Raw genomic sequence first — 288358 nt, forward strand, 5'->3', positions numbered from 1 at the left:
TTGGGGTGAGGGCAAAAATTCCCCGAAATCTTCCATCTGCACTTCTACTAAGCAACCCAGGTTCATTGATGGAACGTTACCAAGGCATCTTCACGTCCAGCTGACTTCTGAAACTCACAGAAACGTTTACCTTCTTCTCACTTTAAAAAATGTCATCACAGAGCAGCCTTAGAACTTATGCAATTAACAGGGGCCCTTGAGAAGTTCCTCTTGAAACTGTATCACAGCATCTTAAACCTCACTTCCCTACAGCTTGCTGCCAATAGAAGGAAAAGCCCCTCCTCAGCTCTCTTTATATTTCCTGTTATGCAACTTCTGCAGATTTGTGCACAGTACGCACTGAGCTGTTAGATCACACACACACACACACACACACTGTAATGGGTAATGTGAATTGTCCACTGGATTGGATTAAGATAAGCAGATGATTAAGAGGCTCTGGGTGTGTCCATGAGGGTGTGTCTAGGAATGATTGGCATGTGGGAGAGCCAACTGAAGTGCAGAACCTCCCTCAGCCTGGGCAGCTCCGCCCAATAGGATGGAATAGAAGCTGGAAGAACAGGAAGCAGATGCAGGTGCAGCTCAGCTCTCCCTGAACGGGTTCTTGATGGCTGCTTCCATCCTCTGAGGACATCGGACTCTCGCTTCTTCACTATTCCAAAGTGGACTCTGCCAGGGATTCTCCAGGGAGTTTCCAGAAGCCTTGGTCTGGGACTAGGTAGCACTGCTGATCCCTCTTGTTCTGGGGCTTCTGCCTCTTGGACTGAGCAGCTGCTGGTTCCTCCAGCTCTCCAGCTGCAGACGGCCATGTGGACTCTCCAGCTTCTGGTCCTGTGAGCCCATCCAATAAATCCCCTTTTATAATCACACTCCCTGTGGATTCTGTTTCTCTGGAGAGCCCTGACTCATGCACACATATCTCCTGAAGTACAGAATCCCAGCAACAACTAACTCAGAAACTTTGATTGATTTCGTCTTATCAGACACAACATGGCTTTGGAGCAGGGAATTTAATAATTCAACCGTGATTGCTTAATTAAGCAGCCCTGAAAAAATGTTTATCTTCAGAAGCCTGGGATTGCACTAATTGTTTACCTTTTTCTCATCTTGATCTGTACATTTGGCTTATGTGAATTGAAGGTCTAGAAACCAACAAAGTTTTATATATTCCTTAGAAAATCAAACTAAAATCAAGTTTTGCCCACTTACAGTAACAGTTGACATTTCAAATGCCAATTGTAGAAGTTTGAGTTTAAGGAAGAAACCGTTCCTGGCAACTCATGCTAAAATGAGTAGATGGGTTATATATTAGGTTCTGTGCTAGAAATATAACCAATGATTTTGTACAAAGAAAAAATACAGTGCCAGTCTTAGATTGTTGCAAGCTGTAAATCCGAGAATTGCTTCAAATCCCAAGAGGATCATTCCTTTCGATACTCCTCAAATTCTCTAGACTGTGTTCGCTGTTTTAAGTCACAAATATTCTTTCTGTGTACAAGGAATTTATTTTGAAATGGGTTGAGCAGTAATAAAACTTATCAAGCTCTGAACACTCAACAACAAGGAAATTTAACTGCAGAAAAAGAAGTCGATATCAGTAGACTGTTTTAGTTATGTGTGCATTTCAGAAATGGGGACATTTCTGGGGACAGAATGCCAATAGATGGCGACCCAGACAGATCTCCCTCAGGAGAGCTGGAGAACTGCTGTTTTGAGATAAACTTGGATGCTCCCTACTTTTGGCAACTGATAAATGTTCGTATTTCTTGAACTGCAAGATAGTCTTTTTATTCTCATTTAATATTCTTATTCAATTTTAAGATTTCACAAACTAGATCTATATAGTTCTGTAGATCCAGCTAGCATTGCAAGACCGATAACAGTGTTTTCTCCAGTCATAAACAGATATTTAACTGCAAAGGAAAGAGAACTGAATTCACCACTTAAATGTATTTTTTTTTTTTTTTGAAATCTGTTTCATTCAACAACAAGATAGTCTTTAAAAAATATTTTTCCCATCCACATTTTATTGTTTGGGATATCAGGATGCGTCTTACCTTCAACTTATTATAGCGCCCTTTCTCATCTCTCAAAACCTTCCTGCTACAGTATTTTTGCAACAGATGGTGAGGGAATCCACGGGCTGCTATGAAGCATGCCCAGGATTCTGTATCAGGGGCTTATGGGTGCAGGAAACAGGCTCCACAGAGGGAGTAGATGAAGTCAACACACTTTAATTATTGGACACGTATTATTTCACAGTTGTATAAGAAGTTTCATGTGGATTTTGGTAAAATCAAGGTATTGGCTGGGTGGGACTCTTAACTGGAGGCTCTGGAATTTGAGCCTGAGGTGCTGACTTCCATGTTGGCTGTCAGATGGGGTCACCCTTAGCCTCTAGAGCGGGATCTTTTCCCCTTGGCTCATGATCCCAGGCGTCTTCTAAGCCAGCCAGGACAGGCGGTGTCCTCTCCTCTGTTCAGGACCCATGTGATTACGTTGGGCTCTTCTGCGTAACCCAGATCATCTCTCCATCTCAGTGTCCCTTAACTAGGTCATGCCTCCGAACTCCCTTCCACCAGGTAGCCTGACACCACCCTTGGGTGTGTACTGGACCCACCCTGCATGTCCTTTCTTCTTGTGATTTCCCCCTAAAACATACAGACAACTATTTACATAGCTTTTGCATTTTTTCCAGGTAGTATAGGTCATCTGAAGATGACTGGTGTTTGCATAAGGGGTTTGAGCACCCTTAATCTGGGTACCAAGAGTCAACTCTACTTGGAAGTTACTAAGTTTAGATGTCGCAGAGGTACAAAATACAGGGTTGCAAATTCTGAACTTTGTGAACATTTCTAAGGTTCCATCACAGAACAGTAACTCCATGCATTTGAAAGAGGTGGGAGGAGAACCCCAGTTTCCGGGGAATCTTGTTGCCCTCAGCCTGCTTACCATTAGCCACGAGGGGTCTCAGATGAAATCAAGTCTTCTTACAGCCCCAGCGCTGGGCCAGAATAGGGAAGAGGGAAGCTCACCTGCAGGACAGCTCAGCAGCCAGCATTTGTGCAAGGGGCCCCTGGAAAGATGTTTCAGTCCTGCAACTGGGAGGGATGCTGTTTTTTGAGTGCACAGGTGGACACAGCTGTGTGTCTGTCCAGGTAGAGTATTTCTGAATTGAAAGATGCATGCTAATACTATAAAGAAATGGACACCAGCTAATAATTGACAGGATTGGCTGTAACGTGTAGTGAAAATGCTTGTAGACAATCTTAGTTAATGACTGCCCAAAACCCACTTGGTTTAACAACAGCAAAAAAATTGTCATTTTCTTGGGGGGAGATTTGGCCATATTTCCAAACAATTGAGCTTTCTCTCATGGTTCTTTTTTAAAGAACTGACCTCAAAACATAGCTCCTTTTGGGGTGAGTAAAGTTTAAAAAAAGCTCCAAAATCTGATAATCTCTGCTACCTTTGGAAAGACACTTTTACTTTCATTTTGCAGGAAGTGATATTCTTTTAATAACATATATACTTTTTATCTTCAATATTGGCGGGGCCGATAGTCCCCATACGACAACATCATTAATTTAAACACATCCTATGATTCAGAAGGAACCACAGAAAATAGAAGATGAAGTACCCGTTCGATAAGGCAAGGGACTGACCTTGATGAGGGAAATTGGTTGTAAATTTCCACACGCCTGGCTATACACAGCCTGTGTCCTGCGAGCATGCAAACATTTTTGTAACTCAAACTTGCAAACATCCTACATCACGGCTTACGAGGCATATCGGTTAACACGAGAGACTCTGCTACTACCTCAGTAAAAGTCTGCGTATAAATGACAATGATGCTTACCCTGAACCGCCATCTACTTAAACTTGTTTAAAACCACTTTTTCACTATTTAAGCTCAGTAAAATTGGACGTCTTTTCAACTGGTGGTTTTAAGTTGAACTGGCTGTTTTGGAGAGCAAGCTGTGATTTCCAGCCAAAGCTGGAAAGATCTGGAAAGCCAGATCGAAGCCAAGGAAGGGAACCTGCCTTCCAAACAGTGGCCCTGGTCTTCAGAGAGCTACTTTCATTTTCATGGAAAGCCTTTCAAGGGGAATTTATGAGACCCAAAAGGATATTATTCATATTATGCAGTTTGAAAACTACAACGATTGACTCCTCTTTCGCCCAGTTCCAGATAATTTGAAGCAGAGACGATTGCGTTTTGGTAAGGTGACCTGACTTTGGTCCAGTGACAAAATCGTGCATCCCACAGAAGAGAAATGCTGAAAGAACTGAGCATCTGCCTTTGAAAAATAGGCCTCCCCAGTTCTTCAGATGAAATACACTCAGTCCTGCCCCTGTCCCCAACTGTCACCATGCATCACCGTGATTAAGTCTCTGCAGGTTTTCTCTTTGCCAGTGTTGGAAATGCACGTTCCTTCCAGCTTCTGACTTCTGATTCCTCTTACCTTCCCGCCAGGCTACAGCAGGCCTTGTTTATATATGCATGCACAGATTTGCATATGCAAATATGTGTTTTTAATATAGATCCTGTCTAAGCACAAAGAGTCCTTCTGGGGAGAAATGCAAATTTGAACAGAGTCTTCATGAACTTCTTGCCTCTGGATTTTTCATTTGGAGTAATGCACGGATCCCTCTGGAAGTTAAAGGAAGGTTTCCCACAGAACCTCAGTTCAGTATTAAATTATCTTATGGTTCAAAAAAACTGGATTTTGGTGAACACCTCTGTGTTATCTATAGTTTCCCCTTCAAGCTTGTGGGATTCAGCCCTGGTGTTTGCAGCTCTGTAAAATGCTAGTAACATTTGCAAATGTGCAAATCCACTCTTTTTAAAATTTTAATTAATTAATTGATATTTTTGCAATTTGACTCTTGACTGGAGAGGTTCCACTGATTCCTTCCCCACTGGAAAAGCCCATTTAATGCCGCTCTGTGATTCAGTTCTTTTTTCCAGATGAATTTGTGATTTTGGGGGGTGGGTATCAGGGTTTGAACTCAGGGGCACTCAACTACTATGGCACTTCCCCAACCCTATTTTGTATTTTATTTAGAGACAGGGTCTCACTGAGTTGCTTAACGCCTCCCTTTTGCTGAGGCTGGCTTTGAACTCACGATCCTCCCGCCTCAGCCTCCCCAGCTGCTGGGTTTACAGGTGTGCGCCACCACACCTGGCTAAATTTGTGATTTTTCACAATTTTTCTTTTGAACAGGGTATAACGTCTGCCTGGTTCCCTGAATGATTAACAAGTGAGAGTCTTTAATACATGTCCCTTTTTATATCTGTATGAGAGTCTTGAGTTTACCTTTTTCTCAAAATTATCTTTTTACAATATGTGTCCTTAACTGTGCATCAATATATAACTACGTATGTGTTTTATGTGGGTGCCCTATGTGTCTGGTCTAAGAACAAACTCCCAAGGAAACAAATTTCCTTATAGAGCCTATAAAATTAGATGAGGATGCCAACCTTCATTTCAAGTGACAGGTTGCTGTCTTTCCAGAGCCATTTGGTTGAGTTGAGAAGGAAGACATTTTCTTCTGGTTTCAGGTTTTACTGGCTTTTACTACGAGCTTCTAACTTGGCCTTGAATTTGAGTGTTGTGAACCACCCTTTGAACCACGGTCTTTGTCTGGTTTGATTTGTTTCCTTTGTTCTTTTCCGTTTTGCTGGAGCCGGGTCTTGAGCCCAGGACGCAGCACATGCTAAGCACACACTCTTCTGCTGAGCTAGGGCTCTAGCCGCCCCGCCATCTCTGCTTGGAACAAGGAATGCACTTAATAATCCATGTATTATTTGATGGAGTAATCAACTTAATAAGTTATTGCCAAATACAATGACAGAAGCTTTAATCTAAGAGTAATTTTGTGTCTGTGTGTGTGGCAGGGGGTGCGCTACCGATCGAACCCAGGGCTTCGTACATGCTAGGCAAGGTTTCTACCACTGAGCTACACCCCTGAGCTTTCTGTGTTGGCCAGCTTTGCGTTTCTGTGCCCAAAATACCCGACAAGAGCAACTTAGAGGGGGAAAGATTTATTTTGGCTCAAGGCTTCAAAGGATTTATCCCATGGTCCCTTGACTCTGCCGCTGTGGGCTTGCAGTTAGGAAGAACATCATGGCGGCTGGATGTGGTAGGGCAAAGCTGCCCAGGCCATGACAGCCAGGCCGCAGAGAAAGAAAGAGAAGAATGGCTAGAAGGGGAGAAGAAGATGAACCTTCCAGGACACGCCCCTGCAGTGACCCACCTCTTCCAACTAACGTCCACCTCCCATCCCTTCTGTTATCAATGGATTAACTCACCAATTGGATTAATCCACCAAGGAGGTCAGCACCCTCGTGATCCAATCATGGTCTAGAAGCCCCACCACTGAGAACCATGCTTTCAACCCAAGAGCTTTTGGGGGACATTCCAGACCCAAACCAACACACCTTCCACGCTTTTTAGAAAATGACTGCACTCTGTGCCAACGGATCAGGATCAGATCGGTGCCAGCCTCCCACTGGCCCTTGTGGGAGAGTGTAAAGGGCTGTCGCTGAGAGAAAACTGCAGAGTGAACCCAGGAGAACCTTTTAGGCTGGGGTACGGTGGCACACACTTGTGATCTCACAACTCTGGAGGCCGAGGCAGGAGGACTGCAAATCTGAGGCCAGCCTGGGCAACTTAAGGAGACCGTGCCTTGAGATCAAACATTTTCAAGGACTGGGGGTGTAACTTAGTGGTAGAGGACCTCTGGGTTCAATCCCCAGTACTGGGGAAGGACATTCTAAGTCACAACCAAGAGCTAGGGCTTCATCTTTTGGGTGAAGGGAAGTCTGTAGAGGGCTTACAATGTCGGGGCAAGGAGCAAGTCAGGAAAAAGCTGGTTAACGGAGTTGGCTCTGCTGGGTTTGTGGGGTGGTGTATTCACACGCAGCCTTCTGACCAGCGTGGGTTCTGCTTGAAGCATGGCGGAGAGATGCGGGTGAAGAAGCCTGCTCACGTCAGGAAGGCTGCTAGGGAGAGGTACACCAGGGCCTGAGATGGCTCATAAATGGTAAGACAGCTTTGCACAGAGAGGCGTGCACACGCCCTGCATGATCCTGCTGTCTCCCCTGTCCACGTGCTAAGGGGCGTGTCCACCTCAGGAAGCCTAACCCGAGCTCCCAGCTCTGTCTTCTCTGACATGGCACCTGGGGGTTGCACTTCAGTGAAGCATCCCGTGCAGCTCTTCATCCTTGGGAAGCTGAAGTAAGGAACTCCAGGGGGATCCGAGCCCTAGGCAAGCACAAATCAATGAAGAAAATCAGCCGAGCAAGCTGCTCACACACCGCCATCCGTGCGTGACATTTTCTTATTGGACATGAATGATCCCGAAGTCATTATGATGAGAAAACAGGAACAGGCATCCAAGAAACCAGAGGGTAGATCCTTCCTGCATATCATCACTGGATTCTCACCTCTTCCCATGAAATCAGTCAGAATAAGGATGGAAAATCCATTAAATGAATTGATCGTCCCCTTCCAGGCCGATGGGTTTCATGAATAATGGAGGTGTATTTTCAATCCAAAGATCATTTTGTATTCTGTAGGCTCCCAAGGTGAACCCATTAGATGGAATGGATCAAACTAATTGCATTATTACCTGTAAAGTTACCAGCAATGGCTCACACGAACGTAGCTATAATAATTGCCAGTCAGATTAATTAAACACACCGATTCCATGTGCATTTTCTGAAGAGTGCTATAAAACATTGGTTCTGGGGATGTTCAGCAAGTGAAGAAGGACCCAGAACTTCCCACTGGGCAGATTGCTCCAAACTCTGTGCTGAACAATTAGTTGAAAATTCATTTACAAGAGCTGCGGTGTACACTCTGCCCAGGTTTCAGAGAAACGTGCGGAGTTGTGGTCTAAACAGCTCACACCTGAATTTCCCTCTGGAAGCTACATTTCTTGTTATTTCACTCAGTTTCAGTCCAACTAGGGGTCGCTAAAATACGTGAATTCCTGTCTGCTTGCACACCAAACCCTTCCACAAAGCAGAGAGAAGAATCACAATAAAAGGTGAGGAAAGATCAAGAGAAGGTTTAGTTCAGAAACGGACTTGTCTTTCTGAAGTTTCAGTAGACAGAGCAAGAGAAGTAAAGGAAGCTTCAGTCTATGGACCTGGCTTTCTTCATAGTTGCTTCTCTGATTGGGCTATTGTTCAATTGTTTAATGTCTGTGTTCAATTGTTCAGTGGCCCTCAAGGGTCCATTGTGTAAAACCTTGCTCTCCATTTTGGTGCTATGGACTTTTCAGAGGTGGGGCTTGTGAGAGGTCTTCAGGTCATTGGACGTGTGTCCTTAAAAGGGATTGTCCATTCTCTCTTCCTTCCCCTCTGCTTCCTGGCATGAGAATCAACTGCTCAGTCCAACACACACTCCAACCATAATGCACCACCCCTGGATTGCCTTCACCAAAACTGAGCCCATGCAGGCCCTGCACCTTTGAATGCTGCTGAAAACTCTGAGCCAAATGAGCCTTTTAGCTTGATAAAGTTGGTTGCTTGGGGTATTTCATTGTAGTATCACAAAGCTGACTGATATTGTTGCTTTGACAAATATTACGGGACTTAATTTCCTTGTTTATTTATCATGCAATAAGAATTACTGGAGCACCAGTTGTGTGCTAGATTCTGTTCTGTATGGGGGACAGAACAGTGAGGCAGACAGAGAATTACTGCCTTGTTTTCTAGCTTATGCTTGTGGGGATTGGGAGCATGCATGTGTTGGAAGCAGGTAGATACACGGGACTCTCTGCTTTCTGCTGTATTCCCGGCTCCACTAATTCCTTCCCTGGCTTAGGGTGGGTGAACTATGAGTTCCACCCAGCCCCATCCAACTCATCCTAATCCATCGCCCTCTGTATTCCTGTGGTTTTGCTACAGATATTGAACTGTGTATCCTGATTTCTTTCTCTGCCATTTCTTGACTTGGTTTCCCCTACTAATTGCCAGTATGACTGCTGGTGTTAACTTCATCTGCAAAGTCCTCTTTATTTTAGTGATACAGTCTCTCCTTCCTTCTGTTCTTCCTCCCCCGCCTCTTCACAGAAAGGGTTCGAACACACAGTCTCCATCATTTCACTGTTGGACCCGTCATGCTGGCCAGCCAATAGTTAAGAAAGGTGGTACAACCTCGTCCAAGCCCACGATCATGCCTGCTCCCCATCACAGAATAAGACAAACATCGCGTGTCTTCCTGTTCACGGTGCTGGGAATATTTGACACCCTTTCTCCCAGCCAGGAGGGAGGATTCTGCCTAAGCTCTGAGGCATGAAGAAGCCACAGACTCAGATCGTTATCTGGAAAGTCGTAAATATTTAAATATCACGCGCCAACTGAACTAACGAAGACGCTCTGGTTCTCAGAGTGTCCCTGAGTGTGGACGATGAGCTTCATTTTCTCCACGCGGATGTTCTGCATGAAGAGGTATCGACACCACCCTGCTAAAGGGGGGAAGCAGCCGTCCCGTTCCACGAGCCTGTATTCCCAAGACCAGAGAGCACCCATTTTCAGTGGTGGAGTGCATACATGAGGCGCTGCTGATTTGCAGACAGACGTCGGTGCTGCAGGTAGCTGACGATGGTGCAGAGCAGAAATGACTGACCAAAGTGTTCCTCTGGACTTCTCTTTGTCCAGCTCCTTGCAGTGATGTGGAATCTTCTGGCAATGAATTCAGCGATAGCCTAACCATCAAAGTTCTCCTGTGGCTAGGAGGCCATGATCATTGTGACTGGTTGAAGTCACAGTTAGCCTATGTTTTCCAGGGAATATGCCATTTAGCCTTGGTTTCTTGGTTTTGTTTTGTTGGTACCAGAGATTGAACCCAAGGGTGCTTAACCACTGAGCCACTCCCCCAGCCCTTTATAGTTTTTATTTTGAGATAGGGTCTCACTCAGTTGCTTAGGGCCTCTCTAAGTTGCTGAGGCTGGCTTTGAACTTGCAATCCTCCTGCCTCAGCCTCCTGAGCTGCTGGGATTACAGCTATGCACCCCCATACCTGGCCCATTCAACCTTTTTAGAAGTATAAGTCCATAGCCTTAATGCCAATCATCCTGTTGGATTGGTCTCACCAAGTTCTCCAAAGGCATCCACTGTCCCAGTTGGAACCCCAGCCATCGAGAAATGACCCCCCTCCTTCTCCGTGCCCCAGCCCAGATAACACGAGACCACTTTCTGATTCTCTGCGTAACAGCGAGTCCTTCCTGATGTGGTCTGAGGGAGACACCAGTTCCTTAGAAGTCAAGGTTTGCTTTAAAGCCTTCATCTCAAGATGCTAAAACTAAGGTCTTCCTGTTACCCTCTCAGCCAGAGTTTGACAGATAAATTACCATGTCATAAAGCACGAACATTTCCAGGAGAGAAAAATCAAAATCACTTCTCATTTTACAGGGTGGTCTTTATTCCCTCGGTAGAGAATCGCTGTCCTGCCAATTAACACATGGGTGCAAGTGAGTGTGTATACCCAGGTGTGCCGGATGCAGAGACCTTCTGTCAGATTCCTTGGTGCAAGGATACATTAATGCAAACGCACCTGTTCACCCAGTTCTAAAATGAAAGGTGATTATGGACAGGGAGAGCCAGCCCACCTGCTCATCAGTCCCAGCTGTGGGTAAGCCGTGTGGTCTGTTCCAGAGCAGGGCAGCTATGGGACCCGCTTACGCCTGTCTGGTGCAGCAGGAGAGGCAGCTTCTTCTGTCTTCACAAACCGCGGCATCTCGGAGAGAAGCAGAGTTGGACCTTTGATGCTGACTTGTCCAGGGGGCCGCAGGATGAATCTCTAACAGTAGACAGTCAGAAAAGGTCTTCCGGTCCTTCCAGAATCCTTTCCCATCTGGTACCTGTACTCATTTAAAACGCTTTGTCGTTGCCATTGGATGTGATGGATTCTTGCCTCAAATCCCAGGAACAACTTCCAGCTTGTGGACCAACCCCCTTCGCCGGGTCCTTCTTCCTAGATGGGGAGTTGAATTTGAGTCCAGTGTCTCATCAAAGTGATTGAATGGGAAGCGATTGAGTTGGGGCCTCTAGGGAGTAGGGTTTATTCGCCCTCTTGCCAAGCAACGGCCTTAGGTTCTGAGGACAAAAGATGCTAACCATGTCTTGGCTGTTCTGGGGGCGAGTGTAAGGCTGCCGTGCTACCATGTGAGAATCAGGATGTAAAACCTGCAATAAGCAACTTAAATTGTAAGCGTGACGACGGACAGTGGGTGGAAGGTTTGGCGGCCTTGGAAATGATCGCCTTATGTCACCTGTACCCCTTAAGCATTCCATGACTCTTAATGATCGGAGGCACCTCAGAATCGTCCTGAGGGGAGACGCTCTCGTGAGACAAGAGAACTTGTCTCTGTGGCTTCCACGTCTGGACTCATGTCTGCTGAGGAAGCACAGCTTCCAGGACGAGCTCAGGGCGATGATGTCTCTGGTCAGCGCTCACAACTGGACTCAAGCTGGTTTGGGAAGAAGGGCATCCCCTGTAATGAAAATTCTACTTGTCAACAAGGAAGGTTAAAAAGGAATCTCTAAAGTTGTTGCCAGGTAGGATGTGCCACACCGTGAAAATATCACCATTTCCTGGAGGAAGGAGCTTCCCAAAGGGGCTTTCTCTGACAACTTTAAAACCCAGAGCTCGTGACACCAGGGAAGCCCGCGTGGAAAATCATGCAACACAGGATCTCCTCCCAGCTTAGTCGTCGGCTCTCGGACTGAATCTAGGATCTGGTGAGAGCTGATTCACGAGGGAAAGGCGTAGACCTTTCATGAGGTGTTCGTGTAGCTGGGAGGTCACGAGGCAGGGGACTCCTAGGAAATGACTGATGTGTCACGCCCCTGTGCTTCCCCTGAGGCGGTGCTGGGGGAACCCAGCATCTTGCACACGCTAGGCAAGAGGTCCAGCACCGAGCTCCACCAAGCCTGATGATTTTGCATGTTTCTGAAGGGACAATATGACAAATGGATATCTGGACGAGGCTGGGGTTAGGGGTCAGATATGAGGTGCCCCAAGAGCTCATGTGTGAGGTGAATGATTGGATTATGAGAAGTGCGACCTCATCAGTGGATTAATCCACTTGAATGGACTAACTTGGTGGTGACTATAGGCAGGTAGGGTGGCTGGAGGAGCTGGGTCACTGGGCTGAGCCTTTGGGGTTTATATCTGGTCCCTGGTGTGCACAGCTCTCTCTGCTTCCTGGTGCCACATCCTGAGCTGCTCTCCTCCTCCAGGCCCTTCCGCCATTTTGTTCTGCCTCACCTTGGGCCAGAACAGTGGAGTTGGCCCACCATGGACTGAACCTCTGAAATTATGAGCCAAAATGAACTTTTCCTCCTCTATGCTTTTCTTGTTGGGTCCTTTAATCACAGTGACTGAAATAGCTCATACATTCAGGGCTTGTTACTAGGACATCCGTGGAGGCCGAGGAGACATAGACAGTAGGAAGAGTTACTTCAAAGAATTTGTTTCTTTGAGTTTATTCCAGCCCCAGTTACCAATATCTGGTGATCAAGACTTTTTTCTGACCTTGGTAAGGGAAGGATGTCCATCCCTACAGGATGTCCCTCTTGGTGGCCTGTGCCATGTTTGAAAAGACAGGTCAAATGGCACTTCCTGAAGTTCCAGTTTCTCCATGTGACGTCAGTGGGAAATAATCAACATGCCAGTTCAGCACACAGTACATCAAGGAGTCCTTCGAGATTCTCCTGTGTGCTCTTCCCGTGTACCACTTCCTGTTGGAAGGTGGTCGGGAAAGAGGATGGACCATGTGGCCTTCTGGAGACCCCAGAAGGCAGATCACTCGCACCTCTGGCAACCAATGGAGAGGAGCTTGACCAGGTCTATCAGAGGCCCAGTTGGTCTGTAACCCGTAGAACACAGTGAGAAGCCACTTCAAATCCAGAAACCACCTGCAGTCACAGAAGAAGACCAAGTGTAGACAGCCTGTCGGTCATCGCCCAAGCTGGTCCACACGCTGTCACACAAATGAGACATAAAGACACGCTAAACGATTCAATAAATGCTGTTGACCACTCAGCCGCTGGACTGCAAGTCCTGTGAACATGGGAATGTGCCTCACTCATCTTTGCATCCCTAGTAGCTTGCACCAAAATGAGCTCATTATGGGATGGTTGGTTGAATGAGTAACATGTTCTTGTTTGGGGTCTGACCCAAAGATGAATGAATGAGTTTGATGAGCAAGAAACTCACAAGGGCTGGGTGATGAGCCCCACACCTAACCCAGCTCCTGGTGTAATTTGAACAAGCGTCACTCACAGCGATGGAGTCTTGAGGAGGCGGGGCTTGGTGGTGGGGGACTCCTGTTGATGAGGGGCACCCTCTTGATGGGAGAGTGGGACTCCCTGCCCCATTTTCTTCCTCTCTTTCACTTCCTTCCGTGAGGTGAGCAGTCCTGCAACTATCATATGCTCCCTAGCATGATTGCCCAAAGCCGCAGGGCCAGCTGATCATGCACTGAAACCTCCAAAACTATGAGCCAAAATCAACCTTTTTTCTTTATAAGGTGATTCTGACAGGTGTTCGTTATAGTAACAGAAAGCTGACAAACACAGTATCATATCTATATTATTAAAGGATTATGGTTTGTGAATGACACAGAAATAAAGAGGAGAAAGTCTTTAATTCTGCCTTGGAGTTTGAGGCAGTCCATGAGGCCTTGTTAGGAAAGACTGAAGATTGAATAGAAGTGCATCAGTGAGAGGAGGGAGAGGAGATAGTTTTCCGGACAGAGCCAATACTAGGTCCCCAGAGTGTGAATTGCTCACTCAAGGAACAAGGATGTATCCATCATTGCTTGGGCCCATGATCTGTAAAGGGTACTGTCTGTATGTGAAATAAATAGACGTGGTCCACACATCCAAGAAAACATTTGGTATTCTTGACACTGTGCCCTACATGTCTAGATTTAGCTAGCCAGTTAGAAATCACAGGCCTAACTCAGACAAGAAACAAGGGTTAGCCCAAGTAGAACATAGCAGTAATTTGGTGGGCCAAGAAATTGAGTGGCTAAACATTTCTGCAACAGACGTGCCGGACCGTGGAACGTTTGACGCAGGCTGTGAAGTAGAGGGAGGGGTCCAAACCGTCTCACGTTTCTCTCTTACTCCAGGATATCTTTGTCCTTGGCTTGCCTCTACGTCTTCTTAGCCACCTGAAACCCCAGCTACTTATGGTGAAAGGGCCAGGGGTTTGGCATCCCCAGTAGACTATTTTTGCTTAGAATTGACTGAAAAGTCATGCTTATAAAGTCACGCCCAAATCTCACTCCAATGCAATAATGTCCCATAAATCAACAGAGCACTTTGGGGCTAATAGAACTGGCATCTTGCAATAAAGGATTCCTGTCTGAAATCACAGAAGCCCTGAGTAATTATTTCCAGGCAGAGCATCTGCACACATAGAGGCAGATACACCATTGCTGCAGCTCAAGACATCTAATCGATTTAGAATAGATAAAGAAAATGTGGTATATATAGATAATGGAATATTACTCAGCTTGAAAGAAGAATGAAATGATGGCATTTGCTGGTAAATGGATGGAGCTGGAGAATATCATGCTAAGTGAAGTAAGCCAAACCCAAAACACGAAAGGCTGAATGTTTTCTCTGATATGCAGATGCTGATTCACAATAGGTGGGGTGTTAGGGAAGAATAGAGGTACTTTAGATGAGGTAGAGGGAGTGAAGGGAGGGAAGGGTGTGGGGCAGGAAGGACAGTAGAGTGACCAGACATGCTGACTCATGTGCATGTGTGACTGCATGACCATGTGATCCTGCAACACGTGCAATCAGAAAAATGAGAGATGACCCTCCATTTATGTCTGATCTGTCAAAATGTGTAAATGCATTCTACTGTTATGTGAAATTAATCAGAACACATAAAATTTTAAAAATTTAAAAGAAGAAAGTAAAGAATGGAGATTTTGCCTTTCCTGAAGAGCGTGGGATCGGATGATCCTGGCTCGCTGAGAAAGCTGAGGAACAGATGCAATTTGAGGAACGCACGGCCACCAAGGGAGACAGCAGATCAGGAGTTCTGAGGCTTTCCGTCCCACAGAGGCCATGTTCCCGGGCCCGGGAAAACGATAAGAAACGTAAACTAGAGCCCTGGCCAAAATCCAGAGGAGGACTGGCTCACGATGGGACCCGAAGGTGCTTCTCAGCGTGGGGGGTGGAGGCTGGGCGGTCCTGTCTGTTTCACTCTGGAGTTTCAGATCCCCCTCAAGGGGAGCTGCTGCCCTCTTGATTGACATCCGACAGCGTTCTTTACAGCTTGCCTTCAAATGCACTGGACGTCGGCATCGATCTTCATGGCTTAATGAGCACTCTAAATGGACACGCGGTTTTGTCCTCTTGTAAAACATGAATCATCAGCTTGGTGTTTCTAGTCTTCCTGGGCCGCCAGGACCCCAGAGCCAGGCATTGCTTGTCTGGGAGTGAAGCAGAGGAAGAACTGAGAATTCAGGAACTGATATTTGAATTCCGGTGACCTGTGTCACTGAGCTATGGGAAAGCATCATTATTAGGTGACTTATTGTAATGAAAAACTTAAGGTGTCAAAATATTTTGGAAAAATTAATTTAAGGTTATCGATTTTATCTGGGAGTTATAGCATTTCTGTGTTTTATATGCAGTGTAAGGTAAGGCTTTTAAAGTATCTTCCTAACTGATACGCTTAAAGAGAGTGAGGATACTTTCTGGAACAGGTTTTCGGAGGAATTCTTAAATTTCAACAAGTTTGAAGATGTCCTATAAATTGACGGAAAATAATTAGCACCACCACCAAATAAACTGATTTTAAAATTCCAGTTTATAAGGGGCAAATTCCATTTTTGGAAAGGTAAGTGCAAAGTTATTACGTAGTAAACACAGGGAGACACTTGATTCTGGAAGCTTTGTGTAAAGCAGAGATCTTCACCAGGGCTGGGGAAGAGTCTTTGGGCGATGTTGACCCCATTAATTTATAAGCAGCTTTGTGTGCAGGTTCTAGAGAAAGTTCCACACATTTTCAAATATTGGAGATTTCATCCAATGTGTTGTCTTGCTGGATCCCCAATATGGTGACCATTTCTCTTTCCCTCGCACCTGGTAGTATACATAGAACATACTAGAATTTAGCCAGGTGCAGTGGCACATGCCTGTAATCTCAGTGGCTCAGGAGGCTGAGGCGGGAGGATTGCAAGTTTGAGGCCAGCCTCAGCAACTTAGCAAGGCCCTAAGACACTTAGCAAGACCCTGAAAATAAAAAGTTGAAAAAAATATAAAGACTGGGGATATAGCTCAGTGATTAAGTGTTCCCTGGGTTCAATCCCCAGTACCAAAACAAAACAAATCAAAAGAACATTCTAGAATTCATTACAGTGCCTGCTGTAAGTTACTGCATGGGATGTTGAAAATTCCACCTTGTAAAAACAGAGTCCAAGTTTATAACTGAAAGGAGAGAATTATTTCATTAAGTGAAGCAGGGATTTAGCAATAGGAAAATCAACAGGGGCTTGAGAATTTGCAGGCAAGCAGAGAAAAACAAGTCACCTGATTATTTTCTGAATAACATGCACATTCTAGGGAACAGCTGGGTGGATTTTCGCTACTCTGAATTTGTGCAGTTTGACTATCCCCGACCTTCAGATGACCCCGCAGAGCATCCCCAACCACAGGGACCTTGTGCTTGGTCCTGGTCACCAACAGCTTCCCCAGGGGTGACCCCAAAGCTGAGCCAGCAGGTCAAGTGGCTTCCATCTGTGTCCAGCTTCCTGTATGTGGACCCACGCAGACGACTCTTGGTAGCTGTCTTCTCTCACTTGGGACCGAACGCAGCAGACTCTCCTGCGTGAGGACCCCAGCCATGGTTCCTTGGTCTCTACTCCAGCGGAGGCGTCAGTCACTGTCCGGACGAGACCAGATGTGCGGACTCCTCTGCCGCGTTCTTAGACAGTGGATTACTGACCCTTTCCCCTCTATTATGAGTAACGATGCCATGAATATTCTTTCCTTAATCTAATTTTTATAGTGGAGAAACTCAGAGCTCGTAAAATTTTCCATTGCTAATTGTACCATTCCACACCTTCAAGACGCTTTCCAACCTCCAGGTCTGTGTAGCTCTGGAGCATTTCTGTCGCCCCGCGAATGCTCTGAAGGTCTCTGGGTGCGTCTGGGGCATGTGTGCATGCCAGTCCTCTGTGTGTGTCCTGAGACTTGCGTGTGCTGGCTCTGAGCCATCTAGGTACTTAGAGATGATGGTCATAAAACTGCCATGTAGCCTAGATGTTTCATGGGATAACATTTTTCAAGTTAAAAATAATATTTATCCACTGTAGGCCATTTGGAAAGCTCATGAAATCACAAAGTATAAAATCATAAACAATGAAAATCACTGATAATACTCACATCCAGGCAGAGTCCCTAGAAGGGCTTCAGGGTATTGCAGCTGGTTTTTATGTGCAGGTTTTACTTCCTGGTTTTCATTCATTGCATTTTTGCTTAACATATCAGTTTTCTTTTATAGCTATCACTTTACAAAATTTTTTATTTTTTTATTTGTTCTAATGAGTTGTCCATGAGAGCAGAAAGCATTTCTGCATTTGGATAGCTCACACATAAATGGAGGGCCATCTCTCATTCTTCTGACTATCCATGTTGCAGGATCACATGGCCATGCAGTCACACATGCACATGAGTCACCATGTCTGTTCACTCTACTGTCCTTCCTGCCCCACACCCTTCCCTCCCTTCACTCCCTCTACCTAATCTGAAGTAGCTCTATTCTCCCCTATCCCCCCCCTTATTGTGAATTAGCATCCGCATATCAGACAGAACATTTGGCCTTTGGTTTTTGGGTTTGGCTTATTTCACTTAACGTGATATTCTCTAGCTCCATCCATTTGGATGGAGCAAATATGCTGGTAACCAGGTCACCAGCAAACAAGCTGGTAAATATAGAATATCTTTAGTGGCTGAGCTTGCACACATCTACCCTGGTTTAGTTTCCTGTGTTTGGCTCTTTGGGTCATTTCCAGGTTCTCCCTGTTGGGGATCTCTGTGTTGTCTACTGAGGATGATTTCACAGAGGTGGACTTGCTGGATCCAAGGGTGTCATTGTCCTAAGGTCCTGGTGTCTCTTTGCACACCGCCCCTAGAGTCTAGATGAGCTCTCATGAGCCTCCTGGGAAGCTGCGGGCCTCCACATCTCTGCGCCTGGACCTTCATTATGAAAATCCTTCTCCTGTGTAGGTAGCAGAAATCATCCTGGGCATTGCGTGGATTTTAAAGCCCACAGGTCGGGTCCCCCCGAAATGTACCATTTGCTAAGAGCAGAGACGGAAACATGGGACGTTTAAAGAATCTGAGAGAAGTGCAAAGGAAAGAAGCTGAGCTGGGGGCATTGCGGATGCTCATCAGCCTGAGAGCAAGAGAAGCACCCAAGAAGGGCGTCCTCGCCCCTCCTCAGCTGAAACCCTGGCGGGCGTCTGACCACCCACAAGGACAGCGGGTTATGCTTGCAGCCTGCCACATTTGAAGCACGCCACACCATCTCCGCCCTCTTGGAATGTTCTGTTTAGCAGGGAAAACTGACTTCCATCTTGTCAAAGAGTTCACAACATTATAGGAAACAACCAGGCGAGCAGCATCACATGGCAGTGGCTTCATGACACATTCCATGTCGGTGGCCGCCTGAGTCCCAAGAGGCGTGACGCTAAGGAAGGGGCATCTGAACAGAGAGGAGGAAAGAGATGGGGTGGTTTCAACAGTTGGGCAGGCAGCCTAAGAGTTTTGAAAAGCGTGAACGAAAATCTCAAAGGAGAGAAAAAAAAAAAAAAAACCTCAAGACATTTTTTTGGTGAAGAGCAATTAAGCCCATGTTCCGAGGAGCCCCCAGATTGACTTCGCTTCAGATTTAAATTCCGGGCCTGGAGCGTGCGTTGGGAAGAGTGGGTGAGGAAGACAGGAAAGTGGTTCTCTGGGTTGATCTGCGTGCACAGTAGTTCACGAGCTTGCTCTTCTCCTGGTGGAGATGTCTGTTCATGTAAGAAGGAGAGTTTAAAGGACAAGAGAACCGGGGTGCTGCTGGGAGCAGATGGCTTGGTGGTGGCTGTGGACTTACGATCAGCCCCGTGGAAGAAGTGCGTGCGAGTCCGGCAACTCAGCACCATCGGAAAGGAATCAAAGGAAAATACCAGAGTCCGATTGAACCATGTCGTTGTGGATTTTTCTGGGAATGAAAGAAACTGTAAGAATCAATGTAGAAAATTAAAAAAAAAAAAATCTCCAGGAATTTGCAGGAATAAAGCAGACCATAAAAGGGACGGTGTCTGACAAAGATACAGAGCACCAAGGCCACCTTCCGCCCAGCTGGACTGTGGGTCTGAGGCCACTGGACACGACCTGCCGAGGACACATCCATCAGCGGACTCAGCGAAGAACTGAGCCACAGTGAACGCCGTTTGCATTGGGGATCGGAGTGAGCACGCTGGGGAGGCCCAGGGTCCACACTCCTGCTACGGAGTCCCCTCCAGGAAAGCCACCCAGAGCCCGTTAAGGACGGCGGTAACCCTGAGGCAGGTAGTGACCGGGCATTTCCTGAGAAACCGAGTGGAGTCCACGTGCCAGTCTAATGGCGCCATGGCAGAATCAGAAAGGAAACAGCCCCCGCAACGTCCTCTGAACTGCAGAGGGACGTCCGGACGACTCCCGCCCGGGCCAGCGCTGGAACCGCGTTGAGGTGACTGGTGCTAAAGGAGACGCGAAGGCCAGTCACCTGTGGAACGTTGACAAGGCCGAGGATAGCCGTGCTGGGGACCCCACCCGCCCCAGCAGCTTCCACTTTCCCTTTGGATGTAAAGTGGATGCTGTTGGATTTCAATAAAGCCTCGGGCTTCCCGAAATAAAAAGCATGTGAAATAAACTAAGAGGAAATAGCAGCATTTCCTGGAGACGATCAGACCATGCTGTGGGGGACACGTGCTCAGTGGGAAGGGCAGAAGGGTCTGTGGGGGCTCTGCTCGCTGCAGACCACGCGGCGTGGCACGGGCCACCGTAGGCTGTATGTGTGCCCGCACAGGTGGCCGCGATGCCCCCGCCGAGGCCAGACCCCAAATCCATCTGGGACTCGGGAAGCCGCAGAACAGCACCTCAGGGAACCAGGCCACAGGGAGCGAGTGACGGGAGAGAGATTTCCGGAAGCTGGAAGCAGCACCCGGGGGAGGAGGCTCTGGGATTCCAGGTGGTTTATGGGAAACCACCAGCTCGGCTTCATTTTGCTGACTGCAGTCTCCCTGCAAGTCCAATGCGCGGGATAAAATATGGCGCTTTGTCCATGATGGCGTTCACACGGGAGCAGCTGGGTTTGGGCTTCTGGGAGCTCTGCGTCGAGGCGCTGCATTTTCTAGAACGTCTCGTGCATTTCCAAGGCTGCACCTTCCAGAGGCTGGTTTTGGCGTCTGAATACCCATGGCGTCGTCACCAGGGAAGTCTGGGGCATGCGTGATCCCCAGAGCCAGGTACTGGGAAGAAGCTAACCGGGAGGAAACAACCAGAAGTGAAGATGGAGGAGCAAGAGGAGGAGGGGGAGGGGGAGGGGGCAGAAAGGTGGGAAAATGAGGTGGTGATGAGGAAGAAGATGGTGGTGGTGGTGATGATGAAGAGTTGTTGGAGATGATGGTGGAGATGGTGATATAATGATGATGAAGATGATATTGATGATGGTGATGATGGTGATGGTGATGATGGAGATGAGAGTGATCATGGTGGAGATGATAGTTACGGTGGTGATAGAGATGATGGAGATAATGATGGAGATAATGATGGAGGTGATGGTGATGGAGACGATGATAGTGATGATGGTGGAGATGATAGTTATGGTGGTGATGGAAATGATGATGGTGGAGATGGTGATGATGGTGGAGATGATAGTTATGGTGGTGGTGATGATGGAGATGATGGTGATGAGGGTGGAGATGATGGTGGTGGAGACGATGATGGTGATGAGGGTGGAGATGATGGAGATAATGATGGAGATGATGATAGTGATGATGGTGGAGATGATAGTTATGTTGGTGATGGAAATGATGATGGTGGAGATGGTGATGATGGCGGAGATAATAGTTATGGTGGTGGTGATGATGGAGATGATGGAGATAATGATGGAGATGATGGTGGTGGAGACGATGATGGTGATGAGGGTGGAGATGATAGTTATGGTGGTGATGGAAATGATGGAGATAATGATGGAGATGATGGAGATGATGGTGATGGAGACGATGATAGTGATGATGGTGGAGATGATAGTTATGGTGGTGATGGAAATGATGATGGTGGAGATGGTGATGATGGCGGAGATAATAGTTATGGTGGTGGTGATGATGGAGATGATGGAGATAATAATGGAGATGATGGTGGTGGAGACGATGATGGTGATGAGGGTGGAGATAATAGTTATGGTGGTGATGGAGATGATGATGGTGGAGATGGTGATGATGGCGGAGATAATAGTTATGGTGGTGGTGATGATGGAGATGATGGAGATAATGATGGAGATGATGGTGGTGGAGACGATGATGGTGATGAGGGTGGAGATGATAGTTATGGTGGTGATGGAGATGATGGAGATAATGATGGTGATGATGGAGATGCTGGTGATGAGGGTAAAGATTATAGTTATGGTGGTGATGATTATGGAGATGATGGAGATAATGATGGAGATGATGGAAATGATGGTGATGGAGATGATGGAGATGATGGTGATGGAGACAATGATAATGATGGGGGTGGAGATGATAGTTATGGCAGTGATGGAAATGATGATGATGGTGAGGTGATGATGGAGATGATGGTGATGAGGGTGGAGATGATAGTGATGGTGATGGTGATGATGGAGATGATGATGGAGATAATGATGGAGATGATGGTGATGAGGGTGGAGATGATAGTGATGGTGGTGGTGATGATGGAGATGATGATGGAGATAATGATGGAGATGATGGTGATGGAGACGATGATGGTGATGAGGGTGGAGATGATAGTTATGGTGAACTTTCCTTGAGAACGGCGAGCCCAGACTTTTGGCAGCCTGATCCCAAACTTCTCTGCACAGTTGGTGTTGTGTTTCCTCCGAGGGGGAGAAAAATGGTCCAGAGCAGCATGGCGTGTTGGCACGTGTGTGGGCCTGGAACACAAAGTCCTGTGGATCCTGAGGAAATGCGCTCTGTGTCCCATGTCCCAAAACTTCCTAGTCAGGCCCCCAGGTGAGTTTTGTCAAATTAGCAAAATAGAATACAATTTACAAGTTTACTTCGTCGACTAAGAGAAATTCTGAAAGCATGGACATTTATGCCCTAGAATCATAGCTACTTTCTTTTTCATTTGGTAGTTAGTAATGATGCATAAGATCTAATTCAGATGGGAAAGGTAATGAGTCTGAACTGGAGCAAAAGAAAGAAGTGGTTGGCTCGCTATTCCATAAGATGAGGGCCAGCAAGACCAGGGAGGAGACTCAGGCTAGGAACTTGTCAATTTCCTTAGTGTTCTCCTTTTTGTCGAAGAATTCATACACAGCCTCCCCACTGTAGAGAGATCCCTAAATGACAAGCAGTTAGTAATTAAATTACTTGGGAACTGTGGTACACGCTGGTAAAACCAGGGACTAGGAGGCTGAGGTAGGAGGATCACAAGTTCAAGGTCAGCCTCAACAACTTAGTGAGGCCCAAAATTAAAAAAAAAAAAAAAAAAAATAGAAAGACTGGGTTGTAGTGTGGTGGCAAGGCACCCCTGAGTTCAATCTTGAGAACCACGTAAATAAAAAATAAAAATTACCTGACTCAATGACCATTGTTTTAGTGAGCACTGTTATGTTTAAAAATGTGCTCAGTTAGGGGATTTCACAATGCTCCCCTCCTTTATTCTTGAGAACCAGGTGGGTGAAATCACAGCTGTTTCTACACAGGAAGCAATTGAATGAGGTGCTCAGATTTTTTTGAAAGTCTGCAAAGCTCACACAACACGGAAGGCAGATCTCCCCGGCATAACAGACAAAAACTTTTTCAGACGAATTCTTTGGTGGGGGGTCAGGCACTGGGGATTGAACTCAGGGGCACTTGACCACTGAGCCCCCTCCCCAGCCCTACTTTGTATTTTATTTAGAGACAGGGTCTCACTGAGTTGCTCAGGGCCTCGCTTTTGCTGAGGCTGACTTTGAACCGGTGATCCTCTTGCCTCAGCCTCCCAAGCTGCTGGGGTCACAGGTGTACACCACCGCACCTGGCCCCGTTGATTCTAGCACAAACACTAGTTTGGCATTTCATTCTTCATTTTATTCTTCATTTTATTCTTTAGTTTTCCTTTTTACTCTTTAGTTGTCAGAATTAACCTAGGTTATATGGCCAAGTGATGCTGCCTCAATGAATAAGAAAAAAATTGATAATTGTGAACTATTTTTCAGTGAACTCTGTGGGGAAATGGGTGCATATTTGAAGTATAGAGAATTTTCTGATTTATCCATCTGTGCCTACGGTCAGAGGGGTTTTAAAGTCCCCCAGCTGTCTTTGGTCCCTGTAGGAAGGTCTGTGTGTGTGTGTGTGTGTGTGTGTGTGTGTGTGTGTGTGTGTGTGATCTCTACTTGTGTGGACACAGACTTTGGTCCTTATAGGAAGGTCAGTGTGTGTGTGTGTGTGTGTGTGTGTGTGTGTGATCTCTACTTGTGTGGACACAGTCTTTGGTCCTTGTAGGAAGGTCCGTGTGTGTGTGTGTGTGTGATTTGTACTTGGGTGGACACAGTCTTTGGACCTTATAGGAAGGTCCATGTGTGTGTGTGTGATTTCTACTTGTGTGGGCACAGTCTTTGGTCCTTGTAGGAAGGTCAGTGTGTGTGTGTGATCTCTACTTGTGTGGACACAGACTTTGGTCCTTATAGGAAGGTCCATGTGTGTGTGTGTGTGTGTGTGTGTGTGTGTGATCTCTACTTGTGTGGACACAGTCTTTGGTCCTTATAGGAAGGTCCGTGTGTGTGTGTGTGTGTGTGTGTGTGTGTGTGTGTGATCTCTACTTGTGTGGACACAGTCTTTGGTCCTTATAGGAAGGTCCATGTGTGTGTGTGTGTGTGTGTGTGTGTGTGTGTGTGTGTGTGTGATCTCTACTTGTGTGGACACAGTCTTTGGTTCTTATAGGAAGGTCAGTGTGTGTGTGTGTGTGTGTGTGATCTCCACTTGTGTGGGCACAGTCTTTGGTCCTTGTAGGAAGGTCCGTGTGTGTGTGTGTGTGTGTGTGTGTGTGTGATCTCCACTTGTGTGGGCACAGTCTTTGGTCCTTGTAGGAAGGTCTGTGTGTGTGTGTGTGTGTGTGTGATCTCTACTTGTGTGGACACAGTCTTCGGTCCTTGTAGGAAGGTCCGTGTGTGTGTGTGTGTGTGTGTGTGTGTGTGAGATCTCTACTTGTGTGGACACAGTCTTTGGTTCTTATAGGAAGGTCCGTGTGTGTGTGTGTGTGTGTGTGATCTCCACTTGTGTGGGCACAGTCTTTGGTCCTTGTAGGAAGGTCCGTGTGTGTGTGTGTGTGTGTGTGTGTGATCTCCACTTGTGTGGGCACAGTCTTTGGTCCTTGTAGGAAGGTCCGTGTGTGTGTGTGTGTGTGTGTGATCTCCACTTGTGTGGGCACAGTCTTCGGTCCTTGTAGGAAGGTCCGTGTGTGTGTGTGTGTGTGTGTGTGTGATCTCTACTTGTGTGGGCACAGTCTTCGGTCCTTATAGGAAGGTCCGTGTGTGTGTGTGTGTGTGTGATCTCTACTTGTGTGGGCACAGTCTTTGGTCCTTATAGGAAGGTCCGTGTGTGTGTGTGTGTGTGTGTGTGTGTGTGTGAGATCTCTACTTGTGTGGACACACAGTCTTTGGTCCTTATAGGAAGGTCCGCGTGTGTGTGTGTGTGTGTGAGATCTCTACTTGTGTGGACACAGTCTTTGGTCCTTATAGGAAGGTCCATGTGTGTGTGTGTGTGTGTGTGTGTGTGTGTGTGTGATCTCTACTTGTGTGGACAGAGTCTTTGGTCCTTATAGGAAGGTCCATGTGTGTGTGTGTGTGTGTGTGTGTGTGTGTGATCTCTACTTGTGTGGACACAGTCTTTGGTCCTTATAGGAAGGTCCATGTGTGTGTGTGTGTGTGTGTGTGTGTGTGTGATCTCTACTTGTGTGGACACAGTCTTTGGTCCTTATAGGAAGATCCGTGTGTGTGTGTGTGTGTGTGTGTGTGTGATCTCTACTTGTGTGGACACAGTCTTTGGTCCTTATAGGAAGGTCCATGTGTGTGTGTGTGTGTGTGTGTGTGATCTCTACTTGTGTGGACACAGTCTTTGGTCCTTGTAGGAAGGTCCATGTGTGTGTGTGTGTGTGTGTGTGTGATCTCTACTTGTGTGGACACAGTCTTCGGTCCTTGTAGGAAGGTCCGTGTGTGTGTGTGTGTGTGTGTGTGTGTGTGTGTGTGATCTCTACTTGTGTGGGCACAGTCTTTGGTCCTTATAGGAAGGTCAGTGTGTGTGTGTGTGTGTGTGTGTGTGTGTGTGTGTGTGAGATCTCTACTTGTGTGGGCACAGTCTTTGGTTCTTATAGGAAGGTCAGTGTGTGTGTGTGTGTGTGTGTGTGTGTGAGATCTCTACTTGTGTGGGCACAGTCTTTGGTTCTTATAGGAAGGTCAGTGTGTGTGTGTGTGTGTGTGTGTGTGTGAGATCTCTACTTGTGTGGACACAGTCTTTGGTTCTTATAGGAAGGTCAGTGTGTGTGTGTGTGTGTGTGTGATCTCCACTTGTGTGGGCACAGTCTTTGGTCCTTGTAGGAAGGTCCGTGTGTGTGTGTGTGTGTGTGTGTGTGATCTCCACTTGTGTGGGCACAGTCTTTGGTCCTTGTAGGAAGGTCTGTGTGTGTGTGTGTGTGTGTGTGTGATCTCCACTTGTGTGGGCACAGTCTTCGGTCCTTGTAGGAAGGTCCGTGTGTGTGTGTGTGTGTGTGTGTGTGTGAGATCTCTACTTGTGTGGACACAGTCTTTGGTTCTTATAGGAAGGTCCGTGTGTGTGTGTGTGTGTGTGTGATCTCCACTTGTGTGGGCACAGTCTTTGGTCCTTGTAGGAAGGTCCGTGTGTGTGTGTGTGTGTGTGTGTGTGTGATCTCCACTTGTGTGGGCACAGTCTTTGGTCCTTGTAGGAAGGTCCGTGTGTGTGTGTGTGTGTGTGTGTGTGTGATCTCTACTTGTGTGGGCACAGTCTTTGGTCCTTATAGGAAGATCCGTGTGTGTGTGTGTGTGTGTGTGTGTGATCTCTACTTGTGTGGACACAGTCTTTGGTCCTTATAGGAAGGTCCGTGTGTGTGTGTGTGTGTGTGTGTGTGATCTCTACTTGTGTGGACACAGTCTTTGGTCCTTGTAGGAAGGTCCATGTGTGTGTGTGTGTGTGTGTGTGTGATCTCTACTTGTGTGGACACAGTCTTCGGTCCTTGTAGGAAGGTCCGTGTGTGTGTGTGTGTGTGTGTGTGTGTGTGATCTCTACTTGTGTGGGCACAGTCTTTGGTCCTTATAGGAAGGTCAGTGTGTGTGTGTGTGTGTGTGTGTGTGTGTGTGTGTGTGAGATCTCTACTTGTGTGGGCACAGTCTTTGGTTCTTATAGGAAGGTCAGTGTGTGTGTGTGTGTGTGTGTGTGTGTGAGATCTCTACTTGTGTGGACACAGTCTTTGGTTCTTATAGGAAGGTCAGTGTGTGTGTGTGTGTGTGTGTGATCTCCACTTGTGTGGGCACAGTCTTTGGTCCTTGTAGGAAGGTCCGTGTGTGTGTGTGTGTGTGTGTGTGTGTGTGATCTCCACTTGTGTGGGCACAGTCTTTGGTCCTTGTAGGAAGGTCTGTGTGTGTGTGTGTGTGTGTGTGTGATCTCCACTTGTGTGGGCACAGTCTTCGGTCCTTGTAGGAAGGTCCGTGTGTGTGTGTGTGTGTGTGTGTGTGTGTGAGATCTCTACTTGTGTGGACACAGTCTTTGGTTCTTATAGGAAGGTCCGTGTGTGTGTGTGTGTGTGTGTGATCTCCACTTGTGTGGGCACAGTCTTTGGTCCTTGTAGGAAGGTCCGTGTGTGTGTGTGTGTGTGTGTGTGTGTGATCTCCACTTGTGTGGGCACAGTCTTTGGTCCTTGTAGGAAGGTCCGTGTGTGTGTGTGTGTGTGTGTGATCTCCACTTGTGTGGGCACAGTCTTCGGTCCTTGTAGGAAGGTCCGTGTGTGTGTGTGTGTGTGTGTGTGTGATCTCTACTTGTGTGGGCACAGTCTTCGGTCCTTATAGGAAGGTCCGTGTGTGTGTGTGTGTGTGTGATCTCTACTTGTGTGGGCACAGTCTTTGGTCCTTATAGGAAGGTCCGTGTGTGTGTGTGTGTGTGTGTGTGTGTGTGAGATCTCTACTTGTGTGGACACACAGTCTTTGGTCCTTATAGGAAGGTCCGCGTGTGTGTGTGTGTGTGTGAGATCTCTACTTGTGTGGACACAGTCTTTGGTCCTTATAGGAAGGTCCATGTGTGTGTGTGTGTGTGTGTGTGTGTGTGTGTGTGATCTCTACTTGTGTGGACAGAGTCTTTGGTCCTTATAGGAAGGTCCATGTGTGTGTGTGTGTGTGTGTGTGTGTGTGTGATCTCTACTTGTGTGGACACAGTCTTTGGTCCTTATAGGAAGGTCCATGTGTGTGTGTGTGTGTGTGTGTGTGTGTGTGTGATCTCTACTTGTGTGGACACAGTCTTTGGTCCTTATAGGAAGGTCAGTGTGTGTGTGTGTGTGATCTCTACTTGTGTGGACACAGTCTTTTGTCCTTGTAGGAAGGTCCGTGTGTGTGTGTGTGTGTGTGTGTGTGTGTGTGATCTCTACTTGTGTGGGCACAGTCTTTGGTTCTTATAGGAAGGTCTGTGTGTGTGTGTGTGTGTGTGTGTGTGATCTCTACTTGGGTGGACACAGTCTTTGGTCCTTATAGGAAGGTCCGTGTGTGTGTGTGTGTGTGTGTGTGTGTGTGTGATCTCTACTTGTGTGGACACAGTCTTTGGTCCTTATAGGAAGGTCCATGTGTGTGTGTGTGTGTGTGTGTGTGAGATCTCTACTTGTGTGGACACAGTCTTCGGTCCTTGTAGGAAGGTCCATGTGTGTGTGTGTGTGTGTGTGTGTGTGATCTCCACTTGTGTGGGCACAGTCTTCGGTCCTTGTAGGAAGGTCCGTGTGTGTGTGTGTGTGTGTGTGTGTGTGAGATCTCTACTTGTGTGGACACAGTCTTTGGTTCTTATAGGAAGGTCCGTGTGTGTGTGTGTGTGTGTGTGATCTCCACTTGTGTGGGCACAGTCTTTGGTCCTTGTAGGAAGGTCCGTGTGTGTGTGTGTGTGTGTGTGTGTGTGTGATCTCCACTTGTGTGGGCACAGTCTTTGGTCCTTGTAGGAAGGTCCGTGTGTGTGTGTGTGTGTGTGTGTGATCTCCACTTGTGTGGGCACAGTCTTCGGTCCTTGTAGGAAGGTCCGTGTGTGTGTGTGTGTGTGTGTGTGTGTGATCTCTACTTGTGTGGGCACAGTCTTCGGTCCTTATAGGAAGGTCCGTGTGTGTGTGTGTGTGTGTGATCTCTACTTGTGTGGGCACAGTCTTTGGTCCTTATAGGAAGGTCCGTGTGTGTGTGTGTGTGTGTGTGTGTGTGTGAGATCTCTACTTGTGTGGACACACAGTCTTTGGTCCTTATAGGAAGGTCCGCGTGTGTGTGTGTGTGTGTGTGTGTGTGTGATCTCTACTTGTGTGGGCACAGTCTTTGGTTCTTATAGGAAGGTCTGTGTGTGTGTGTGTGATCTCTACTTGTGTGGGCACAGTCTTCGGTCCTTGTAGGAAGGTCCGTGTGTGTGTGTGTGTGTGTGTGTGTGTGTGTGATCTCTACTTGTGTGGACACAGTCTTTGGTCCTTATAGGAAGGTCCATGTGTGTGTGTGTGTGTGTGTGTGTGTGTGTGTGTGATCTCTACTTGTGTGGACACAGTCTTTGGTCCTTATAGGAAGGTCAGTGTGTGTGTGTGTGTGTGATCTCTACTTGTGTGGGCACAGTCTTTGGTTCTTATAGGATGGTCTGTGTGTGTGTGTGTGTGTGTGTGTGTGTGATCTCTACTTGTGTGGGCACAGTCTTCGGTCCTTGTAGGAAGGTCCGTGTGTGTGTGTGTGTGTGTGTGTGTGTGTGATCTCTACTTGTGTGGACACAGTCTTTGGTCCTTATAGGAAGGTCAGTGTGTATGTGTGTGTGTGTGTGTGTGTGTGTGTGTGTGTGTGTGTGTGAGATCTCTACTTGTGTGGGCACAGTCTTTGGTTCTTATAGGAAGGTCAGTGTGTGTGTGTGTGTGTGTGTGTGTGTGTGAGATCTCTACTTGTGTGGACACAGTCTTTGGTTCTTATAGGAAGGTCAGTGTGTGTGTGTGTGTGTGTGTGTGATCTCCACTTGTGTGGGCACAGTCTTCGGTCCTTGTAGGAAGGTCCGTGTGTGTGTGTGTGTGTGTGTGTGTGATCTCTACTTGTGTGGACACAGACTTTGGTCCTTATAGGAAGGTCCGTGTGTGTGTGTGTGTGTGTGTGTGTGATCTCCACTTGTGTGGGCACAGTCTTTGGTCCTTGTAGGAAGGTCCGTGTGTGTGTGTGTGTGTGTGTGTGTGATCTCTACTTGTGTGGGCACAGTCTTTGGTCCTTATAGGAAGGTCCGTGTGTGTGTGTGTGTGTGTGTGTGTGTGATCTCTACTTGTGTGGGCACAGTCTTCGGTCCTTATAGGAAGGTCCATGTGTGTGTGTGTGTGTGTGTGTGTGTGATCTCTACTTGTGTGGGCACAGTCTTTGGTCCTTATAGGAAGGTCCGTGTGTGTGTGTGTGTGTGTGTGTGTGATCTCTACTTGTGTGGGCACAGTCTTTGGTCCTTATAGGAAGGTCCATGTGTGTGTGTGTGTGTGTGTGTGTGTGATCTCTACTTGTGTGGGCACAGTCTTTGGTCCTTATAGGAAGGTCCATGTGTGTGTGTGTGTGTGTGTGTGTGTGATCTCTACTTGTGTGGGCACAGTCTTCGGTCCTTGTAGGAAGGTCCGTGTGTGTGTGTGTGTGTGTGTGTGTGTGTGCTCTACTTGTGTGGGCACAGTCTTTGGTCCTTATAGGAAGGTCCGTGTGTGTGTGTGTGTGTGTGTGTGTGTGTGTGTGATCTCTACTTGTGTGGACACAGGACCTAGAAGATGGAAATACTGCCATCTTGTGTTTCATTTCTTAACCGTGATTCCATTCCTCTTGAGAAAAAAAAAATGGACCTAAATCTTGAGACTGCAGCCCTTGGTTCTCTAAGGAGGCAAATGTCCCAGTCACAGATGAATTTCTTTGCTCTCTCTCTCGACGGAGGAGGATTATAAATATACATTAAATTCGCTGAATGAATATTTAAATTAAAAATGCAGTCAGGCGTGATCACTTCCCTTCGCGCAGAAGAGTCTTTTTTCCAAGCCTGGCGCTGCAAACACGCTTCCGCTCTGGGCTGAATCCTTGCCTGAAACTCCGCTCGTTTCCTCGGTCTCTGGGGGTCGCCATTCAGAACCTGCTCATGTCGTGAAGGACCTCTGTCTGCGTTCAGAGCACCCTGGACTGTGAGGCCATCAGGGCATGCGGCTCTCCAGCGGCGGGGGGTATCCCGTCCCTCTGTCTAGAGCCCATTTTAAAACAGGTCACATGACTGGGGACGCGGCTGGGGGGAGAGCGTGCGCTTAGCATGCGTGAGACCAGGGTTCCACTCCATCACCAAAACCCAAACCAGCAACCAACCAACAACAGCAGTGAGACCCCCGTCCTCCCTCGCTTTGAACCACTTCCGTCGTAATCTCGCACTGTGTCCCTTTATACCCATGGCCATCAATTAGCTCGAGTCCCTGACAAGCTCTTCTTTCACAGGTAAGGATTTGTCGCCCTGGATCTCCTTCCTTGAATTTTAATTACCTTTCCACTCTCCTCGGAGAACTGTACCTTAAAGTCATATTATTCAGCCCTCAAAATCTGCTTTTGTTACTTATTTGACTTACCGACAACAAAACTGTTTATTATCTTACATGTTTGAACACTTTTCTTGAAATTCTCAATCTCTAGGCATTAAAAAAGCTTGTTTTGGCATCACAAATATTGTTATCACAGGGTCAAAATAAGATAAATATACCTCCCTTAAAGCTTTACGCATCATCCACAGATAACAGGTAATTATTAAATGAAATTTATTGAAATGATACTTTTTTCCTTTTTTTAATGTTTAATTTGTTCTGTTTGGTTATTCATGACAGTAGAGTGTATTTTGACATATCACATACATGGAGGATCACATTCCATTCTTTATTTCACAGTGCAACATAATCTGCAACTCCATCTATTTACCAGCAAATGCCAAAATTTCATTCTTCTTTATGGCTGAGTAATATTCCATTGTGTATATGTAGCACATTTTCTTTATTCACTCATCTGTTGGAGGACAACTAGGTTGGTTCCATAGTTTAGCTATTGTGAGTTGAGCTGCTATAAACATTGGTGTGGCCACGTCAGTGTAGTGTGCTGATTTTAAGTCCTTTGGGTATAAACCAAGGAGTGGGATACCTGGGTCACATGGTGGGTCCATTCCAGCTTTTCTGAGGAATCCCCACGCTGCTTTCCAGAGTGGTTGCAGCAATTTTTAGTCCCACCAACAATGTACGAGTGGACCTTTCCCCCACATCCTCATGAAATAACTCTCTTAATTAGATTCATGAGAGTCTCCCTTTTTTGGCCCTGTTTTAAATGACTTATATATGTTTGTATATAAGTGTTTCTTGATTTTGGCACTATTTTTTGTATTAAAATCAGCAAAAACACTCATATATAATATATACGTTTGATATATGTGTGTATATGAGAGTCTCGATTTTGGCACTATTTTTTGTATGTAAATTAGCAAATGCACACATGTATATAATACATGCGTTTGCTATATATGTGTGTGGACTTGTGTATATACGTTGTGTTAGTCAGGTTTTTGTTGCTGTTCCCAAATACCTGATGAGAACATTGTAGAGCAGGAGAAGTTGATCTGGGGCTCATGGTTTCAGAGGTTCAGTCCATGGTGGGCTGTCTCCTTGGCTCTGGCCCAACGTGAGGCAGAACAAAATGGCGGAAGGGCGTGTGGAGGGAAGCTGCTCTACCATGGAGGCCAGGAAAAGCAGCGAGTGAGGAAAGAGGCCACCAGGAGGATGCACCCCTCCAGGGCAGCCCCCAGGGACCCACCTCCTCCTGCCAGGCCCCACCCACCATCCCACCAGTCTGTCCACTCAGACTGGGGTGGAGTGACGAGGTCACCCCATCCCATCACGTCACCTCCGGAGATTCCTGCAGGGACCGGAGCTTTCGGGGGCACCTCACATCCCAACCATCACCTGTGCAGACACACATGCATAAGCACTTCTCCCATGCAGTGTGAGGATTTGGACACAGAGCCCTGATGGTGGGCCAGCCCCCATCAGTCGCCGTGGGCCCCCTGACATTGCTGGACGTTCCTCGGAGGGAGACGGGGCCGCCTGTGCATGAAGATACTGGGCCGCGTGGTGGCCTCTTCCCACTAGATGTCAGTAGCACATTCCTATTTTGTGCTTCCCCCAAATGCTCCCTCCCTCCAGGGCCAGATCTCTCGTGGGGACCCCCGTCTCCTCTCCTCTGCCTCACGAGAATCGAGCCGACTTGGCTTTTACTTTTGTGCACACAGACCTGGAAACACCGATTTTTCAAAAGGGTTTATGACCCATTTCCGTGTTCATTCCTCTCTCAAATGACCCTTATTAAATTAAAAGTTCCTTCTGCGGTCATGCCATTTAGTCATGCCATTCAGTTACCACCCAGTGGATCCACTCAAGTGGATTAATCCACCAATTAGGTTAAGACTCTCACAACCCAATCATTTCTGCTCCCAACCGTCTTGCCTGGTCTCACATGTGAGCTTTCGGGGGACACCTCACATGCAGACCCTAACAGCAGGTCACATGCTCCCTCATTTTGCACATCACCTTCCCCCTTAGTCGGCACCCTTTTAATCCCACAAGCACAGGGTCGGGAAGGACCTAAACGTTGTTAGGTTACGATAAAGCTTCGCCAAACTTTCACTGTTCCGTGTGTTCCAAAGACGGCCACGAGGCATCGGTGAGGCCGACTGCCAGCAGCGCTCAAGAGCTGCAGAAGGAATCCATTTTATTCCAGGCTGTGCGAACCAGAGTAAATCCGTGTTCCGCTGTGGCGTCCGCGGGAACACAGAATGGTGTGAGGTCGCAAGGTCCTGCCAGGCAGCAGCCGTGACAAACGCCCTTCTGTTCTTTTGGAAAACGTATGTGCTGGCGTTGGACTTCTGAGAATAATCGCTGACCATTTATCAAAATCCAGACATTGTTCCAGGAATCCAGCTGGACCTCTCCATCTTCCTTTTCCACCTTACAAGTGGAAAAAATAAAGAATGCAAAGCTAAAATTCATCGGCCCAGCAGGCTGCGTGTAATTTCGTGGGTTTATGGGGCCCAGAATAGAAAACACTTTATAAGCTGAAATGAGGTGAATCGACTCTGGTTTAAGTGTGTATGTCGGTAAAACGAGTTCTCTACTGTTAATTGGGAAACACGTTGAACCCCAAGGAATCACATGGGACGATCTCTACTCTGCCTGTGGTGATCCGATGTAATCCGGAGACGTGGCCGATGTTCGTACCTATCCAGTGCATTTCATGAGCTCGGGATCACCAACCGGCCCTGGCTGAACTGTGGGGACAGGTTGTGTTTCCTGTTAACGACACTGTTTTGAGACTCTTGGGAATGATCCCACCTTTCCTGATAAGTCCCTTTTTTCTTTGGGGTACCAGGCATTGAACTCAGGGCCACTGGACCCCTGAGCCACCTCCCAGCCCTATTTTGGATTTTATTTAGAGACAGTGTCTCACTGAGCTGCTGAGGGCCTCGCTTTTGCTGAGGCTGGCTTTGAACTCGAGATCCTCCTGCCTCAGCCTCCCGAGCCACAGGGCCGACAAGCTTGTGTCACCGCACCGGGTGACAATACCCTTTTCCTTTACTCTCCAATTGTGCCCAGACGATCGAGCTTGATGGGAAAGAGGGCCAGGAAACGTGCGAGCTGCTCTGGGCACATCTACTTCACCACGTCTCCTCCGGTCTCTAGCCGGCGGCTCTCCTGGTAGCAGGATGGAGGCCGGGCGGGGCCTGCGGTTCAACCTCGCCTGCTTTTACAACCCGTCCTCACTGAGGGATCCTGTCTTCCTGCCGTTCTCGCTCCTGAGGGAGTGGTGTACGAGGATGCAGTGTCATCGTGGCGAGCTCGGAGAGGAAAGGAGTCCTGTCGTGTGGCTAACCCAGCATAGGGACAGCGCCCTGCACCTGTCGGGTCTCATCTAGGAAGGGGGCGACCCTGCCGCGCACAGGCCTTAACCTCGCACTTCACCCTGGAGACAGCCAACGGCTGGGACCCCTCGCTGGAAGCTCCTTTGTCCGTGGCCTTCATGTTGGTCGGGGAGGACGACGTTCCGTGACTCCGGCAGTTTTATCCACGGTGCACGTGAATACCAGCCGCGCCTCTTCGGTTCAGGGCCGGCGGCCAAGCCCGGCCCCCTCTACAGTGGGCAAATCGGGTTTCATGGGGACCCAGCCACGCGCTGCCCTTGGAGGCGTCTGTCAACGGTTCAGTGGGGCGGTTGGGACAGGACGGTGTATGGCCACAAGACGGGGATTAGGGCCACCGCGCCGGACACGTGGCTGGCGGGCCTCAGATCCTGATGGGGAACCCGACGTGGCTGGGCTGGCTGCTCTCGGAGGGTCTGGGCCGAGCTGGATGGATGGAGGGAGGCGGCTTTGGATGCTGCAGGTCCGGCTCCGAGCTCCTGACTCCCACCCAGCCGAGCTGCACTGCGGCCGGGCAGGAACACAGGCCGGCGGCGTGCGCAGCCTCCCATGGTGGATCAAAGGTCTGCTCTGACCAGGGGGTTTCCACCCACGTCCGCCTTGAGTGGCAGCGAAGAGCGTTCCCGACTTGCTTCCTGTTGGTATTTTGGTGTGTTGCTCACAAGCGGAGGCAGATGCTAGTGCCTTCCCGCTCGGCGCTCGCTCTCCCCTTACGGTGATCACTTCCAGGTTCAGCGAACAGAAAGTCAGGATGCTCGGAAAACACTGAGCGTCAGATGAACAAAGGATGCTGCTTTGTAGAAGTAGTTCCCTTGGAAAAAATAATTCGGATTTAATGGACGTCTTGTGTCTCGTCTGTGATGCATTTTGACACATTGTGCATAAATGGAGTCTAGCTTCTCGTGACAGCAGAAGGCATGGCTGCATTTTGACAGATCAGACATAAATGGAGGGTCATCTCTCATTCTTCTGACTGTCCACATGTTGCAGGATGACATGGTCATGCAGTCACACATGCACATGAGTCAGCATGTCTGTTCACTCTACTGTCCTTCCTGCCCCACACCCTTCCCTCCCTTCACTCTCCTCTACCTAATCTAAAGTACCTCTATTCTTCCCTAGATGCCCCACTTATTGTGAAGTAGCATCCACACATCAGAGAAAACATTTAGCCTTCGGTTTTTTGGGTTTGGCTTATTTCACTTAGCATGATAGTCTCCAGCTCCATCCATTTACCAGCAAATGCCATCATTCCACTCTTCTTTAGGGCTGAGTAATATTCCATTGTGTATATATGCCACATTTAGACTTTAAAGCAAGAAATGTAAATTAATTCGATCGGGCCAAATGAATTGCCTGCTCTCTCAAGAGTCCAGCCGGTTGGTGAGGTTCAGGGGTTGGATTCTGGAGTCAGCCACTGGCATATGAATCCAGCCCTGTTCCTTACTACCTGTGGGTCCCCTGTCTGCCTCGACCTCTGTTTCCATGTCCATAAAGTAGCTTTAATAATAGAGCTAGCATTTAGGGAGACAAGGTGTTTTGCACACACACAGATACAGTCCTTGCTTCGTAAGGTCTAACCTTCCTAAGTGTCAGTCACCAGAGTGGTGTCAAATAATGCTCTTTTCTACAGAATGCACTTTCAGTTAAAGTGACGTGCTCACTGTGAGCACCTGCAACAGGCTCACACTTGGCTGCTAGGTTCTGATCCACATGTCAGTACCTTCAGATAAAAACGATGTGCCCATGATCCCAGATCAGTTTGTGCACAGAAAACAAGGTAGCTGCCTTGCCTGCTTATCTCCTGTGAGACACACACAACAATGAACAGAAGTAGGTGTTCCGAAGAGGGGCTTAGTCAACCAAGGAGACAGTGCGACACAGAAAGCAAGAGTGAGAAAGCGGGAAGTGAAACTGGAATCACACCGAGAGGGAGTTTTAGAAGAAAGAGCCGGCTGGGGGAGTATCACCATCCCTCCTCCAGGATGCAGCCAGGTAAACCAGTGGAGGAAGAGTAACGTCAATGAGGAACGTGGTTTTGAAGAGAGGGATGAAGACATCCCAGACTGAAGGTCATCCAAAACCTTCTCACTAAAGAAACTCGGAACTATATCATGATATTGCCACACAAAGGATAAAATTTTAAGGTGACCGTGTTAGTCAGCATCCTGTGACTGTAACAAACAGCAGAGATAAGTCAACTTAAAAAGAAGAAAGTTTTCTTTTGGCTCGCAGTTTTGGAGGTTTCAGTCCAGGGTCAGTTGGCCCCATTGCTTTTTCTTTTTTTTTCCTAACTGCATTCATTTGCTGGCAAATGCCAGGATTTCATGCTTGTTAATATTCCATATTCATATTCTCACATTTTCTTTATCCATTCATCTGTTGAAGGACTTCTAGGTTCGTTTTTATCCTGCAGTAAGATAGCAGAGCACAGTAGGGAGCTCAGGGTGGAGGAAAGTTGCTCACCTAAAGGCCAGAAAGATGAGAGAGAGAGAGAGAGAGACACACACACACACACACACACACACACACACACACACACACACCAGGGTCTCAGAGTCCCCTTGAAGGACATGCGCCCAGTGAACTAAAGAACTCCCCCAAGACGCACTTCTGAAATTCCATCACTTCCCAGGAGCAGCAGACTGGGGACAAAGGTTTTAACTCCTGGGCGTTTGGGGGACCATCCAGCAACAAACTTTAGTAGGGAGCTATTCAGACTTAAAACACAGTCTCAGCAATTTGCTACAACACGGCAAAGGACTAGCTCTGTCACACGATTCATGCCCCCAACAGGGGAAGACAGGCAGAGCGTGTCTGTCGCTCTACAAGGAGATCCCATGCCCATCAAAATACAAAAAAAATTGGGATTTTTTTTCTCATTTTTTCTTTTTTAAAATATTTCTTTGATTTTCCTTACTTATTTTAATTTTTCCAGACTGCATTTTGATTCATCGTACACAAATGGGGTACATCATTTCGTTTCTCTGGTTGTGCACGGTGTAGATTCACACCATTCGTGTGATCATATGTGCAGGTAGGGTCATGATGTCTGTCTCCTTCCGCCATCTTTCATACCCTGCCCCTCCCCCCTCTCATTTCTCCCTACATAATCTAAAGTTCCTCCATTCTTCTCTCACTCCCCACCCCCCACCCTCATTATATATCACCCACCTACCAGGGAAAACATTCAGCCTTTGGTTTTTTTGGGATGGGCTTATTTCACTTGGCATGATATTCTCCAATTCCATCCATTTATCTGCAAATGCCAGAATTTTATTCTTCTTTATGACTGAGTACTATTCCATTGTGTAGATATACCACATTTTCTTTATCCATTCATCTGTTGAAGGGCACCTAGTTTGGTTCCATAGTTTAGCAATTGTGAGTTGAACTGCTATAAACATTGATGTGGCTGTGTCACTGTAGTGTGCTGATTTTAAGTCCTTTGGGTATAAACCAAGGAGTGGGATAACTGGGTCAAATGGTGGTTCCATCCCAAGTTTTCTCAGGAATCTCCACACTGCTTTCCATTTACACACTGGGTTTCAAGTTATAATTGAAAGCACAGAAGTTGAGCCCGAGGTCCAAGCAGACCATTGACCATTCAGCTTGCAGGATGCATTTGTCTTTGCTAAGCAGGATAAAAACAGCTTCGTCTTCATATTGATCTTGCCACTTCCTAAAGTATGGGGTTTCTATGATAACAGTACATTTAGAATCGACATAAATGAGTGTGGACAGTGACCATTTCAGTTATATGTGGAAGCAGCCGAAATAATCACGGAACCCGGCTGGTCTTGTCACTTATATTGAAATCATTGTCGTCTCACTACCACATAGAAAACAGGATGCTCCGGAGGAAGGTTCCAGAGGACTCAGCCAAAAGCCTTCCCAAGGGTTTGCATACAATTTTAATAATATTCAGCTAAACACATAATCAGATGTTTCTCATATATTTTCAAAAGCCCCATATGGCTGGAAATGCCTGCCAGATTTCTCTGTTTTGATAAACAGAATGACATTTATTTAAACAGTCCTGAAAAAAGATCTTCTCTCTCTAGCTTATACTCAGGGGAGTGAGTGACTGACGTCTCTGACGGAGGCGGGCGCTGACTTATCGCCTGTCCGTCTCCTATGGACGATTCTGATGTACCCGCCAGAGTCATCCCCAGCTGCCCCACGGGCCCTCACTGTGGACCAAGGGTACAGGATAGCACGTGTCCTTGGACTTCGGCTAACGGGTTGATGGGGATGTTTTGAAACTGCTCTGTTAGCCGTTGGCCGAGACGTCTGGCGTGCTCCCTACAGGTTATTTAAAAGTCACTAGATGGCCTTCTGAAGGTTGGTCTTCAATTCCAGTTGATCCAAGTCAGCGTGTCTAATTGGATGGCGGTCGAGTTTAAACTTGCTGGGTCGCCTCTGAGGTTCGGGTTACACGCATCGTAAACAGGAGTCCAGCAGGTGGCCAGGCGTGGGGTATACTTTCTGGAGCAGGCAGCTCTAAAGTATGCCCTTGCTTCCCGAGGTCCTTCTCTGCCTGTCTGACCGTCACCGACAGCTCTGTCGCCCTCTGCTGCTCTGCATCTTCTCCAGCGGGGTGTAGATTAAAGGCTCATGTGCAGCGTTGTGACCGTGATTGATCGGGAGCATGCCCTAAGACTGGAGGCTGTTGAGAGGGGTCTGCCCTCCACTGAACCCTCTCTTGGAGAAGCAGCTGGGGAGAGCGTCCTGGGCAGAACTCATTCTAGGCTCGAGCATCTTCAGGGCTTGGGGACACCCAGCCTGTTCACAAGCCCAGGTTGTTGGAAGGGAGCTGGATTCCAGGGAGCGCCTGTTTGCGGAGAGTTCATGGCCAGCCTTGTGGGCGGGTGGGATGATCATCTGTCCACTTGCAGAGGAGAGGGACCTCGGATGAGAGCTGACCAGCCCTGGCTGAGCGGGCAGTCACAAGTGAGCCCAGTGGGTTCCTGCGTTCCAAGAAAGGTCTGCTGGTGACAGGGTCCTGAGATGTCAGGCTTGGAAGAGCCAGGAAGAAAGGTGTCAGCCAATCCATAAGAGAGATGCATAGAAAGGGGACCGGATCCAGGAGGTCAACCCGGGAAGACCATTCAGCCAGAGGCAGACGCTGTCCAGCAGAGGGAGACGCGGAGCCGTTCGCTGCACTAAGCATTTATAAAGCACCTGCTGTTGGGCAGGGGGTTCACTCGTCAGTCACAAAGCACGCAAAGGTGCAGAGTGTAAAGGTAAGGAGCTCGTGGCTTGATGGACAGGCAGGAAAAACTGCTGTGAATAATCAGGAGCTGATAAGGTGATGCCTGTTTTCTAGGCCACACCCGGCTCCTCCAGAAGACAGAGCACCAAAGCCAGAGCGGCCAAAAGCCTCAGGTGACCTCACAGAGGCGCCTGAACATCCAGAGCAAGGAAGAAAGCATCTCAGGTCCACTGTCCACGGTGACTCCTGGCATCTCCTGAGTGGGGTCAGTAATAACAATGACGCGGATGTTTGCTCGTTTCTTATCTGGCCTTATCACGGCACAGTTAGTCTGATTTCATACTCCTGGCAGAATTAGCAAACTTCTTTGTGAGCAGTGATCTGAGATTCTTATCTTATCAAGGACATGTATTCCAACACAGCCGATACGTATCGATTTCCAGATATATATGTCCATGATGAAGTTTATCATGCAGCTGCCTTTTTCCAAAACTCAAAATGTCTTTTCCAAGTTCATGGATGTAGTTCCGTGGCACAGCACCTGCCTACCACGTGTGAGACCTTGGGTTCAATCTTCACCAATGGAAAAAAAAAAAAAAAAAAAAAAAAAAAAATCATTTGAAAAAAAAAGTCAAAGCGTATTTGGTATCTCGGGTCATTACTACTCACTTCCTCCATGACGATTTCTGGATTCATGTGAGTGAACAAGTTTTAAAAATTGGCTTAAAGGTATTTTTTGTATAACTCCAGGAAAGACCACCTGCTAATAGACACTGAATTTTTTGTATTTAAACTGCAGAATGAAATGGCATTTTTTAAAAAAAGATTGTTTTTTTTTTTTTTGAGTGGGTGTTGGGGATTGAACCCAGGGCCTCATGGGTGCTAAGCAACTAAGCAACACAGTACTGCTGACCTCTGCCCCTGGGCTTGTGCTTTATGAGAGAGAGGGAGAGAGAGAGAGAGAGAGAGAGAGAGAGAAGCTCAGTGACAGAGCATATGCCCAGCATGCACAAGGTCCCGGGTTCAATCACCAGCACGAAAGCAAACCAAACCAAACCCCAAATGCTGATATTACTTATAGTATTGTAACTAGAAAAACGGGAAGATTTGGTCTCTGACTCAGGAAACATACTGTTAAAGAACTAGAGACATACATCCGCAACAAAAGCCTTCCATCAGTTACATTTCCCAGCTAGTGATAAATTGCAAGCCTGCTGGTGAGAAATTAATGATTTATGTTGAACTTAAAGGAAGAATGTTGGTCATCTGGATTTTGTAGAATTAAAAATTATTTTGAATTTTTTTTTTTTTCTGTGAGAAGGAGAGATCAAATATGTAGGAAAGGGAACTTTCATTTTAAAAACAAAACTCTGAAAAGCTAGTGAAAAAATACCAACATGAAATGAAAATTAAAAAAGAGGAATTAAATCAGAGAATCACCACAAAAACACTAATGTGTTTTGTAACAAGAGGTTGAATTCAAACCACGTGAATACGTTCCACAGAAAGATGTTCCGAAAGCTTTATGCAATTAAAAACCAAATAGAATTTTCTGCTTATGATCTTTCAGGACTAAGCTTCATAATAATATTTTGTTTGTTTCATTTTATGGAAACTGGATCTATTGTTCCTCTCGTCAAAACGGTCTATGAGTAGAAATGCATTTTAAAACAAACAAGCGCAGAGGAGAAATAAATAAAAGGGCATGAATATTTTATTAATTCTCAAAACAGCCTTCCTTGAAGAGACCACCACCCTCTGGCTAATGGGCCTGCTTGATTCAGAAGCACACACGGTAGGATGTATCAGTGGGCCAAGCTGAAATCAATAAGAGAAAGGATAACCTAAGGGTCACCCCTGGTAGCACTAATGACAACTTACCTGGGAAGGACCAGCCTGAAGCCGTTAATCTCTTTTGGGTTTTTTTGTTTTGTTTTTTTTTTTTTTTTTTTTTTGGTACCAGGGATGGAACCCAGGGGCGCTTAACCACTGAGTCACATCTCCAGCCCGTTTTATGTTTTATTTTGAGACAGGTCCTCACTAAGTTGCTTAGGGCCTGCTAAGTTGCTGAGGTTGGTTTTGAACTCGGGATCCTCCTACCTCAGCTTCCCTGGTTGCCACCGTATCTGACAGTTAACCTTTTTTGAAGATGAAAGAGCAAGGGTCTCCCAGTTGGTACCTTTCCCTCATAATTGCCTGGAAACAACTGTAGCTTACCCACTTGCACGTAGGAAAGCAATTCTAACATGCACTTTGTAAAACCCCAGCTCAGTGAGCACGTGGCGATGGCTCTCCCTGTCAGTCGTAAAGGATCTCCAGTCCAGTAGTGCAGACTTCGCACTTTGGGCAGTATTTTGACAGAAGCCATTTGAGTAACCTGCAGTAGACACAGGCAGGTAGCTGAGCGGGTACCTGCCTGTATGCAAATCTGTGTTAGTCAACTATTTGTCCCTGTGACCAAAACACCTGCCAAGAATAACTTAAGAGGAGAAAAAGTTTATTTTGGGCAAAGGGTGTCAGAGTTTCAGCCTGGGGTTGACCAATTCCATCACTGTGGGCCTGAAGAGGTCAGAGCATCATGGCGGAAGGGCATAGGGGAGGCAGCTGGGAAGCACAGAGAGAGAGGGGGAGAGAGAGAGAGAGAGAGAGAGAGAGAGAGAGAGAGAGAGAGAGAGAGAGAGAGAGAGACAGGAGCTAGGGTCAAGATCTAATCCCCAAGGGCACGGCCCAGTGCCCTGCTTTCTCCAGTTACACCCACCTGCCTATAGCTACCACCCAATAATCCATTCAAATCCATGAAATGGATTAATCCACTTTCAAGTCACAGCTCTCATAATCTAATGATTTTCACCTCTGAACATTTCTGCATTGTCACACGAGCTTCTGAGGAGACACCTCACGTCCAAACCATGACAAAATCCATTACTCCTTTCATGACACCTCTTAAAGTCTACCTCCTCACTGCATGAGAGTTCTGGAAAGATCTTCATCACTGGACATTGCATATCTAATATTGCATTACAGATATACTAATATTAGAATAAATACTAAGATGGTATTAGTATGCAGAGGGCAATTAGTATTGGGGTCCAAAGACAAATATGACTTTCTCCATTAAAAATGGTAGGCTAGGGGTGTAGCACAGTGATAGACCATTTGGTACCATATGCAAAGGCCTGAGTTCCGTCCCCAGCACTGCAAAAATAATCATCATCATCAGCATTAAAAACAGTAAGCACGTGCTATGAATTAATGTGAGTCTTTGCACATGAACTTCCTTTATAAGTGTCCTTAGAAGAACAAGGACTTGGAAAGAATGATAATTCAGTCTCTATGTAGCTGCAAGGATCTTAATGACATTTTGTGACATTTTGTTGGCTTATGAGCGAGCCACACCACAGAATGTACGGTACATGGGGACATGTATTTGTCAAAGCAACTTTGACAAGTGAGATTTGCCCGTTAGACTATAAATAAAAACAGCTGTGCAATCTCAGACAAGTTACATAAAGCAAAGATGAGTTGAATTTAAAAATGGAAACGTAATGGTGGAGTTTAAGCTTCGCTAGCTTTTAAATATCATTACAGATGACTTAATGCGGTTTTCAACTAATTGTGGTTTTTCAGAAGTGAAGCCAGGGGCTTCTAATTTCCATCTAGGACATTGGTTTTATTGTGGTTCCTTTGCTACTATTGTTATGAAACAAACCAACCCCCAAGTAACAACGATAGTATAGAGAAAAATTAACTATCAGTAGAGCTCTACATCACATAATCCAACAGCACTATTTTAAAGTAGGCTCACAAATTGAATGAGCTCAAACGTACTTTCAAGGCAAGTTTGAAAACAGTCAACACTCTTATCATTGAAATAGAAGTGATTTATTATTCAGGGTTCTCTGACAAATAGTTAAAATGACAAATCCCAGACTGATCTGAGAGTTCAGCAATGTGCTCTTAAAACCTGGGTGAATTCAGCGTCTTGCATTCAGAAACAAAACAGAAATAGATAGACCATAAGAATGGTTTAAAAAATATAAATAGTTCTGGAAGGAGAAAGCTTTCCATGAGTGAAGGATCCTACCATCTAACACATGACTCCTTAATAAACATTAGAAGAGTATAGTTGTGTTAGTCAGTTTTCAGTTGCTGTGACAAAATTCCTGACAACAGCAACTTAAAGGAGGAAAGAGTTTTTTGGCTCATGGTTTCTGCACAGGTTGGCTCCATTGCTTTGGGCCTAAGGTGAGACAGACTATCACAGTGGCAGAGAGTGGAGGCTGGGAAAGAGAGAGAGAGAGAGAATGAGAAGGGGCTGGGGGTAAGATGCGCCCTTCCAGGGCATCCCGGGACCTCCTTCCTCCCACTGATTAGCTGAAGGCTTTGCTCACCTTGCCAGCTCCCCTCTGATCATGCCTGCGTGGTCTCATGCCAGAGCTCCTGGGGACTCTCCTACCTAACCCCAACACTGAGTCATCGGATTCCTGAAGACATGCCGGCTGGCTGCTTGAGGGTGATGTCACTTGATTTCGTGCTGGGCACATGCTCTTGAACTAATGATCCCTTTGCTCTGAGTAGTCACAGGTCCCATGGGGTCGGCCAGTGGCACTGGTCACTGGGATGTTTCTGACTGGGGAGAAGTCACAGGAACTCTGGGGCTCGCACGGAGCCTGCAGCTCCCGAGGCCACTGCCAAGAACCTTAGAGCAGCGTGTTCAGAGGTGTCCTGGGGCGCTGATGTCGTGTGAGGCTCCTGAAGTCCTTCTGCTCCGTCGTCGACCCTGAGGTCATAATAGATTTCCATCTCCTTCTCTGTTTTGCACATCACTAGTCCTGGAGCAAAGGACCCACTGCCAGGACGTAATCGGGTCCCCTATGTGTGTCTGCTGGAAAGTCCTTCAGCCGCGAAGGCAGGACTGATAGCCGAGTGAATCTGCGCTTCAGCTGCATGAAACTTAAGAACTGCGTCGTCACCAAGCATCCCTGCGTTACAGTGGTCTACAGATTTTTATGCATAAAGGTTGAACTAAGCAAATTCAGCCACAGAATTAGATAACTACCTGAACACACACACACATATCTGTGTGTGCATTTATTGATAAGAAGTTCACAATTATAAGTTTGGCATGCCAATCAGATCCAGTCCCAGGCTGAGAGGTTCGGTGGAAAAGCAATTACTGAGGATAGAAGGTGTTCCGCGGCGATTTCTCTCTCACTTCTGCACCTTCTGGCTGCCACCAGGAGTAGGGGAGGATCTTCAGGGGACCTGTCCCAACAGAGTTCCTCCTTCTGAGGGTGGGCGGCTACCAGGACAACACTACAGTGCCTTCTGTCGCTCTCTGCAATTATTTTAGGTTCAGCTGTTTTAGATGGTGCCTCTTGTTCAAAGTTGTCAAAGCCACATTAGCACAGACCCCTTGACCTTCCTTTGAAGCATTGGCTCTTGACGTTCCAATGGGCTGTGTAGGAAGTTTCGGGCCAGGTTGTGGAGCAGAGGGAAACTTGCCAGAGAGTAAACCACGTCCTGGAGAGCCAGGTCATTGGCCTCTAGCGCCGGTGGCTCCCCTGTCTGTTTCCCAGTCAAGGACTCTTTACCTCTGTGCTGGCCACCAATCCTGACTGGATGAGGCTGAGGACACGGACGTTGAGCATCCCATGAAGGACATGGGCCCTTGCCCTGGAAACACCAATACCTGTGACATTTGATACACCTCTAGGGTGTCCACACCTATAACTCCAATCCCAGGTCCTCTTGACAGCCACCTTCTGCTGGACCAATGGGGACTTCGAGAAAGTGCACTGACCCAGGTCTACCGTCCTGCTATGTCTGAGATCTGAAGGCAAGTTCATCTGGCCCTACCCGAGTGTTCCCATTCCCGCTCACAAATGGATAATTATAATCGAAAATACGAATGATTATAACTTATAAAGATACAATGTATTTATCTAATATTTCATAATAACATATATCATGTATAAAATTTTAATATGTATTATGTACAACATAACTAGAATATATAATGAATATAACAAATATATATAAATAGGACTTTTTAAAGTTTGTATATTAAATATAATATTATGTGGGTGGGTCTCTGTGTCTTCTGTTCTGTACCATTGGTCTACATGTCTGTTTTGGTGCCAATACCATGCTGTTTTTATTACTGTAGCTCTGTAGGATAGTTTGAGGTCTGGTATTGTGATGCCTCCTGCTTCACTCTTCTTGTTGAGGGTCGCTTTGGCTATTTTGGGTCTCTTACTTTTCCAAATGAATTTCATGATTGCTTTTTCTATGAAGTTCTATGAAGAACTTCATTGGGATTTTAATAGGAATTGCACTGAATTTGTATAATGCTTTCTGTAGCGTGGCCATTTTGACAATGTTAATTCTGCCTATCCAGGAGCTAGGGAGGTCTTTCCACCTTCTAAGGTCTTCTTCAATTTCTTTCCTTAGTGCTTTCTAGGTTTCATTGTAGAGGGCTTTCACCTCTTTGTTAGATTGATTCCCAAGTATTTCAGTTTATTTATTTATTTTTTTGAGATGGTTATGGATGGGATCGTGTGTCCAATGCACAGTGACCAAGTTGGGGTCATTGGTCCATCCATCACCTCAAATATATTACAGAGTTCAGACATCCAGATGTCTAGACGCCCCCCTCAATTCCGTGCTGATCTGCTTGGGTCTCCAAAGAGGTCTTCCTGGATTCATTTGCATCTTATGTTTTTCACTGTAGATTTTGTTTGATGACTAAAGTGGAGTTTTAAAATTTTTTTAATTTGTTCTAATGAGTTGTCACTGACAATAGTTGTATTTATGCACTTTGATAGATCAGACATAAATGGAGGGTCATCTCTCATCTTTCTGACTGTCCAGGTTGCAGGATCACATGGTCATGCAGTCACACGTGCACATGAGTCACCATGTCTGCTCACTCTACTGTCCTTCCTGCCCCACACCCTTCCCTCCCTTCACTCCCTCTACCTAATCTAAGTACCTCTATTCCTCCCTAGCCCACACCTTATTGTGAATTAGCATCTGCATAAGAATTTCTCATTTGTCTCTTGAGCTTATATTTTCCAACTTCTAACTTTTTGAAGGTTTTAGTGCCTGAGCACATTTTGAATTGACCTAGATTTTCTGTTTTCCATTGGAAATATGAGGTCTTATAAAATTTGGGAAAAAAAGATCGCAGATATTGGATGTCCTTAGATGTTTTAGATCCTGCTTTATCATGCACCTTTAAATATATATATATATAGCCTCTTCCCGAAATGTGAAAATGTTTTAAACTAATTTTAAAGGAAAGAAAAATCCATCTGATAGTAATATGGAAAATGCAGGCAGATTTGTTTGGGGATTGTTTTCTTATTATTCCTCACATGAGAGGTCAATACTGCTGCTCTCTAGGCTAATGCGGGAAATAATTTGGACACATCCAGGGAGAAACTTTATTTCCTGCTGCAAGTTGACATTTTCAGATTTATAGGTCATCTCTTCCCTGAGGCCAGGAAAACACTAGCATCCATTTTCCTATTTAATTAAATCAATTGCAAAGGAGTAGTGCATCCAGGGCAGTATGCTGTGGCCGAAAACTTTCACCCTGTCTGGAAGAGGAACCGGGGGGAACAAGAGAACCCTGTCTCTTAATGTCAGTGAGATAATCACCTCGTGATGGTTTTCCTACCCAGGAAGTCATCATTATTGAACACACGAACTCTGATTTTCTAGCAACAAGAACAGCCGCTTATGCTGAAGGTCAAAAACATTTCTTACTTTTAATATGGTGGCCGCCAAAGTTGAAGATTGATCAGTGTGTTTTGGAAATATTACAAGCCCTGTGAAATTCTGATTTAAAAACACACGATGCTTTATGTCATGAGTATTTTGATTATTCAGGGCTTGGGGCTATAGAGTAGTCTAAAAAGCTCTTTCTTCTCATCATCTTGGCAAGATGGATGTTTATGCCCCCTTCATTTATTTAATCTGTATTTCAGGCCTCTGGATAAAACAAAATTAGGCAGCAATTTCCCATCTCTTCCAAACACGCAAACTCCAAAAGCATTTCCTTCTTCCATTGCAGATGAAAGGGGCCAGGATTCCGCTTGTTTTGTTTGGATCACGTGTCGGGGTTTGTGGGGTCGCGTTATTTATCTGGGTCCGCATGCATGCAAAGCTGTCTCTCAGAGAAGTTCCTGGGGAATCAGCATGCAGATTTTTACCGGTAACTGGTACCCAGGCATGGGAAAAAAAAAACTCCAGGCTCCCGTGAAGAAATCAGGAGTGCGCACAGTGTGGCCCGGGCGACATTTCTCTCCCACCAGAGTGGCAAACTTTCTGAACGCTGAGCTCCCGGGTCCCAGGCAAGGGCCCCCTTCCGAGGAAACCATCCCAGATCTGCTTGGCGAAGTCTTCTGTGCGCGCCTGTGGCCAGCCCAGGCCAGGGGCTTCTGCAGCGTCTTCTGCGCCCCCGGCTGCGTTTCAGGCTGCATGGCGAGGATTCTGTTCCTTGAGAACTGCGCGATTCTCCATCACTTGGGCGGATTTCTATGCCGGGATCACGTCCAAGTGAAACTGGCTTTTGCTTCCACGATCACTAGCTGTGGGGGATCACCTCGGCATCATGCTGTTGAAACTGGTCCGGGGCTACGCCTGGCTCTGTCTGTCAGGCCGCCCCAGGAACATTCATTTCTGAAGCTGGTCCGAAGCCACGTTGCACGGTCTACTCATCTTTCTCCCTAAAAGGATGGATTGGGGTGTCCCCACAGGAGACTCCATTATGCGTAACAGGTCTGAGTTCCACAGTTTTCTCCCGATACAGGAAGATATTTGCATTTTGCCGTTAGGACGCTCTACAGAATTGTCATCATTTCCCTTCAGGGACAGACGTCCAGGAAGATCAGAGTAAGGAGATGGTGGGAAGAACGCAGAACCCGCTGCCGGGGTGACTACAATACGGTGCAGACCTTCTGAGAACATCGTGGCTTTTCGCCAAACACTGAAGGACAGAGGAACTAAGGGACTTGATATCACCCTTCTTAGATGAATACCCAACCGAAATGAAAACACGTTCAAAAGGAAACTTGTCCGAGAATGTTTGCAGCAGGGTTTTTGTGGCACTCAAAACCTGAAAACAGCCCACGTGTTGATCAAATGAAGAACACCTAAACGAAACACGGTCTACTCTTAATATGGAATATTATTCAGCGATAAAAAGGGAATGTTGTCAATCTATAACATGGATGAACGTTAAAACATTATGTTAGTACCAGGCATGCCTCTCATCCCAACAACTGGAGAGGCTGAGGCAGGAGGATCCCAAGTTTGAGGCCAGCCTCAGCCACTTAGTGAAACCCTGTCTCAAAAAATAAAAAAATAAAAAGAGCTGGGAATGTAACTCAGTGGTTGAGCACCCCTGAGTTCATACCCGAGAACCAACTTTTTAACAATTTTAACTTTGTTCTAATTAGTTACAAATGGCAGTAGAATACATTTATGCATTTTGGTAAATCATACAAAAATGCTAAGTAAAAGAATCGAGGTGCAAAAGTCATATGGAATGCTCCATGTGTGCATACAAACTACGCAGAGACAAATGAACTTGTGCTTTTTAGGTATCAGAGGAGAATAAAATAGAAAGTGCCTGCTAATTATCGTAAGGGTTTCTTCTTGGGGTGATGGAAATCCGAAGGTACTGGGTCGTTCTGATAGTTGCACACTCTTGCAGATACGCTCAATCACCGAATTGTACAATTTAAATGGTGAATTTCATGGTATGTGAACTATATGTCAATTAAAATGAGGAAATTTTTCAAGACACAAATTTTCCTTTGGAGGATAAGGAACAATGTGGTTCTTTTCTAAGTTTCTCTGTGAAGTGCTTCAAAGAGTTTGCAACAAAGGACCCAGTGATTGATTGATTGATTTACTTTTGGACACCTTCAGATGGACAGCTCTCCCAGAGCTTTTTAAGAAAACCTCGTTCTTTTTAGACATGAGAGTAGAGTGCATTTTGACATATCATACGTACATGGAATGTGACTTCTCATCCTTGTGGTTGCATGTGATATGCGGTTTCACTGGTCGTGTGTTCACGTATGAACATAGGAAAGTGAGTCCAGTTTATCCCACTGTCTTTCCCATTCCTGTCTCCCTCCCTTCCCTTCATTTGTCTAATTCAGTGAATTTCCATTCTTCCCTGCCCCCCCCCATTGTGAATTAGCATCCACACATCAGAGGGAACATTTGACCTTTGGTTTTGGGGGATTGGCGTATTTCACTTAGCATGAATATTCTCCAGTTCGATCCATTCTTCTTTATGACCGTGTAATATTCCATTGTATATAACATGGTATATATATAGCACATTTTCTTTATCCATTCACCTGTTGAAGGGCACCTAGGTTGGTTCCATACTTTAGCTATTGTGAGTTGAGTTGCTATAAACATCCATGTGACTGCGTCACTGTAGTGTGCTGATTTTAAGCCCTTTGGGTCTAAGCTAAGGAGTGGGAGAACTGCGTCAAATGATGGTTCCTCAAATGAATAATTTGAAGTGACAACTGGGAAACAATGTCAACCCCAGTTAATTGAACTGACCTATGGAAGTCTGAAGAATCAGAGCGTTTCAATCATCTAAATGTCCATCACGCCTAGTAATATAAGACAGCCGTAGTCGTGACCCTGATGAGGAACATGGCTTCTTCAGTTTGAGTCTCCGTGCTGTTTACCAGGTTTGGAAAAACTGTAGAGGTTTTCACTGAGACATGACATTGAGGAAATCCTTTTTCCTTCCCCCCACCACTAATGAAAGAAATCAAACCATGTTTGATGATGTATGCATCCCAGCAGGGCTTTCTTGGTCTTTAAATTCAACAGTAATGCTATTCCATATTTCACTGGTAACTTGTGACTCAGTTAAGGAAAATGGTCAACAAGACAGATTGCCTTTAAAATTGACCTTGTTGAAATTGCATTTCCAGCGCCCAGTCTTCTAAGCCTGGGGATGCCGTTAGACCACAGGCTACTTTCTCAACATTGTGTGCTCCTTGAAACAGTGCGATCATACTCTGATATTTTACAATGTTTGTGCTGGTATTTTTTTATTGATTTATTCACAAGTCACGCTTGACTGTGTTATTAGATAAAGTAAGATTGCAATGAACTACTTCACCAATGACCAAGAAGCAACTGTAATACATTGGACCCATAAACAGGGTGCGAGAAGAATGGATTTCATGTTTAACAATGATGATCGTTCTTCGCAGAGTCTTTGTGTTGGGAGCATTCCAGAACAGTGAGAATCAACGTTCGTTCTTTTACTTACAGAATTGTACTAAACATCTTCCATCTGTCAGACCCCAGGCGTAGAAGGATGAATGAGACCCAGCAAGTCCCTGTCCTTAGGGGAGCTCTTCACTGTGGGGACATCAAGGGACCCGCCATCTTGTCAGCAAAGGCTCTGGGGCTTCCCGTCCTTTTCTTGTTTCTGCAGCTTAAAGACTGAGTTGCTCCACTTGAGCCCAAGAGTGAGGCCCTGGACAGGTGCTCCGTGAGAACACTGAAAAAATGTGGCACATTTATGAACTATGATCCCGTGCGATTGCACATCAACAGCCAAAATATCAGGAGACGTGAACAACTTGAGGATTTGGGTTACTTCAAAATAAGCCTGAATCCAAGTCAGTATCTACATTTCAAGGATGGGATTTGATCACACTTTGTCCTTTCACCAAACTATTTCCAAGTAAAAGACATTGTAAAAAGAAATGATACTCGGATGATAAGAAATTTTTGAAAAGGAAAAGAAAAATTAGAGATACAAGATACACATGAAATCCAGGGAAATACTGTGCATACACTATCCTTATAAGCAATGAGAATTGAACTGTTCTTTTCTGCTTTATGTGTCTCAAGAAGTCACCGCCACAGTTATGATTTGAGTCTGGAGTCTTCCCTGCAAAACTCATGTGTTAAAGGTGTGACCTGCAATGCAGCAAGACTCAGAGGTGAAAAGGTGGGATTGGGAGGATTCTGACCTTATCATCAGTGGATTAATCCATTTAATGCATTAATAACTGGATTGTTCTACAGAGTAGTAACTGCGGGTGAGCCATGGTTGGAGGAAGTCGGTCACTGGGGATGTGCCCTTGGGGACTCTGTCTATCCCTAGCCCCTTCCTTTCTCTATCCCTCTGCTTCCCAGCTGCCAGGACTGAGTGGCCTTCCTCCACCACAACCTTCCATCTTGATGTTTCTGCCTTGGAGCCAGCCAGCCGTAGACCAAATCCTCTAAAAGCATGAATCCAATAAGTCTTTCCTCCTCTGAGTTGTTCTCTTCAGGTATGTTGTTTACGGTGAAGCAAAGATGATATTAGTCAGGGTTCTCTAGAGCAACAGAGTCCACAGGAAGAATGATCATAAAAAAGGGGATTTATTGGATGGGCTCACAGGACCAGAAGCTGGAGAGTCCACATGGCCGTCCGCAGCTGAAGAGCTGGAGGAACCAGCAGCTGCGCAGTCCAAGAGGCAGAAGCCCCAGAACAAGAGGGCTCAGCAGTGCTACCTAGTCCCAGACCAAGGCTTCTGGAAACTCCCTGGAGAATCCCTGGCAGAGTCCACTTTGGAAGAGTGAAGAAGCGAGAGTCCGATGTCCTCAGAGGATGGAAGCAGCCATCAAGAACCCGTTCAGGAAGAGCTGAGCTGCATCTGCATCTGCTTCCTGTTCTTCCAGCTTCTATTCCATCCTATTGGGCTGTGCTGCCCAGGCTGAGGGAGGGGCTCCACTTCAGTTGGCTCTCCCACATGCCAATCATCCCTAGTCACGCCCTCATGGACACACCCAGAGTCTCTTAATCATCTGCATCTCTTAATCCAATCAAGTTGAAGATTCACATTCACCATTACAATGATTAACCCAGAAGGAAAGGTTAGGAGAAGACCCAAGCTCATTGGAACGTTCCAGAGGATCCACACTCTGACCATGAACTGTTGAAGACCTGGTATCTCATGTGATCTTTTCATTAGCCTGCAAATGAAGTCTCATCACTACTTCTGTTTTGCAAACAGAAACAGAGAGCTAGGTATCTTGTCCAGGAGTGAATAGCTACTCAGTGGTAAGCTGTCGACAGGTGATCCTGAATCATGGTAGCCGTCCTGGTCTTGTCTGTGCTACAGATGCTTCCACACAGGCATGGCAGGTGCTTACGTCCTCTGTTGCTCTCAAGAGCAGAAATCGTACCCTGCCCACAGTTTTATTCCTGAAACCTGGCATGCTTCCAGATGCAGAAAGTGCTTAAGGCACATGTGTTAAGTAGATAGTGGCTGGTGTAGACATTGACCTGTCAGTCACTCTCCAAGTTTATGCAAACATCCAGATTCATTCTTTCTCTTTCTTTCTTTCTTTCTTTCTTTCTTTCTTTCTTTCTTTCTTTCTTTCTTTCTTTCTTTCTTTCTTTCTTTCTTTCTTTCTTTCTTTCTTTCTTTTCTTTCTTTTCTTTCTTTCTTTCTCTCTCTCTCTCTCTCTCTCTCTCTCTTTCTTTCTTTCTTTCTTTCTTTCTTTCTTTCTTTCTTTCTTTCTTTCTTTCTTTCTTTCTTTCTTTCTTTTTAACCTACTTTAGATATTGTCTTGAAATCCAGCCACATTTTCTGTAAATTAACCAGACACACTTTGTTTTCAGACTTGATGTCCCGGTCAGATGTCTTTTGGCCTAAATCACTTTAAAATATCAAGTGGAACAAAATCAGACAGTTTCCGTAGTTCATGTCTCTTGAACTCTCCATTTCAAGGGGTGAGGTTCACCCAGTCATTCGCAGACCTGTCCCTGCACTCACAGGACACCTGCGTCAATATCATGCTAATACACCTTAAATCGAATCCCCTTACCTGCCTTTGCAATGTGTCTTATTCACCATTCACTTGCTCACTATTATTATCAAGCTAGGAGCCACGTAAAATACGTGCCAGAGAAAGATGTCACCTGGAGATTCTCTCCACGGGCTGGTTACACAGGAACAAATTATTGGAGTAACTGTTCCTTCGTACCTTTTAGAAAGAGCAGAGTTGTTATAGGAGTTGAGAGTGGGAAAATCAATTCTCATTGAGCTGGAAAACATCCCTCTGAGAGCGTGTACATTGCCATTAAATTCTAAAGTTACCATTTTTCTTTATCTGTCAGCCACTGATTTCCTCCACAAACCATTCAGGCTTTTAAAATCAGATCTCTGAGTCCTTTGCCAAGTGCTTGGCTGTTGGGTACATATGGAATAAATTATCCAATGAAAAATATCTCAAATCATTTCAACAATTTGATCAAGTGCACCTGTAAATCTTAAAATGCCTGTAAAGGCATGTCTAACTAGTCTGTTGGATGTCAGCTAGAAAAAATCTCACAAGTTTCAATAGGAAGTTCTGAAGTTCTGGCTGTCGATTCTACTTACGGAATTTCAGGAGCTGGGGGAAGCATCTCCAAGCTGGAACTTGACCTTCTCGTGGCTGTTTGAACACGCATGGGTTTCCCTCTTCCCACCTGGAAAACTGTTGGCAATAATTCTTTGTTAGGGTAGAAAAGAAAATATGTAAGCGAAAAGGACCAGCTACTTCCAGACACCTAGGGAACGCAACCATGCAGAAGGGCTCATCCCTCTGGGTTGCACAACCTGCTTCTCGTCCTGTAGAACGCCAGTCGAGGCTGCCCGTTGATCCATGCGCTGCATCCTCAGACCCAGCACAGCAGAATTTTCGATGGGCTAAATGTGTTCATGACCAGGTCTTGCCTTTGAGCCTGGATCTGCATCTTCTTTCCCTCCATGCTTCTTCCATCAGTACCCCTGGGGAATTCTCCTCTTCTTTCTCTTGAAAGATGGCAGCTGTCCTTGAGGTGCAGTCCCTGAGTCTCCCTGGAAGCCACTGCAGAGAACCTTGTATGGATGCATGGAGAAATGAATTTCAATGACCTTGACTGCCTTTTCTTACTGACGTAGGTTCACTGACTCTTCCAAAGAAGTGCGAGTCCATTGCCAAAAGTAGCCGAACTAAACAGTCTTCTAAACTCAACGTAGGCTTGCCAAAGAGTCAGCAACTGCACTTCTCAGTGTTTAGGCAAAAGAGCAAGACACTTGTGCCCCACAGAAGCCTGTGTGTGCATGTTTGAGCATCATCGTTGACTAAGTTTGAACGCGGATAAGACGTCCTTCGATGGGATGAACGGATAAACAAGCTGACATAGCTGTACAGGGGAACGTCATTCAGCAAGAAGATGCGTGCCAAGTCGTGGAGAAACCTCACGTGCATGTTGCTAAGTGAACGAAACTTGTCTGAAAAGGTTCTGTACGGTAGGATTCCCGTCCTGCCACATTCTGGCCAGGAAAGAATGATGGAGACTGCAAAATGCCCAGGGTCAGCGGGTCCTGTGAGGTGGGAGGGATGGACTGGTGGAGTTCAGGGGGGTTTTAGGAGGTCAGATCCTCTGTGTGAGATTACCGTGATGGACACATGTCTCAACACCAGAATGAACCCCGATGTAAAGCTTGGACCCTGGATGCACTGATGTTCCCATGGTAACAAGCGCACCACTCTGGTATGGGATATCCATAGGGTGCATTTGGCTATGTTGGGACTTTTTGTATTTGCTGCTCAATTTTGCTGGGAACCTGAAACCATCATGAAACATGAAATCGATTCCCAAAAATGCAGGGCAGACTATGAAATGTGACTTTCAGATAACAGCAAAGATCCCTTTAGTGTAAACCTACCCTGTGCAGTATTTGGGTACACACTAAAAATCCATTCATTGTAGGGCCTGGGGTGTAGCTCAGTGGTAGGATGCTTGCCTGAAATGCGTGCGGTCCTGGGTTTGACCCCAGGATCAGAAAAAAAAATCACCCTTTATCTGAAGTTCACAATTAACTGACCATCCTGTGTCATCTGGCAAGGGAGAGTTGACATGTACCACATACCTTAAAATTTACCCCTGGGAAGTTTAATGGCTATTCATCTATCCATGGGGGGAAACAGCCAGCACCATGACCTACTTACAAAACATCAGCTCCTCTAAAAGGAATCACTCTGGCTACCACTCGCCCTTCCTCCCACTGCCCACTCCCCACACCTGATAGTGTCTGCTTTCTGTCTCTGTGTTTTGAGATTGGGTATTTTTTAATGTCACCTTGATCTTGGGGATTCTGTTTCTACGAAGGCACCCTGCGGACCTGCTATGGAGACAAGAACTGACATCCCCAAGAGTGGAGGAATTCTTTGTAACGAAACCCGTCAAACCTCTGTCCTGAATAGAAGTTGCTTAGAAGGCACCAGATTTAAACATTGTAGCAGTGTCTCTTCAAATAATTTGTAATATATATTTTTTTGTACCAGGGATTGAACTCAGGGGCACTTGATCCCTGAGCCACCTCCCCAGCCCTATTTGGTATTTACTTAGAGACAGAATCTCACTGAGTTGCTTAGGGCCTCGCTTTGGCTGAGGCTGGCTTTGAACTCGTGATCCTTCCTCCTCAGCCTCCTGAGCTGCTAGGGTTACAGGTGTGCACAATGCACCCTGCTATCAATTTTTATGACATAAACATGCACTGATCATGCCTTAAAGGAAACTCCCTGAGGTCCACCTAGTGAAAACTTCATGCTACATATAGCCTTACTTGGCTCCACTAGTTTCTCTTCTTTTCTGAATATCGGAAAGTTACAGACAGGATAACGCTGTATCCTAGTTTTCGTTTATTTCATAGGCACGTGTGATTCTGAAAAGAGGGGTAGGAAATTCAAGTGGAAGTCACTGACATACTTCATGAGAAAACACATCTCAGGGCATGAGTGACAGACGCCACGCGGGATTTCTCTGGTTCCCTGGGGAGCGCCGGGCAACCCCGGGTCCTGGGCTTCTCATCTCCCTTTCGTTGGAGCATGATGCTCGGGAGGCAACAGATCAACGCCGAGCCCAAGACGGATCTGTTTTGTGCTGGGAGCTGGTTCAGGCTCTGGAGAAGAAATCTGCTTTTCATTCTGCACGGATCCCATCTGTTTGAAACTTTGCAAAACTACAGAAACGCTCTAATTCAAAGCAAATTTGAGTTCTTTGGGAATTCAAAAGGAGTCAGAGCCGGATTGAAAGCAGATGAGGGAGCGACTGTCGGCTGAAACGGGCAGGGCTTTTATGTATTTATCGTAAAGCCGTATTGGAAGGGAAGGGGCTTCCCTGGAAAACTGAAGACTGGATGACAGGGTCGGAGCGCCTTGCTAAATGCTGCTCCTGCTCCGTAACCTCACAAGGGGGCGTTGCGTGCTGTGGCCTGTCACATGGGCCACCCAAGACGGACGCAGCCAAAAAGGAAGGGTCTTTGCATTTGATGCCCCCGAGCACGATGAGTCACCTCTTCTCATAGGAACCATAGGCAGACCTGAACAGATCCGCCGTTTTACCAGGAACATTCCCACCGGATGCTTCGTGAGAGTTTGGGGGATGCCCAGAGGAGCATCCTGACATGAAGAAGGTGGGAAAATGTGCACCCCATTTACAAACGGAGGAATCACGTAACAGCCCGTCTCTCACCGTGTTTCCGTGTCACGCGCCACGCGTGCTAGTGACTCACCGTACCTGTGGCCACATCCTACGTTGGCAAGGTGGGCTCAGTGTGCCGGAAGGCTATTCCTAGTGGAAAGAAAGGCTGGGTCCACTAGGATCATGTTCAAATCGTATCCTGAACAGAAACTGCTGGAAGGCACCACCTCTAAGTCCCTCATTGGCATTGGGTGGGTGTCTGTTCCAAAAACCTGGAATGGTTTATGACGTATCGACGGGCACGGATGTGTGTGCAGCGGGCATGGTTGGCACAGGTTTGCCGGTGAGACTAGAACTTGAACTTGAACCTGAGAGAGCCTAGAACTTGAACTTGAACTTGAGAGAGGAGCACAGTCAGTCAACCTGCCTCAGAGTACGCAGGCCCAGCGTGCAGGTTGGTGGACAGAGGGAGACGCCGAGGCCAAGGCTGACCAGGCCCTGTGGCCACGCCATCCCTCCGAGACTTGAGTCTTGAACCAGAATCCCGGCCGGATAACAGGCGTCTAACAGGTGCCGTGAGCTGCCAGGGGTTCTGCTTCCGAGGGTCTGCACCTAAGGGACAGCCACGTGATTGCAGAGACACAGCTGGACTCCTGCAGTGGAACCCTAAGGGTAGCGAGGCGGTCGGGCCAGTGTGGAACTGAAGCCAGAGACAGGCCAGAGGGAGGACTGGCCGCGGGTCCCTCCCCGAGGCTCACGCAGGGAAATGCCTCCAGACAGCTGCTCACCACATCCGTCCCGGCTCCAGGGGAGCCCAGATGCCCGCCCGTGACCTGGGTCCAAGGGTGGCCACGCTCTGTCTCTGTGGCCCATGTGGGGACGCACGTGGTGTCAGGATGTGACAGTGGAGCCTTTCCCCTCCAAACAACTGAGCAGTGGCGGAGGAGAAACCCCCTCCCTTCAAACGAGGATGATCCCACATGACCCGATGACGGCCGCCATGATCCTGCCGCTCCTTCAGCGAGACCTTCACGGAGCTTCTGCAGCCGAGGTGATGAGGGCTGTGTTAATCAGCTTGGAGAGATCTATTTAGGGCCACCATTGCAGAGGTTTTGGTCCACCCCCTGCTGGCCCGTCGCTTTGGGCCTGTGGGAGGGCAGCACATCGTGGCGGGAGAGCGTGGCGGAGCCGAGCCGCTCACCTCATGGAGATGAGGAAGGAGAAGCAGAGGGCGGGCTGGGGTCCTAATACCCCTCGCAGGCCGGGCTCCCTCCCGCAGGCCCCACCCACTGAGGCTCCAGGTCCCCCAGCAGCACGGCACCATGGCCTGGCACCAGGCCGCACATAGCATGGATGCACGCTCACGACGCTGGAACAGGACGCGGCCTGTCTCTGCCTCCCGTCCTGTGCTCCTGTCCCGGGGTGGTGTCTGCCCACGAGACGTCATATCCTGAAGCATGCTGGACCCTCACGGAATGACCTTCCCCAGGGGACCAAGCTCACCACAGCGAGCATCCAACCATGACTCTTGTTGGGTCTGACGCATCCCAACCCTGTGCAGAGGCCAGGCTGCCCAGGTGCCTGGGGATCCCCCAGAAAGTCCCTCTCCTCCTAACCCACAGCCCGTCTGCCTCGGCCGCATCCAGCCTCTGCACTTCTGCATGGAAGCGAGGGGGTCTCTCTTTCTTGCTCTGCTCGTGGGTTGCCAGACTTCTTGGGCGACCTCGCTCTGCAGTGCGTAACCTGCACCCCTGGCCTGCGTGACTTTTAAATCTTTCAGCTCATCCATTTCCTCATTAAATGAGCATTTGTCAGGCAACTGTCACATTCCAGGCATGGAGCTGGACGATAAAGACGCAGAGATAAATCTAGGGTGTCTCCTCCTAGAATTAAAAGCCCATGCTTAATCACGTGGCTGTGTATGCCGGCGATGTGACCACACATCAGAAGACACCACCCGTCGGCCCGTTGTGATTCGTGCAGCCGATGAGGAGCACCCATCAAATTACAGCCCTTCCTCCAAACCTACGGAGCTGAACCTCGACGGGGGTTTATTATGTGGCGGGACGAGAACCCCATGTCCATGGCCTTCTGGGGCTTTCCCTGGCCCAACTTCTGAAACAAGTGTTAAAAAAACTGGAAGAAACGTGAATATGTATTTCAAGATCTACCAGGAAAGCAGAAACCACTGCCACTTAAATCACAGGCATATTAATCCGGGAAGGCAATGAGCGTATTTAGAAAGCCAGGAGGGCATGGTGACGTCAGAGAGGACCAGAGAGCAACTCAGGAAGCCCGGCCCTCCGCGGGGAGGAGCCCTGGTAGGAGGGAGTCGACTCCAGACCAGGCTCTGCCTCACCTGGAGAGGCGAGGCCCTGACTGTCGTGTCCTGGAGGCCATACATGCACGGTGACCGCAGCCGCCTAGAAGCACCTGCCACTGGCCCGTCCCAGCTGGACACCTGTTCACAGGAGAGCCAAGGGGCACAGCTTGCAGGATCAGCACCAGAAACAGAGGCAGAGCAGACACCAGGCCCAGGCAGACGGCGCAGCTCTCTGCGCTCACAGAGCTCGCGATCTGGAGAGAGGGACACACGGTAAGTGCTTCTCATCACTTACGGTCATGATTGCAGGTCACTGAATGACAATGTTTTAAATGTTTTCTAGACTGTCAAAAGGTGATGAGTTTTGATTGGCATTTCTCTAATTGCTAGAGAGGTTGGACATTTTTTCATGTATTTGTTGGTCGATGGTAAATCGTCTGTGTTTATTCAGTTCCTTTGCCTGTTTATGGATCGGGTTATTTCTTCTTTTGGTGTTAAGTTTTTCGAGTTCTTTGTATGACCTTGAGATTAACGCTGTCTCTGAGGTGCATGTGGTAAATATTTTCTCCTAATTGTAGCTTTTCTCTTCATGGTACTGATTGCTTCCTTTGCTGAGAAGAAGCTTTGTAGTTTGAATCCATCCCATTTATTGATTCTTGGTTTTAGTTCTTGAGCTTGAGGAGTCTTGTTAAGGAAGTCGGTTCCTATTACCTTAAGATTCCATCTCACCCCAGTCAGAATGGCAATGATCAAGAATACAAGAAACAACAAACGTTGGCAGGGATGTGGGGGAAAGGTCCTCTCAGACATGGCTGGTGGGAATGCAAATTGTTGCAGCCATTGTGGAAAATGATATGGAGATTCCTCAGAAAACCTGGAATGGACCCGCCATGTGACCCAGCTATCCCACTCCTCGGTTTATACTCAGAGGACTTAAAATCAGCACCCTACAGTGACACAGCCACATCCATGTTTATAGTAGCTTAATTCACAATAGCTAAACTATGCAGCCAACCTAGGTGTCCTTCAACAGATGAGTGGATAAAGAAAATGTGGCATATACACATGATGGAATATTACTCAGCCTTAAAAAAGAATGAAATTCTGGCATTTGCTGGTAAATGGATGGGGCTGGAGAATATCATGCTAAGCGAAATAAGCCAATCCCAAAAAACTAAAGGCTGAAAGTTTTCTCTGATATGTGGATACTGATTCACAATGGGGGGGGGTGGCTAGGGAAGAATAGAGGTAGTTTGGATTAGTTGGAGGGGAGTGAAGGGAGAGGGGTATGGGGATAGGAAACGTAGTAGAATGAATGAGACATGATCCTACATCATGTGCAACCAGAGGAATGAGAAGTGAAACCCACTTGTGTATGGTGTGTCCTGCTGCCATGTATCACTACTTAGAACAAATAAAAACCAGTGTGATGAGTTCCCTGTGGGGACGGAGTCAAGCCAGGGGAAGGTGGTCCCGGGCGTCAGGGCAGGGGTCAGTTTCCAGGCTGAAATATGGAGGTCAGGGTGGGCTTAAAGGAAGTTTTGCTTGAGCAAGGATTTGACAGCAGTCGGGTATTAGTTATGCATTATCTTTCCCTCAGTGTTTTCCAGGCAGAAGAAACAAGAAGAATCCTAAAGGGAAGCTGGTAAGAATGTTCTAGAATCAACAAAGTGCACAACCAGAGTCCAGTGGGGGGTGACATTAGAAAAGAGAGGGAGTGAAAGATTCCACACCACAGAAGCGAAAGGACCTACACTCTAGATTTGGCCCCAAGAACGGAAATCACATCAATAAAACAAGACGCATTTGTCATAAAATAGCACTGTATCTGTGAACACGGATTTACAGATTCCATGATGCCTTGCACCATGACTCTGTAGACATTGATTCAGTCTCTCTTATATATCCACCAACCATGGACTGGAAGCTCCAAAACTGTGAGCCCAAATAACCTTTTTCTCCTCATAAGTTGATTACTTCAGGTATTTGTTATAGTGTTGGAAAATGGACCAGCACACTCATATGATAGAAGTAAAACCCTGCTTACATACATCTTAGGTATTGAGAATTTTTTTGTTTTTTATTTGTTTTAATGAGTTGCCATGACAGTTGAAGGTATTTACACATTTTGATAGATCACACATAAATGGAGTGTCATCTCTCATTTTTCTGACTGTACATGTTGCAAGATAACATGGGTCATGCAGTCATACATGTAAATGAGGTAATCATGTCTGTTCACTCTACTGTCCTTCCTACCCCAAGCCCTTCCCTCCCTTCACTCCCCTCTACCTAATATAAAGTAACTCTATTCTTCCCTACCCCCCCCCCCACCTTATTGTTAATAGCATCCACATATCAGAGAGAACACTCAGCCTTTGGTTTTTTGGGTTTGCTTATTTCACATAGCATGATAGTCTCCAGCTCCATCCATTTACCAGCAAATGCCATCATTTCATTCTTCTTTAAGGCTGAGTAATATTCCATTGTGTATATTTACCACATTCTCTTTATCCACTCATCTGTTGAAGGGCACCTAAGTTGGTTCCACATTTTAGCTATTGTGAGTTAAACTGCTATAAACATAGATGTGGCTGTGTCACTGTAGTGTGCTGATTTTGAGTCCTTTGGGTATAAACTGAGGAGTGGGATAGCAGGGTCAAAAGATGATTCCATTCCAAGTTTTCTGAGGAATCTCCATGCTGCTTTCCAGAGTGGCTGCACCATTTTGCATTCCCACCTCAATGTATGAGTGGACCTTTTCCTCCACATCCTTGCCAGCACTTACTGTTGCTTGTATTCTTGAGAATTCTTAGAAATTTTGCCATTTCTTGGATAATTACATTGGCAATGCATCTAAATCAGAACTTGTGGAAGTACCTTCCTTTGCAGCAAGGATGAGATGGTGATGTTTCAGTGGAGCTTGGACCATGGGAAGATCTGGTGTGCAAACATGTTTGTTGTTTTTTGTTTGTTTGTTTGTTTGTTTTGCGGTGCTGAGGGTTGAACCCAGGGCCTTGTGCTTGCAAAGCAAGCCCTCTACCAACTGAGCTATCTTCCCAAGCCCAAAACATGTTTGGCATTGGGAAGAATATTGGATAGTGCTCCAAGTTCAACCAAGTCATCCTATAAAGGGCCAGATGGCAAATAATTCAAGCTTTTTGGGTCATATAGTCTCTGTAAAGGCCGACCCCCTCTGTCCCCACAGTGTGAAAGCAGCCTCAGGACATTGGAAAGGAAGGGGTTTTGCTGTGTTTCAATAAAACTTTATTCACAAAAGAAGATAGCAGGCTAGGTGTAGCCCCTGGGCATCATGGACTAACCTCTGTTTTATTTCGATTTACTTATTAAATCAAACTAAATTAAGTTAGTGAATTTAACTAATTAATAATTTAATTTTAATTAAGCATGCCAGTAGAATCCACTGTGATGAAATGATACAAGCAGGACGAAGTCTTCTTCTAATCAGGGCCCCGTTCTTATGGATATAGACTATGGAGTATTCATACCGTACATAGAAAACGATTTCAGATTCTCCATCGTCTTTCCATTTCCTATGCCCCTTCCCATCCCTTCATTCCCTTTTGTCTAATTTTCTGAATATCTATTGTTCCCCGTCCCCCCTTATTGTGGGTTAGCTTCCATAAATCAGCAACGACATTTGACCTTTGGCGTTTTGAGCCTGGCTTATTTCCCTTAGCATGAAGCCTCCAGGTCCATCCATTTACTGGCAAATGTCACAAAGTCATTCTTCTTTATGGCTGAGTAATACTCCATTGTGTATATAGACCACATTTTCTTTACCCATTCTTTTTCTTCCCCCAACTTCTGTTTTAGAGTCATAGGCTACATGGAAGACTTCCTGACCTCTGATCTACATATGACCTCATGGCCGTGGGCGCTGGTCATCCAAGTCTTCAGGAATCCATGCTCCTGGACATCCTGAGCCAGCCAGCATGACCCCAGCCTTCTGACCTATGGAGCAACTCAATGTCCTGACTAGTCTGGTGGCTGTGAGTGGCTTACTTGAATAACGTTACTCTTCTTTACCTACACATCTTTTACTTACGGGTAAGGTGCTAACGGTGGCCTGTAATTCTGAGTCGTCATGCATGAAACAACAGGTGAGTATATTGTGCCTCCCCATTTCTCCCTCCCAGTAAGTGTTCCCAGCCATTCTGGGGGTCTGTAGGGACGGTCTAGTGGAAAGTGCATGGAGCCCGGCAGAGCTGGGTTTGGATAACTGTTGCATACCCACACGCCGAGTACATTGGCTCCCTGGCTTGGTTTCTCGGAGACTTCGCCTCCTCACCTGTGGGATTCATGTATCAGGGTCCTGTGATTCTAATGTCTTCATTCAATGACCACGACTTTTATATTAACCGCTTATGAATATTAAACAATAAAGCACATCAACATAAGTATAGATTTGCAAGACACCATCCACCGCTTGGCTCTCCTTAGGGAAGGCAGTAGGATGTAGGAGGGAAACCACGTCTTCTAACATTTTGTTAAAATGCCATGCCAATTTATAACGGCAGGAACGAGTGGCGTTGTAAACATACAGAGTTTTAAATCTGCATGCAGGAAAACAGGCAAAAGTCACACACTTCAAAATGTCTAGAGCCATCGACTGGCGCTTGGTGAAGAGCGCGTCTCACAGCCACACACCGCGATCATCTCGTTTTGGAAGCACGGTGCATATTCTGTCTCCTCCATCCTGGGGGGCACGTTCACGCCCATGCTAGTCTTAGAAGCTCAGCAAGCAGTGGCGTTCCAACATCTTTATGTCTCCAGGTTCATTACTTTATTATGAACCAACCATTTCTCTTTCACTTAAATTCCACATTGACTAGACTGGCCGTTTTGCATGAAAAATAAAAATCAGTACCGTCGGCCATCGTTATGGCTGGGGTGATGGTCTCAAACCTGTTTTTTAAATGGCATCCCGGAATGTGGTGAGATCGGAAGTGAATCGTGACGGCTGGCATGGATAATACTGAAGGAGGAGCCAGCCCCGCTGGAACAAGGGTCTGCTCAGGACAATTCATCTTGACCGCAAAGCACGAGCAGGCCCACCCAGCTCAGGCCGGGGACTGGAGCTGCCTAGCGGTTGATTCTGAACGCCTGCTGTTTTCTACGCACATTAACCTCTGGGATTTAACCTTGTTCACATCACAACCAACAGCCGTCTCTTGGTCAAATGGCATGAATGGAGGACAGTCCCTTGTGCCACTGCCCACAGCCCTCAGGGCAGACAGCAGGAGGAGACGTGCACGCCTTCAAAGCCCGAGAGACGGATGTCAAACTACAAGGGACAAACCGCACCATTTGCCTGTAGCAGCCTCTGGAACCAGGAAGCCCGTGGGGCCTGGCCCTCCCCGTATGCCTATCAGTTACCCCCTCTGACAAGCCGCTGGGCTCGGGTCTCTTGTCCACGCTGACCACAGGATCCCTGGAGGCCGGGTGACTCTCCAGCCCGGTTCCCTTGGGAGGGCATGCCCACCCTGGCTCAGTGATCGATAGGGACGGGAAAGGCCCTCGAGCCACAGTTCACCCATGGAGCGGAATGTTCGGGAAGGCAGCTGGCCAGCTCCAGAGTCTCCCGGCTGTGGGTCCCAGCAGCAACTCCTTTAGAAGAAACTGGACCACCCGCTTCCCCGGCCGAAGCAAAGCCGCAGCTTTAATGGGACACTCAAGTCCCCGAGGTCCCCCTGAATGCCAGGTCAGGTACACCCGTGGCTGGTAGGATGGACCGCACGACGGGCCCTGGACCGCAGGGGACGTTCCTCTGCAGCTCCAGTGACACAGAGCTGACCGCAGGTGGAACTTGGGATCAGTCCCCTTGCTGACCCTTGCTTCACTTACAGACCCTCCCTCTGGGATGCCGCCTGGAAATCTGCAGACCTCTTGGGGGCTCATGGGGACTTGGGGTTCACCGTGTCTACAGAGGCCCTGGCCGAGCGTGTTCTCGGATGAGATTGCCTGAAATTGAGCTGCGCCTACCAGATGGCCCCTTGCTGCCTGGAGACCGATGATGACAGACGGCCACCCTGGGGTGGGGGCTCCGCCTCCTGGTGGTCAAGGCCGGCGTTGCTTTTGAGCTGACGCATCCGTATTCACCGGCCTTGGGGTGCCTGGGTGGGCAAGCCCCACATGCAAGAACCCAGTTCTCAGCATCCTTTGAATCACAAGTATTTATAACTTGAACACTTTTTTTAAAAAAAGAGAAGCTCATACAATGAGGAAATGCAAAAAGCAGAGCTAGAAATCTTGGTCTAGAATTATGTCGCCAAAGCCATCTATGAATGAGTAACTCCCAAGAAGGTGGAGACTGTGCTGTCCCTCACTGTCCCACGCAGCTAGACCAGGGCCTGAGGCATGATAAGGGAGTCGTCAGGGTGCCGGATGGGTGAACTGCATGGGCTGCTTCTCCCCAACCCTGCGGGCTGCATCTGGTCACCCACCCAGGTCAGCACGTCCAGGAACTACAGACGCTTCTTGTGGGGGTTTCTGAGGGGTCGCTGGTCTTGAGTTGGACACGTGTGAGCCTTCCCGGACTGAGGGAGGGAAGCAGGAAGGTTTTCGTCTCCTCCAGAAGCTTGATTGAGGCAAACTGAGTAGCAAGTGGAGTCCAGGCAGGGCAGTGGGCCTGGGGGGTCCAGAGGCAGAAGAGGAGAGCAAATGGAGGAGTTTACCAGGGTGAACTTTTAAGTCAGAAGGTCCCCTGCAGCTGCGCTAACCGCACCTCTTCTCCCTGCGTTCCCTGTGGCTCCGTGTGGCGCTTTTTGCTGAAGGGCACTTGCCCTGGCTGGGGTTTTCCAGAAGCAGTGTGCCGTTGGACTGCTTGCTCCCATTGCTGACCGACAGGTTCTGGACCGGGAGAAGGACGCCCTCCCCGGGGACGTTGGCAATGCCAGGAGGTTGTCACAACCAGGGACCGGCGCTGCTGGGATGCCAGAGATGCTGTTCAACACTCTGCGGTGCAGACAGACTCCACAGTCAACAGCCGTTCTGTCCAGTGACATCGAGGGCTCCGACTTGGAGAAACCACGCGTCTCCCCCGCTTTCTGCCAAATTCTCGTACCTTTCTCAAGTCCACCTTTGGAGCTTAAGGGAAAAGTTTCTTTCTGATACTCAACAGGTGTTAGAATAATCTAGGTGCTTTAAAAAATACTGCTATTTGCTGGGCTCAGGGGTGCACGCCTGTAATCCCAGCGAGTTGGGAGGCTGCAGAAAGGAGGATCTTAAGTTGGAGGCCAGCCTCAGCAACTTAGTCTGAAAATAAAAAATAAGAAGGTTGGGGATGTGGCTCAGTGGTAGCGCACTTGCCTAGCATGCAGAAGGTCCTGGGTTCAATCCCCAGTACTACATATATATACATATATTAGTATCTAAGCCACCCAATCCAACTGAACAAAATGTCTTGTGGATTGGACATGAATATTCTGGTTTTCCAGTTGTCTTATTCTCATTTGCTTCTTGGACTAAATGAATACAATAGTCCTCCCCACCCCCACCCCAGGGGCGTTCCCAGAATTGGTTGTGAAGTTAGAGAGACCAGAGAGGTTGTGTGCATTTTCCAGCAGTGTTCCCGTGCACTGTAACAAAGATCATGCTGGAAGACCTTTTCCTAAAACTCTCCCACATAACTGTGAAGGCGGAAGTCTCCCAGAGACGGATAAGGCAATCCAGTGAGAGTCGCAGAAAATTCCCCAAGGCCAGGCGAGGGTGGGGACTTTCCACTCCCTGGTTTATTGCTCTGTTAAAACTTGCCCCCAGCCACCCCAGCCGAGATTCCAGGCTGGGACCGTGGATGATCTAGTCCCTGTTCACTGTGACGGGTTTCCTGACTGGCGACCCCTTTCAGACCTCCTTTATCTCTTCCGTTGCGCCCACCCTTGGTCCCTGAGTCAGCGGGGAGGTGGGATAGGATCTGCCTCAGGACGATCCTCCAGCTGCTGATGCTCCAGCATGCAGCTCTGTCTCCCCTCAAGCCAGTCCCACTCTTGGGCTTTTCAGCTTCTCATTTCTTCCCACTGTGAGATGTCGGTTCACCAGGGCCTCAAGTCTGCTCTGCAAAGCCATTGAGTTCTCAGGGTCCACACTTCCCAGTCCCCTAAACATTAATTTCTTGTTCCTTATTATCCCCAAGAATAATATTTGATCAATAAGCCTTATTCGTCTCTGACTTTCCACCAGAAACAGAAAGTCCTTTTGACCCATTCTTTCAACAAATAACACATTTCATGTTGCTGCAGAAGAGCTGGATTTTGCATAACTGGTTAAATAAACATGCAGAGTAATGCACTGTTATTTTTACTGTGATATTTTTTTTAAATTTCAAGAATGTGGAATTAGACAGATTATAAGTCATGGTCTTTGACATTTTCTCTTTTTCTTGTCATTTTGGAATTGGAAAAAATATTACACAACTTGGAATGAGTTTGAGGCGAATTGTACCATAAGTAGACTGACCTTTCTTTTCCTTCCTTCCTTCCTCCCTCCCTCCCTCCCTCCCTCCCTCCCTCCCTCCCTTCCTTCCTTCCTTCCTTCCTTCCTTCCTTCCTTCCCTTTTTTGCACTGGGAATTGAACCCAGGGATGATTCACCACCGAGTCACATCCTTAGCCATCTTTCTTTCTTTTATTTTGGAACGGGGCTTCAATAAGTTGCTTAGGGCCTCACTAAGTTGCTGAGGCTGGCCTCCAACTTGTGATCCTCCTGCCTCAGCCTCCCGAGTTTCTGGGATTACAGGTGCTCACCACCATGCCCTGTCAGCATATTTTCTTTAAGTGACTAAAAAAAGTTTACAAATTCAGTAACAATAAATGAAAAATGATGCTGGTACAAGATCAGCACACACACAAAACACAGCGTCCTAGAACCTGGATGACACACACGTTTTGCTGTAGTGAAACTTACAGGTTCATATTGTTGACTGACCAATGTCCAGGCACTGGCAACTCCACACTTCAAAATCAATATACTGACAGCTCCTGTAGAAAATGACTTCAGAAAAGATACAAGTCAAGTGCTGCCTCACCTGACCAACTTCATCTAGGTCGAGCTGTGCAGAGGGGCTTAGGCAGACCCCAAGGGAGCCTCATGCAACACGCTATTCCGTCTGCTTTCTGTTTTTTAAATTTGTTCTAATTGGTTGTCCATATCAGTAGCATGCATTGATGCATCTTGATAGATCAGATATAAATGGAGGGTTGTCTCTCATTTTTCTGATTGCACATGTTTCAGGATCACATGGCCATGCAGTCACACATGCACATGAGTCACCATGTCTGTTCACTCTACTGTCCTTCCTACCCCATACCCTTCCCTCCCTTTACTCCCTCTTCCTAATCTAAAGTGCCTCTATTCTTCCCTGTCACCCCTTATTGTGAATTAGCATCTGCACATCAGAGAGAACATTCAGCCTTTGAGTTTTTTGGGTTTGGCTTATTTCACTTAGCATGGTATTCTCCAACTCTGTCCATTTATCAGCAAATGACAGAATCCCATTCTTCTTTAAAGCCGAGTAATATTCTATTGTGTAGATGTACCACATTTTCTTTATCCATTCATCTGTTGAAGGGCACCTAGGTTGGTTGCATAGTTTAGTTATTGTGAGTTGAGCTGCTATAAACATTGATGTGGCTGTGTCACTGTAGTGTGCTGATTTTAAGTCCTTTGGGTATAAACCGAGGAGTGGGATAGCTGGGTCAAATGGTGGTTCCATTCCAAGTTTTCTGAGGAATCTCCATACTGCTTTCTGGGGTGACTGCACACAATTTGCATTCCCACCAGCAATGTATGATAACGTGAAGAGAGTCTACAGATTGGGAGAAAATCTTTACCACATGCATCTCAGATAAAGCATTAATCTCTAGGATATATAAAGAACTCAAAACACTTAGTGTGCACGCACACACACACACACACACACACACACACACACAACCCAATCAATAAATGGGCTAAGGAACTGAACAGACACTTCCCAGAAGATATACGATTGATCAACAAATATATGAAAAAATGTTCATGATCTCTAGGAATTAGAGAAATGCAAATCAAAACTACTCTAAGATTCCATCTCACCTAGTCAGAATGGCAGTGATCAAGAAGACCAGCAACCATAAGTGTTGGCGAGGACGTGGGGAAAAGGTCCACTCACACACGGCTGGTGGGAATGCAAAATGGTGCAGCCACTCTGGACAGCAGGGTGGAGATTGCTCGATCTGCCTTCCAATGTAAGTTCTCAGGACAAGGTCAGTAAGGTAAGGAAGAAAATCATGAGAAATGAAGTCCTCACTGCTGTGCATGCATGTATTTCAGATGGTATGGAGGAACCTCTTACAGATAAGTCACAAAAAAAAAAAAAAAAAGAAAAAAGAAAATAGGCAGCTAGAAAACAATGACTTCCCTCTTCTGCCACCATTACTACAAACTCTTCCTGCTTCCCAGGCCCGTGCTCAGCACCTGCTGCTCTGATCATAGCTTCAGCCTCTTCATCTGGGAACTTCTGTCCAAGGTGTGCATACCTGGAGAAGCTGCCCTGAGTGGGCATCGCCCTCCTATCAACACGTGAAATGCTGCCCTAATTTCTTCTTCATCGTTGGTGGAACTTTGATCATTATTCCACATTTGGCCCATTGATATTCTGAGCTCGCTATTGAGTTCTTGCTGAAAGAGTATCGTCAGCAGCAATTGCCATCACCACTGCCAAAGCTAGGTCTTCTGCAATTAGCCCTCCTCCTGCCTTCTTTACCTCCTCCCTGCAGTCCGTCTCTTCCCTTCTAACGTGGACTGACTGCACACCCAAGCTTACTAGTAAATACGTCTCGATTCCTGTTAGCTTCACTCTACAAGAAGGGCAACCTGCCATATGCAATCCGTGGCAGAGTTTTTTTTAAGTTTACTGTTTCATTCAGCTTTTTGGCTGTTGTGACTGAAAGACCCAACCAGAACAATTATAGAGGAGGGAAAGTTTATTTGGGGCTCATGGTTTCAGAGGTCTCAGTCCATAGACAGCCAGCTCCATTCCTCAGGGCTCTGGATGAGGCAGAACATCATGGCGGAAGAGTGTGGTGGAGGGAAGCAGCTCACATAATGATCAGGCAGCAGAGAGACTCAACTTTCTAGATTCAAATTATATACCCCATATTCCCGTCTCCCCCAGCCACACCCTGCCCACCTCCAGGCACCCCTCAGTTAACCCCACCAGGGATTAACTCACTGATTGGGTTGAGACTTCACAACCCAGTCACTTCTCCTCTGAACCTTCCTGCATCATCTCACACGTGAGCTTTTGGGGGACACCTCGCATCCAAGCCCTAACATGTACATTGTATTATTAAGGTTTTTCTTTAAGATAGACGTCTCTGCAGTGAATTTGCTTTGAAAGCGATATCATGCTTCCTGATGTGACTGCACCGTGCCTGTGGCTCCGCCCTCCTGCAGCGGACATGTGCTGTGTGCAGGTCTCGCTAACGTGAGCCGGGCAGTTATGAACCTGTTCACGGTTTCCACAGGAAGCATGCAGTAGTGCCATCTGGGTTGCCCAGGAGTGGATGTGAGCGATTACTGGCTATGTGCAGGGCTGCTTTTTCCAGGTGTGGTCTGACTCTTTTCCAGAGTCATAGACAGTCTCCATCGACACCCCCTTTAGTAAACTGTGATCCATATTGCGGAGGTTCATGTAATTTTCAGCCCAAAGTGAGCACGGTAGACTTTTAGGATGCAGCCAAACATGTAAAATCACATCAACTTAAGTTAAAAGAGCATAAGGCTCTCTTATCTGAGGTATTTTTTCTGATCTCCAGTGATTCTGAACTCTGCTCACATCTGTTTTAGAAATACGTTTCCTCTTCTGTCCATGCTCATTCATAAATTTTGCCCATTTTTTCCCCTTTTTGGTCTGTTTGTCCTCTTTTTATTGATTGGTAGGAATTAATTCCAAACTGTTCATCCTAATCCTTTTTCAGTTGTGCATTTGGTGAAAATATCTCTCCACGTTATAATGACTTCTTTTCTTTAAGGGGGTCTTTCCCTAACCCGGGTCTTACTTTTAATACAGTCAAATATATCCAAAGCCCAGCTACCCTCTCTCTCTCTTCTCTGCCTCCCTCAACGTTGCTGCGTTCTGTGCTTTATCGGAGGGACATTTCTCTGAGCCGGATGCATCCCTGACATAACCCCTGACTTGCTTCCTCGCCTTAGACAGTGGTGGGAGGATTTCCCTCCTCATTTCTGCAGGCCTTTTCAGGTTTTTCTGGAGACGATGCAATACTGTCTTTTAGAGCTCTGTGTCTGAAGCTGTTTCGCCTGGGGGGATGCCCAGGGTCCACTTTCTCCACCTCCTCTCAGGGCAGGTGCTGGGGCCCTGGCAGGTGCCCCCTGCTGGCTGGTGCAGCCGGGTCATGTGCAAGCTAGCAGCCCAATTGCATTCTGGGAAGCAGAGAGGCGGGTTCCGTCTGATGAACTGCTAGTCCCTGTTTTCAGGCTCACTCTCACTGTTGGAAGCTCCTACGTTGCCCTTCCAAACACCTTGAGCGAAACTTGCAGATGAAAGACGATTAGGAAACTGTAAGAAGAAGACAATACATAACAAAGGAAATGAGGTCGCTTACGGGGAGGGCATAAATGTGGGTGACTTCCAGACGGGGGCAAAGACTTTGCTGAACAGCTATCAGAAACGGCCTCGTGAAGGGTTCGTGTAGCCGAGGAGATGGGGAGAGACACATGGACAGAGATGTCATGAAGGGCAATGCTGTGATCATGATAAACCCCAAGAGCGTGGAGGTCACGCTGAGACTCAGGGGGAGAATGGGAGCCAACCCTTCGTGCAGGACAGTATATTTATTTAAAGTCAAGATGATAAATTGGTAGAGTGGAAAGCAATTGCAGGCAAACAGAAGGGCATCCCAGGAGAGAGGGCCGAGGCACACAGCGGGCCCAGGCAGGGAGACGCACAGTCACGTCGCTTGCTGTTTCTCCTTCCCCACGCTGAGCGCCCGTGGGTGTGGGCTGGGGTGAGGTTCCACCAGGGACACCTCATAAAGGGACTCTGCATGATAACCCCCCGTCCTGTAAGCCGGGCAGCCGGCCGTGACTTGCAGATACGATCAGATTCCTATTTTGGAAAGAACTTTGCGAAGACATTCGGGTGGCAGAAAAGGCAGACTTAAGAGTAGAGGCAGAGAGGTCATGAGATGGAGAGCCACATCGCCCAGAGGGACAGACACGGTCAACACCTGCGATAACCGTTTGGGTCATCTTTGTGTCACTCTGACCAAAACACCTGACAGGAACAACTCAGAGGAGGCAGAGTTTATTGGGGGCTGACGTTTATAGAGGTCTCCGTCCAGAGATGGCCAGCGCCATTGCTCTGGGCCCAGGGTGAGGTAGCCCATGGTGGCGGATTAGCACAGGAGTTGGGCGGGGGATAAATCGTGTCCAAACCATAATAATAACACCACGAGGTCGTTACTTGTTTCCGTTTTATATGGGAGGGGACCGGAGTACGGAGAAGATCATTAATGCTCCCAAGACCACACGCTAAAAGCTTCTGACGGGTGAGCGGAGGCGCGAACCCAGGCAGTGCCTTGCAGGCTGCACGCCTTCGGAGCGTCCTGTTTGCAGCTGGTCAGAAAGGCCTCCTGCACCGGCTGGCCGGGGCCGAGGTCCTGAGGCCCTTACACGGTGGAGACGTCCAACGCGTGCCTTTTCTTATTCCCCCGAGGGCTCAGGGTAAAGCTTGGTGGACAGGGATACTCGCATGGAGCTCTGCAGAGCAGCCAGCGGGAGGTCTGGGCAGAGACTTTAGACGGCCCCTGTTTGCACAGCTGGGGTAGTGAGTGGAAGTCAGGGTGCTGATCAACCATGAGCAGGGCACAGAACACAGGGCGAATGGGAATCCAACCCCAAATGTCCACAGCGTGGAGGCTGGGAAACCCTGGCGTGGTTTATACTACACAGAACGGCGTTTAACAAACCCTTATTAAATGGCTTCTTCAGCTTTTGCATGGCTGTGACCCAAAGATCTGACCAGAGCATCTTAGAGGAGGCAAAGTTTAGTATTGGGTTTCAGAGGTCTCAGCCCATAGATGGCCGACTATGTGACTCTGAGCCACAAGGGAGGAAGGACCAGTGGAGGAAAGCTGCTCAGCTCATGGCAGGGTCAGCAAAACAGAGCGGGAGAGAGGGGAAAGGCCCGCGGGAAGACACATCTCCCAGGGCAGCCCCCAGGGAGCCGGCTCCCCCAGCCATGCCCACCTGCCTGCAGTGACCACCCAGCCAACCTGCTCAATCCCTGATGGACTCTGAGCTGCAGCTTTCCCAATCCAATCATCTCACATCCAAGTATTCCTGCCCTACCAGGAGCTTGGGGTGCAACCTCATATCCGAACCCCGACTTCAAATCATAAGCCGTGGTGTAACCCTGGGAATGTTGCCTTCAGTGTACGGTTTGGACACTCCTTACTTACTACCGGGGGTCTAAACTCAGTCCTTCAGAGGTGTTATCTCAAAACAGTCCTGGGAGCGTGCTTCTACTGCCCTCTCTGTTTTACAAAGGGAAGGTACAGAAATGCAGAGGAGAGAAGGAAGTGGCAGAGGTGGCTAGCACTCCCTGATACAGCTGGGATTCCGGCACCTTCCGATTCCAAACTGATGTGCGCCATCTCTGTACCTATATCCTTATCCACATCCATATCAAGTCTCGGAATCCCTCAGGATCTGAGCAGGCACTTAGAATAAAGTCGCGACTTTAGGCATCGTGATGATTTCAGTTAACTTTTTGGATGAAGCAAAGAAAGAATAAAAACTCCAATTTTGGACAAATACTTTTCTGATTTTTAATAAACAATGAACATGTGTACCTGATTCCCTAAAAACTGAAAACAGCTTAGATCATTTTCTCCCTATTTCTTTCTTTCCTTTCTCTTCCTTCCTTCCTTCTCTCTCTCTCTTTCTTCTTTCTTTCTTTCTTTCTTTCTTTCTTTCTTTCTTTCTTTCTTTCTTTCTTTCTTTCTTTCTTTCTTTCTTTCTCTCTTCCTGTATAATGTCTGGAAGTGCGTTTAACACTACTCTGCTAATGTGAAAGAGTTAATCAGCTCTGCAATTATCCCTTTATTTTGACTGGCTTCTTATTATTCATGACTTGGGTGCATGTCTGCCTATATGATTGCTCTCGGCTGAACACTTCCCAGCACAGCCCTCTCATATATAAAGAGCATTGCAGTATAAATATCAAGATGCTGAAAATAAATTCCTCATGGATGAATACTGCCTGATCTCTCATCCGTTGTCCAGAGTGGTAGCTACTCATCATGTGCAGGAAGAGAAAAAGAATATGCCATCCCTCCACTTAAACTCCTTTAGAACAGGGAAGTGGTTACAACATTGTAGAAAACTTTCTCTACATTAGGTGATATTCAGAAAATTATTAGGAAAAACGGTTCTTTGAGGAATCTCTACTTAAAGATCAGGAAAATTCCATTTGCCATCTTCGATAGCTGATTGTCATCCACAAAAGTCTCAAGAAAACACACGTTGCTCAGGGAAAAAAGAACAGAGTTAGCTCTGACGTTGGCTGTCTCTGAAACTCAGGGTCCACATGTCAGGTGGATAGGAGGTGAGCATTCCCAGTCCACAAAACAAGCAGAAGGCGAACAGAAGGGAAGGAAACACAATTTTGATTTCTGAGTCCTTGTGACACCCCAAAATTCAGCCACAGAGCAGAGTATTCTCCAGTTGGTTCAAATTAGCCACTGTAGAAAATCCTGGGTGTAACCCAGAATGTGTGTGTGTGTGTGTGTGTGTGTGTTCTTTGTTTGTATCCTAAGGATGTTTGCAGTCCCGTGGATTTGGAAGAGGAAGCTATTATTTCACGCCTCAGTGATTTCATTCATAGATCCTATACACATGGTCCTAGAATAGCATGGGGCTTCTCGGAAGTTCTCCACTGTGTGCGTTTCCTCCTTTTCTGGGTCTTTATGTTCTCTAACAAGGTCAAGCTTGTTGGCTTTTCTCTACCCTGCTTCACCTGGCAAACTTTATTGGTGTGTTCTCATATTTCACAGAACCCCAAGCAGCGTGCAAGGGGGGTACTGCAGAAGAGCTGTTCTGGACAGAAGCTCTCACACATACACTCACGGACCGTGTGCCCTTCACTGAATTGCAATCACTGAATTGCACAGGTAGAGTTTGCAAAGTGTATCAAGGCTAGGAAAAAAATTTATTGGAAGGCTGTGCTAATTTTTCTAACTTGGGTCAGTGTGACCATATGTACACGAGAAAGCCTCCCTAATTTTAAATCCACCCCGGAAGACGTTTAGTTGTTTTTAAGTGAGAAGGACACAATTATCCTGGTCGGATAGATGCTTTAGAGCGGACGATTTCCTTTCCTTTGCACTTCACCTGTCTGGCCAGCATGTGGCGCTGTCTCCTATTAAAAGCAGTTCTTGTCCCTGAGAAACTTCTCTCCAAATCTCTTGGTATTTATACAGCTCAATGTAAATTTCAACGGGCTTGAAAATATCAGAGAAGAAAAACCCACTTAAGACTTTCAACAGAACACTGTTTCAATCATTCTGAAGAGCACCTGTAGCTTTCTTTTCATGTTTAAGAACAAAACACAGAAGAAAAACAGGTTCTTTGGAGTTCTGTTAGAAGTCACAGCTAAGAAAGCCCCATTTTGCAAAATTTTAGGCATAAAGTTTAGTGAAGATTGTATCATGCTTTTTACTTGAAAATAGGCCACTCAGAAGTGAGAAATGCATTTTTTTAAGTTATATCATTTAAGATTTGTTAAATTTCTTAAAATTCAATTACGCCTCTCCAAATGTTTGTTTGGGGACATGCCAGGGATATTTTGGTCATGTCAAGAACCCAAAATATGCAAGTTATTTTTTTATCCTTTAGACAGCTCCTCACATTTGACTATTAAATAGTATTCCATTTGTAACAATTTGCATGCTTTTTTTCTATCTGCAGATCAGATGCAAAATCAGATATAGGAACATTGAGTTTTATGGTTGCTTCTTGGCGTGTTGCTATCATTGGAATTTGAGTGCAAATTGGAATTTGAGTGAAATTAGTTCACTTCCAAGTTGCTGATTTTACAAGCATCTAATATCCTTTGAAAGATACTTCAGAAACCCAACCTCCCTTACTTGGTCCAGCCCATGATGAGCAAGGTGCTCAATTCACCAGACACTACCACGTGTGCTGAAGAGAGATTCTCCTGGCAGCCAGCTGAGAGGGGGAAAAGCACTCACGGAGGGAACGCAAACATGGAAACCCACATTTGGATACTTTTGTATCTTTTAGTAATTATTTTAGTTACAATTAAATTATTATAATTAAATTATTTAGTTACAACTAAAACTTGAGTCCCAGTAAATGTAGAACGTGCTTTAAATGGTCCGATTGTGCAGCAGGCCACAGACAAATTAACACTGATTGAGGGTGACTCTGGATGAGGGGAGGGATAAGGGCAGGGGACAAATTCTTGAAGAGTAGCCAGAGTTTGAAATCCTATGATTTGACAAATCTTGGTATCTTTTTTTCAAGAAGTTCTTTAAAGTGCAAAAATAATTAAAAGAATCCCACATTCCTGACAGTTTGTAAAAATCTTAATAGACATCCGGTGATTAATAAAAATGAGACCTTTTGACTGTAGGGGCAGTGATTATTTTTACAATCTCATTGAAAGGAAAAGTCGTGTTTCATGATAACATTATCCCCACATAGGACAGCCTTGCAAGATGATAAAAGAAAGCACATAATTGCCAGTAGGCATGTGTTACTTTGTGAAAATTAGAGTATATATTTAATGATACTATGCAAAAGTTAATCCCCATGTGTCAAATGATTCGGTTGTCTGTCCGGAACCAGATGGATACAGGACCATAGAGGCACATCCTACTTTGACCTGAAATCATCTTGTAAAAGCTGCCGATCTAACATTTCCCATGCTCTTCCCATTCCGTGCTTTCTCTTCTTTCCTAGGAGCATCCTCTCTGAGATCACCCAAGCTCTTAGATCCAAGATCTGAGCCCTTAGACCTCCTGGATCACCCAAGACCCAAGCTGTCCTTGGACCACTGGATCTAAAGCTGAGCCGAAGTAAGGGAACTAACTCTGAAGGAGGAGGGAAGATTCAGGCCGAACTACCAAGTTCCTAAGCACTTAGCCCGGGAACACAGAGGTGGGTATGGGCCAGCAAGGTTGCAGGGCGTAATTCTTACACTTCCCGATTTTGCATTTGCTCACTTTAACTGCGGTTTCCCAGGGAAGACCCACGAGAAGGTATCACCAATAGAGGCAATTGGAGGGGAAAACAAACCTCTTCTCTGTGTTCACCCTACTCCCTCCAGGGACCCCTTAAACAAGGTCCTTGAAGGGCAATCTGTTCACAGCGCATAAGTGCCGCCAAATTTAAGTCTTTATTTTTCTCCACTTAACAGGCTCGAAATGTGCTCTTCCAAGAGGGGCATATTGCAGGAAGATTACACTTGCTTCCTTCATACTTTATCCTTATGGAGTGTAACTGGAAAACTTTTAGAAAGAGAAGTTTCTGGTCTGAGAAAACAATGCATCTAAGAGGGTTGTGGCTAAACATTGAAACAACTAACTAGTCGATGTGATTATTACAAAATAGATTGGGGTGTCCTATCCATACCAACGCATGCAGACAAGCCTTTAATCAATATTGCCAGCGATGCTGTTTAAATTAATCTTCAGCTTCATTTTTGAGTTGTTTTTTATTTTATTTTTTAATTTGTTCTTTTTAGGAATATGACAGTAGAGTGTTTTTGAGGTGTTATACGCACATGGAATATAGCTTACTCCAATCTGGATCCCATTCTTGCATTTGTACATGATGTGGAGATTCACTGTGGTGTTTTCATATACAGACATAGGAAAGTGATGTCCGACCATGGTTGGTTTGCTATACCAAGACCAGGAGTGATGTTTAAAAGTTGAGATTCCATTGTATCCGAGCAACTGGGGAGGCTGAGGCAGGAGGATCCCCAGTTCAAAGCCAGCCTCAGCAGCAACTCAGGGAGACCCTATCTCAAAGTCTAAAATAAAAAGGTCCAGGGATGTGGTTTAGTGGTTGAGCACCTCTGGGTTCAATTCCTAATCCCCCCAAAATAAAAAATAAAATTAAAAACAGAAATTCCAGTTCCAACTAGCAAGATGAACTGTAGCATTCATTGGGCAGATGACACAAAAAACTAGATTTTAACTGCTTTCTCGTTTTACTAGGATACTTTCCTTTGGAAAGGAATGTCAAACTGCAATTAAGATAAATAACACCAGGAAGGCCTGCACCCAACGGAGGATGTCTGTGATAATTCTGAAGGAGAAAAGCTACAGAACCCTAAGTATTATTTTAACACGTGCATTATCCTAACATAAGGTGGCCTTTAGGTCAAAGTTCTCAAGCTTGCTGTTCAGGTGACTAGTTGTTCTCTTGGTGGTTTATTATGAAATGCATTTATTCATACAAATGAATATGCTGCGGAACCCACAGAAAGTAGCACACGCGTGGCTTTAAAAAACAGCGATCCCTTTGAATGTTTAAAAGCTGTTTTTAAAAGCTCAGCAAGCTTCCCTTGTGATTTCACCTTCTGGAATACAAATTTCATGATTTGCCATGCAAAATTAGAAATCATAGTTACCATAAGAAAATGCAGGCATACCTAATTTGCTTGCCTTCATCATGAGCAGGTATTCGCTTCACTTTAAAACATGAACGCTAAGGAAGGATCCCCTACAGCTTTTGGAGAGCTTTTAGTAATTTGTGGCTAAATGTTTAGGTTTCTGGCCCCAAGTATATAATACTGTTGTGGCCAAAACCTACAGGTAGGACAGTTTCTGTCATTTGTGAGGCCTCTTATAAAATGCAAATTCACAGAAACTTATTAGAAATTATTGTTTCACATCAGTAAGAACAAAACATTCAACCAAATAGTACATTCTTCTACGAGCGAGATTTGGTACAGCTGCACAGGTTGTGCACCCGTGAAGCCACCTCTGCCTCATGGACCTTAGGAACCAGACAACTTTGGTAGACTTTTTTACTGCCCAGATAAACACATCAAGGTCAATGAACTCTACTGAACACATAAGATGGTGTTCTTGAGAAAAACCATCACAGATATCACAGTTGCAGATGGTGGTCATTATAATTTGTTAAGCCCAAGAAGTCAAAATTGTAGAGTGGAAAATGGGTGGGGGGGGGGTGTTGGGAATTGGGGTAATCCCCTGTAAAGTCTCTCTGCAAAGGGGAATCAGGCTTTCCCATGTTGTCTTTGAGTGGGGTTAGCACCTCTAGAAGGAGCGGTGCTCGACTGTGTGCTGAGGTAACTAGGTTCCAGAAGTGCCATTCTGAATGACAACGTGGGATGTCAGAGCCCAGGAATGTCAATCAGCTACTCCACATTCCAACAGGAGTGTGTCTTTTTCTTTTTTTCTTTTCATGGCCTCCTACCTGCCGGGAGCCGTGGGGCCCAGGGAAGGCTAAAGCTTTGTTACAGGTTGCTCAGGATCCTTGCCTGCACCTCCTGCAGCTGCCTTGGGTGCGGAGGGAGGAGGTGCGTGACCGGAGGGCATCGGAAGAGACTGCCCACGGTGCAGCAGCCGTGTCAAAGCCCCCAAGCTCTGGGCCAATACTAGGGGAAGAGGGTTGGGGGTTCTGCTTTGACTCACTCACTTACAGGGGGCTGTAGTGCTTTCTAGAAAAACAGACACCCTAGGACACAGGTGTGTGGCTCTAAACCGCACTAGCTCGTTTCCCAGGTAAAACTAACAATGAGGAAGGAAGAGAGGTCAGAGGGTAAGGGGGAGGGGGAGGGGGAAGGGGAGGGGGAGGGGAGGGGGAGGAAAAGGCCTCAGGGCGCGGTGGGCCCAATGCTGGCCTCCACCCGCACCCCTTGTGGGCCCAAATCCAGTTCCGTCCTCTGACCTCCTTTCCTCTGTTGGGCGCAGGGAAATTGGCCTCTGCTAAGCCGAGAGAGAAGCCTAAACTCCGCCTACGAGATCAGAGGGGAGAAAGCAATTCAGGGGCGCCCTGTCACCCCCCTGGGCCCTTCTGAGCCCCCAGGGGAGCCCAGGCCTCTTCCCACCTTTCTTTCTGCTCACACCTGCCCTTTACCTGGTCGGCGGCAAGGGACAGAGAGGGCAGGAAGGTGCTGTGCGGATCGTGGAGGCGCCTGCCAGGGGGACCCACCATGCCGACCCCCGCGCACCCGGGAGGCGCCCGGCGTGGCCCTCCGCGAGTGTCCTGGCCGGCGGGCAGCCGCTCAGACCTGCCCGCGGGCCCTGGCTCGGCCTCCCTGTCACTCACGCTGCCGCCAGCCAATGGCGCGGCCGCCTGTCACCCTCGGCCCGCCCCTCGCGGGGCCTGGAGCGCGGCGGCGAGCGGGTTGGGGGCCGGAGTTGAATGATTGAACTTTCCAGCGGAGTTGCTGCGGCGCCAGGTCCGGCAGTGCGGCCCCGGCGCGGAGCTGGGATCCACGGCCAGCGCCCGGCGCCCGCGCCCGCCACCCGCAGCCATGGAGCCCGGCGCGCCCGGCGCAGCCCTGACCCTCTGCCTCTGGCTGGCGGTCTGCGGGGGCTGCCTGGCGGCGAGCCCCGGAGCGGCGGCTGCGCGGCGGCTGGACGAGTCGCTGTCGGCCGGGAGCGTCCAGCGCGCCCGCTGCGCCTCCAGGTGCCTCAGCCTGCAGATCACGCGCATCTCCGCCTTCTTCCAGCACTTCCAGGTGGGCAGCCCGGGCCCGCCGCGCCTCCCTGGGTCGGTCCGGGGCGCGCGGCCCGCGGTCTCGGCGCGCAAAGTTCTGGCCAGCTGGGTGGCGGAGCGGGGCTTCCCTCGGCCGGGCCCCTGCACCCGGGGAGCGCGGGCCTCGGAAGCCCCAGCTGCGGGACCAGCGGCACCGCTCCGCAACTCTCCTTTCCAGCGGAAAGCGAGGGCCCTGGCCTCGGTGTGTGTGTGTGTGTGTGTGTGTGTGTGTGCGCGCCGGAGAGCGAGGGCGCAGTTCGTGGGTTTCGAGTGTGGTGTATGGACTTGCTAGTTTCCCAGGACTTGGGCGCGCACGCGACTCCGGCTGGGTGGCGACTCCAGCGAACTCCGGGTGGCTTCGGGGCTCCCGGTCCTGCCTGCACCGAACGAGCCCCGGGGCCGCGCCCTACTGCCGCAGGTGCCTGCGGGCCGACTTTTGTGTGGTTGAACCCTGGCTTCGACACCCAGCGCTCGCTGCCTCCCTTTGCAGCCCCCAGCGTGGGCATCCGGGCCGGCTGTGTGTTCCAGGCTGAGTACATTGTGTGCATAGGGGCTGCGCGCATTTGGAGCTCCAGGACTCGAGGTCCTGCTGACAGCTAGCGGGGAGTGTAAGGGAACGGTTTCAGGGAACCGGGGACTTGGCAGGGTTACGCGTGGATGCTCCGGGACGAATCCGCGGTCAGAGGTTCCACCAGCTCACCTAGCTTCTTCCAGCTGGAGGGTGCAGGAGTGTGTGCGTGTGGCCCCGGGGAATAGCACTGTCGGCGTCTGTGGCTATTGCGGGGACCCTGCACAGTGGCGAGGACTCTGCAGGACTTGCGCACGATTCCGGGTGCGGTGGGCGCGCGCGAGCAGCTCCGGGACTCGCGGCCGCGGGTCTCCCGGTTCCCTGCCGAGTGGAGCGTGCGAGCTCTGAAGTCATCCTCTCCCGCGCCCCGCTTCCTTGGTCCGCCGCCCTTCTCGCCCTCTCCTCCTCGCCTCTATCTTAGCTGCCCACCTGTTCCAGGCCCCCAACTTCTAGCCCTAGGGCAAACCACGGGGGCCAGAAAATCGAAGCGGTTTCCCAAGAGGGGCTGGGATTGGAAGCCGAGCGCTCTGCTCGTGAAGTGTGCGTCCCTCGGGCCTGAAGGATGGGGTCTCGGAAAGAGAGGGGGTTTGCTGGAGCACGGGGGGGGCGGCGGCGTGTGGGGTGATCCTCGGTGGCTCTGGGACGTCTTCGCGGCAGGTGTGCTGAAGAGTGCTCACCAAGAGCACTCTTCAGGGGTCTGCAGAGGTTGAGCACTCTTCAGGGGTCTTGCAGGGGTCTGCAGAGGTTGAAGCCGGCGGGGAAGTTTGAGTGTGTACTTCTGTTTGTTCTAAGTCAAGGAGCCACGTCAGAGACCTGGGGACGCGCCTCCGGGTCTCCAGCGGCCTCCTGGACGGCACCTGCGCGGCCACCTGGTTCCAAACCACCCCGCCCCACCCGAAAGTCGCTCTTCCGAGAAGATGCCACGCTATTGTTTAGAGAAGGGCGCAACACGGAACAAAACCCAGCCGCCCACTCCCTGGGAAGAAGAGTATCTGTTTTTCTCCTTCTTTTGATTGAATTGTCAGATGCGGTAATTTATTTGTTTTACAGTTGCAGAAGCTACGAAGCGGCATAGATCAAGCCAAGTCCCGTGAAAGGGCTTTCTTGTGGTCTCTTGGCTTGATTTCTCTTCCCAAGAAAAACTGCTGACAGAATACACGTTGCCAGACAATCCCAATTACATTTTAATTAGCTGGGGTAAAATAAGCTGCAAATTACTCAGTTAGGACTTAATAACTGCTGGGGATTTTGTAATTAATTGCAAAGTCATTTGTGGAGATTAAACTCTAGCCTAGGAATACCTTTCGGATTTATCTAGATTGCAGGGGGTCAGCCTTCCTCAGATTTGAAAAGATAGCACAGCTTCCCTCCCCCTCCCCCATCCCTACCTTAAAAAAAAAGCGGGGGTGGGGGGGGGACAGTGGAAAAATCACACTGGATCCACTGCAGGACCCCGCAGGTGGTGTTCATTAAGGGGTGGGAAGGCTGAGCTACCGGAAGCCTTAGGAAGTGTCCATTCCTGTCTCTCTTCCCCCTCCTGCAAGTGAGCCCATGCAGAAGGCCGTCTCATGAGCAGGTACTTGCTTCCATCTTCTCCTGAAGGAATGGCTCGAAGCCTCTTTTTGGGGATGGGAAAAGGCTTGCTTTGAGCCTGGGTGACAGGCAGGTGTGGGGACTCCGGATGTGAACGCTGCCAGTCTGGAGCTGGGCGAGCTCAACCTGCCTACTCGAGGTGCAGAAGTTCCATGGACAGGGCCTGGGAGCCCTCGGGCAGTGACCTCCTGCAGGCCTGCGGGGGAGGCAGGCATTTCTAGAATCCTCTCCACCCAGTTCTTGCCACTTTCTTACACCGCCCAGACCCGTCCAGACCCGCAGCAAAGCTGGAGGTAGAGGGTCACACCTGGTACTTCGAGGTCCTTAAGCAGGAGGGACTCACAAGTGAAGCCTGCAGGTGGCGATGGTGGTGGAGAATACCTGGTCTCTGTCCCACGGGAGGAGCTTAGAATTTTACACTGAAAAGGAGGTGCCTTCCCAGGCGACGCTTTACCACGGAATGCTGCCCTCTTTCTTAAAGAGAAATGGCCAGGGTCGGCACGTGGCTCTTGGGAAGGAAGTCCTTCTTACTTCATCAGCCCAAGACTCTGTGAGGCAGGTACTGATTTTTGTCATCTTATGGTCGATAAGGAAACAGGTGGAGAGGATGCGTCCGTCGCACAGCTGGCAGACAGTGGAGCTGTCTTCAGAGAGAGGGCAGCTTCCAGTTGTGGGTGTTCCTGTTTTTTAGGATTTTATTTTATTTTATTTTAGCTGGTTAATTGACTTCAGGACCGAGTACCTAGTTTTCAGGGCCTGGTATGAAGTGGAAACATGGAGCCTCTTTATTCAGAGAGTAAGGGGAAAAGTGTTAAAGAACTGCAACATAGAATCTTTTTAAAAAATGTGTTCTAATGAGTTGCACATGCCAGCAGAAGGCATGGATGCATTTTGATGGATCAGACATAAATGGAGGGTCATCTCTCATTTTTCTGATTGTGCGTGTGGCAGGATCACATGGGTCACGCAGCCACACAAGCCACGAGGCAGGGCCGTTTCCCTTCTGCAGCCTCTCTCTCTTGACATCACATCTGGGATGTCCTCTTCAGTGTGACTCCCAGCAAAGAAACACTTAAAAGTTCAGTGAGGGGTGGGAAGTTCGCTGTGCATCTTCACGTTCTGCAGTGCGGGTTTTCCACGCAGACGTCAGAGCCGGTCACCTGTGTGCTGAATCACCAGCAGTGAGCAGTGTGCATTTCCAGACTCACCCGGAGCAGCCTCGCCGTGGCCAGAGGAGAGCGAGGCGCAGTCAGGGAGGTTGAAGGAGGAAGAAGAGGCTCCTGCAAGGGCCTCGGGATGTGCGGGAGGCTGGGCAGGGACTCGGGCACACGGGCATGCACAGACAGGGCTCCTTCCTCTTCTGCCAGCTCCTGGGCCAGTGTCTTGGGCACTGGCTGGGCAGAAAACCGAGCCAGGCACCCCCGCTTCCTTGACCAGAAGCCCTTGCCCACAGCAGATGGACCACCCCAAATGTATTACTATAGCTTCCTGCTGGATTTGCCAGCTGCCCCGGTCAGGGGTGGGCAACTTTGTCCCTGCTGAGTTCTGCTACCAACCTAAACTGGGGAGGGACGCTACGGTACCCTGGGACACTGGGCAGCATGCACACCCAGCCCCGACCCTCTGCACCGGCACCAGACCCAGATCCCTGCAGCTGGCACAGTTGGAGCCATCTCGGGGAAGAGAGAGGCAGGGCCCAGGACGCCAGGGAACGTTGGAATCGGAGAAGTGGTCCTGGAGGGGTGAGGAAGCAGAGTGACGGGCAATGTGAGCCTTCAAGCCGCCGGTGCGTGCCTCAGTGTCAACCGGACTCAGAAACATCACACGCATTCCAAGACAAACGTCACCAAGGTTGCGGTGTGCGAGGTCAGAACACGACGCCTTGAGTCCCAGCTGCTTTCTGAGCCAGGAGCAGAGGCGCTGGTCCCCGTCCCTGAAGCCACCTGATTCTAGTGTGTCAAGGGTGCAGAGGCCTTGGAAGGTTCAGGTGTGCTCAGCATGGTGATTCTTCCAGCGTCACCTGCCGGGTCACAGGTACCATGTTGTCCTCAGCTCCCCGGGGGGGCAACCTCTTGCCTCTCATTTTTTAACTTCGCTAGAAGATTCACGAGAAGGAAAGGGAGATATGTTCCCGAGAAGAGCCGTGTCTCTGGTAGGTCGAGTCTGGTTTAACGTGAGAGCGGACCTCATGTCTTTGGCTGGAAGAGGGGGTGCGTGGTGGAGAATCCCCCCGCCTCCCCGGTTCTCCTCTCGGTGGCCGCGGTGGACCTGACCTTCAGAGGTTCAAGTGTGGTCCAGTAAGTCGCTAGCAGGCCTGGAACCTTCCCGTTCTCTGTGTTTTCTCCAGAGAGGGCTCAGGAGAATAGTGTAGGAAGAAGTATGACTGCCATTGTGCAGAACAGTCCAGTGTGTGTGTGTGTGTGTGTGTGTGTGTGTGTGTGTGTGTGTGCGCGCGCACCAGACCTTGAGAAAGCTCAGAGAGAAAGTGGATGGGAACCTTCTGGAAGATAAACAGCAGGTTGCTGGCAGCGGGGGCCCTTGGGTTCTGGAATCTTATTGGTGTGAAGAGGTCCTTGCCGGGGGACATCATTCACCCTGTAAAGGACCTGGAGAGGCTGCCTTAGGTAGCTGAGCGGCGATCGATCCGAGGTGGCAATTGGACGCTGTTTGTTTTGGCAGAAGGGAGAATGGGAGCTAGTGATGAACTCCTTCAACTTAGAGGACCAGCTTCTTTCCCCCAAGAAAACGTAAACAGACAATGAGCCCCTCCCGTCCCTCCGCCAGCCACAGATCCCCCAGCCGCTCTGGAGGAGGTGTGGGCCCAGCCTGTGCCCCGCACCTCTGCCCTGCAGTGAGTTTAAGGACTAGGCAGGATGACCAGTCCTGAGTCCCTGGAAAGAAAGAAGCGCTTCGGGTCTGGTCTTGGGGCTTCCTGATCCACTCCCTGGATCTCTGGCTGAATTTCTAAGAAGTCTCAACTGGACCTGAACTAAGCATTTTTTTTTTTAATTGCAAATTATCATGACTTTTATTATTATTTTTTTTTATTATTTTTTTGGCCCTGGGGATTGAATGCAGGGGCACTTCACTACCGAGCACAGGACCTTGCTATGTTCCTGAGGCTGACCTTGAACTTGCAATCCTCCTGCCTCAGCCTCCCAAGTTGCTGGGATCACAGGTGTGCGCCACCATGCCTGGTGCAAATTATGCTTTTAACACATGTTTGTCCTTGTACTTACTTAAAAGTCCACCTTATTTTAACTTTAATGGAACATCTTAAAAACGTAGCAGAAAATGTGCTCATTGACTGGGTCATTTCTTTGTGTGCCATATCAATGACATGTTTTTATATATTTGATTGAATGTGAGCTGATACATGCATGTGAGTGTGCACTTGGGGCCTAAATCACAAAGTTAATGTCACTGGGTCCAGTGGTGAACACCTGTAATCCCAGAGGCTTGGGAGGCTGAGGCAGGAGGATCACAAGTTCGAGGCCAGGAGACCCTGGCTCAAAATAAAAACATTTAAAAGGGCTGGGGATGTTGCCTAGTGGTAAAGCATCCCTGGGTTTAATTCCTTGTACCAAAACAAAACAAAACAAAACAAAACAAACAAACGAATTAAAAAAAAAGAGTGTTAATGTTGTAATTAAAGTATTTCTACTTTTAAAAGTTTTGTCATATGACTGGGGCATGACTCAGTGATAGAGCACCTGCCTGGCACGTGTGAGGCCCTGGGATTGAAACCCAGCACCCAAACCAAAACCAAACAAACAACCCAACTTGCTGGGAGCAGTGGCACAGGCCTGTAATCCCAGCAACTCAGGAGGCTGAGGGAGGAGGATTGCAAGTGGGAGGCCAGCCTCAGCAACTTAGCAAGACCCTGTAATTAATCCCAAGTACCAAAATTGGGGGACCTATTAATGACAAATCTGAAGGTTTTTCTATTTATTCAAAGTGATTTCCCCGACTTCATGGTAAACCTGTGTAGTATGGTTTAGTGACTGGGCGTGAAACCGTAGGGCTTGGGTAGACACGGGGGAGCATCTGTGAGCACTGCTTGGATCAAGGTGGAGATGGAGCTGCGCCTCACAGGACCTGGTGTTGAGTTCCAGAAGGCTCTCCTGTACTGATTCCAGGGTAGAGCGTGGGACACGGATGAAGCATAGCTACATTATTAAGTGTGAATCAAAGATATCCACAAGGGCGGCAGACTTTAGAGCGCATGAGGCGCCACGTGACAGAGGCGATCCCTGAATCCTGTGCTGGTTGTCTGCGTCATGGTCTTGGGCAAACAGGTGATTCCTGTTGGACTTTCTGAAATATTGGGAACTCGTTCAAGGACACCAGTTCCTTGTGCAGAAGACAGACTTGCTGACCTCCCCATTCCTGTGAATAGCTAGAGGCTGCCCCCATTAGGAGACTCCCCACTGGCTGATGGGCGCCATCTTGCCAGCAAGAGGAAGCAGTCTGCTTCCTTGTGGGGGGGGGCACGCCACGGTGGAGGTTAAGGGGATACAGGAGGTGATCCACCGCTGGAATCAACTCTGCCATGTGATTTCTGCTCAAAGGCACTGGGTGACCTGACTCTTGCAGGTCTCCGGCTGAGTTTGCATCTCTACTGAGCCTCCTCCACTGACTTTCCTCCCATCTTTCTCCCTCTGTCCCCCTGAGTAGATCGCATGCCCCCGAAGCCCCATTCCAAACTCTGCTTCTAGGAAACTGGATGGCAGACACCAGCTATGTTGGTCAGTGTTCAGTTACTATGACAAATATCTGAGAGAGTAACTTATACAGAGCAAAGGTTTATTTTGGCTTTAGTTTCTGAAGTTCTGGTCCATAATCCATTTTCCCCTTTGCTTCTGGGCCTGTGGCAAGAGTATGTAGCAGAGAAAAATCTGCTCACCTCATGGCCAAGAAGGAAAGAAGAAAGAAAGAGGAACTAGCGGGTTCCATGATCCTCCTTGAGGACACACCCCCAGTGACCTAAGACCTCTCCCTAAGCCCCACCTCTTAAAGGGCCCCCCCACCACCCAATGGCAGTACCCTGGGGACCAAGTCTTTCGCACACTGACCTTTGATAGACATGGAAGATGGAAACCACGCTCCCTCCCTGCAGACTGGTCGGTTCCGACCTGGTCCAACTCCACACTTCTGTGTTTTCTGATGAGGCAGCTTGATTCTTACAGAAATGACTGATTGAAGAATGTGCAGTTTGAAAGTCAACCCAGGTTCCACGACTCTGATCTGTCATTACACCTTTAAAGCAGATCTTGAGATGGCATACAAAATTTAAAACATGCAAATAAAGAGGTTTAGATTCATGATCTTTACTATTGTTCGAATTGGTTCGTATCTCTAGGCGATTTCAGCAAAAAAGACTTCAAATCTTGGGCCCAATATATATACATGTCATTGCCCACAATTCACGAGAGATTCAAATAGTGTGATTGGCAGGTCGGTCGCCGTGGGGTGAGAGGGCATCGTTAGCCGTAGAACTGTCCAGAAGCTCTGGAGAGATTCCAGGATGATCCAGTGGCTCAGGTGTTAGCTGACTTTGGATCTCCCCAGCACAAAACCAGGGTTGCTCGTTCTCAGCTGCATTCTGCAGTTGCTTCTGCATTCCGGGAAATTTCATGCTTGGTTTCAAAGACATAAGGAGAAGCCTTTTCCCCTGGCGCTAAAGAGGGTTGGATAGAAGTACTTCTCCCTGGTAGCCCGTCAGGAAGGATTGCAGAGAAGGAAGAAGCAGCCCACGTTGGTGGCTGGCTCATTTTCTGAGTCCCTCTTTAATAAAACAAAACCAACGTTGATTTGATCCTGCCAGGAATTCAGCCAATACCCCTGGGTTGCTGTGACTTCAAGCGAGACTGTGAAACCCCTGTTCATGAGGAAGTCAGTGGGGCTAAGATGTGTTGGCAGGTGGACGGCCTCAGTTCAAGAGGGAGTGCTGGGGTGCACTTAGCAGCCTAAGATCTGAGACGGGAGCTTGTTACTTCAGGGAAACCACAGGGGTGAGGACAGCGGACTCGAGAGCTGGGCTGTTCCAATCTGAAGTTGAGGGTCTTGCGAGAGTGAGGTCTGTCTGATGGACGTGACGCAGCCCCAGCCTGCTGGTGGCAGCCAGGTGTGGGGGCCCCAGTGAAGGAATGGACATTCACACAGCTGGAGTCCTGTGTTCTGCTGGGTGGGTAAGACCCTGCCCAGACCCTGCCCAGACCATTGCACCCAGAGCCGGCCCCAGGGTGGTTCTTCCTGGTTCCTGAGGATCGGGATGAATCTCAGTGGAGCTTTATGGAGACCCTTGCCAACTCCCAGTCCAAGAAAGAGCCCCAGAATGACCTGGCATGACGGTGCACACCTACAATTCTAGCGACTCAGGAGGCTGAGGCAGGAGAATGGCAAGTTCAAGGCCAGCCTCGGCGACTTAGTGAGGCCCTAAGCAACTTAGCAAGACCCTGTCTCAAAATAACAAATAAAAAGGGCTGGGATGTGGCTCGGTGGTTAAGTGCCCCTGACTTCAATCCCTGGTACCAAAAAAATAAATTAAAAAGAAGAAGACGCTGCTCATCCCGTCATACGGGGCTGAATGTAGGACCCCACTTCTCCACAGCTGGAGTGGACCCCAAGTCAGAAGCTCAGTGCCTGGGCTACCAGACGCAAGATGTCCAGCATTGCCTGTGACGTTGTTCTGGAGGTGACAAAGTCCTTTCACAGAAACTATCTCCTCAACCTTCACAACAACTCTGAGAGGCCCCAAGCGTTATTTTTCTTTTACAGATAAGAAAACTAAAGGTCTGGAAGTAAGAAAATCAAAGCTTCCCAGCAGAAACTCAAGGTCCACACTCTCAGATTCCCAAATATCGATTCTCAATGACCCCGCTTCTCAGCACGGTCGCGGGGAGAGAAGACAGTGGAAGTCGCCAGTTCAGTGGGCCCAGGGTCACTGAGTTGCGGGGGAAAGTCTCTCCCTCTCCCTCCTGGAAGCTCCTGGGAGCTTGGGGAAGCACATCTGCATGGCAGCGAGGTGGTCCTGGATGATCAGGGATAGAAAGAGCCTTAAAAAATATCAGCCCAGGAACGCCACCCATGTGCACGTACCCACCCCAAGCCTTCCAACGAACGAGACTGTCCAACACAACATCCCCTTGGGTCTCCTAGGTCACAAGGACCCAGCATTTGCTAACTGTGCATCCTGCCCCCAAGACAATCACGTTCAACCGCAGAGGGACAGACGTGTCTGCAGAGGGACAGACGTGTCTGCAAATTAACGCGATCGGCTGGCTGAGCTGCAGATGATACTGTACTCCTGAACCATCTCTTCAGTTGATTTACTCATGAACAATCCATCATGCAAAATCGTATTTCTCAGAGAAAGAGTATTTTCCCCTTGTAAATTGGCCTCCTTTAGACCCAGCCAGATTTTCACTGGCCTGAGAAATTAGCAGAGTTTCAGAGAGATCTGAGCAGAAATGTACCACCAAAGCTGGACCCTTGGCATTGCAGAGAACGGGCTGGTCTTGGGTGGGAAACTGCAGTCTGGGTCTCTCCACATTGCTCCTCATTCTCGGCTGCAATTGCTGTTACGCTGGGACATTTTTGGAGCATGTGTAAGTGGCAATTGTATCTTGTGTGCATGTGACAACTATTTCCAGGAGCCCCGAGAGTGTCTGTTTCCTTCCGTTTGGCTTTGGGCATGTGCCTGTTTATACCAAGTGACTCTTTGCAGCATTCCTGGGAGATATAAAAATGGGGAAGGAGAAATTCTGAGCAACGGGGAATTTAAAACACACCGAAGACCATGCATGAAAAGAAAATACAAACACGTGACTCTGTGGGGGTTTTTCATTCCCCCCAGAACCTTAAATCCTGTCTTCAGGGGAACCTGAGAGACAACACCTCATCCAGAGGATTGAGAAAAGAAAATAGAAGAAAAAAAAAAAGTACTTAGTTCACATTCTGCTGACCTTTTGTCCTAAATTGTTTCATTTGTCACTTAATGAATTATTTTGACTACTCAAGTTATGAATATCCCACCAACCTGAGAAAATGATACTGTTAGTGGGACCTCAGAATATTGGGCTTCATTTTCTTTGTGGAAAGATGAGGCAGATAGACGCGTGGTTGCCCCTTTAAAAAGTGACATAATAGATACGCCTGTTCCGAGTTCCCTGATGCAGCTCCCCTAATTTGCATGCGCAGGACCTCCACTTAGGAGAACAAAGCCGCCTTTCTGCCTTCCGTTGACTACCCAAGGATGGCCGACCACCTGTGAAGTCTCCTCGCTCACTTCTGGTTCTATCCAGAAAAGCTTGCCTAAGCCCAGAAGTGAAAACATAAAATAGAGAGTCCCTCTAATGAAATGAGAAGCATTAATTTTGCAAAGTAATCCATCACCTTCCAAAGAAGGCCATTAATCCTTCTGCGCCAGGACAGGGCAGATGCTGGGATCCATCTAACTTAGGGAATTGAGACTCTTTTTCCCTGTTTTTTTTTTTTGCTTTCGATTCACACTCTTTTCCTCCCTTGCTGGACTCTGAGGTTCTAACGTATTCAGCGTGCAACACGCCACATGGTTTTGTGGTCCTCTCTCCCCCCGGTGCAAATGAGGTCCTGGTCTGCAGGCGAGGATTCCGTTCTTGCTTGGACATCACTGGCAGCTTCTGTCACAGAAAGACTGGGTGCGTTGAGAAAGTCCAAAAGCAAAGCACACCAGGCTTCCCGGCCAACGGTGAGCTCGCCATTCACCGAGTACCTGGGAGGTCACAGCTCATGTCTCATGGAGAGGAAGTTTGTCAGCTCCGGTTTGGTTCTGTAAGAATGCAACATTGAAGAAGACGACATCGTTTCTAGGTTTCTAGATGCGCACAAGTGTCCCCACTGGCCCTGCCTCACTGGGAGGTCATCTCCCCCTCCACCGCTCTCTCCCCCAGGAACAGCTTTGCTCTGGGCAGAGGAAGAACTGCGTAGAAATCGAGGGGCAGGGACCACCGAGCCACGTGGTGATGGCACGGCTTGCAGGCATCTGGGGTCACCCATTCATGTCTGACAGCCTTGCTGGACACAAGAGCCAAATAAAGGCAGGGTGGCACGCTGGCATAGCCTTGTGGCTTGCCCTCCTGTCTGCTGCGGCTGAGAGTGTCAGGTTTCTGCAGAAGTCACTGATTGCTTTCAGAAAGGACGAGAAGACCGGAGGCAGGTGGCTCTGGAAATGTCATGCCCACTTTTTAGGTTCTTTTTAAATGCCTCTGTATCAGGAAGGTGAGGACGGTCAGCGTTTCAGAACTCGAACTTTAAAACCCAAAACAGGTGCCCCCACAATTCCCTTCTCGGTTTTTGTTTTTCTTTTTTTTCTTGGTACTGGAGATTGAACCTAGGGGTGCTTACCCACTAAGCCACATCCCCAGCCCTTCTTATTTTATTTTATTTTAAGACAGGTTCTAAGTTGCTTGGGACCTCACTAAGTAGCTGAGGCTGGCCTCAAACTTGCTATCCTCCTCCCTCAGCCTCCCAAGTCACCGAGATAACAGGTGTGACTGCCAAGATGTCCAGCAACCCCGGCACATCATGAAACAACTGCAGGTTCTCTCTCCTGCATTTCCCTTCCTTTCTCATTTTTCTCTCCTCCCTCTGCCCCTTTCCCCCTCTCTCTTCTCTCCTCCCTCTCCTCCTCCTCTTCTCTTCTGCCTTTCTCCTCCCCTCTGTGTGTGTCCCTCTCCTCACCACCTCTCTCTGCTTCTCTGGCTCCCTTTTCATCTGACGTTTGGCTGGAAGCACCATCGCCAAATCCATTTGCTCATCATTCCAGATGTGACCCCCATCTGGGAAGAACCCCCACCCCCAGCACTGGACAGCATCTGAAGAACATAGAGAACATTTTTTTGGTTGTTGTTTCCACATTTTTGTTTCGGACCTGATGAGCTAACATCCTCACAGCTGCAAAGAAATTAAAAAAAAAAAAAAATCTCGGCAGAACGTCCTCACGGCTGAGCTATCACCATAGAAAAGCAAATATTTAGGAGCGGCACATGAGGCCGGACATGCTATTGTATTTTGATCTTCCATTTCCCCACCAGGAGCCATGGATTTCCTTAATACGTTGAACCTATTTTCAACAGCACAAGGTTCACAAACTCCGGTCCTATTTGTTACTCTGAATTTTTGGAAAAAAAAAAAAAAAAAAAAGGAAGAAGAAGGAGATTCCTGCTGCGAACCCTCCTAGGAAGCGGATTTCCTTTCCATGCATTTGTGCGGACCACGCACTGCTGGCTCGTGTGTCCACCTGATGATTCCCCGTTGTGTGGTTCAGTGTCCAACCTGTACAACGCAGATCGTGGAGCAGCACACTCAATACCTTCAGCTCCCTCCCTCCCCAGTCATGCCAAAATCTTCTGTGGGAACCTGGCCATACTGTCCCCGGTGGCAGCTGGGAGTGGCCTCTCTTAAACTCCACCCAGGCTGTGCTGTTTCTTTGCGCTGTGCATCTCTCTGGGCCTGTGTGATGGATCTGTGCTTCTCTATCTGTATCCTTCTCTGTCTCTGCTTGTAACTCCCTCTCTGTGTGTCTATCTCCATCTACTGCTAAGACTGTGCATCCTTTAGCGATGGGGTGCGTTCTCAGAAGGCATCCTGAGGCTGTTTTGACCGTGCATGATCATCATAGAGTGTATTTGCACAAGTGTGAAAGGTAGGTGTCAATCACTCTGTGTGGCATCCTGATGCAGTCGGGTGACCTGGTGAATAAGAGGCAGGCGAAGCTGCTGCCAGCATGACCCAGCACATGGCTTTCCAGCAAATTCTTTGTGCATAACTAGAAGGAGTAGAGTCTAAAATAATGCTCACGGTGTGGGCTTGTCCACACGTGAGCCAGCGCAGGGTTGCTTTGATGGCCACTGTCAAGTGTCCTGTGCTCTGTACGTGACCGTAGGAGCCAGACTTCCCTGCACCGCAGCCCGGGAGTTGGCAAGGGCACCCCACAGACACAGGAGCGCTGTGTCGCTCTGTGATGCTTCTGTGGCTTTGACGTCTCAGGTGACAGGAAGTTCGCAGCTCCCTGATAGTCCTGTAGGACCTGGAGAATCATCGTCATAGAGCAGCAGACACTGGAGATGAGACCACACGGGAAAGACAGCCCTGCGTGGGGGTGCCAGCCAGCCTGGCCGATGAAGGTCTGTCCCGCACAGGACCGGGGGTCCAGCCTCCACTCTGTGGTAACACCCGGCATCTGTCCCCGTTCCAAGCAGCTGTGCCGCGCCTGGTGCTTTGCTGAGCTGGGGCTTCCAAGGCGACTGAGTCCCCATCCTCCAGCCTGGTGTTGGCAGAGAGCAGGGGCTCGTAAGCAACGACTACCCGGCCGCACACTCTCAGACGCGCGAGGACACGGGCTGGAGCCGATGGCCCCGTCCGGAGGTACACCCCAATCCCGTCCCCTGCTCCCTCATGCAACCTTCGTGTCAGGGACTCTGGAAGCTCCCGAGAACCTGGGAGCCTGCTCTTGCATGGCGGGACAGACACGGACATCTTGCACATGGGCGGAGGGGGTAACCCCAAAAGGACGGGGCTCCCCTTCCGAGCTTTTGTCCTGGAGTCCCCGAACAGTCCCATAAGTTGCTCTTTCCCAAGCGAAAGCAGCTCTGCTTTTTGCCGTGGTGAGTCACAAGCTGTAATGGTACCATCGTGACAATTTTTAGCTGTGAGCCCTCTCTCTCTCTCTCTCTCTCTCTCTCTCTCTCACTTGGTGAACTGGTCCTAAAGTGTGACTCCCTTGGTCCACCTTTGTAAGGAAAGTTCTTTTCTAAACACTTTCTTTGTCTGCTGCTCTTTGCCTTCCTTTCAGGGGTCATCTGCCTGGCTGGTTGGTGTCGCACGGCCAAGCAATTGACTTAGAACTCTGAGCTCGGCTCTGCAGAAATAGTGGCTATTTTAAGATGTGTTGCATGTAGCACAAGCACCTGCTGCTAAAGATCCTTGGGTTCAAGTAAGTGAGTAGTGTGTAGTCCTGGATCCTCGTAGCCTCACAGTCTGCTCTGAGAGCCAATGAATACATAAATAGCACAATGGAATATTACTCAGCCTTAAAGAAGAATGAAATTATGGCCTTTGCAGGTAAATGGATGAAAATGGAGAGTATCATGCTAAGGGAAATAAGTCAATCCCCAAAAAACCAAAGGCCAAATGTTTTCTCTGATAAGTGGATGCTGATCCATAGTGGGGGGTGGGTAGGGAAGAATGAAGGAACTTTGGATTGCAGAGAGGGGAGTGAAGGGTGGGGATGGGAAGGAGGGTAGATTGTGAGACAGACATTACTACCCTATATACATGAAAAGCATTTTTAAAAAAATATTTTTCACTGTTAAAAGAAGTTAATGACAATAAAGTTCAAAAACTAAATACATAATTAAAAATAAAAAGCTCATCTAATTTCAAAGCGAGGAGCTACTCTGTAGGCTTATTTGCAAGTGCTTAGTTCTACAGGTAGAACGTGAAATCCAGGTATCTTTCCTATGCGTCTGTCGCTTGGAGATTCCTTCTTCCCATTTGATGTATGGGAAGAGATTTGGTAGGATTTTAAATGGGTTGGGAAAGCCTGGATAGATACTGGAACAGGAGACCACGTCATTTGGTCCCAGGTCATCTGAACACACCTGACTTCCCGGATGCTGGGTGCTTGTGATTCTGCAGGTCACACGACTGTCATGGGAAGATTTTCTTCTGCACTGCGAAGCTTTTCCTTGGGGCCGTCGTTCTTGTTCTCTTGCGCACACTTAATTTATCACGTTTTCTCAAGTGACCCCTCATTAAAACATGGCATCTTTTGAAGTTGCTACGAAAGGAACCCGGGGTCGTGACGAAAGGGTCAGACTATCACAGAAGTCGGGGGGTTGATAGACTGTGAGGTGCTCCCATTTAGCATGTTGAAAGATTCTGCGGTCCCCAGCGGATAACATGTACATTAGAACAAGGGGAAAGCACACATCACAAGAAAACAATGTGACAGAAATCCAGCACTTAGCCACGTCCACGAAGGGGGAAATGTGTATTTCTTGGGATGCTGTCTCCTGCGTAGACGTTCCCCTCTGCACAGACGCAGCTCAATCCCCGACCCCACCCTATTTGTGCATATTGAGGTGGTGGTCTTGCTTAACCATGAAAATAGGTGCTTCTAAGATTTACAAACGTATTTCAAAACAGCGTCACTCAAGTGTCCTTTAGGAACACACGTGGAAATAATATTTTCACGTACAGGGGATCAGATGAACTGTCCATCACAGCTTTCATGGAGGGTTATAGTAAGGATTCGCAGCAGCTTCCAGTTTGCATGCTCCAGAAATCTATGCTTTGTGGCTGCTCTTAATGCTTGTGAGTAATTAGCTTGATAACTTAAGATTAATCCCTAACCTCTGCAGATCAGCACTCCAGATAGCAGACAGCAATGCACCCCACAGGAACAGCTTTTTATGCACGACAGATTGCAGCTGTCAAACCCCACAGCTGTCAAGCATCGGGTTTGGAAAATGCTGGGGTGATTTAAGGGTGCCTTTGGAGTGTGTTCTGCAGCAATAAGTAACAGCTTCCTCATGAAGGTGGTCTTTGATGCAGGTCAGGATGGGAAACGGCAGAGGCTGGTTGATCTGGCCCACGGTGGGTGTCCTTACCTGGGCTGGTGGTGCTGCTGGGTCTCTGTCTTGCCGAAGCAGATATTCACATGACTCAGCTGGGAACTGCTACGTGCATGAACGTACACACACATCCCAAGTCCAGTCTCTGAGTTTATGAAGAGGATCATCTTTTGCAATAGCCAGAGTGCTCTGAGATTCCCATGCAAGTTGGGTGAATTCTGCTTGGTAAACCTGGAGGGAGCAAAGAAAGAAACACCTGGAGTCTTTTATGCAACGTCCTGGGTAGCCAAGGAAGAGGAATGGTCCCCACCTCTGCAGAGGCAGGACCTCAGACTCCATCATCTGGCAGAGTTGGGAAAACAGCTCACTGCACGTCACCTCCAGAGATCACGCCTCTGCAGGCCTGGAGTGACATGGGGCATTTTGCATGTCTATCAAACTCCTGGGGGAGGCTGGCTTTGCTGGGCTGGAATCACACTTTGGGAAAATATAGGATATAGTACAAAGGATGCTGGGAGTGATTCCTGGGGCCAGGGATGGGAGGAGGGGCAGGCCCTCCAGGAACCTCCGCTTGCTCGGCCGCTTGAAGGCTCTGAAACATGGACAGCTGCGTCACAGTGCTGCTGGACGGAAAGACCGTGATCTATGCTGGTGACCCTGCGGGCTTGGATTCTTCTTGCCTCCTCTGTGCAGACTTCCTTCCTCCAGGGCGTGGGGCAGGCCCCCTCCTGGAAAGGTGAGCCAAGGAATTCCTTCACGGCCAGCTCCAAGACAGAAGGATCTAGAAAGATTAGAGTTTCTAGGACTGGCCTTGGGGAAGAGAAGTCTAGTTTCTACAGCTTGCTTGGGGGAGCCCAGAACTGTGGATGAAAAGCAAGAAATCTATAGATCGTAAGATCCCACGGCGACAAACCAAGGAAGTACCAGAAGCTGAGAGAAGGCCAGGCGATGCGCCTTCCCTGGAGCCTTCAGAGAGCACAGTCGTGGCTGTCTCTGTCTGTCTGCAGACCCCAGCCGCACAGCTCTGAGGTCACAGAACCTTTTCTCATTTCATCCGCCCGGTCGGTGGTGCTGGTTTTACGTTTCATTTTGAGCTTCGCGTACCCTTGAGACTAGTGTCCTCTGGATTGGGTTTTCCGGTTCCCCCAAAGGGGCGTATGAGTTACTAATTTAACACAGTGCAATGCTTATTATATTTGGCTTATTTCACTTAGCAGTCTCCATTTCCATCCATTTACCTGCAAAGGTCATAAAGTCATTCTTCTTCATGGCTGAGTAATATTCCATTGTGTATATACATATGTATATAAATATATGCATATATATATATATGTATCACATTTTTTATCCATTTGTCTCTTGTATTGATGGGTGCCTAGGTTGGTTCTACAACTTGGCTATTGTGAATCGTGCTGTTATTAACCCTGATGTGGCCGTATCCCTATTGCATACAGATTTCAGATCATTAAATACCCAGGAGTGGGATAACTGTCCTAGGTTGTTGAATCTCCATCCTGCTTCCCACAGTCTTTCACACGATTGTAGACTTCCTGAGGCCCCATTTCCTCTTCCATCAAGAGAGAACATTGAACTCCAGTCTCTGTTTACTCTTGCATTTCTGGTGGTCTGGAATGTTCCACGGGACATTCCAAGATGCCAAGGTTGCTGATGGCGTTTGCATGTTGTCCAGTGGCAGGACGATTCTGCACAGTCTCAGGCGTGGTCATTTTGAGGTTGAAAGCTCACAGATTCCTCCTCTGGCCCTGTTGTCCATGCCCCCCTTCTCCTTGGACACCAGGGAGTGTGTGTTTAACAGCTGCTGATTTCACGTCCCCTTCCAGGATGCGACGAGTCTCCCTCCCTCCTGTCTGCCTCCTGCCCTTGAGTATCCCCAGTGTTCTCTTACAGAGTTTGTGACCTGCTCTCCTCATGCGCAGACAGGATGCTACTGTGCAGCCTGTTCCTCTGGTGGCTTTGACCCCTTCTTCGGCATGCCAGTGCTTTGGAGAGTGTTATTAGGGGATTTAGTCAATTAGAGAATGAAATATCAGCAGGCAGAAAATCCAACGTTAATCCTGTGCAACTCCTCTTCCTCTCTGCAACAGTTTAAGATTTTGCAAGGAATTTGGGGATGGGGCAGTTCATGAGGTAGGGACGTCTCTCCCTGCAAAGTGTCTGGTATCATGAGATAGTTATATGTCATGGGCGAGGTACATTTGCACTGTGTTCAGCAAGGCGATGGAGGAGATGGACTTCCAGAGTCTTCTCAGATTTCTAACTCCGTGGCATTATCTGAGTCAGGACTCAATGATTCACCGACGTTGTGAGTGGGTATTTGGAACCTTACTTTGGGTCCCTTTTGTTATTCTGAGTGTATTTATTGAGAGAACAGGTTTGGCCTCTGTAGAGTCTTTGAGTGACATAAATGTCCGTCGACACATGCACTTTGCAGAGAAGTGACCATGGGTAACACTGAAGTTCTCAGCAGCTGTGAAGCCCTGCGTGACTCCTGGCATTAACGGCAGAGAAGCCTTTGGTGAAGTCTGATAGAACAATGCAGAACATGGTCTCCAATCCTTTGTGAATGAGAGCAGCGATTGTTCATTCCCTTTCCCCAGGTGGACAAGGTGAATCCTGATGTAACTAAAAGATCTTGCAAAATCCATGTCTTGGTAACTGACTGTGTAACTTTTGTTTTTTGCTGAAATTCCCTCTTGATTAATTTTCTGCTATGCATGTGAAACATCCTGCAAGAAAAACATGATTATAACAACAGTTAAAGAAAAGAAGACGTAAGCAGTCTCCTAAATAGTGCTTGTCATTATGTATCACCTAAAATTATACTCCAGGCCTATGTAAATTTGCTTCACATTCTTCTCTTCCTAGAGAATGATAGTCATGTATGTGAGTGAGCTTTCCATGACTGTAACAAAACCCCTGAGATAAGAAACTTAAAAAGAGGAGAGGTTTATTTTGGCTCACAGTTTTGCAGGGTTGGGTCCGTGGTGGGTTGAACTCATGGCTTTTGGGCCTGAGGCTCAAAATGAACTGTGGTTCATCATGGTAGGAACATATGGCAGAGGAAGGTGCTCACCTCATGGCAGGTGGGAAGGAGAAAGAGAGAGAGAGAGAGAGAGAGAGAGAGAGAGAGAGAGAGAGAGAGAGAGAGAGAGAGAGAGAGAGAGAGAGAGAGGAGGAGGAGGAGGAGGAGGAGGAGGAGGAGGAGGAGCAGCAGCAGCAGCTGGGGTTCCAATATTCCTGTTAAGGGCGTAACTTCCTCCTACTCAGCCCTTCGAATGGTGCCAGAGTTTGGCGACCAAGTCTTCAGTCCATGAACCTTTAGGAAACACTTGTCCATACCGCAGTATATAATTAAAAATTGTATGGCTATATAAGTTTCTTTTCTTGTTGTGTTGGTCTTCTTTTTTCTTTCTTCTTTGTTAATGATGCTGATTCTTTGTAGGAACTTGGGAGCAGGGTTGACACCTGTTTCCTTTTTTATAAAATCAAAAGCAAAATCACTTCTGTTCAGTTTTTCCAAACACAGCTCTGTACTGAAGTTACTTTTCAAAGCCCAGGAGAAAATCGACTGCCATTAACCAGTTGGAATGACAATGCACTCTTCTTTGGGAAATACCCTCTCCGGGTTTTGGGTAAAGTCCTCCTCTGCCCCCCGTGGCTGGCTGAGTCGGAGATTTTGGGCTTGGAATGAGGACCCGGGTGCTTGGTGGCTGAAACATTCTCCAGCTCTGCAGCTGTTGGCTGAGTCTGGCTTGGCCTCTGGCCGCTGCTGGGTCTGCCCTTGCAGAAGGCTGCTCCCCTGTCATCTCTCCCTCAACTCTGTGACTCTTTCCAAGAACTGTGCCTCCCTGCCCTGCAACTTGGCTTCCCTCCAATGCTATCCACGCGGACAGCACATTCCCTTGTGCTGGGTGTTCGTGGTGGGTGAGTGGTGTCCCTAAGACGGCGATTCCTGACACGTGTGCAGGGCTTTGAGAGAGCCCAGGGTATCACTGGGCCGTGCTGCTCACAGGGCGAACCATGGAAAGGGATCTGAGGAAGCAGGAGGAGGAGGAGAAGGAGGCAGAGCGAGGCTCCCCAGCCACTGCAGGACCAGCCCCGGAGGATCCCACTCTCTCTCTGGGGCTCAGAAAGCCTGGGGAGCTGTCCTGAATTGCACAAGGGGACGTGTAGATCTAGAAATGTCCCCGGGAAAGCTCATGTTTTGGAAGCACAGTCCCCAGAAGGGCAAGGTTCAGAGATGGGGCCTTCAGGCAGTGATGAGAGCTGTAACAGCAACAGTGGATAATCCAGTGGGTGGATTGATCATTTCAGTGGACTGCTGAGTGGTGACTCTTGGCAACTGGAGCACAGCTGGGGACAGTAGGTCACTGGGGGCATGCTCTTGGGGAGTAGCTATTCTCCCTAGCCTCTTCCCACTCCCATGGTCTCTCTGCTCCCTGGTGCCACGTCCTGAGCTGCTCTCCTCCTCCAGGCCCTTCCGCCATGATGTTCTGCCTCACCTTGGGCCAGAGCCATGGAGTCGGCCCACCAAGGACTGAACCTCTGAAATCATGAGCCCCACATAAACTTTTCCTCCTCTCATTTGTTCTTGTCAGGTCTTTTGATCACAGTGGTGAACAAGCTAACTAAAAGAGCTTCGCATTTTTATTTTATAACAGAAGGAAAAATGACTATTAGATTCAACTTTAAAAGCATCTTTAGGTCTCGTATTTATGCCCAGAGACTCAATATATCATATAAGCTGAGATTTTTTGGGGCGGTTATGTTTCTATCTTCCTTCTCCGTCCACTTCCTTCTGTGATTCTTTCCCTTCTCTGTTCACCTCTCCAGCTTTCTCAACAACACTAACACAAGTTATGAATGCTCAGTTAGGTGGGAGTCCACCATGGCCAGAAGTGAAGTGCTGTGGCCACCTCAGCTTCCCTGCCTGGACACCGTGCTGGCTCTCCTTCACACCCAGTGGTCATCCCTACCTGGGTCCATTCAGACTCGTCGCTTCGTTCCATAACAAGCACCTGTCCGTTTTGCAAACACGTAGATGTGGCAACTGGAGAGAAGTTCCTGGATGGAGAAGAATCTAATCCACACAGAATTTACGAGGGAGGTTAAAACTTCAGATTCGTGCCTGGGCATGCTGCCGTTGACATCTGAAGTCATCTGCACTTTTCCCTCTCCGCTGCGAAGGACAGGTTGAGAGGAGAATGGAAGTTATATAGATGTTTCTGTATTTTTACATAAACAGTGCTCTAGTTGTTCAGTCAATTGTAGTGACTCAATTACTCATGCTTCCTTATTTTGCAATATGAGTCATTTACTAAATTTCAGTCATTACACTTAATGCTGCCACTAAATCTGCTTAATGTTGGATTTATTTCAGCACATGCCATTTATTTCTTCTTGAAATCATCCAGGATTTTATATGACTTTGGGGGAGAGGCTGCAGTTTACCAGAAAATATAAATTTGGTTCAAACATAGAACATAAATATAACACATTAAATATAAGCCTGTTAGATGTAAATTAATAAATTAAATGCAACTATAAGCATTAAAATGTAAATATAATGCTGTCTTAGTCTGTTTTCTGTTACTGTTACAAAATACTTGAGACAAGTAATTGATAAAAAACAGAAGTCTATTTGTTGTGGTTCTGCAGGCTGGGAATTCAGGAGGGTGGTGCTGGCGCCTGGCCAGGACCTTCTTGCTGTGTGAAAACATGGCGGAGGGCATCACATGGTGAGATTCTGCAAGCAGACACGCTCAGGTCTCTCTCCCTGTTCTTATGAACTCTCACGAATGCTATCCAGGGGATCTACCCTCGTGTTCTCATGTAATCCAAATGAACTCTCCAAGGCCCCTCATTCAAATGCCACTAATGAATGAATCTGAGGGGGTCAAGATTTCAACACACACACTGTTCAGGGACACGTTTGAGTTCTAGCAAGTACACAGTGTGCTTCAAAACTTGCACACCTGATGTCACACACACCTATGGCCAGACAAAGTAAATGATTAATGTATCCTCAGGAGAAGATGGAAGTTGGAAGTCTTGCTGGAGATTCCCTGGGGAAGGGCAGGTCTTCAGGTTGTAAGGCAGACTACATTACCCTAGTAGACACAGTATGTAGCAAGAAAACGTGAGATCTTCCCAGTCTTCCCCTGCAAACAGAATCCATTGGAATACTCCTTGCCCAAATTCATGGTAAAATGTTAACATTATGTAATGTTTTTCCAAATGTCATTGTCTTGCCCTAGCCATTCTATAATTTCTCTCTAGATGACTAGTTATACTTATAAAAGGATAATCAGTATGATTATTTCTTAGATACTTGTATTTGACCCCAAATGCAAATTTTTTTTTTTTTTTCCCATTTCCAGCATTATCCTGCTGAATCTCGTGGACATTTATGGGGAAGGAAATACTGGACCTACTTCCTAGGAGCTACAGAGAAAATGAGAAAGTGGTTCAGCTCAATCTATTTCTTTCATTCTTTCCAGAGCCTCATGACTTACTGACTAAAGTTTAAATTCTTTTATAGAACACCCCCCACCCAGTTCCCTTCAATTAATACTATTTATTAACACAGTTGTCTCTGTGGGGGGCTCTCTGCCAGCCACAGGAGAGCTGGGGAGGAGCAGGAGGTACTGAGGACTCTGTCTTCCAGGCGTTTCCGGCTGGGGGTCTTACTGGGGTGCCGGGAGTGCATTCAGCGGTGGGACATACGCTGAGCATGCCCCAGGCCCTGTCTGCAACACCAGCACCCAAGGGGAAAAAATCCTCTGTCCTCTGCCTCTCTTCTCTCTCTCCCCCAACCTCTGGCAACAGCAAAGAACACGCTTAACATCATGAATCAAAGCAAATTATATCATACCTCAGTTCTAAACTCATAGGAAAATATTTGGGGTCCAAAATGAATCCATTTTAATTATTTCCTTTTTTATGAATTTTTTATTTGCTCTAATGAGTTGTCCATGACAGGAGCATGCATTGATGCCTTTTGAGAGATCATACATAAATGGAGAGTCATCTCTTGTTTTTCTGATTGTATGTGTTGCTGGATCACATCGGTCACGCAGTCACGGGTGGACATGCATTTCACATAGTAACAAAACTGTCCATTGAGCTTCATGGCTGATCATTTGCAGTTTCTTTGCATTGATTGGGTTGTTCACAGTTGTGTATTTCCAAAACTATGGGCTGACTTTGTTCCCCACCAACACCTGGTTATATTAAAGACCATGCACGAGATCTTTTATGACTCTCTTTTGAAATGGTGGCATCGAGATTACTAGATTTTATTTATCTTCTTCCCTCCCATGTGGGTTGTCTTTGAGTGAACTGAGTGTTTTCTTTGCTTGAAGCTTTTGAAGACTTATTTTTCTTTAAGGGGAAAAATATCAAAAGGCTAGAGATGGAGAGACTTCGGAAAATGTCATTGAAATGACAGCCGGGCGCAGCTGATTGAACTTACATAAACTGAAAGTTGGCTGGACTAGCTTCCACGTTTGATCTGGTTAAACCAACAAAACACAGGATGTAATCTTTCTATAATTATGGAAGCCCCACTGTCTGATCCTACCTGGAGGTTGTCGTAATGATGCGCCAGCAAAGCTCTTTCTAACGCACTTTGATGCTTCTCCTGGCTGGCCTTAAGCCAGAACAAGCCTTTATTGCCAACGCTGGGTTGTATTTTGCCTGTCAAGTGGCTTAGCAGGCGAAGGCGATTGTAGCAGGAGGGAGTGCTTCCCCTGGGGTGGGGTGGTGGAGTGAGCTGGGTGCCTGGAATTTTCCTTTATTCTTCTGCTCACAGAGTGTTGCAGGTAAGCAAGGCAGGGGGCTGATAGCGCTGGAGTAGAAGTGAACACCTGGTCCAAACAAAGTGGCCAGCCAGAGGGGGGCTGACCAACCTTCCAATGCTGCTCAGCAGGTGCTTTGCAGAGATAATGGGTCTGATAAAGGTTGATGGACGGATGCAGGGGCACAGAGCAGCTGCGAGACTGGACGTGGTGTGGGGCAGAATCACTGTAAGAAAAATAAGACACCCAAGATCCAAAAAGGAACTAGAGGTGTGTTTAAGGAAAAGAAGTATATGTACGTGCATGTGTGTGTGTGTGTGTGTGTGTGTGTGTGTGTGTGTGTGCATGCAAGGGCAGGTGGGTGTCTAGCAAATGTCTTCGTAGGATAGTCTTCATGAATGAATTCAAAAGACGAACCGTGTACTGGGGAATCCTTGAAACCGACAAATGATTATTAGAAAAAAAAAAATCCAGAATAGAAGTGGGGAAATCTACACACTGACCCATCAAAGGAAATGAAAGCAAAATCCCTAAGCCCCGCTGCTGAGAGATGGCTTCCGCCCAGGGAGAAAGAGAGGAGAGGCAGCCCTTGTATCGCCAAGGCTGTATTTTTCTATTTGCTGCAATGAGTGCTCTTGAATCTCATGGGTGAGACCGAATCAGCGAGTCCCGGGTGAGTGTCGTCCATTACAGCGGGAGATGTTCAGTGTGAGGTCATTCCTTCACTTCTAAAAACAGTAATGACAGTGGACACTCTTTTTTACCCTGATATCTAAGTTCCTGCCAATCATTTTGCAAGTCTTTGCACGGATTATCTTTAATCGTCCTGAGCATCATATGGCACCCTCTCTTTGTTGATCATAATAATCTTGAGTACTTGCTTGCTACTGCCCCAAATATTTCTTTATAAGGATAGAGCTTTTTACTCAACGGGAGTGGAAATTTTTGCATGCATACGATGAAGCTGTCTTGATTGAGATAATGCATTGGTATTAATTCTCAATAAAATGTAACAATGTAACAGCTGGGCTCTGGGGCTTATCGGTCTTTCTCATTCCGGTGGGTGTGTAGGAGCCAGCAGGTTGAGGGGCACTGGGTTTCAGGGCGCCGCAGAGGGTTTGCATTGGGAAAGTGGGGTCCCCTTGCCAATGGTGATCTTTGCTGGCTTCTTTTGGTGTTTTGTTAACGTTTGGCCATTCTTACTACATTCAGGGTGCAAAGGAAACGAGGTATTGCACGCACTTCTCACGGCTCTGATCCTTTTATTTTATCAACCCTCTGACATTTACTAAATTAAAAAAGTGTATTTCCAGAAATAAGTCCAAATCCACTATAATCTACTTTCTACCAATTTACCTGATTTCCTCCCTTCTCCACCCACCCCACCAGTCTGATCTGCAGATTGATTGATTGAACCCAGGACCTTGGGCTGCGGGGTGATCCTCTATGACTGAGCTCCACCTCAGCTCATCACCTGCTGCTTCCCAAACATGGAATATTCAGATCCATCCATGTCCGCTCCTGCCTCTCCCTTCCGAGTTGATAAGTCTGGGAATTCCTTCACAACCCAGTGCCAATCTCACCCCTTCGTATGGCTGTGACTTTCCTTATTGAGTTGTTAACCCTTGAGTTCAAGCACTGGCTTTGGGGCTCCCGATATTTTGCTTGGCTTCTCTGCCTCTTAGTTTCTTAACTGTAAAATGGGTCAGTGAAGTCTTTGCCATTATCTGGGATAGTTACATGGGATGAGGATGTCTGGCACAAGATGTGGTCATAAAACAATGCGATGAGTAGAGCAGTAACAGTCAAAAGATGTCAGGAAGTGTGCCTGGGTCCCCAGCTTCCAGGGAGGCTGTGGCAGGAGGATCTCTTGAGCCCAGGAGTTGGAGACCAGCCTGGGAAACATAGCAAGACCTCGTCTCAATAAATACACACAATAAACATCGACGTGGCTGCGTCACTGTAGTGTGCTGATTTTAAGTCCTTTGGGTATAAACCAAGGAGTGGGATAACTGAGTCAGATGGTGGTTCCATTGAAAGTTTTTTGAGGAAGCTCCATACTGCTTTCAGAATGGATGCACCAATCTGCCTTCCAAAAATTAGAGCAAATTAAAAAAATTAAAAATAAACAAATGCATGCATATATAAATAAATGGATGATGAAGACCCGCCTGGTCTTGGATGCATGCCATCTCTATGGGAATCAAGGGATCGTTTGTTGCTTGTGAGATACAGGCAGGCAAAGAGGAAGTGTGAAGTCCCATCTCCATGACCACACTCCAGTTGGGGACCTGTGGCTTACACAAAAGAAAATGTAGCTATCGCAGGGGACAGCGTGATAGATACATCTCTCAAGAACACTGGGCAACTGCAGAGGTAGTCAATGGACAGTTTACCTCTGCTAGAGACAAGATCCCGTCCATCTGCCCAGGAAAAGAAAGATCTGGAAAGGAGGGACATGCAATCTGGCTTGTGCTCACATGGATGTGGTCCTTAGAAGTCCCTGCAGGAGTCGACTGTGCCCAGAATAAACATCTTCTTATTTGTTTCATTAGGGGACACCAACGTCTTATTTGTTGGTATCTCCAAAGACTAGCACCACATCGAGGCCTTAAATCATATATACATATATATATTTAAATTTTAAATTTGTCCTAATGAGTTCTCCATGACAGTAGAAGGCATTGCTGCATTTTGATGGATCATACATAAATGGAGCATCATCTCATTTTTATGTTCATACATGCTGTAATAAGTTGATTTTAAGTCCTTTGGGTATAAACCAAGGGAGGAGTGGGCTAGTTAGGTCAAAATGGTGGTTAAATTCCAAGTTTAAATTGTATTTTTATTTTATTGAAGGGTTGAATTCAGGGGCATTTTACCATTGAGCTTCAACTCCAGGCCTTCTCATTTTTTGTTTTGGGACAGGATCTCACTGAGTTGCTGAGGGCCTCACTATGATGCTGAGGCTGGCCTCAAACTTGCCATCCTCCTGCCTCAGCCTCCCAAGTTTCTGGGATTATAGGCACAAACCACTGCACATGTTTTAGATCATATTTTTATTAAATGTGTCAACCAAACCATGAAATCATCTCAAAACATCAAAAGTGACTGTAACTAAATGGTAGGATTTTATATGTGTTTCTACTTTTCTGTATGTTTAGATTTTGTGTCCCATCATGGAGAAATCTTAATGAAAAGGTCAAACCTTAAAAGAAAAGCAAACACAATGAACTCTTCCCAGGCAAGATAGAGTGTGTGGCCCCAAGTCCTTGCCTCTCAACCGGCAGCATCTGCAAATTGCCTTTGTGCCTGTTCACTCTGTTATGACCACAAGGCACGTCAGCCTGGCCCCGTGAGCTCTGGGCTCATCACCAAGCCAAGGGCCTTTTTTACCAAATGCCCTTCTGCTCGGTACACCCTCTCTCTTGCCCCCTTTCCACTGACACCCAGCTTTTGCCATCATTTGTTCAGTCTTTCTTCCTCTCAGTCTCATTATTTCTTGGACACAAGCCCTGCCAAAATTCTTATCTAGCTGGTATGCTTCGTTGGCGTGTCTGTTGAACGTGGAGACGGAGAGAGAGAGGAGATAGGGCTGGGGATGTGGCTCAGTGGTAAAGCATTCCTAGGTTCAATCCCTGGTTTAAAATGTACACACATATAAATATCGTGTTGAGTATGATATTTCAATGTTACATGGCTACGGTGGCGGGACTTGTGAATATACTAAAAACCGTTGACTCCTGAGCTTAAATAGGTAGATTTTCTGGTACGTGGCTTCTCTCTCAACTTTCTTTCCACATAATTGCAAGCTTATGTAGTACTACTCTATTCATGCAGATCTTCTTCAAGTTCAAGTTCAAACCTAGGAAGTAGGCCACCTACCTCATCTCCTCCTGGAATTTCAGAGAACTGGAAGCCGGGGCATCTCCCCTATTGGACTATGGTTTCTTAGTAGCTTTGCCAACTACCCAGCCCAGCCCAACCCAACTTGAAATATCAAAAAGCAAGGGAGCAGCATGCCCGCAATGTTAGTTATGTGGAATGCGCAGTTCCCAGGTGAAGGTGATAAGGAGTCAGGCCTGGCATTTGTTATCTACCAAGTGAATGTAAAGCATGCCAAGTGGTTTATGTTTGACGATGTTTTCAAGGTCAGCAACAGACAACAAGCGTGAGTTGACAGTAGGGCCCGGTTTCAAGGTACAGTTTCTGTATTCAGATGTGTTCAAAACCATTTCTATTGTTGCTTGCGTTCTTGAGAAAAGCCACTTTAATTGGAGTAAGGTGAAATCTTAGGGTGGTTTTAATTTGCCTTTCGGTAATTACTAGAGATGTTGAACACTTTTTCATGTTTGTTAGTCACCTTTATATTTTCTTCTGTAAAGTGTCTGTCCAGTTCCTTGGCCCATTTATTGATTGCAGTCTTTGTATTTTTGGTGGAAAGTTTTGTAATTCTTTATGAATTCTGGAGATTAATGCTCCATCTGAAGTGCGTGTGGAAAAGATTTTCTCCCACTCTGTGGGTTCTCTTTTCACATTGTTGATGGTTTCCTGTGCTGAGAAAAAGGTTTTTAGTTTGAACCCATCCCATTTATTGATCCTTGCTTTGATTTCTTGTGCTCTGGGGGTCTTGTTAAGGAAGTCTGATCCTAAGACAACATGAATATTCGGGCCTACTTTTTCTTCTATTTGGTGCAGGGTCTCTGGTCTAATTCCTAAGTCCTTGATTCATTTTGAGTTGAGTTTTGTGCAGGGTGAGAGATAGAGGTTTAATTTCATTTTACTGCATATCATATGGATTTCCAGTTTTCCCAGCACCATTTGTTGAACAGGCTATGTCTTCTCCATTGTATGTTTTTGGCTCTCTCTGGAAAGCAGTGTGGAGATTCCTCAGAAAACTTGGAATTTAACCACCATTTGACCCAACTGTCCCACTCCTTGGTTCATACCCAAAGGACTTAAAATCAGCACACTACAGTGACGCAGCCACATCAATGTTTATAGCAGCTCAGCTCATAATAGTTAAACTATGGAACCAAACTAAGTGTCCTTCAGCAGATGAATGGAAAAAGAAAATGTGGCACACAATGGAATATTACTCAGCCTTAAAGAAGAATGAAATTTTGGCATTTGCAGATAAATAGATGGAATTGGAGAATATCATGCTGAGTGAAATAAGCCCATCCCAAAAAAACCGAAGGCTGAATGTTTTCCCTGATAAGTGGATGATGATATATAGTGGGGGTTGGGGTGGGGATGAGAGAAGAATGGAGGAACTTTAAATTATGTAGAGGGAAATGAGAGGGAGGGGGGTTTGAAAAATGGTGGAATGAGCAGACATCATGACCCTGTGTACATGTGTGATTACAGGAGTGGTGTGAATCTGCATCATGCACAACCACAGAAACGAAAAGATGTACCCCATTTGTGTACAGTGAATCAAAATGCAGTCTGTAAAAATAAAAAAAATAAAAAGACTGTTTCTATACTCAGATATGTTCAGATTCATAAGTATGGGTATTACCGTTGCCTATAGCATTTGCATATGTTTTGCATACATTTGTATACAGCTGTCTGTTGCCCAGGAGCAATGGCTGTACCCTGTGGTGTAGGTGTGTCTCTGGTGCACAGATGCCCATCCAGGAAAAGAAAAATAAGACACTTGTCCGGTGGGATCTTCCTCCCAGGCTGACTCTTCTGATTGTCATTTGGCTGAGCTCAGAAGCCTCCAAGACGCCCCACTTGTAAAACTGCTTACTATGGACAAAATGTCCCCTGTTCATTTTCCCAAGAGTCTGTCTTTCATGGCCCCACACACCGCGAGAGTTGGCTCAGACCCGCTTCGCTATAGACAGCTTGGAATCCTCCCGATTCCATGTCTTTGTTTACACCGTAGAGTCAGTGGCAAAGTAACGATCACCTTAGAAGCATGTTTCCTTTCTTAGAAACACATCAACATGGCAGAAGTTGGTCTTTTTTAAAAGTAAGCATTGAAAAATCATACACGATGAGAAGATCATTTAATGGGTCCATCTTTCTTTCTCTTTTGCAGAATAATGGTTCCCTGGTTTGGTGCCAGAATCACAAGCAATGTTCCAAGGTAGGTTTCCCACAGCTGTGTTAATACTGGAAACAGCTTCGATTTTGGAATATGGAGTCACAAGACGTTGCAGAGTACAGGGAAATCATATGTATCCAGTTTCTCTACGGGTTACATGTTACACTCTGCATGCATTGATACAGTGCATGCATACAATTTCCTGATCTTTTATCATATGCATGGTCTAAAACACTAATAAGGGTATAGCCACTACTGCAATCAAGGTATAGGCACCAATATTCTATATACAATCTCATTTTCTCTCTATTCTGCATTGTGTGTGCACACGCGTGCTAGGAACTGAACCCAGGTCCTCGCTGTATGCGCCCTCCCACTGAGCTATACCCTCAACTCCCGGTAACTGTTTTTAAATAAAAAAGGTTTTTCAAGGAGCAATGCCCTCCAGTTAGACCAGAATATTTAATGCTTTCTCCTTACTCCTACGTTATTTTGTAAGCAGTTTGGGGTTGGTTTCTAGGAATTTCTGGTTAAATAATTTGATTCTTTAAACAGTTTCTTTTATGTTTTTGAAAATTTTCTTTCTTGCTGAACACATGCACACACACACACACACACACACACAATAAACTTTTGGCATGTTTCGTATGATAATTTTTATATCATCCCCCAAACATCACAATCTTAAAAATTAGACACACATGTGCACACACACACACACACACACACACACACACACACACACACAGTAGTCCCTTAGCCAGTCTGAAGCCAGCTTTATATTCAGATTATATGAATGGATAAAATTTGTAAGCTTCTTATAACTAAGTACAGCAATGTTGATATCACAATAGTGTTTAAATGTGTTTATTTCATAGATAATACTATTGAGCCCAAAATTGAAGAATCTTTTATTTTATAACCAAGATTTTATGTGAGAAACACATAATAATATTGAAACAGCATGTATGTGTAACATTACTATTTTGAAAGATCTTTTAGACGCATTATCTTAAGTGATGGATAAGATTTCTAAACTGGATGATTCTGCATGCATTGTCTCATTTAATACACAGTAAAGATATTTAAAAATAGAACGGAGTTCTTCATGCTATGGGAAATGATTTGGTGAGATTGTGTTTTGCTTACCTCTGACTGCAGTTCTAGAACAGAAATGAAATCTGGTTTATGACTCATTTACTCTCTTTATGGAATATCCTAAGCGCTTGCTCAGACAACATATTTCCTGCTGTATGTTGTATTAATTAATTCTTCAACTGGAATTTTGGGTAATTTATGTCATCATTGCAAGTGAAGTTCTGGAATCTATCTATCTATCTATCTATCTATCTATCTATCTATCTATCATCTAGTTATCTGTCTCACTATGAGACTGACTAAATCTCAGGAGTATTGTTTTGGTCCAGTTTTGAAGAATTTGACATTACATGAATGATAATTTGTTATATCAGTGTTGCTTCTTATTTAAGTTCTTATTTTGTCATTATCCCATCAAGAAATTATTATTTTTTTAGGCTTGAAGTTCATTTGAATAGAAGACGGTCATGCGAAATATTTATTTAAACATTGCAATGAAAGAAAATAGCATTACCAGGGATCATAGATTGTTAAACTGTATTTTGCAACTGAATCATGAAGATTGACCTCAGTCTTGGAACTTTCCAAGAAAAGAAATCAATTTCTTTTGCCCAAAAGCAAGAATGGATCAATAAGTTATAGCTAATTCCATCGAAACTATGGAATATATTCTAAAACTGACGTAAGTTTAAGAATTACTTTCATTTGGGATCTTTGGGAATCCTTGGGTGAATCTTATTTTATTTTTGGGGAGTACTGGGGTTTGAATTCAAGGCCCCTCAATCATGGAGCCAGCTCCCCAGCCCTATTTTGCATTTTATTTAGAGACAGGGTCTTGCTGAGTTGCTTAGGGTCTCACTTTTGCTGAGGCTGGCTTTGAATTTGTGATCCTCCTGCCTCAGCCTCCTGAGCCGCCGGGATTGTAGCCACTGCACCAAGCTCTGAATCTTGTGTATTAACCAAACTTTATCTGCTTTGGGTGTTATCACAACTGGATACAAGGGCAGAAGATTACAGTGTGCATTTCATTGAAGATCCATAGGATATTATATAGGTTTTTTTCTCTTCATCTGTAGGTTACTGAGGTTCTTGGTGAGAAATAATGACTCTTATTTTACAGAACAGGAAATTCAGGAGTGAACACATTTGTTCATGGCTTGGAATCACTTTCCAAATAAGTAGAGATGATGTTGATACCTGGATCGCTATCTGCCCTAGAGTGTGTTGCATTTGGGTCTAGAGCTTAAAAAATCCATTTTAAGCCGATATTGAGACAGAACAATTTATTTATTTATTTATTTATTTATTTATTTATTTATTTATTTATTTATTTATTAATTACCAGGGATTGAACCCAGGGGCACTTAACCACCAAGCTACATCCCCAGCCCTTTTTTGTATTTTATTTAGAGACAAGAGACAGAACAATTTTAAAAACCACAGAAGTAAGGTTCACAGTATGATATTCTTTCTTTCTTTTTCTTTTTTTGGTACTAGGGATTGAAACCCAGGGATACTTACCCACTGAGCCACATTCCCAATCCTTTTTATTTTTTATTTTAAAACAAGGTCACACCAAGTTTCTCGGGGCCTGCTAAGTTGCCGAGGCTGGCCTTGAACTTGCAATCCTCCTGCCTCAGCCTCCTGAGTCGCTGGGATTACAGGTGTGTGCCCTGCTCACAATACAGTTTTCTTATTAGATAGAGTTTTTGAGATAGAGTTTGCATGATGGTTTATAGAAAGCTCACACTTCCCCGTGATTTCTGGTAACTACCTGCAAAGCCAGGGAGGTCGCCTTTGGAATCCCTGCAGAACAGGATCCCTCTGCCCCGGCTAACTACTCACCTTTCTCCAGCCGCCATCTTCTCTCCCCAACCAACCTGAGCGCATCCTCATGGGTCTCCCAGACTCCACTCCTGCTCCAAACACTCTCTTCTCTGCGTGATTCCTAGAAAGGCCCTTCACGATATCGGTGGAATCCTGCTGCCGTGGACCCTAAACCTCATCCCCCTCTCACTCAGACTAAGCTCCGGTGCTGCCCTTGCTCTCATTGGCTACATGGTGTCCAGCTGTTCAGTGACTTGTTATATGTTGGCTATGAGAAGTCCCCAAAGGCTCATGGGTGAGAAAATGCAAGAAGGTTCAGCGGTGGAAGGCCTAGATGATGAGGTGTAACCTCACCAAGTGGATTAATCCACTTGAATGGATTAACTGGGTGGTAACTGCTTTAATGTTAGATTCTATGTTACCTGTGGACACCTTTCGTCTGACGGTGGTATCCTGAGTGTGAACACCCTCCTATGGGAGCCCACAGCCTGCTCCTTCTTCCCGGCTCTCTCCACCTCAACCGCTGGACTTCGTTTCCCATTCGGTTTTGCATCTGTGTGTTGAAAAGCAGGAATTTAGGACCTAGTCTTGGTGCCTTGGTGTGCTGCTTTGATCTCAGTGGGAGATCAGTTTTTCCAAGGGCTATGCTCCAAATGTTTAGTCATTTTCCAGGTTCCCTCAGAGCCCAGTTTAGAAGTGAGGAAGATTGGTTTTGCTGGTAAGAACATCTGGACGGATTCATCTGACATCTGCGAAATTTATTGGATGAGGGTCAGCCCTCAGAGAGACAAATGTATGTGACTGTGAAAGGTTTTTGTTTTGCATTAGATGCTTTCAAAGATCTATGTGATAATGACTGTGAATCCATAAAGCCCAAGGAAAACCTGTCTTAGGAGCAAAATGAAATCCCAGACATACATGGAAATGTGCTCAATCTCCAAATGCCCAAGAACAACGTCGAATATCTTATTTGTTTGCAATGCTAAGAAACAAGGGATCAACATTTCAGAGGCATGATGTGCTTTCAACCTCTTGCAATACTTACTGACTTCATGCAATATTCCCTGACTTCCTAGGTGGTAAGTTTCAAGGACAATGTCGAGGTAGACCAGGCATCTCTTGTCCAAGGTACTGGTCTGGTTTTGGAAGATCATGTCTTGATTTCCTAGGAGAAAATAAATATGATGTATCAGAAGAGAAGAGAGAAATATTCGAGAATTTCCTTTAAACCAATGGCAGACTCAATTTTTTTTTTTTTTTTTTATGGTTTGTATACAAATAGTTTGGCGGGGCATGGTGGCTACACCTGTAATCCCAGCGACTCAGGAGGCTGAGGCAGGAGGATCACAAGTTCAAAGCCAGCCTCAGCAACTTAGCAAGACTCTACCTCAACATAAATAGGGTAGGGAATGTGGTTTAGTGGTTTAAGCACCCCTGGGTTCAATCCTGGGTCCCAAAAAAGAAAAGAAAAAAGGTTTGGGCCTGTGAGCTTTCAACTAGTTTTCTCTAGAAAAATCATTAATACAGTATTATATTAGCATAACTAATGCTTAATTAAAAGTTAAATGCAAATTTGTCTGACAATCCTATAACATCATGACCCCCCACCAAAAAAAAAAAAAAAAAAAAATGAGCATGGTTTTAAGTAGCTCAATGGCCTTTCTGTAACCTTGACCTTCGGTTGTGGGTGAAAAGCCAATGAGCAGCAAGCCTAGATTGGCACTTCATGAGCAACATCCTTTACAACGACACATCCCAGACAACCCTACCAGAGCATTAAGGTGGATATATCTCTGATGCAGAGGCAGCAATACAGAGAAAAAGAAAGGAAAGAAAAAAAGAGAGAATGGGCGGGGGGAGGCTCCCAGAGAGGGTGCAGTTCATGCCATTTCTCACTCGGTAAGGGAAGTTTTCAGTCGTGAAACCTTCCAGCCGCGTGCCTCCTAGACATTGTGCAGGTGCCTGGGTGGGTTTCAGCTCTTAGAGATGAGCTGCTCCCGGAGGGGTGTCCTAGATTGGCTTCCACTGACCACCTTGTGCTTACGGTAAGTGTTTTCTGCCTGCCTGCTGGGAACTTCCATCAGATGTCTTAGTTTGCACGTGGGTGATCTTTAGCCTGGAGGAACTGGAACATTCCAGGTCATTGTAGCCTCTGCAGGCAAAAGAACATGCAAAGCTTCCTGCTCGGTAGGCAACACAGCCGGTATTTAAGGCAAAGGATGGCTTCTTAAGCAGATCTAAATCCGGCTCAGTGCCTTTCTGACTTTGCACGTCTGTTTTGCGGAGCCAGCGAGCCTCTTCCACCTGCCGAGAACTTCCAAGGACAGGCCAGGGAAGGAGCAGTTTCCTCCATGTGAGTCTGCATCCTCATTCTTCCCTAAGCTCTTATTATTTATTTCTCTTCGCACTGGGTTGTACAAACTTCCCCATGAGCATCACCATCAAAATATTCTCCACGCGTGAAAACTCTCCGTTGAAATCATTCACTTTCCTGTGTTCGTGATTTCAACCCTGTCCCATGCAAATTCCTTGAAGTGACCGAGGTTCAAGTCTAGTGGCTTTACCTAACTACGCCCAAGAATTTGTGTTAGGAAACTCAGTTTGCGTTTGTGTGCAGTGCACTCTGGAGACTTTATTTTCCTAAAGCCATAGAAGAGTAGCCCTTGCAGGAAAATAATTCTTGATTTTAATTTTACTTATTTAGTTTTTAACATGGACTCTCTTGCTGTTCAACTTGACTAAAAGAAAGACATTAGATTAATGATCATCAACAAATGTAATGTGCCTTTCTCAGGACTTTTATCTCTTGAATGGGGAAGAACCTGATTCATCTTTGTTACATTTATTTTGCAACTAGTTTAGGTCAGAACCCATCCTTATAAGATTCGTTGCCCAAAGCATGGGGTGTGAGTGTGTGTGTGTGTGTGTGTGATGGCTCAGCCGGATGTTTATTTTATACTCCTTTTTCAGTGTGGAATTATTTAGTTGTGTCATGTACCATTGAGGGTGAACTTTTTGCTACCTTCTGGGCCAGAAGGGGAAGGCGTTTTTTCCTAAGGAGGATTTCTGTCACAAACCCTACTTTACTTTCTCCAATGGGCATGTGGAAGCGGGTTTGCCTCTTTTTCTGCGGACAAATGTCCTTGCTTGACCTTTCCTTTCATAGTGAATGTTGAAGCCAACTGAAGTTTGCAAGCTATGAAATGACCTTGTAGTGTCCCAATGCCACCACACACTTGGGGCTTGCCCAAGCCTAGAATGTCAATCTCATTGCCTCTTTCTAGTACCCAAAACCCCTGGGAGGAAAATGGTATTTCTACCTGACTGGTGGATGGGTCATTTCAAGATGGTGCATGTTTTGATTGCAAGACTCAGTCCTGTTTACCTGTCATTTCAAAATCACCTTTCACGAAGAGCATCCACTGACTTGTGGGGTCCTGCAAGGACATGTTTATAATGTCTTCAGAAGCCATCTCACAAACCTAGTCAATTTTGGAGGTCCGAAGACTTGTTGAGGACATCTGTCTGTTATTCCATGCCATTTTTAGGAAACAGTTCTAATTATCATTATTCATTATTCATAGTATCTCCCTGAGAAATTGGCAGCTTTTTTTTCAGACTGTGAACACTGCAGATTTTGTAAAGGACCCTGCTCTCCCCTTGGAACCGGCTGCTAGAAAACTTCAGGGTGAACGCAACATCCTGCCTTCAGTGAGAGGACTGAAATCCATCACGTGTATTTGGGGAAACTTGCTCTATCCCCGACTCCATTTCCAGTTTTCCTTTCCTTTTACCTCCCCCTTTGAAGTCTCGTGTCCTGGCTGTACCATGAGCTTCGCAGAGAGGTCTTGACTCCTCTACAGAGTGGGAGAACCCATGGGCAGATCGATCAGCCCGCCAGATAAGGAGCCATCGGAAGGGCGCCATCTTGTGGTTGGAGCTTGTTCTGCTTTGTGAACCATTTGGCCCCCAATTTCGTGGTTAAACTAACTGAAGTGACAAGACATCTGTGTTCAGACGAGGGTCTTCCTTTCAGCTGGGAAGTCAGGACTGGGCCACCACAGCATGGGTGTGAAGGAGCAATGGGATGCTCTTATAAATTGGGTGGGTAAGGCTCTAACTGGGACTTAAAGAAGAGAGGACAGGAAAGCAAGGAGTTGGGCCTGAACGTGTTCTGGTGGGAAACGAGGCACCTCAGGCCGAGGTAGCAGCTTTTGTTCTGTGGGCCAGCGGAGGCGAAGGGGTTTGGCCCCGTCTTCACAGAGAGCCCCGTCGTAAATAGCAGAGGTCAAAGAATAGTCTTTAAAACGACACAATAAAGAAAGGACTTCTCTCAACTGGGTCCTTTCAGAGCACAGCCACCAGTGTGAGCAAGTTCATTTTCCATTTGTGTGGGGGAAGGAGTGACTTCAGTGTGCGCTTTGTAAAGACTTCTTTCTTTCTTTTCTCTCTTTCTCTCCCTCTCTTTTTTTCCCTCTCGGCTATTATTAGTGGTAAATGTTTATGTTGATTCTCTCCATCTCTCTGAGGTTACCGGAGTCCTGGTTGAAAATTGGAAGCGTAGAGAGATAAATATTGATGAACCGGATTTCAACCTCTTTAAGTACAATGGACGTGCCACTCAGGCGACAGTGCGGGATGGGGATGCGACCTTTATTGCTAGGTTTAAACGGGAGAAGGGTTGGGGATGCTTTGGAAAACAGTATCCCTGTGACCCTGGCCTTTTCAACGACCTGCATTTAATTCATTCCAAGTGACTTCTGTGAGGCCAACGTGCACACAGGGAAGATGTGCCTGGGATGTTTCTGCACGGTGCAGGCAGAGACCTCGGCAGGGCTCAGCAGCCCGCAGGCACCCTCTGCAGACTCTCCCCGTGCGCCTGCACGGGCGCGCCTCGCAGACCCAGGGCGAGCTGCTCAGATCCTCCTGGGACGCAGCACGTCTGGGTCCCGCTGGCTGCGGAAGGTGCAGCGTTTGATGGCTGGTTCTCACAGCCGGGCTGTTGAACTTGGTCCGCGGTGGATGAATGCGCCGCCTTTCCCAAGAGAGACCTCACAATGGCCTCGGGACCATGAAGCTGTGAAGATTCATGCGTCCGCGTCGGGAGCGTGTGTGCAGCGACTTTTCCTTGGGGACAGAGGGGGCAGGCATGCGAGTTTGGGCTTTTTACATCCCACTGTATGCACGTTCTCCCTTTTTGTATGGGGAAATAAAGCCTGCACTCAGGAGAAGCCTCCCCTCCTCCTAAATCCTTCCACAAAAAGATACTTACTAAGGCCGCATTCTGAAGCCTAAACGCTTCTTTAACTTTGCTTTATCCGCTTCACTGAGCACAGTGTACCGAGGCCCGGGAATTCCCAGCGCGGCCGCGAGCAGCCTCCTCTATTCTCCAGGGCTCTTTGGGCCCAGAAATAATCCCTTCCTAGAATCTTTTGAGAAAGCAACTTAACCATGCAGCCTAATCAACTGTAAATCTTCGCCATCTCCCAAGCGGTGCAGGCAAACTCCTGGCTGGCAGGAAGGCCGGCTGCCTAGGTCTCCAGGGCCAGGGCTCCTTCCCCGGGCGCTGCACCCCAAAGGCAAGCATTTGCTAGATTTCAAGGCTTCGGGAGGCCAGCCCGTCCTCCACCGGCGTCCTGAGTCTGTTTCTCCAGTTGCTTCCTCTGTCCTTTTGAGACAGGAAAGCAACCAACCTGCTTGGAACTTTTGTCTTCCAGTTGGGAAAGGAGGATAGTCAAGGTGGAAGTGAACCTGGGAGTCACGTTTCCTGCATTCTTGAGGATGCTCGGCTCAGTCCTGGCGGGAGAGGGTGGTGAGGTCTGGGAGTGGGGCTCCTCCACGCCTTCCTGGGGTGCTCTGCGGAACCCCCCAGTTCTAACCTCAGGCGCCCTTGCACCAAGCCGGTGCTATCTGGACGAGATGCACACGGTGCTGCTTCACTGCCTCTCCTTGGACTTGCAGGACACTGTCTGTCAAGCCCATGTAGCAGTGCAAACCGCACCTAAGGATGCTTTGCAGGAAAGAGCTGAAGCTTCTCTTCCTCAAACCCTGTAGAATGGGCTGCTTGGTCCCATTGCTTTGGGCCTGTGGCAGCCTGGCAGGTCACAGAAGCAGCACACAGTGGGGTTACTGTTCATGTCTTCAGGGCAGTCGGGAAGGCGGGAGGGAGGAGCCAGCTCTCCTTTAAGGCCACACCCCCAATGACCTAACTTTCTTCCCTTAGGCCCCTCCTCTTAAAGGTTCCGCCACCTCCCTGTAGCGCCACAGGCTGGAGACCAGGCTTTAATACCAGTGCTGTGGGGGACACTTCAGTTTGAAACCACAGCACCTGGTGTGTGAGTGCCCCACTGAGGGCTTCTGTGACTGCTGCTCAGTGGCCTGGGCCACCGTGCTAACTCCGTCTCCCCAACCCTGCACTTCTCTGGATTCTTGATATAAATGAAAATTGTGAGCATTCGCTCAATCACCCAAGCTAAAAATCTCAAAATCCTACTGAACACCTTCCTTCTCTTCACCTTTAGTGCAAGCATCTGCAGAATCTTCCAGATTAATCCCAAGCTATTTTGCCATCCTCTCGGATGTCACTCAAGCACTTGGCCCTGACATGTCCTAGTACAACGACCTTGGGTTTTTGTACCTGCTGTGACACTTTAGGGCTCCCAAATTCTTAGAGCAGTGCTTCCCAAAATTCAGCTTGCATAAGAATCCCTCAGAGTGCTCACTAAAAGGTAGGTGCCCCAGCCCTGCCTCCAGGACTTGGGACCGGGGCCTGAGACTAAGTGCTGCTCAGACCATCTCCATGCACACTGGTGCTGCGGGACCAGAGTAGCCTGACTGACAGGCTTCGGTCTGACTCTCAGCCCCTCTCTATGCTGGTGTGCTGCACAGTCGGGCAAGTCTGCCCCTCCTTGTTCTCAGCTAAGTATGTTTCCACTTCCACTTCTCATCCTCATTTAGAAATTTTTGCCAGACTTGACCACAAACACATTGTGCCTTACCTCTTTGCTTTTGTGTGGGCCATTTCGAGAGGCGGTACAACATGTATGACTCAAAAGAACAAACAACAAAACTCTAAAAAAATTTAGATATCATAAAAAAGCATATCCCAGTTCAGATGTTTTGTTATTATAGGAATCAATGGAAAATCAATTTGAGGAACTATCACTGAAGTATGTGGAAGAAACTCAGTGTTCATGGCTTCTATTGCTTTCCAATCGGTGGCTTTTCTTCTTTCTGTAAAGAAATGACGTTTTCATTTCTGTCTTTAATTGTGGCTAGAAAAACCACAGAACATAAAATTTACTGCCTTGCTCCCTTTCACGTCTACAGTTCAGCAGTATTTGTAGAGTCTCGCAGTGGGACAGCAAAGCTCTACCCTGTTGCTCTAGAGCCGTTCTCTTCAATAGCTCTCTCTTCCTCCTTCCTCAGCCCTAACAATCACTACGGTGCTTCCTAGTTCCACAAATTTGCAGTGTTTCTGAACGCTAAGCTGTTTTTTTTTTCCTGCAAAAAATAAGTAAAAGTGAATATTATGATTATAAATAATTTAAACTAAGTCATACTTAAAAATACATCTGTAGAGACCTAAAGATCTCAGTACGCCTGCTTGTATGTAGGGAATTTTGTAAAAGAAATGAAATGTGATTTCAGGTGTGTGTGGTGGCTGGAGATGGAACCCAGGCCCTCTCGCGTGCCAAGCATAACAATCTACCACTGAAGGACACCTCCAGCCTCTAACGTGTAATTTTTATTACTTTTACCTTGATTGTGTATATGGTATTATGTTAGTTCTTAAACTAGCAATTCTGGAGCAAAATAAAGGTCTGGAAATACTTATTTACTGTGACTAGGTGCATCAATAAGATTTTGATGAGTTGCACCTGGAAAATAAACTGTTCCCTCATTTCATTTACTCTACCCTCTGTACATAGCAGCTGGAACTTGACGTGGATGCTAATTTTGAACTGCAGGGAAGAGGATACTCAGAACCACAGGACAGCCCTTCAAAACTTCTGCTCAGACAGGGCACTTGTCAATTTTTCTCACGTTCCACTGGCCAAGCAAGTCCTAGACGTCATGTGGAATCAGTAGGACAGAGCAGCCAAGCCTCTTCAGGAAGGACAGAGGGAATTCCAGATCAGCCTGCAAGCCACCTCACCACTGAGCGGATTCACACAATTGTAATTCTGCTTATTCACTGGACATTTTTATAGGCTTGCAAATAATCCCGGGGAGGGACACAGTTTGGCTCTTTTTCATACTCTCCACATCTAAGATGAAAATCGACACACAGGAGAAGTGACCTTTAGCATCACGCCTAAGCCATTCTCTAACCCGTAGATAATACTGTTGGAAAAGTATTCTCTTGCACCAGCAGGAGCCTGAAACTTTGATTTAGAACTGCTTGTTGCAACTTAACCTGGATGAAATGAGGTAATTTTTTTTTTTGCATGAAAAACAGGGTGGTATTTATTTCATAAATAGAATATGCACCATGCTTTGCTAGAAAAGGTTTCTCTTTCTCCCCAAGGTCCTGGTATTCTTCCAGGCTGAAGCCAGGCAACCCTGTGACTTTGGCTATGCGCCCCCTACACCCTCCACTGTACCCCACTTCTTTTCCCAGTCAAGGAATCTCAGAGATGCCCATCATGATTGACATGCCCTTGTGCTAAGGTTCCTTTGCGGTCACTCCTCTAGACCAAATTTCTTCAAATCTTCAAGTGCGTCACCTGGAGGCCACGTTCAAACACAAACTCGAGTTCAGCAGGTCCGGGTGGGGCTCAAGGGTTTGTATTTCCAACAAGCTTCCAGATTCTACGATGCTGCTGGTCCACAAGCTCACTTTGAGTAACGAGAGTCTCACCAACTCAGTGGAGGCCTCTAAAGCTCGCAGAAGTAGCTCCCTGTCTGGATCCCCATGGTGCCTTAGCAAATCTTGTCCCAGCCATGCATTTATTTTTTGGCCTTCTCAACTAAAATTCATGCAGAGAAGCTGAGTTCCAAAGATGGATCTACTCTACATAAGTATGAGGTCCTTTTATATCGGGGGATAGGGAGAAGCTGTCAGTTTTAGCCGTCTTATCATCTACCAGAATAGTCCCTTTGAGGTAGCCACAAGATAAATGGAATCTTTGGCCACAGGATCAGAGAGGCAGGATCTGTAAACATGATACCTCCAGCAAGCTGACTGTGGGCTCTTGTCTAATTTTCTCTCCTGCCGTGTGAAGTGTGTGTGTGTGTGTGTGTGTGTGTGTGTGTGTAAGCCACAGCTAGAAGCTCTGTATGGCCAGGCTGTTAATATTTTTTAATTGAGATACCACATACATAACATAATCTCTGTCCCCGGCGAACACTAACTTCCACACCCTCTTTCCCCCAGATCCCTGCCAACCACCGGCCCATTTTCTCTTTCCATGAATGATTCCAGAACTATCAGTCTTTTGGAAAAACCCCTTGCATCTCAGAGACCCCTGTTTGGTCTGCGGAGTTGTTTACGTTGCTCTCTTTTGGTGACTGTTCCCTGAGAGTTAGGGACAGGCGGGACATTTTCTTTCCACATTAGATGACCCATGGAGTCTGGGTGAGCCACAGTGCCGTGTGATCCCATGACGGACTTCTTTCATCCGCACGGAGGTTGGAGTCTGGGGCCCATGTCTGTGTGTCTGTCTGCTCCGATGGATTGACGCCTGCTTAGGAAGCGGGGCTGGGAGTCCCAGCTCCGGGGCTCCGTGAGCTCCGGGCCAGGCAGGCCGGGACCTGGCTGCTGTCTGTATCTTTGGGCATCTGTGCCTGAGGTCGGGGAAGGGGACAGAAGCTTGGAGAACATGAAGTTGGGGGAGAACCGGGGCTGCAGAGACCTCCTGGTAGTTCGCCCCCAAACCCAGGAGGATGGAGCTATTATCTCCCTCATTTTACATTTGAGAAAATTCAGGGACAGTTGAAAGGGAATTCAAAGTTGCAGAGTCAAGGCTACATTGCAGGACTTTTTCGCTCTGAAACTACACTCCTTCTGTGTTCTGTAGATTACCATCTATGGCGTCTGAAACCAGGTGCATTCAAGTTCTGTGTTTGGAGAGGAGACGTAAGATGATACATATGTGTATATATATATATATATATATAAAATGGTATATATACATATGGTTCTAAATATAGCTCTAATTAGTCATGCAGGTCAGTAGAATGCACTGTGACACATCATATATAATTTTTATTAATTCGTTCTAATTAGTTGCACATAATTAGTAGAATGCATGGTTATAATGGGCTGCAATTCAGTCTTCTCCAGGAATTTCCCTTTCTCTCTCCTCTGCCCTCCCTGATCTCTATGCTATTTAAAAAAATTTTTATTTGTTCTAATGAGTTGCACCTGACAGCAGAAGGCATGGATGCGTTTTGACAGATCAGACATAAATGGAGGGTCGTCTCTCATTTTTCTGACTGTCCATGTTGCAGGATCACATGGTCATGCAGCCACACATGCACATGAGTCACCATGTCTGTTCACTCTACTGTCCTTCCTGCCCCACACCCTTCCCTCCTTCACTCCCTCTACCTAATCTAAGCACCTCTATTCTTCCCTCGCCCCCACCCCCTGCCCCATTCTGAATTAGATTCCACATATCTCAGAAAACATTCAGTTTTGGTTTTGGGGTTTGGCTCATTTTATTTAGCACAATATTCCCCAGCTCCATCCATTTACCTGCAAATGCATCATTTCGTTCTTTGATCCCACTGAACTTCACTTTTTCCAACCAGTATCTGTACACTTCTTAACACCTCAAACTAGAAACTGAAATCTCTCTCCAGGCGCTTGAGTTTCAGTCTCTGAAATTCCGAGCAGACCTGTGTCTCCCATGATCTTCCTTCTGAACTGTCACTCACCCCGGGACAGCCCGTGACCGGGAGGGCTCCCTTGCCTACCCTGATTATCCCATTTTTATATGGAACGACGTCCACTCTTTGGATAAAACTGATAGTTACTCAACTTCAATGTAGTGGATCAATTTGTAATTTTTAAATTCGGAAGTTTTTAAAAGGACATGCGTTCCTGTGTGTTTATGGGATGCGGCGGATAATCCTAGACACGTCTAGGAGGCCTCATGAGGACATCCGGGCAGTTAGCACTTCTTCCCCCTCCGACATGGCTCACTGCTGTGCTGGGAGGCTTCAAACTCCTCATCGTTTTGAACTGTCCCTCCATTGTCGCAGACCCAAGTTCCCCTTTGTGCCTTGCAATGGGGAAGTGGATCCGGTAGCAGTGGGGAGGCAGCCTCCAACCAGGGAGGCTGGGATGGGCGCAGGCTGGATAACAGGGATCCAAACACAGACGGAAAGGAGAACTGAGCTCCCGTCCTCTGCCCCAACCACGCGAGGCCGCGTGATGGGGGAGCTTTCTGGGTCACGTTCCTCCTGCTGCCCGAGAACAATCCAGCCCTGCTTCCCGGTGGGGAAGGGATTGGGCGCCCAGCGGGAACGGCTCGGGTGGTCACGGCTGTTGATTTTTCCTTTGGTTCTGGACCCCGCCACCCTCCGTGGGCGGCAGGTCTGGATGTAAAGTTCCCAGGGAGCCGACTCCGAGTCATTCTAACTTATGCATTGCTAGGTGACCAACGTCCTCGCTGCCCTGATTGCAGGCAGCGAATAAACAATTATGTGGAAAGCAAACCAACGCTGACGATCTTTAACCCAGTCCAGTCCTTTCGGGGAAGACAATTTTTTTTTTTTTTTTGGGTGAACTTTGCAAGATGATTGTGACCATATCTTGTCTGGCTTTTGATAATAATCTCAGGAAATTGGAAGACCATGCTGTTCAATATGCTGACCACCCACTGCATTGGACATTTAAATTCAAATTCATTTAAATCGATTGCAATTCAAGTGTCAATGCCTCATCACGCTAGCCTGCGGGTTTCCAACCGAAGGGGATTTTGCCTCCTTGGGGACATTTGGCCATGTCCGGGCACCTGTGCGCTTTGGTTGCCACAACTGGAAGAGGCAGGTGCTTCTCCACCGATGTGTAGAATCCCTGGATCCTGATAGACACCCTGCAGCCTCCCGTTACCTGGCTGAAAATGCCAATCGTTGCCAAGGTGAGCAACTCCGCCCTAGCCAGGTCCCAACTGCTCAGAATCCACACGGAGCTGGAGGCGTCTGGATTGCACAGCCCGGAGAAAGGGCACGTCCATCCACGGCTGCTGACGGTGTCCTCCACGGGCCATTGCCATCGACAGACAGCGAGAGCGGATCAGCGATCCTCTCGTGAGCCTGTGTGCCTTTAACCGAGGAGAGGCGGACTCTAATTTGTTTTCCGCAGGTGATCTCGGGCTTGGCTTCAGGAGCGTCAGGTGGTCCCTTGGTCCCGTGCCACTAATTGTGCTTCCCATAGATTGTCTGGTTTAGTTTTTGCAAAATTCTGAAACACAGAAGCTGTGGAGTTTCCAGATGATAAACACAGAGGGTGTGTGTGGTTGATTTGTCTGTCTTACTGTGTGAATTAATGAATTCATTTATTCATCAGTCTGTTTGGGTACCAGGGTGCTTCACCACGGATCCACATCCCCAGCTCTTTTTTACTTTATTATTATTTTTTTTAATTTTGAGACATGGTCTCTCTAAGTTGCTGAGGCTGGTCTTGAACTTGCGATCCTCCTGCCTCAGCCTCCTGTGCCAATGGGATTGCAGGTGTGCATCACGGCACCCGGTCATAATTAACACATTTAAAAAGGATAATTGGCTTGGCTACATCTGTGGGGCCCAGGTCTTCTGCCTTCTGGGACAGCTACCTTTCTATTCTCCTACCCTTGTCTCTTTTGATGAAGTTTCAAAATACACAATATACAACTTCAGAAATAGGCAGCACTCAAGACTCCAAATATATTCTCTGTAAAATCTCTCTCAATTTTCCATGATCCACCTTGAAAGGGGAGAAAGGAAGTTATAAAGAAAACGTGATTCTTATTGGAGTTTTGATTTCCATTTTCCCTGAGGACTAGAGTGAGATATCACCTCAGTTCATTCAGCAAGAATGACTACGATCAAAAAATAAGCAAATAATAAAATAAAATAGAAGATGTAGGTGACGACAGGGAGGAACGGGACCTCTTTAGTACAGACATCACAGAGGACAGTTGTGGAGTCTCCTCAAAAACTAGTAATGAACTACCAAATGGTCCAGCTATCCCACTTCTGGGCATATGTCCAAAGAAAAAGAAGTCAGTATACCAAAGCAATACCTACATGCCCAGGTTTGCTGCAAAACTATTCTCAATGTGGAATCAACTAGATGCCCATCAACAGACAAATGATTAAAAAAAAGTGGTGTATGTATGTAATGGAATATTATTCAGCCATGAAAAAGCGAAATCCCATTATTTACAACAAAATGCAAATTATTTGAGTGCAATAAGCCAGGTGTGGAAAGATGAGTACCACATGTTTTCTTTTCTATCTTGAAGTCAAACAGAACCAACCTGTATGTAGAAGAATAACTAATAGGACTTGGGAAGGGTGGGGGTGGGGGAAGGCAGATCAAGGGAGTCTGGATAATGGATTACTGTAGACTTGTTGAAATATCACACCAAATCCTGTTGGTAGGTACGATCAATACACCAAAAACATAGGAGACATAATTATCCTTTGCTGAACAGTTAGTTAGTAACAGTTGTGACATCTTCATGAACTCCCAGGTTGATTTTTACAAGAACGGCTCGTTAAACAAGAGAACTTCTTTTCCTGCCCCTCAACAGAAGTCATGGACAAATGATACTACATTTATGAAAATGGCTGTCATTTTTTAAATTATTTATTTAGAAAGAACTTTATGCCTGCAGTAGCTTCTATAAATGTAGAGAACGTGGTACATGCATTAAATAAACAAATCCATCCTAAAAGCGTTTTGCTCATGGAAGTAAAGGGATGTAGACAAGGATACCACTTCTGGTTTGAACATGAGGTGTCCCACACGAGCTCCTGTACTGTCAATGGAAGCCTGCTTGGAGGTGAACTGACTGGATTGAGGGAGCTGTAACATAATCAGCGCATCCAAAGTAGGATGGACTGACTGACGGGGTCATCGTAGGCAGGTGGGGCGTGGCTGGAGGAGGCAGGTCACTGGGGCTGTCCTGGAAGGCTGCATCTTCCCCTCCTCTCTCTCTCTGCTTCCTGATTCCACCACGAGCTGAACAGATTCTCTCCACCTCGCCCTTCCGCCATGTTGTTTTGCCTCATCTTGGGCCCAGAGCAATGGAGTCACCATCTATGGACTAAACCTCTGAAACCGTGAGCCCGCAATAACATTTCTCTCCTGTTCCTGGGGATTTTAGTCACAACAACAAAAGGTAACCAAACAACACCCAGGAGAGACTTTTTTCTCCACTATTTCTGAACTGGGTTGTCGAGATGGAAATTTCAGAGAGCAATGGCATGGGCTTCTTGCATTTAGCGATCTCAGTGACTAGGCTCTACTTGTGGTTAAGACCCACAGCCCTTCCTGGCTCCACCTGCAGAGAGCAGCTTCCTCTGCCATCCCTTCCTGACCCGCTAGGCATCTGTGGGACTGTCTTTGAATAGAGCTACAGAGGAAATAATCCCGAGTGGTGGTATTACCATGCCGTTCCTAAAGTGAAGAATTTTAGGAACTCCTTCGAGATTCTGTGTGAGAGTTTCAGCCAGCATATGGTCAGTTTATGTATGACCACATGTTCTGGCCTGAAAAATGACACTTATGAAAATGTGGAAGACATTATGTCACAAAACACTCGAGTCTCTTGTGCTTCAAATTCATGGACGTCTCCCTCGTTTTCTCTATCAACTTTTGAAGGGAGCTTTGTGCTCACGGAGGGTGAGGAGCCCACAGCATTTGGACTTTGAAAAGTTCATTTCTCAGATAGGATGTACAGTAACCTGGCACACAGGACTCATTTTCTGCACTTCCTTTGGTGGCCGCCATTTGCATTTCCAATCTTATTTGGAAAGAATGAATGAGTCTTTGATCCAAAGGGGCTGTATGAATGAAGACATGCCATGGGGAGGTGAAACAGATCAATATTACACCTGGGAAGATTCATTTGGAATTCCTCTGTGGCTTCCATATTTTAGAGACATGCCATGGATTTTGGGGTGCAGATCACAAATTTCACACCAGTGGGATATGCACATTTGGCTACAAACTCCATGCTTATTATTTGGACCACCTATGTGGTTAAGGCCCTGAAGAACAGGTAAAGCAATTACCTCTCTTGATGGGTACGTTTGTTATTTTAAGGGCTGTTTCTTATTTTATCTGTGAAACTTGTCGATTTCAAGTCTCTCACTTCACAGGATCACAGGAACACTAGCAAAACAGGCCAAGGGGGTATGTTATTCTTCCACCTCTTAAAAAACAATGAACAAGAATACTTTCCGGAGGACCAGTAGCTTAGCTGAGACTTTCGTGAAATGTTTTCTGCAATTTCACCCCAGATTGGCACGTCGACCCTTCTGGTCTTTCTGTCACGTAGACGGGAAAGGGTCTCGTGGATCCTTCTCGTGTCAGATAATAGTTCCAGACCCTGAGTGTCTTGTTTCAAAGAAATGAGCCACAAGGCTCTGAGGTTTGGTTTATGTTTGGGGTGGGCTTGTGAAGTTTCCTTTACTGCTGGCATTTGGAACGTGAGGGAAGCCCGTTTGTCACCCTGGGAGGAGAAAGGTCGTGGGGACATTTGTCACCTGGGAGGAGAAAGGTCGTGGGGAGGGGGATCTGGACCAAGAGCTTGGGGAGGTGGGAAGTGGCTTCTCCTCGGGTAGAGGCGTGAAGCTCCTCCTCGGCGCCCTCGGCCCCCCGTGCTATCCTGCTGTTCCATCTCTGTCAGCGGCTGACATTTGGCTGTCCCATCCCACAGGACTGAGCCCAGAAAATGAATTAAGCGATCTGGGTACATTAACCAGGAGATGGTTTCAAAACACGGATGGCTTTGATTTAAACTCTCTAAACTCCAGGGCGGAGAGGACGCTTTGGGAAGAGGCGGGTCCTTGCGTGCTGCAGGGGCGTCCTTCAGAATCACGTGGGCGAGGCCAGATTCCATCCTGAGGCATCGGGATCCTTTTTGTCCAAACTGGGTTATGTTTCCTGACGGCATTTGGAAAAGCACTTTGACCCCTGGTGACAGCCTCCCTCTCCTGGCCAAGGTGGAGGTTTTATGGCCAGAAAGTGGCATGACTGCCAAGTGGCCTTGATCTGCGTGTTTTCCGAGCAACGTCAACCAGACACGAAGCAAACTCTCTTGTCGCTCTGTGAAAAGCGTGAGGACACCTCATTCCTGGTGAAGTCAACAGTTGGCAACCCCATCAGATTTTAGCTTCACCTGCCCTTAGAAAATGTCCAGTGAATGGCTGTTCGCCGCCTGGGAAGAGCTGAGTTCTGTTCACCAAATCAACCCCCAAGGTGAACCAGGGGCCGCTCGGTAGCACTTTCGGATCACGGGGCACGCATTAGAGTCCCGTGACACCTCCTTTATATTTGTTTATGTTAAAAGATCCGTAAAATGACCCACACTCCCCGTGGGAGCTGTTTGATCTTTTGCCACAGTTCACACGCAGAGCGGGGTGTGCTCTCCAACGCTGCACTCAGATAACAGTCACCAAGTCACAGGGCACCTCCCCAGAGGGTCCATGTCTTTGTCCCTTCTGCTTTTTGAAACTTTTTTAGTTAAAAAAAAAAAAAAAAAAAAAAAATGAGCAAATGCCTCTTCCCTCTGCTGGAGGAGCCAGCATCCCTTCTGCTGTCTCGTCCCACGCAGACGCCCCGCTGCCTGAGGCCTGGGCACCACTGATCCAGGGCATTTTCCCCGTGTGCAGGGGAGCTTGTCAAGGCCCAGGGGCGTGGCCGGGTGGGTTCCAGTCCTGACTCCCTGATGTGGCAGGGAGGTCCCGGAGCAGGCCCGGAGGGGTTGTTGGTGCCAGCAGTCACCCAGGGCACGTGTGGGAGTGTGGGGAGATCCTTTCTGCATGCAACTGGAGAAGGGACCCAGGGAATCCAGGAGAGGCGGACCCAGGATAGGAGCTGCCGACCAGGCAGGGCAGCTGAAGAGCCCTCTTGGGCCACCTGGTTACTATTAGCGATAACAGTCTGTGGAGAGTAGGTTTGAATTGCTCTCGGTGGACATGAGAAGCCTGTGAGCGCCTGAGGGCTTCGTCAGCGTGATCTCGCCATGCCACACTGTACGGTATTTTAAAATAACGCTGGGCATGGCCAACATGTATTCAGTTTTGATTTTTGAAATGACACAACTTTTTAAAGTTAAAAAAGAATTTATGAAGGGTCTTCTATAGACATGTGGTGTATACACATATATATACACATACATAATATGAAGCATCACAGTATAAGTTATGGATCAATGTTGACTTATCGGACACAAATTTGGCTCTTATGCACAATGCAAAAATATTTCCTAAAACGAAAACGTGCAGTTCATCGTGGACCTGGGCACCCGTTCAAGTTTATTTCCCCACTCAGGGCCAAAGCTTCAGGATGATGTATTTTTTTAAATGAACAGGAAATTACGATTCAGAAAATTAACCTAGCCCCGTGTCCCTCAGTCATGGCCAGAAAGGAAATGTAATTTGCACCTGTTCACAAGTAACCGCTGAGCTTTCCATGCTGGACGTTTCTGGATTAAGATGTTCGAATGTTGAATATTTAAATGAGACCGTTCTCCTTCATAGAAATGGGAAGACCTTTCCTTAGACAAGTTATGTGGCCTCTCTTGAACAGCTCGGAGGATGGAGAGTGGAAACACTCTAGGAATCCAGTATTCATGCTCCTTGAGTCCCCTGGAAGTGAGTTTTCCTCCTGTGTAAGTGCTTTGACGACTTGTTATGAAGATGAATACTTAGACACCATGAGGACATTTTCCCCTTCTGGTGGCTAAATGGGATGCATGTATAAATGTTTAGCAAATGCCTGAATCTCTATCATATTTACTATAAAACAATTGCTCCAACGATTCACTTACTTTCTTTGAAATATTCTTTTTTCAGCTAGGGATAGTGGAGCACATCTGTAGTCCCAACAACTCAGGAGGCTGAGACAGGAGGATCGCAAGTTTGAGGCCAGCCTCGGCAACTTAGCAAGACTTGTCTTAAAATAAAATTTAAAAAAAAGGATGGGGATGTTTCTCAGTGATGGACCACCCCGGGGTTCAATCCCAAGTGTCATTAATTCACACACACACACACACACACACACACACACACACACACACACACACACACACTCACTCTTTTTCTCACCTATTACGCGCATGTTCTAAGCAAACTGCTACCCAGATAGATTCCGTCTTTGTAGATCAGACTGAAGGTAGTAAAGTTTCCATGGAAGTAAGGAGGCCACCATTTAAAAAAAAATGAATATACATTGCATCTAGTGATTTGGGAAAAACCAGGGTTCTATCGTGGCTACAAAGACAGGCGATGTGGCTTCGTCAAGGTGTTTTCTGAGCATGTGGAATTCTGAAGAGTCTGATTTTTCAGATGCTGAGATGGGAAAGAACCTGCTACCTTTAGAGACCGTTAGTTACCATATTTAAAAAATAAAAAGTAAAGGTTTTCTCTACTGTTATTGATCATCTATTGAGCAAGTTGATTTCATGCTCAATGAAAGGTACTTAATAATAGGTGCAATGCGGTATTTTTTTTACTGGAAATGGCATTGAAATTATTAAGAAAATAGTTAATGGTAGTTGTTTGTGAGTCTTTTTCTTTTTTTTTTTAAAGACAGGGTCTCACCTGGCCGCTCAGGCGGGGTCAAGTGCTACCTCCCTGGCAGCTGGGACTCTGGTGTGTGCTCTGCACGGGGCTGTGCCTCTGGACTTTGTTTAATTATTTTAGTTCTAGGTAGAATTCTGAATGGTGCATCCCCGCCCCCTTCATCTAACACCTCAATTTTAACCTAGTTTTGACACTTGGACCTTTTCTTGAGCTCACGATCCCTGATTAAGTACGCATGTGCATGCCCCGTGCATGGGAACATTGAGAGGTTTTTGATTTTTCTTAATGGATAGTTTTTTAAAAGCAGATTTAGTTTTGTGGAGAAACAGTGGGGAGTTGGGTTCAGTGGTGGCACCTCTAATCCCAGCTCTTGGGAGACCCAGGAAGCGCTCAGCGGGAGCCGGGAGAGAGATGCAGGCCAGCCTGGACGGCAGGCCAGGCCCTGCCCCGGGGAGAAGGCAGAGAGGCAGGAGAGACAAGCGCAGCACTCCCCCTCTGCGCCCGCCTGCTTGGCCTTCCTCGTCCCCGGCTGTGAAGAGGCAGAGAAAGTCCCCGATAGACAGCGGGAGGCAGGGAGGGCCAGTAGACTCCTCCAGGGCTCGGCCTCAGCCCGAGCTGTCCACGTGAGTCCGTGAATCAAACAGCTGGTTTCAGGATAGGACGGCGACTCCCAGAGGTGCTCTCTGGCGGTAAAGCCCTTAATTTACTCTCTGACCTGCTCTCAAACAGAAGTGACACGGGGCTGGGAGAGGACGGGGTGGGCGGCCACCAGAGAGGTCAGCACGCGGTCCCCTGCCTGCGGCGAGCCCCCTGTCCTCTACCTTCTCCTGTGAAACACGGGAGGATTTGAGGAGCTGGTTTCTGGGATTCTCTCTAAGAGGAAAGACGATGTTCTAAATCGTTTTCCTTTCCTTCTTTTCCATACCAGGGATTGAACCCAGAGTTTCTTAACCACTAAGCCACATCCTCAGCCCTTTCTATTTTTTATTTAGAGACAGGGTCTTGCTAGGTTGCTCAGGGCCTCGCTAAGTTGCAGAGGCTGGCCTCCAACTTTCAATCCTCTTGCCTCGGCCTCCCCAGCTCCTGGGATCACAGGTGTGCACCACTGTGTCGGGCCTTGTGTTCTCAGTCTTGAATGGAGTTAGCAAAGAGTCTCGTTTGTACAGCACAGAAGGGTTTGCCTCTCTCATCAAGCAAATGCAAACTCATTTTCTCCTTATCACAGACCTGAATTTTGATGCACAGTTGTCCCCCATTATTTTCTGGGGGAGATGTCCCAAGACCCACTATGAAGTCCAAGACCCATCATGAGGTCCTGAAAGTAAAGTAAATCGACACGTGCTGTGCTTTGCCTATACAGATAGACCTGTGATCAAGTTTAATTGATACGTTAAACCCAGTAAGAAGCTAGCAACAAGGGAGGGAGGGAGGGAGGAAGGAAGGAGAGAGAAAGGTCCACAGAAAGCAAAACTTGAGATAAGCGGACTGCTGAACTTGTGCTAGAATTTAAGGGACGGTCAGCAGCTCTGGGCCCCCAGGGAACATCGATAAGCTCTGCAGACCTGGCTGTGCATCCTGCTGGTGTATTTGCGCCAACGGGCCCGAGCAGGCTGCTCTCTCCCAGGCTGCCGCTGTGAACGGCCTCCTGGGTCTGTGGGTGTGCGGGCTCGCGGGTGAGCCGGAGGGTGGTTCACGGCTTGGGGCGATGCTGTGGGCAGCTCGGCCTCTCTGCACCTCAGCCAGGGCGCCCAGGGAGCCAGGCGTGCCCGAGCCAGGCTACCCACCTGGAGCCCTTGGGCGCTGGTGGGAAAGGCGAAGCTGAAGGGCTTCTGCAGACTCGATGCTGACGGCCTCCTTCTGGATGGACGCCACAGCTTCGTCAAGTGCAAGTCCACTGTGTCCCACTTTCCCGCTGGGGCATTTGAGGAATGTGAAGAGTCCCTCTTAAGGCGAGGGCCACCTCTGCCCTTCTGTGCAGCTGGGACATGTGAACGCACCCTTCCCGACTCTCTCTCGGCTCTCGCTGTGAGACACGTCCACGTGCCCAGAGAGCAGGCTTCCCCTAGGACTCTGGTGTGTGTGCACAGCAGGTGCCAATCTGTGCGCAGATCTCGGTAGCAATATGATCGTCATCACTGTTTGCAGGGCAGGGGGTCAAACCCAGAGCTCATGCACCCCAGGCAAGCACTCTGTCACCGAGCTACGTCCCCAACCCCATTATTTCATTTTCTATTATAGTATTTATGGCACAGAAAAAAAAAAGATCTAATAATGGAATCATTTGAATTGCTGAGAGTGGAAAAAGCGAGCATTCTCCGTCATTTTGCATTTCCTTCAATTCCCCTCTGCCCACATTGTTCTTTTCATTAATTTTTAAACTTGTTCTGATGAGCAGTATGCGATAGCAGAATGCATTTATACATTTTGATAAATGTCATTCTTTAAAATGTGCTAAGCATAGCTGACTATGGTGGTGCACACCTGTCACCCCAGCGACTTGGGAGGCCGAGGCAGGAGGATTTCAAGTTCAAGGCCAGCCTCAGCAAATCAGCAAGGACCAAGCCACTTAGTGAGACTCGGTCTCCAAATAAAGAATAAAAAGGGCTGGGGATGTGGCTCCGTGGTTAAGTGCCCCTGGATTAAAACACCAGTTCAAAAAAAAAAATTGTTAAATACAAGGTGGGGTTGGCTCAGCGGTAGAGCACACACTTGGCACGCGTGAGGCCCTGGGTTTGAGCCCCAGCACCACCAAAAAAAAAAACAACAACAAAATTAGTTAAGCGACTTCGGTCAGCACCAGGAGTACCCATCTCCTCACATCCTCCCCAAGTAGCTCTAACGCACATTAAGGGGCTGACGTTGATCTCAGACTTCCCGCCTCCGGACTATGAGAGCAGGTGTTTCTGCAGCTTCGGCTCCTGGTCTGTGGCACGTGGCCGGGGCCCTGGCCAGCCCAGGTAGTTCCCTGTACCCTCTTACCCAGAGCTCTGCAAAGTGTTTGTGCCAATGCCATGTCACTTAAAATGTGCAGCCTTCTTCCCTGAAAGCTTTCTGTCATTTGCAGCCTGCTATTTAGCTTCCGGGCCTTCCCAGGCACCTGCCACTCTGGGCCATGTATCTAAAATTCCATGTATCTCAATAAATACATACTGAGGACTTACTATTTATAGGCAATTTCCACATTTCGCAGGGCACATTTGCATATGTAGTGTGAAGCATGTGTACTGAACAAGTAAGGAAATAGTTTTGGGAGAAAGTCTCTCTCTCTCTTTCTCTCTCTCTCTCTTTCTCTCAACACTCCCTGTACTGGAGACTGAACCCAGGGCTTTATCCATGCTAGGCAAGTGCCACACCAGTGACCTACACCCCCACCCCCAGCCCCTTTTATTTATTTATTTTTTTATTTTGAGACAGGGTTTTGCTAAGTTTCCGAGGCTGGCCTCGACCTTGGTGTCCTCCTTCCTTAGCCTCCCAAATAGCCCGGATGGCAGGTGTGCACCATCGCAGCCGATGGACTCGGCTCTCTTAGTTATAGCTTCTGTCAGGCCTGGGGAGGTAGCTCAGTGGTCCAGTGGTCACCTGGCATGCAGGATGGTCAGCCCTGCGAAATCAAAAGGAGCAGCAAGAGACGAGACAGAGGAGGGCGGGCGCCGGAGACACGGCAGGGTGAATAAAGTGCGTTGGGGCGCCCGCCGCTCTCTGCTGGCCAGCCCAGCTGCTCAGGGTGTACAGCTCATCCTCAGGGCACCCGGGGCTCCTCCCTGCTCCCCACTTCTTAGGGTCTCGGCTCCCCACTCTGCTCCTCCCTGGGGACTCAGGAGCGGGGCGCTCCGGCTGCCGAGGGCACCTCCTTCGAGTCCACAGGCTCCCGACCACCCCAGGAGCGACGCTGGGCTGGAGAGACACACAAGAGCCCTCGAAGGCAGTTGTGCTCACGGTCACTGCGTCACAGGGCAAGGGTGACAGTTTGAACCCAGTCAATGCGAGACGCAGAGGGTGGAGTCTAGGAGCTTCCGTTCCCTCAGGGTGAGACTCTCTCCCGTCACCCTGCTGATGGCGTGCAGGGTGTATCGCCACCCTGGGAAGCTGCCGAGCTCAGGGTTGGAAGTGTCATTGGGCTTCATGATAGGCTCCTTCCCACGTGCTTGGCCTCCGTCCCCAGGCCCCCTGGCCCTCCCTAAGGGCTGCCGGCATGACAAAGACACTACTGCCACTCAGGAAAGCAACAGAACCTCAGAGGTTGCCCCCAGGGACAAAGGGCAGAGGCCAGACTGCTCTCGAAGTGGGACAAGTGCCATCCTACATGGGCTGCCCTCAGCAGGACTTGGGGGGTCCCATGGCTCTGGCTGTGTGGCTGGACGCACGCTGGGGATGGGTGAATGTGCGGGGCTGAAGGTGGGGGGTCCATGAGCAGAAGAGAGTCAGGCATGGCTTTGGTGCATGGCTTTGGGGACCCTGGGATGGCAGGGGTCCATCCCATGCAGAAAGTAGCTGCTTCAGTAGAGTGAGCAGGAGGCAGGGAGATGAGATGCTTGTAAAAACCTGGGCAGAAAATCTGAGCTACTAGAGGAGGAGGTGGAGGAGGAGGAGGAACAGGAGGAGATGGAGGAGGAGGAAAAGGTGGGGATGTGTGTTGAAGCCCATTCTCCTCATGACTGGAATATGAAAGGAAGACAAGAAGAGACTGTGTTTTGACAATTTCCTTTTAGGGCATGCCCCCAATAACCTAAAGACCTCCCATTAGGCCCCTCCTCTTAAAGTCTTCAACCACTGGACTTTTGGGGGACATTTCAGATACAAATCATAGCATTCTATTTTTAGAGTACAATTTTTCTAGACTTTGGAATGCATTTATTTTAAAATTGTGTATTATTCTCCCAGTCTGCTTGCATGTTTTTAAACCTATGGATACCTGAACAATAGCAGCTGATCCAGTTGTTCTTCTCCTGTTGGAAAAAGGCCCCTGTTCAGTGGGTATCGAGGACTTTTTAGAGTGTACTTTGATACTGGATTCCTCACAGATTCCATTCCATGTCCCCCGTTCTACCTGTTTCTTCTCACTAACTTCTAATTTAGATCGTTTGCTCTTTGTTATGAATACTGTATCATCTTAAATTTTTCACAGAACTAGAAACTAGAAATGGAATGTTTTGATCAGCTTTTTTGCTGCAGTGAAACAACAAAAAAAGAAAAGAAAAATCAAAGGAGGAAAAGTTTATCTGGGGCTCATGGTGTCAGAGGTTCAGTCCATGGTGGGCCGACTCCATGGCTCTGGCCCAAGGTGAGGCAGAACAAAATGGCGGAAGGGCCTGGAGGAGGAGAGCAGCTCAGGACGTGGCACCAGGAAGCAGAGAGAGCTCAGCTCACCAGGGACAGGATATAAACCCCAAAAACATAGCCTAGTGACCCAGCTCCTCCAGCCACACCCCACCTGCCTACAGTCACCACCCAGTTAGTCCAGTGCATTAATCCACTGACTAGGTTACACCTCTCATCACCCCATCATTTAACCTCGAAGCTTTCTTGAGTTGCCTCATATTTGAGTTTTGGGATACGCTTCACATCTAAACCATGACCCTAAATACATCCAGGCCCGTCCTGGTGGATTCCTTATTCTGCGTATCTTCTGTCTGCATCACCCGGGCACTGGGGAGATTTCAGCCTTAGGAGGCAGGACCTCTGAGTCCTTGGGTTGCAAATCGCAGCCCATGCTGGAGGGAAGCAAATGGACGTCAGCTAGACTCTTAGGTGGACAGGAGTCTATTCCACGTAGATAAGAAGGGGACAGTGCTGTCTGCTCTATTTCCAACTCTCAAATATTCTCTTCCATGACTTTCTTGAAGCCGTGGAGAAATCTCAACTGGGAAAATCGTTCTTAGATTTAATATGACGGTTCCTGGTCTTTAGTATTCCAAAACTGGAGGTCCCCCACCTCAGGAAAACCTTTCTTTTTAAATGAGATAAAGAAGGTGTGCCCGGCTACCTAGCAGATAAGAACGTTGCCTGGAAAACAATGTTTTTCTCTTCAATGTTCTCCAGATGATCTTTGAATTGTGTGCATCAGTGAGGTAACAGTGCCATCGTCTTGCCAACCTCCAGGTGATTGATCTAACCTTTCTCCCCTACTCTTCAAGGTCTCCACATGTACAGTTCTTCTTTGATTTTTGGTTTTAATTTTGGTACTAGAGATTGAACTCAGGCTCAGCTGCGTCCCCAGCACTTTTTATTTTTTATTTTGAGCAGGGTCTTTTTTTTTTTTTTTTTATTGTTCCTTTTTAATTATACGTGACAGTAGAATCCACAGGGTCTCGCTAAGTTGCTGAGGCTGGCCTTGAACTCTCGATCCTCCTGCCTCAGCCTCCCAGGTGCTGGGATGGAGGCCTGGGCCTTCAGACCCGGCTCCCACCCTCTTTTCTAATGCGTACGGAAGACCTAAAGGGTTCGGTGGTGTAAGGAAGAGGGCCTGGGAAGGCCATCTGCTTTTGAGCAGGGCGCCTGTCTTGTGGTCTGAGAGGTGCCCAAGGGAGCCACCTCTGGGCCGCTAGCACTGGCTGGGCCGCAGCCCTGCTTCCCGCTGCCTGGCCGCCCTGCGGGCACCAGAGTTCCCAGGGTATGAGGCGGCGGCGCGGGGTCTGTGGCGCTCCTGTCAGCCTCTCCCTCCGGTCTGGGGACACTGCGAGCTTTCTTTCGGTGTCAGTGCTGATCAAAGCCGTCCCCGGTCCATTTGCATGAGAATCCTTGGGATGATTAATTAGCAATGGGCATTAGTCATTTTTCTTTTAAGTCTTTGAAACGTGGCTCATTGATACACGGGCTGTGTGCGCGACTCCCTTTCAGGCGGCCTCCGCCCAGTCCTCCCTCTGTGACTACAAATTGGATTTCCCCCTCCCTGTGGACACCTCTCCCGCTTTCCTCCGCAGGGTGGTTAGGAGGACACCCTCCGGGGAGTGACTGCAGATCGGCGTGGGTCTCCCTCTCCCTTCGGGCCCTGCTTACGGGGCCCGATCTGGACCCTCTGGATTTTGGAATTCTTACCGTCCTTCGCTTAAACTCATCTCTTTTTGGCTCCCTCCAATTTGGGGAAATGCTGTTCTCCTTTACAAACAGAGAGAAACTGGACCCTCTCTGGTTCTCATGAGGCCTTTCCTGATGATCCGAGAAGGATTTGGGAGTGTCTTCCTGAAGCGTCCATGGAAGGCACACTGGCCACCTCCCCTCGGGTCCCATGTTGAAGGAACAGTGTAGCCAAGCCCAGGGCTGCTGTCCCGGCTGCGGCCACCTGAGACCCCCGGAGACCTGGAGTTACCTGAGACCTAGCAGGTCTCAGCAGGGACATGCGCCACCTGGGACATCGGCCCCTCCCCTGGCCCTGTCACGGGCTGCAGAGGGACACAAGGAACATGGCCTAAGTCTTTGCCAAAGAGACAGCCGGTCACCCCTGTGGAGCTGAGATAGGCGGCGTAGACGTTTGCTCAAATCGGAAGAAAGGAAAAGAGGTGGATTTCGGAAATTTCACAGGTGGGCTCGTGACTTGGGCCTCTCCCAGTCACCATGAGAGCTGATCAAATTCTTCAGGTTCTCATTTTAGCCTGACCAAAGTGTGTTGCCTCGAGGCAGCTACATACGTCCACCCTGGGCCTCCAAGTCCTCAGCAGGCAAATGGGCGTCTTCTGGCTCTTCATTTATTTACTTATTTTATTTTTATTTTTTGGTGGCACTGGGGATTGAAGCCAGGGTCTTGTGCACGCTAGGCTAACAGTCTGTTATGGACTTGGCTTTCTTTTAAAATTGTTTTATCTGTTCTAATGAGTTGCACACGACAGTAGCATGCACTGATGCATTTTGATAGATCATACGTAAATGGAGGGCCGTCCCTCATTTTTCTGATTGTACCTGTTGCAGGATCACATGGTCATGCAGTCACACACGTGCACGAGGTCATAAGGTGTGTCGATTTGTCTGTTTCCTGCTTGGGTCTCAGGCAAAGGGATTCATGTTTGCCTCTGACTGTCAGAGGTGGAGACAGCAGACTGCTTTTCTACTTTATGCACCATGTTAGGTCAGGGACAGGTCTGTTTGGAACTCTGGGCACTCAGGGGATGCGGGTGTCCTTCCCGGAGAAGGAGACTGTCGAGCGGGTCTTCTCTTCTTTAAAGCTTTCTGCGTTAGGACATCTTCCTGGGGCATCCAGTGATTCAGGAGATGTTGACTTGGAAGATGGTCCACGTCTTTTCTCTTTGCATTAAAGAAAAGAGGTCTAAATGAATATTCTCTCCTGGATTCAATTTTTCGTTCACTTAATACCTAGAGTGCATTTGATTCTGTGCAATGTTCTTGAACACCCTGGGCAAGTCTTCACATATAGAGAATCAAGAAAGTCAAAAATAGCTTAAGAATAAACAAGCATATACATCGAAATCAGCTCAATTGTGTACATTTCAAGGATTCATAAAAGTATTTTGAAAGATAATATTGTTACTTGATTAGGTTTAAAAATTTCGGTGGTTCCCTTATTATGTGATGTTAAAACACTCACTCAAAACATAACAAACATAAAGTTAATGTACATTAAATTTTTTTTTTCTCTCTTCAACTTGATGTAAGGATAGCAAAACTTGAAAATTTTGCCCCTTTTAAAATTCATTAGTTTTCTTTCCTGCACTCTGGAATTAGGACAAATCGGTGTTCAGTTTGAATGTTTATTGGATTGTTTTAACATCTACTTGATCCAATTAAATTTGTTTCCTTTGTTATGCGATTATGTCTATGTAATTATTCTATTTTAATGTCTCAGTCCCCTTGGAAGCATGTACGTGATTTTCCATTATGAAAGTTAACCTGGGAAGCATTATTTTAATCAGCTCATCTATCTATTCACACAACATGGTTATAATTCAACGATTCTTGCTGGATTTCAAGTTCTTTGAGGCCACGGGAAGTTCGGAGGATGGTGTCGGCCCTGAGTTGGATGGCTGAGCTGGACAGGTAGGAGCATGTTCTTGGAAGTCTTCGGACCTTCTTCTCTGCCAGGAGGCTGCATGTCGTGACTGTACACACGAGCTGCTTGTAGCCCAGAGGAAAATGTGTCCAAAATAGCTTCTAGCTGCCAATATACTCAGCTTGCCATAAAGCCGACACATTTTACGTCGACTTTACTATTGCAGAAGAGAGAAGGAGACCCCACAGACGTGGCTTCACAGCAGTGTCGAAATATGAACGTACCTGGTGAACCCTGGAGTTCCTTTTGAGCGCCAGTTTTGCTTGTGGGATTTTTTCTTTTCTCCCACAGCCCAACGACTGTGAGAGAGGATTGCTTCTCAGCCAAGGAGCTCCTCTGGGCCCCTTGTGAGAATTTCACTCTGGACGACATTACTGGGAAGTCAGGGTCCTGGAGAGAGGGCTGTCCCTGGGAGCCAGGGGGACCTTCTCCATGTGGGGAAGATGGTCTATTCACAACCCTATTCTAGTGGCTCTCAGACTGGGACGATGTTTGGAGGTATTTTTGATCTTCACATCTGGGGATGGGAGAGCTACTGGTGGTTGCTAGCATCTCATAATAAAGCACAGGACAAAGATGTATCTGGATGCGGATGTCCATTGTGCTGAGGCCGGGAAATGGGGCTTATTCCCACCAGGCGAGTCCCGTCTTTGGGGCCCAGAAAGACCTTCCCTACACCTAACCAACGGTACCGCCTGGCGTCCGCCCTCAGCCTTGACCTCAGTGGCCAGCAAGGCCACAGAAACATTCGGTTAAAATAGCTTTTACTTTTAAGACCTTCTTTGGGTAGCTTTTCTGTATAATTGCAGTCGAAAAAGTCATAAAAGTCCCCAGGATCCCCCAGCAAAGGTGGAAAGATGAAGGCTTGCTGTTGGTGTTCAGCACACATTTTCCTGCTGAGAAATGAGGGGTTCTTCCAAGGGGGCCGGTCTCCAAGTACGTCAAAGACCCTCCGTCAACAGGACTCAGAGGAATGTGTCTGAAGGTGACTTCCCGGAGAGCCCACCTTCTTGCCCTGGTTGCCAGTCCTGCCGATCGTCTCTCCCTTTGCTTTTGATTGACGGAAGAGGCTTCCGCTGGTGGCAGTGCACCTGGGCCTCCTGCCTGACCCCGCTTGCCTCCGTGCACGTGTTCCTGAGGCAGGGGAGTCTGAAACCCAGCCATCTCATTTCCAGAAGTAGAAGTCTACCCAGAATCCCCTGCAGACGCACACAGACTCTTGGTCCTCCAGCCGTGGGGCGGACGCTGATCACGGCCTTGGACGGTGGTGGTAGGGACAGCTGAGGAGACTTGCCAGCTTTACCAGCTCCGAGAAGACCTTGTCCTAACGATCTGATGGTCACGACGTTCTCAGTGTCCCCAGCTCAGATTATTGGTGAGGACCTCAACTTGTACGGCCACCGTCCCGTCTTTGTGTATCAGAAGGAAAGACGTAGGTCAGATAGACGGGGAATTGAGCTGAGTCCTTCCCTTAGCGGTCAAGCACAAGAAGCATTTAGGATAAACCAAAACACCCCACATAAGACCATCAAAGGAGAGCGGAGAGAGAGAGGGTCCAACCAGGCAGGTGGCCCGCCACGCTGGGCGCGTTGATCCAATGAAGGGGACTGCAATCCGGGGACCCGGGGACGCAGCCTGAGAGGCCACCCGACGTGCTTCTTCAGGAGGGCCAGAGCTGGGACTCTCGTCTGACCCCTGTCCTGCTGACCTCTGCAGAAAGCCCGCCGCCTCAGGCCCTGGGTCTCCTTGGCCAGTCACAGGCCACATGCCGCTGCTCTCAATGACTCTTCATGCATCTCCGAGAAAAAATCAGAGTCTCCTCTTCACAGGTTCCAAACAACAACAGGAGGTAACTGCTGATAGAGGCCTCCAAAACATGTCTCCTTTTTTTTTAAAGTTGGTTATCTCAGGTGTTTTGTGACAGTCACAGAAAGCCGACTAGCTTACTTGTTTAGGAGCATGCACTTGAAACTTTGGAAAAGTGCTTTATCTTGTGGGAAAACATCTAATTTAATGGGAAAGCTGGACGGTGCTCCCCCTAATTGTCACCAACCCTAATAACATTCTCTCCAACCTGAACCTTGTACGGAAGCAGAACAAGAGGCACATGATGTCAAGGAGCAGGGTAGAATGCGTAGTTTAAGCTCGAGATTTTACTCCACCAGTGTCTTCATATGATACACTGTTTTACTAAATGGATGGATTTTAAAAAGGCATATGTTTCCAAGTTCCAAATGCACCTGTATTTTTTCCAATATAAATACCTTCTCCACATGCTGTTAGGAATTTTAAAATGCATACCAAGTCGAGAATTTATTTTGCTTTCAAGGGATCGTTGACTTTTCAAAATGCCGTATTTTCTGTGGGTGACCAACATGGAAAAAAAGTATTTTAACTGCCCTGTAAAGTAGTATGCATTCTAGACATTTCATGTAGACGGAATGGTTTTAGTCAGCTTTCTGTGACTATGACAGACACCTTAGATAATCAACTTAGAAAGAGGAAAGGTTCATGTTGGCTCATAGCTTTAGAGGTCCCTGCCCATCCTAGGCAGACACATTGCTTTTAGGCCTCTGGTGAGGGGCAGCAGATGGGGTACAGCATACTGTGGAGGGAATGAATCTGCTCACCTCATGGCCAGTAGCAGAGAGAGGAAGGACGAAGAGACCAGGGTCCCACAATCCCCTGTGAAGACACGTCTCCAAACACTGAAAGGCCTCCCACTAGGTCCTTCCTTTCTTTTCTTCTACTTTACAGTTACTCCAAACTGGGACAAAATCTTTCACCGATGGGCCTCTGGGGGACATTAAGAATACAAACTTGCAAAATCATACAGTCTTCCATCACTGAGTGTAATGTGTTTAAGGTCCACCCTATGCTGGATGGGTGTCAATGATCCCTCCTTTTCACTGCCAAGTAATATTCCACTGGGTTTATGATTTTCCTTATCCACTTATTACTCAATGTATACTGTGGTTATTTCCACTCTTTGGATATGAACAATAATACCATTTCAAAATTTTCTGTCAAGTGTTTGTTGGTACGGATGGAATTTATACATATGTTGGGTATATTTTTATCTTGAGAGTTTTATGTCCAACTTACTCTAAAACTGTGTTACACTGTGAAAATAAATTCCGGATCTTCTCCTCTGCCCTCATTGTAAAACCCTGATAAAAGAATGCTTAAGTCCTACACAAAAAAGCAAAAACTAACCTCCTTCCCCCAACAAGAGAGGGTTGGTGGCTTTCTGAAACTATAAGCATGCAAGAGTTCAGATGGGATTTTGATTAAAATGTTTTAGAAGAGATAAGCAGAGCACGTACACATTCCTGCGTGAATTCAAATCATTCCCGTGGACCTTGACTTTTGAATGCTGAACTTACTGTGGTCTATATTTAATAATTGAGATGGTATCCCCTGGACTTCGGAAATCCTTGAGGATTTCAAATAAGACAGCCGTGTGTTTCTGTGTATGTACGAGTGTGTGCAAGTGTGTGCTACTTCAATTCGTAGGTCTTTCGTATTCTTTTTTATAATATTCTTGGAGAGCAAGAAAAACGGTTGTTAAAAATGTTGATTCTTCAATGGATACTGTTTTCCTTTTCTTTTTCTTTTTTGCTACCAGGAATTGAACCCAGGGGTGCTTCACCACTGAGCCACCTCCCCAGCCCTTTTTAAATTTTATTTAGAGACAGGGTCTCGCTGAGTTGCTCAGGGCCTCACCGAATTGCTGAGGCTGGCTTTGAACTCACGATCCTCCTGCCTCAGCCTCCCGAGTGCACGGGAGTGTGTGCACGTGGGTGCCTGTCTGTATGGAGTCACTGTGATTCTGCAGATCATCAATCCCTTTCTTGCTTTCTCTTCCACAAAATTCCTTTCTCATTTGGACACTTCCTGTGTCTCGTGGACGTACTGAATTCGAATAATCCGCTCGTTGTTTGGAAAGGTCTATTCCTCTGCACGTCGGCTTTGGGATCGAGTTGGAATCTTACAGAGCGCTGTAGCAGGAAATCCGAACTTGCTATGACCAGAAACCAGCGCTGGGTGGATTGCTAGAAAACTACCTGCTTTGTCGCATTTTGAGAGGCCAGTCTCTGTCATTGGGCTCTTTCCGGAGCAGGGACTGTGTCTAGCACTTCTAGAACTAATGGCCAGGGAGCTGAGCCTTCTGCATAGACTTCGGGAAGATAGACTCCCCTCTTCCTGAGCCCCGATTCTCCTTGTCCCTGAACCAGGTGCATTCAGAGGAATCGGGTCAGCATCCCGGGCTTCCATATCAGAGGGAAAAGCCAAGAGGATCCGCTGGCGGGCCCCGTGCCAGGCGCTGGGCTTCCATGGCTGGGTTCTGTCAAGCGCAGGGCCAGGATCTGCTCCCCCAGCACCCCGCTCCCCTGTCTCTGGGGGGACACAGATGCGTCCTGCCGAAGCGCAGCACTGAACCTGACCCAGGCCACAAGGAGGGCTTGAGCCTGCGAGGCGGCCCTGCCCGCTCTGCCTTGGAGGAATCGCAGTGAAAAGCCGGCTGTGCTCTGGCCGCTCGGCCGTGCAGGGTGGGCAGGGAGCGCGCTGGGGAGCCAAGGACGGCGGCCACGAGCTGGCCGCCCCCCTGCCTCGATGGCTAGGAGGTCTCGGGGGCAGAGCGCCCGGGCAGCCAGGGGATCTGGGGTCCCTCACTCCCTCAGGGTCGGGATGCACTGCAGGGGGTGACTGGGGGTCTTCCCTGAGCCACTGGTCACCGGTGTGGCCCGGCAGGAAGGGCTGGCCGCCTCCTGGGAGCCACCTGGACCCTGAAGGCACTGAGCAGCCTCTGTTCCTGAGCAGCACTGCCCCCAGCCCTACCCCTGCTGGGCACTCTGGAGCTGGCCTCTGATCTCCTGTCACAAGCGAGCAAACAGCCTGAGTGCCCAGCGTTTTCTACAGACCAGAGAGGTTTCTGGGCCTGTTGAAATGGGCCATTAGTTACAGGACAGACTGGCTGTCCACCCCTGAAGCACGCCGTGGCCTCAGCAACGCTTTAGTGACCCCGTTATCCAGGGATTCAGGGTGCTCAGGGTCTGCGTCTCCCGAGTCCACACGGCAAGGCACACTCGCCGAGGAGACGTCTTTCAATCTCCTTTCTACCTTGGCTGTTCTGGTCAGGACAGCGGAACTTCATTGTGCACATCCTGTTCCCATTCGCGGGCCTGTGCAACTTATTTAAAATTTCCAAATGAATTGGAGGTGTGAGCGGCGTCCTTCCTAAATCCCTCTCTTCCGCAGGGAAGGAGGTCGCCATTCGCTGAATCATGCGTATTGTAAATGTCCCACACGCCTGTCATAATGCGGGGATGCTCTGCTCTAAGATATTTTCCGATGCAGGGACTGACACCCAGGGAATTTCACCTTTTGGTAGATCAGACCTCTTAATGCCACCTTTCTGATGGAAGGAAATGGTTAATTTTGCAAATCCCATTTGAGAAACAGAAGATAGATCTTTTCTTTTTTTTTTTTTTTTGTACTGGGGATGGAACCCAGGAGTACTTAACCACTGAGCCACATCCCCAGCCCTTTTAAATTTTTTATTTAGAGACAGGGTCTCATTAAGTTGCTTAGGGCCTTGCTAAGCGTCTGAGGCTGGCCTCCAACTTGCGATCCTCCTGCTTCAGCCTCCAGAGCTACTGGGGTTATAGGCATTTGCTATGGAGCCTGGCTAGATCTTTTGTCTCTGATAAAGGGAGTACAAATGTCCTCTCTAAGAGGTCCAATTTCAGCCTCTGTCCTAGGTCGGCCTCAGTCCATCAGTCACTCTGAGAATCACTAGGTCCAAGCTCCCTTTTGCCCAATACAGAAGTAGGTACCTGTATGTGGCAGATCATTGACATCGTTCACCCGAGAACACAGCCCACCTTTGCATCTGCATGGCTGGAAATGACAGCTTTATTTTCAAGCTTAAAATGATTAACTCTATCAGGAATGTGATTTGCTTCCATCTCACCTGCTTTAGCCTGTTAATCCTAATTGTTACTTCCTGCCGAGACCTAGCTCCTTTCTCATGATCCAACCTGGGCTTGGGCTTCCCGTCAACTGCCCACTGTCTGTTCTCTTCCCATGGATCAATCCCATGGCATTGAAATGGTTTGACTCACATATTCTGCCAAACACCCTTTCAAAGCAGAGAGACGTCCCAGCACAGTGGTGCGCACCTGTTATCCCACCAGCTCTGGAGGCTGAAGCAGGAGGATTGCAAGTTGGAGGCCAGCCTCAGCAACTTAGCAAGGCCCTGTCTCTAAATAAAAACTAACGAGGACTGGGGATGTGGCTCAGTGGTTAAGCATCCCTGGGTCCAATCCTTTGGCAGGGAGAAAAGCAGACAGACTGTTTATGTGTCCACGGGCTCCCAGTATCTCTCAGATTGTCAGACATGGCGTTGTGTCTCAGTAAATGCACGTTCACGGAAGGTAAGCAGGGAGAGAGGAGGGAGCGTCCGCACCAACATCACTGACACGTAGACCATCAGAGACACTCTGGCTACATTTTGGGGTTTTTTTTTTTTTTGGACCAGGAATTGAACATACGGGTGTCTAACCACTGAGCAACACCCCCAGCCCTTTTTCATATTTTATTTACAGACAGGGTCTTGCTAAATTGCCAAGTTGCTGAGGCCGGCTTTGAACTCACGATCCTCCTGCCTCAGCCTCCTGAGCGGCCGTGGCTGCTTTCTTTTTGATTTCTGTGGCAGGGGGTTAAATTTCACATCCGTCGTCTCAGTTGCTTGTTATCAGGCTGTGTCACCGAAGAGAGCAACCGGCTCCAGGTAGGAAAACTGGAGGCAATTTAACACGGGGGTTCGGTGCTTCCAGACAGGAGGGGGTTTCAAGAATGGGCTCTAGGCAAAGGCTCCAGAAACGAGTCTAGAGCAAGGCGATGCTCTTCTTCCTTCTTGCTCTGAGCCTGCTGCAGAGACCCAGGAAGTTTTGGAAGGAATCCACGAGGGCTGAGTGGGATCCGGAGTCCTGGCAGGAAGGTCGTCTGGGAATGTCCTCTTCTTCCCTCTTCCACTAGAAGCAGGGCGTGAGAACGCTCTTAAGCTCTCCATGTGTCTTCTGCAGTATGGTAGCTGGTAGCCCCTGCCGCTCTCCATTGACATTCATTAAAAGCAAGTGAAATGAAATACTTCATGAGTTGGTGGCCCTGGCCAGGTGTCAAGTGTTCACGTCTCCTCTGAGGGCGCAGAAGGGAGCTCTCCACTCGTGCACTCTGTTGGCTGCCCCTGCCGGAGGGGACCTGCGTGTCCTTTTCATTTTATTCTCTTGGATTTCGGCAGTCTGAGGGTGAAGCAGGAGCGTCCAGTTAGCGGAGTGGCAGGAAGAGAAGTCCCCTCTGGTCGGGTTCATCACACTGTGTTGGAGGTCGAGGGTGTGACCGGGTCAGATAAGCAGGAGATGGCGATCCGTGTGGTGCCCCTGCAGAGTCGGCTCCTCCAGACCGTGGGCCCGCGTGGATCCCGAACCTTCGTTCTGAACCAGACTTCCTGAGTTGGCGCCTGCGGCCTGGGCGGCGGGTGGCAAATGGCTTAGTCCTTTGACTTCGGCAAGGGAATTTCATGGGCCGAGAGAGCTTCGGCCTCACCTCCCAAAGCAAAGGAGGAGCCACGTGGCACCCGCTTTGAGTTTGGGTGAAAGGCCCGGAAGCTTCCATTGCCCATGGGGCTTCCCGTCCACCGCAAATAGCTGTCCTCCAGCACGGCGCCCTTCCCAGCTCCGGGAAAGATGGACGGCAGACCTCCTGCATCGGGCCACACGGAGAGGCTTTGCTCGGCATCCACTGGTGTCCCAGGCCGGCTTCTCTCGACGAAGCGGGTGGCGAGGCAGACAGGAGACGCGACAGCCCGTGAGATTCTGCCTCCGGTCTTCTCGAGAGCACCCAGGCCTGCTGCTCAGCCGGCCACGGCCCACCGCGGCTGCGAGGGAGCGGGCTGCTTCCCGCCCCGCACGTGCGTCCTTTCAGGGTGACTCCGAGCCCTCCTCCAGCCGCGCACCCTGCGCCGGGACACACTCGGTTCTCAGGAAGAGTCAGGGCCCGTGGCCATCTCCCCGCACCCTTGGTGACATCAGCGACCTTATGAGCCCCAAGCGGACGCGACGATCAAGACAGGCTCAGGACGGCTCTGCCATTTGACAAAGGGACGGGCAGCAAAAGTGGAAGGCTCCCCGAGACGTGCCCCACCTAACCCGGGTCACTCGCCCAGAAGAGGGAGACGCCGGGTCACCGCGTGAGCAGAGGACGGCCGTGGTCCTGCAGAACCAGCTCCACGTGCTTTCTAAGGACCCGCCCGTCACCAGGAAGCTCAGGACACACAGACAGGCGGGCAGAGGGGTCGCAGCTAGGCCCGCGCGGGCTTTGAAAAGTGGCACGGAAATCTGCTCCGTTCCCTTCCCGGCTGTCCCCGAGGAGGGAGGGGTGCTTTCTCCTGGGCTCGGCCGGCCGGTGACAGGCTGCGAAGTGAAATTCTGATTCCCGTGCAGGAGAAATACCGCCACTGGCCATTCCAGCCAGTCACCCAAACCTCCGTCTAAGGAGTCACCGACACCCAGGAGCACAGAGCCTCTGCCCGTCTCTCCAGCTCCTCTGGGTTCCTGGGCGTCCACGTGGGACAAAGCCAAGGGGTCGATCCGATGGTCCACCCGAGGACACAGAGGCCCATCGCCCAACTGCAATAAAGACGATGAGCGTGCGTGCGAGCGTGCGTGCGAGTGTGCACGCAGCTACACTTCCTGGGTTTGGAATCACACGTGGAGATGATATTTTCTAGCTCTCGCTGATTTTTTCTGGAGTTCGTTAATGTCCTTATTTTCTTTGGTGGCACTGGGGCTGGAGCCCAGGGCCCCCCTGCATGCAGGGCAAGCCCTCTACCGACTGAGCCACATCCCCAGCCCCGTGTACTTTCTGATATGTATCATACACGAAATAAAAACCGTACCCGAAGGAAGTAAAACAGGTACGTTTCCAATCTATTTTATTATTTATTTGGTAAAACGAAATTCATAAAAATGAAAACATTTCTAAAATGTTTATTATCTGTCCTAACCTGTCGTACACGACAGGAGACGGATCTGTACATCCCGAGAGATTGTAGGTAAATACAGATTCTTAGAGATCTTCCCCGAGACAAGCTGCCTTGTTGTGTTCGCGGGTTTAATGGGCTGCGCCTTCTCAATTTATTTCATACCCACGGTCGGCTTGTAGGCCGTTGCTCCTGTTGGGACAGAAGCCGTCCTGCTGAGGACGGGAATCCTGCCCACTGACTTCTTTTTTTTTTTTTTTTAATTTATTTTTATTGTAAACAAATGGGACACATGTTCTTTCTGTTTGTACATGGAGTAACAGCTTATCATTTGCATATTCATAAATTTACATACAGTAATGATGTTTGATTCATTCTGTTATTTTTTCCTCCCCCCCCACCCCTCCCACCTCTCTCACCTCTCTTTTCCCTCTATACAGTCCCTCCTTCCTCCATTCTCGTCCCCCTCCCACCCCCCATTAAGTGTCATCATCCGCTTATTAGTGAGATCATTCCTCTTTTGGATTTTTGAGATTGGCTTATCTCACTCAGCATGATATTCTCCAATTCCATCCATTTGCCTGCAAATGCTATAATTTTATCATTCTTTATGGCTGAGTAATATTCCATTGTATATATATACCACAGTTTCTTTATCCACTCATCAATTGAAGGGCACCTAGGTTGGTTCCACAGTCTGGCTATTGTGAATTGAGTGGCTATGAACATTGACGTGGCTGTATCTCTGTAGTATGCTGATTTTAAGTCCTTTGGGTATAGGCCAAGGAGTGGGATAGCTGGGTCAAATGGAGGGTCCATTCCAAGTTTTCTGAGGAATCTCCATACTGCTTTCCAGAGTGGCTGCACTAATTTGCAGCCCCACCAGCAATGCATGAGTATACCTTTTTCCCCACATCCTCGCCAACACCTATTGTTGCTTGTATTCTTGATAATCGCCGTTCTAATTGATGCCCACTGACTTCTGGGTGGGCCCGACGGGGGGGACGGCGATAAGCCTGGAGCCATTCCGCTGAGCTCGTGAGTCCTCAGCCCAGGGAAGGCTCAGACCTATGCAGCACCTGCCACCGAGCACCCTGCTAGTGCCCACGAGGTTTCCTGACTTCCATGCGAGGGACCCTTCCCTTGCCTGATGCAGGAGGGGCTTGTGGGTGCAAACGAGGGAGGGGGACTCTGAGAGGCAGACTGGACCACGGTGCTGGCGTTTGGAGCCCAGACGCAGAGGCAGGACTGGGATTCCTGACGGAACACCCCACTTCTCCTGGACGTCAGTCAGGAGGACCGAGGCTACGCTGGGGCCCTGCGCTGACGTTCCTGATGTCTAGATGCTCCTCAGTCTGATGTTCCCTCATGGCTAGACTGAGGTCCAGCATTTGGGGAGGGTCTCTGCCTGGGGACTGCTGGCCCTGCCTGCTGTATCATCTCTGGAGTTATATGGATTTAGTTTTTTTTTTTTCTTTTTCTTTCCTTATTCCTTCAAATGACAACTTGGATATCTTCAGGTTGTTCTCTACCAAGTGTCTCCACTGTAATCAGTTTCTCTTCACAATATCATTTTTTAATACATTTTTTTGTTCTAATTTGTTGTACATGACAGTAGAATGCATTCATACATTTTGATAAATTACTCAAAAGACTTAAAATCAGCACCCTACAGTGACACAGTCACATCGATGTTTATAGCAGCTCAATTCACCAGAGCTAAACTATGGAACCAACCTAGGTGCCCTTCAATAGATGAATGGGTAAAGAAAACGTGGTATATATACGATGGAATATTACTCAGCCCTAAAGAAGAATGAAATTCTGGTATTTGCTGGTAAACGGATGGAGTTAGAGAATATCATGCTAAGTGAAATAAGCCAAGCACAATATCTTTTTAATTGGGGGATACTATTTGAAATTTCAGCACAGGGCTAACATGCCATTGCACACAATGCAGTTCAAAAATCAGGAGGGCCGCTCAGAAAGCAAGCCACCTGCAGAACTGGGGAAGCTGAACGACGTGCATCTCGGTAGTTTCATTGAGAAGGAATTGAGTCTGGTTTTCTGATAACAACTGCTTTCACAAGGTGCTTTTCTCCACTCCATGCTTTAGTTTCTGAATGCATTGACTTTCTACTGTCACGTACAACTTATCAGAACAATTTAAAAAACGTTAAAAAAAATAAAGGAAGGAACTCTTGGTGTTGGAGCTACATTTCACCTTTGTGATCAGATGCGGGCCAGGTGTCCCCGTGAACATCACGGTGGGACGCTCATACCTTTGGGTGTGCAGAGCAGGCTGATGTGCAGCGTGAAGTGCCTCCTGTCCTCTGCAGTAGCCCTGGCCCTACCGGCTGACCCGCTGTGCGTCAAGCTTCCAGGGCGCACGCCTGCCGAGAGATTTCATTATTCTGGCAAGACACACTGAGCTTGTCGACACGCAGGCCTGTAACAATCTCTATACCAATTTAGAGCTGAGGAAGTCTGTGGATGCCTCTGAAGTCGGCAGGACGCACAGATTTCAAGACACGTGATGGGGGAGAGAGCGGCCTCCCTCTTAAAAACAGATTGCAGTTTCCCAGAGAAAGCTGCTCCCGTTCATTCAGAGATCAGAAACGGTCCTCGGAACCTCCTGCGGACGGCATCCTTGTGTGCTGCTCCTAGATCAAAGGATGAAATGAAAGCTTGGGATTTTTTTTTTCAGAACTCAAGGTGTATTTCTTATGTGTGCACAATAACCCTGAAAAAAAAATAGATATCATTTTTATGGATTTTTTTAAAAAAATCATTCAACAGAAAATAATTTTGTAAAAGCAGACCGTATGTCCTCCAAAATCCCCCACTCTCTGATTTCTCGTTCCCTGTCTACCTTCTGGCCACACATAAGCTAGCAGAATTTCTGGCAAGAAAACCAGTCTCTTAAAAGCAATGATTGAAACACCCTTGAGAGACTAGGGTTAAAGGAAATTTTAATTTCTTTTTCAATTAAAAATAAAAGATCTTGTTGAAATATGCTTGAAAAAAAAAATGGAATCCATTCTCTTTCCTGGTCCTTGAGACAGAGAAGGGACAAATTCATTGAGCTCCTATGAGATGTGGGTCCTTCAAAATGTTATCGCTACACATTTTATTTCAAAAGAGTGCCCTTGGGCAAATCTTCTTCTCCTTCTCCTCCTCCTCCTCCTCCTCCTCCTCCTCCTCCTCCTCCTCCTCCTCCCTCCTCCTCCTCCTCCTCCTCCTCCTCCTCCTCCTCCTCCTCCTCCTCCTCCTCCTCCTTTTAAGTGTATCAGAAACCTCCCGTCCAAAGAGATGGAAATACAACTTGAACCAAAGCCAACTTTCACCACTGAGGCCCCAAGCAACTCAGAGAGACCCTGTCTCTAAATAAAAAATACAAGAAAAGGGCTGAGGATGTGGCTCAGTGGTTAAGTGCCCCTGAGTTCGATGCCTGGTATCAAAACACACAATACCACCTGGATGGAGAAGAAATCCTTTGGCAAGGGGTCCTTGGGAGAGTCTCCTCCAGCCTGCTGGACTCCACAGCTCCATGCTGGCTTCTGCTTTCCCTCTCCTCAGACCCGCCTGGAATCATCGGATTCTGAGCTCCTTGGCTCGGGGAGATGGCCCAAGTAGTCCCTGCGTTGTAGACCGCTCAGGTCCAGCCACCAGCATGGCGCCTGTAAGAGACCCCACCCCAGCACCTTCTCGCCATATTGGAAAAGGGCAACTGGACAAGAGGAAAACACGGGTCCATGGTCCTATGCCTTTCTATCCAAAGCCTTAGTTGTGGAAGCCAAGTCGTCAGCGGGAATGGCCTGTACCAGTCGTTGGAGAATTCACGGGCCTGAAGCGAACTGCCCGCCATCGTTTCTATGCAGATGCGTTGGTGCCCGTACTGGAACACGTAGGGTTGGGCCAGATGACACCAAAGGTCTCGTGCCTCTCCAGACGTTTCTCACGGGTCCTCCCGGACCTCGGGCCTCTGCCTCTGCCCTGCTGTCCTCTAACTTCAATAAGACCCCTCCTCGTGGCCCTCTGCATATGACCGTGTTCTGGTCTTCTCGTTCCGAAGCTCCATCACGTAAAGAGACAACAAAACAGATCCTACCGAGAAAAAAAAGAAAATTGTGCCTGAGTCACTGCAGTGTGCTGATTTTAAGTCCTGTGGGTGTGAGAAACTAGGAGTGGGATAGCTGGGTCACATGGTGGGTCCATTGCAAGTTTTCCATGCTGCTTTCCATAGTGGTTGCACCATTTTGTAGTCCTACCAGCAACGTATGGGTGAACCTTTTCCCCACATCCTCACCATAGCTAAAATATGGAACTAACCTAGGTGTCCTTCAACAGATGAATGCATAAAGAAAATGTGGTATACACACACACACACACACACACACACACACACACACACATACACGATGGAATATTACTCAGCTTTAAAGAAGATTAAAATTCTAGCATTTTCTGGTAAATAGCTGGAGTTGGAGAATATCATGCTAAGTCAAATAAACCTTACCCAAAACACCAAAGGCAAAATGTTTTCTCTGATATGCAGAAGCTAATTCACGATAAGGGGTGGATAGGAAAGGATAGAGTTACTTAGATCAGGTAGAGGGAGTGAAGGGAGGGAAGGGTGTGGGGCAGGAAGGACAGTAGAGTGAACAGACATGCTGACTCATGTGCATGTGTGACTGCATGACCATGTGATCCTGCAACATGGACCGTCAGAAAAATGATAGACGACCCTCTATTTATGTCTGAGCTATCAAAATGCATGAGTGCCTTCTACTGCCATGGACAACTAATTAGAACAAATAATTTTTTAAAAAAGAGAGAAATGTCCAAACCTTGCTCAGCTGTGAAATCTCAATGTTGTCACTGTGCTTTTATCAGAGACCAACTCCCCCATTTTAAATGCTTCAATCTCATTTGTTCCCACTGCCTCTTCTTTGGACACAAATCCCAGACTTTTCCTCGCTGTGAGTCATAAATGAACAGGTGGCTTTCACCGTCGTGGACTGCGAGGTCCTTCAGGGTAGGCGCTGTGTGGTTCAGAGATTTTGCAGGTGCATCATGAACACTCACCATGGAGCAGAACTTGGTAACTGTTTGGGGGGTCGAGCGAATGATGTGGGGAAGAAGACAGGAAAAGCCTGTAGACGCTCGCCTTTAGCTGAACTGTCGATACCCAGCTCCGACGGCGTGTTCGTCATCTCTCCCTGAACTTTGCGGACACCTCAGACGCACCCCGTAAGGCCCTCCTTCCACGCCCTGCCTGGTTTCTCCTCCATGTTCCACCGGGTCCACCATCAGTTCCTGTCAGATCTAGGTTACAACTTTGGATGCCTTTTCTGAATCTCATTTCCTTCTCAGTCTCTGCTGCCAAAACCACACCAGCAAGTGTGTCCTTGCTGTGGTTTAGATAGGAGGTGTCCCCAACAGCTCAGCTGTGAGAGCATGCTAGAAGGTGTAGAGGTGAAAAGATGGGGTTACGAGAGCCTTAACCCATCAGGACATTGTTCCCTGATATGGACTCACTGGGTGGTGACTGTAGGCAGGTGGGGTGTGGCTGGAGGAGGTGGATCGCTAGGGACATTCCCTGGGGGACTACATCCTGTTTCTGGCTCCTTGGGGACTATATCCTGTCCCTGGCTCCTCGGGGACTATATCCTGTCCCTGGCTCCTTGGGGACTATATCCTGTCCCTGGCTCCTTGGGGACTATATCCTGTCCCTGGCTCCTTGGGGACTATATCCTGTCCCTGGCTCCTTGGGGACTATTTCCTGTCCCTGGCTCCATCGGGTTTAGATCTGGTCCCTGGTGAGCAGAGCTCTCTCTGCTTCCTGGTGCCATGTCCTGAGCTGCTCTCCTCCTCCAGGCCCTTCCGCCATTTTGTTCTGCCTCACCTTGGGCCAGAGCCATGGAGTCGGCCCACCATGGACTGAACCTCTGAAACCAAGAACCCCAAGTAATCTTTACCTCCTCTAAGAGTTTCTTGTCAGGTCTTTTGGTCACAGCAGCAAACAATCTGACTGCAACCTTTGTGGACTTGTTTCCTATGCTGTCCTTCATTGCCCATTTCTTTCTTCTCACCCAGTGCCCTCTGCCACCCGAGGACATACTGACAGTAGAAATGGTAGAGGGGAGGTTTGTACGACGTTGTAACAAATTTTTCTTTTCTCACTGCTGCACCCTATCTCTCTAATCCATCTTCTCCTGCAGCACAAACTGGACAAGCCAGCTCTCTGTCCCTTGTGGCAGATTCCCTCCTGCCATCTATTTGATGCTTCAGTGGTAGGGACAGACTTAGCCACAGTGTTTTCCCCTCAGTCAACTACACACTACCTCAGGGAACACGTTCTTGCTCTATTTCCCCTGCCTCGGTGAGGAGATGAGTACTTGGCATGGAGGAAACATTAAGCCGTACTTACTGATTTAGTAGATGCCAAGGAATGTAGGGAAGGCCGATTGCTTTGTTTCCGCATGGATTCCAGTTGCTTGGCATAACATGATGATGAGTTCTACTTCCTTGCCTGTGGGTTTAGTCTTCTAACGTGACTTTAATGGAGGTGTTTGGCTGCATGTGTGGAATTTTGTGCTGAATTTCCCAGCTGGGGGTTCATCAAGGTAGTATCAACAGTTTTCTTCTTGGCCAGGACTTTGCCTCCTCTGAGTTAGAGCTTTCTCTGTGATAGGAACTGCTTCATCTTATTGGTGGTAAATCATTTTGGAATCTGTAGCTTCTATGGCATTGTAGAACTGAACCTGCTCTGGGATCACAAGAATTTACTGATCCCATAGATTTCCCGTGTACCTTTCTGGTCACAAATCTCTTTTCTATACATTATCTTATGAAGTTACCATAGCAAGTGGCCTCCATAGAACAGCATGCTGTGATGCAAATCTAACCACAGACACGTGACCTTTGAGCTTCTCTGCCATGCTGTAATACAGCCAGAGAAGCCCTCATTGCATGTGGTCACCACATCTAGCCTTTAGAACAAGAAGTCATCATAAACCTCTTTTTTCTATAAACTGCTCAGCCACAGGTGTTTTGTTATAGCATCATAAAATGGAATAAGGCAGAGTAAAAATAGAATGTGACTCTTTAAAAAAGTTTTATTCTAATTAGTTGTGCATGACAGAATTCATTTATACCTAGATGGAGTATCATCTCTCATTTTTCTGATTGTACCTTTTGCAGGATCACATGGGTCATGCAGTCATACATGTACATGAAGTCATAATGTCTGTTTCACTCTACTATCATTCCTACCCCACACCCCTTCCCCTCCTTTCACTCTCCTCTACCTAATCTAAAGTAACTCTGTTCTTCCCTAGATTCCCAAATTTATTGTGAATTAGCATCTGTAGATTAGAGAAAACATTCTTCCTTTGGTTTTTTGGGATTGGCTTACTTCACTTTGCATGATATTCTCCAACTCCATCCATTTACCAGCAAATGCCATAGTTTTATTCTTTAAAACTAAGTAATATTCCATATATATATATATATATATATATATATACATATATATATGTATGTATACATGTACCACTTTTTCTTTATCCATTCATCTGTTCAAGGGCACCTAGGTTGGTCCCATAGTTTAGCTATTGTGAGTTGAGCTGCTATAAACATGGATGTGGCTGTGTCACTGTAGGGTGCTGATTTTAAGTCCTTTGGGTATAAACCGAGGAGTGGGATAGCTGGGTCAGATGCTGGTTCCATTTCAAGTTTTCTGAGGAATCTCCATCCTGCTTTCCATGATGGCTATACCATTTTGCATTCCTACAAGCAAGGTATGAGTGAACTTTTTCTTTCTCTTTTTTTTAATTGAATCAAGTATCAATAAATGGGATGGATTCAAACTCAAAAACTTCTTGTCAGTGAAAAACGTGAGAATTCTTGAAGAAAAATGACAAGTGCTCTGTGGTCTCACGGAGGGTACGTCCACGCGCACTCAGGTGGACAACACAAATAGTTTGGCGCTGCTGAGGATTAGAGTGGAGACGGGCTCTTTATGGAAGAAATGCAGTATCAGAATGGAAGCCAGGAGAACTTTGTGCATGGGGAACAGAAAACAGATCAGCTGCACTGACTCATGAGTTTGAAGAACCTGATTTTCTGGGTTTGCTGGTTGACCAGAAGTTCCAAATGTCAACCCACATACTTTACACTTAATTTGCTACTTCTCGGCTAGTTTTTATCAGGGAACCCCCATGATCAGAACCATGTTTTATAGGGATACATATGACTGTGTGTAGAATTAATACAAGATCAGAAGCCATGGTTCAGAGCAGCCTTTACTCCCTTGACCTGGCGGAAAGTGTTCTTAGGACCAACCACATTAGAAGTGTGTTATTCAGAGGGTCTCACGCTTCCACTATTGACATTTGGGGCCAGATGGTTTTCTGTCCTGCAGGGGAAATGTCCTGCACATGTGGATTTGTTTCAGTAGCATCTCTGCCATTTACTCGCTAGATCTGAGTGGTACCCCCTCCCTCCAGCAAGAACATGGAAAGATACCTCCAGAGACTGCACAGTGTCCTCTGAGCATCCACACTCACCTGGGATGCCAAATAGCTTATTTAGAACCCTTAAAACATCACACCTAGTCTCTTCTGCTGCAAATCGATTGCAGTCGAAGCCAACACCTCTACAGGGTTTTGGAGTGCATGCACACATGGGAAGATTTACCCACACTCTGTATTGCTGGCTTCTCTGCAAAGCTGAGAGCATCAGGCAGTGCTGGACAAGATCCAGAAGGTCCCGAAGACCAGTTGCCCCCTGGACCTTGGTACCAGGGACAGAAAGTGTCCTTTACTTTTCCTAAACTTCCATCTTTCCTGAGTATTCCTAATTCACCTCCTGCACATTTATTTGTGATTTGCTTGGTTCCTAAAAGTATTTGAGTGTGCCAAGCCTATGTATAGTACTAGTTACACAAGCATGCTCCTTGATCCATTAATTCAATCAGAGGTGTTTACTGAGCTGCTACTACATGCTGAGAATATTTTAGAAAATGTCACAAAATTCCTGTGCCCAGGAAACTTTAATTCTCGTAGCATGTTGTATGAGCATATTTTGTATGGCTATAGATTTTTAAATATAAGTTCAACATAGATATATCATCTGAGTGAACTACATTGTAGAATGTATCTTTCTAGGCCAAGTTTTAAACAGGATGGTATCCACGCGCTTTCCAAAGGTAACACATGCTGTATTTTTGCCCGCTAAGATTTTAAGTTTTGCTCGCTGGGCTTGAAGAGGTAGCCTCGGAGGAATGATTTCAGGCAGCCTGTCATTCTATGTCTTACAGCCTAAGATACTTGCTAAAAATGTGACCTCTGGTTTCCGTTCTGAGAATTTTAGGTACCGCAGGATCATGGCGTGGCGGTGGGGGTGGGCCACACATTACAACGCATTCCTCTGTGCTGGGGTTATTCCTCTCAAGGAGAGATCTCTGGGACTGCTCTCTTTGGCACACCGGTTTTGTTCTTTGCAGGAACAGAAAGTGTTTTCTGCTGTATAAAGCATGACAGTGATTTTTACCCTTGTCTTGACCTTTAGTTGAAATCTAAAAAGGCAAAGCTTTGATAGACAGATCCAAAATATATTCATGCAAATGACTATACCCAGGCTATTTTTTTTATACCAGGGATGGAACCCAGGGGTGCTTACCCACTGAGCCACATCGCATTCCCTGCTGTTTGTGATTCTAATTAGTTGCACATGACAGTAGAATGCACTTAACAGATCTTACATAACAGAGTACGACTTCTCATGCTTCTGGTTGTACATGATGTAGAATCACAAAGGTCATGTATTCCTGTATACACATGGGGTAATAATGTTCAATTCATTTCTTTCTACCCCATAACCCTCCCCTCCCTCCACTCCCATCTACCTAATCCAAAGTATCTCTTCTCTTCCCCATCTCTGTCCTTATTGTGAATCAGCTTCCACATAGCAGAAAACATTTGACTTTTGGTTTTTAGGGTTTGACTTATTTCACTTAGCATGATATTCTCCAACTCCATCCATTTACCAGCAAATGCCATATTCCATTCTTTTTTAAAGCTGAGTAATATTCCATTGTGTATATATACCACATTTTCTTTATCCATTCATCTTTATCCATGCATCTTTAAGATGCATCTTTGGACTCTGTTGGCCACTGGGTATTAGAAATGAGGCCATTCAAGTAGGAGCTTAACTGGACAGCACATACAGTACTGTCCCAAAGGGGCTGTCCTGTGGTCACCACCTGATGCCTGGCTCATCAAAAAGAGATTCTGCATGGACAAGAAAACAGGAGTGTCCTTACCGCCATTTGAGTACCAGCAATAGGTTTCCATTTTTGCAGCAGGTATTTGGTTTGCACAAGGCAGGTGGGCTTCCCAGTAGCTGTCGAGAAAAGTTAGATGGGGGTCTGGAAGGGCGGAGGCGGACACTCCATTTATGTCTGACCTATCAAAATGCACAAATGCATCTAGTGTCATGGACAACCAATTAGAACAAAGAAAAAAATTTCAAAAAAAGTTGAATAGCATGGTTTTGAGAATCAAATCTTTGCATAAAAGCTCACCATTTTTATTTCAATCATGAGGACTATTCTATCACACACATACACAGGTACATAGTACGTGTGTGTGCATTGTGTATCTATCTCTGTCTCTGTATGTGTGTACAGATATATGTATTTTTGTGTGTGTGTGCACAGTCATCTTATTTACTATATGAACTATATATAGTAATAAATCTATGGCATGTATGTATAGAAATATTTTGTTTAACAATATCATCTATTATTACTGTTGCTATGAAGCAGTGAAGCTTGGCTACTCTCTTTGATTCTTTGATTTACTTAAATATATACATAGTAGTAGAGAGTCTGTAGATGTTTAAGTGAACTTTCTCCTCTTACACAGCTCTCGTGTCGGAAGCTAATGTCCAGACTGATTCGACCTCCTCGTAATTGAAATGGTCGCACCCCAATGCTAGTGGACGCACACAGCTTAAGATACCAGTTCACAGCACAGTGCATTTTTCACTCCCCTGTTTTTAGAGGAGCATGCCAAAGATAGCCCAACGCTGCCGAGTTGAAAGCAAGCGGGAGCCAATCCCCAAAAGCCAAAGGCGGAGAGATCTCTCTGATAATTGGGTGATGATACATAACGGGGGGTGGGAGGGAGGCAAGAGTGCAGGAAGGAGGGCTGTGTAGAGGGAAATGGGGGTGGGCAGGGGGCAGGCCAAGGGAAGAAGACGGCACGAGACAGACATCATCACCCATGTGCACGTGGGAACACGCAAATGGCGCGACTCTGGTTCATGTTCAACCAGAGAAACGATCATCAGACCCCATTTCTGTGCAATGAATCAAAATAATGAAAATTAAAACAAGTGGATGTTTAATTCTATGAGAAAAAATTCACCAGGAGTGTCACACTTCACTTCCTGCGGGACAAGGGTGCTTGGCGCCCGGGCTTCTTTCCTGATGCGAGCTTGGTCACTGTCCCCTCACTGGCTGCCAGGCCCGTGACCTTGCTTTTCCGATGGCGTGGAAGGGCCTTTTGCTCCCTGTTGTGCAGGGTTGGCCAGGGCCTGGGATGCTCAGCGGATTGGCTGGACTTTCTGGACCCCCCAGGTCACAGGGGCACGGGTGGGGGCAGTGCCCGGGGACGCCTCCGCTGCGGCCCGGCCTCGGTCCTCTGCCGGCACCAACTTGGTCTGTTTCTCTCTCCTCCAGTGCCTGGAGCCCTGCAAGGACCCGGGGGACCTGAGGAGTCAGCAGTGCCAGAGTTTCTGTGAGGTAAGAAGGGACGGCCAGCTGGCTGTCCGCCCACACCGGGAAGGCAGGCCGGCTTTCAAGGCGCCCACGGCCCTGCTCCCGCCTCGCATCAGGGCTGCCCTGCCTTCCTGGGGTCGCAGTGTCCACGCCATTAGGAGGAAGCGGCCCCTGTTATTGGTGGCAGGATCTCTCTGTCCTGTCTCCTCGGCCCTGTCAACTGCGGGGCAGGCATCTGACGTCCCCGTGCCACCAGTTACGTAAGGCAGAGAAGACCAACGGGGAGAGCCGCCTTGCTGAGATGTCACCCACGGCTCAGGGGCGCAGGCTGCGTGCCAACCTGGTCTCTCTCAGGATGCATCCAGGAAGACTGGCCGGCGGCCCAGGTGCAGAGACGGTGGCCTCGGGCCATCTCCTGAGGACCAGCACAGGAAACAGTGGGCAGAGCTCACTGAGCGATGCTCCGCTGGGCCAGAGGAGAGCCCGTGGCATGGAAGGAATGATGTCACTGGGTGTCTTGGAAGGGAAGGGGCTGGGCAGGGCTGGGGGAGATGGCTTCCGGAGGATCTGGGACCACAGTTCCGGTCCCCATCCACTGTAGAACAGAGACGTGTCAAGCAGGATGGAGGCCCAACCCCAGGCCCCGTGGTCCAGGCGGAAGGACTGGGTCTATGTCCCTGTCCTCTGGCCCCTCTTCCTGATGGTCCAGGTGTAGATGTGGGTGAGCTTCCCTCTGTCCATCGCCCGGAGTCACGTGCTGTACTGTTAGTCTAGAAAGGTGGAAGGACAGTACCTCATGGTCACTTCAGGGTGACCTTCCTCTCCTCTGTGGTTTTGCTCGGGACTGCCTTCTTAGCATTTCGAGCCCATGCCACATTTCCTTCATGCATTCACCTGTTGAGCTGATGGATCTGATGACAAGTCTGGGTATGAGGAATGGTTAGAAAGAGAAGAATGAGTGCTCCAACCTTCTTGCCCTGAACAATCACAGAAAGGACTTTGGAAGATACCGAGATATGGAATATGGGACAGGCACAGGTTTCTTTGAGGGGTGACAGTGTTCGGGGAAAGGACAGATCAAAAGTTGGGTGTTAGCATCTTGTGCGTGAGATCTGATTTAGACACGCACAGGGGCCGTGCCCCAGGCGTAGGTGCCAGGGCCTGGAGCGTGCGGAGAGTTCTGGGTTCTCTGTGACGGACAGTGGGCGGTGAAGTTATTCAGGTGAGCGTGGAAACAGGTGTTTTGCTGTGAACCACACCAACGTGGGAAGGACAGGGAGGGGAGGAGGAATGAGCAAGTGAGACCAGGAGGGACGAACAAGGTGGGAGAAGACCTTACTGGAGGAGTGGAGCTCCAAAGCCCAGTGATGGACACATGGCCCCAAGGGAGCAGAATCCATTGAGCTCCAGGCTGCAAGAACGTCAGGCCTTGAAATTTGATTGTCGGGTTCTGCTACATGCAGGTCACTGTGGACTCACGCGGGAGCAGTTATTGGGTGGTGGAGGAGAAAGACCCACAGGCACACTCAGAGGCCAGAGGAATGGGCGTCATCTTGGTCCTGGGTTCCTGGGTTCACCAGTCAACTCCCAGAACCTGGAACATCAGTGAGCTTTGCCAACGCGTTTCTAGCCGGCTTCCACGGGCTGATTGTTAAGAGGGTGCTTGGTGATTCCTATTAATAAAACACAGGAGAGCAGTGGTGTCTCACACCAGTGTCCTCACCATCCCTGACTCTCTAGAAAGTTCTGAACTTCAGGAGTTATTTCTATGCCGAAGCATCTTCTGAAGAGCTTGCAGCAAGATTCTGCAGTGCTGCTGACTTGGGTCCCTCCCTTCCAAGGGAGTACCTACCTGTGTTTAAAATCACTAAAGTCAGCTAAGGAGGAAGCTGAGATAAACATAGGCTGGCTCTAGCTCACACCAGCCAAAAAGGCGTGTACTGATAGGAAGGTGACTTCCTAACATGCAGGTTTCTGATTTCCTTCTAACTTAATGTTTTTTCATTATATTATGCACATAATATTTGTGCATGTTTATGGGGTACATGATAATAATTTATACATGTATAACCAGCAAATCAGGGTAGTTAACATTTCCACATCCTCAGCATTAATCATTCTGACGTGTTGGGAACCTCTGCACTCAGCTTGTCTCATTCTTTTGAATGATGTCATGGATGGCTGTAGACTATTGTCACTCTACTGTGCTCTAGAAAACCAGAACTAACTCTGCCTGTCCCGCTGTCCTCTGGTGTCCCTACTGTACCTCTTTGAATGCTTCTTCCTTGATTTTCTTCCAATTTCATGTTGTCCATGGCCAAGGTTTCTCATGTGCTTGGGAAACAAATTAATTACAATCCCATCTAATAAATTACTATTTATAACCGAGTGTCCAGGCAAATCACACTTGCATTTCCAAAAGTAATTTAGAAACATTCTCTATCTCCTTCATGCATTCTTAGTAGTGAGATACACTCTTTGAAAGGTACACTTGCCAGTTCTGGTTTTCTTCCTCTATGTCTGCCTGTATTTTTTATTTTTTAATTAAATTTTATTTGTTATAGTTAGTTGTACATGACAGTAGAATGTGTTTATGCATTTTGATAGATTATACATATATGGAGGGTCGTCTCTCATTTTTCTGATTGCACATGTTGCAGGATCACATGGTCATGCAGTCACACCTGCACATGAGTCACCATGTCTGCTCACTCTACTGTCCTTCCTGCCCCACACCCTTCCCTCCTTCACTCCCTCTGCCTCATCTAAAGTAAGTCCATTCTTCCCTAGTGCTCCCTGCCCTTATTGTGAATTAGCATCCACATATCAGAGAAAACATTTGGTCTTTGGTCTTTTTGGGTTTGGCTTATTTTGCTTAGCATGATATTCTCCAACTCCATCCATTTACCAGCAAATGCCAGAATTTCATGCTTCTTTAAAGCTGAGTAATGGTCCATCACACACACACACACACACACAGACACACACACACAGCACATATATAGCACATTTTCTTTTCCATTCATCTTTTGAAGGGCTGCTAGGTTGGTTCCATGTTTAGCTATTGTGAGTTCAACATCTCTAGTAATTAGAGAAATGCAAGTCAAAACTACTCTTAAGATTTCATCTCACACCAGTCAGAATTATCAAGAATACAAGCAACAATAAATGTTGATGAGGATGTGGGGAAAGGATTCAGTCCTACATTGCTGGTGGGAATGCAAAATGGTGCAACCACTCTGGAAAGCAGTATGGAGATGTCTCAGAAAACTTGGAATGGAACCACCATTTGTTTTATTTTTTTATTCAGCTCTTACTGGGTCATTAAAAATTAATTGAACAAGTTACACTGAAGAATAAAACCAAACCATTTCTCCAAATCCAACCACCCAGATACAGCCATAGGTTAGCATGCAAGAAAGTGCGAACACAGCAGATCTGAGCTAACTCTCCTTAGAAATGCCTGCTTAAATGCAGTCACCCTACTATGCCATGGAACACCAGAATTTATTTCTTCCATCCTAACTTATTACATGACAGTTTAAAGCAAATTGTTACAAAAAAATAAATAAAAGCCTGTTTCTGGGTTTATTCTGAACTGGGGTCTGGAAACTCAGACTTCTGGAAGGTTCCCACCACTTGCTAGCGTTATAATAAGTGGGCTTCCTCATTCTGAGAGTGTTTGCATGCTCTGTGTGGCTTACCCTGAGCATCTCCTTTCCTCCTGGGAGCCTGGATTTTTGCTGCATACCAGGCAGAAGCTACTGATAGGACTAGTTCCAGGAAAAACCCTGGAACGAACTCATTTGGTTGAAAAGAAATCTCACCTGGGTCATCACAACTCACTAAGATTAATTTGTCCATTGGATTTATTTTTTTAATCTTGGCCATATGCTGAAATCACCAAGAGGGCTTTAATAATGGCCACTTCTTTTGGTCCATGCCAGGAAGGCTAAAGTAACAGATTAGGACTTTACCCAGGGCATTATTTTAGAAGCTCTCCAGGGGACTCTAATAAGGAAGCAAGTTGAGAACCCCTGGATTAGCAAGCATCTTCTCATATTTACCCTGAGACCTCAAAGAACCATTGGGTCTAGTTGTTGCTTGGTAATGGTGGTCGTGGTGATGGCGAAGGTCATGAAGGTCATGATGGTGTTCACGGAATGAGCATGACGATGGTGGGGGCCGTGAGTGGTGGTGATGGTGGTGGCGATGGCGACGGTCCTAGTGATCATGGTGGCGGTGGTGGTGTTGGTAGAGATGACGAGCATGTCATGCTCATATCAGGAGATGATCTCTCCGAGGTTGTATTCCTGCTTAGCTGGGAGAAAACCTACCCCTGACTCTGCACCTAAAGAACTGACACATGTACATCTCTGTAGGATGGAGCTAAACACAAAGCGCTGTGTCCTCTCCGTGCCGGGGCTTCGTGTTTATGTGACTGCACAGTAAGGTAGCGTACTCGATTGCGTTTCTTAGTGTTTATCGCTCCACCGCTGCTCATGAATTAATTAAAGTACCCTACTGTATTACGTTCCACACCAGAGACTGCTCTCTGCAGCGCTCGCTGTTTCTTTAAGCATCCAATAAACTCCATCTACTATGGCTAGGGTTTCATTTTATCCTTGGCCATTTGCCCCAAGTAGGTAAAATTGTTTTTTGTTTTTTTTTCCTTACTGGAGCTTACTCAGCACATTGCCCAGATAAGACACTAAAAAGCACACATTACTTTTTAGATATTTGGAGATGGGATGGAGGAGCCATTTATAAGAATTAATTAATGTTGCATATTAATACATCATACGATGATACATAGTTCTTAAAATATGAAGGATTTTTCACTCTATCCAATGTACCATGAAGAGATTTTCCTTTTCCATTTTGCTCTGTCTGTTCCTTTTCCAGATACATAATGACATCCATTCCTTTAGTTCATCTAATAGAAAATACATGGCCTTTGAACGTCCATGGTTTTCTTGGTTTTGGGAACGGCAAAGGCTGAAAAAAAAATAGGAAACAGAAATTAGTGCCTGTAATAATCTTATTTTTTTTTCCAGATTTTAAATTGTAGCCAAAGACCTGAGAAAATATTTCCATTTTTATGATTTTCGAAGTTAATCATATAAACAGCTTTATGAAGGACTTGTAGTTACATTAATTTTACAATTAATAACTTCACTTAATCCACCAGATGTCATTGTATTGGCAAGAAACTGAATATTGAATACTAGCACATAAATTGGGGTTGCCATGCGTGTTTTATTTACTGTGAAGTTAATGGGCTTATTACTCGTGGTGATTCGGAAAACTCCTTTTCAACTATTTCCCCAGTCCTCCTCTTAACAAAAATTCAGAGTCATTAATTTATAATATTGCAAGAGACTTTGCAGGCTCCATGGTCAGAGGCTGCTTGCCTGAGACCCACATACCCTGTTGACAGGATTTGCAGTTTGCATTTAGAGGACTAGTTTACCCATTTTGTTTCTGTCTGGAGGATTAAAATTCACATGCAGTTCCTTGGACTGCATTTTCTCTTTGTTCTACCCACTTCAGTGGATTCTCATCAAGTCCACGATTAAAGACAAGAAGAGACAGCTTATGCTCAGACCACGTATTTCTCCAATTCATTTACACACCATTGCTGTTTCTTCAACCTATTCCAAGACAATTATCCAGGGCAATGGAGAGAGAACATCAAATTTTACCTTTGAGAAACAGAAATCATAAAATAGCTCCTTAATACCAAATGCACCCACTTATAAAGTGAACTGCATTTACAAGTAAAAACCTCCAACTGAGCTGGGTGCAGTGGCACATGCTGGAATCCCAGGGGTTTGGGAGGCTGAGGCAGGAGGATCACAAATTCAAAGCCAGCCTCAGCAACTTAGGGAGGCCCTAAGAAACTCAGTGAGACCCTGTCTCTAAATAAAAAACAAAAAAGGGCTGGGGAGGTGGCTCAGTGGTTAAGTGCCCCTGAGTTCAATCCTCCCTCCGACTGTTTCTTACAAGATGCAACAGGGTCCAAGTCCCCCCTGAGCAGATTCCAGTCTTGCCCTGAAAGCAGCTGATTGAAAGCTAGAGTCTTTCCACACTGTGGAAGAAGAGTCAAAAAGTTCCCTCTTTGGATCTTGGGAAGTTTTTGTCAGAGCAAGGAGGACTTTGGAAATGTTGAGCAGCAAACTTGTAACAGCTGGAAAAGAGAAGACACGAGTTACTTAACGCTTACTGTGTATGTATCGTGGGCAAACTGCAGTTTAAGTTCCTTTGTGTATGAATTGTGCAGCATTCAAAGTGTCAGCTGGATGATTCAAGATCACGCAGCAGTCTCGAGGTCTCAAGGGCAAAGATGAGCCTATTTGATTGCATGGCCCTCAACATAAATAATCATAGAGATCATTTATGAATTTACACAAATAGGAAGAAATGTTATTAACTATCTGTATGGAGCAACCCTTACATCCACAGCAGAGGTCAAAATTACTGGGCTCATGATGACCATTCTTTTATTTTCCTTGGGAATAAAACGTTTCAGATTTGTTTAAGACCAGTTTTTGATTCTTTTTGTGGTTGCTGATTTTAAGTCTGCCCCGTTAGCTCAGTGAGTTGTCAGTGCAAGGAGACAGAACTCCGTTTCCTGGTTCAAGGGTGCAGTGATTGACAGGCACATCCTTAGGATGAGGTGTGAATGGAAAATGCGATCTCTGGAAGTCAATGTCTGACTCATGCTCTGTTCCCCCCGTGAATCCGTTTCACTGAGCTCCTGTGTTTGAGTTGAGTGGATTTGATTAGAGCTTGATGCCAACAACTCACTGTGATTTCCAACTTAGCCAGCAGCAGACGCTCGCCAGACTTCCTGAGAGCGTTCTGGTTGGAAATCTCAGCCTTGCGTTGGGGGCCAGTGATCTCCGGACCTGTTTTCTTTCGGTGCTTGTAAAGCATACGTACGTTTTGTCCAAAGAGGAAAGCATCCTGCATGATCGTTGCAGATCTGTTAGCATGCTTTCGGGGTTACTCACGTAGGTTTGGATCTAAATTTAAAACTCCAAAAGGCAATGAAATAAAACACATCTAAAACCACTAACAGAAAAATGAACTGTGAAATAACTGGAGTCCAAAGCTTTATGTGTTTATAAAGTGGATTTTAAATGAACAAGTTGCAAATTTGGGTGGGCGGATGTTGAAACTGCAGGTTTTCTTCCAAGTGTTACCTGGAGGTTACATTGAGTTTCCATCTTGGTACAATCGATTCCTGCCATTTTCAAATATTATGTAGGACTCTCCCCCTCTCCCACGAGAATGCCTTTCTGTTCTTTATTTTTATTTATTAGTTTTTTAATTTTTATTTTTTAAATTTTATGTGTTTTAGTTAGTTATCCATGACAGTAGAAGGCATGGATGCATTTTGAGAGATCAGACATAAATGGAGGGTCGTCTCTCATTTTTCTGACTGTCCATGTTGCAGGATCACATGGTCATGCAGTCACACATGCACATGAGTCAGCATGTCTGTTCACTCTACTGTCCTTCCTACCCCACACCCCTTCCCTCCCTTCACTCCCTCTACCTAATCTAAAGTACCTCTATTCTTCCCTATCTCCCCTTATTGAGAATTAGTTACACATATCAGAGAAAACATTCGGCCTTTGGTATTTTAGGTTTGGCTTGTTTCACTTAGCATGATATTCTCCAACTCCATCCATTTACCAGCAAATGCCATCATTTCATTCTTTGTAATATTCCATTGTGTATATGTACAACATTTTCTTTATGCATTCATCTGTTGAAGTCTAGGTTGGTTCCATAGTTTAGCTATTGTGAGTTGCTAAACTTGCATGTGTCTGCTTCCCTCTACTAACCTTCAACAGATGAATGGATAAAGAAAATGTGATATATATATATATGTGTGTGTGTGTGTGTGTGTGTGTGTGTGTGTGTATGTGTGTACATATGCACACTGGAGTATTATTCAGCTTTAAAAAAGAATGTAATAATGGAATTTGCAGGTAAATGGATAGAGTTGGAGGATATCATGCTAAGAGAAATAAGCCAATCCCAAAATACCAAAGGCTGCATGTTTTCTCTGATATGCAGATAAGTGATATGATATGTGATATTCACAGTATGGGGTGGGGGGCAAGGGAAGAGTAGAGGTACTTTGTATTGGTAGATGGGAGTGAAGGGAGGGGAAGGGGTCTGCGGTAGGAAGGACAGTAAAGTGAAACAGCCACACATTTTAGTTCAAGATTTCCAGTCATATTCAACAAGATGAATTAGAGATTCAAATTCATGAAATTGCTGTCTTTTGGGGAAAAGGTGGAGTCAGCTCTCTGCAGAGACGACCCTGCCCCAGAGAAGAGATTTTGATAACAGTGGGGTTTCGTGTGTGTTTGGCGAGCCGGTGTCCAGGGTGTTGCCCTTGTGGGTCAGGTTGTGGGCTCACGGGATGGACACTCCCTCTGGGCTTGGGTTCGCCAGGGCTGCACCACTGACTTCTCGTGTCAATCAACAGCTCAGACCTGAGCTTGCCGGGTCCCAGGAGGGCACTCTCCCGCTTGCCACCTCAAGGGACCCTGAGTGCCTTCTTGGACGTCACATTGCTGGACACTGTCCTCTGCATCACTTGGGGTCCCCGGAGCTGTTGCGGAAGTGGTGGTCTACACGGCTCAGGGCGTAAGCACGTGCAGGGCCGCTTCCTGTGCACGCAGAGCTGAAGGCAGGTTCTCCTGACCCAGGATGGCTGTCCTTCCCTGTCTGGCCAAGCATCTCCATGTCTCCCCTTCTTCCGCAAAAGGCCTGGTGTTTAGTGATCTTTTTCATCACTGGAACCCAAAGACCTGCCAAGAACAATGAGAGGGAGGAAGAGCTATTTGGGGCTCGTGGCTTTAGAGGTCTCATTTGACAGGTGGCCGAATCCACTGCGGTGGGCCAGAGGTGAGGCTGGAAATCGTGGCGGAATGGTCTGGGGGAGGAGAAGCATCTTGGTGCTTCTCGTGGCACCAAGAAGCAGAGAGAAAGCGCTCTACTCGACACACGAGCTTCCGTGGGACGGCTCCCAGCTAACCCACCATAGCCAGCATCGCCCACGTCCAGCTAGGAGGGGACCATGTGGGGGTGGGCGAGCCGCCCGCCATCACGCCAAAGCCTAGGTCCACGCGGCACAAACATTTTTGTAATGATTCCCATCGAAGACAATTTGGCCAACTCCTGGGTCCAAAAACAGCCGAGAAATGGAAGCTGGCTGGACAGGTGTGTCCCTTTAGGAGGTCAAGGGCTGCCTGTTCCCACCACGGGAGGATGGACTCCTTCAGAATGTCGCCAACACGATGCTCGGAACCCTCTTTTGCAGATGCAAGATGCAGGTGCAAGTGGTTTGCGATGGAAATCCACATTCTTTCACCAAAATCTTTATTGACAAGTCCACATGGTTAAACAGATTACACGAGCTATTAGCGCCAAAACCCGGATGTCACTGAGATATATTCAACCTGCGGGCTCAGACCGCACTGTGATGTGACACCAGTGGGTGGGTTGCCGCGGTGGGGGGCAGACAGGTTCCTGGGAACCCTGCTGTGCTGTTCTCATGAGCTTTCATGGCATAGGAAGAAGCTTGGGAAGCGCTACTTGTTGAAAAATGAAAACATATGTAGTGCATACAGTCTGAAAGTCCCCTTGAATTGCATTTATTGCGCTTTAACTATTTATGATCACGGTTTCCGTTTTTGCTGCTGGGATGGGCCCCAGCATGCTCAGGGGGTACTGCACCCCTGAGCTCCTCCCCCAGCCTCTCCGATACATTTTTGTGCACTCAGTCACGTGGTGTGACTGTTGCGTGCAATCTAAGATCCTCTTGGGGTTTGAGTCCATGGAATGTGACTTTGCTGGGGGTGCGGTGGAGAAAACAAAGACATCTATTTTGTAGAATGTTCAAGGGGCCAGGCATGGCAGTGCACACCACCATGTGACTTGGGAGGCTGAGGCAGGAGGACCGCAAGGTGGAGGCCAGCCTCAGCAACTTGGTGAGGCCCTCAGCTACCCTGTCTCAAAATGAACATTAAGAAGGGCTGAGGATGGGGCTCAGCAGTTAAGCACCCCTGGGTTCAATCCCCAGTACCTCCCTGAAGAAAAAAAAGGTCAAGGGAAATTTGAGGGTCCAAAAATGTTGGACTTCTTCCTTTCAGATGTGTAGGACTCAGACTTCCCGTGTGTTTCATGGACACGTTCTAAAAATATTTCTCCTCTCTCCGTCTCCTTCTCTCTCTCTCTCTCGCAGCCTCTGTTCCCCAAGAAAAACTACGAGTGCTTAACCAGCTGCGAGTTCCTCAAGTACGTCCTCTTGGTGAAGCAGGGGGACTGTCCAGCTCCTGAGAAAGCCAGTGGCTTCGCAGCCGCCTGCGTGGAGAGCTGCGAGGTGGACCACGAGTGCTCGGGGGTGAAGAAATGCTGCTCCAACGGCTGCGGGCACACCTGCCAGGTGCCCAAGACGCTGTACAAAGGTAAAGGGCAGAGCCCGGGGCAGGGAACTGCGCTGTCAGCGGAGGCTACGGAACCTGCGGGGTGTCAGCCATGCAGGCAGAACGCAGAGCAGGAAGGGGTGCGTCCTGCGTCACAGACGCCCACCTTAAAACACCGCAGACCTCGGAGATCAGCCAGGATGTGCACAGTGAGGCACAGAGTTGGTTTTTTGTTGTTGGATTTTTTTTTTTTTTTCAGTACCAGGAATTGAACTCAGGGATGCTTAACCACTGACCACATCCCCAGTCCTTTTTTCCATTTTATGTAGAGACTGGGTCTCACTAAGTTCCTTACAGCCTCACTAAGTTGTTCAGGCTGGCCTCGAACTTGCAATCCTCCCGTCTCAGCCTCCGGAGTTGCTGGGTTGACAGGCGTGCACCACCACGCCCAGCCAGAGTTTTAACTTACCGTATGTATACAAAGGATAGCAGCAATCCAACAGCTTTCTGTATTTTTTTCTCAAAGGCAGACTAAGTCAATGAAGCTGTGCAAATCCCCAGAAAAGAGGCTGAGGATGAAGAACACTTGAAAAACACAGAGTAAACATACTTGTACGGTGAATTTTCTGTCGGCACAATCCAAGAACAGAAGGGTCATTGTACAGACTTTAAATATTTTGATTAGTAATCTTGAGACAGAGGAATTACCCTCTTCCAAACATGGGGACCCCCTTTATCCCACATTTCTGCAGATAGAATGGTTTGCATTCAAAAGCAAATTCTAGAGCACTTAAGGGCTTGGGGCTCTGGGCCGCGTGCCTTCTTTGACTGATGAAGTTGTTTCATGCCAAAGTGACCTGCTGCCTTATGAATTGTTTGCATATTTTGAAGGTGTACAAGGATGCACACATTCTGTTATTTTGGGGGCCCAATTTGAATAGTGAGTAGAATCCATCTGTGGCTGTAGCTCGTTACGAGTAGGAGAAAAAGATCTCGCTTTCCTTGACTCTCATGCACATGCCAAATACCCATCATTTCCACCTGCCAGCAGGATTTGGCAGCCTGCGTCTACAGCAGTATTCACTAGCAATGCCTGTCTCCCACTTGGAAATGCCTTCCCCGGGAAACCTATACAATCTACCCAATTTTATTAATTTTTGAAAAAATGCCCAGGGTCCTTAGAAGCCCAATGTAAATTTTATGACCCAAATTCAAGATATTTCTGCTCTCTCCTTCTTACGGAGGGACAGTTCTCGAATGGAGCTAACATTTCGACATTTTCTAAACAGCCCCATGTTATGAAACTTTCCCCTGTTATTACTGATCAGATGTTATTTTTTATGAGAATGATTTCTGAAAATTCATTTTAAGCACATTTGTAAAACTCCTAAGGGGAGGATATCTTAAAAGCAACGACATAAATTAAAATATACATTTAAAAATAAAAGCATTGAGGATTGGTACGCATATCAGATATGCCTGCTTCACAGAATAGAAGAAACATCGTGGGAAGGATGAGAATAAATGATGAATTATGTGATAAAAGACACCATTTAAACCTGGGTGTGACTAAACAGACTGGATTTTTCAGAAGTACTCAAGTCACTCTTGTACAACAAAGTAGCTGTTGGATTTTTGTGGGAAGAGGTAATTCATGGAGAATAAGCCATGAATATAATGAACAGACCGGGAAGCTGCCAATGAGCTGATAATGTTTGCATAATAAGAATGACAAGGCTAAATTATTTTTGGAACAATATGTTATATATGTACATATATATTTGTATATATATAATTATTTTGGTGTCCCAGGAGCATTGGAGGCTACCAGTAAGTTTGTGTGTTTAAGAAGGATCAAATAGAACCCTTTCAATGACCTCCTAGCCTACTAGCCACTTGGAATCCTTGTTGACGTTTTCAACTAGAAGTTAACCTACTGGAAAATATTGCCGAAGGCCCCAGGACCCTGGGATGTTCTGATGGGACTTGGTGGCTGCTAGCAGACATTTATCCAACACCTGCTGAAATAGTATCCCGGACCAAAGGTGTCCCTGGGCATCGTTAGACATCGTTATATCCCCACCACCATCATCATCATCCGAGTAAAGGATAGGTTGCTATCAGACATTTCTAATCTAATAAAATCGCCGGTTGGATCAGCATTTAGGGCTAAGGAGTAGCTTCCAGTGTCCCCTCTAACCCCACTGGACTTGGTCTTAGGCTACTTTGTAGAGTGGGAGTATTTCAGTTAAATACAGTGTAGACCACAGAGGATCCAATTCTGCTGGGCAGGGACGACTAACTTGTCTCCTTTCTCATGAGCTTGTTAACTTATTAAATATTTGCCTATTAAGACGTGATCACCTAGGTAATCACCGTTTGGAAATCCTCAAGAATATCTGCTGAATGTTTTCCCCAGTTAAAGTGTAAAAGAAGCGGATGTCCCCCAGATCTTCCGGGACTGATACATTTCAGTTGAGTAAACATTTGCGGAGTGGCTCTCATTTGCAGTGACCCGTACTGGGCACGGGGGCAGAAAGATCAGGATGAAACCAGCCCTCAGCCAGCCCCGAGGTTCAACGATGAGCCTGTCATGCACAAAGGAATCTCTCAGTGTGCACATCGTTTTCTCCATTCTTGAAACAAATCGATTTTTATGAACATCAATTTAGCTGTTTTTCATGTTTACTACTTATTGGTTCCGTTTAAAATTAAACAAAACAAAACAGAATACTGTGTTTGTGGAAGGGGAGGTAAGAGGTACAGGTTGTGTAGCTTCACAAGCTTTGTATGTGTATATATATGCTGAAAACTTGGGATTTTATAAACAAAGGGTGTCTTGGAAACTTGGTGGGCAACATCCTCCAGGATTTCAGTGCATCAGAATGGGGTCAAGCTGTGAGGGCCCCCAGCCTAGGCCTCTGCAGCCCACATTAACAGACAGACACGAGTTATAGTCTGAGACAAGCAACAGACCTCTTTTCTTTTACTTTTAATAAAACTATGAGCACAAAAAGACTTGAAGAGCTCACAGGAGGGAAGAAGCATGAAGTTTCTACTTCTATGAAGTGGAAATCCCACCATAGGAGGAATGTTAGAAATTTTACCAAGTTTCAGACCAATTTGTGCCTCTCAGTGATTGCTATTTTCTCCTTGTCACAAACCGATCAACAATTTAGTCATTTATCCATTTATTTCTTTTCCCAAAGACCTGAGGATGGAGTTGATTTAATATTTTCACACACATCTTAATACATAAAATTCAGATTTCAGGACTTTAGAGATAAACGAAAGCATCATTTTCCAATCACTTAGACCCACAAGGGAAAAAGTTTTACACTGCGAATCGAATCTCCACGGGATATGCAACTGTTGATTATTTAGCATCATCGACTTTTCTATCAATTTCTTTTCACTGTCTTTTAAAGCACTGAGTTTCTGTTGCTTTGATTCCCCCAAATACTTTTTGCATTTTAAAGAAAATAAAGGACCTTCTTGTCACAACTTATGGGGTGACATGTGATAATATTTTTATATTTTTTCATCAGGAGAGTTTAGATTTCAAATGGCTAATTTGTTCAAAAGCAGCTTTTAAGAAGATTTCTAATCGTGGTTGTAACGGAGCGATCCCATCTACACATCTGCTTTTACCATTGGGATGCTCCCTGGACTCTGGAGGACGGTGTACGCCGGCAGAGAGGGCTGAAGGTCTTGGGGGTGCAGCACCCCATCTGCACACAATTACGGAGGAGTGCTGGAGTTACTTCCAATCAAGGGAGCCAGCTACCCTTAATGCAAAGCAGATGGGCCGTTTCTTAACATGCAAATTGCAGAACATTGCACATCATAATTAAAGAGATTTTTTTAATGGAGAAATCTGAACTGACGTGGCCCTGATGCTCATTATGTTTGATGAGGACCGCAGGTAATTAAGTGCTATTCAAGATGAAGTCCATTCAGCAAAGAGATCCGGATGCGTTCGTTTGCTTCTGATCGGTTCAGCTTAGTTGAACAGCCAGAATATTTACCACCACTGTATCCGATCTAGAAAAGATTCTACAGCAGACACCAGGGAGAAGGGTGAACTTGCATGTCTCAGAAGCCGTGCTCTGAAACTTTGCAGAACTCACTGGCCATCTTCTCCACCGCGAAGAGAGACATCAAGAGAATCCCGAAATGTTCTCAGATCTGCATAGCCCCTCAGTACGATCACGTGTGTCTGTCACCTGCCCGCCCATCTCAAATGCAAGATTGACACCAAACGATCCTTCGGTTCAGTGTGGATTCTCATCACCCTGAACAAGTTTGGGTAGCTTTCTTCATGACACAACAAATACAGACTGGTTTGAGACGGAACATCAATTAACTTGGGGATTCCCAAGTTAATTTGGATAAATCGAAATCTTATCAGTAAAAAGCAATTAATAAAATAAACTGGAAAAACCCCTATGAACAATACAAACCAAACCAAACCAAACAAAAAACTGTTCTATCTTGAAAACATTTTGACTGCTTTACTTTTTAGCATGACCCTTTTAAAACAAAGGAAAGCGAATGTATGTTTGAATAATATAACGGTGGTGGAAGAAAGCGGAGTTATTTGAAAGTGTTAGGGAGTCTGCACAGCGTACCTGGAATAAGTGTTATTTTTTGAAGTGAGTTTCAAGCAGGGGGTTCACCACTGTTGAAGAGGTTGATGTCAATGTTCCCCTGTTTTCTTATTTCCCTGGGTTTATTCTTGCGTGGTGTAAGAGTCAGGAGGCGATTCCTTGAGCACACATTTCTGGAACATTTGCGCTTGCAGAACGTTCTCCTCTGGGACATTCCAAGAGCTGGGAATGAGGGAGACCTGGCTCTTGACCTCTGGGGCTGTGGCTTCATGCAGAAGACAGACATCAGTAAATGAGCTTTCTGCAGCAGCCGGCACTTAAACTCACGTCTTGACAGTTACAGGCTCAGGAACAGAGAGGCCGGAAAGAATGGAGTCTTTTCTTCCAACTGGGAAATTTAGGGGAGGCATTGGGTTTGCGTCTGGAAGTATTTAAGTGTCTACAGTCAGAAAATAAAATGAAAGCCGATTCATAATAATAATAATACCACCATAAAGAGACCATGAACGTTGGAAGCACCTTGCTGCACGTTTCTAGGAGAGCTAAGTCAAAGAGGTGATCTGTGACAGGAATGTGAGGGGTTCCCTGGGATAAAACCAGTGGGTGCTGGTAGAGATAGGGACAGATCAACAGCTCGATCCTGGAGAGTAGCATTGCGGGGAAGACAGCCATCGCAGGCACAGGGGTGTGCTGGGGGAGAGCATTGAAAGGCGGGACTCGTGCAGGGAAATTCTGCCTAACAGAGCGAGGCCAGTCATCAGAGTAACAGCCGTGCGTGGTCAGGCCGCGCGCTCAGAAGTCGAGTTCAGGAGGCAGGCTTGGAAAGCTCGCGCGCAGTGGCTGAACCAGAGACTAAGACTGGCCTCGCCAAGTCCCATGACAATCAGCCCAAGTCAGAGCGTCAGAGCACGACGTTCCAGGTATTCACAGGCCTATGGAAAAAACACCTCTTCGCTCCATTTTCCAAGATGGATTTTCCTACTTTGAAATGTAGAAAGAAGTAGCGAGTTCAGAGAGAAATTTGATCAAATCATAGCTCCAGGCAGCCCCATCTTCCTCCGACTCAATGATATGTTCCAAATGTAGACAGGGAACCTCTGAGCCAGAGGAATGGCCTGGTGAGACAGGTCCATGGTAAAGTGAACGGCCAGAGACAGCCACAACCCCCAAAATGCCAGTGTGGAGAGCAGAATGTATGGGAAACGTGGTGTCTAGGAAATATTTTTTATGTCAGTGACTTTTGACCACCCGTGAAAACGCTGTTTTAAAATTGTCCCACTCTTTCCACCTAAGAATTTGATGAATTTAAGATCTCCCTAAATGAGACTTCGTGTGAATTCAGTCCAAAAAAAAAAAAAAAAAAGAGTTGAGATTCAGCCATTGACACCAATATGCTCCCCATCTTATGCATTTTATGTTTCCACGTTTTCTAGTTTCCTGTTTGTTTAAACTCAAGAAATAGAGCCTTCTAAACTGGGTTTTCCAAATGAGCTTCCAGTGCCTCAGGAAAATGCTGTTCTCAACGGAAAATGGTGTTGGTGGCGTTCAACAATATGGCGCCAAGATTCTACTGAATTCCTTCTGAAATTCCCTTTCTAGAAACCCGACGATTTAGTACCACGGTTCTTAGATCTTTCACTCACCAAGACAACTCGTGTGCAATCTAGGAGGGAAAAGAAATCCGCGTGATTAACTGCTTCGACAGGAGACGCCTGTGAGGGACATTTGACTCGATATGTTCACTTGTGCCAAAGCCCAATGTTCTGCATTCATCTTCCTCCAGTTTTAGACCATGAAGTCGATAGGAGAGTGCCCGAGCAAGCTACGTGAGAATCCAAAAGACTCGCCCTCTGGAAATCGCGCTTGAGAGCTTTGACAGCTTGAGGAGAGGCAGCACTGAGCTTTTTATTTCTTTAAAGGAGAGACTCCCTAAGGTAGAACAGAGAGCCAACCTGGGAACCATGTTCTAATGACCTTAGCATGTCACCAAAGAAATGGAGCCTGTTGCAAAAGGGAGAAATGGCTTGAATTTTTGGTAATGATTGCCCCGTGTGAATTCCATGGGACCCTTGGCTGATGCAACCTGGCAACACAATTTCCTCAGCGCAATGCTCGTGAAAGGGTGACTCCAGAGTTTTGTAGGGAGAGCAGGATCTGTTCACACCCAGCAATTAAACTTGACCCTCTCGAATGAAAGGAAGAAGCAGGAAAAGCAAGTAATATTCCTGGCATGGGATGGCCCGAGTCTGGTGTCAGATGTCCCCTGTGGAACCTGGTGGGCAGAAGCCACTTTTGTGAAAGGACATGGAATATTGGTGGGTGGCAGATGTGATTTGTCTCTCTTATAGATTTCCTTCCTCAGCACCTACCTGGACTTGGGTCCCGTGCAGCTGGTTTTAATTGACATGGTCTTGTTCCAGGTGTCCCCTTGAAGCCCAGGAAAGAGCTACGATTTACCGAGCTCAAGTCCGGACAGCTGGAGGTGAAGTGGTCCTCGAAATTCAACGTTTCCATTGAGCCCGTGATCTACGTGGTTCAGAGAAGATGGAATTATGGGATCCACCCCAGCGAAGACGATGCCACTCACTGGCAGACAGTGGCCCAGGTGAGTCCTTCCCCGGAGAGCGTCCCTTGCACGTCTGAGCACAGGAAATTGAGTCGCTGTGCCTGGGTCGAGATAGCTAGACCACAGAAATAAATCAAACGTGCACGCAGGTGAAATTGTGCCTGTTTGCTGAAGAGAGAACAAGCCCTGTGGATCTGCCGGTTTTCCCAGAAACTTGACTGCTGGGTAATCTGCTCAGGATACCCAGGGAAGGAAGGAAGATGACTTTATGATCTAATGGCTCACACTGGTTTGCTTTTTTCCCCCTTATCCTGTATTTTATTAGCTATATTAATTTTTTAGAATTTTACTTATTTCTAATTTTACAGACTACATTTTGATTCATTATACAGAAATGGGGTACCACTTTTCATTTCTATGGTTGTACATGATGTAGAGTCACACATTTGTGTAATCATATGTGTAATCATAGGGTAATGATGTCTGTCTCATTCCACCATCTTTCATAACCCCGCTCCCTCCCCACCCCTCATTTCCCTCTACGCAATCCAACGCCTCCATTCTTCTCTTACCACCCCTACCCAGTTATGTATCATTATCCACTTACCAGAGAAAATATTTGGCCTTTGGTTTTTAGGGATTGGCTTATCTCACTTGGCATGATATTCTCCAACTCCATCCATTTACCTGCAAATGCCATGATTTTATTCTTCTTTATGGCTGAGTAATATTCCATTGCATATATATACCACAGTTTCCTTATCCACTCATCTATTGAAAGACACTGGTTTTCTAACAATGAAGATTCTCTCAGCTGAACTCAAAACCAACCACAGGAAGAGAAATGTACCATTGTAGGACTGATTTGTTATTTTACAATCTAAATGACATTTATTTCTCCTACATTTAAGCCTTTCTTCCACCCAGAGTAGCATGGAATGAGGTTCATATTCTCAAACTGCTTTCTGGGAAGTAGCCAGTGGCTTTTGACTCTTCTGCTGAGGGATTCCTCTGCCTTGGTTCATTTCAGAACTCATGAGCCACCTGGATGAAAACACGCCTAGACTAGCTTCACAGTGACTCCTTCTCATTTGTCTTGTTGATGAGAAAAACCAAAGATTTTCCTTCTTTTTAAGAGCAGCTAGATGGACCACCAGCTGCCCACCCCAAACACTCATGCATATGCAGAAAGAATACGTTCTCGGCGTGACATTGCTTCCTACTTTCCAACAACTAACCTGCATCCTGGACATATATCTCACAAGAAACTAAACTCGACACTAAAAGTCCTTAAAGACCCCAAAATAAATAAGTGAAGAGCTGGATGTAAAAGAAACCCCTAAAATCAGGGGGGAGAAACTTTATCAAATAAATTTAGTAATCGCATTCTATACCTATTTTGTTTTTTTAAAAAAAAAGTATTTGTGTCAATAAAACTTACAGCAGCTCAGAATACAGAACGAAATTCCATTAGGTTTACGTGGCAGGCTTCAGTGAACAATGGTACAGATTCGTTGGCAAATCTTCCAGATTAAAGATTTGGGAAAGTATTCCCTTTCTGGAAAGAGGAGAGCTCTTGAATGATCGGACTATAATTCGATTCTTGTTATGTTTGCTAGTTAATGCCACATGCCATTTCTTTCTTGGTTCAAAGTTCTGGATTATTGTTCTGGCCCTCAGTTTTCCAAACTCAGAGCTAAAACTCTAAAGGCCAAAGTCATCCCAAATTGTCTCCAGTTCAGCCAAACCAGCTAGAACACCTTTGGTCTCAGGAGTGTTTAGCTTTTAAAGACGGACATAGCGTGGCTGTCCTTCCTAACAAGTTACTGTGAAGAGGTCTGGGAACGTCTGAATTCCGTCCTTCTTCTCCGGTTTTGCCTTGAGAAGCAAGGCGCGTCCGCAGCAGGCGTAGGGGGACCACAGTTAGGAGACAGTGCCTCACCTCTGGTTGAAGGCTGCTGAGGTTTCTTAATATCTTGCGACCTTAGCAGGAAAACCTACCTGTCTCCCCCGATACCCTTTTCTTTTTCAGTTGGACGAGAATGTACAGATGTCCCTGGATATCCATGCAGGGATTCTAGGCTCCCCTGCAGATGCCCAAATCTGAAGGCACTCAAATCCCTCATGGCATAGGATTTGCCTGTCGCCTGTCAGATCCTCGTGTAGAGTTTAAGTCCCGGCCAGATGAACTTGTGATACCTAACGCAATGTGAAGGCTCTGTAAATAGTTGTTAAGGGATGAATCATATTATTAATCAAATAATTCAATATCGATTAACTCTATCGTTCAGAGAGTCACCATAAGGGAAATAAGAAGCGTGTACATGTTCAATATAGACACAAGTTTTTCCCAAATATTTTCCCAAATATTCCTGCAAATATTTCAAAGGATTTTCAAATATTTTGAATCCAAGGGTGCAGGATTCCTGGACACAAAAGGTGAACTATAGTGAACACATATTCCTCTTTAGGGCCAGGACTGCTTCGTCACCCTATAATGGGATTTACTCAAATAAAAGTCCTGTTGTGAGCTGGAGTCTACTTCTCAATGTTGCTAGCAGTCTTCAAGTGTGTGGGTTCTTATACCTGCTTCTAGAATTACATCTGGTGTGCAAAGCTTAAGAGGCATCTTCTTTCTGTGACCTAGAAATGAATTCATTTTCTGGTCTGTGATGTAATTCTCAGGGACACCTTATGGACTGAGTCCCTGAATGCTCCATTTAGACACCAGATTTAAAAACAGCCCAAGCGTTTGTGATAAGACCTTTGCCTTCCAGAGATGCTTACCTTTTGGAGATGAGACGTGCACAGCTTCCTGATTGCGGAGGAGTCTTCGTGTCTGGAAGTGATAAGAGGGGCTCATTCACAGGGAGGGCCGGACTCGGCTGCGTGGGCTGGAGAGTGTGCATCGCTTTCTGAAACACACCCAGTGGACGCGTCAGAATAAACATTGACCTCTGGTCTGTGACATTTCCCCTCAGACCACGGACGAGCGTGTTCAAATGACAGACATCAGACCCAGCAGGTGGTACCAGTTCCGAGTGGCAGCTGTCAACGTGCACGGGACTCGGGGCTTCACGGCACCCAGCAAACACTTCCGCTCTTCCAAAGGTCAGTGTTGCTGTCCTGCACCCAGTGGGGGGACTGTGGCCTTGCTCCCTGACACACCTGGACCTGGCATGTTATTCTCATCTCCTTGAGGTGGTTGGTCAGCAGGTATCCATGGTGTCGCTGCAGAAGGGGGCCAGGTGTGTTTGAAGGTACCATCCACGTTTATGCCTAAGGATGTCAGTGGACCTTTACCTTCAAAGTGTCACGGGAAATGACAATAAGGGGGCTTTGTAGACTTTGAAGTTGGGGTTTTCCACCATGGACTTCTTCTACTCAATGTCTTCATTAAGATTCTCCATCAAGCTAGGCGCGGTGGTGCACGCCTCTAATCCCAGTGGCTTGGGAGGCTGAGGCAGGAGGATTGTGAGTTCAAAACCAGCCTCTGCAACTTAGCGAGGCCATAAGCAACTCAGCAAGACCCTGTTTCTAAATGAAATATTAAAAAGGGCTGAGGATGTGGCTCAGTGGTTAACTGCCCATGGATTCAATTCCCGATACAAAAAATAAAATTAAAAAAAAAAGATTCTCCATCAAGCATAATTCCACAAGTTTGGGGGAGGGAGCCTGAGTTTTAGGCTATATAACTTTCCAAAAAACAGCTGTTAAACTGAGAGTGAATTAGTCTCTTAGTTTTGTTTCATAACATCCAGAACCTGGACACCTCCTAGTTTCTTTTGGGCATGGCTACGATTTTGCAATCTCCAGATCATTGCTATTTAAAACCTCCACGGACTGAGATGAATTTTCTATGACATCGGTGGTTAGTTTATTCTGTAAGAGTTGAAGGACATAATTTAGCCAGATAACAATGTCTTCAGGCTTGTTTCTCCAATGCACTTTCAAAACTAATTTAACAGCAGTTTGACTAATCAAGATCTGTTGTTTTATAGACAACAAATTAGTCAGATTCACTCACTGACCTAAAGTCACATGGAAGCTAATTTAAACTGATCGTAAGCCAAATGCATTATGGAATTCATGATCAACGTAAGATGTGTGACATCAAGGGTGTGGATGCTACGATTGCAATTTCTGAAGCATGCATGATTGCAGAAATGTGCACGTTTCAGTCTGTCCACGTCTCAGTCGATCTGCTACTACTTTCTCTGCAAAACACAGGACTCCAGAAGAAAACTTGTAGTGAAAGTAATATTTGGAATCCATTAAAGAATGCATTGTAGATTTTCATCTTTCTTAAGAAAATAAATCATTTTTTAAAAAAGAGAAAGGTGTGTTTCGTTTCAGGGAAGCAAATGCAGCAGACAACGAAGCATGCTTTAAAGTGGAATTAGGAAGACATCAAACTGAAGACAAGACTCGGTCTCCAGCTGGTCTGATCATTTGGAGAGGCTGGTGAAATGAATAATCAATCCTAGGTTAGGAGGCAGAGATCAATAGAAAGCTTGAGGACCCTTCCCTGGTTTTCACGGTTCAAATGTGATCCAGACACAGGTTGTGGTCCTAATGTGTTACCATCTGTTCAGTAGCCAGCGGGATCGGGGCTGGCACTTTAAGAACAAAGCTGCTATTTCAGACATGTCTGGAGACAGATGTCAAATTACCTGTAAGACTGGCAGCACCTCCTGACTCATGGGGGCACAGAGCGGGAGGGGGTTTGGCTCCCAGGATTCCTTGCAGAGCCCTGCTGTGCCAGGACCCTGAGTCCCCAGGCAGAGGTCTGCAGACAGTCTCAGGGCTGTCATGGGGGGTGACCCCAAGGTTGGAAAGCTGCTCAGTTTCAACGCTTCTTCATGTTACACAGCAATGCAATAGACCAGAATTAGAACAACTGTCTCTGAATTTAAGTTGACTTTTGTTGAACAAAAATGTACCATCTTGTGAAGTCACCATGAAAGAGTTGTTCTGTTTCCTGCTCGTGGTATATGCCCCCAACTCCAATACTATACGTCACATTGGTAGGCGTGTCCCAGACATTAGTCATTAAACTCTTAAAAACCAAAAAAGTACCCACAGAATTCGTGGTAGGCTCTATGACTTCTTCAGTGGAGACACATCACAAGAATGATGTGGGGGTCCCAGATGTCTAAACGGGAATATACTTGCTCTCTCCAGGCAAAGGAGACTTTGCCTCTACCAAGATGGCGCCAGGTCTTTCAATCTCAAGTGAAAAGAAGAGCCTAACGGGGAAATATTTTCTCACAACTTGACTGAAATAATTTATGTACCACAGAATCTACCCTTCACAGGTATACAACCCAACTACTTTTATTATTTAAAGTACTGTGCAGCCACCAACATTTGAGGTTAGAACAAATCCATTCCCCCAGTAAGACCATGCCACACTGGGGAAATTTAAAGCTAAAAAGAAAGTTCTTTCTGTTTCTTTAATTTATTTTATTACCCACGTATTTGAATTTCAGCCCTATTAGAATAATCAGCGTCCTTCAGTGTAGGACATCTGTTCACAAAAGAACCTTTTTGCAGAAAAGAGTCTAAAACATAAACATCACATTGATGTTCAAATGATTTCTCCGTTTCTGGAAATACGTGCATCCCCCAAGAAATAAAGGATGCTCTGCTTCCACATTCTCTTCTCTCAATGATCATTTTTGTGATTGACGATGGTATATCCTCTGTGCTGTTCGTCACAGAAGAACTTGAGTCCTTCGTGACGCTAGTCATTTCCTATAAGCCACCAGCAGGTCCTCAAAAAACACCAGATTTCCCTTTCTGCTGTGACTAAAACACCTGACAAGAACAACTTAGAGGAGGAAAAGTTCATTATGGCTCATGGTTTCAGAAGTTTCAGTCCATAGACAGCCAACTCCATTGCTCTGGGTCCAAGTGAGGCAGTACATCATGGCGGAAGGGTCCAGTGGAGGAAAGCTGCTCAGCTCATGATGGAATCAGGAAAGAGAGAGAGGGGAGAGGGGAGAGGCGAGGCCACAGGGAACACCCCAGTAACTCATTTCCTCCAGCCACACCTCACCTGCCTTCAGTGACCACCCAGTCAGCCCATTCACAGTCCAATCATCTCACCTCTGAATATTCCTACATTCAAAATACAAGAGTTTTTTGGGGACATCTCATATCCAAACCATAACATAATGCATGGATCCTAATCTGCTCATTTCTGGCTTTGCCCACATCCCTATCCTCTCTGACCAGGAATTTTTGCAGTAGTTTCCTGACTGGTCTCTGTGCTTCTGCATCTGTCCCTTTATTCTCAACCCAACAGTCTGAGCAACTCTGCTAGAATCTGTCACGTCGGGTCTGTTCTGAGATAGCATGTCCTCACAGTTCCCAGCTCTAATGTGAGCGGAAGCCGTGCTCTTTATGACGTCTACAGACTTAAGAGACCCTCCTCCCTCCTTCCACTCAGACTTCCTCTCACCCCCACTCTCCCACCGAACCCCATAGTCTCCTTCGCTATCCTCCGAACTCTCCGTGGCCACTGGACATTTGCACTGCAACTTCCTACAACCAGAAAGTCCTTTCTTCACAGGGTGGAAAGCTGACTTCTCTACCACCTCCACGCACCAACGTCTCTTTCTCAGCAAAACCTTCTTTGGCCACCCTTCCTAAAATGGCAGACAAATCAATCAGCCAACAAACCCACATTTCTCACGCTCTATTCTTTCTTTCTTATCGTCAGTTTTCACTACTACCTAGAATATTTTACACATTAAACATTTGGCTGTTCTGTCTTCCGTTGAGTTTGGGTGAATGTGTGTGTCCCCCACAGAGGCAGACATTTTTTGTCTTTTTGTGCACTTATTAACTCCAGAGTCTGACATGTCAGGGCTGCTAGACCAAACTGCACAGAATAAAAAAGGAATGAATATACACAATCAGAGAAATGAGAGCTTACACTCCATTTAGGTATGATTTATCAAAATGTGTAAGTGCATTCTACTATCAAGTACAATTAGTTAGAACAAATAAAAAAAAAAAAAGAAAAAGAAAAAGGAATGAATCCTGAGTCATACAAAGACAAGCTGAAATCAGAAAAAGAACTTGTGTTTTTGCCCTTAAATTTCCCCAGTGAAATAGAACAACACTTTCATGACGGCTGTAATGTTTAAAAAAAAAAAAAAATGGTGCCTTTTCTTTCAGTAAATGCCCATTTATTTGTTTTGCAGCAGAACTGGAATTGTACGGGTCCTCTGGTGATTTAACATTGCTTTAAGAAAGAATCCGTGTTTCCAGAGTAGAGGGCTGCGTCCAAGGGCAAGCAATCATCTAACATGCTTGGGGCAGGTAGCCATCTAGCCATAATGGGAAGGAATGTTTTTCATCTGCCATGAGCACTTCTGGAAATAAAAGTAAAATTAATTAAGTAGAAAAAGAAAAGAAGACTAAAAAAAAAAAATAGAGTTCTATTCAGGTTAGCCTCGCTGCTGGATGTTCACCGGCTATAACCCCGATGTTCACAGGAAAGCCTAAATTCTTGCCATTATCTTCCTTATGATTGTGCTCAACTCAAAATTCATCTGTAGTTTGCCAGAGCGGACTGGTGAGTGTTGAAGGTGATTTCCTTTTAACTCATTTATTCTGCCCTGATTGAATCCTAACTCAACGTCTCTATTTTATAGAAAATTCTAACTGCCTAGATTAGAAAGTACTCTAATGCATGAATTATAGCTCAGTTTCATGCATACCCTGCTCCTGGCGACCACCAACTCCTACCTGCTCCAGAAACTATCCAGGATTACAGAATGGGTAAAATCAGGAATTTTTTATTTTTATTTTTGTATTTTAATTTTTGCTGGCAACAGTAGGAATAAAATAGAGCTTGAAATGCCTCTTAAATTTATTTAAGTTCCACGTGCCATTTTTTTTCTCCAGTATTTGAGAAGGGAAATTGGCTTAAAATTTTAACAAAAACCAGGCATGGTAGTGCATGCCTGTAATCCCAGCAGTTTGGGAGGCTGAGGCAGGAGGATTGCAAGTTCAAATCCAGCCTCAGCAACTTAGTGAGGTCCTAAGCAACTTAGTGAGACCCTGTCTCTAAATAAAATACAAAACAGGACTGGGGATGTGGCTCGATGACTAAGTGCTCTGGGTTAAAAAAAGAATTAAAAATAAAGTTAATAGTGATTGCTTAGCCTAGTGCCCCTTTCTTTATTTGGAACTTGGAAATGTCTGCTGGCCCATATTGATTTGCCTTCTCAGGTCACCCCGGAGATTTAGGGCTCTTCTGGCCGCTCATCCAGCCAGATCCTAGGGTCTGCCTAAACTCCTTTTCTACTTCATTCCACCTGGAAGAAACGACTGGGAACTTCCGAGCGCGAGAGGTTGAAGTGCTGCACGGCCGTTGACACACGCCGCTTTGAAATGCAACCCTTAGCCGGTAGAGAGGGCCAGTCAAAGCTTGGAGTCTTCCAGAAGCCGAAAGAGTCTAAGCTTCCACAGCTCAGGGGGGTGAGTGTGCGTAGTGCACGTAGGCGGAGATCCAGGAAACCAGGAGAAGGTCAGAGGGGCAGGAAGGCAGCAGAGGGTGACCCCGACACCTGTCACCACTGCCGCCGAGAGGAGCCCCATCTATTACATATTGCCAAGTTTCCTTTAGAAGCCGGAGGTAGTAACCGGAAAGGTCACATCTTTCCCTGCTCAGCCTTCCTCTCCCTCTTCTCTCAGCGGTGGACAGGTTTTACATGACTGTCCACTTTGTGGAATAAGAAAGCCACTGATGTTTAACTAAGGGAGACCCTAACTTGGCAGGCGCACTATTGGGGTCAGGGTTGTATCTGCAGAAAAATACACGATGGCTTTGTGTTCTTTTTGCTTCTTGATCAGCAAATGGGTGTTGAACCTCTTCCTTGATATTGTTTATATTCACGGAATGGGTAAAAGTGCATATATTGCCGAAATACAAACTGCTCAGTGGCTGCTACTTATGGTAAGATCATATTTACACCTCTGAAGAATCTTGGAAAAAAAAATGGTTTGCTTTTGGCTCTTGGGACTATGTGCATATGCAAATGAGCACAGGAAGAAGAAAATATTCCAGATTTAGCAGACCCCATAAGACAAAATCAGAATCCTTTTTTTTTTTTTTTTATGTTTTTCAAAGCAGGCAAACATTTTTTGGGACATTTTAGATTAGTCAGCATCAATTTGATACTGCAAAAATGACATACATTTAAGGGATCTTATGAAGAAAAAGGTAAAAATCCAACTTAAGGTCTCATTAACCTCATATGTCTTTGTATATTTATGGCAGGGTTTTTTTCCCCCTCCAAATTTGGAGGTTTTTTTTTTTTTTTTTTTTCTTTTTTCCCCCGTCTTTCTTTTTCTCCTTGTTTCTGCACGCAGTACAAAGGGAAAGGAAGCAGACAGCATTGTTCTCACAGGGTCTAGGGCTCACCCGCTTGGCTGTTCTGCACGTGTATTACAAAGTATTGGTAAAACTAGACCGAACTCACTGGTAGTAACTAAGTTCCCTGGGGTTCCTTGGGGACCCAAGACTACACTCCCACGGCTGCTCATATGTTCCACTTCCACTGAGCAAGACTTTGTCATACATGAGTCTCGAAAGCATTTGACACTTGCCAGTTTACCTGCCATGAAGCTTCAGCAACTTTCCCACAAATTACGGCTTGGGTGTTTAGGATACTGCATGGCAAATAATATTTTTTTTAAGGGGGAAGTAAACTATCCCAACTATGATATCTGGAAAGGGAAAAAATGAAGTTTAAATATTATGAGAACCAATGTTCTATTTGGTTGGAGAATTTGCAACATAGTTGCAATGTGGCTTTAAAAATAAAACTGCAGTCGATCTTGGTCCCATCCATTCCGAGGTGATCCAGTGACGCAGCTCAGTGGGAAGTGTGACCTCGGACATCTGCGTTCATTTTCCTGCAGTACATATAGTTTTTATTGTGTGTGCGTGCGTGTGTGTGTTAGCCTGTGATTATTTATAGGGGTTACTTTCTTCGTAGCCCTGACTATTTATCTGTTTCTTTTTTTTTTTTTTTTTTAAACATGCAAGCACGGTTTCTATATAACAAATAGCATTGTCTGCAAACCGTACAGGAGTCTGCCTCACAAAAAGTGATGGAATTTCTCCCGGGACAGGCGGACGGGGTCCTTTCCCATGAGAGTTCATGTCAGTGCAATAATAGACCTGCATTTTGCCCAGCGTGATAAGTGGTTCTGTTTGTCACTCTGCCCACACCAGACTCAAAGTGTTCCTTTGTGCCAAGACTTCGTGCCTATTACTCTGTTGCTTGTCACATGTGCCACAAAAGTTTAAGCGATAAAACCTGAACTCTGTCTTGCTGAAAGTCAGCAGGTCGATCTTCTTTTGCTAAAAGCAGCACCTAGGATCATTGATAAAAGGGATGGTTTTTCTCCAAGGCCGAAACTGGAGGCACATACTAAATATTCAACGTAGTTTGCATACGCAGTCATGCACGTTGTGTGTGAGTGGAAGGAGCTCAGGGGACCTGCCCGGTTCAGTTATCTCTGACAGTGGCATGTTTTCTGCAATGTATTCCTGCAGGTAATTGTGAGCATCCAAAGGAGTTAGTGGAATGAGTCAGCAAGAGAAATAAGAGACAGAGAGAGAGAGGGGGAACATGTTTGGTTTGAAACTCAGATGAAGGAGTTGAGAAAATGCTCATTCTGTGATGTGGATCTGACCCTCTCCCTCTGTAATCTTGAGCTAGAGAATTGAGAAATTGATCCTCAGATTCCATATCTCCAATGGGAACAGTAATGCAGCATCCAATCAATAATATACACTCATGTGTTAGTAAAATTGCAAATAACAGGGTTCACGTCAAGTTTCAAAAAGTTAGTTCCCTAACTGCTTTCAAAATTCTCTTGATTAGGGGCTGGCAGTGCATAGACCATGGTCCAGATGCAGCACATGGCCTGTTTTTGCAAATGAGGTTTTATTACAGCATAGCCACATGTTAAGCTGTGCCAAAGTATCAGCCATTCACACCAACGCAGTGGCGCACACCCGCAGACCCAGCAGCTCAGGAGGCTGAGGCAGGAGGATGGCGAGTTCAAAGCCGCCTCAGCAACTCAGCGAGGCCCTAAGCAACTCAGCGAAACCCTGTCTCTAAATACAAAAAGTGCCGGTCTCAGTGGTGAAGCGCCCCTGGGTTCAAGCCCCAATACCAAAAATAAATAAATAAATAACAGCCATGCATGTTCTGGAAGCTGTAAGAGGGTTATCTCCACCGCTCCACGATTCTCTGTTGATTTTGTGACTTAATAGAGATTATTTTTAGGAAGAAAACCCACTGAGACTGTCTTCTCTTAGTAATGGAAGTATACCCTCTTGGTGGTGTAAATTGTCCCAAAGAGTCTTACTTTTGAGAAAGTATAAAGCAGATCTTCATATTTTTGAAAGCATTATTTCCTCCTATGCTGTTTGCATGGATTTCGTCCTTCCTTGTTTTGTCATGCTTCACGAACTAGATGCTAGTATTCTGGATTATCACCATGGCATCGAAGGTAAACGTCTGCTGAGCATTTGCTGCGTGTGCGGGGCTCTCCTGAATGCGGGAATGCACAGGGAAGAAAAGAGGCAGCACTTTCCTAATTTCCGGGACAGGGAGACAGAAAACTACTAAGCACAGGTATCTCAGCATTCCGGGAGGACTGGCTGAGACCCTCGAGGATACCAAAACCCACACACAAACGCGGGCACTGTGTGTAGGTAACCAGTGCATCCTCTTATAGGTTTTAAATCTTCTCTAGCTGACTCGGGGTGCCTCATGCTACGTAAGTGTTGTTGTACTGACGAGAAAAAGTCTGGACTGTTCAGGGCAGATGGACTCTCTTTTTCTAGTATTCTCAATCTGCCGTCTGCATTTCAACTTTGCAATTTAATAGTGATTATTTGTGGAGGAGGAAGAGATGAGGAGTATCTCATCTTAGTCATGGAAGTGCACCAACTTGGTAGGATCAAGAGTCCAAATGGGCCATACTTTTGAGAAAACGTATGAAAGATATATATTATTCTATTGATAGTATGCGATATGTCTATTGGTGATAAGGATTTGGGAGAATCATAAAGCAGGAGAAAAGTATGGTAAGATTTCCTTGGGGAAGGGGGACTATATTAACTTCCTGGTACTATAACAAATACCTGAGGTGTCGACTAACAAAGAGAAAAGATTTATTTTGGCTCACGTTTTTGGGAGGTTTCAGTTCATGATTGATTATTCCTGTCGCTTTTGGTCCTGTGGTGAGGCAGCACTTGACGGCAGAGAGTGACCCGCTCAATTAACCCACTCACCTCCTGGCTGGGGAGTGAAAGGGAAGGAAGAAGAGACTGGGGGTCTCAGAGTCCCCTTCAGGGTCACACCCACAATGACCTAAGGAGTCTTGGGAGGCAGCATGTGGTAGACTTGCAGGACCTTCAGAAGGTTGTTGTGCTCTTACTATAAATAAGACAGAAAGCCAGGGGCGCCAGTGTAGAAGGGTGACCTGATGTGGTTACGCAGTCAAAATAAACCTATTTCCTTTATAAAGAGGCCAGCCTTCAGTATTTCGTAATAGCAGCAGAAAGTGGATACAGGCAGAGGAGATGGCTGGAGTCTATGTTTGGGGCAGAGCCCATGGAAGGCACGTTTGCCCTGATGGAGACGAGGGCCGGGTGTCTGGGGGAGCGTGGGAGGCATCCTGATTCCCGTCCTGGATCTGTCAGCTTTCTCAGACCTCCACGTGGGGCTGACCAGAGGGCATCTGAATCCTTGAACTCAAGTTCAGAGATGGGGAGCCATCAACTCAGAGAGCATTGTTACTTCTGCGACGCTGGACGTGAGCCCTAGAGAGGATCCCGTTGGGCAGGGGAAGACGGCTCATGTTCAGAAACCGGAATGCTCTCGTGTTGGGAGCTGACGGATCGTGAGGAGCCAGGGTGTGGGTGGCTGAGAAGGAGCTTCGCAGGAGCCCGAAGCAGGTTCAGTAGAGAGAGGCATCCCAGAAGCCAGGAGGGTGTTTCAGGGAGAAGGAAGTGACCGAAACAGATGTCTCTGCCACACCTGGTGGGAAGGAAGCCGGTGCTTCCCTGCCAGAAAAACAGGAGAGAGCATGAGTTCCTTGGGGGGCAGACTCCCGGCTCCCTGGCCCCAGGCAGAGAAATGTCCAAGTTAAGGCCATCTCCCCAGAATCACCCGTTTTACAGAATACGCGTCTCACGGGCTCCGCCTGGACTTACTGACCCGGCAAGTCCCAGTGTGAATCCTGGGCACCTTCAGAGAATTCCTGCTCTCGATTGTTGGGGAACCGTTCATCTAGCAGTATCGTGGGCTCACCGGCTTTGGATCGGTCCCTTTCTTTAAAAAATATCACAAAACTTTCTGATTTTAAATAACGAAGCAGCCAACGGTCTGCGGGCCAGGCACCGTGGCCCACGGAAGCAAGCTAGGGGTGTCCACGGCTTGGAATGGTTCCCAGCGGCCACCAGGGTTCCTCCTGGCTTGTTTGTTCTTCTGTTGTTAGATTTGGTGTCTCTGCGCCTCCTGTGCAGATGGTGATGTAGCTGGAACCCTGGGCTTGTGCAGTGGGCCGCCTGCCTGTGGTCACTCTGCAGCTGGAAATGAAGGACAGAGTCTCCAGCTGCTACCACTCCATGTCTTCTCCACGCAGAGTTTCTGGGCTGGTGACTCCAGCTCCCGATCTCACTCTTGACAGCTGAGATCTTGGGTTCTCAGACACACCAGCAATGGCAAAATTGCAAAACTGGGCGTGACGCCCGAGTCATCTGATGTGCACGTAAAAGCCGTGTCCCTGGTCGCGACTCAGATGGCTTCTCTCTCCACTGGGGTTGCAGATCCGGCGGCGCCACCAGCGCCTGCTGACCTCCGGCTGGCCAACTCCACCATCAACAGCGACGGCACCGTCACCGTGACCGTGGCTTGGGACCTGCCCGAGGAGCCAGACGTGCCCGTGCATCACTACAAAGTGTTTTGGAGCTGGACGGTCAGCGGCAAGTCCCTCATCCCGTCGAAGAAGAAGCGGAGGAAGACGACGGATGGGGTAAGGGAGAGCAGGACGGGTCCCTTCCTGTGGGGCGGGATTGCACCGCGGGGTGGACGGTGGCCTCTCTCTCGCCTGCCCTGCCCTGGGTTTGGGGAACGCAGGAGCTGGGGTTGGGCAGGTGTCCCCTGAGGGTCCATGTGTGGGATTAAGGGTCCCTGCTGGGAGCTGGGGGGAGGTGGTGGGGTCTTCAGGAGGTGCGACCTAAGGGACCCCTTCAGGACGGTGGAGGTGTGTCCTTGAAGGGGCAGGGGGACCCCAGCCCCTTCCTCCTCCTCTTCGTTTCTAAGCAACAAGGAGAGCAATTTCACGGTGCCAGTCTGCATGATGCATGGACCACGGCAACGGGGCCGCCCATCAGGGACTGAGACCTCTGAAACCAAGCCGGGGTAGCGCTTTCTAAGTTGCTGTCCTCCGGCGTTTGTGGTTGCTCGCCACCGGACACCAGTGAGCTTGCCCGCTAAGGGTTTCTTTCTTCCACACTGCACTGACTTTATGCAGTCACCCTTGTTCTTATTCTAATGGCAGTTACAGCGCCACCTCTAGAAATCAAAGCTACAATTTAAACTATGTCCCTCTTACCTGCCTGGCCACGAAGATGAAATAATGCGAGATGTCCTTTATGTGCCTCTCCCTCTCCCTCTCCCTCTCCCTCTCCCTCTCCCTCTCCTTCTCCCTCTCTCTCGTAAACTGGAAAGCAAATGTTTCTGGCTCTTGATTTCAAGGTGTCTCCACCTGCACACAGCTGAGGAAGTACAGTTTGAGCACATGTTGTTTTTCACACTGATTTAAGAAGAATCTGAAGTGGCTTGTCATGCAGATACCAAGACCTTCAATCTCCCTTCAACCCTTCTCTGCAGCGAGATTTCTGTCATAGTGAACATGACATTTTAGTGCATTAATGGGAGGTAGTCACCCCATTTCTTTTTAGCATACCCTTCTCTCATTTTTTTTTTTTTTTTGACTTGAAAATTTTTTTTGGGATTCATCGTACACAAATGGGGTACGACTTTTCATTTCTCTGGTTGGACACAATGTAGAATCACACTAGTATACCTTTCTTTATTTTGTTGTTAGGAAATTTACATAAACACTCTTCTCCCTCATTTATCGAGTTGAATTCCCTAAACGAATTATGTTTAAAAATGCTTTTAAAAAGATAAGACTTCTTTGCACTGAAGATCATGCTATCTGTGCTGTTTAGAATTATGAATTATGTCTCCCAAAGCTCATTCCATTGGCACTTAATTAAATTATTTTCATTTTGAAGATGTCTTCATACAGTTTGATCTCTCATGTCGAAGAATTCTGCCCTGTTTTATCTCGTAGAACCAGCTCAAGAGCTAAAGTCGTAAAACCACTGGAATCCAGAGGAAAAAGGGGCAAGGTGAAATGTTAGTCGCTCCCCACTTCATGTGGCATTAGATGAGATTCATCACCAAGCAGCATCAAAGATACATGGGGATTTTAGCCATTTATGTCTCTCATGTGTCCATGATATAAATAAAGTGTAAATGATACACTTAATTAGTCACCATTATTAATCACAGTTAGTAATCTAATTATGCATAAACCCAGTGTTTTAGTTGGTTTTTTCGCTGCAGTGAGCGAAAGACCTGACGAGAACAATTTTAGAGGAAAATTTATTTGGGGCTCATGGTTTCAGAGGTTCAGTCCATGGTGGGCCGACTCCATGGCTCTGGCCCAAGGTGAGGCAGAACAAAATGGCGGAAGGGCCTGGAGGAGGAGAGCAGCTCAGGACGTGGCGCCAGGAAGCAGAGAGAGCTCTGCTCACCAGGGACCAGATATAAACCCCAAAGGCATGCCCCCAAGGGCCCACCTCCTCCAGCCACACCCCACCTGCCTACTGTCACCACCCAGTTAATCCCTATCAAGGTATTCACGCAAAACTTAAGTCACATCCCATAATCTAGTCATTTCGCCTCTGAACATCCTTGCATTGTCTCATGCATGAGCTTGTGGGGGACACTTTATCTCTAAATGGTAGCATCCTTGGTAGCCTAAATCATGGGTCACCATCTCATGAGTGTTTTGGGTTGTCCAATGGAAAAGAAGCAAGCTTTGTGAATCACTCCAGTTTTCGATATTAAAGTTTGACCAATTGATCAATAAGATTAGAACCCAGAAAAGCACAAAAGGAATAAGAATTTTCTTCTCGGGGATCAAGTCTTCCCTTTTCCTAAGATGCCATTCTAATATCCATGGTGACTAAATTGTGGGGACCTCTGAAAGAAGTGAATTTTAGTTGACCTGTCAGAAGGTGAGAGGGAGAATGATAAGCAATTAAACAAATAAATGCTAAGCGAAGGAAATGGGGAGCCCAGATTCACGCAGACCTGCTAGAGGTAAAAAAGAGGAAATCGTCCACGGGGAAGCAGGTCTTACTGGGGATACCAGCTGGCGAGCTGCTGAGACCAGGTGTCACCAGGGGCAGCAACAGCGTCCAGAATCTGTCCCAGAGCTGATCCCATGACAGAAGGTTTGATTTCTGCTCAGAGATACCTCAAAAACCCAGCAGAGTCTGATGCCAGCTCTCCATTTATGGACAACCTTAAACTCATCATTCAGAAATGCCCATGAACATCTGTTCTCTCCCTGCAAAGAGATCTCCACAAGCACAGAGTGGGAATCAGGGTGCTGACAGAGGAATCGAAGCAAGAGATTTACTCATGCGATCTAAAATTTGGTGATTTCGGACCACAGTGTAGCACCCTGGGTATATAAAACCGGAATGATCTTAAAGCAGCTCGTTGAAAATAGAAAACTGGAATGTTCTCTGCTGGAAAGAATACTACTAATCCTGTCCATGGGTGTCACATTAATGACTGACATATTTTTCTTCATGAATGTTAATTACTACCAATTTGTCCCCTTTGTAGACACATTTTCTTTTCAATATCAGCTTTTCTTTTTTGTTAGTAGGGATTTAACCCAAATGCCCTCTTCCACTGAGCCACACCCCCAGGCCTTTTAATTCTTATTTTTTATGTTTTTGAGATAGGGTCTCACTAAATTATTTAGGGCCTCTCTTAGTTGCTGAGGCTGACCTCTAACTCACGATTCTCCTGCCTCAGCCTCCCAAGTGGCTAAGATTACAGGCGTGCGCCACTACGCCCGTCCACCACCTGTCTTTTTTATATAATCAAATACATTATATTTCAATGAGTATTTTAAATTCTAAGGCAATGATCTTCTTTGTCTTGATTACAGGTTCCTGGAAGGGAGCCTAATAAACTTCTCCTAACTCCAAGCCTTAGAAAAAGCCCTGGATTCAGTTGTAAGACCCACATGTCCACCCTGGTCTGTGTACTTGGGAGACATGACTTTCTCTTTCAGCCTTTGCAGAATTCCTGTCTGTCCCCAAGACACTGGACTGATTATCCAGTTTTGCTTGACTTCATTTTTATATTAGCATCACCTACAGAAAACTGGGTCAGTGTTTGACATTGGTAATAAGTGTGGCAGAAAAATCTTGAGGTATTTTGTCAGGGTGATTAGTCTTAAACTTCTGGTGGAACTTTTCTCAGAAGGTGCAGACTAGATAGCAAAAAAGAACAATTAATGCAGTTTCCTGACCTTCCTAGGCCTCTGGCAATGCAAGTCTGTAAGTTCGCTAGGAAGAGCTCTCTGTTCTGTTCGAGCCGGCATCTGGAAGGAAGGATGTTTGAAATCATCTGTTGCCACACTGCCAGAGAGCATCTAGTTGTTGCATTAGGAAAAGTACTTTTTAAAATGGGTTTTGGCCTTTTTATGAAACCTATTTCGATCCTTGGTAGAAGTGGATTCTGCAGGGGAAAAATGCACACAGCGTCTGACCTTAGGAAATTAAAGGGACATGCTGTGCTTTATGATGTCTTGAGATCTGCTACGGAAATGAGAGGCATGGACTGTTGGTAATGGACTTTGGGGATACGCCCTTCCTTTGTAGCTTCAGAACTCCGTGGTCCTGGAGAGACTTCAGCCAGACTGCAATTACACGGTGGAACTACAGGCCATCACGTACTGGGGACAGACCCGCCTCAAGAGTGCCAAGGTGTCTCTTCACTTCACGCCCTCACACGCCACCAGTCGCAGTAAGTGACCTTGGCTTGTTTCTTGAGCTGATCGGGACACACGCCTGTGTACCTATGGAAGAACTCTGTACAGAATAATTCCACCTCTGGATGCGTTACGAAGGCGCTTGTTGGTGGTGCAGTCTTTTTGGTGTTGCTAAGGAAATTGACCAGGAAAACTGAGGCTGGATGTACCGCGGTGGTAGGGTGCTGTCTAGCATGTCCGAGTCCCTGGGTGCTGTCCCCAGGACCATTACAGAAAAAAAAAAAAACACACCTATGAGTCATCTTTTTTATTAATTTTTTATTTGTTCTAATGAGTTGCACATGACAGTACAATATGGTTGTTCATTTTGATGAATCACACATAAATGGAGGGTCGTCTCTCATTTTTCTGACTGTCCATGTTGCAGGATCACATGGTCATGCAGTCACACATGCACATGAGTCAGCATGTCTGTTCACTCTACTGTCCTTCCTACCCCACACCCTTCCCTCCCTTCACTCCCTCTACATATCCTAAAGTAACTCTACTCTTCCCTAGCCCCCCACCATTGTGAACTAGCATCTGCATATCAGGGAAAACATCCAGCCTTGAGTGTTTTGGGATTGACTTATTTCCCTTCCCATGATATTCTCCAGCTCCATTTACTGGCAAATGTCATAATTTCATTCTTCTTTAAGACTGAGTAATATTCCATTGTGTATATATACCATAGTTTATCTATTCATCTGCTGAAGGGCACCTAGGTTGGTTCCATAGTTTAGCTATTGTGAGTTGAGCTGCTATAAACATTGATGTGGCTGTGTCACTGTAGTTTGTTGATTTTAGGTCCTTTGGGTGTAAACCGAGGAGTGGAATAGCTGGGTCAAATGGTGGTTCCATTCCAAGTTTTCTGCAGAAGCTCCATATTGCTTTCCAGAGTGGCTGCGCCAATTTGCAGTCCCACCAGCTGTGCATGAGTACATTTTTGCACTTAACCTTATTGCAGGCTTTGTACACGCGTGTGCTTCTTTTTAAAGAGAATCCAAGTTGTCAAACTGTTACTGCTGTTGTTTCCCTCCTAAAGACGTGGCCTGTCTGTTTTCCTTGCGGTCATGCTGTGGCCGTGGTTTCTCTTTGGAAAGCTACCTAAGGCCCATTGAGGGAAGTCCCTTAAGCTTTCCCACGTTGGTTTTCCTCGTTTCCATTTTTTTTTTTCTTAATTAGGATGTTTGTCACTGATTGAGCAAAACAAGAGGGTCTCATAGGACATGCACATCTTAGTTGTAAAATCAGTTCCTTGAAGTTTGTGGCTTGTGAAGAGTGGATGCTGGCAGGGACTGGTGTCCCTGCTGCACCTGGAGGGGGCTCAGGGGACCAGGCAGGAATGGGGACAGGGCTAGGGAGAAAGCCCCTTGTCCTGGGGGCCCTGGCAACATGGGTTCATCCGACTGGCAGAAACCTGCTTCCTCATGAGAGTGCAGCTCAGTCAGAAGGTGAAGAAGGCATTAAACGCTTGTTTAAACTCCACAGAGGCAGTGCTGGCCCTGCAGGTGGATGCAGCCATTGCCCATAAGTATCTTCCACCACCTGGGAAGAGGTAGGATCCGAATGAGTAGGTTGGTTGGAAGGGACGCTTTCAAAAAGTACCAGGAGCACAGCTTCCTGGTTTTTGGAGAAACCATCTCTTTGGAGATTGAATAGATTCAAAGGGGTCTATTTTTATGAGGAAGTCCAGGTGTTTTATAACGATTATAACTGCTCCCTAAAAAGTCTCATGGAACTATTTCTATGTGTTTAGCAGCTTCGCTCATCATTTTTTTTTTTTTTTTTTTTTGGTACCAGGGATGGTACCCAGCCCTTTTTATATTTGATTTAGAGACAGGGTCTCCTGAGTTGCTCAGGACCTTGCTAAGTTGCTGAGGCTGGCCTCCAACTTGCGATCCTCCTCCCTCAGCCTCCAGAGCCTCTGGGATAACTGGCCTGCACCACCACGCATGACAGCTTCATTCGTTTTTTTAAATCCACTTGTTCATTGGTTTATTGTATTGAAATGTGTGTCTGTGAATCGCGACATTTCTGACGGTGGTGCTAGAAACACAACGCTATACTACACACAGACATGTTGCGCAACAGTCCCTAAAATGTTTGAGGCACACTATGTACATGATGTACATGCTCCGTGTAGTGCACACGTCCTGTAAAATTTTCTACAGATATCGTGGGCATGTGTGTATACATTTGCATACATATGCACTCACATGTATGGATACAGATACAGTCATGTCTCAGCGTCTGTGGGAGATTGTTTCCCAGACCACTGTCCCATGAATACCCAAATCCAAGGGGACTCAAGTCCCTCCCGTAAAATAGCATAGTCTTTGCATATAACCCATGCACATGTCCCCCCATGCGCTTTAAACCATCTCTAGGTGACTTTCGATATGATGTCAACGCTGTGTGCACGGTTGTTATAGTGTATTGTTTAGGAACTAATAACGAGAAAAAGTCTGTGTGTGTTCAATACAGCTAGAATGTTTTTCCCGAGTTTAAAATTTTTTTTTTGTTCTAATTAGTTGTACATGACAGTGGAATGCGTTTATACATTTTGACAGATCATACATAAATGGAGGGCCATCTCTCATTTTTCTGACTGTCCATGTTGCAGGATCACATGGTCATGCAGTCACACATGCACATAAGTCAGCATGCCTGTTCACTCTACTGTCCTTCCTGCCCCACACCCTTCCCTCCCTCTACCTAATTAAAGTGACTCTATTCTTCCCTAGATGCCCCCTTATTGTGAATTAGCATCCATATATCAGAGAAAACATTCAGTCTTTGTTTTTGGCTTACTTTGCTTAGCATGATAGTCTCCAGCTCCATCCATTTACCAGCATATACCGTAATTTCATTCTTCTTTAAAGCTAAGTAATATTCCATTGTGTGTGTATATATATTGTGGGCATGTGTGGCATGTCACTACATTTCTCTATCCATTTGTCTGTTGAAGGGCATCTATGTTGGCTCCATAGTTCAGCTATTGTGAGTTGAGCTGCTATAAACATGGATGTGGCTGCGTCACTGTAGCATGCTGATTTTAAGTCCTTTGGGTGTAAACCGAGGAGTGGGATAGCTGGGTCAGATGGTGGGTCCATTCCAGGTTTTCTGAGGAGTCTGCACACTGCTTCCCATATGGCTGCACCACTTTGCATTCCCACCAGCAACGTATGATGGACCTTTTTCCCCCACAGCCTTGCCAACATTTGCCGTTGCTGTATTCTTGGTAACTGCCATTCTGTTCAGAGTGAGATGAGATCTTTGACCCCTATTCTGTTGACTCCACAGATGTGGAGCATACACTTATGGCAGGCTGACTGTATACACACACACACATGCGCACATTTTTCCCAACACTGGGTATATTTTGGTCTCTGCCTTGAAAGTGCCTGCTACTAAATTTGGGAGACAGACATAAAATAAAGACACAGGTCCCTGGGGATTGCTCATGGAGTCCCAGCAACCACGGAAGCAGGAAGAACCAGCGTGGAGGTGGGAATGAGGGCCACGTTCCTCATGATCCTCTCGCGATTTCTGAGCTCTGGACACTACCTTCCCACACAAAAGCAGAATGTGGGAAAGGAAGGACCCGGGAGGCGCGCTGGACAGAGACCCCAGCGTGGGGAGAGTGCCGGGGGTGGGGGCCCTTCTCTCCTGTGTCTGCACCAGGACCCGCCGTGTGCTAGTGGCTCCCTCTGCCTTCCGCCTTGCTGGTCCTGCTTTGAGCTGCCTCTCACGGCCTCCACCTTCAGGACAGCAGGCACAGGACACGCAAGTGGCCAGCCCGTCCCCCACGCTTCAGGTCCACACCTCTCGCTCTTCTCAGGAAACGTCCCCACTGTGAACTGCAGGGAACTGTGGGCAGGCGGGCGGTGCCAAAGGCAGGTTTCCATCTGGTGGTTCCTTCCTTTCCGAAATCTGATTCTGCAGGAAGTCCTTTGTCTCTGATCGTAAATGTGTGAAATGCGAGGTCTGTCCAAATCTTGCTCTACTTCAAACCATGTCCTCTCCTCCTCAGGAAACTTAGCCTTCCAGCGAATTCCTACTCCAGACCTCTGAGCAGGAACGTCTGCGCTTTCTGAAGTTGATCCCCGCCCTGCGGACAGCAGGCAGGGTGTTCTTCAGAGGGTGTCCTCGGATTACAGGATTCTTAAGAGTCCGCTTTCACTTCTTTTTTTAAAAAGTTTTTTTTAGTTTGTTCTAATTGGTTATCCGTGACAGTAGATGCATTTGTGCATTTTGACAGATCAGACATAAATGGAGGGTCATCTCTCATTTTTCTGACTGTCCATGTTGCAGGATCACATGGTCATGCAGTCACACATGCACATGAGTCAGCATGTCTGTTCACTCTACTGTCCTTCCTGCCCCACGCCCTTTCCTCCCTTCCCTCCCTCTGCCTCATCTAAAGCACCTCTATTCTCCCCTAGCTGCCCCCTTATTGTGAGTTAGCATGCGCACATCAGAGAGAACATTCGGCTTTGGGTTCCTCCAGTAAACAACATTCTTTCCCCGTTAGCAACTGGAATGGGTTTGCAAGCTCCCATAATTGAATGTGTGTCTTCCCAGAACCAGGAACTGGGAAACGCTCCGACCTCAGCCTCTCGTTGCTGAGCTCAGCTCATCCAGAGCCCGTCTGGCCCTGGTCGCGCAGCAGGCAACTCTTCTGTGGCGCTCTGCTTTCTCAGTCTTCCTGGGACCTCCTGCCACAGCTCCGGGAACTCAGTGAGATCTTTGAGGATCTCCTTCTTCTGATAGGATCGCAATCCCTTCTGGCTCCCCTTAGGCCCCGTGTCCCAGTCCATCCTAACCCCCTCCCACTGGCTCAGCCAAGCCCCTCTGTGCAGAAGCACCTCTCCCCCTTCACCCAGGTCTCTCCTCTGTGATCCAGGAGGACCGTTCCTTCCTCTGCCTGTGGCGGACTCTGCGGTGTCTGAACCCACGCCTTCAGCTCGCACACCTGAATCCACCCTCGTGAGCGTCCCGTGTGGGCCAGGCGCCACGATCATCTCTGTGCGTGGTCCCCCGCGGGCCATCTGCTGGAATTCCCAAAGCATCCATCATGCCTCTCGTGTGGCCTACACCGCGCACGGTTGTGAAGCGGCATTAATGAGTATTCCTTCCCTTGCCTAGAACCTCAGCTCACCTTGGATGGGTCTCCTTGGTGCTCATTTTGAAAGCACATCTTTCCTTTGTCTGGGTTTCCCATCCACCTTCCTTCATAGTACGTTCCAGAACTTTCTACAGGTGTCATTCAGGCGATAAATCCAATACAGCAGTAAATGGGAGAAGTGAGAAAGAACTGGTATCTGTTGTCATTTCCCAGCAACCAAGGTTGCCTGTCTTTTCCAGGTGTTCTGCCTCTTTTAATTATATGGTGAGCAGTACCAGAGGATCCTCTTTCTGGGTGAGCATTTCTAGCCGTGTGCAAACACGAGAATTGGGACTGTTAAGTGAGTTAGTTGACATATACAATAATACAGAGTCACTCTATTCTTCCCGATTCTCCCCCACTTATTGTGAATTAGCCTCTGCATATCAGACACAGCCAAGGTGTTTGGTTGATTCCTAGGGGTCAGGACCTGTTATAATCATCTTTTAAAATTAGCCAATGTCGTCCCTGACCAGGGAGGGTATGATGCTAACCTATCAACAACTGCTCTATTCTAAAGACCAAGTCCTTAGAAATAGCTGCATTCAGCTGAGTGATAAACAGGCATCTCATTTGAGATTCAGAAAACTGATGGAAGAGGGAAAAAAGGTGCAAACTACCTACGGCAACACCCAGTGATTTGGTCTCTGGTTATTCAGCAGAAGAGGCGTTCCTGTGGGAGGCAGTCGAAGGTTAGTCAGGATTTCACATCCCAACCTTGAAATGTAATCTGGTAAACACCAGTGCGTGGCTTTTACAAGAACACTCATATTTCATCTTGAACAAGCTAGACATAAAGAATAATTAGAACTTTACAGTGCGAGCAAGGGAAATTATATTTTACACAAAGTAGAGTACTAACTGTCGGCATGTAAGTTACTTTCTGAGTTATATTTTTCCAGGTTGGCAGGCTGCTAGGGGCTTAATGATCAATACTGTCATGGAGGCAGAGGCTGGGTGTTCAGGCAGGTTTATAACAGCCTCCCTTGGAGGTTGGAGGACCTAGCACTGACTTAGGGGGAAGCGCAGCTTGCTTTCTTGGAGGCAGGAGGGATATTCCCAAGGCTGACACACCCTCAGGTTTATGGCTCCTTCCTGGGACTGGAATATCCTCCTCAGTCTCTAAAATGTGATGAAGAGGAGAGAGAGCACTCTGAGCATCTCAATCTGTAAAAGTGGTTCATCAGGCAGGGTGGAGCCCCGCTATGATCACAGCAGCTTGAGAGGCCTAGACAGGAGATTCTCAAGTTCAAAGCCAGCCTCAGCATTAGCAAGGCGCTAAAAAAATCAGAGGGACCTGTCTCTAAATAAAACGAATGTGCCTCAGTGGTGGTGGGCCCCTGAGTTCAATCCATGGTACAACCCCCTCCCCTCAAAAACACAAAACAAGAAAAAGATCACATTTGGATGTTTGATAAAGTAGGATGCGTTTTCATTTTCTTAGTATTTATGATACTACAGAGTAGAAAGCAGACTTCATGCCAAAGTGGAGACATCCTTACAAAGTCAGAGACATACCCCAGCACATGAGCATACCCGGTGTCTGTCTGTGGCCGTGGCAAACTAAAGCGACCCTATTGGTGGGTGCCTTCTTCTCCCCGTTTCTTTCACTAGAAGGACAGGGATTCAATCCCCACGTATGCAAAAATAAATTCCTACCTCTCCAGTGAAAATTTAATTTGCATAGGATTTAAAATCAAATAGAGGAATAAAATTCAGGTAGAGGTTAACTAGCATGCTCACTACCATCTTGGTTATTTCCTGCAGATTCCCAGTAGCAGATTTGGAAGACATCAGAAATGCCAATGGTCCTGTGAGCATGTGACTCTGATATTGGAGTTTGGCAAGCCCTTGGGGTGTCACTGGGAGAGTTCTGTCCCTCATGGTGGTGGGGACGAGATGGGTCAGACCTGGGCCTGTGCTATTTCTCTGTCCTGTGTGTTCCTCTTCCTGCATCCCAGCACCTGGCCACGCTGCCTGTCCCAGGGCTACACTGGCTCATTCCAACTCCTCCAACTGAACTGTGACCAACATGCGCCTGACTGATGTGCAGGGTCACTTCTGAGCTGAGCAGGTCACACTGAGGGAGCGAGGTCCTGAGACGGGCCATTCAGTTGGCACTGCCCTCTGAGGAAGGAGTGGACAGTGCGTGCAATGGTCCTTCTGCAGCCCGAATGTCCCTTCTTCTAGTCCTGCCTTCCTGCCTAGGGAGTGGCCTCCCCTCCTGTCCTCCCCCCCCTCTGCCTCCCACTCTCCACAGAATGTGAACATCCTTGCTCTCTTAGGACAACTTGACAACACCTTTCCCTTCGGTCAATGCACCTTAATGCACTTCTCAAAGGACGATGGGGACATGAGGAGACAGAAAAAACCTTTCATCCAAGAGCAGAACTTCTGTGTGTGCAAACTTGTCAATACAGACCATCAGCCAAAGGGAAAGGACAGCCTTGGATACTGTTTTCTTTCCTCATTACTAAGGGGAATGAGCTGGATGTCTAGGAAACTCATAACCCAACGCAGGAGATGCACCTTCTTAAGAAAGCACAGCCAATGGGCCTGAGCGGAAGGTAAGCCAATGGAGAAGATGTACTACCTACAGGAGAACATGGAGCTACCTACAAAATAACGCATTTCCAAAACAAAGGAGGCATGAGATTTTATTCTGGGAGTCCGTCCTTGTTCATTTTAGGAGTGGCATGTCTGAGCATGGTCAGTGCAGGGCCCTGGTTTGAGAATGTAAGCAGGTGGACACATCTCTGGGCATGCTCAGCTCAGGTCAGGGAGCACATTGTAAAAGGTTCAGATGGGGAACAGAGACCCTTCAAGATTCCAGACCTGACCACTTCTGGGCGTGCTCAGTGCAGGGTCACAGACAAGGCAGATGTCAGCATTTCTCAATAAGCTGAGTTCAATATTATTATGAACCTTGTTTTCTATGGGAACATAAAAGAAAAACAAGTAGCGCAGTTCTGTGTTCTTAGAGATCAAGTCTGGTTCTTTGTAAGTATTTCTCCAAGGTTTTACTACAGGAAAAGAAAACCCATTTTGAAGATGTGTTAGAGATTTGTCACTAAAAGTGTCTGCCTCCCTGAGTGACAGTCCCATTACCTGGACGTGGAGACATTTGTTCCTGAGATGTCTCTTGAATTCCATCTCCATTACTATACGCTTAGAAGTGCCTCAAACTGCAGGCGATTTTCAATATTTGTTTCAGCGCTCCTTTTTGACTTTGGAGTCTATGCTAACAGTGTCTTATCAAAAAAACTGCACACAATGGCCCAAGGGCCACACGCAACCCGATACCTGCTTCATACCTCAGATTTTGCTGGAAGGTAATCACACGTGCTTTCAACCATGTCTAGAAATCTCTTTTCCAACTCACATAGTTGGGGATCATTTCTGAAATAAGAAATTGGCCAAAGAATGACCTCCTGGGGAGTGGAGAGACTCGGGCCTCATTCCCTGCACACACTGGCTGACCCCACCCTAAGTCCAAACCCTTGGGCCCATCTGACCTCAAAGCCTGGGTCCTCATGAGTCCATTGAGTGTCCTCACCCTTCACTCTTCCACTTTCAGTCTGGACGGGACGGGGGCCCAAATGAATTTGATGCTGGCTTGGCTTCTATTTGGGGTCCTGCCCTCTTGCACTGGATATTTGGGACTTCCCAGGTACTTTCTCAAACGTGTGGTTTGGAGAGAAACCTCTTCTGAAAAATTTGTTACACACCACCTTCCACAGACTCCCACACACAAGCACAACCACCCACTCCTCTACAATAGGTGCACTATTTGATTTTGAAGTTTAGTGCTTTCAACTCTGGGTGGGAAAGTTCCCTATGTCTACTCCAAGATCACCATTCAAAATGAGAGGAGAAAAAGCCCTGGAGTTCAGAGAGGACCCCAACCATAGGGGAAGGTGGAGAGCTGATAATGACAGGAGAGTTCATGTAAAATGAACAGTGTCAGTGTAAGTGTGGGACCCTGGCCCTGGTTGGTCATTTCCCTAAGAGACCATTGCAAAACGTCATATTGACACCCATCCAGGAGAATGGACACAGTCACCTTGACTGATAAAATGAGTTGTTGCTTATTCCTGTAGGAGAATCCCAGGGTATTTTGCTCACTATTGGGGAATGGGGTACTAGGATTGAACCCAGAGCCACTTAACCACTGAGCCACATCCTCAGCCCTATTTTTTTCTAAATTCAGAGGTAGGGTCTTGCTCAATGGCCTAGGGCCTGCTGATTTGCTGACCCTGGCTTGAAATGAGAATCCCCAAGCACCAGACTCTTGAGTGGGTGCCCTGCAGGAGGGCTCCCCACCCCCAACTGCCTTCCTTATTACAGTATTCAGAGGGCCCTTCTGTCATTAGGTCGCTGAGGAAATTCTTGGATTTAATCCCTGGGATGTCAGGTATGTAAGTAGCAGCAGGTGCCAGGCCTTCTACCCGAGCCGAGTGTGCAGCAGCAGCCAAAGGCGCAGAGGGGCTTGGGCTCCTCAGGCCTCCAGAGAGCAGAGGACCCCCGCTGGCCACGCGCCCTGACGTCATGTCGTCCTGGGGACTGTGGTTTCCTAGCAAGTAGGGGTTCCTCGCGCTCCGCGTGCCTGGTAACAACCGCCCCACAACAGAGCCCATTGGCCGCTGATCGCGAAGCAGCCATCAGAAGCAGGTCCCGCCACCCGCTGCCATGGGCGGCTACCTGGCCAGGCAGCTGAGCTCCCTGCGCTCCCGCTGGGCCGCGCTGCCTCCCAGGCGCGCAGAGGGACCCAGGGCTGGCAGGGCCAGGCCCGGGCGCTGTCCCCGGGAGCCCGCGCTCGTCCAGCCCGCCCTCCTCTTCCCGGGCTTCTTCGTGCTCTCCCGCGCCCTGCCCCGCGTCGCCGCCCCCACTGCGCCCCGCACAGGCCCCGGGGCGCCCCAGCGGCCTCTGGTGCAGCTGCTGAAGCAGAGGCTCAGCGCTCCGGGGCCCGGCCAGCGCCCAGGCGGGCCTGCGGGCGCCCCGAGGCGGCGTGCAGTGCGCAGCCCGGTCACCGTCCTCCTCGACCCGCCCCAGCGCCCGGGGACCCGCTACGAGTGCCCGCCCAGGGTGCCCACCCCAGACCCCTGCCACCCGGCGACGGTGCTGCGGGCCCTGAGCCGCTGCACCAAAGGCAGGAGGCGCTTCGATGGCCCGCTGTGGTTCGAGGAGCCTGAGCCCGAGACGCCAGGACCCAAGAAGCCTGAGCCCCAGCCGCAGCCGCAGCCGGAGCCCGAGCAGAAGCCCGAGCGGCAGCCCCAGGCGGAGCCGCCGGAGCCCGCGCTGCCCGAGCCCTCTGCCTTCGTGCCTGTGGCCAGCGGGGGCGTGACGCGGCCCTTCAGGCCCATGGCGGGGCCCGTGGTCAGAATCGTGCGCCCAGTGCCCAGGAGAGCCGGGCCCGGCCTGCCCGCCGGCCACCCCCTGGCCGTCCGCGCCCGCTGTGTCCCCTGGTGCAAGTTCTGCAGCGGCCAAGGGGCGGCCCCTGCAGCCGCCACCCCGGGAGCGGCTGCCCTGCCGGCCAGGGGCCTGGGGCCTCCGCGCCCTGCCCAGCGGCCTCCGCACAAGAGCCCTCCCGAGCCCCGGAGGAGCCCCGGCCCCATGGTGCCCCTGACCGCCCCGAGAGGGCGCGACGGCCACCTGCTCTTCGATTACCGCCCTACGGTCAAGATCGTGTCCTACTGACGCTGCTCACACGGGAGGCCCCTGGCCCGCAGCCGAGGGCTCACTGCTGGACGGACAGGCCCGCCTCCCCGGCCTCCTCACCCAGGGGCCTCCAGATGGACCGTGGGTCTCCCACCCTGGCCGCCCCTCCTGCTTCCCCCTGGGGAGAGACTGACCGGGCCGGCGGCCTCACCCTGCCCACGGTGCCTAGGCCAGTGTTGGCGCTTATCTCCTAGAGCTCCCGTAGTAATAAGGAAGGTTGGTTTGACTGCGGATCGTCGCTCTCCTTCTCTCAAAGAGTCCTGCGGAGGTTTCTCCAAGGGACACTGTGGCCGTTAGGGACGGACCATTCTTGGTGCTTTGGGGGGTGGTCTGCGCATTGGTGGTGGGAGCCGCTCCCTGTCCTGTGAGGGGCAGGTGCCCCCAGCACTGCCACAGCTGAGCCAATCCGCAGGGTCCCCAGGGAATTTCCATCAATCCACATCGTCCCCTAGAAGCCACCAATCCAGAGCTGTGCTCAAGTAAGAGGAAAGGAGGCTTCGCAACAATATGCTTTCCAACAGAAAAGACCAGAAGTGACAGTTTATATAGCACAATGTTATTTGGATAAAATATGTAGCATAATACTTAGTGTACATTTTCAGAACTAATTTTTATTTATATTTATATACATTTCTCTGTATGTATGTTGTTAATTAAATATGAATTTGATTATTCATGTATTCATAAAGTTGGTTAAACATTTTCAAAATTAATGGGAGTATTATCGATTAGTATGTGACACATTTTGCATTCTTTATTGCACTTAATATCATTTGACTATTTAAATTATACCAAAAAGTTGGACATTGTACTTCTGAGACACTAAACAGGGCCAGAACCAGGCTCAGGGTATTTGGATACCTTGCCTGTGCTCTTCTTTCTGCCCAATGTCTTGATCCAGTACTGAGACTGAACCTCGTGGTCTCCCTGCTGGAGAGGCAGGGATACAGCTGCAACCCCAGCAGGCTCTCTCCTCAGGGGCTTGCTTTCTAAGTGGGCAGAGACAGAAGGAAACAAGTCACCACACAGATACACTGTTGGGGACGTGGGGCAGAGGGATGGGAGGCCCTGTGAAGTACCAACAGGGAGTTCAGACTTTCTAGGGGAACTCAGGAAAACAATCTGGTAGCTTGAAAGTTTGTGGGATGGACAGGACATTGCATTTCCATGAAGCAGAACTTGGGGTTGAACTCTGATTTCATCAACTGAGAGGCTTTGTGCATTGAGGGTGGGACGTCCCCTCTTGGACTAGACTTCCCTGAAACTTGAGCTACATTCTTTATGTCTGGTCTCACCTCTGAAGTGGACAGTACTCTCCTGTTGTGGACCCCAATGTTGTTTGAACACCCTTCCTTTAGAGTCTTGAGCCTTTCAATCATTTTCAAAGATGGTCTTCCATTTTCCCTTTTTCCTGGGACCTGCAAATCACATAGCTTTTCCTGACTTCTGTAAATACAGAGGAGCACCATGGGAATTCCTTGCAAAATAAGAACATAACACAGTCATGGTCTTCTCTCTTATGCTTCAAAGTGTTTTACATATTTTACTTCATTTCATTCAGTGGTAAAATTTGTAGGTTCTCCCAGGGGCTCAGGAGCCAGAGGAAGGTAAATCCAGATTTTAAAGCCAGCATCAGTAACATACCGAGTGACTGAGCATCTTGGCACGTCTCCATTTCTAAATAAAAGAAAAAGGGCTAGAGATGTGGTTGAGTGATAAAGCACCCCTAAGTTCAGTCCTTGGTTCCTGCCCACCAATATAATAAAATTGATAGGTGCTTTGATTTTAATGAAAAATAAAGTCGGATGCACTCTAAGGGCTAAAAAGTCTAAACCATTACAGCATCAATATTTCAAAAACACACTACAATTTGTTTACCAAATGAGCTACCTTGTCATATCCACTGCTAGGCTTTAGGATCAGAGACCTTGGTCATGTGTAGGGGTCAACAAAGTCTTCTGAAAGGGACAGATGCTACACCTGCCCAGCATTTCAGGCAACTGTTGGGACAACCCAGCTCTGATTATGGATCAGATAATAACTTCGGACAGGTGACATCCAAACCTAAGGCATACTCCAGGAAAATGTCTGTGTGGAGACTGCATTTGGACAGGCAGGTGATTGGCAGGTCTCCAAGACTCCCTCCTGTCTCTGTCAGGCACCTCAATGCATCAACAGCAGTGTTACCTTGTAAGAGGTACCACACTGGGTTTGGCCTCAGGCCATGGCTGCTGACCCCTGGTGGGCCCTCCTGTATCTCCCAGGGGACACAGAGCAGCCCTTCAGTGCAGGGTGCTGAGTCCACAGCTCTGACCCCCTAGGTGGCAGGGAAGGAAGAAGTAGATGTCCCCACCCCACTGCCCTCTGGGGCTTCCTCCTAGGCTGAGAGCACCTGGAGCAGAAGGGTGGCCTTCCTGTCCCTTCTGGCTCCTCTTCCAAAGTGTCCTGCTGGCTCTGAGCCCAGCTGCTGTCCTTCAGCAGGTGTGGCCAACCAGGGTCCTGAGTGTGGGCTCAGCCCTTGCCCAGGCTCCCTGTCTTCCCTGCACACACCCCTGCCCAGCGCCATCTGCTCCTGTAGAAGTGGGGGCAGGAGAGGTGGGAGCAGACAGAGCAGCCACGCAAAGAGCTTCCTCCCTGGCCAGGGCCCTCTGGCTGCCTCTTGCTGCTGCTGGCCCTCAGTCCTGCTGGGCATCCACATCTCTCAATTTGGTGTGTCCCTGTGGGACCTTCTGTATACCTACACATGGGTGATGTTCTCTCGTGACTTCATCCAGTCCCCCCACCCACCTGTGGCACCCCAGCCTCATTCCACTACCCTCCCATGTCCTGCAGTTGATCCTCTGCCCAACAGGCAGAGATTCCATCCAGTTCCTTCTGGAAGCCTCCTCCTGGCCCAGGTTGCATTCAGGTACTGACCGTTGAGGGAGATGCCCCCCTCTCTCCCCAATGGCTCGAGGCAGCCCTGTACCCTCAGACTCTCCATGTGCGAGGCCAGCCCTGGTTTCTGTCCCCCAGTGACTTGGACTGCCCTCCTCTCTCTGGTAGCCTAGCTGCTGCCGTTCTGGAGGCGACTGGACAGAGTCCTGAGAATGTCTTCAATTGTCTTTTGAAATAGAGGCCAGTCTCCCTTCTCCCAGTCTCCCCTCTCCCAGTCTCCCCTCTCCCAGTCTCCCCTCTCCCAGGCACCTCGCCCTCTGGTTCTATGGGTTCTCTACCTGGATTCCGGTAGCAGGCACACAAGCAGGGGTGTCACTGCGGACTCAAGCCTGCTATGGCGTGGGCACCGTCCAGTCCCCGTGGGCCCTGCTGTCCACACCCAGCTGGCCGCACTGCTCTGTAACCTCAGGAGGCCACTTCCCCACGCCCCTGGGGAAGGGAGTGGAACTCCACAGCCCCCTGCAGCCCACACCCACCACCCCTCCGGCCTTCTGGGGGAATCCCAGGCTTGCCTTCGCCCACCCACCTGGGTCATGCTGCCCTGACCAGATCAGCTCCCCAGCAAACCATCCTGGGCCCAGCTAAGCGTGTACCAACCGTCGACTTTCAAAAATGAAGGTGTCCCCACATACCAGGAGATGATGAGCTCGTATCACTGTGCTCAAACTTGGCCTGCGTTACTTTATCCAGGATCAGAGGTGGGTAATAATGAGAGAGGATTCACCGTTCCGTTAGTTACTTGAGTGTCTTTAAGAAGCTAGTTTACATTTTCCAATCTGGTTATTTTCATTTGATTTTTGAAATTTTTATTATTTCAAAAAATTTTTTAATCTGTTCTAATGAGTTGTACGTGACGGTAGAATGATTTATACATTTTGATAGCTCATACAGGAATGGAGTGTCAACTCTCATTTTTCTGATCGTAAATATTGGAGGATCACATCTTGGTGCATCTCGGCATCTTCAAATTTTCTGCAACATTGGTAGAGCAAGAAAGAAGGAGAAAAAGCCAGTGTTCAAGATCCCTGTAGCCCGTATCCCTGAAAGTGATATTTCTACTTCTACTGTGTCGGTTTCCTGGGGCTCCTGTAGCAATCCCCACAGATTGAAGGGCTTAAACAGCAGAAGTGTATTTTCTCATAGTTCTGGAAGTTGAATCTGCGATCAAGGTATCAGCAAGGCAGATTCTTCTGAGACCTCTTTCCAGTCTCTCCATTAGCATAGAGACCTCCCCTGCCAGTCTTCGGGTATCTTAACTCTGCACATCTGTATCCTAAACACCTCTTCCTATAGGAACCCCAGTCTTACTGGATTCGGACCCACCTAATGGGTCCGAATCGTTTTACATTGATTACCTCTTTGAAGACCCCATCTCCAAATGTGGTCGTGTTTTAAGGAGTTCTGGGAGTTAGTATTGCAACATAGCAACTTGGAGTGAACCCAGTCCAGTCCCCATCCAGATGACACGCCGCCCACATTGGCACCAAACCTGTTCACCTCAGGGATCAGCCTCCCTTACGGAGGCCATGGGAAGGCACCCCCAGCAGGAGGGGTGCATCTGAAACATACCCTACCTTCTGAAGCAGCCCTCATTACTTCCCCCCAATGGAACTGTGGCTGGAGTATCAGGTCCCCCCCTGCAGGGCCATCCTGCCAAGAGCCACGTCCTCCTGTCTCAATCGCTGTCCCCCCACAGACTCCTTTCTGTTCATCAGCCTCAGCTTAACCAGCCTAGCAACATCTGTCATTCATGTTACCAGGCCCCAATTTATTGCTACTTTTTCATGAAATGCACACAAGTAAAGGCGTAATCACACACCTGTAATCCCAGCAGCTCGGGAGGCTGAGGCAGGAGGATTGCAAGTTCAAAGTTAGCCTCGGCAACTTAGCGAGGCCCTTTCTCAAAATAAAATATAAAAAGGGATGGGGCTGTGGCTCAGTACTTAAGCACCCCTGGGTTCCATCCCTGGTACCAAATTAAAGAAAAACAAAAAAGAAAAAGTCAAAGCTTGAATGATTTATTTCAAAGAAATATTCTGAAATGATGTTATATTATATATACTGTATTAAATTATATTATTTATCATAGCCTATCTTGAGCTCTTGTTGATTATGGACTTTTTGAAGCTCATATATAAAAGTAAGAATGATTTGTGCTTTTCTTTCTCTGAGTATGCATTGAGAATATTTTAAAATAGACAATAAAATAGACGATAGCAAAAAAGTTCATATTCTAAAAAAAATAGTCATGAACACATTCTTTTTTTTTTATGCCTATCCATAATGAGAAATGCTACCTATATTTTTTTCTTAAGTGAAAATTTACCAATTTAAATTCTGGGAATTCTGCATAATACATGTGTAGGCCTATTCCAGCACATTCTGGGAGGGGGTCATTACCTCGAACGAGAGAGAAGATACATTCACGTCACCTTCTACATTAACCAAGAGGCCCTGGGCAGGAAGGATGGACGGTGCAGGGGGAGGCATGCAGTTCTCTGGAGTTAGTAGCAGATTGTCTTCCGCATGTGGATTAACGTGCTGGTTTTGTTGTAGAAGAGCAGCTCGGGAAACCCAGGAAAGGCATGATCCAAATCCAGCCCCCCTTCCAAAGAAGGCGGCCCACCCGTCCACTAGAAATTGGAGCTCCATTCTACCAAGACAGCCAGCTGCAGGTCAAAGTCTACTGGAAAAAGACAGAAGGTAGGCCAGAGGTTTTTGCTGAACGATTTTTTGTGTTAAGTCGCACAGTGACATAAATAAATAAAGATACTTTTTAAAAACGAAATGTCAAGCCACAGTACTGGTATTAAGTCAAACACTAGAGGAACAAAGCATTTCAGTACTTGAAGAGTAAAAAGCCTTGTTGCGTTGAAGTCTGAAGGGGTAATGTTGATTCCCAGGAGTCACAGGTGAGCATCAGCAACGGTCAAGTACTGACATGTTTTAACTTTGAAGTTATTGGTCTGTCTTCACTTCTTCACCAGAGGGCAAATTTTATGTCTAAAACGTAATATTAGAAATGTAATGTTTTCTCTAAATCATTTATTTATTCATTCATTCATCTTTGTAGTAGCAGGGATTGGACAAAGGGATGTTCAACCATGGCGCTCCATGCAGCGTTGCATGAGTTAGCTTTATCACCAGGGTGTTTCCAAGCGGATGCGTCATGTGACACGACGTCATTATTCCAATGCAGCGAGACATTGAGGTGCCCGTGTGATGTCCATTGCATAATCAGCGCTACCATGAACACGTCTTCTCACCACAGAATCCTCTTCTTTGATCGTTATCTTTGGTACAAATTCCTTTTGTTTTCTTTACTCTGAGGATATTCATTCTTGCGAGAGCACTTCAGAATTTATACGACGTACAAAATTTAGATGCTTCTCTGCATCGTAACAGCATAAGCAAAGCAGGTGGTTTTCAACTGTTCAGTTTTACAAATTCCCCTTCTCCTGAAATTCTGTTTACTGAGGACTTTGATGGTTCCTAAGCAATATTGGTGTCAGAGAAGTTTTTGCTCCAGAATTTTCTTTCAAGCTGCTGAAAGCTATTCTACAACCAAAGCAACATAGCTCTTATGATTAATACATTTCAGTCCTATCATAAGTTAATTAAAATTATAATTTATTCAGTGTTTATTAAATGAACATATAGTAAAATCATATATCCATATTAAAATTAATTTATTAAAAATATAACATTAGATTTATTTGATCTATTGCATTGATCAATTGTTAAATTAAAACTGTAGAATAATATTAATATCAACAAAATATGTTTTCTTAATAATGCTAAAAGTTTCTGGGTGTGGTTCTACATGCCTGTAATCCCAGCAGCTCAGGAGACTGAGGCAGGAGGATCCCAAGTTCAAAACCAGCCTAGCAACTTAGTGAGGCTCTAAGCAACTTAGGGAAACCGTGTCCTAAAATAAAAAATAAAAAGGACTGGAGATGTGGCTCAGTGGCTAAGTGTCCCCTGGAGTCAATCTCTGGTGCCAGATAAATAAATCAATAAGAGTTCCCCAAAGCCCTGTGGTACTAGGTTTGTACCCAATCAAGCCCATATGTGCAGGTGACTCTGGGGAATTTTCACAGAGTCATTGGCAGAATTTTTGAATTTTGAGGAGATAATAACTCACTGTCTTAACCACTGTGGATTTAGTAATAAGTTGTATGATACTTCCCCAGGTTTTTTTTAACTTCTTTTTTCAAATTGTCTTGACAACTCTTAGCCCTTTGCATCTTTATCTAAATCTATGAATTAGTCTTTCGGTTTTCACACAAACCTTTTGTGCCCTTCACTGACATTACAGTTCATCTATTTATCAATGATTGGAGAATTCACATATTATTTTAAAATACTGCTGAGCATGGTGGTTCATGCCTCTAATCCTAGTGGCTTAGGAGGCTGAGGCAGGAGGATCACAAGTTACTGAGGCCCTTAAGCAACTTAGTGAGACCCTGGCTCAAATTTAAAAAAAAATAAAATTAAAAAAACAAAATGACTGAGGTTTTGGCTCTGTGTTTAAGGACCCCTGGGTTCAGTCCCTGGTACCAAATAGATAAATAGGTAAATACTGAGGGGCCAGATATAGCTCAGTTGGTAGAGTGCTTTCCTAGCATGCACAGGGCTCCGGGTTCAATCTCCAGCACCACAAAATAATAAAAAAAAAAATAATAATAAAAATACTGAATCCTCCAACCTATAAACATGCTATATCACTTTATTCAGATTTTAAATTTTTTCTATCAATCCTGTCCTACAATATATTATTATAAAGAGATAGCAAGGCCTTTGATTGTGGTTACTGTGTGTTCATTTTGATCCTCTTACAAATGACGTGTTTTCTAAGCTTCATTTTCTAATGTTTACTCGTGTTATTTTATAAATGCATGTTTTATTCATATACCGATGGTGAATCCAGACATAGCGTTGCATTGCGTCTGTCGTGAGGACATCTCCATGGACAGTTCCTTTGCATTTTTCTCTAAAGCGCTCATGCAACCGAGATGTTTGGTCCAAGCTCGCTAAATCCTCATAGGTTTGATGTTGAACTGCCAGGTTTTTGAAAACATCCCCTGTCGGATTTCTAAAACTCACCCCTGCTCTAATACCCAAAGTCTGGACTGTGAACGTGTTTGGATTTGCATCAGATATTCCTCCTGCATCTGCTGAGATGACCCGTGAATTTTTCTCCTTTGTGCTATTAGTGGTTTGTTCCCCAGGATTGTACTGAGGACAAGCGAGTCTGCACGTGCAGATCGCTGACACGGATACCGACCTGTCCAGCTGTGAGGATTCTCATGGCTCTCTGCAGACAGAGGCTGGCGAAAGGTCAGCACAGCACGACGGAGGTCCAGACCCCCTGAGTAGCCCCTGCACCTTCACGGGGTCTTGTGACTCCAAGTTTCCTCCCTTGAAAGACCAAAGAGCAACATTGGTAAAAATTATCTATCTTACTGTCCAATTTGCAATGTAAATACTTTAGAACTTAAGTATCCTATTCAATTGGGCAGAAGAAAAGGGATTCACCTTCGCTGCGCTCTCCTGCAAAGCAGTGAAATGATCAATGTCCCTATACAACCAATTGATGCATGACAAAATGAAGTCATGTTTGCCCGTGTACATATCCAAGGCAAGCATGGTCCCTGTACTGATCAAGCTCTCTGGTCATTGTTTATGGGAATATGGATCACATGACTGCTTGTTCACACACACGTCCAAACACACCCGCATACATTAGTTTAAATAATCCAAGGATAGAATAAATACGGAGAATATTATCTTCTCGAGTCTTTAGCTCAATCATTTTATTCTGTCCATATCTCTGACCCAACGTGGAGGTGTGTAGTAGTACCACATTTAACATTATAATGCGTGAAATAGTAGACCAGCAACGAGCAGACCAGATCCAAAAGCAAGGCAGTGACATCGATTGGGACTCAAAAACTGACCCCAGCTGGATTTGTGTTTAGCGACGTGGCCGTGGGTAGTCAGGTTGTGATAGAGGATGCTCCATGAGAGAGGAAGTCTGTTCAGCACCGAATCGAGGGAACACGTCAGTTTTGACCAAACCTTTCACGGAGCTGATTTTGTTGTTACTTTTAGGATCCTGTGGATAGCGGTTCATGCTTACCTGGTACAGGCTTTCTGGCTCTGGAGTTTGCATTTTCACAGCATAAATATGAAGAATGAGCTCAGAGAGAAAGGAAACGCCCATGCTTCTGTTTTAAGCAGGAGTGCCCAGCCGGTGTCTCCCAATGTTTGTGTTGGTTGTATGAAAACCAGAAAGTTCTGTCTCACCAAGGCATCTGCCCATTTTCCATCCTGGGTCAGCCTCCCACCATGTACCGGGCACCGTTTGCAGTGTCAGAAGCCCTACAAACAGAAACAGGAAGGAATCTCCACCCCAATGCAGTTGACTTTCAGTGGTGCCCTTCCGAACGTATGTCCCCTCTCTCTCCAGCTGTGACCTTCCGTTCTCATACAGCTGTTGACTCCGGGTACCCCAGGATGGACTCTGGTTCTTGAGCTGCAATGTCAATAGCCCATCCTGCCTGACCACTAGTCTTTCACGCACTTAGGAATTCACGATCAACTGAAAATGTCTGTTCCCTTCATTTACGCTGTGCACGGTGAGTTAGATGTCACTGAGAAACAGATTGAGTGCATCTCACGTTTAAAGCATATTGCAAGTAAATTTCCAAACTTAACAACGTTTTTCAAGGACTTCTACCTAAGGCAACTGATTCATGGAAAGAAGGAATTAAGTTCCAGAACCAGATTAGCTGGACAGTCAGGATAGAATTTTCTTGTACAATTGTACCTTGATATCTGTAGGAGATTGGTTCCCAAATTCCCAGTGGATAGTCAAGTCCTTGGTATAAAACTACTATATTTGCCTATAAATTAGGCAACTTCTCCTATATACTTTAAATCATCTCTAAGAGACTTGTAATACCTAATACAAGGCAAATGCTATGTAAATACGCTTTTTATTTGTATTACTTTTTACTAGTGTATTGGAATTTTTTTTTTGAAAATTTTCTGTCCATTATTTGCTTGAACAATGTTACATTTAATATTGCAGTTACAGGTCAAGTCCTGCACTCATAATCTAAAGTATCAGCTCTTATGATTTCAGTACCTTAGGACAAGAGGGTAGTGACCTTTCCTGTAAATGACTATGAGGGTCTCCAAATTGACTCTTTTTAATTTAGCTCAAATAACAGAAGCGAGTGTGAGCATTGTTGTTTGCCTTTTGATTTTTATTTTATGTAGTTATCTTTTGTGTGTGTGTGTGTGTGTGTGTGTGTGTGGTGTTGGCCTTTAAAACCAGGGCCTCACACATCTTAGGCAAACACTCTACTTTAAGCTTCAAAGATTGGTCCTTGTTTTTTTTTAAAAGAAAGGTCCTCAAATGGCCTTCTGGAGCATCATTTAAAATCATTGAGGTGGCTGGGCATGGTGGTGCACACCTACCATCCTGGGGCCTCCGGAGGCTGGAGTTTCACAAATTCGAGGCCAGCCTCAGCCACTTAGCAAGACTGTGTCTCAAAATTAAAAATAAATAAATAAATAAATAAATAAATAATAAAAGGGTTGGGGATGTGGCTCAGTGGTTAAGCACCCTTGGGTTCAATCCCCAGTACCCAAATTAAAAATTTCCTTAAAATTAAAAATAAAATCATTGAGAACACTTTAAATCTAAGCTTATTTAATATTTCATCTCACTAGGTTGCTTTTACCTCCCTCGTGCTACACGGTATCCTCGAGCACACTATTTTTCTTTCCCGTGTTAGATTTGAGGAGAATGAGCTCTTTCTTGTTTCTTTGTTTGGTAGACATTTGCTGAGCACATTGCCTGTCTGGGACTGAGCTCATTCTTGTGCATCCCAAAGTGACACCAAGCCGGTGCCATCTTTGAGCTCATGAAGCTCCAGCCAAATGGGGTTACAGGATTTAGTCCAGTAACCACAGGAACAAACCTGACCTGGCCACCAGAGGGGACGCTGCATGAGAGGGCCTTGCAGACGCAGCTGCGAATGTCGCGAGGGGAGACCCGAAGGCCAGGTGGACTGCCCTCTTTCTTCTGAGATCAGAGGAAAGCCAGTCAGTGCCTGAAAGATGGAGGGAGGTCACCACAGGCCTCTGGAAGCTGGAGAAGACACGAAGGCCAATCCCCCCCAGAGGTGCCGGCGGAACACAGCCCTCCAACGCCTTCACTTCAGCCCAGAGAGGTGCTTCTCCAGCCTCCCACCTGCAGAGAGGACAGCTGCACGGCACGCCAGGCAACACGCGTGTGACCGTGGCTCTGGCCACCGCAGCGTGGCGCCCGGGGGACTTAGAACACACGCAAGCCTCTTTCCCTGCACCTGTTGGCGTCCTTAGTCACCGAGAAAGGGCGCGAGGCTCAGTGGGTTTCTGGGACCCGTGTTCCTGGAAGGTTGTGTCTGTGGGCTCACCGCCAACCTCCTGCAGATCCGGAGTGTCGTGTTGGGGATGCCGAGAGGGGGGAGACGCGCGTGTGGGTGGGGAGCCGGCAGCACCAAGGGCAGCCCTCTCTGCAGCAGGGAAGTGATTCCGGAAGGCCCCGCTGTGATGGCGGCCCTCGCCAGGGTGGCCGAGGGGCATCTGGAGGGTCCCGGGAGACGAAGCCCCAAATGGACACCCTCTGTGTCACTATGATCCCCCCTCTTAGGAAAACCCAATTTCCCTGCAAAAGGTGGGAAGGAGGCTAAAGATTTGTGGACTCCCTGGGGGGCAGCCAGGCCTGGCCACCTCGCCGGCAGCCAGAGTCCTCACTGCGTCCTGGACCCGGGACAGTCGCTCTTACGGGTCTCCCGCCCCGACATTTGGAGACTCGTTCCACTTCCCTGTCGCCGCCTGAAGCTACCTGTCACCGCTGAAGTGAACTCAAATGAAATGGAATTGAGGATTCAATTCCTCAGGGGCACGGGGGACCTGTCAAGCACTGTGCTGGATATTCCATCATCGCAGTTCTGTGGGAAAGGAAGCCCTTCCCCGGACTCTGCTCCATCAACACCACTGCCCAAATTTCCATTCCTGGATCCAGTGTGAGCCGCCATATGTAAAATGGGAGCCTGTGGTCAATGTGCTCTACCGCCCCAGTGTCTATGATTACCTGTAGACTTTTGATCTTCTAACCCAACATACTCTTCTTTTCTTTTTTCTTTTGGTACTAGGGATGGAACCCAGTGGGGCTTACCTACTGAGCCACCTCCCCAGCCCGTTTTTATACTTTGTTTAGAGACAGGGTCTCACTGAGTTGCTTAGCGCCTCGCTAAGTTGCTGAAGCTGGCTTTGAACTCACGATCCTTCTGCCTCGGCCTCCCCAGCTGCCTAACATGTATCTTATTGGTGTATTTTGTCCATTATCTGTCTATGTCTAGTTCCATCCGTCTGTAGGATGCAGGAGGGGAGCTATTTCTCTGTGGCCCATTACTTTATGGATCCATAGGGTTGATTTCATTCTTACGTGTATGGGTTGATTTCATATGGATTGATTTCATCCTTACATATAACACACGGTTCTTTTTTTTTTAAAAGGAGTCTTGATGGCTGCCATGTAAGAAAGCAAGCCCCTCATCAGCCGTTTCCCATTTAACTCAATGTCACGGGTGGCTACTTTCTGTCTGTTTACTCTCTCTGATTTAAAGAGCTTCTTTTCTGGTTCCAAATTGCTCAGAGCAAGTTCCCACTAGATCAACCCAATTTCATCAAAGGGATTTCTCCCCCCGTCTGAAAACCCCCATCCAATCCTTGGTGGAACGTCCCAGAGGAGATGTTAACCAGTGGCAGAGTAGAGCCTTTCCCATCCTGGGATGCACTCGGGTGACTCATGACCCGGGGACTGTCCAGATGTCCTTTCCCACACTCGCCAACCCCACACGGGCTTCTCTCTGCACGCTTTGCTGTTAAGGTAAAAAATGTGCATGCATCCGCTGCTCCAGGGGAATACACAGGTGGAGGAGCCGAGTGCTCCTTCCTGCCACTGAGACCGCGGAGTCCTCTGTCAGCAGGGGTGGAGGGGCGGGGAAATCCGTGCATCCAAGCCCTCTACTGAAAGAGCTTTGCGTTGGCAGCGTTCAACCGGAAATGCACAAACCAATGCAGCAGGTTCCCTTCACCCACGGCCCCGCAGGATCCCTGGCCGGTCATCTTCCTCAGAGCTGAGGAATTCAACGTGCGCAATGATCCTGGCTAACTGCGGGAACTCAGAGAGCAGCTCCCATGGGCTGCCCTGTCCTGTAGGGTTTTGCTGATCAGAGAAACCCTAGCTAGGTTATTCCCCATACTACTGCACCAAATCATTGCTCTCTTTCTACATAGTGCTTAGATTTCCACACAGGTTTATGCTTCACATTCTACACCTATTAACTAAATAATCAGATTTCTACTGAATCTGCATGCCTCCTTTGACGAAGCTATGCATTTTTTCTTTTTGGCTTGCCCATAGAATTTTATTTTCTGTCTTCCTCTTCTGTCAGTTTTAAGAGCCTCAGACCGCACTGTTTGGTCTAGTTTGGACCTGGGATGTGCTAAAAAGGCCCATGTGCTAAAAGGTTTGCTCCCCCGAGCAGCTGGGAGGGACGGAGCCTTTTGAAGGGTGGGGCCTAAGGGGAGGTCTTTTGGTTGTTGGGGGTGTGTCTACCAAGGGATCTGTGGGACCTTGCCCTCTTCCTCTCTTTCTCTTTTCACTTCCTGACCACAAGGGGGGCCGTTTCTCTGCACCTGTTGTTTCCGCCATGGTTGCTGCCCTCAGATTTTTGAAAGCAATGTGTCTGCCCAACAACTGTGGTCTGGAACCCTAAGCCAAAATAAACCTTTCCTCTCTATAAGTTGATTATCTCGGGTATTTCACGACAGTCACAGAATGCTGACTCACACACATGGAACGTGACAACCAGGCTGTTTGTTTTGTTTGTGTTTGACATTACAGATCCCAGAGTCAACAGATACCACGTGGAGTGGTTTCCAGAGGTATGTGCCCACAACAAAACAGCCGGATCAGAGACATCTTCTGCCGTGACCCACGTAAGGAGACGAGTGTACTCACCCACTCTACGTAGTTTTGGTGTGCATGTAATAGGTCAGAAGGCTGAGCAAACCACATATGTCCCACGGATAACTCATTCTTACCAATTGCTATTAAACAACACAATCCATTACTGCAAATATTTTGGTGTCTATAGCAGGAGTTATAGAGTAGAATCCACAAACCAATATGAGATGTTTAAAACATCCTGTATCATGCAAGATGTTGACAATCACTTATACATAATCTGTCACAATGGACAGTCTGAAACATCCAAAGACCTGGCCCCGAAGGGACAACATTTTCATTTGCAATGTGTAGCTGGAATCCCTTTTGCATACTTTCCAAAGCAGCGAGAACAAAATTTTTAGAATCCTATCTGCTTGCATAACTTTAAGATGATGAGATCACCAGGTTTTCAGAAACACACTTTTTCGGTTTGTGTTTTGGGACATTTGACATGTCTCAACTCCTGTCCCTTGGTGTTATTCTTTTTATGTCTCCTTAATGTCTCCCCCAAATTTGTGGCCATCAGTAAAACAGAGAACTGACCTTGTAAACAAGTTAGGGAGAGCGGCTTGCAAAGCTCAGGAAGAATACGGGGTTCTGTGGAACCTGGAGAATCTCGCTGGTATTTCACCGCTCTCCATTCAGGAACTTACTGTTCAGGAAGCACAGATGGTGTCCCGCGGTAGACGTGAGACTCAGAACCCTGGAAGCCTCAGCACGCGACCCTTTACATTGTTAAATAAGCTCCAGACGTAAATAATTTGCCTTTACGCCAGGATGCACTGTTTGCTCGCTGAGCTGTTATTGCCTGGGAAAAGCATTCTGGGGTCTCTGCAAAGCACAGTCTCCGGTGGCCAGCCCTGAGTGCCCACCCAGTCCCACCAACTGTGCAGATTGGTTCTTGAAGAAAACCAGTCTGGACCCCAGGCAGAGCAGGCGTGGGCTCTCTGGGTTGAGGGGCAGCCTGTTCGTTTTTCTGTGCTGGCTGTGGTGAACTGGGGTTCTGCACCCCTTCATCTATACCTTCGCTTTTCAGGCTGTGTCCCCTGTGGTGACTCAGCAGCCCAGGAAGGACTGGAGTCTCTCCATTTTAATTTCTGCTTCCTGTTTTTCCGCTTGGCTGTCTGCTAGGGACCCCGCCCCTGCCCACCAAGGGCTCCAGCTAAAGCCAGTCCATCCCTGCCTTTTTCACACCCAAGTTAAGATTCCATAAATACATTGTGCAACAGCCAAGTCTAACAGCTAAGAGACAAGGTTGCAAACCTGCTACTCTCTACCTCCTTTTCCGTGTGTCATTAAATTATTCCGAGACTCTGACCCCTGACAGCAGAGCCCATTTCTCCTACTTATTTTTAATATCCATCTTCTGGCAGGAAGCAATAACTGCACTCCAAAAAATGGGGGAAAATGCATTGCTAATGAATATAGTCTTTAACAGAAAAAAAATTACATATAAATTGAGCCCAAGTTCATTTTTTTTTGGGTAAAATTTGCATTTCTAGCTCTATGCTGCCACCCACACAGCTGTCAACCCCAAATATGCTTGTCGCGAATGATAGAAGTTGCGTGCTTTGATGAGAGCCGTTTTAAGTACTGTGGAATCCCCAAGGATGGATGGATGGATGGATGGATCTCACAACCGTGGGAGGGTTTCACAATTATAATGAATCAAAACACAGGGTTGGGAATTCCTTTGCATTTTTTTTTTATAAAAGCCATGTTGTGCATCCTCCACATACGGGAAGATGTCCTTATTGGGTTGTGATTTCAACTCCTGCCAAGTTCTTAATCCCTAATGAGATTTATTGGTTATTGCTAACACACCCTCTCTCTCTCTCGTTCCAGGAAAATTACGTGATTCTTCAGGACCTGTCCTTTTCCTGCAAATATAAGGTGAGCGTCCAACCTATCCGGCCGAACAGTCACTCGAAGGCAGAAACCAACTTCTTCTCTACCCCACCCTGCTCCGCTCTGAAGGGGAAGAGCCACAAGCACCTTCAGTGTCCGGGAGACACAGGTAGGAAGAGCTGGTTGTGCATCTGGGTCCCAGAGGTCAGCAGCACTTTGAAAATGTTTCCAAAGACCCTAAAAATCCAAAGCACCCCTTCTTCTAAATTGCAATCCAAGTCTCTGATTGGGGGAAGGTGCTATCGGCGTGTGTGGATTACCTGCCAATCCTGACTGCACGGCGTGATATTTTTGGCAGACAGTGTTAGCACTTTGGAAACAAAGCCAAGTGTGTATATGGCAGCTGTCCTTGGTGCGCTTTGAATTCAGTTATTCCATTTTCACCCACCCCTTTGCTGGGTGCCAATCTCCAAATGACCTGTGGGCATCTTGCCATCGCTTCTCCCCTTGGCTAAGTGTTGCTGGAGAGCAATGCCTCCGTCTCTCGGGCTCAGAATGAGACCAGGATGCTGGGCCCTTCTCGCAGGGCGGTGGCCTGAAGCTTCTGTTAATTCGTTTCTACGCGTGGTGCGGGTGGGGACCGTCCCCCGGCGCTGCTCTCTCCGGGAGCCCGACCCTCCTCGTTTTGTATTCCCACAGGGCCCGTCTTCTCCAAAGTCCTGGCCAAGCCTGAGAACCTGTCTGCATCCTTCATCGTCCAAGACGTGAACATCACCGGCCACTTTACTTGGAAGATGACCAAGGCCAACCTCTACCAGCCCATGACGGGGTTTCAAGTGACTTGGGCGGAGGTCACCACGGAGAGCAGGCAGAACAGCTTACCCAACAGCATCATTTCCCAGTCCCAGATTCTGCCCTCAGTAGGTGTCCCTTTGCTCTCTGGGCCCCTGTGGTTGGTTATGGGTGGCTCACGTTCAGTGGCCGGGTGTGGGGGTCATGCTGCATGCCGTGGCTGGGAATCGTGCTTCTGCGCCTGTCCCTCTCCCAGGGGTCACTGTGGAGACCTCAGAACTGGCAGGCATCCTCTGTCATTCACACTTTGATTAGTAGCGCCAGCTCCCACGGACCTTCTCCTGCCAGTATCAAAAGCACACCCAGCCCTTTCTTCCATCACGACTAACCCCGTGTCCCTCTGGTCCAAGCGGACATGCCCTGTTTGAAGTGTTGAATTGGGGGAAAAAAACAGCTCAAGGAAGTTTGTTGTTTGTCTCTCCTTCCCCCATTCAAATTTGGCCGCAGCCCATAATTGGTTGGACAGTCTTCCAAGCCACCGAATTCCTTGGCTTGGGGGAATTTCACCCTCTCTGAAAACCTTCTCAGCCCATCCAACACTTGCTCCCAAATTCAAAAGACAGCGCCAAGCACAAGCACCGCAAAGTCCCGGAAGGAGACGTTCCCTGGAAATGAGACAGCCGTCCCCTGACGGAGGTCCGAGGTTGGCCTGAGTTGTAAGAAGAATGCGTGGGTCTGAAAAGGAGCGCGCTGGCTTCCGGGCACTGGCTGCGGGGTCCTAGGGCAGCGAGCCGGCTCCTGCGCGGAAAGGTGGGCGATCAGCAATTCACATGGCAGGACGAGCCCCCGAGCCCCCTGCTCCCTGGGAAAGGCTCGTGCGAAGGAGGGAGACACACAAAATGGGAAAAGGGCAGCCGGAGACCTTGGCAGAGCGAACAGGGGCCCAGGCCGGCTGCCCGCCCTCGAGCCAGGCGCTCAGAGACCACGTAGAGAAGTCCAGAAAGTCAGGAGGAGCCTCCGCCCCGCTAAACGGCGGCTTGCGGAGGCCACAGCTGCACGTCCAGGAGACCCTCGGGCCTCACAGGCGGTGCGTCCTCCGGCGCTGCTGCCTCTGTTGCTTGTGCCTCCACAGGATCACTACGTGCTGACGGTGCCCAGCCTGAGGCCATCCACCCTTTACCGGCTGGAAGTTCAGGTGCTGACCTCGGGAGGAGAGGGGCCCGCCACCGTCAAGACCTTCCGCACGCCGGCCCTGCCGCCCTCCGCCGCACACAGTGAGTAGCCTCGGCGCACGGGCTGTGGAGGCCGGCCTGGCGGGCAGAGACCTGGGCGGAATGAGGGCGAAGGCTTTGTGGTGACGCGCCTGGAAGCAGGAACTGGAGTCTCGTCCCCGCGCGGCTCTGCATCTGCATGCTGGACTCTGGCCAGCCTCACCCAGAGCACATGGGGGCTGCCTACTGCATGCCTGTCCCCTGCCTTCCAGACCCTCTCTCTTCCCTCCCCCGTCCTCCCTTTCTCTTCCTTTCCTTCTTTGCATTGATTTATTTTTTGAAAATTTTATTTATTTTATTTGTTCTGATTACATGACAGCAGAAGGCATGGAGGCATTTTGATAGATGATACGTGAATGGAGGGTCATCTCTCATCTTTCTGACTGTCCATGTTGCAGGATCACGTGGGTCTTGCAGTCACACATGCACATGAGTCATCACGTCTGTTCACTCTACTGTCCTCCCTGCCCCACACCCTTCCCTCCCTTCACTCCCTCTACCTAAAGTACCTCTATTCTACCCTCGTGCCCCCTCCCCCTATTGTGAATTAGCATCTGCAGATCAGAGAAAACATTCTGCCTTTGTTTCCCCTAGTTTGACTTATTTCGCTTAGCATGATATTTTCCAGCTCCATCCATTTACCAGCATATGCCATCATTTCATTCTTCTTTAAGGCTGAGTAATATTCCATTGTGTGTGTATGTATGTGTATGTGTGTGTGTGTGTATATATATATATATATATATATATATATATATATACATAACATTTTCTTTATCCATTCATCTGTTGAAGGGCATCTAGGTTGGTTCCATAGTTTAGCTATTGTGAATTGAGCTGCTATAAACATTGATGTGGCTGCATCACTGTAGTGTGCTGATTTTAAGTCCTCTGGGTATAAACCGAGGAGTGGGATAGCTAGGTCAAATGGTGGTTCTACATAATACATTTTCCTTGTCTCCTAATCCATAAGTACATGTGGAAAAAGTCTATAGTTTCACATGGCTTTGACCTTTTTTAAATGTACGATTTAAAAAAAAATTGCCATTAGAAAAATGAGAAATTACACTCCTTTTATGATTACACTCCATTATGATTTATCAAAATGCATAAATGCCTTCTAATGTCATGTACAATTAATTAGAACAAATACAAATATTTTTTAAAATTAAAATTAAGATTTTTAAAATTAGTTTATTTTTATTACTATTATTTTTGGTACCAGGGATTGAACCCCAGGGGCAGTTCACCACTGAACCACATCCCCAGTCCTTTTTGTATTTTATTTAGAGACAGGGTCTCCCTGAGTTGCTCAGGACCTCACTAAATCGGTGAGGCTGGCTTTGAATTCGAGATCCTCTGGCCTCAGCCTCCCAAGCTGCTGGGATGACAGGCACGTAACACCACACCAGGAAAAATTAAGATTTTCAAACATTAGAACGTAAGAACTGATTTTTGTGAAGATGGTCATTTTTTATTAAAGATTTTACTATCATGTATGGCATGAGTTTTCCTATAGTACACCCACTGCATCTACTTGATCTATAGCCAAATCAAGTAAAATGGATGAAAAATATGACCACCTACTCTTTCCAAATGAGTAGCCACTTGATGATTTTTATATTATGTAGTGCGTTTAAATTTAAAAAGCAATTTTTAAAGATTGGTGTATCGATAGGGAAATTGAGATTAATCTGATTTTTTTTGGGGGGTACCAGAGATTGAACCAGGAGTGCTTAGCCATAAAGCCACGCCCCCAGCCCTTTCTTTTTTTTATTTAGAGGCAGGGTCTCACTCAGCTGCTTAGGGCCTCTCTAAGTTGCTGAGCCTGGCTCTGAACTTGCAAACTCTGATCTTTTTAAAACAATGGACGACATTCTATGACCTGGTTTGCTTTACAGTTTGTAGAAAAAACAACCACGGTCTCAACAAGAGAGTTTGTAAGCCTTTTACATTTGTGAAGACTAAATAAAATGTTTTCCCAAAGCTCCTTTTAAGTTCTGTGTATCCAAATTATTTGTTAATTTTTAAAACTTTTTTTTTTTTTCGAGGAAAGAAACATGAGATTATGATTTGCTCGAAGGATTAGGAGCTTGTCTTCTCTCTTGGTATTTGACGGCTTGGGGGCGCTCGCCTGGCATGTGTGAGGCCCTGGGTTCAGTTCTCGGCACCGCATATAAATAAATAAAGTGAGGTCCGTTGACAGCTAAAAAAAAAAATTAATAAAAAAGAATGAATGAAGGTGAGTCTGCACCCTCAGATTGCAACAGGAAAGGTTCCCGCAGCTGCAGGACCCTGGCCGGGGCCCACAGGCGTCACGACCATCGGTGTGATGATACTGTTATTCCCTATGCATGGGACGATGTGACAACGAGGTCTTGTCACTTCCAGGACCCCACCTGAAACATCATCACCTGCACCATTACAAGCCTTCTCCGGAAAGGTACTGAACTGTCCCGAGGCTTCGTGGGACCCGGCGACGGCCACGTCTCCCCAGAGAAGCAGCAGGTACTTCTGAGAGATCTTCCCCTCCTGGGTGCTCCAGTGCCCCGGGCCCCTGTGTCCTCCCTCCCAGGTGCTCCTAGGACACTGCAGTGGGTGACCAGGATGGACATGGATTCCCTTGGAAAACGGAGAAAACAGAACAGGTCAATTCGACTCTGAATTTCAGTGTTGGGTACGGTTTTGCTCATCTCTATTGAATATTTGCAGAATTGGGACTTCTCTGAATTTGGAACAGCAAAATCTCAAAGCTGAGGACACGGTTCACATATATCACACATGCCTTGAATCGATAAAATAGACGTGGTTCAATTATTGTTTTGATTTGCAACATCAGCTAAGACTATACACAGCCTTTGGGCCCTACAAGCTCCAAATCTTTCATAAGAGCATTTGTACCATGGCTGGGTGGTTTTTAACTTATAGAGTTCATATTCTGAATTATAAATTTAAATCTAAAAATGGTCCCACATTAAGCATGCTAGGTTTCTTTTCATACAAAGAATACTGAACGTTCAGTCTGTAATTAATCGTGTACCAGACACCCCAAAGCAGAGGGACTCGATGAATTAAGCTGCTCCATAGATTTTTTTCTTGGAACAATGAAAATTATTTTCTGGGGACGACTTTCAATATTCCATCCGATGTGGGAGGTTTTCCTGATGTGTTAACCTATTTATTCTGTTAGTCTGCTTTGCTTGACCATCCAAAAATTCAAAGACCTGTTGCTTCAAATGAAAGGATCTGAACTCTTGAGGAGTTTTTTAAGAGAACTTTAAGGAGGTTTGTCCTTTCTGAATCTAAGGAAGCTATTTGCATGTGAGAATATTCTCAGCAAGCTACAAACAAAGCAGCCTTGCTTCTTAGAACAAAAGGATGATTATTTCCCTTAGCCTGTACTTTTTCAGATGCATTAAATCTTACTGTGTGGAAAATTTCTTGTACTCCACACCAGCCCTTAGTAGGAGGTCATGGGTGTGGGTCCCGGCAGCTCCGTGTGTGTGTGTGTGTGTGTGTGTGTGTGTGTGTGTGTGCATGCTGACCTGTGTCTGCACACACACTCTCGTGAGAAGATGCACTCCTAAGCAGAATCACACAGAATTCCACATACGTGAGAATAAGTTGCGTGTGCGTAAGCTCTTGGGCAGCTCAGCAGCGGTGGGAGGAATCGTGGTCTTCTGCAGATCATAAATATATAGTGGATGATTCCGTTTCCCCATCCACGTGGATTCTATAAGAAAACATTGATTACTGGACAAAGAGGGCTCCCCCATTTCTCCATCCCCCCAAATATAGCAGGAAGAAAACCAGTAAGGTTGTTCTCCGCTTTGGGAACAGACTCACCCCCTTGTCCTTGAGCAGTGTCCGGGGTGCGTGCCATCGCCAGGTGCGTGGCCCACTCAGAGCTCACGGACTCTGTGATGTCATGGTGCTGTCCAAAGGCAGGTGGATAGCCACGTGGAGGATGTCACTTTTAGGATGACGTGGAGGGTGCAGATCTGAGGCAACCGTCTTAAACCCGGATGCCTAATGAGAGACGCTGACTGACACCCGTTCCCTGTGTGTGCGAGGATTGAAAAAGTGGGAAGGTAGGGATGCTTGGCGTCTGTGTGTAAGCAAGTTGGAGCAGGACCCTCAAGACGGGGGTTCCTAATGGTCCTGAAGGGCTCTCTGCAGCTCTTCCTGCAGGCTGGGGTGGACCTGCTACCCCGTGCTGTGGAAGTCTCTGATTCGAGGAGTATTTGAAACCAGAGAACAAGGAAACAGCCTTTGTTGGAAAACACCCAAGCTTAAGCAAAACCAGGGAGATCCCAAACCATGGTGTGTTCCAGTGCCGCTACCAGCATCTGAATTTTCAGTTTTTAAAATTTCAAAAATTGAAACTGTTAATTATTGGCTCTATGTGTATCTTCTACCTTCATCTGTTGTGAACAAGTCAAAATATTTATGCCAGCCGAGTTTTGTACTTTTGTATAGTTAAAAATGCAGGAGTCTTTGCATAGATACAAAATATTATTAAATTATTATGTAAATTTAATATTATAAAATTTAATTTTGTTTCTTTTGTCTGGGTAAAAGACATTGAGCAAATATATTTCCAGTTCAGAAGATGAATCTGAAACTTACATCATCCTTAAGAAATCCATAGCAGCTTTTGTGAGCATCTAATTTTGGTGTGGTATTCAAAAATTTAAGTTTTAATAGTGTTACTGGAAGGAAAACGCTGTTAATGAGGTAGTCAAAGAAATGTGTATCTTTCTGAATTTTAGTAATCCCCAGTAATAATCAAATGACCAAAACTAGTTGAATTTTTTTGAATTTTAGAAATGTGAGCACCCTAATAAAAGTGAAAAAAAAAATCTGTATTTTTTTCCAAAATAAAATACCATTTTAATTTCTCATTCTCTAATGTGCTTTACTGAGATTAGATGCATTTCCCTTGAATGAGAAAAATAGATCCGATAACAGTTTAAAAAATTGAGCTCATCAGAAATACTCACCAGCTCCAGGTGGCTAACTTGAGATACGCAGCAGTCACATACTAATTTCCACTTACAAAATTCACTCCTTGGTGATGAATTTTTCTGTGTTACCATCTTTCCCTAAGTGGAATTCTATGGAAATGATTTTGACAAGCCGGCTTGTGTCCATTAAGTCATCCATTACTCTATATGACAGAGAATAACGTTTATGACAGATCTTTTTTGGAAATGTTTATTAAGCAATACCTAAAGATTAAAAATACACCCAAACCCTAGAATCACCCTGCTCCCCAAAATCCACATGCATTGACTCAATCAATCGGGCTTTCTCAAATGCAGCACTTTAAAATTGGGTCTGCACAGACCTTTCTTGAGGGCACTGTGCATTGTAGGGTGTTTACCTGTCCCCCAGGCCAGGAAGGGACCCACTGAGAACTTTGCCACAGAGTGATCTTTACTGAAAAGATGAGAATTTGCCCTGTATAAGAAACCAACCAACTGCAGGAGAAAGCCCCAGGAGCTAAGAGTTAGCCAAGAAATTAATACAGACCCTAAGGCTGAAGTTGTTTCTATATCCACTGCAAAACCTGATCTCAAAACTGAATTTCAGCTTGCATCTGTATCATGCGAGTCTACATATGAATTTTGCTCAATGTATCAGTAGGTGCCATTGATGATATTGACTTATTTTATATCTTTTGTTACACTGCATTCTATGGTTTCTCAAATTTGCACATCCCCATAACTGCAAATAACTCAGAGCACCAAGGCTAAATATCTGCATGTACCTTAAACTTCACCGTGAAGTTGTGGACTCTTACCTGTGGTTTTGCATGGCCCAGATCAGTTTCACATAAGGCATGGAACCCTCGTGGCTGTCTTATCTTGGCTGAGTATTTTATCAAGTTATACAGTTCGCAGAGTGATTAACAGAGTTCTATACAAAGTTATTATTTTTTTCTCTTCTTTAATTATATGGTAGTATGCAGATAACAGTGGTTACCCTCTCATCAAAAAGGTCTGTAGAAATCATGTTGCTTCTCGTGGTCATTTAAAGTCAATATTTATTTATGTATGTAATAAAAAAAAGGTTGAATTTCTGTGTATGTCTGTCATGTTATTTAGAGAGAAGTAATCTTGTAAAAAACGTTTTGTAAAAACACAAGAAAGTATTGTACAGAGCCTGATATTCTGTGACTCATGATTTTCCTGTTAGAGTTTGTACATACTGATTCAGTAATAAAGCATCTCTAAACCTGTCTGGTGATTCTGCCCATTCATTTCTTAAAGAAACTTTCTTTTTCTTTTCTTTTCTTTTCTTTTTTTTTAACTTAAGAAGAAAAATCGACAGTGTTCTATGAGAGTTTCAAAACAGCCAAGTCTCCCTGAAGGTATGAATGCATTTGAGGTCTGCTCAGTGTGAACAGAACAGAACTTCATTTTAATGAATGATTTCAGAGTCCTTTCATTATATTTAAAACCTCAACTCCTGATAGCTCCTGTGGCATTTTTAAATCAGTGATGTACAGTTTTAAGTTGCTTTTCCCTGCCTGGATATATCCAAAAAAATCACGAATCTATGCGGGATTCATAGCACATATTCAAATGTCTGTTTTTACTACTCCATAATATATTGAAGGGAGGAAATCACCTGTACCTTAGTACAGTTTAAGGAGATTTCTATATCCCCACTCTGACATGCATCTTACTCAGGTATTTTGCTGCTGTAAAAGACCAGAACAATTGTAGAAACTTTTTCTAGTTTATGTGGGGGGTCACGGTTTCGGAGGCCTCAGTCTATAGACAGCCGGTCCATCGCTCAGAGCTTCAGGTGAAGCAGAACATCATGGCGGGAGAGGGTGATCAGGCAGCAGAGAGAGACTCCACTCACCAGATACAAAATATATACCCCAAAGCCACACCCCCATGCCCACCTGCTCCAGCCACACTCAGTCCATGGCTGGCCAGTTCCATGGCTCTGGCCCAAGGTGAGGCAGAACATCATGGCAGAAGGGCCTGGAGGAGGAGAGCAGCTCAGGACATGGCACCAGGAAGCAGAGAGAGCTCTGCTCACCAGGGACAAGATATAAACCCCAAAGGCAGGTGCCCAGTGACCCAGCTCCTTCAGCCACACCCACCTGCCTTGAGTTACCACCTGGTTTATTGTGGCTCATGGTTTCAGAGGTTCAGTCCATGGTGGGCCGACTCCATGGCTCTGGCCCAAGGTGAGGCAGAACATCATGGCAGAAGGACGTGGAGGAGGAAGGCAGCTCAGGACATGGTGCTGGGAAGCAGAGAGAGCTCTGCTCACCAGGGACAAGATAAACCCCAAAGGCACATCCCAGTGACCCACCTGCAGCCACACCCTACCACTTCAGTTACCACTCAGTTAATTCCATCAGGGAGATTAATTTACTGATTAGCTTAAGACTCTCACAACCCAATCATTTCTCCTCTGAACCTTCTTGCATTGTCTCACACGTGAGCTTTTGGGGGACGCCTCACATCCAAGTCATAGCAACATGCAATATCTACTGACTGATCGGAAGAAAACCCTTTCATAAGGCAAGAGAAATGAAGTCATGCTATGCAGGCGGAACTGTCTCTCTCTCTTTTCCTTTTCTCCATAAAACCACCAGTGGGTGTACTCTCCCATTTACCTCGCAAGCATCTCCTCAGTCCCTGCTGCATGCTGAGTGCTATTTGAGAGGTGCACACTGATTTAGAAAGACTAGGTCTCTGCTTTCTGCAGTCCTTCATGCTGGTAGGAAAAGACAGGAAGAAAGCAGAATTCACGTGGACAGGTGGGTGACGGTAAGGAGTTCAGGCCCACACAGCCCGGCTGCCGAGGGTCCACCCAGCTCCGGGACAGTGTGTGTGTGGGGGGGTCAGTCAGTTCCTTCTGGGGCTGGTGATTCAGCTCAGGCCTCAGCTACAGGAAGAAGGCAGAGGAGTGAAGAGCAGCCTCTGGGTCAGATGGAGCTGTGAGGCCAGAGGGGCCTTGCCGTGGACAGCCCGGGGTCACATGGTGGCATGACATCTGTAGAAGGGGCAGGGGAAGGACAGGTGGAGCAGGAGATCAGGAGAGGCCCGTGGCCTTAATCCAGGTAGAGACTGGGTGGCAGGGAGGTGCAAAGGCAGTGGTGGCGGGTGCTGAGGATGCGTTGGAAACAAAACCGACCAGATGTATTCAGGAGTGCACCAAAGACAGAAGGAAACCGCCGACGCGTCACTCTGGGTTTCCTGCCTGTTTCCTGGAGCTGTCTATCAAGTCTGTGTTGCTTTGTAGTCTTTCCTTAGGAATCGTGATCTGGTTTTTTTCCCTGCTTTAACTTAGACGTCTGTTTTGTGACCTCGCATCACAGAAGCTGCTCTTGCCTCTGGGGATATTGCTCTGATCAGTCCTTAGCGACTTGCAGTCTTTAAAAATAACCTAAGACGCGCCACCCGGGAACTCGGGCGTGGAGGGTCACGTGCTGCAGGATGGTACATCCACACAAACCAAAGTCCCCTGAGAGCCGTCGGGTTGCCGGAGAGGGAAGGGAAGGCCCTGCTTCACGGGTGTGAGACTTCCTTTTCCGGGTGATGGAAATGTTCTGGAACAGGATAGAAGCTGTAGCAGTAAACCGTGGTCAACGGACTGAGCATGAATTGTGCTTTTCCAGAAGGTTCAAGTCACATTAGGTGACGCGTAACCTCCCTTCCAAGGAGATGTCCGTAATACCACCTAATTTCCAGATGCAAACTTGGGTGGACGTCCTGTCCGTATCAACGGCATTTCTGTTTAGCAGCTCGTGGTCGGGGTGGCTATGGCCACGGGAATCACCACAACACCAACTCCAGCTGGCTGGGACACCGTACAGAAGGACTGGGGCTCCGGACCCAGAGATCCAATTGGAGGGGGACAAGAAAAACCCAAATTCTGCCACATTCTTTTGCTCCTGGTGCTACACTACAGGGTCGGTAGATAGATAATCAGGTCTGGCAGAATGCTGTGCAGGGCCCCCCAAATCTGACGAGTATTTTTTAGCATTGTTGCTTTGGGGGAGATGTAGTCACACAGGAGTCTGCAGAATATGCCTTTATCATAAGTTGGAGAATACTTTCACCGCTTTGTGAGAGATGGACCTTGTTGTTAAAGGAAAAGTAGGTTGAGAAATGACAGAAAAGAGACTTCAAAAAGGCATAGGGATTGGGTCCCAGGGTGGGTATCCAGCATCCTTTCTCTACCTTGGATTTTTTTTCCTTTGTTTTTCTTTTGGTACTGGGGATTTACCTCCAAGCCAAATCCCCGGCCCATTTTTGCTTTGTGTGTGTGTGTGTGTGTGTGTGTGTGTGTGTGTGTGTGGTGCTGGGGATTTGAACCCAGGACCTTGTGCTTGCAAGGCAAGCACTCTACCAACTGAGCTATCTCCCCAGCCCTGCTTTTATTTTATTTAATTTTTTTAATTTTGAGACAAGTTCTCACCAAGTTGCTTAGGTCCCTAAGAAGCTGCTGAGACTGGCCTCAAACTTACGATTCTCCACCTCAGCCTCCTGATTTGCTGGGATTACAAGCACAGGCCACCGTGTCCGGCTAAATCCTGAGATTATTCCTCCAAACCCTTCCTCTAGTTTCCCATAGTGTGATATTTTCCCAAATTATAGTATGATATCACAGCCAGGAAATCGATACTGACACATATCACATATACACACTCTGGCTAAGGAGTACACGAAGGTTTTGTGTGTATTTAATCCTTTGCAAGTTTTATCACGTGTGTAGAAGCCAATGTGTTTTAAGCAGATGGACATCTAAAACACATGCACTGACCGAAAGAAATTCGTTTAAGAAAATATTGCCTATTTTATCACATTCCTCTAAGGCAGGATATAATTCACTTTATAGGAATTTTAACTTTAACACTATAGAAACGATCGACTCAATGTGTAGCTCATTCTATCTTGAATTTCAATCAATGGATTGCTTTCAAGAATTGGCTGAGTGCTTAACAAGTCTGTCTAGAAAAAAATCTATGCATCCAATGAAACTCAATTTATAGGCATGTAAAATCTATAGATTTGAAAAAATAATTTCACTGAGAGAAATTGTGTTGCATACTTATGGTGTAGAGTGGATCTGAAGAAATACAAAGATCAATGAAACTCATTATTGTTTAGAAAACAAATATCGCCAAGAGTAGGAAACAGAATCAAGTCTCAGATGAATGTAACATTTAAAGGTTGAGTTCTGAACAATCAGCTCTGATTATTCCTGTGACCCTCAGCCTGGGTCAGGGGCTACTATGAGAATCCCCAAGGGAGAGTTTAAGGAGACCATTGTCCTCCGGCACCTGCAGGTCAGGAGAGAATTGTGAACATCAATGCCACTTTAAAATGTCCCCCGATGATTCTAATACGTACCCAGAGCTGCAAACCGCTCTTCCGATCCTGAGGAGGTAGAGAATGATAAATGTTAGAAATATCCCTACTTGCTGAGCTGAAAAAGCAAAAAGTCATATTGGAGCTTCACATTTTGATTGCACTGGGGTGAACTGAAGTTGCTTTCCCCCCACTTTTTTGTGGGATTGAGTGCAAATGCAGATATGTATATATAAGCTTATTTATCCACATAGGTACAGGGATAGATAGAATGTCACCTTTCAATCTTGCCTTTGGTGCAATAGAGAATTTTATCACAGGAAATACTGATAAAATACAGGACCAGTCAAATATAATTTTGGATCTTCTAGAATGTTAGTAGAGATCACTGCTCTTTTCCTGGTCTTCCCGGGGCAGCTGGTCTTGATTTAAGGGCAATCAAAGACAGTCAATTAGGATTGATCCGTCACTGTACTGCTGCTATGCAATCCAACGCTGGTCGCGACTTGACCTTTTCACCCCAAACATCTCCCTCCTCGTCTCAAACAGCAGCCAATCAAATGCCATGCACTTCATTCCGAATAACGCAAAACGTCCGCATGCTTTTCTTGAGTGGTCCAAGAAAAAGACCATCCTGAAGTTTACTGGAGCTCACCGGAGAGGCCACTGGTAGAGTCAACCTCCAGATGCATTTACTGAGGACTGGCTCCTTCAAGTTAGTACGCTTGTTATTTCAGACGAAATAACTCCTTGCTCATTTCTCCACATGCTCACGGGGTGGGCAGCGTCTTAAAGCTGGGGACAATGAGGCAAGACTTGGGCAAGTCGACTGCTCAAGGTCAGGTAGCTAGTGATTGCCAGGAGCTGAAAATGAGCCACACTCCCTGGCTCCACTGTTCTTCAGTAACCGCCAAAGTCTTCCTTCTGCCAGCCTGCCCTCCCCTAAACTCAACTTACAAAGATGAACTTGTACAGAGCCTGTTAGAAGCGAGCACGTGGATACATTTGCGTGAGTATGTACGTGAGTAGGGAATGCTCTGTATCTATATACGGAATGCTACGTACACGGGCACAAAATGCTAGCCAGGAGCTGCGTTGCATGCTTGCAATCCCAGCAGCTCCGGAGGCTGAGGCAGGAGGATCGGGAGTTCAAAGCCAGCCTCAGCAAAAGCGAGGTGCTAAGCAACTCCGTGAGACCCTGTCTCTAAATAAAAAATACAAAATAGGGCTGGGGATGTGGCTCAGTGGTCGAGTGCCCTGAGTTCAATCCCCAGTACCAACTCCCTCACAAAAAAATACTATGCACACATATGCATGGAAAACTGTGTGTATATTTTAAATATTATAAATATGAAGTACTTTGTATATATACGTGAATACTCTGTGTATATGCATAGAATACTATGTACTTAAGTCTCTACCATGATACAGCTATATGATGCTAACTGAAATATTATCTATGCCTCCATGCTGAGGAGGTTGAATGTCAACATGACTTGATATGTTGGAAGCAGCTTGTTGTTTGTTCTGCGTTGTTTTGTTGTTGTTGTTGTTTTGTTTTTGTTTTTCAATCAACCCCCGACTGATTCCATCAGAATCTCGATGGCGGAGACTTTGATGTTCCAACTGGTTGGACCACGCAGCTGCCCCATGAGGTTTCCAGACTCTTGGTGCAGAATTAAAGACGGGCACCTTGGCCCCAGCCCGGCCTCCCTCAGCACGCCGTGGGCCTGATCCCTGGCATGGATGCTGAGATAACGCGCAACCTTTACCATCTTTACACACACTTTTGCCGAGGTTTCTCCTCCCTCCCATACCCAGCCAGCAGGAGAAATTGTCCTTGCTTTCTTGTTGTGTTGGAGAGCTATCCCTTCCATTTTCAGTGTCTGGGTAAACCTGGGGGCTTCAGGAGACATCCTTCTGAGATCTATCAAGGCCTTCCCCATACTTCCTACGTTTATATGGCTTCGTTCGCAATGATTCAGCACCTGGGGTCTGCAAGGGTCTGATCCCTTCCGGTCAAATAGCCCATTGGATGGCGACTACGGAAGTCTAGGATGGAGATTTTAAGGGAAAAGAAATAGTAAGTAGAAATCCTTTGGGCAGGTTTGATATGACTAGTGGGATAAAATTAAAGCGGTAGATTTGATTTAACCCATTATTTCTGAGTGCTGAATATCTGCCAAGTCAGATCAAACCACAAAGGGAGGGCACGCTTGCAGGTATATTTATTTCATGGGCAGCATGAGCCAAGATTTTCTGTGAATCTTAACTGTGACAAATATTTACCATAAACATCAACGAATCCTTTTCTTCCTTAATGTAAGAGAGTTAGCTGATGGAGGAGATGGGAGACACAGAATGTTTTTCTCCAAATGAGAATGATTGAATGCTTTTGCTTTCTTGTTCCTTCAAGTGAACTGCACCCAGTGATTCAGGATTTCCCACAGTCGTTGCCAGTGCGGAACTCCTAAGGGAGTCGGGCTAAAGGTCACGGCCGGCCACAGACACCCCGCGTTTCCAGGACGTGCATGCAGGAAGGCCGTTGCCTTAGTCACCTGCGACACTTCCTCCCCTCCAATGGCCGGCCCTGCCTGCGAGGCCAGGGAGTTGGTGCCCCCTCCCACATCGTCCTCCCGAGCAGAGGAGAAACCCGGGGTGTCACTAGGGAACGGATAAGTCTTGCCAGCCGGCTTGGCATTGCAAGCAAGCCAGGGTAGCCCCACTTTGCAAGGAGACACCCGGTTCAGGTTTCCCAAGGTGTGACCGAGAGGGAGGAGCGCTCCTTGCCGCCTCTGCGACAAGGAGCTTCCAGGGACTGCTGCGCGCACTTCGCTCGCTTCAGAAATGGCGCACCGGGCCGCTCTTTGCTGTGCAGGGGCTGTGTCTTCTCACCCGCCACGGGACATTCAGGACTGGGCTGCTGGGACTTTCCTTGATGTCTGTCCAGGATTCTTAGCCATGGAGACTGTCGTCTCAGGGAACAAAGGCCGACTCTCGGGCCGGAGGGCGCCTTCTAGTCAATTCTGGCATGAAGGAGTTTACCTCAGTCCCGAAGGGTTTGCCAACCCAGGCTGGCACCATGCTCCTTGGTGAGTCGTTAATTGGTGGGCTGAGTAGGTGGAACAGGGTGACGGGGAGGAGGAATTCAATTCTGAAGGGCCAGCCCACCGGGAATGGATGGAGTGACCTGCATACAAACGACCTGGCAGAAATGGCCTGCTCTCAGGGCCACCCAGGGTGAACCTGGAAGGACACTTGGAATCCAATCCCCTCCTAGTTATTCCCCAACTGACGCTTCTTTTGAAAAGGTCAAAGCCCACCTGTCAGAATTTCTAGACTTCACACGTTTAACTGACGTGGACCGTCCATTACCCTAAAAACTGGTGCTCTCGCTAATTTCACATTCTTCCATGTCTTTATTTTTCTAAACAGCAAATGCCATTGTACAAAAACAATCAGCTACTTTTCTTTTTCTTGCTCTGTATTTTTTTTTTAAGCTGCGGTGAAACACTTGGTGTTTGACGTGCTCTAAACTTTATTCGACGACAGCCAATGTCCTTGGTTCCATCAGCTCAGGAAGCCTGAGGGATCTGAGGCTGACGCTGGGGAATCCAGGTCTGCGAGACGGTTCTGGATTTGATGAGCGACAGTGCAGATTCTCCGGGGCCATCTTGGCCAAATCCGTGCTGGTCGTTGGAAACTTTTCTTTCACTTTGTTTTATGCTCCGATAGAATTGTCTGGAATTGGGTAGTAAGTCAATTCCAGAAAGAGCTGTGGATGGCAGAGAATTTGGTCTTAGAAAAACTGAAATCGTGGGGTCACAGGCAGACTGTAAATGCAGGCAGAGAAAGTTAGAGAGTACCAGAGGAGAGCTCATTCGAGAGGTCTTGTGTTAATTTGGTTTTTTCTGATGAGCTGCCCATGACGGTAGCATGTATTGATGCATTTTGATAGATCATACATAAAAAGAGGGTCATCTCTCATTTTTCTGATTGCACATGTTGCAGGATCACATGGGTCACGCAGTCATATGAGGTCAGAATATCAGTTTCACTCTACTAAAAGAGGCTTTTAAAAGGAGAACGTGCAGCTACTTCTCAAGCTGTGATCTTGTGTGTGTGTGTGTGTGTGTGTTTAGATAGATGCATATTGTGTGTGTTTAGATAGATGCATATGTACATACCCATGCATATGCATATGCATATATTTATGTGTGTACACATTTTATGTATGTCTGTATAGAAATATAATAAGTATATATCTAGGTTTACATATGCACATGCAAATATCTGTAGATATACATGTGCATATATTTATATGCATATATTTTTATATATATATATATATATTTTTTTTTTTGGTCTAGTTCTTATTGTTTCCTAAGTGAGCAGAATAATGAAGACTAATAATGTCGGGGAATTTTAGGCCTCAGAAAGCAAAGTCTCTTCCCCTGACATCTTTTTCTCTTCTCCTTTTTCCTGCTCAAGAAAGGCTGTAGAAACTCAAGTTTCTCGAGAAAGTTCAGGGAAGCTAAAAATACTTTCTCATCTTCCACGAATGTCTGCCTCAGAGCGGACCCAAAGTCCACTCTCACCCACGGTGTAGCTGGCCTTGGAGTGGCCCTGCGGCTCAGGGGTTGAAGGCTGGCCCAGGGCGATGCTACAGGGGGGTGTGGGGGGATCGTGAAGAGGCAGGCCCTGTGGGAGGCCCCGGGTCATTGGTAGTGGGCCCTCCAGGAGACCCTGTGAACCCTGGTCCCTGTCTCCTCCCTCCTGGCCATGAGACGAGAAGTCATGCCCCACCTACGCTCCCCACCAGTGACTCTCCACGGACGCAAAGCAGCCAGTCACTGCCCCGCAGCCCGGAGCTCCCAAACTGTGACTAAAGCCAACCTTTTCTCTTCATAAGTAAATTCTCTCAGGCATCTTATTACAGTCTCCGGTAGCAAACCGTGGACCCCCATTTCGGAAGGGTTCCTGCCCTGTTCCAGGTGAAAGAAATGCCTCAGAGAGAGGTACCCGGGCTGGCGAGGGGCATCTGAAGTGGGTGCTGTCTTGGGAGTGCAGCCCTGGACCTGTGGGACCCGACGCCGTCTCCAGACTCAGAATTGAATTGGATCACAGGCCCCACTGCGGAGGCTGCTGCAGAATCCCCTGCTTGCCTTGTGTGGGGCACACCCAACCGCCCAGCTGGCGTCAGAAGCCACTGGCACTGTGGCTCAGTGGGAGGAGCTGAGTTTGGGTCTGGTGTTGTCTCTGTCCACACAACACTGGGTGCTTTCAGTCAGAGACCAAGGGTGAGGTATGGTGGGACAGAGGAGTAGTCTGGAACCACCCAGACCAGGTGAGGGGCTTCAGACGCACAGTTACAAGGAGACCCAGAGTTCGTATGCAGGGTTGTCTCGCTTTTGCAGGCTTGAGAGACAGGTGTCTTTTCTTCCCTCCTCTGATGCCCACGGCTGCCTCCTTCCTGTCTCCAGACCCCCTTCCTGCCTCCAGACCCCCTCCCCGCATCTTCAAAGGGAACCACAGCAGTCCAGCTGGGTCCTTGAAAAGGATACTGCTTTATCCTCCCGATCTCTTTAACCTCCTTCTTCCATCTCGAAAGACCCCTGTGGTTACCTTGGGCCCACCCAAAGGATCCTGCAGGTTTTCCTATTTTAAAACCAGCCAGCTAGCTACTCTCATTCCTCCAGGCCATGTAAGCTAACATGCACACCCATTCCAGAAATCAGGATCCGAGCCTGGCACAGCGGCGCTCACCTGTAATGCCAGCGGCTGGGGAGGCCGAGGCAGGAGGATTGCAAGTTGGAGGCCAGCCTCAGCAACTCACCAGGGCCCTGAGCAACTCAGCAAAACCCTGTCTATAAATAAAATGTTAAAAAGGGCTGGGGATGTGGCTCAGTGGTAAAGCATCCCTGGGTTCAGTACAAAAAAAAAAAAAAAAAGAAAGAAAAAAGAACTCAGGATGCAGACATATTTGGAAGGCCATTAATTTGCCTCCTACCTGTATAATATGCCTGTTGATCTTTCCATACAAATCTTATAACATCCACCTTCTTCTTTTTTGTTAAAATTTCACAGATTAGAACACCATAAAATTTCACATCCATATTTCACAGATGGAGTTGGAGGCCATTTTACGGCAATTTGTCTCTGGGTGTGTTTGTACTATCTTGTGTGGACGCCTGTGTGGACATAACGTGGAGTTTCTCCTGGATCTGTCCGTGTTCACCCCTCTGTGTCTGTCCCTCCCTCTGCAGGTATGTACACGTGTCCTCACGCATGCGATCTGCAGCTACTTCTGCTGGAATTTTCAGCTCCATCTCTGAAGGCGCAGACTCCGTGTGGTGTATTTTCAGGAGTCGGCTCGGTTACACCACAATTGTCTGTGACTGCTCACTCCCCACCTCCCTGTCAGCACCGGACGTTCTAGGAAGTTTGGCCATCTGTGAAGAAACCATGTCTTCGGACTGTTTCCATCTTTACTTCTCGTCCTGCTGGAAAGATCCAGCAACCTGGGGGAAGCTCATTGGCGAGACTCCATCTGTTAGTTGCTGAGCCTTCTGCCAACTTCCATTTTCTTTTAAAATCATTTAGTTTTTTTTGTTGTTGTTGTCGTGCTCTTTAAATTTTTTAATGTTTAGTTGTAGATGGACACAATACCTTTATTTTATTCATTTCTTTTTATGTGGCAGTGAGGATGGAACCCGGGCCTCGGGTGTGCTAGGCGAGTGCCCTACCACGGAGCCACGGCCTCAGCCCCTTGTTGGTTTTTGATTTTTTAGGTGTTTGTTCTATTTAGTCATACATGGTAGCAGACTGCACTTTGATTTACTGTACGCAAATGGGGTACAACTTTTTGTTTCTCTGGTTGTGCACCATGTAGATTCACACCATTCGTATAATCATGCTGCACATAGGGCCATGATGTCTGTCTCAGTCCGCCATCTTTCATACCCCTGCCCCCTCTGCACCCCTCGTTTCCCTCTACCTAATCCATCCCTTCCTCCATTCTTCACTTACACCCCCCCCCATTATGTATCACCATCCACCTATCAGAGAAAACTTTCAGTCTTTGGTTTTTTGGGCTTGACTTTTTTCACTTAGCATGATATTCTCCAATTTCATCCATTTATCTGCCAATGCCATAATGTCATTCTTCTTTATGGCTGAGTAATATTCCATTGTATTTACATACCACAGTTGCTTTATCCATTCCTCTGCTGAAGGGCACCAAGGTTGGTTCCACACTGCGAATCGAGCTGCTGTAATAAAAGAAGTGTTATGATTCTGAGCCCTGAATTGTGTGTCTGAGTTAAACCCAGTTTGTTTCTTTCTGTTGCTTGACTGGCAGTCCTGATTGCAGCGTCTGTAGAGTGCTCAGTGCTGTTCTCTGCCATCTCTGGGCTGCTGTCTTGCGTAGGAACAACCATGGCACTTGAGAAATATGCAAAGAGATCCTTCAAACATTTGCAAATTCTTACGTAATTTAAAATGTCTTTGCTTCATTCATCTGGCTGGAGATGTGAAGAGGCACAGTGTTTAGTTTTTTTTTAAAGTGCCTCACACCATTATCCATTTCATCTTTCTCTCACTGACACAAACATCATCTTTTTCATTAAACAAATCTCCCCTTGCACATCAGTTTCATCCTCCGTAATGGCTGGCCGGTTACGTTTGTCCGTCTGTGTTTTTAACGTACACTGACTCTCCCTGCAGAGAGAGTACCCAGGTGCCACATGCCTCGGGTTGATCTTGAATTCCCGGAGCTGCTCTGGGAAGGGCCACGGCTCAATGGAAACTTCTAGTGAACAGCACCGGGGTGTGAGGAGATGTTCCTGAGATCCGGACATGGTGGTGGGATTAACCGGATCACATTAACCAAAGCGGTCGTTCGCGTTTAGCGTGGGGTTTCAGCGAGCCTGGCAGCGCTTTCTCTAAATGCACCCTGTTCCCATCCCCGGAGCGCGCCGTGCGTAGGTCCTTCCCCTTGCACGGGCAGGAGCGGGGCCGGGAGGCTGAGAATCGCCCACCCTCCTGCAGCCAGCGAGCGGACTCAGAGAACGTTCCTTGGCAGGCCCCGTTCGCAGACACCCCTCACAAGCAGCGGCGTCTCCCCCTCGTCCCGGACTTACCTTTCCATTTCTCCTTTCGAAAACCCTCTGGTCCTGTTTTCCCAAAGAGGCCCAGCCTCTCAGCCAGCCCAAATATTTCTGTGGCCCATCCTTATCGTCGCCACGGGGAAACATTCCCATGTGCCCTCGACAAACCACAAACAAGCAAACACAAAGAAAGAACAGGTCAAGGAACAATTTGAAATAGGGACTCCAAAGTTGGTTATTTATTTATTTATTTTAAATGCAACAGTGAAAACAACCAGCAGAGATTTCTGCGTTGTGCATAATCACGTAAGGCCTAAACCACGAGGCCGATATTGTGTTCGTGCAGATGAGCTGTAGTCGGATATACCGAGGGATCAAGCAGGCGCAGTGTGGAGAGGAGAGCAATGTTTATTTAAGCACCTATCATTGTCTTGACTCCCAGTCAGCATCGGTCTACCCGTGAGTGAGGAAATCTTCTGGAAGCCTCTACTCTCAGCCACCAGGAGGCTGGAATTACGTGAGACGATGACCAAACACTACCCAGCTGAATCTCATCTACCTTCAGACAAACACCGTCATCATCATCATGATCATAATAGATCATTCTATTTATTCTGTTAACGCTGAGACTGTTTTGTTACACGGCAGTGGATAGCTGATACACCCTTGAAAATGTCTCCCGATAATTGTGTTTGACACGTGGAGAAAGTTGTCTTGGTCCCATCCAGCATTCTCTGTGGACTTCAGAGATTTCCAGGTGAGCTCCTGTACTTCCATGTGCATGCGGCACCTCATCTTGCTTCCAGAAGGATCCTGGGAGACCTACCATCTGCGCATCCTGCTTCACATCTCCAGCCTTTTAAAAACTGAGAACCCCTGGCTGTCTGAGAGACCCCACTGCACGGGAATTAAGAGGACCCTCACAGGCCCTCTGTTGACCCACCTCTGACCATGGCACTGGCCTGGCGTACCTCATGCTTTGGCAGCAGACTCTTGGCTTCCCATCAACGCAATGCCCAGCCCTTCTCTTGTGCTCTGCATTCCTGGTGGAAATGGCGTCTCATCCAGAGCCGCGTGAGGACGCTCGAGCATGAGTCTGTTTCTGCCTAGGAGTGGGCGCTTCCCGAAGGCCAGACTCATTTTGAATCTTTTCAAGTGGAAAGTGTCATGTCTTCACAGGTCTCTCGTCTGAACCTCTGTGCTGGAGATGGATGTGCGGGTGCCACCACCGCTGTCCCCACGGGGGCTCCTGAGGAGCTCCCGCTTCCCGCTTCCTGATGCCTTGTACGCCCGCGAGCTGGGTGAGCATTCCTCTGATCACCCACCACGGCTGAGACCATGCCGTGTGGAATGTCAGCCAACGTACGTCCTTACCTGGATGAAAGTTTCATCTCTGTGTCTAAAGCGTCTCAACTACAGACTTGGCAATGAGCAATATTTTAAGGTCTATCTGGTTTTTGATTTTTTAAAATTTATTCTAATGAGTTGCACATGATGGTAGAAGGCATGCATGCATTTTGACAGATCAGACATAAATGGAGGGTCGTCTCTCATTTTTCTGACTGTCCATGTTGCAGGATCACATGGTCATGCAGTCACACATGCACATGAGTCACCATGTCTGTTCACTCTACTGTCCTTCCTGCCCCACACCCTTCCCTCCCTTCACTTCCTCTACCTAAACTAAGTGACTCTATTCTTCCCTACCCACCTCCCATTGTGAATTAGCATCTGCATATTGGAGAAAATATTTGGCCTTTGGTTTTGGTGGATTGTCTTATCTCACTTAGCATGATATTCTCCAGCTCCATCCATTTACCAGCAAATGCCATCATTTCATTCTTCTTCAAGGCTGAGTAATATTCCATTGTGTAGATGTACCATAGTTTCTTTATCCATTCATCTGTTGAAGGGCACCTAGGTTGGTTCTGTATTTTATCTATTGTGAATTGAGCTGGTATAAACACTGATGTGGCTGCATCTCTGTAGTGTGCTGATTTTAAGTCTTTTGGGTATAAACCGAGGAGTGGGATAGCTGGGTCACATGGTGGGTCCATTCCAAGTTTCCTGAGGAATCTCCACACTGCTTTCCAGAGTGGCTGCACCATTTTGCATTCCCACCAGCCATGTGTGAGTGGACCTTTTCCCCACATCCTCGCCCACACTTATTGTTGCTTGTGATAATTGCCATTCTGATTTATTTTCTTTAAGAAGTAACCAACTACGACTCAATGGTGAAGATGGAGGAGGAGACTGAAGTGACAGGGTCACACACCAAGAATCACCCGGAAGCAAGGAAGAGGTCGGAGCAAATCCTGCCCCAGAACCTTCAGCGACGCCTGCCCCTGATACCTTGCTTGCAGACGTGCAGCCTCCAGAACTGAGAAACAACAAGTTCTCGTTGTTTCAAGTCGGCAGTTCCGGGCTCTTGAGGCAGCAGCCCTGGGAACCGGCACAGGAAGGGAGTCGGTTTGTCTGCCGATTTCAAGAGACACGACGTCGCACACCCAGGGAGCGTGAAGGGCCGGTCCCTGCGACTGCATTGCTTCCTCTGCGTCTCCGCCACCCCAGTTACGACACGGGCAGCAGCCACAGGGCCAGTCACCAGCAGACTGCAATCCAGCTGCCAGGTGCCAGCGCTCAGGACCCTCTAAGCCGGGCGTTGTGTTCAGAGAGACGCGGGAGCGGGAGAAGACAGACAGAAGGAGCCTCGTTCACATGCATTTCAAAGACTTCGGGGGTTTAGAATCTTCATCTCAAAGTACAAAGGGAAGGGAAAATAATATTCGAAAACCTTTGGAGCATACTTAGCTGACAGTTACGTGGAAAACCATTCGCGCCATTAAATGTGTGCGTGGTGACCCTTTCCGATGACCAAAACGATGGTGTGAGACTTGCTGTGTGCAGACCCTTTCAGCTGCGTGAGTTCAGGTAAGAGCTGCACGGAAGTAAGCGCATCCGAGCTTCGTGCACTTTAGCTTCACACTTATTTATTTTCTCCTCTGTTTTAAAGAAGGACTCTGTCCGCATCCGGCTAGTATTAGCAGTCACGCCAGCTGTGCGATATTGTAAAGAGCAATCTTTCTTTCCCATAAGAACCAGGGAGTTTACAACATCATCGTCTTTTCTGTGGTCGCTTCTACAAGTATCGTTTGAAAACGTAACTGAAGATTCCTAGGGCTGGAAATACTTACGACGCCATTGGAATTATTTGGGGGATTTGGGGGAAATCCTGGTGCAAGATGTTATAATGGTTTTGGTCTATCTTTGGGAATTGCTTGGCTTCTGCAGTACTTTCCAAACCCCTGCCCCAGAAGCTCTCTAGAAGCACAATATTGTAGTCTCACAGAAGGGTACGGACAAAGCACGGTGCTATCTGGGACAGCAGCAGAAGCGGGCTCTGCTTTCCCAGATTCCCTCTCCCAGCAAGCAAGAGCATGACCCTAAACTGTTTTGCTTGTTTACTCTAAAGAGGAAAAATGCTTTAAATGTCCATCCTCAGCTGGTTGAAATTTATAACCTTACAAAATATGTGCATGCATTATTGAACTCCCCAATTATCTGCAAGGTAAAACCAACACAGATGTGAAAAACAGAAATGAAGATATAATTATAATGCAAAAATATTATTGAAAAGGTTTTTATTTATATATGTTGCATCTCTATTTCTGTTCTCACTAAAATCTCTGCTGTCTACTGTCATGTATAACTAATTAAAACAAATTAAAAATTTAAAAAAAATATCTTTGCTAGCTTTATGCCCAGGACAGTTGACTTCTGATTGTCTTGCTTTTGCTGATGCTTAATAATGTGATTTGACAAGGGGTCTTATTAAGGAAGTCAGGTCCTAGGCCGACATGGTGAAGATTTGGGCCTGCTTTTTCTTCTACAGTCGCAGGGTCTCTGATCTAGTGCTGGACTCAAATTAAAAAGCTTCTTCTCAGCAAAAGAAACAGTCAATAATGTGAAGAGAGAGCCTACAGATTGGGAGGAATTCTTTACCACGTGCACCTCAGATAAAGCGTTAATCTCTAGGATATAGAAGGAACTCAAAAAGCACCAAAAAACAAATAACCCAATCAATAAATGGGCTAAGAAAATGAGCAGACTTCACAGAAGAAAATATACACTCAATCAACAAATATATGAAAAAATTTTCAACATCTCTAGCAATTAGAGAAATGCAAATCAAAACTACCCTAATATTTCATCTAACTCCAATCAGATGGCCAATTATCAAGAATACAAGCAACAATAAATATTAATGAGGATGTGGGTAAAAGGTTCACTCACACATGGCTGCTGGGACTGAAAAATGGAGCAACCACTCTGGAAAGCAGTGTGGAGATTCCTCAGAAAACTTGGAATGGACCCACCATCTGACCCAGCTAGCCCACTCCTCGGTTTATACCCAAAGAACTTAAAATCAGCACACTACAGTGACACAGCCACATCAATGTTTATAACAGCTCAACTCACAATAGCTAAACTATGCAACCAACCTAGGTGCCCTTCAACAGATGAACAGATAAAGAAAATGTGGGGTAAAAAAAAAAAAAAAATATATATATATATATATATATATATAATATATATGTATGTATTTGATGGAATATTACTCAGCTTTAAAGAAGAATTAAATGATGGCATTTGCTGGTAAATGGATGAAATTGGAAAATATCATACGAAGCAAAATAACCCAAACCCCCCAAACCAAAGGCCAAGTGTTTTCTCTGATATGCAGATGCTAATTCACAATAAGGTAGGGAGATAGGAAAGAATAGAGTTACCTTAGATTAGGTAGAGGGGAGTGAAGGGAGGGAAGGGTGTGGGGCAGGAAGGAGAGTAGAGTGAACAGACATGGTGACTCATGTGCATGTGTGACTGCGTGACCATGTGATCCTGCAACATGGACAGTCAGAAAGATGAGAGATTTCACTCAATTTATGTACGATCTATCAAAACATGTAAATGCATTCTACTGTCATGCACAACAAATTAAAGCAAACAAAAATTTTTTAAAAGATTGAATAGAAGAATCAGCTGAGCTGGCATCTTGCTCTCTGAACTTGAGGCGTGGACATACATTTCCAACCCACCCTTCCTTTCCAGGAAAACCGAGGCTATGTCTGCATTACGTGGGGCGAGATTAGTTAGGTCTAAAGGAAATTATCTACACACCCATGTAATTAGGCCAATGTCACTTTGCACAGAAAGGTGAGGGTCAGTAAGAGCCCAGCTCTGGGCTTCTCTGTGGTGTGGAAACTGCCACACAGCCCACTGAATCATGAGGACATCAGCTCCTGTCTGTCACAGCTCAAATCGAGGCGTCAACGTGATACAATTGCTACAAGTCAGTATGTCTCTGTCACTCCCTTAATGTCTAAACCAGATAGAAATAGAAATGGAGTTTCTCATGCGTCCGGTTCGTTATCTTCTGACCTTCAGTCTGCATCAGAGGCCATCCCACCAGCCAGGATCAGAAGAGGGCAGCCCTGCCTGGCTCTGGAAATGCCTCCAGGGGCTGAGAAAGCACCTGGAGCGTTGTGCACTTTACTTTGTGGGCAGAGGAGGCTCCGGGGAGGAGAACATGCCTGCAAATACCAAGAATGGAAGTGCATCTTCCTCGCATTTCTACTTCCAGGGCAGACAGATTCCAGCAAACACACAGGAGAGTCGACTAGTGGTCTATATTCCTATTGTGCAATCTTCTAGATATTTTTCCAAGGAAATGGGCACTCTGCACATGTTCATCTCAAGAATTAATGAATAAGTAGACGTGGAGTGACTGAGTGATTCATGAGGAGATAGAAGATTTTGGCCTGGATTCTTACATAATGCAGGCAGGACATTCCAACTTCCAAGATGGTGGCCACCAGCGTGGGTTCCCAAGCAAGATGCTGCAGGAAAACGCCTTTTCTAGAGCTTGGCAGGTGGCAGCATTAGCTAGCACAGTGATCACAAGGAAAGGGCCAGAAACTCCAAAGGGCTGTGCCCCGAGATGGCTGGGGCTTCCTGCCTTGGACTTCATTTCTGTGCTTTTATACCCAGGAGTCTTCCTCAACCAACTGCTCTTATTTGATCTGCATGGTAGGAGTGCGTGCAGTACCAAATGATCAGGACGGTTGTCCAGATGCTCTGGAATGGAAATCCCTGGGGTTTTGATGACGTGCCTTTGATGACTTCAGCCCGTTTCATTGTCCTGAAATCCTCCATCAGCCATAAGTCACTATCCATCAAGCACATGAATGTGCCAGCCACACACAGGCAAAGGGAGACATCTTCCTTCAGGACCTTTCTAATCCTGAGGTTGAGAGGATTTACATTTTTAGATTGTGGTTTTCATCTTCAGAGCCTAAAAGGTATCCACGTGTCAGCTCAGAGGCAACACAGCTTTATAAAGGACCCGTTGCTTATCCAGCGGATGTGAATACATGCTAGATGCCAGGCGAACCTGGCTGCTATCAGGGAAGCATTCTCAGACTCTAGGAACACGTCTGTACGCCCCAGATAGTGACACGAGACACTCATTAGTCAGAAGAACGTCTCCCGCTGCATCTTCTGAGCGTAGCACATAGATGAACTTCCAAGTGTGGTCATTATCATTTTTTAAGACACACAATTATAAATGTGCTTCTCAGTGAAAATACATAGATTGTTTATCTGAAATCAGTTGTACGTTTTTCTTTTTACAAAACAAAGACATTAATTTTCTTTTGCTTTATTTGAGAGTTTTCTTTTACATTTCTTTGTTTTCATTTCAAACTCTGCTCATTATTCATGTCACGGCAGAACGATAACAGTTAAAAAATGCGTGTGGAATTATGTGGGGTGAGTTTTACAGAAAGCAAATATTATGTTGAGATAACATTTCTGAGACATTTTCATTGGCAGTTGGAGAAACAGTGATAGGAAAGTATGAAGTTAGGATTTCTCCACCTCCCTTGCTAACCAGCGGTCACCATTACCAAAGAGACATGTGGCATTAATAAAACCGATTCCTTTATTTATTTATCTTTTTTTGCATATCAGCGATTGAACCCAGGGGTGCTTACCCACTGAGCCACCTCCCCAGCCCTTTTAAATATCTTATTTAGAGACAGGGTCTCACTGAGTTGCTCAGGGCCTCGCTTTGGCTGAGGCTGCTTTGAACTCTCGATCCTCCTGCCTCAGCCTCCAGAGTCACTGGGTCTTCCTCAACCAACTGGGAGGAATGCTGGGATTACAGGTGTGCCCCACAGTGCTCAGCAATAAAACTGATCCTCACTTCAGGAGATGCCGCCTGAAGTCTGTCAGAGAGCTGGTTCTTGTTTGTAATATTTCCTACAGCCTTTTGGGCTTTGTTTGTATATCCTTGAAGCTCTGTGTTTAAAAATTTATTTTTAGCAAGTGCTTCATGCATGTATTTAAGCATCTGGCAAAGGATTCTTATATTTTATTCTTATGTATCTAATCTTCACAAACAACAATTAAAAACTGGGAACCTCCCTGCAGCTATAGAAAGAGCAATATCCTCAACTGCACATCCCAGAGTTACATTGTAACTCATTGCAATCATTGTTTGGCTATTGAAAAATAGTGTTCTTTAAAAATGCATTCATTTAATATCAGTTTCAGTTAAAGTTATCAAAATAATTGGCCAGCACTTTAAGAGTGTGTGTGTGTGTGTGTGTGTGTGTGTGTGTGTGTGTGTGTGTTTAGGCACGAAGGCACTCTATCACTGAGCTACATCCCAGCTCTTTTATTTTATTTTTTAATTTTAGAAATTTGAGACAGGATCTCACTAAGTTGCACAGGCTGGCCTCTGACTTGCAATCCTCCTGCCTCAGCTTCCAGAGTCACTGGGTTACAGGTGTGTGCCACTGAGCCCAGCTCTTGTCTGTGCATTTTTTAAATGTGTGAAATGATGAGCTGGAACCCTCCGGCTTTGGTGGTCCCAGAACCCAAAATAATATCTCAAGAAACACCTTTTGTCATGGAAAAGAAGTCTTGAGATGAAGGATTTAATGAAAAGTATTTTAAGTAAACGTGGAGTCGTTTGCCTCCTGGGGTGCATCTTAGTGCTGAAAATCCAGGGAAACTCTGCCGCTCAGAGTGGAGAGGACAGAGTTTGCGTTTCCAAAGTGAAACATTCATTATCAAGCTTTCCTGAGTCACCTCATCTTGTGTTCAGTGCCAAATGATCAGCAGATGCAATATAGCTTTCCTTCAAACAAACTGCATCAAGAAAATTGTGCACAAGCCACTTGTGGATGACAAGTTCTAAACCTGCACTCACTGAGGAGAAGAAAAAAGCTCAGTTCTTTATCAGGATTAAGGAAAGACAATGATAAAGGGTCGCAGTCTACTGAATTCAAAATAAGCCTCTTCCAGGGGCCTGTTGAATTCCCACCTGGAATCCACCACGGTTCGTGGGTGTGACTTCCCGCTTCGCTCTGCCAAGGGCAAAGGAACGTAGGCACCTGCCTGTCAATGAGGCTACACACTCTAGTGCATAAAAACAGTGCCATGAGCGAGGACATCTGAATCAGACCGGTAGAAGTTTCGGGCTGCCCTTGATTGGCAGGAGCAGCTGCCCTGGTCTCCTTGGCTTGGCGTGCTTACGTCTTGATTTCCCAGAAGTATCCTAAGCAGGAATCCTGGCGTGCTGGTGAGCGGATTTGGGGGGAGGAAGCCAATCCGCGTGTTCTTGGTGCAACACACTCCTGTGTTTATCTGTCACGGTCCTTATGTTCCTTAGGTGCAGGGGGAGGACACTCAACTGTCAAGTGAGCCAACTTGCAGACTGAGGAGCAATTTGTAATGTCCTGGCTACGTTACATGGGAGTGGCTGGCGGCAGAGAGAACCCCATACTGTAACCTCTATTCCGTTCTTTCTTCCTGCATTTTGAAACACTATGCTGCTTGAATTGTATTGTTTGAATATTAACTTGGAAAAGACATTGCTATTTCATGGTCCCATCCAGGCACATTTTATATTTTCCTGGTTATTGAGGATGTGGTTTTGTCCTTCCAAGTAAATACAGAGCAATTTCACTCTCTCTCATGCGTACATGTGTGTATAAAGAGAGATACACGTATGTTGATAGATGTTTGTATGTGGATGTAGTCTATAGACAATGAGTAAGTGGAAGGTGTAGGAAAATGTATTTATATACGTGTGTTCATCTTTAGGACTTGTGTTAATTTTGTGGTGCTGTGACTAAAATATCTGACAAGAACAACTTGGAGGAGAAAACATTTAATCTTATTTGGGCTCGTGGTGTCAGAAGTTCAGTCCATGGTTGGCTGACTCCATGGCTCTGGCCCAAGGTGAGGCAGAACATCATGGCGGAAGGGCCTGGAGGAGGAAAGCAGCTCAGCTCAAGGGAGCTGGGAAGCTTCAAGAAAGGAGGGGGTTGAGGAGAAGTAAATCCCTCCAGGGCATTACCCCAGGGACCTACTTCCTCCAGCCAGGTCCCAATTCCCAGGAGTCCATTCAGCCATCAATAGATTGATCCACCGATAAACTCATAGAATGGCCCCAAAGCCCCACCTCTGAACTTGGCTGGAATACAGAGAATGCTTTCAGCTTGAGACTTTGGGGCACAATCCAGATCCAAACCATAGCACTAGTCCTTCTGCATGCCTGACTATAGGTACAGTAATTTCCACTTTGCATCTTTGTTCTTTTAAAAAAAAATTCTTGCTATTTTAAGTCTATATTTTTCAAGTTATATGGATAATACATAGTTCATGTAAGATTTTTTTTTTAATTAATGCAAGCTTGGGTATTGGATATCTTTGTTAAAGTTTAAAGGTTTTGGCACAAAAAGTTAGCTTTTCCTTACTTGCTAGATAATTGATATTTCTGTGATAATTTCCCCCATTGACAGGGTTTTGTTCAATACCATGTTTTTCTCCAATTTGCAAATAAAATAATTTACAATTAGGACTTAATTTTTAATTTTCAGTGAAACAGACATGTGACCTCATGTGCATGTGTGACTGCATGACCCATGTGATCCTTCAACATGGACAGTCAGAAAAATGAGAGACGACCCTCCATTTATGGATGATCTGTCAAAATGCATCCATGCCTTCTACTGTAGTGCACCTCAAATTAGAACAGATATAAAATCAATAAAAAAATAATTTTCCTTTTTTTAATTGAGATGGCGGGGGTCTCAATATGAGTTTCGAGTTTGGTTCCAAGTTAGTGGGTTCAAGATCCCCCTGGCTCAGACTCTGGCAGGGCCGGACACCCAGATGTGTGCCACCACACCCAGCTGATGAACAACTGGGTTTTCCGATCCTTCTGTATCGTGCTACTCTCGCCTTTCAGTTCATTAAGTTGTTCTGTAAAATCCGGGCATCTTAGATTACGCACAGGCTTCTGTTTTGGCCAAGTCACTATGCATGTGTATGGATATAAGCACACACACACACACACACACACACACACACACACACACACACACACACTCAGACATTAGAAAACACAATTTTCCTTCCTGATCTCCCAATATCCAGGAACAGGTAATTCTGCTATTTATTGAACACCATGGAAAGATCTGGAATGGTCTCCTAGCAGTCTTCGGTGAGTCTTGCCCAGAACTTAAACTCTTCATTCAACTTGCGGTCTGCTACCTTGAATAAGGTCACGGGCCATCCAGCTTGGTCATGCTTTGAGCAGGAAAAAAAAAAAAAAAAAAAAGAAAAAGACCTTGCCCACTTTGTTGAATATAGAGCAGCAAACTGGACCACCCTGGGGCTTGGTTTTTCACACCTCAAAGCAACTACCAACAGCTGTCGAGGGTCTTCCCCTTCGAGCTGGGTCTATTTAGGGGAGCTCATTTTATCACAGGCCAGTATCTCCTTCTTTGATAACACAGAAGTCCAAGTCCGCACAGTGCTGATGGGTATCTCAGCTGTCTCTACTTTCAAGGAAAAAGACGTGAAAAGTTTGACATGCTCCCTGCATGGTATAATTCAGCCTGGCCTGCAACCATGTGCTGCTTTGAGCGAAAGAAATTCCAACAGACACCCTGCAAGTGGATATAAGAGCTGCCATCCTTTTGGACCAGATGTGGCTGAGGTGGGGAGGCAGAGGGGAGACGGTTGAACCTCTCGTAACTTCCAAACTGGTAGCAATTGGGCGGTTCCTGGAGGCCAGCTGTGGTGTAACACAGGACGAGTAAACCATCCCTGTGCCCCACGCACGCCATTGGTTCACCCTGATCCTGAGTCCTACGATGCTTGAGTTGCCGTAAGAGATTAAATGCTCAGAGAGAAAACAGAGACAGGTCGAGATGAAGCCCCCACACACTCTCTGGTCTTTCTCCAACGCTGTTCAGAAAAATAACAGGAGCACGGCTGTGGGAAGTCACCCACGTCTCTCTCAGGCCGATGCAGTCACCTGGTACAGCCGAGGTCACTCAGGAGTTCTGAAGCATGGCTGTGCAGGTTCCTGCAGCTGCGTTACTCCTTGAACTCCCCTGGTCCCGGGAGAAACGAGCCAAAATAATTCGCCCTGCTCTCTGAGAGCATGTGGACACGGTGCGTACCTCTCTAAAGCAAGTCGCCGTTCCGCCGAATGCGGCCCGAGTCAGCTGGCGGTATAGGAAACCTGAGCCATGTCATCACCCTACCTAGGCGTCAGATCACACGAACGCTGTGAATCCACAGCGTGCAAGACCATAGAAACGAAAAGATGCACCCCATTGGTGTCCAGTGAAGCAACATGCAGTCTGTAAAGATCAAAATAAATAAAACATTCTAAAAAAGAAAAAAGGAGACAGGAAAAAACATTCCTACGTTCTTGCTACATATTTTTGTGTTCTTTAAAAAAAGAATAAACCTTGTTCTCATTCCAAAAAAAAGAAAAAGAAAATCTGAGTCCAGAACCAACTCTCTTGGTCTTTAAATGCTACATAGTTGTGATAAGGTTACATTATTTGTCACAAAATGCTTGTCAGTACACACACTGGACACATGTGAATAAGGAGCAATTATAATTACGTTTCCCTCTAATAAGTATCTTCCCTAATGTGATTAAGTTTAACTCTGTGTTTCTCTTTTTGTTGTGCTCTTCATACACCCGGAGAGAATAAAGCAGTGGTGAATGTATCCCAGAACGTCTAAAGGTGGTGAATAACCCTGTTGAGCCAGAATGAGTCCCAGTGCCACCAGCTGCCAGGCCTGGGATTACATCCCGATGCACTCCGTTGGCTTTGCGATGTCCTGCACCTGGCAGAGACCTGTATGCACCCCGCCAGGCTGATGCCGGGCATTCCTGGGACTTGGCACTAGGTGAGCATGTCCCAGGGAGTCCTGAGAAAACCAAATGGGCTTCACGCAGAGCATAAATGGCCACCCGCCCCAGCTTGAAGCAGGGTGGACCCGGCTCACCTACTGGCCCATGAGTCAATGCGTGGCTGCCCTTGTCAATAACTAGGTGTTTGATTGACATCTTTTGCTCAGTGCGATTGCAGCAGTTGATGCATCGTGCTGTGGATCCAGAGAGCTACAACGTGCCCCAAAGTAACCTGGTTGAAAGCAGAGCAGTTCCAACACAATAATGACGTGTGGCGTGCAGAAAGCCACATGCTATTTTGAGGAAAGCACCATCAGCCAGAGTCCCCCAGAGAGAGCAGATGCAGGTGGCGTCTCACGCGTGAGGTCGTTATCGACGTCTGCAAGCATTCGGCGAAAGGGAAGAGGCTTGCTTGGGGGTGGAGGCAGAGACGGAATGTGCAAAGAGAAGAAAGGGAGAGGAAATAGAGAAATGGAGAAAGGGTCGAGGTAGAAGAGCACCCAGAGGCAGCAGTCTCTGATCGTGGTTTTGCTTTCCACGATTTCAGTTACCTGCGTCCACCAGGCCAAACACATTAAAAGGAGACTTTCATAAGGAAATAACTAAGTTTTAAGTTGCATGTCATCTTGAGCAGCATGATGAAAGTTCATGCTGTCCCACTGCCCTGCCCTGGATGGGACTCCGTTTTGCCCAGCGTATCCGCCCTGTATGTGCTACCTGCCCTTTTCTCACTTCGTGGTCTTCTCAGTTATTAAACATCAGAGTTTCACAATAGTTGTGTTCAAGCAACACTTGTTTTACTTAATAATGCCCCTGAAGTGCAAGAAGAGTGATAATAACAACTGGTTATGACCCAGGGAATCTGTATAGTGTGTCTTTAATTGAAAATGTGGAAGATCTTCCATTGGGAAAGAAACATCATGCTGAGTTTGCTGAAATTTATGGCAAGTTATTGTTGTTATTTTCTTACTGGGACTAATCTATGAACTAAACTTTATCACAAGTTTGAATTCGTAGGAAAAAAACATAGTATATGTGGGGTTTGGTGCTATCACATCCACTAGGGTCTAAGAAGGTAGCCCTGTGGCTAGGGATGATTCCCTGTGGCAGTGGCTGACTACAGCTGTCTCTCGGCATTCCTCGATCCACGATTGCTGCTCTATTTGGGTCCCTGTTCTTCTGGTGAGGTCCCTATTACTGCATATCACTTCAGCAAGGTGCTATCTTGAGAGAGAACCCACAGACTTCTTAGATTCATGTGTATTCTCACTGTTTCTGGTAAATAGAGTGATTTTTATCTGTCACTGAAACTGGGAACACCCAGTTAGTCAAGAGGGGACCGAATGATGTGCTTCCTCAAGTTGCTGGTGGCCCTTCCCATATTAACACCAATACTAGAAAATGTCCACGTCATGGATTTAAAATATCATCCCGGTTCCCCGAGCGATCTGGGTTCAGCATACGGGATGCTGAACCTGTTCCCCTGGGAATCCCACGAGCCACACAGACAGGCAGCCATAGTTTCAGTGCAATAGATAAAGTTCACAGAGAGCGGGTGGCATGGAATTGTAGAGGCCAGACCCAGCGAGTGCTTCCCGGTATGTGTGCGGGTTTCCAATAACTGGCTTGAAACTTCTAGTTATGAATTAAAGAAAAAAAAAAAAAAAACACACACACACACAGGAGGTGGAGGCAGGAGGGTCCGAGGTCCGAGGCCAGCCTGGGCGACTTAGCAAGACTCTGATTCAAAGTAAAAGCAAACAGAGAAACAAACAAAACAAAACTGGATTATAGCTCAGTAATAGAGCTGCCTACCACGTTGAACCCAGGGGTGTTTAACCGCTGAGCCACATCCCCATCCCCAGCCACTTTTATTATTTATTTTGAGACAGGTTCTCATTAAGTAGCTTAGAGTCTCGCTAAGTTGCTGAGGCTGGCCTCAAATTTGCAATCCTCCTGCTTCAGCCTCCCAAGCCTCTGGGATTGGTAGAATTGCCTACCATGTGCAAGCTCTGAGTCCAACTCCCATAGGAAGGAGGGAAGGAAGGAAGGGAGGGAGGGAGGGAAGGAAGGAAAGAAGGAAGGAAGGAAAGGAGGGAGGGAGGAAGGAAGGAAGGAAGGAAGGAAGGGAGGGAGGGAGGAAGGAAGGAAGGAAGGAGGGAAGGAGGGAAGGAGGGAAGGAAGGAGGGAAGGAGGGAAGGAGGGAAGGAGGGAAGGAAGGAGGGAAGGAGGGAAGGAGGGAAGGAGGGAAGGAGGGAGGGAGGAAGAAACTCAAAAGGAACTTGAAAAGTTTTCCCTTTAGAAAGTAGAAACATTACTATTAAGAGCATTTACACGATTGAGTTAAAATATGAACATTTTCCACTTCAAATAACACATAGCCAAGTCATGCATACCTTAGTGGTTCCGAAGCATAAATCATAAAATGAGCCTCTTGTCTCTGTAACATGACTGGGAAAAAAAATCAGAATATTCTAAAGTGGAGATTAAAGGCCTTGATTCTGTCTTCATTAGCATTTGGAGGGGTCTAGGCCCACCTTCCAGGAAACTCAAGGGAAGGTATCTGAAAACCCTGCAATCTAACGTGCTTTGTCATTCGGGAGAAGTGACTTCTTCACACGCTGGAAACTAAGGTGTCGATGTGCGATGCTGTTCACACGGTGAAACTAGCCCTGTCCACGCTGTGGGCTGTACACACTTTCCTTTCCCCTCACCTTTAAACTTCTCAGAGCTGAAGGTCCGTAGAGAGTGACAACTTTTTCCCACTTTTGACCATAGTGCCAACCGGTAAAATAAGCACAGCGCTCACTGAATGTGAATAATGTCCAGGGCTCTGAAGAGGTCATAGTAAATGAAGAAAAAAGATCTTTCTTTTTCTTATCTCTTGGGAGGAGTATGATTCCTCCTAGATATTTAAAGCCACCTGTGCAATTCTGCTTAAAAGACAATTCCAATCCTAGTGTTCCCCGTTTGGAGTTAGTCTTTCTGAAAAAACATTACTCAGCTTTAAAGAAGGATGGAATTCTGGCCTTTGCTGGTAAAGGGATGGAGTTAGAGAATATCATGCTCAGTGGAACAGGCCAAACCCCTTCGCTCTTGGTTGCATGGTGAAGTGTGTTTGTTCCAGTCTACAAAAAGCCCTCTTTTGTACGTTGCTGTCAGCCAGCCTTCTGAGATGGCCCTCGGTAACCCCTGTTCCCACTTCCTTGTCTTCTGTGACCCCATCCTACGAGAGTGCACCCGCCCCAGTACAGAGTCACCTCCCAGGAGCACAGCACCGTCCAGCTCTGAGATCAGGCTGCAAGGACCAGTTCACGGCCTGGTCTCTGATTCTGGTTCTTCTCACCTGTTTGGGAACCAAGTAGACGGCCATTAAGACCTGAGGTTGTCAGTCCAGTAGCCTCCAAGAAACTGTCCTGCCAACAGCAACATGAGTGACCTCGGACAGGCGTGGCCTATGCTTCGAGTGACTGAGGTCCCAGCTGGCTCCAAACTCATGAGAAGTCCTAAGCCAGTAGCACCTGTGTCAGGCATGGTGGGGCACACCTGTAATCCCAGCGGCTTAGGAGGCTGAGGCAGGAGGACTGCAAATTTGAGGCCAGCCTCAGCAACTTAGCGAGGCTCTAAGCAACTTAATGAGATCCCATCTCAAAATAAATAATAAAAGTGGCTGGGGATGGGGATGTGGCTCAGTGGTCAAGCGCCCCTGGGTTCAACTCCCAAACCAAACCGACCATTATATGGCACATGGTGTAACACAGGTGAATTCCAGAGGGTTGTGAGAAGACAGTCTCAGCCATGATCACTTTTCCCTATAAACTCAGCATTTTCAGGTGGTAGTTTCTCAGAAAAGGAAAGGGGAACCCGGGTGGGTCTCTGGTGACTTTTCCTGCTTAGCAAGTCTACCTTAGCGAGTTTTGAAGGCGAGGCCAGCCTTCTCAGTTACTTGTGGGTTCCTCCAGCGGAGAAGGAGCAAACTGTGCGGGTTTGGTCTGTGATTCAACCACGGGCTGCGCAAAGAGTTTAAAGACTACACTTTCCATCAGGACTGACCGAGTCCCCTTCGTCGTAGAGCACAGAGTCCCCGATCACAGATGCTGGTTCGGCCTGACATAAACGGGTTCATTGAGTGTGTCTCTCTCTCAGGAAATGAGAATTTAGATACAGCATAAATAGCTCATAAAATGTCTTATTGCAGATGGCTTTGTTTTAATGTTCCATGACTGTTTTTGGGAACCACTTCCCTGGGTAGTTTGAAATCCTCATCTTCTGGCTCCACATAAGTGTGTGTGTGTGTGATTTTCTTTTTTGTCTGCCACTCAATAACAACGTCTTCCACAAACATTGCTACTTCAGTGGACCGAGCAGCATCCAACGCAGCTCCTAAACCTCCCATTGGGTGCCAGTCACAGAGGGCAGGAGAAGAGCTGAGCCTCAGACTCTTTCTGGAACCTTCTGCATGAAAAAGTGCTGTGACTTCTAGGAGTTCCCAGGCATCTTCTGTGGCTTCCAGCAGGCTGAACACACCATAAGTGGCCACGAAGTATACTTGGGGGCTCTCCATACTTCCTCCATCTCTGTGGCAGGAGTGGATAGCCTATGGAAATGTCCGCCATCTTTAATGTTGTTGCGGTCCTCTGTGGTTCACTGGGCCAGGGGCCAGCCAGTGTCTGTTGACCTCTATGGGAAAGGTATGGAGTGGTAAGAAGAGTCATCCATTCTAGCGTCTCCACAGAACCACAGCTACTGTTTTGGGATAAAAGTCACATTTCTGTGGATTTACCAAATAGAATGGACATAAGCTACAACAACTATCCTCTAGAGACATGCAGACAAAGGAGAATATTGAAACATGCATGCTGTATTTTTTTTAAAAGCCACCTACAGTAGTTTTATTTAAAAATCCAACAGTGAGACTCTCTCGAGTATTTATTTTGCAGTAGAAAGGAGCCATGCTTGGGAAGATGGTGTTCTTGGGACGCTTCCCACGAGGTTGAGCGAATTCTTTGTGGAGTAAGAATGACTTACTGTGTGGAAATAAGAAATGGCTTTGATCTTGCTCTATTTCTTCAGCCTTGACAATTTCATAGTTTGCTGTTCTTTCTCTTCACGTGGTTGCTATGGACAGCCATTATTTCACTCTCTTCAAAAGTTAAAACACTGTTGAACACCTGTAAAAATCAACAAATTAAACCCTTGAAAGATCTTTCCATTTCTTTCCTTATGCCTTCCATTTCCTCCCTAAAATTTGTCTTCATTTACATTATGGGATAGAGAACCACCTTCTGAATAAAAAATACATATGAACATATCTTAGGATGGCAAAACTTTCTAAAAAAGGTTAGCGTTGTATGATTATTCACCTGGTCAGCTAAGTAAGCCTAAGTGAAGATCAAACATGTAAAACCCACTTTTCCCCCGAAAAAGTCTGCTGTGGCTTCCTCGTGTTCGGAAACATTCGAAATCATCTTCCCGCGAATGAACACCAAGTGCGTTTTTCAGCGAGGCAACAAGAAAGCTGGTTACGTCTTTAGTATCATCTCCTTATATATACATTTTTTCTTTATTTGTCCACTCTAGAGATTTTCTAAGCCACTTAGCAATAGTCTCAGAGACAGGGGGCAAGAAACGCAAAACCCTCGACGAGCTGGCTGACTGTGAAGTCGTCCTAAATTCACAAGGTGACACGTTCTAAATGATTCTGGAGGTGGCGAATCAGAGGAGGGGTTTCATGTCCTGTGGAATGAAGGGGCGCCCAGGTAGGGGCAGTTACACACAAGGCAGGACGGACGGCCGTCAACGACCCACCCGACCCCCTGACCCTGGCGGGCATTAGCACAGTCTTTCTCCAAGAGCTGGGATGGGACCTTTTATGTTTCTGTCACCCATGGCCGTCCATGTCATCAGGCTAATTCACTGGTCTTGGGTTCCTTTAGTGACTCAGATTCAACAGAGTCCATAGAAGAGTAAGTTTTCTTTATTTTTTTCAATTTAAAAAAAATTCTTTAAATTTTTACAGACTACATTTCGATTCATTGTGTACAAATGGGGTACAACTTTTCGTTTCTACGGTTGTACACAATGTAAATTCACGCCATTCCTGTAATCGTACAGGTACATAGGGTGATGATGTCTGTCTCCTTCCACCACCTTTCATACCCCTGCCCCTCCTCCCTCTCATTTCCCTCTACATAATCCAAAGTTCCTCCATAGTATCATGGAATACTATTCAGCCATAAAGAAGAGTACATTTTCAATGGAACACTTTCAGAAATTGAAGGGGGAAAGAATTTCAGGAAAGATTCTTGTTCGTAATAAATAGGAAACTCCAACTAGAGAATTAAACATGCTAAAGATAAGGGAGTTATTCTCAAACTCTACAATTGTTTAAAAAGTGGCTCACAGGGTTGGAATGCAGCTAGGTGGTAGAGCTTGTCTAGAGTGTACCAGACCCTTGGTTTGATACCCAGCATGGAAAAAACAAAGCAAAACCAAAAAACCAGAGTTGGGTAACAGTGAACTAGGACCCTCGCTACATTAATCCCTAAAGACTAGATCATGACATCACAGCACTCCGGGATTCTCATGCAAATAATTATTTTGCCACTATCTCAACCAGATTGTGTCTTATTAAATGCAAACCTTTGGGCGTAGCAGGATTACTGAGTTTGAGATAAAGTCATAATTTGGACACTTTTGACTCTGGGTATCTTTCTTGTTCACAACTCTAAGAGCGAAATCAAAAATGGCCCTAGACACAATGCACTTCACAAACTCACCTGCCTCTGTTTTAGATGCCACAAACAGTTGGAAGAATTAGTTAGAGATAAAAAGTATATACTTATTTTTGGTACCGGGGATTGAACCCAGGAGTGCTGAACCTCTGGGGAACATCCCTGGCCCTTTTTTATATTTTATTTAGAGACAGGGTCTCGCTGACTTGCTTAGGGCCTCCCTAAGTTGCTGAGGCTGGCTTTCAAGTTGCGATCCTCCTGCCTCAGCCTCCCAGCCACTGGGATTACAGGCGTGCTTACAGGTTTCCGAATAGGAAAGGGAAACTTCAAAACTTTCTTGGGAAAAGTTCAGGAGACTCCAGCTTAACCAAGGGACGAAAGTTCACATCACCACCGAGAGGGGAGCGAGGCATCTGGGCATTCTGACCTACCCAGCAGGGACAACGTGCCTCTTTTGCGGCATTCCTGCCCCCAAAACAGATCAATGCAATCGCTGGGGATCATTTACAAAGCTCCTGTTGAAAGACATCCGAGCAAACAAGTGGCCTGCTATCTTCAGGAACGCCAAGTTCACAGAAAGCAAACGAGGAAAGGAGGAGCTGCTTCAGATTGGAGGGGATTAAAGACACATGAAACAGGAATGCCGTTCCTGACTGCAGGCTGCATCCCGGGCCAGGGAGAACGTCGCCAGGACTTTGCAGAGGACACTGAATACCTGTGGGATTCCACAGCTGCACGGCTGAGGACCAATTCTTGGATTTTTTGGTAATCGTACTCAGTTTTTGCAGTCGTTATTCTTGGGAATTATACACCCCAAATCTTCAGGGCAAGGTGCAGGTGTTACTTGAAACTCAGTCTCAAGTTGTTCAGAAAAAAGTGTGCATGTGTTTTACAGGTAGAGATGCACGTGTGTGTGTGAGTGTGTGTGTGTGGAGAGACAGGAGAGCTGAGATCACTAGACAAACAAGAGACAGAAATAAGAGAGGGTTATCACGGAATAGGAACGGAATAGAGATGGAAATAGATGATAGCGATGGTGATAGATATTGACAAATAAATGATAGCTGATATTGATAAATAAATGATCGATGGTAGATATGGATACATAAATGATAGAAGGAAGCCAATGTGGCCAAGCGCTAACACATCCTGAATCTAGGCAGATTTTGCTCTATGCTTGGGCCTCTTCTGTATGCTTGGCAATATATAAAAAGGTGATGAGAACAGAAAGAGAAATGGGGATAAAAATTCAGATACATTAACCACCCAACAGTGGCGCATGTCCGGGTAACCAACGGCTTGCTTTCGAGCCCATTCCATCTACATGTTTGTGCTGACAGGTCTTTAGCATCGGATATTGTTTTCTGACAGGAGATTTGCGCTCTTCTTTTCGTTTATCTGATCCACCAAACTCGGGCCCTGGGAAAGCAGCCACGGGGTCCAGGAACCTGGGCTGAACAGTGCACGAGGACTCGGCAGAGCAGCCCGCAGCCTGGAGCGGGCGGAGACTTCTCTCGCCCAGAGACGCACGCGCCTGACGATATTTAGGTTTCTCAAGCTGTTGGGGATTAGGCCGTCGATGTCTGCTCAATGTCTAGGATGCCTGGACTCTTTAAACCGTAATTGCAAAATATCTGCAGAGCCCAGTGCCAAAATGTAAAAGCTGGAAATGATCGCGTTCTTGATGCAACCTTTAATAATGTGCATTTTCACAGTGTGCTCATTTACCTACGGTGAACTGAAATACAATGTGGTCTCATTCCACAGTCATTCCAAGTTTCACATGAATTGTTCGCGGCCATGGCATTATCCCATAAATGCAGCATGAAAAAAATAATAATTCAGTCTGGACCAGCAGCAGAATCCAAGTATAATCACAGGTACACATGCTGCTTCAGAGATCCATAGATTTCAAGGTCATCATTGATTTCTCAAAAATAGGACTGGCACAGCTTACGTTTTGAGGAATCTGGGCCAGAAGTCCTTGGTGCCAATCAATTTTTGTCTATATGGAAAAAAAAATGCATCTTTTTTTCCAGTCATATCTGAGGGGAAAACCACAGAGGCAGGGGAATGACCGTAGAGAAACACAGGTGGGGATAAGCACGTTGTAAGGATATTACAAGTTGCTTTATCTACATGATAAAAAGAATGCGTGTCAAGATATTGAATGGTAAATTCACATAATATTGCGACTTAGTCTCCAATGGCCCCCTCTCCTTCTGTCCTAGTAAGAAGTCAGGGTCCTGTGTGTAGACACAGCCCCAAGTCATATGACCAATGACTAAGATGTTAAATAAGGAGAAAGTATTTGCCAGAGGATTCAAGCAAAACCCACCTTTTGATGCAGTTATCTCACTCCTCCGTTTATACCCAAAGGACTTAAAATTGGCATACTACAGTAATGCAGCCTCACCAATGCTTACAGCAGCTCAATTCACAATAGATACATCGTGGAACCAACCTAGATGCCCTTCAACAGATGAATGGATAAAGAAACTGTGGTATATATACACAATGGAATATTACTTGGCCAGAAAGAATAATAATATTATGGCATTTGCAGTTAAATGGATGGAGATGGAGAATATCATGCCAATCCCCAAAACCAAAGGCTGAATGTTTTCCCTGACAAGTGGATGATGATATATAATGGGGGTGGGGGTGGGGATGAGAGAAGAATGGAGGAACTTCAGATTACGTAGAGGGAAACAGGAGGGAGGAAGGGGGTATAAAAAATGGTGGAATGAAACAGACATCATGACCCTGTGTGCATGCATGATTACACAAATGGTGTGAATCTATATCGTGCACAACCATAGAAACAAAAAGATGTACCCCTTTCGTGAACAATGAATCAAAATGCAGTCTGTAAAAATAAGAAAATAATTAGAGAAAAAATACCCACTGGCCTTGCTCTTCATAAGCTTTTGAAAGCGGGTCTCGGGTGTGGCCCTCCAAGACTGGAAATGACATAATGGTATAGCTGTCCTTGATGGCGGATCTCCCAAGAGCAGCCTCTGAACACAGCCAGGTAGGTGCCTATTGCATGCCTTTCAAAACCTGCGTAGGCAGAAGATATCAGCTATCCAACTGGCAAGCTCCTGGTGGGCTCTTGAGTCCAAACGGTACCAGGTCAGAGCTAAAGCTTTGGTCCTGAGCAATAAAACAGGTGCTGCTCTCTGAAGCACGTGTTGCCCAGATGAAGAGGAGGAGGTTCACTGTTCCCGTGGGATGCCAATCACTGTGGCTTGCTCCATCAGGTCCTTGAGATTGACAGCTGCCTGGGTACCGATTTTAATGCAAAACACCTTCAAGACAAGACAGCTCTCCAGCCCGCCCTCACTACCTCTGCTCCATCTCGTACACTGGACCCACGTTTCAAAAATCCCACCTCATGCAACACCTTTTCTACCGTTGAACCTAAATTGCCCACGGAGACTTTGCCTCATTCAGATACCTACTCTGCAACTACATGCGTCATCCCAGACATCTAATGTGTTTGGAACAGATGTGAGCATCGCCATTAACATAGTCACGCATTTCCATCACGTCTGCAGTAAGCTGGGCTCATCTTTCCCCGCGGGATCCACAGCGAAGCTGCTGGGCTCTTTGTATCCCGCTCACTGACGATTTCAGCTACCAGCCAAGAGGTTATCGGCACCCTGGCTGTTTCTAAATTCCTGAGAATTTCTCCAATAAGATGGAGAATGGAAAACAGAAGATTCAAGTCATGACTTTGTCATATGGATTCTGGTAAAAATAGGAGGGCGGAGGGCATTTGAATTTTTAAGGTAACAAATGATCCATAAAGAGACGGGGATCACGCATACGCTTACTCCACCGACAGTATAAATGTCCTGGGGTACAAAGGCTGGAGAAAGTCCAAGAGGCGCTGTGGAGGCCGAGCCTGCAGCTTTCATTAGCTGTCCGGCTTCCTCTCAGGCGTTGGTTGCAAGAGTCCCCGGAGACAGGGCGAAATGGAGAGCGCCAGAGGCGGATCCTTCGTGCAGTCTTGCTTAAGTCCCTGGAGTCAACGATTCCCTATTCCCGCCTCTGGATTTGCGAGCCGTGCATCTGGGGCCTGTTAAAGGCCCGCGTGAAGATTGCACGAGAGAGCGGCGTGGCGGGTCTGCGAGCCGCCTCAGACATCTGTCCGCAAGAGCCCAGAGTTCTCCAGGGGTCTTAGGAGCCACACTGCTCTTCTGTCCCGAAAACCCAGTGACATAGCCGGCCCGCTGGCCTCTTGTTAGACATCCTGCAAAACCTCAAGGCGGATTCAAGCATGTACGTAATTTACCCTTTCAGCAAAAGGTCTCTCTTTGCAGCCACTCATGAATTTGGTAAAACCTGAACCAAGTCACATGCTTTTTTGCAGGGGTGGGAGTGGGGTGGGGGGGAATACATGATAAGATTCGTGCTTATGCTTTTAATCTGTTGTTTTGATTTCTCTAGCTCAGAATCAAAAACACATCTAGAAAACCCTACAGTTTTTTTTTTAAACTGACATTTCTGAAGGAATTCACAAGGACTGGGATCAAAAAAAAAAAAAAAATTCATCTTAAATATGGGAGGTTGTATTCAGATAAGAAAATGTTCTCAATAACACAGAATGAAAAACCCAAACCAGACAGACACGAAGCAAATTTGCATCGGGCACAGTAACACGACCAAGAGACGCATTTCAAGAGACTCGTTCTTGACTTTAAAACAAAACAGAAAAACCACAGTGAAATTGTGTCCTTCTCTTTTTGACTTCAAATAAATAAAATCATGAAAACAAAGTAAATAAACAAACAAAAAAAAAGAGCAAAGAATCTCCGGTGAGGTCGTTTCTTCATTTCAGCTGTAGAGCTACCAACGTAAAAGAAAAGATAATTTGTTGATTACATCGTGACTGCAGGGGATGATCATCTCCCCAAATGCAGATTTGCACTGTGACTTTCAACCCTAGAAAGGTGCCCTCTGCTCCTTTGGTGGCCCAAACGAAGCGTCCACTGTCAAAGGAAGCCCGAGTGCCCAGCTGCAGCGGGTACCGCCTGGGACAGGGTCCACTTTGAGCTTGCTGGAAGGGGTAAGAAGGGACGCAGTAACCTGCCCAGAAAGTTAGTTTCCTCACGGCAAAACAGGGAGTCACACCTAGGTGTCAAGTCCACAAGAAAAACTTGCTCAAAGGAACCGGATCTGGGATGGACGCGGGTCGGAGTCCAGGGAGCCACCCCCAGGGATGATAGCTGACGGTCTTGAGCGGGGCACAGGAGGCTGTCTGAGCGCCTAGGCTAGCGACACGGCAGATCTACGGCCCGGATGGTTGAAATGAAATGGGATGCGGGCAGTACTCAGCATTCTCTGCTGTGGCCCGTGGACCAGCAGATCCAGCCTTCCTGGGGAACACTGAGAAATGCGGAGGCGCAGACCCCACCCCAGTCGTTGGGAATGAGCCTCTCCACTTTACCATGATCTCTGGGAGCTTTAGGAAGACTTTAAACCTCGAGAAGTGCGGGCCTGGACCAACTTCCCAGCTAAAATTCTACCATTTGCGCTTCACCAGGCAAAGAGAAATGACGTCGAATAGTGTCATCTAGTAATGTTTACTTTAATGCCATTGAATATAAATACATCACTCACATAATAATGCACACTTGCGTAGTTGAGCCATTTTAGAGAGAACAAATTTGAATAAAACTCATGAAGAGAGGTGTGAATATTGTTGAAAAGTACGTTCATGCATCATGAACTACAAATTTGCTTGCAATTATGACATAGCTTTCAGAAATTGGTACAATAATGACCACTACTCTGAGAATAAGATACCTGTGTTCTTCTCTGTTGCGTCTCTCCTCACACATGCTTATGTATTGTTGGGTCTTTGTTATGGAGCCGGGACACTATGGTTTGAATGACCTACCTGGCAGAACTAGAGGCATGATTTTCATTTTAGGGTAATTAAAACTGTTTTCAAATAAATGATTCCAGCATGTAAGGTAGAAAGTAGTTTTATCTCATCGAAACAACCACTTATTCTGTAGTTCTCAATAGATAAGATAAAGTTATCATTCTTATTGTGGTAAGAATTATCATCATTGTAATATAATTCTTATTGTAATAAGAATGTAATAATTGTGACAATTATTCTAATCCATCATCTGTGAATATTCTTAGAAAATGATGCTTAGAAAACACATTCCTATCCTTTGGATAAGTATCCCTTTCTTTCCCAGCATAATTCCATTGGAAGTGGGTGGAGCCTTAAGAAGTGGGGCCTAGTAGGAGGAAGTTAGGTTATTGGGTGAGCATACCCTTAAAGCGGATATTGGGACCCTAATGGTTTCCTCTTCCTTTCTCTTTTGCTTGAAAATTTGCTCACACGTGCTTCCTGCCCCAGTATGCTACATCCCCACAGGATCAGACACAGCAGGGGCAACTGACCATGGACCAAACCCTCCTAAACTGTATGCCACAATCAACCTTTTCTCTTTATAAGTGGATTACCTGTGTTGTTTGTTACAGTAGCAGACAGCTGACAAACACACACAATAAGGATCACCTTGGACTGGTGGTAATGCCTATGTACCTCTGGTTCCCTCTCCTTCATATCTTTATTTATCCATGCCTGGCATGTGATGGACACTCAATATTATGAAACCAACAATGAACAGGTGAAGACCTGCTTCTGTTTCCTTGTGATGTTTTTGGTAATGTCCAGGAACAGGACCCTTAAACTGGGTTTCTGATGGTTTGCTTTTTCTCATTTCCATACGTGGTCTGTTACATTCAGTTACAGAAGATCACGGGTGGATGTGGCAGCACCTTTCGGCACCTTTCTGGCGTCCCCTTGGCAGAGAGGTCACTGTTGGTTGCAAGCTGAACCCCAGGACATAGCGCACTAGCTCCAAACCAGCAGTTCCCTTCTCACCTGCCCGTCAAGTTCCTGGCAGAGTCCATTTGGAGAAAACCACCCTCTCTTCTGAATTCAGAGCAACGTATTTCTTGCTTTGCAAGCTTGTTTCCTGTTCTTGGAAGGAATGCAGCATTTCTGTTGTCTAAGACCATGTCATCGCTTTCTCATTGAGTTGCCGCGCTTTTTAAGAGCTTTTCTCTGTTGTTTCTATCCCATGCTTTTTCTTTCAAGTTTTAAAATTTTATCTACCCCCCTGGGATATTGGGGGAGCTCCAAACATGCCAGGTAACACAAGAGAAGCCAAGACAATAAATTTCTGTTTAATCTGGAGTTTATTTGTGTGGGCTTAAATATATTTCACCTACTCTCCATGGGAACTCTCAGTTTAGTGCTCTTTGTAATATGTAAAAAGTGGCAGGACCATGGAGCCCATGGAAAGGGACCAAGCTGGTGCAGAACTTAGAGTCGACACACCCCAATTCTACACAGCTTTAATGGAAGCAAAAAGTGAAGACTTTAATGCCTGCTTCTCATTGTCCCTGAGCAACGTGATTTCCAGAAGTTAAAATTGTCATTGTGATGTGGAATTCTTCATTACAGATATAAACAACATAAATCACATGTTTTTAACACTGTCTTAAAAGTGTGTATTTAGGCTGTATCAGCTTTTCATTGCTGTGATAAAACACCTGAGAGAAGCAACTTATAGGAAAAAAAATGATTTGGGTTCATGGTTTCAGAGGTTTTGGTCTATGGTCCGCCATTTTGGATTTGGGCTTGTGGTGAGACAGAGTATCATGGCAGAAGAGAGTGTTAGAGGAAAGCTGCTCAGCTCATGGTAGCCAGGAAGCAGAAAGAAAGAGGAGACAAAAGGGCCAGGGAGAAGATAAACCATTCCAGGGTAAGCTACTCCCTAGTAAGCTACTCCTGCCAATAGGTCCCACCTCCCCAAGTCCATTCATCTACAGGTGGATTGATCCACTGATGAAGTCAAGGTCCTCATGATGTAATCATTTCCCAAAAGTCTCCCCACCAAAATTCTGAGCATATGAAATTTTGGGGGTCTTTCCTATTTAAAATCATGATAGCACTATAATAAAATTTATTTTAAAATTTTGAATTATTTATTTCTGAAATGTTCTATGTAATATTTTCTGACTTCAGCTGTCTTTGGGTAACTGAAACTGTGGAATGCGAAATTGCAGATAAAGAGGGACCAGTGGACCTCTCGTATTCTTTTGGGATTTCAAATGGGTGTAGTCGTAAATTAAGTATGTTACGAAGTGAGCAGAGCTTCGAACACAAAACTATTCATTGCTGTTATGGTTCAGGTGTGAGGTGTCCCCCAGAAGCTCCTGTGCGAGACCATGCAAGAGAGTTTAGAGGTGAAACGACTGGGTTATGAGAACCTCAACACAGTCAGGGCATTAGTCTCCTGATAGGGATTAAGTGACTGAATGGTAACCATGCAGGACGTGGATCACTGGGGGCTTGCCTTGTTGCCTTGGGGGTATATATTTTGTTCTTGATGAATGGCGCTCACTCTCTGCTTCCTCTTGCCATGTCCCTGTGTGCTTTCTTTCACCACATGCTTCTGCCTTGAGTTTTCTGCCATTTCTCAGGCACAGAGCAATGGAGTTGGCCTTCTATGAACTGAGACTCTGAAACAGAGAGCACCAAATAAGCTTCTTCCTCCTCTAAAATTTTCTTGTCAGGTATTTGGATCTCCAACAGTGAAAAAAAAAAAAAAAAAAAAAAAAAAAAAAAAAAACAATTGCTAGTAGCAAATTGCAAATTTTGGCAATAAAAATAGTTTATTGACCATCTACCCTAAATGAAGCACAGTGGTAGATGCTAAGACGCCCACTCTGGTTCATGCCTTTAAGGACATAATTGTCTATCTAGAGGGGGGACATTCCATACATGTGCATGGTTCAGTCAGGTGGCAGAATGTGGTAACAGCAAGAAGATAACAAATTTGGTGTATGCCTGTGGGGGTGGGGGGGCGGTGGTGACCACTTCATAATGGGGGAATTTATTCCAATTAGTAAAGAAGTAGATAAAATTTGGAACCTGGATAGAGTTGCAGTTTGTTATGGTTTGGCTGTGAGGTGTTCTCTGAAAATTTATGGGTGAGACAATGCAAGAATATTCGCAGGCAGAATTATCAGATTATGAGGGTGTAAACTAATCAGTGGATTAATCCACTGATATGGACTAACTGGGTGGTAACTGTAGGCAGGGGGGTGTGGCTGGAGGAGGTGGGTCATTGGGGGCAAGTGTTTGGGGTTCATATTTGGTCCCTGGTGAGCAGAGCTCTCTCTGCTTCCTGGTGCCACGTCCTGAGCTGCTCTCCTCCTCCAGGCCCTTCCGCCATTTTGTTCCGCCTCACCTTGGGCCAGAGCCATGGAGTCGGCCCATCATGGACTGAACCTCTGAAACCATGAGCCCCAGATCAACTTCCTTGTCAGATCATCATTCTTGTCAGATCTTTTGGTCACAGAGATAAAAAACAAACTACAACAGAAGTGGAGGTGCTGAGCAGCCTTGGTGAGTGGAGGAAGAGGAGAAGACAGGTGAGCAGGTGGGAATACACCTGTCTTGTTTCCTTAGCTTATTTGCTATTAAGTCTTTTCAAGAGTGTTGATCAAACCAATGGTTCCCATCCGCCTTAACAGGGCTCACTGATGGAGCCTGTTCTGGCAGCTCTCAGGAGACCTCTTTTGAGAACCCTTCTGGTGAACTTTGCAAGTCCAGAGCAAAGCAAGTCCATAATAATTTTTCTAAAAAAAAAAGAAAGATACATTTAATAACAGAAGAAAATGAAGGAGAGGATTCACAGGTCACGACAGAGGAAATTGGATTCTCCTTTAATCTGTTTACATGACTTTGGACTATTTTCATGGGCTTTTTTCTTAATTAAGTTCAAAGACAAGACGATGCTCAAATCCAGATAATATTTTGGGATCATTTTCTATTAAAGTAAGAAATAGGTTTTATTTTGGAAAGGAACTTGAGGCCCATCAGGACTTTCTGCAGGGTGTGCTCACCTACTTTGACTCTGGGTGTGTCCTTTGGTCTCACCTAAGATCATTCTAGAGGTCTTCAGTGACACAGGGCAGGTTCCAGGTCTTTCCACACCAGTGCTGTCCCCTTGGACTTTCAGTGGGTTCTTGTGAGGAGAGAGCTTTCCCTGGGGCAGGAAGAAGAAGAGAGGCACCGGTAGATGCAGAAGACTTCTTCAGTTCCATTTCCGCATGGGAAGAGGCTGCTAGAGACTTTGCACTGACCAGATGGGTATCTTCTTCTCTGCCCGGACACCAGTCCACTGGCCTCTGTTAATCCCCATGTGTATCCTACAAGATGACAACCCCCTGCTGCCGTCTCCCCAGACCGTCCCTCCATCATGTTCTTGCTGAGACAAGAAGACACACGTTGATCCCCATGGTCAAGAGGGTACATTTACACCAGCCATAACTTTGTCTCGGACTGGCGTGCTCCAGCGCTGTAGCATCGGATGTAAATCTTGGCCCTCGGTTTTGAAAGGAAACATTCCCTCTGGAGAGTTCAAGGTCTTAAGCTGAACCTTCGAGTCAGCCAATTCCCGGTTTTCCAAAAACAAATGAAGGAGAAGATAAAAACAGCATATATCAAGCCGTGTCAAGGACTATGATGGGTTAGTAGCAAGAGATAGGGAGAAGACAGATCTCTTAATGATTGAGCACTTTTGGATCTGGCTTCCCCGTTGCAGATAAACTAATAGTTTTGAGCAGGCGCCATGGAGTAGGGACTTTACAAGTCTCATTTGTTCCTCTGAGTTAACTAGCGAGGTGGAAACAGTTATTCTTATTTGGAATATAATTGAACACGGTGAGCTGGCATTTCTGAAGTCTCAGGCTACCTGTGATTTGTTGTGTGGTGTTGGGTGATGGGGCTTGAGTGTGTCCCGCAAGGGCTCTTGTATTGCAAACTTGGTGCCCAGGGTGGTCATGCTGAGAGGTGCTGGACCTTTTAAGAACCGGATCCTAGCGGGAAACCATGGGGGCTGCTGCCCGTGGAAGGGATTGATGTAGCTCTCAGGGCTTCTGAGTTGGTTGCTGCAAGAATGAGACAGAGCAGAGACTATTCGTCAATAGCATCAGAGACCCTCCAGCTGGAGGGGCCTCAGAGCTGAGCTCCTCCTCCCCGCCCTGAACTGGACCAGAAAATCCATCTGCACTTCCTGCTGCTGTGGATGAGGCTGTTTGGTTTGTCCGTGGGGGTGGCGGACTGGACGAGTCTTGGGAATGAAAGAGGAACGTGAACAAGACAGCTTCTCCCACAGAGAACATGCACACCGTGACGTTGCCAAGGACTCTGAGGCCAAGAGCAAAGGCACAGCCTCCAAGGGCTGGCACTCCTTTGTGACTTTGGTCAAGATTCATTAAAGTCCTTTTATTGGATTAAAAAAATAAAATAAACAACAAAATGAAAATCAGGAGACACCCATGTGTTCATGATTTTGCTTATACCTAAGGGTGTAGGTTTGGACACCAATGTCAGACTCATGACCAGGATTAGAATAACCATCTCCAGCTTAGTGCTAAGAGGGGCAGTTACATTTCAGATCTGGTTTAGTCAGCTCTTTCATTGCTGTAACCAAAAGATCCGGCAAGAACAATTTTAGAGGAGGAAAAGTTTATCTGGGGCTCATGGTTTCAGAGGTTCAGTCCATGGTGGGCCGACTCCATGGCTCTGGCCCAAGGTGAGGCAGAACAAAACGGCGGAAGGGCCTGGAGTAGGAGAGCAGCTCAGGACGTGGCACCAGGAAGCAGAGAGAGCTCTGCTCACCAGGGACCAGATATAAACCCCAAAGGCATAGCCCAGTGACCCAGTTCCTCCAGCCACATTCCACCCGCCTACAGTTTCCACTGAGTTAATCCATATCGGGGCATTAATGTACTGATTAAGTTAAGGATATTGCAACCCAATCATTTCACCTCTAAACTTCCTTGCATTGTCTCACACATGAGATTTGGGGTGCACCTCATACCTAAACCATAGCACAATCTCACTGGGTGCAGACTACCTAGAGTCAGTCCTCCATGTACCTCTGACTGGGAACTCTGGGGCATATAGAAGTGGTTAATTAGCCTGAAGTTTCAAAAATGTATGACATTGTGTAAATAATAAAAAAGAGAAAAAGAGGAATTTTAGTAGAGTTTGAGCAGACTTTTGACAAAATTCAAGACCCAGTTAAGATCATTGAGTCTGATGGTGGAAGTCTGAATAATTTCAGCTAATTTAAGGAGAAGAAAGAGAGACTAGTCCCTCATTTGTATCCACTATTTCACTAAGGATCACAGTTAGTGTGATAATAGAATATAATGCTTTATGTAAGTTAAAGTTAAAAATGTTAAAAAGGTAGAAAAATAGGATTATGTTTGCAGACAACATGATTTTCTATATAGAAAATGCTGAGGCATATAAGTAGGTCTTAGTCCTAATTTCTGAATTTATCTTGAGTACAGAATGCAAGTTCAGATAGAGACATTAATTCTATCTCAAAATGCTAGTAATAAGCAAATGGAGTCTTAATACCAAAATACCCTCTATAATAACGTTATGACATAGAGGATTCTGGATAAATTTAACAGAGGTTGAGCAAAACCTCTACTCTGAAACTGTAAAACATTCCTGCAATAAATTAAAGCGGACGTAGGTAAATGAAAAGACACACCACGCTCACAGATCAGAAGATGCGCCGTGGTTAAACCCCCGTTCTCCGTGGATTATCTACAGACAGAGGTCAATTCTGGTAACATGTCGGCAATCCTTGCTCAGCAACCTTTCCAAAATACGAGTGGCTTTGCAGAGGACCTGCAATCCTGGGAAACAGCCTGGTAAAGAAGGACCAGGGCTCACTTGGCTTGTTTTGGGGAGTTATGAAATCTTCAGTCATGGGGGCTGAACCGGGGCTGCATGGGGTCAGAGGAAGGAGGTGTGGACCACACTCTGCCTCTGGAAGGTCTGGTCCTTGATTCTCTGTCGTTGACTGAGAATAGATCGATGAGCAGGAGACCAGTGTGCAAACCGATGGCAGCCACAGAAAAGAAGGAAATCTCCACAGGGGAGAGGAAAGGGGGTCTTGGCCACCCAGGGGAGGGTGGACGGCTTGGGGCCAAGAACGTGAGGGCTTGTGTCCAGGTCCTTCTGGGGTGAACGCCACCTGGGTCTCCTCTTCTGTGAAAGGAGCCGACCTTCCTCAGATGCTGCAGGTCCTGGAGAGGGGATTCATGACAACACGAGTTTGGGTGGAGAGCAAGGCTCTCCGTGTGCTTTCGAGGACAGCATGGCACGAGATCTCGGAGACGGGGAGTCCACAGTTGTCCTTCCGGCTGAAGGGACTCAGGAGGCCAGAGCTGCACCCTGGTGAATCCTTCTTTGAGCTTCAGCGGGAGAACACCCTCTGAGAACACACACACGCACCTGGCCTGCAACAGTGCCAGGTGATTTTATGTGGCCAAGAAAAGACTGTCCTCAAATGACAATGGGGCCAGGCAGAGAGGACAATAGCCATCACACTGGGGACCGGAGGTCAACGTTTGACTAAGCGCCTGTCCCAAGACTGAGTTCCCCACTTTCCTTCTTGGTCTACCCGCACTGCAGAGAGGGCAGCCTGAGGCTTGGAACCAAATGGCCATCTGACAACGTGGCTCCGGGGGACACCTGTCTCCAGACAGAGACGTAGAGAAAGGGACCCCCTTCCCACAGAGAGCGTGGAGGGAACCACGCTTCTGGTCTTTGCTGTGGCTTCCTCTCTTCCGTCCTGAGTCAGCGGAGCAGCTGGTCACCAAAAATCCCAAGGCAAGACCCATCCCATCCATCCCTGGGGCCAGCTGGTGAGGGAGGGTCCCTGTTGTCTTTTATCTCTTGCTGCTTCACCCCAAAGGTGGCCCAGCACAGAGAACTGAGAGAAGAAAGGGAAGGAGGCTCACGCCGTCTCGGCTGAGAAGAGGAGGCAGGGCAACGGGCACTTGAGAGACACAAAATAAAAAATAGGGCTGGAAGATTGCCCCAATAAAAATACAGGATTCTGAAAAAAAAGTTGGAATTTCAGATAAATGACGATTCATTCGTTTGTCTTCCTTTTTCTCTTTTGGTGTTGGACATTGAACCCAAGGCCTCGTGAATGTTAAACACACAGTCTGCCATCGAGCTAGACCCCAGCCCTTAAATTATTAATAGAACTACGCTCGATGCAATCATCGGAACACAGATGTGCTTGTTTAGTGAACAGTTACACTGGGATCCTGCATTTTTTCTGGTGACCCTGTCGAGGCTAGTTCCAGACACAGAGCTGCAGAAGAGCAGTCGGCAGATCAGCTTAAATCCCAGCCCGGCGCCGGAGCTGGGTGTTCTTGGAACAGCTCCAATAAGCCAGGGAAAAGCCCCGAGCCCGGAATCATGGAGCTACCCATCCCTGATCTCAAGACTCAGCTCCACGTGACGCAGGCCCCAGCCAGCCCAGCCCAGGCGTAAGAGCTGATCGGCCACCAGAGAATGCAGGGTCTGAACCTGGCCCAGTCTATGTCAATTTAAAAAAATTCAAAACGAATGGGTATGGAACCACTGCATGTCGGTAGAGAAAAACACCAGAGACAGGAATGGAAAATCCAAAGCCATAAAACACCTAGAATTAAACAGAACATTCACTGTATGATCCCAAGCTTGCCAAAAAGAGATTTTGGACCGGGCACACAATGTGTTAATTATAGAGGAGAGAAAAAGTTCATAAATTAGGCTTCTCAAAAAATTTCTCATTGAAAAATATCACTAAGAAAATGAAAAATGAAGACATAAAATAGGAGAAACTTATGCACTCTGTGCCTCTGACTCGGGTCTTGCCCTTGACATAGCATGTAAATGTGGCCGTACCTCAAGTGCGAGCTCAGTCACATTGCAGAAAAAGCAATCCAAAGGTCCAGGAGAAAGTGCTTGCTGTCTTTAATCACTACAGCAGTGTGAATTCAAGTCCCAGAGAGAAGCCGGCCCAACGCCCTTTGCAGGGACTGAAATTAAAGGGACTGAGACCATCGAAAGTTGGCAAAGCCGTAGAACAATCTCGGCTCCCACGTGTGTGGCCGCGGCTACAGGGTGTGCTACTTGGCAAAACATCCTGATCGTGTCTTTCAGAGTTTAACATCTTCTCTGCTGCAATCCAGCCGTTCCTTTCCTGAATATTGACCCAGGAGAAATGAAGATGCACGTCCACACGAAGACTTGTTCATGCATACCAACCTCTGGAAACAGTCTGTTTTAGTCAGCTATTTGCTGCTGTGACTAAATGATCTGACCAGCACAATTATAGAGGAGGAAAGATTTATTTGAGGGTTCACGGTTTCAGAGATTTTAGTCCATGGATAGCTGGCTCCATGCCTTGGGACTCCAGGTGAGGCAGAACATCATGGCAGAAGAGTGTGGCAGAGGGAAGCAGCTTGTATCATCAGGAAGCAGAGAGAGAGAGAGAGACTCCACTCACCAGATACACCCCAATGCCCACCTCCTCCAGCCACACCTACCACTTCAGTTACCACTCAGTCAATCTCTATCAGGGGATTAAATCACTGAATGAATTAAGACTCACACAACCCAATCATTTCTCCTCTGAACCTTCTTATGTTGTCCCACACATGAGCTTTTGGGGGACTGCTCACATTCAACCATAACACAATCTAAAGTCCATTCATTTGTTGGAGGAAGGGTAAACAGATGGAGGTCTATTTATGCAGCAACTGCTGCTCCGAAGTAGGGAGAAAATAAATATTGATACACACCATAGTATGGATGAGTCTCAGGAACGTTACAATGGAGTAGAAGGAGCCAAGCACAGGAGGGAGCCAATTGCAAAACCACATTTGCGTAAGATGCAGGAAAGGCAAAACTAATCTATGGCAGAAGAGCTGAACCCGGCAGTTGCCTCTTGTGGGGAGGGGAGGAGAAGACTGCCTAGCAGGTGCAGGCTGAAATTTCCAAGGGGCTGCAATATTCCATGTTTTCATGCCAGCATGTTTAGCACAGGCGTGTGCCTTTACAGGAAGTCCTCAAACCATAACACCATGCAAATCATCTTAAAAACTCATAGAAGCATGGACGACTTGACATTCCCTTTAATCTTTCTCAGTGAAAGACCGTAAATGAAGTAAAAATCAAGACATAGAGAGCAGATATCCAAATCCAGGGATGCTCGAGTCACTTGTACAAAATGCCAGAGCGTCTGCAAAAACCTATGGACTTCCTTTTGTGTGCGTTTAAATCATCTCTGGATCACTCACAATGCCCACCCTGTGCAAAACCTATGTGAATAGTGTGTCGTTTAGGAAATGGTGACTGGAAAAGACTACATCAATGTGCAGCACAAATGCAAGTTTTTGGACAAGTTTTCATCCGTGGTTGGTTGAATACATGCATGTGGAACTCACAGACATGGAAGGCTGAATATATATATGAATCAATATACATACATGCACACACACACACACACACACACAGAGTTATGCACACTGTAATTTAGCTCTGGAACGTTCCCCAAAGGCCCATGCCTTAAGGACGTTATAGCCAGCTGAGTGCTATTGGTACCTTGGAGTGATGGTACCTTTAAGAGGCGGGGCCTAGTGAGAGGAATTTAGGTCACTGGGGGGTGTGTCCTTAAAGGGAAGTGGAATTCTGGCATCTTCCTCTCTCTTGCAATGGCCAAGAAGTGAGTGGGCTGCCTCCACCACGTGCTCTCACTATGATATACTGCCTGAAAAAGGCCCCAGTGTAAGAGAGCCAACGACTCACAGGCTGAACCCTCCACCACCGTGAGCCAAAAGAAACTCTTCTCTCTTCATAAGGTGACTGATTCAGGTACTTTTTGATAGTAATGGAAATGTCACTAACCCTGACATTTAAAATCCCCCCAAATCAGTATTTTAAAAATATCCTCAAGTCATATAAAAGTGGGCAAATGACAATGAAATTCATTGAAAACAAAACACAAATGACCAATAGCCAGGAAGGAGCTCGATCTCCCTGCAAGTCAAGAAACTGCAAAACAACACAGAGGAATGAACTCCCATTCCCAGAGACTCAGGATACTATATGTTTATAGGAACATTTACAATTAAAACCGTCCCTTTCATGGGCTGTCAGTATCGGGGCAAAGTCAAAGCTCAGGTGTTTCCTAGAACACAGAAACACCTGAACATCACCACAAAAATGTCCATTCAATTTGACTGGTGCAGGTCTGATTGAGAAACCTGTGTTGCTCATTACACTCTCTTGGAAAACTCTTGAATATTTTGGCACCCGTTCTCTTTATAAGTAAATTACCTCAGGTATTTTGTTATAGTGATGGACAACTGACTAACACAAATATACATATAAGGACTATAATATTTTTCAACAACATCTTTGTCTATTTTGATTCATCCAATTCTTTCCCAGTTTTGGCAATCAAAAACCCCTGGATGTGAGCCCCAAGTATTGTGTAAACAAATTACAACCTTGTGGCTAATGGCCCCAAACTGGGAATGACTTAGATGTTTATTGAGGCAGAATGCATTCATGTATTATAGGATATACATACAACGAAATGTTTCCTGTACTTAAATCAATGCATTATACCCTCACCCATCACCGTGACTAACTCAAACACACGATTTTGTGTGAAAAAAGCAAGACAAAGAATACAGCACTGTCTGCATAACTTATTCATGCTGAGGGTTCTAAACATTATTTACAGATGTGCATGTATAATAAAAGTATAAACGTTCTTAGGAGGATAATAAAAACCAAGTGAGCATTGGCAGTTAACGTCTGCAAAGGGAACGAGGATGTGCAGCCATGTTTATGGTCAATAATTCTGCACGTGATTTAAAAAAAAATGTATCCAAAGCCAATGAAGCAAGGGGCTCAATGCCAAAGCCCTTAGCCTTGCCTTCTGTCTCCAGGCACACTATTACTGCTGTGGTTTGGAGCTTGACTGTCCCCCAAGTCACACAGGTTGAAGATCTGACTGCCATCTTGTGGCGCTATCCGGAGGTGGCCTGGTGGAGGAGGCTAGGTCACTGGGGGGTGCTCTTGGAGGGGGATTATGGGAACACAGACCCTTTCCTGTTCCTTTTTACTTTATTCCATTACACACTCCTACCTTTGCCAGCCTGAATCCTCATAACCCCAAATCCATCCTTTTTCTTTATAAGTAAATTACCTCAGGTATTTTGTTACAGCAAAGAACAGCTGACTCACACAACAACTCTGTATAGGGATGACAATATTTTTCAACAATGTCTTTGTCTGTTTTAATTCCTACAATTCCTTGCTTTCCCAGCTTTTCTGATTTGTTGTCAATACAGTAAGCTTAACGAAACCAAGAAGGAACCAAAGCACGGTGTGTTCCATATGGTTTGCTCATCTTTAGAGAAAACTGTATACGAGAGGATCTAATTTCACTGCAAAAACAGAACTTCTCAGCTTAGTGCTGGAATCTGAGTCCTCATTGCTTCCAGACCTTCACACCCAGCATGATGAAGTGTGAACGAGGATACCTTGTAGTGTACTTAACTGCTGCGGTCATTGGGTATTTCCGACGTAGCTCTCACAGTGCAGATTCTCAGCTTACCACGCGGTTCAGAAAACATCAGTCTTCACCTTAAAATGGAACGTATTTTTTTTCCTTGCGCTCAACACACGATTTAAATAATTTATAAAAACCTTACCTTGCTTTGTTTTCTGGCTTGGAAATGTGGTTCTGTGCCTGTCAGACTCCTCCTCACAATGATGAGAAATCCAGGGAGGTGAAGAAGGGGTTGTGGAACTGAAAATGTATTTCAAAGCAGCTGGCACTTTTGAACACTGAAAAACATGAGTGCTTCTCCACTCTTTCCAGCTGCTCCTCACACTCCATGATGCATGCTTCTCCCCTGTTTCCAGCTGCTCCTCACACTGCATGATGCAGGCTCCTCCCTCTTAGCCTGGAATGTCAATGTTAGGGGTAGCATTGACCCTGGACTCCATGAGGCAGATTGACATCAGCCCTGTCCCTCTGGAGGGGACGCCCAGCAATAGCAACTGCGGTGGAATTATAAGAGCAGGCATGACTCACCGCCTGCTTCTTTTGCAAGAACAGGGGTCACGGTCTACAGAGCCACATTCCTTCTGTGCACTTTATAATCTGATGGGAAAAGATTCAAGGAAGCAAACATGCCCCGTGCATCAGGGGAATTCATGAAAGGGAAACTTACATTTAAATGCATAATACATGCCAACTTACTTAGATTATTTTAATGCATTCTCAAGTGGTATGAGATGGGCATCTTTGGCCCTTCTGCACATGGGAGGAACGTGAAATAGGGAGGTTGATTTTCCTTCCACCTGATTTCCTTATATTGCACAGGGCATGCTTCTCCTCTCTTTCCAGCTGCTTCTCAAACTCCATGATACATGCTTCTCCCCTTTCCAGCTGCTCCTCACACTCTATGATGCACGCTTCTCCCCTCTTTCCAGCTGCTTCTCACACTCCATGATGCACGCTTCTGCCCTTTCCAACTGTTCTTCACACTCCATGATGCACGCTTCTCCCCTCTTTCCAGCTGCTCCTCACACTCCATGATGCACGCTTCTCCCCTTTCCAGCTGCTCCTCACACTCCATGATGCATGCTTCTCCCTTCTTTCCAGCTGCTCCTCACACTCCATGATGCACGCTTCTCCCCTTTCCAGCTGCTCCTCACACTCCATGATGCATGCTTTTCCCCTTTCCAGCAGCTCCTCACTCTCCTCCACACACCACCAGCTCTTTTTCAGAATTCCTTTGCTTCCCGTTGCTCGTGCCTTTCTTGCTGCCTGCGTCTGGATCCCATATGCTTCCCAATGTCACTCTGGGCACCCTACCCTTCCAGAGACACACTTGGGCCCGGCAGGAATGTATAAGAATGGCGCTACTGGACAGAAAGCAAACACGAAGGAGTCGGTGGGCGATCCTGCCTTTGGAAGTGCTCCCTTGCTCTGTTGGCGCCCAGTGCGGTGCGGCCTTTCCAACATCTGTTCTAAACAGCTGCACCCTCTGCCAACAGTGCCACCTCATGCACATAATGAATACATTTTCCTGGCCATTTCTGGCCCCGTGTGTGGTCCAGAAGGCAGCTCAGGCTGGGGTTGGAGCCTGCAAAAACAGCATAACTCTCTCCACTTGGAGGGAGGATGGGAAGGGTCCTCGTGAAACTCTAGCTTCGTTGAAAGGACACACAATGCACCTTTTTCCCGGCTACAAAATCCATCCTGCAGACAGCACTGAGGGGCGGTTTTGAGGGTGTTGGTGTTGGCGGCTGGATTTTGAGATTTACACAAAGCAGAAATCGTTGCCAGCGTGGACGTTCCTCTTCTTTCTCTCTCCCTCTTCCCGGATCTTCTCTTCTACCCCTTACAATATGAAGTCTACGCGGGTCTGCGCTCCAACGCAGACCTCAGCAGGATCTGGAGACATCTGGTGCCGTCACCACGGCGGGCGGAGGGACCATTGGCCTCCAGTGGATGGAGAAAGGACGCTGTTCCCCTGCAGTGCACGAGACAGCCCCCACCACCGAGCGTCGTCACCCAGTGCCACCAGGCTGGGAGCCCAGAAACCTCGACAGGTGTGGCTCGCCACTCTGCAGAGCTCCCCCCATCGCCTGGCCTGAGGTCACCCTAGCTGATTCCTTCTTGTTCCTCCTCCACATCTTCTCCCAGCCTGACTCCAGAAGGGAGTTCAGACCGCTGCCTCTTCACACGCTCCTCTCCATGGGTTTGATTCTTTGGCGTGACTGCACCAGACAGCCCTTTAAAGCCACCTGTTCCGTCGTTAGATCCACCTCTGCTTGGATGCCTTTCTCTAAGTCAAGAAGCCCCACGGTGAGTTCTTTCTCCTGTCCCAATCTTCCCTTGTAGGGCTCCATTTCTAGAAATGACAGGCAACCTTCCCTGGCGTTCCGCCTCAAAACGCCGCCGCTCCTGGATGCTCCTTTCCGTTATTCCCCATCAAACCCATCACCCGTACCCCGTGACCAAAGGTACCAATTCTGTTTCCAAAACTGCCCCACAGCGCTCTCTTCTTGAGCTTTCCACCCTTGGCCGCCATGCTTGCTGCTCATCTGGTCTCTCATCCTTGCACGTGCAGCCCGACCTCAGTCTCCGTCACGGCCTCCTTGAGGCAGGTACTTTCCCAGCTGTGGCCCACGTCCGTCCACCTTCCGCCGCCTCCCTCTTCCTCTCCTCCACAGCATCCACTTCGGTGAAACAAGAGCGACTTTTCTTCTGCAACACTTTCGGGTTTCAAAGAAGTGCCAAGTGTGGCCCAGAGATGCCCACAGTCTTTCAAGCCCTTCGTGATCACGATTAGATGGGATGACAGGTTTTGTAGAGAAATGCCTCAGAGGCAGGTGCCTCTCTCACAAAGCCAAATCGGAGGTTTAGGAACTCATTGTCTAGGGTGGTGTTTGCAGACTTCGCTGCCTGACTTCCCGTTTCCCTCTGTCCAGATGCTGTTTCTTTGGAAGCCAATCTATACTCAGAGGTGCGGGAGGGGAGGGATTCTTGCCAGTTTTTCAAGCTTGGTTCCAGTTCTTCTAAAAATTGCTTTTAGTGATTATTTGACACATTAGAGTCGTATATGCGTATGGGGTATAAGGTGAAGCTACGATACACAAGTCCTACAAGGAATAATTACATCAAGCTAATTAAGACACATCACATCAAACACTTAAGGCTTTTTTGTGGTAAGAACATTTAAAATTTACTTCTAGTGATTTTGAAATGCTTCCAATTCTTTTTTCTTTTTTTCCCACTATACCTACAGCAGGTGGGCCTTTCCCTCCATTGGAATCCTACCTGAAAGGCTGAAAATCTGCTTCACCACTGGGACATCTGTTGACTTTTCCTTGGGTGGACTTCTCTTGTCATTTGTCAAACACCCAGACACTAAATCACACTTGGACTCAGAATATTTTTAAAATCTTTGCTTGCCTCTTGCCCTAGCATAACTCTCATTATTATTATTTCTTTGCCTTGCATTTTTACTTAGGAGCTTTCCATCACTCTATCATTCCTCGTCAGCCCCTGGATTGCTTGGTTTTCTGTGGTCAAGGTTCTGCCTAGTATAATGCTGCATCCGTCAGACACACTCAAAAGAAACTGGCTAAGGCAACGACTGAGCTATTTATTGACAGCTTCTGTTTATAGCCTGACTCACAGGATACTCACTGCACTGAAGCAAGGCTGCGGTGGGCTTAGTTAAGACCATCCTGAAGGGCTTCTGGGCACAAACCTGGAAGCATGCAAGGATTCCCAGATGCAGCACAGCTGTGACCACTTGGCACAGTACACACAGGGGTATGAATTCCTTTCTAAAAATTGATTCCAGGAAAATAAATACCTTCATGAGGAGATCAGTGAAGAGTCGTTCACAAGTACACACTGAATTTAGCAAACGCTAGCGATGGAACAAACTCAGAAATCCCAATCTGCAGAGCCAGGTACAGCTAAGAATCTTCCAGAAAGACTTTCCACGCCATTCCAGTTGGGAACTCTGGTACTGGGTTTCCCATAACCATAACGGAATGCCTGAGGCTGAGTGATTTATTAAGAAAAGAGGTTTATTTAGTTCACAGTTCTGGCTGCTCAAGGACACGGCAGGTCGGTCTATCTAGCACGTGCATGGTGACTGTTTTTGCTTGCTCCCTGTAAATAGCTTTCCTCACCACGTATCACAAAGTCCATGTGGGTCCTGACCCTGGGCATGAAGGACATCAGAAAAGATGACACGATGTGTACTTTCTGTGAATTCTCATGGTCACGAGTCTTCACTGAGCATGTGTCCACACAAGGCACCACTCCTGAATCTGAAGGAAGACTCTCTACAGCTGTTCCTGCTGCAGCAAAGGACACCCGAAGAACACCCATTGATCCTTTGCTTAAGTTTAAAAAAATAAAGCCCGTTAAGAGCTTTTAATTCCAGGTTTCTCTTGCTGAGGCATGTTATCCTGTGTGTAAAACAGAACTTCTTTAAAATCAGTTTGGGACGCGATCTCAACTCGGCGTCTATGCCTGAAGACATAATTGACATCTGGCGACTCGATTTCCCCCCGGGGGCTTTGTGTTCCCAGGGTGCTCCCCGGCAAACGCCAGCCCCACGGGTCTCCTCCTGCAGTCCTGGGACTTTCCAGAGGAAATAGCAACGTTTAATGCCAGGAAGCCACATCCTGTGAGCCCGCCTCTCCCTCCAGCTTCCCAGGGATGCATTTCCTGCAGTAGCTCCATTCGCGATCAAACCACTGGAAACATTCCCAATTCTGATTCTCAAAATCAAGCAGAGAAAACACACCGAGAGCATCTAGGCACCTTCCAAGTTCGCCTGCTTGCTGCCCCCACTGGATATTGCGCTCTCTGGAGGCCGAAGCCAAGAGCATTTTTTATTCCGAACGGGATCGTTCCTGCATCCTGACGAAATAAGGGATTCTGTCCCCTAAAAGTCGCTTCCCCTGGAAAGCTGAGTCTCTCTCGAGTGACTCCCACTTTTTTCCCCTAATGCTTTCCCTGGATGCACGTATTCTAAACCTCAATCGGCAAGTGTTGCTTTGAATACTGTGGACGGGTCCACGGTCAGAGCAGCCAATTGGCACGGTTCGCTTCTGGAGAGGGCTGTCACTCAGACCAAGGGCCGCTGACCCCGCAGTTGCCACACCATGTCCTGCCAGGGGCACCTGTCCAGCTCTTGAGCTATTTTCCACCCTGACCTCAGCCTGCGGGGTGGCACATGCGTGCAGACCTCCTCACAGGAGGATACTTCTAGCCACAAAGGACCCTGATTATTGCCACTGGTGAAATCTGTA

At 46.9% G+C, this 288358-nt stretch overlaps 2 protein-coding genes across 6 annotated transcripts in view; one reads left to right on the plus strand and one right to left on the minus strand.

Moving 5' to 3' along the window:
* The first annotated feature begins 80964 nt into the window (after nucleotides 1–80964).
* Nucleotides 80965–230555, plus strand: ANOS1 (anosmin 1). 3 transcript variants are annotated; one of them, XM_079123156.1, is made up of 14 exons: nucleotides 80967–81288; nucleotides 110958–111005; nucleotides 162438–162500; nucleotides 172747–172969; nucleotides 179958–180142; nucleotides 183085–183214; nucleotides 193977–194182; nucleotides 198132–198276; nucleotides 214662–214808; nucleotides 223075–223169; nucleotides 225025–225196; nucleotides 225727–225947; nucleotides 226952–227093; nucleotides 229482–230555. In XM_079123156.1, exons 1-14 carry the CDS (start codon nucleotides 81082–81084, stop codon nucleotides 229538–229540), a joined length of 2043 nt encoding a protein of 680 aa, XP_078979282.1. In that variant the 5' UTR covers nucleotides 80967–81081; the 3' UTR covers nucleotides 229541–230555. The 3 variants fall into 3 exon arrangements, with proteins under 3 accessions (XP_078979284.1, XP_078979282.1, XP_078979283.1); XM_079123157.1 differs by lacking the exon at nucleotides 110958–111005; XM_079123158.1 differs by lacking the exons at nucleotides 193977–194182; nucleotides 198132–198276 and having other exon boundaries at nucleotides 80965–81288.
* Nucleotides 230556–262896: 32341 nt separating this feature from the next.
* The window catches only part of LOC306650872 (uncharacterized protein), a 380281-nt gene continuing 354819 nt past the window's right edge, over nucleotides 262897–288358 (minus strand). For all 3 annotated transcript variants that reach the window (XM_079123297.1, XM_079123295.1, XM_079123296.1), the window contains one exon: nucleotides 262897–263010. The gene's annotated coding sequence lies outside the window, so the exon portion shown is untranslated. The remainder of the gene's footprint in view (nucleotides 263011–288358) is intronic.

The sequence above is a fragment of the Sciurus vulgaris genome, assembly GCF_902686455.1.
Source record: "Sciurus vulgaris genome assembly, chromosome: X".
Lineage (NCBI taxonomy): Eukaryota > Metazoa > Chordata > Mammalia > Rodentia > Sciuridae > Sciurus > Sciurus vulgaris.

What these genes read in the sequence shown, in the direction of transcription:
- ANOS1 (XM_079123156.1), top strand. Translation starts at nt 81,082, where the DNA reads ATGGAGCCCGGCGCGCCCGGCGCAGCCCTGACCCTCTGCCTCTGGCTG. An exon ending in ACACTTCCGCTCTTCCAAAG is followed by an intron (nt 183,215 to 193,976) that starts GTCAGTGTTGCT and finishes CTGGGGTTGCAG; the next exon opens with ATCCGGCGGCGCCACCAGCG. An exon ending in CTCACACGCCACCAGTCGCA is followed by an intron (nt 198,277 to 214,661) that starts GTAAGTGACCTT and finishes GTTTTGTTGTAG; the next exon opens with AAGAGCAGCTCGGGAAACCC.